Source organism: Sus scrofa, chromosome Y (assembly GCF_054392235.1).
Source record: "Sus scrofa isolate SSC_HxYL_T2T_F1_AM1 chromosome Y, Sscrofa_HxYL_maternal_Yorkshire_Landrace_v2.0, whole genome shotgun sequence".
Classification (NCBI taxonomy): Eukaryota; Metazoa; Chordata; class Mammalia; order Artiodactyla; family Suidae; genus Sus; species Sus scrofa.
The window spans coordinates 3,588,452-3,790,427 of record NC_139402.1 but is presented as its reverse complement, the minus strand read 5'-3'; the positions used below and the strand labels follow the sequence as shown (position 1 = coordinate 3,790,427).

Below are 201,976 nucleotides of genomic sequence, written 5' to 3'. Positions count from 1 at the left end.
TCCTAATCCAAAAGGATTAAATGTCCGTTGACAGAGGAACGGATAAAAAAGATACAGTATGTGCACATGGTGGAATATTACTCAGCCATAAAAAAGAATAACACCATTTGCAACAGCATGGATGAACCTAGAGATGACCAAACGAAGTGAAATAAATCACACAGAGAAACACAAATACCACAGGACCTCGCTTATATGGGGAATCTAGTAGGAAATGATATACAAGTACTTATTTATAAAATAGATGCAAACCCCATATTTCAAAATCAAACTTGCAGGAGAAACTGGGTGGGGGGTCGGTTGGGAGGATGGATTTAACACATATGCAATACCATATAAAACAGATACACCAGAAGGACCTACTGCAGAGCACAGGGAGGGCTACTCAATATGCTGTAATAACCTAGATGGGGAAAAAAATGGGTATATGTCTATGCACAACTGATTCACGCTGCTGTAAACCTGAAGCTAATACAGTGATGTCAATCAACTATACTCCAATAATTTTTTTAAATTAAAAATTAAAAAAAAAAAAAAACAAGTGTCGGCAAGAATGTAGGCAAGTCGGAACACTCATCCATTGGGCTTTCCCCTTCGCCCCCGCAGCGTGGACAAAAATATGAGTTTGGAAGCAAGCAAATTCCTAGCTCAGATTGTTGGGTGCTGACGGAAACTCCACTTCACTTGCTGCAACACGGGGCGTCAATGTATTCTCTTTTTCGAAACTTTTAAAATTTTGACACGGTGACAGAGTCACGTCTCCTCGCAAGAAATAACACAGAGAGGGGTCCTGTGCGTTTTGGCTGGTTCCCCCAATCAGAGCTCTCCTACAGTAGGGCGTGTGCCCTCTACCCGGTTCCCCCAATCACGGGTCTCCTACAATATGATGTGTGTCCTCTGCCTGGTTCCCCCCAATCACAGCTCTCCTACCATCTAGCAACCAGGCATGGAGGCTACTGGTCGACCTCACTCAGCCATCCTCAGTTTTGCTCCTGGGGATGCTGGGAAAATCTGCCGTCTCCTCACCAAGGAGGAACCCGCCCTCCCCACACCTGGACCTCGGACCTCCAGCCTCCAGGGCTGGGAGATATCAATGTCTGTTGTTTGAGGGACCCTGTCTGGGGTGCTTTGTTAGGACAGCTCAAGAAAACCAACAGGAGCGTTCTGAGAACTCCGTATCAAGGTGTATCTTTTTGCCCATGGATATCCAATGGTCTCAGCATCCTTGGTCAAAAAGACCGGCCTTTCTCCCAGGCATTGCCTCTGTGCTTGGCTAAACCCTTGCCTTCGTCATGGAGAAGAGTAGGTGTGCACACCGGGGGTATTGGAAGATTAAAACACTCGGAATGCATCTGGTCCCCAATCCTGGGGGTTTCCTCTCCTGGTCTTTGCCCACTCTTGAAGCCTTGGAAGTCTATGAAAGGCTTTCCAGAGGATGCCAGAGGTGAAGAGTCTTGAGGAAAAACTAAGATTTACGCAAGCTTACAGACAGTGTGTGTTTGAGTTTCCTGGGGTGGTAGTAACAAATGACCACAAACCAGGTGGCTTAAAACAATGAAAATTATCCTTTCTCAGTCCTGAAGACCAGACTTTCAAGATCGAGAGGTCCCAGGGCCATGCTCCCTGCCTCCAGAGGCTCCAGGGGAGGGTCCTTCCTGCCTCTTCCAGCTTCTGGGGGCTCCAGGCGGCCCTGGGCTGGTGGCCACCTCCCTCCCATCTCTGTCTCCATCTTCCCGCGGCTTCTCCTCTGTGTCTGGGTCTCCTCTTGTGTCTCTTAGGAGGACACTGTCCTTGGATGGAGGGCCCCCCTCATCCAGGAGGACCTCCTCTCAGACCCTCCCCGTGGCTTCTCCTCTGTGCCTGGGTCTCTTCTGTGTCTTCGAAGGACACCCTGTCAGACCAAATGGCTTTGAAAACAAAGCAATACAGGCGTTTCTTCCTGACTTGTTCTCCCATCATCTTCTCCCAAAGCTGCCATGGTTATATTTTTACAAATCTTTTGTGGTGGTTCCTAATTCCTTGCCCAGTGACTGATCAAAAAATAGTTCTTGGATGAATTGGGACCTGAGTCATTCCAAAAACTTACCAGAAAAGGCGGGGGGAGTGGGTAAAATTCTCCTTGAGAAACTGCCCTAAAAGGGCATGTCCTTCCACGTTTCCTACAGAGCCCTTGGCCAGAGACCTGTTTTTGTGCCCTCGTTGATCCTAAGGAGTGGCCTTCCAGAAAAATTACTTGCATAACAAGCAGCAATAGGCTGGCAGATTTAGCCAGCCCCACCCAGGAAAGCCACGTGTATAGTGTACAGCCTGGGACTGGAGGCCACGTAGGCTGAGGGACCCAGTCACCAAGGCGTGCGATTTTTCTTTGTCCCCAGCTTTATGGAGACCTAATCAATGGTGGGAGCTGAAGGTTGCAACATGGTGATTTCATAGCTTTACATGTCTTGCCAAACAGCCACCCTCACAGTGTCTGCGAACGCCTAAATCAGGTTAGACAGATGCCCCTTCTTTTTGGTGAGGAGAACTTTTAAGATGTCCTCTCGTTTTAGTTGACGGCTGAGTAATATTCCATTGTGTACATGAGACCACGTCTTCTTTAAATCCATGCCTCTGTCAAAGGACATTGAGGTTGTTTCCCTGCCTTGGCTGCTGTGAATCGTGCTGCCATGAACACATGGGTGCAGGATCTTTTGGAAACGCAGTTAGAGTCTGGATGGATGCCCAGGAGTGGGACAGCTGGGTCGTGTGGTAGTTCTATATTTAGTTTTCCAAGGGTGCAACCAGATATGATCATACCCAGGGAAGTAAGTCAGAAAGAGAAAGACAAACACCACATGATGCCACTTACAGGTGGAATCTAAAATAAGGCACACATGACTGCATATATCAAAAAAACCAAGGCCTGTATCAAAGTGGATGTTGCTATCTATTTTCCATCTTTTATAGTAAACCCCATGTTTTCACTAGAATGATACTATCTGCGATTATAAATATGCTGTCAAATCTCAAAAACTATATATGGCACAAAGGAGCCTATCTATAGAACCGATACAGACTCACAGACACGGAGAGACCTGTGGTCGTCAGGGGGGAGGGGGAGGGAGTGGGATGGACGGGGAGGTTGGGGTTCACAGAGGCAAACTATGACACTGAGAATGGATCAGCCATGAGGTCCTGCTGTACAGCACCGGGAACTCTATCCAGTCTCTTGGGATGGACCAGGATGGAAGAGAATATAAGAACCGGTGTGTGTGTGTGTGTGTGTGTGTGTGTGTCTGTGTGTCTGTGTGTCTGTGTGTGTGTGTGTGTATAGACTGGGTCACTTTGCTGTACAGCAGAAATTGATACAACATTGTAAGTCAACTATAATAAAAATGATTTTAAAAAGGGCAGTCAAAGGCAGGGGGACCCCAGGCTGGGCTCCTCTCATGTGCATTCTGGTCCCGGATGGGGCTGGTGGCAGCAGGCATCTCTTCCAATCCCCACCCGCCTTCCACGCACGGTCTGACCTCCTCACCACGCACGCTCTTCAATTGTCCCTTCATCTCTGTACCACCTCCCATCCTGCATCCCGCATCCCACCATGAGCAATCCAGGTAAGCACATGGCGTCGGCCATACAGTCCCCTCCTGAGACAGAGGACACGTTTCATCCACTGAAAAGGTCCCAACGGTTGCGTCACAGGGTGGCGAAATGTCCAGGAGTGCAGGCTGTCCATACAAAGGTGAGGCTGCCCAACAAGCAGCATCAGGTCCTCGGAGCGGGAGCAGGGGACACCTCCCCAGAGAAGACGCAAGACCCTTCACCCACCCACGGAGAGATACTGAACGGAGGTCAGCTTGGGGGGAAGGGTGACGGCCACTGGAAGGGACAGAGAGGATGAAGCCCTGACGGCTGCAGGTGTGGTCCTGCTGGAGGACCAGAGGCTGAAGCCATTCCTCAGAAGCCACATGCTCCACAGCCCAGGGCATGGAGCCTTCCGGAGAAGCCCCGGACCAGAGATACCATGTCTGTGACACCGACAGGGTCCTTCCAAGGCCATGATGCCTCAAGTGGCCCCGTGGGCAGACGCCCATCATCAGCTTCCCGCCAACAGCACACCAACAAGAGCGTGTCTCCCCAGATGCGCCACAGACGCTCAGCTACAAATTCTTGTTGGCCTTTGTTCTCTGACTCCATCCCCCATCCACCCAACATCCGAGAGGGGAGCCCCCTCAAAATGCACAAATCTCCATGCGATCTCAATGCCCAGGTTGTCCTTGGGGCCAAGGACACCACGACGCCAAGGGACACAGGCACCTGGGCTGCAGGAGGCCCGGGGTCAGAAAGGAGGCCAAGAATGGGGTGAGGGTTGAAAACCCCACCGGGCAAACGAGGCGGGCCCGTGATGCCTCTGAAGATGGAAACTCTTGGGCCACCTTAACGTGCTGGGGGATCCACAGAGATTTTCGCAAATTGTTTGTCGTGAACTTAAGCTGATCCATGGCAGCTTTCTCAAGGTCATAAAGCTAAAATGTCCCACAGGTACCCAGCTGCGCTCCAGGCTTCTAATGGACCTGCCTCGCTACCCAGTCTCCTCTTTATAATGTATTCCCCCCCCCCGCCCCGGGGGGGGATGTTTTTCCTTTTTAGGGCCGTTCCTGTGGCATATGGAAGTTCCCAGGCTGGAGGTCGAATCAGAGCTGCAGCTGCCAGCCTGCACCACAGCCACAGCCACGCCAGATCTGAGCCCCATCTGGGACCTACACGGCAGCTCATGGCAAGACTGGATCCTTAACCCACTGAGCGAGGCCAGGGATCAAACCCTCTTCCTCATGGACATGGTGTTGGGTTCTTAACCTGCTGAGCCCCCACATGAACTTCCTACTAAATTTAAAAGACGTTTTTATGATGTGTTATTATCCGCAAAGCGTATGTCGCACACCAGGTATACACTGGAGCTGCATCAAACGCTTCCAACAGATGTTCATGCCAAGAAGAAGATTCCATTGTTGTCTCTTAGGAATCCTGACAGACAGCGTTGGTGTGCACGACATCTGGTTTTGAAGCTGAAGGCAGAAAGGTACAAAGGGTGTTGCCCTGTGAAGAGCAGAGGGCTAGGAAATCAGGAACGAGAACATGTCTGCTTTTCCTAATCCAGGGGTGGAGGCTAAAAATACTCCATTTGACTCCAACTTAATCATGGTTCCACATCAAAAGGCATTAGCCTTAGGACAGTCCAGGTACCTGCAACCACCAGGATATGACCCAGCAACTTCGAGGAACAAAAATACTATGCTGGGTTCCTCAAGAGCCACCTGCCCAGATCAACACATCTGGAAACACTTTTCTCCCCATGCCGTTTCATCCTGGCCACCCCACCCCCGCCGCCAAGTTGGATGTTTGTAGAACAATGAAATGTTTTTTTTTAAAACTCTGTGTACCAAAATATTAGAGATAGTATCGGCCAAATCACATCCCTCAGGAATTGAGCGTATACAGTTCTGTAGTCCTGACATTACGCGGCACGGCGTCTGGCAGCAGCATTCTTCAGGCAATAATATCACAGTATTCCTCTTTAGTGTCTTTACAAGTCAGTACAGGTTTTCGTAGTTCTTGTATGTTCTCATGTATTGATTTAGCACATGTCCGAGTGTCTGCCATTTGGAGAGAGCTCATAACTACATGGAGGGTGGATGGATGGTTGGTAGGCGGATGGGTGGATGGATCAAAGAATGGGTGGGTGGGTGGATGGATGGTTATTGGTGGGTGGATGGATGAATTGATGAATGTATGGATTGGTGGGTAGGTGGATGGATTAATGGATGAATAGATAGATATATGGATGGATGGATGGATGGATAGGTGAGTTGGGTGGATGGATGGATGAATGAAAGAATGGATAGATAAAAGGGTTGGTGGTGGATGGATGAATGGATAGATGGATGGATGGATGGATGGACAGTGAATGGATGGATGGATACATGGGACAATGGATGGATGGATGGGTTGGTGGGTGAATGGAAAGATGGATGGATGGATAGATGGATGGATAGATGAATGGTTGGGTGGATAGATGTATAAATGGATGGATACAAGAATGGATGGATGGATGGATGGGTTGGTGGGTGGGTGAATGGATAGATGGATGGATGGATAGATGAATGGATAGATGAATGGTTGGGTGGATAGATGTATAAATGGATGGATGCAAGAATGGATGGATGGATGGATGGGTTGGTGGGTGAATGGATAGATGGATGGATGGATAGATGAACGGTTGGGTGGATAGATGTATAAATGGATGGATGCAAGAATGGATGGATACATGGAAGGATGGATGGATGGATGGATGGATGGACAGTGAATGGATGGATGGATACATGGGACAATGGATGGATGGATGGGTTGGTGGGTGAATGGATAGATGGATGGATGGATAGATGAATGGATAGATGAATGGTTGGGTGGATAGATGTATAAATGGATGGATGCAAGAATGGATGGATGGATGGATGGATGGGTTGGTGGGTGAATGGATAGATGGATGGATGGATAGATGAATGGATAGATGAATGGTTGGGTGGACAGATGTATAAATGGATGGATGCAAGAATGGATGGATGGATGGATGGGTTGGTGGGTGGGTGGATGAAATGGAGAAGACAAAGCTAGGAAGTGAGCAGCATCCCTAGAGAGACCTCACCAGATTTCTACAGTTAAGAAGTAAACAGTTCTACTCGTTTCACTGCTACTATCCAGTCTGAAAAACCCATTTGGTTGTTTAAATTTATAATAGGACAAAGCCACTCACATTCCTATACCTATTATTCCAATGGCTCAGAACACACACAAATACACACCAGAAGGAGACCCCATCACCATTTTAAAATTTTAATTGCAATACATTTGCCGTCATCCAAACCCTAGAAGGCACAGACCCTAGAAGGCACAAGAGGTCGAGCGTCCACATTCAGCTGGTGAGTCATCGCCCTTACGCACGCATCCTCTTCCCAGAGAAGCTGGACGGGACTCCAATGTTCATTGCCTGGAATTCTCACACATCTGGATGCCAGACTCATACTTCTGTTTGTCATAGTCCAACACCGTGGCCCAGAGCGCACACGGGTCCTTCTCAGGAACAGACCGATGGGGTTCCTCTGAGGTTATTCTGGGGTTACCCCATCCAACCCACCCGAGGCTCTATCGCTATGGCTATTTCCGACTATCCCTGACGCATCATATGAGTGAAATCAGCCAGGACTACAGACCATTCACCAGCCATCGATAAAAAGAAACAATCCCTCCAGAGGTCTCACCTTGAACAAGCGACTGCGCCATCGAGCACCAAACCATCAAGAAGATTCCCTTACCCAGAGGGCAAGCCTCATCTGGGGGGTACATGATGGGGCCAGACGCCCTGCCCACAGCTGCCTCAACTTTCTTCCAACCCTATGCCCTCGCGACTTTCCACAGGACACACATGACAAATACACCATTCAAACATTACAAAAACTGCATTTCTTGGCGTTCCCTGGTGGCTCAGTGGGGTGGAGATCCAGCATGGTGACTGCTGTGGTGCAGGTTCAATCCCTGGCCAGGGATCTACGGCACGCTGCAGCTACAGCCAAAGAAAACTAGATTTCTTTCTCTTTAGTACAGCGGGTGACGTCCAGCTTTAATTACCCTTGTGACGGCCACCGAGGGTGACCGTTAGAGAGACCCCTACATACCGCTCTCATTCCCAGGACGAGGACCCTTCTGAAGGTGAGGCTTTCGGGTAGAATAAAGTGTCCAGTGTCACAAAACGGAGCATTGGCCCCGAAGAGCTGCGCTGGCGTGGCGTGGAGAGCACGATGCCGCCTCACGGTATTTCAAAGAGAGGTAGTGAGACCCAGCAGAGGGCAGGCCAGCGTCCTGGACACACCTGCCTCGAAACAGGCAGCCCCTCCAAGTCCAGGTACTGAGCGTGACCTGTCCCCGCCATCACACATCCCTCGGTGTTAACCCTTGGTTCTCCTAAACCAGTAGGTAAACCAGCGTCAGAGACGCTACCTCCCCCAGGCAGCTGCAATCTGCCTTCCAAACACCGCTGGCTCATCCACACGGGGCCTCTGTCAATGGCCCTTTGAAGTCCTGTGGGGTTTTGTGCAAGAGACACCACACCGTGCTGTTTCTCAGCCACGTTCTGCAAAGCCTAAACCAGAGTGACCCTCAAGACTGAACAGTGACTTTGTCTTAAAGGAAAGGGCTTGTCCTCCCGGAGGGATCCCAGGACACGCAGTCCCTATACCAGTGTCCTGAGCTTTAGGACAGAAGCTGTGCAGTGACATCTAACCCTACGTAGGATGGATACAGCAGCACGGGGCGGAGGCAGCATTTCTGAGCTGCTTCGAGCAAGATCAGAGAACCGTGTCCGGGGTCGACCAGAAGGTTATTCCTGCTCCCTTTGGCGGACACATCACGTCGGAAAGGAAACGTGACGTCCCGGGAGAGCCAGGGAGGCCCCGTGGGCGGGGCTTCGAGTGGCTTCTGGATGGACCGCGGGATGGACAGGCGGCCTCGCCATCCGCAGAGGCGCATCGCGGAAGAGCCTTCCCTGGGCGGGGCCTGGAGATGCTCGCGGGGCAGGGCCCCTCGGGTCACTGCAGGAAGCGGTCCAGCTTCTCCTGAATGCGGGCAAACGCGTCCCTCCCCAGGTAATCCATGCGCCCCTCCTCCCACTTTCTGCGCTCCTCCTCGGGACTCGGCGCCTTCACCTTCTCTTGGATGGACAGCGCGGAGACGGAGACGGCCAGGGCGACCTAAGGAACACAAGCCCACGGGAGACGGCTTCAGAAAAACTGTCCTCGGACCCTGAGCGATACGCCAGGCGTCCGCCCAGATTGGCATTCCGTTCCGCAGACTCACGGCTCAGGGGGGACCACGGCCCTGCTGACTACAGCAGACCTTCGATTTAGGAGAAAACACGCTGAATGAAATAGAACCTTCTCCGAGTTCCCGTCGTGGACCAGGGATTAACCCGACTAGGATCCATGAGGATGCGGGTTCGATCCCTGGCCTCACTCAGTGGGTGAAGGATCTGGCGTTGCCACGAACTGTGGTGTAGGTCGCAGACGTGGCTCGGATCCTGCGTGGCTGTGGCTGCGGTGTAGGCTGGCGGCTGGCGCTGCGATTCAACCCCTAGCCTGGGAACCTCCATATGCTGCAGGTGCAGTCCTAAAAAGACCAAAATAAGTAAGTAAATAAATAGAACCTTCTTACCAGACGATGCTTTTTTTGCCTCCTTTTCCAGAAATTTGATAAAAGATAACAGTACCTGTGTTCCCTTGTTCCTAGATTTTTTTTTTTTTTCGGCCGTGCCTGCCACTTGCAAAAGTTTCCGGGCCGGGGCTCAAACCCTCGCACAGAAGTGACTTAAGCCACAGTAGTGACAACACCAGATCCTTAACCATTAGGCCACCAGGAAACTCTGGACGGGAGTTTATCTTCATGAGCCAGGCTCCCACCAGGATTTCCTCCACACCAGCCCCTGGTCGAGTCCTCCGCCAGCTCTCCCAGGTGGGCACCTTGTCTCCATCTCACGGATGTCCAGAGGACAGGCGCTTACCCACGGTCCCAAGCTCACATCGCGGCTGGGCTGTCAATGGTAGGTCTGCCCAACAAGACTCCCACTCATCCCATGTCACCCCCGAGACACTCTGCACCTCCTCCGGGAGCCCACAACCACCATGCAGGGGCTGAACGCATGCAGGCGCTCCCATGCCACAGGCTGCACAGCGACGTTTCAGAAGAACCCCTCCACGAGCAGCGCTAGACCTAAGTTCACGATAGAGCATCTGGCATGTGCTATGCTGACCAGCAAGAGACAAAAAGCAAATTCGCAAATTCTGGTCAATGCATCATGCAAACTAACACCTGTTTATGTAGGAAGCCAGCGTCTACATATCTGTTCCTATAAACTGAGTATGTGTGTTTTCACCTCCTCAAACTCATAGGTTAAATTCCAGCCCCCAAGGGGATGGTGACAGGAGGTGGGGCCTTGGGGGGAGTGGGGTCTTGGGGAGGTGGGGCCTTGGGGGAGTGGGGTCTTGGGGAGGTGGGGCCTTGGGGAAGTGGGGTCTTGGGGAGGTGGGGCCTTGGGGGAGTGGGGTCTTGGGGAGGCAGTCATGAGGGTGGAGCCCCCAGGACGGGATCAGTGCCCTTAGAAAAGAGACACCTGGGAGCCTCCTCGCCCCTTCCATCCTGTGAGGACACAGTGAGAAGATGCTATCTAGGAACCAGGAAGCAGCCTCACTCTTGTTGTAGCAGCCTCCACAAACCAAGCCACAATGCAAAAACAAAAAAAAACAAACAAACCAAAAACTAATTTTTTCTTTTTATGGCCACATCTGTGGCACATAGAAGTTCCCAGGCCAGAGATCAAATCGAAGATGCACCTGCCAGCCTACACCGCAGCTCACGGCAACGCCGGATCCTTAACCCACTGAGCGAGGCCAGGGATGGAACCGGCATCCTCGTGGACACTACGTCCAATTCTTAACCCGCTGAGCCACAAAGGGAACTCCTTAATTTTCATCCTAAGCCCAGCACCCACCTCTAGAGATTTCTTGGCTATTACTTAAACATCAGAAGCTGTTATCAGACTGATGTTAGAGAGAAAAATTAGCAACTGCCTGCAGGAAACGTATCATCAGAGAGACTGAGGTTTAGCACCGTAATATCCGGAAGAGGAAGGGTCAGGAGGAAAGCATCCTTCTCTTCCTTCTTCAAGAAGACCCCGACGCATGCTCAATTTGGATGAAAATATTCACCCCCCAATGTCCCAGCTTTTAGGTTCTATTTTTTTTTTTTTTTTTTTTTTTTGGAGACAATTGATATTTGCTTCCATGCTGACTCTGCAGGAAAACACAGCACAGCCCCGTCACCTCAATTAACTTTGGCAGAACAGTGTTTAAAGAGAGGATGGCCCGTGATTATCAGAGCTGAGGACAGAGAGGAGCAGGGACCGGCCACCGCAGCAGGCACAAGCCAGGGCGAGGCTACATGGCTCTAAGCAACAGAAGCGGCCGCACGCGCATCTTAAATCAGGGATGCTGCGAAGCTTAGTGATGGCAGGTGCACGTTTAGAGGCGGCCCCCCGGATCGCGCACAGCATCCATCAGGGCAGCTGGACCAAGCAAATGGCTAGGACACCACCTCCAAAGCGTCCTGGAGTCTGGGGTCCCTGGTGACATCCACAGGGGGCACCGGGCTTGGTTCCAAGGATTCCTCTGAGGGGCCGCCTTCGGCCGTATCCGCTGGCTGCTGCAAACACAACCGTTTCCTGGTTAGTCGGCTGCGGGGCTTCAGAGCTCTGCAGCCTTAAGTGAAATGACAGCGAATGCCTTTTCCCGGGGAAATAAGATCCAACTGGTGGGTTGGGCTCAAGAACCCCCTGAGCCAAGACCACTGTGCACGTCCCGCCAGCCGCCCGCTGCTCCCTGCCTGGGAGGAGGTGCTGAGGGGTCCACACGCTGCATAAGGCTTCACGTTTCAGAGACGGATTCAACGTGCTGAAAGCCAGCATCTCTGGAAGCATTTGACTCAAACGGTCTTGCAGCGGGAGTTAAGAGTGGGTTCAACCTTCTGGGGGATGCACAGTCATGGAAGCCCGGATTCAGGAGGGCAAATTTAGAGGAAAAAGGCACAGTCAAAATCCCCAAATACTGATAAGAAACATGGGTTCAATGTTGCGCCGTGAATTTTTTTAAAAATTCAGGAAGACGTACATGCAGTATTGACACTGCATCTCTTTCCTGTCTGATTCTCTCTAAAGCAAGAAATAAGAGAATGACTGACTGACGGACACAAAGCCCAGTGATGGAGGAGGGAAAAGGCAGAGCAGGCAGCCAGGGCTCATAGCCCCCTGGAAACGACACCCACTCGCTGCCACACAAGGGGAAGAGCCATTCAGAAAGGTCACGGGACGGAGAAGCAATAGGCAAGAGGGGCCAGTGGGCACAGGTGCACAGAGACACCCAGGATGTGCCCAAGAGGTAGGAAGGAGTTATACCGAGCCGGTTGGGGTCTCTGTGAGGTCTGCAAACTGGGGGGAGGCTGGTGACACAGGGTCACCCAGCTCTCCAGCAGAAGCTTCCACTTCAGGCCAACCTAGCATCTAAAAAAAAGAGCAAATGTAAGTTAGGACAGAGCTTCAGGTCCATCATTAAAAATACCCTATGATAGCACGTATATCTGGACTCTAATACAGGGCACGAATGAACCTTTCCACAGAAAAGAAACTCCCGGACTGGGAGAACTGACCTGTGGTTGCCGCTGAGAGGAGGGGAGGGGGATGGACGGGGAATGTGGGGTTCACAGAGGCAAACTATTGCCTTTGGAGTGGATGGGCAACGAGATCCTGCTGGGTGGCACTGGGAACTCGGTCTAGTCACTGCTGATGGAGCCTGATCACGGGAGAAAAAAGAATGTACACACGTATGTGTCACTGGGTCACCACGCGGTACCGTAGAAAATCGAAAGAACACTGCAAACCAGCTATGACGGAAAAAAATAAAAGTCATTATAAAAAAATAAAAATTAAAAATACCCCCAGGTTTTTCTTCCTGCCTCCATGATGCAAGTACAGCTGGAGGAGGAGCAGGTCTGGGACTGGGAGCGCCCTGCTCGCCCACGCTGACATCTGCTTCTTGGCTCAGCCCCAAGGGGCCTGGCACCTGAGCAGGGCAGTGTGATGAATTCTCACCCACAGCACTGAGATGCGCTGTGAGTCACGCCACACCGGGCAGTGAGATGGGGACACTTTTCCTACCCTCTGTTCCCACAGGTTGGGTGAAAAGCAAGGTGCCCCCCATGTCCAACATCTTCCAAATTCCAGCTAGAATCCGCAAGAAAGTGGAACCCTACAGAAAGCCATTCCAGCAGCTGCTTTCTCAGCTCTCCCAAGGACCAGACCCAGCAAAGTCCATCCCAGAGGCATAGGTGACCACATCATGCATGACAGGCAATGGATGGCTTCCCCACGGGACCCTAATCCTCTCTCACGGAGCCACCTCGGAAAAATGCTACCCTGGAAGGTGAAAGAACAGAGCCATGGCAGGATCCTGGATCCCTGTGTGATGGTGTGGAGCCGAGTGTGTATTTGCCAACTCAGCTAAACGGGACACAGACAAGAAACAGACGTGTGTATCGGGGGGCACTTAGTGACAGCTGCGAGCCCACCCTGATGGATTCAGGGCTGGGAGGCCAGCCTGGGCCCCCAGGCTGGAGTCCATCCAAGTCCAAAGGCTCCAGGGGTGTAACTGAAAGGGTGTCAGCCAGCGTTGACAGTGAACTTGGTCACTCAGTTGACCATCCTCCCTGCAAACACTCAGCACAAATCGTGGAGGCTGGGCTGACCCCCAGTGCAGGGGCCAGATAGGCATCAGTGACTCTTTATCCTGGGCTTGCAGCGTCCAAAACCACCTCACACACACAGAGGTTTTGAGTGAGGGTGACAACGCATACACCCAGCTCTGGATTGCTGACCCCAGCTTTCCCGATTTGGAGAAGGTCCTATTAATCCCTGCATTAACGGAGGCAGCTGTGAGCGCATTCCTGGATATTTATGGAAAGCTGGGAAGATGGGCAGGGGTGTGGGCTATCCGCAGGCGCCCCACCCTCGTCGGCTACAGTCCAAGGACAGAGATCGACGTTCCGCAAATAACAGCCATGCGCTCACCATCCATGAGAGCCTTTGCCAAGGAAGACAAGAGAGGGTCAAGGGCAGGTGTAACAACTCGGATCGATCGTGTTGAGAGAGGGGAGCACTCCTGAATGAGTAACTTGGGAAATGAACCTTTTTTCCTCCCCTGTCCTTTTAGGGCTGCACCTGTGGCATATGGAAGTTCCTGGGCTAGGGGTCGAATCAGAGCTACTGCTGCCAGCCTATGTCACAGCTACCGCAATACAGGATCTGAGTCGTACCTGCAACCTACACCACAGTTTGTGGGGACGCCAGATTTTTAACCCATGGAGCAAGACCAGGGATCGAACCTGCATCCTCATGGATACCAGTCAGGTTCTTACCCTGCCGAGCTACAACAGGAACTCGTCCCATGAATGAAGTCTTGAAGATGAGCGGGAGATGGGGTGAGAAAGAGAACACGCTGAGCAAAACAGGACAGCATGTGCAAATGTCCTGAGGCAGAGGTAAAGGAGGGTGATAAGAAACGGAAGTAACTTTGCTGTAAAAACTGCACAAAACTTAACACCCCCCCCAAAAAAAGCCATTTTTGGTGAAATTCAGTTAAATTTTACTGTATAAGATAGTATGTTCATGAAGTTGCTTTTTTTTTTTTTAATGTTGATTTTTCTATTGAATCAGCTCGAAAGTGCAACGTAAAAGAAGGGCTCTTTACTATAAACAACATCCTGCCGTGTGCCGCCACAGGGACGCACCTAGAGATTCTCATACTAAGTGAAATCAGTCCGACAGAGAAAGACACAGACCCTCGGAGATCACTTCCAGGTGGCATCTAAACTGTGACACAAATGCACCTGTCTACAGAACAGAAACAGACTCACCGACACAGAGCCCAGACATGGGGCTGCCGAGGGGGAGGGCTGGACGGGGAGTTTGGGGTCCGTAGATGCCAACCCGGACACACAGAATGGATCAGCAACTGGGACCTCTTGGGAGAGACCAGGACGGAAGATAAACCACACAAGGGCACATGTGTGTATACGGCTGACGGGGTCACTTTGCTGTACAGGAGACGTGGACATAACGTGGCGAATCCACTGTACTTTTGAAAAATACATTTCAACCCCCCCTCCCCCAATACGGCTCGTTCTCCCCAGTCTTGATTATGGGTGTGAAATCCAAGCATAAAGCTCTAAGAATGCGGAGAGAAAGCAAAATGATCGTGTTATCCAAGAGACGAAAGACCAGGATAACAGCAGCTCCATTTCATTCCGTGTTCCAACCCGGTTCCTAACGTGCACTCCTCAACGTCCACGTCATGCCTTTTCCTTTGCACAGCAGCCTTGTGAGGGTGTGCTTCCTGCTCTGCCTGGGGAAGAGTTTCATTTGCAGACAGAGACACGGGTTAAGGATGCCAACGTCACACAGGAGAGACAGGGGATTTGAGCGTGCTCTGCTCTGATCACCCAGCCCTCTGCGAGCCCAAGAAACCTCCCATCATGAAGGCACCTTCAGCCCCTTTGCTCTACAAAACACTACCACAACGTTTAGGAGGCAAAAACAGTGTGAACGAGGTAAATGCACTATCACACCAACATGCACACGATCCAAATACATAATTTCCTTCTCCAGTCTGGGCTGGGGGGGCAGAATGTTCTAGATTTGAATGCAGACGCCCGCTTAAGAAAAAAAATGTACAAATAGCCAGATAAATCCCTTCCCCACTCTGAGACTCCATTTCTTTAATAACCCATGGCACAGACACCTGATTTCAGGGACAGAGAAAGCCAGGCGCCTGGCAAACAGTCAGTGCTGACACATCTGGGTCCCCCCCAAAAGATCAGGCGAGACGTGGCTCCCGGCCACCACCCCCAAGAAGGGAAATTTAGAACTAGCAATGAACACACACGCCACTGCCCCATGGACCGGCATCCTGGGAACGTACCACTGTCGGGGTGAAAGCAGAGAATACAAACGCGCACAGGTCTTCACGAACCAAAGAGGAAGAGGAGCTCCCGCTGTGGCTCAGCAGCTTAAGAACCTGACATTGTGGCCATGAGCATCCGGGTTCGATCCCTGGCCTCGCTCGGGGGGTGGGGGGGGTGAAGGATCCGGGGTTGCCGTGAGCTGTGATGTAGGTTGCAGACACGGCTTGGATCCTGCATCACTGTGGCTGTGGTGTAGACCGGCAGCTGCAGCCCCTTAGCTCGGGCCCTGCCATAGGCCGCAGGTGCGGCCCTAAAAAGAAAAAACGAAGAACAGAGACGTTCCTGCGTGGCTTGGCGGGTGAAGGATCTGGCGTGGTCCCTGCTGTGACTTGGGCCGCTGCTGTATTGAGGGTTCAATCCCCGGCCTGGGAACTGCCCCGTGCTGTGGGTGTGGCCAAAAATAAAGAACTAGCAAAAAATATCTCTCTTACACATGCACTTATATGGGAAATAAATGAGATATTATTCAGCTTCACTTCTGAAAATGGAGACTTCGTATCCACACTGCCTCCCAGGTCCAGACTCAGCTCCTGCACAGCTACAGGGAGTTATGAAAATATGTTTTTTTGGGCACTGGGTTCCCAATTCCCCAGGAAAGAATCGGGAGCATATCATTCAATGTATGGTGGTGATGCTGCCTAACTCGTGAATTCATACCTGGGCGCATAAAACAATGACACTACAAAGATCCCTGCCTCTTAAAAGGGCAGTGACGGCGTCTTTTTTTTTTTTTTTTCCCCATTTCTAGGGCCGTTCTTGCAGCATGTGGAGGTTCCCAGGCTAGGGGTTCAATCGGAGCTGTAGCCGCCAGCCTACACCACAGCCACAGCATCGCGGGATCCAAGCCACGTCTGCGACCTACAGCATAGCTCACGGCAACACCGGATCCTCAACCCACTGAGCAAGGCCAGGGATCAAACCCGCAACCTCACCCACTGAGCAAGGCCAGGGATCAAACCCGCAACCTCACCCACTGAGCGAGGCCAGGGATCGAACCCGCACCCTCATGGTTCCTAGTCGGAGTCGTGAACCACTGCGCCACGACGGACACTCTGACGTCATCATTTTTACAGACGCATTTCATCACCAAATATTCAATCGATGAGATGTTTCTTCTCTTTTAAAAAACTATATTGACGTAGAGTTAATTTACAATGTTGTGTTCCTGCAAAGTGACTCCGTCAAACTTATATACGTGTGTATATCCTTTCTCATGTTCTTCTTTTGTTTGTTTTGGCCACACCTGCCACATGTGGAAGTGCCCCGGCCAGGGATCGAACCCGCACCACAGCAGCGACCCAGGCTGTTTCCGTGATGCCAGGTACTTAACCCACTGTGCCACAGGGGAACTCCTCTTTTTCATACTCTTTTCCATGACGGTTTATTTCATCTGTGCTCTACCACAGGGCCTTGTTAATCCCTCCTATGTAATTCTTTGCCTCTGCTGATGGGGGTTTTTCAAAATGCTAATCTCTGCCAGGAACACCCTTCCTGGCACACGGAGAAATACTGTTTGACCCGCTATCTCTGCATCCTTTAGGCTGGTCCACTGGACCCATCAAAATAAGCATCGGAGCTGGAAAGGGTTTTCACGGAGGTCCTTCACGGAGTCTTACGTGTGGGTTAAACATTTCGTGTGAACGCTGACTTTTAAAAAATCCCGGCAGCAAGGATTTACTGACGAGCACAGGAGATGATATTCAGTATCTGGCAATAACCTATTTATGGACTATAATCTTAAAAAAAAACATAATAACTGCATCGCTCTGCTACACTCCTGAAACTAACGCAACAGTGTACATCAACTCTATTTAAAAAAAAAAAAAAAAAAAAGAAAAGAAAAAAGATCCTTGCAGGCTCAGGGCTCCTCCAGGCACCACAGGGACGAGGGGTCATTTAAGAGCTTAACTGACAGATTCTTTACATTCCTGGAAACTTAACTCTCAAAAGGCACTTCCTGGGGCCCAGAGCCGGCAGAGAGGCCCTCAGGGAACAGGAGGAGGAATAAAAAAGCTGGGCAAAGCTCGCCTTCTACCACCCCCGGCAGTCCAAACGTGGGTGGGTGGGGTTTTTTTATTTTTCCGTTTGTCTGGATGGTGCTTGGAAACGGCACCTCAAAAATGATTAATGCAGGGAGTTGCCTGGACCTCATGGATCCCACATTCAAGCAAGATGCAGCCTGCCTGCCATGGATAGATTTGCTAAACTTGAAACAGGCGTGGCTTATCATCCTGGAGAAACAGCTCCAGAGTTATTCCCAAAACACGGAAAAGGACAGTTTCTCTTCCCTCCAGCCCCCAGGTCCGTCCCCAGCCACAAATTCGTGTTAATTCTTGGGAGACCCATAGGAATTGGGAAAAACAGCTTTTGAACGTGAGAATGTACAATGACAACGCCTGAAACAGTCGTGTTCAAGGGGGTCTCACTGTAAAACACATTCCTGCCACCTCTTCTCCTGCGCCCAGAAAGCTTTGCCCCCCCTGCCCCTGACTTTTTAGGGCTGCACCCCTGGCATATGAAAGTTCCCAGGCTGGAGGCTGCAAAGCACAGCCACAGCTACGTGAGATCTGAGCCACATCTGTGACCGACACCAAAGCTCATGGCCACACCAGAGCCGTAACCCACGGAGTGAGGCCAGGGATCAAACCTGCATCCTCATGGATACTAGTCAGGTTTGTTTCCTCTGAGCCACAGCGGGAGCTCCAAGCTTTGCCTTTTGAACTTGAAAAACTGGGGACTCCCCAACACTCTGGAAGAGACTGAACCTCTGTTCTCCAGGTATGAGTTTTCCATGGCTGCTGTGTGACAGAGGGGACCATGAACTTGGTGGCTTAAAACGGTGCCGGCTGATGATGTCAGCTGTTCTGGAAGGCAGAGGGCCCCACTGGGTGGGTGTGGGCGGAGCTGACTTCCCACAGAAGCTTCCAGCACGGACCTGTTTCTTTGCCACCTCCAGCGAGAAGTGGTACCCAGCTCCCTCGGCACATGGCATCTTCATCTTCAAAGCCAGCAGCTCACCAGCCTCCCATCTCTGCCCCTCCCACCTCTGCGCCATCCCATCTCATCAGATTCCCCCTCCGTCCCCCTCTTACACAAACACGGGTGATGACCTTGGGGCCACTGGGAAAATCCAGGGCCACCTGCCCACATCGAGGATCTTAGCTCAATCATCCCTGCAAAGACCCCACTTCCACCTAAGGTAGCATGTCTAGCTTGCAGAGGTGAGGATGTGTCTGTGGATGGCTGTACCGCGCCAGGCAATTCTGCAATTCTCTAAATCCCCAGGGGCCCAGGGACATCCAGGGACTAACCCGTGTCTCCCGCTCCACCGGGCCATGCAAACCACACCCACTTACATCTTCCGCAGAAGGTGCTTCAGGCGAAGGAGGGGTCTCTGACGCCACCACGGTCCTCTCCGGCGGGTCCCGGGCAGGCCTGGGCTGGCTGGGCCCTTCTGCAGAATTTGCACCCGGCTCCCCGGTGCTGGGCACGGAACTTACACCCGGTCCCTCAGCAGTGGGCCCTGAACATGCACTGGGTGACCCAGCGCCCCTGAGGTGAGCCTGCAAAACAGGGGGGGCACGCTTAGCAACGTTTCTCGCAATCTTTGCAACTCACCACTGCCCTTGGGGCCCCAGGACCCATCCGATTTCAGTAAACAGAAGCGTGGGGAGGTCCTGTGGTGGCTCAGCGGGTTACGAACCCAACACAGAGTCCATGAGGATGCGAGGTCCATCCCTGGCCTCGCTCCGTGGGTTAAGGATGCGGCGTTGCCATAAGCTGCAGTGTGGGTTGCAGATGCAGCTCGGATCCGGTGTTGCCGGGGCTGTGGTACAGACCTGCAGCTGCAGCTCTTATTAGACCCCGAGCCTGGGAACTTCCATACGCCCCAAAAAGAAAAAAAACCCAGAAGCACGGCCAATGGATGCCATGTGCTCCTGTGATGCTGTGCCCCGAGAACCTGCAGGTGAGCCGTATGTGTTCTGGGCGGAGGCGAGGTCTCCCATGCCCTCTGGCTGACAGAGAGGCCCCCAGGTCCACAGGGCTCCTGGTGACAAGACAGCGTCCATTCGGATCCAACACTCAGAGGGTGACAGGTGGGAAAAGGCATGAACGCTTTAAGTGGGGACCACACAGCATCAGGGGGTCGAATCGGAGCTGCGGCTGAGGTCTACAGCACAGCCACAGCAACACTGGATCCTTAACCCACGGAGCGAGGCCAGGGATGGAACCCGCATCCTCACAGACACTATGTGAGGTTCTTAACCTGCTGAGCCGCTAGAGGAATGCCCGACCTCATTTTATCTCAAAAAAAAAGCCTCAGAACCACTGAGTCTTACTTTCTTTGCATAGAATCGCGGATGCAGCAGCCTGCTGGGCAGAAAAGCACCGCAACTTCTCATCGGGGACGAGATCGGCATAAATGCTTATTGGCTCGTGCACAGAAGCAGGAAACGGTGGCGTCTACTTGGAAAGCCCAGCTCCACCCAAACCCAAACCAGAGAAAACACCAAACTATCCATCGTTTCCAAGGTCCCCTGTGCCTTGACCGACCCTGGACTCCACTGCACCAGTAAAGGGTGCTAGTAAAAATCAACAAAGAAAGAAAGTTTCCTCGGACCTTATTTTAAAAGGTGTTTTGGAGTTCCCGTCGTGGCGCAGTGGTTAACGAATCCGACTAGGAACCATGAGGTTGTGGGTTCGATCCCTGCCCTTGCTCAGTGGGTCAAGGTTCCGGCATTGCCGTGAGCTGTGTTGTAGGTCGCAGACGCGGCTCGGATCCTGCGTTGCTGTGGCTCTGGCGTAGGCTGGCAGCTACAGCTCCGATTCAACCCCTAGCCCGGGAACCTCCATATGCCGCAGGAGCGGCCCAAGAAATGGCAAAAAGACAAAAAAAAAAAAAAAAGGTGTTTTGCCAGGCTCATGCCTCCTCGTTAAATCCACTGCATAAACGCTACTCTGGAGAGCAGGGAGGGCTTTTCGTTTTTTTTAATTGAAGTACAGTTGATTTATAATGTTGTTCTAATTTCTGCTATACAGCGAAATGATAGCTTTATATATATATTCTTTGATATGTGATATATTACATGCAATATTTATATGTAACATATCTATTTATATTTTATTTATATTTAATATATATTCTTTTTCATATTCTTTTCCATTGTGGTTTATCGCAGGAGATTGGATAGAGTTCCCTGTGCTATACAATAGGATTTTACTGTTTATCCATTCCTTTTTTTTTTTAATCTTTTTTTTTTTTTTTTTTTTTTTTGTCTTTTTGCCATTTCTTGGGCCGCTCCCACAGCATATGGAGGTTCCCAGGCTAGGGGTCGAATCGGAGCTATTGCTGCCAGCCTACACCAGAGTCACAGCAACGCAGGATCCGAGACGCGTCTGCAACCTACACCACAGCTCACGGCAATGCCGGATCCTTCACCCACTGAGCAAGGGCAGGGATTGAACGCACAACCTCATGGTTCCTAGTCGGATTCGTTAACCAATGCGCCACGACGGGAACTCCTTTTTTTGGTCTTTTTAGGGTCGCTCCCACAGCATGTGGAACTTCCCAGGCTCTAAGTCAAATCAAAGCTCTAGCCACTGGCCCACACTGCAGCCACAGCAACGCCAGATCCAAGCCGTGTCTGGGACCTACACCACAGCTCATGGCAATGCCTGATCCTTAACCCACTGAGTGAAGCCAGGGATTGAACCTGCACCCTCATGGATACCAGCCAGGTTCGTTACCGCTGAACCAGAATGGGAACGCCTACTGTTTATCCATTCTAAACGTCAGAGTTGGCATCTGCTAACCCCAAACTCCAGAAAAATCAGGAGGAGAGGGGAGGAATAAATTAAGAGTTTGGGATTAATATACATACACGACCAGACATAAAACAGAGAATCAACAAGGACCTACCTACCGTACAGCACAGAGAACCATACCCAGTATTTTGCCATAACCTATCAGGGAAGGAACCTGAACAAGAATATATAAATCTATGTGCATAATTGAATCGTTCTGCTGCACACCTGAAACTCACATGATACTGTACATCAACCACACGTCCATAAAAAATATATATATTTTTCATCTTTTGTCTTTTTAGGGCCACACTTATGGCATATGGAGGTCCCCAGGCTAGGGGTCTAATCGGAGCTACAGCTGCCGGCCTGCGCCACAGCCACAGCCACACCAGATCTGAGCCACGTCTGTGACCTAAACCATGGCTCACAGCAACGCCGGATCCTTAACCCATAGAGTGAGGCCAGGGATCAAACCCACAACCTCATGGTTCCTAGTCGGATTCGTTTCTGCTGCGCCACGACGGGAACCCCAAAAAATAAATTAAAAAAAAAAATCAAATGGGTGCCAATCAACACGTTACAAAATACCCTCTTCAGACACTGCCTCCCCCGACTGGTCCTTCAGGGGAGGACAGGAAAGTGGCAAATGTCGCCTCCAACCGCATTTCTCATCCATTCATCTTGAGCCACTTCATCTGCGAGTGGTTGCTGCCCTGATGCAGGGGCTCATTGAAACACCCGTGGAAGCACCCGTCCTGGAAACCACAGCGGCCGGTCCGCTCATGAACCATTCATGATGCTGCACCCAAAAAAGGAAAAGAACAAAACAGGTGCCTGCCTCTTGCAGCATCCTTCTGCGTGCATGCTGCCGACCCCTGAAGGACAGGAAGAAAAACCCATCCCACCTGCTCAGGGACCATGTATCCCCCTGGGGGCTTCCTTCTTGGACCGCGAGGGACACGCGTACTTACCGTGTGTCCTGGGGGGGTCTGCTCGCCCTCCTCCAGGACAGTTTCATAAAGAGGCAGGACGCCGCGGTGGAAGGTCTTCCACCAGAGGTTAAGGAAGGACGCCTGGTGCTGGCTGAGCGCCCCGGCGCCGTCCGTGCACACGGAGCCCGTCTCGGGATTGTAGGTGTAGTGCCAGGGCTTCCTGGACCCCAGGAAGTGGACAACCTTTGCCCTGGAGCCGAATCTGACAAGGAAACATAGAGCATAGGTCCCTCCTGTCCTGGGAAATAACTGTCATCGGGAGGTCCCGGCGTGGCGCAGCGGGTTACCAACCCGACAAGTATCACGAGGACGCGGGTTCGAGCCCCCGCCTCGCTCAGTGGGTTAAGGATCCTGGCGTGGCTGTGGCTGTGGCACAGGCCCTTGCCTGGGAACTTCCATATGCTGCACGTGGGGTCCTAAAAAGCCAAAAAAAAAAAAAAAAAAGAAAGAAAGAAAGAAAAGAAAAGAAAATGGAAGAAAATTATACTAATCTGTTAATCAATCAATGTCCCCAGTCTTTCACCTTCCATAGAATAAGAAACATAAATATAACTCCCCGGGAACATTTCCCAAAATAGGAAGAATACATCCAGGGTTTTGTAAAGATGGGCAGGTGGTCCCCTTGTGGCTCGGAGGGTTAAGAACCTGACGAGCATCCATGAGGTTGCAGGTTCAATCCCTGGCTTCGCTTAGTGGGTTAAGGATCTGGTGCTGCTCTGAGCCGTGGTGTAGGTCACCGATGCAGCTGGGATCTTGCATTGCTTGACAGTGGCTGTGGTGCAGGCCAGCAGCTGTAGCTCCAATTCAACCCCTAGCCTGGGAACCTCCATATGCCAGGCGCACAGCCCTAAAAAAGCAAAAATAAATAAATAAAATAAAATAAAATTTGTTATAAGAGTGACATCTTGACTGTTTCAATAGGGGACAGCTGGTTTCTCTTATCTGCACCTGCATTCAGCCCAATGCTTTATCACATCGTGGTATTTCCGCAAATTTATTTATGAGGAAATGGGAGTGAAAAAGGGAAAAATAACATCTCAGAATTATTATTACTTTTGGCATTTAGGGCCGAACCTTCAGCATATGGAAGTTCCCAGGCTAGGGCTTGAATCGGAGCTACAGGGCTGGTCTACACCATGGCCACAGCAACACAGGATCCAAGCCACGTCTGCGACCTACACCCCAGGCACAGAACGCCAGATCCTTAACTCGATGAGTGAGGCCAAGGATCAAACCCGCCTCCTCAGTAATATTAGTTGGGTTTGTTACCACTAAGCCGCCACGGGAACTCCCACAGAATTAATTTTTTTTTTAAGTCACTGACTTCACAAATCCTGGAAAGAGTGGCGGGGAACCCCTGGGGGTTCCCTGGGCAACACTTTGGGAACCACTCTCCTTAAGCCTTGCTGCCTTGACTACCTCTCACATAAACGGATAAATAAGCAGGTGCAGGGACGACCTGGGGATTTTTCCCTCCAAGATGCCAAAAGATGGCACGGATTCTGAGAGAGAGAACCCGTGACCGGCAGCGGCAGGCAGACAGATGGGGCTCCACGTAAAACTTACTGTCTGAAAGCGGGGCCGTACGTGTACGCCGTGTTGCTACTCAGGTTATAGATGAACGGCAGGTGCTTGTGGATGTCGGCCGTGGACCAGCTACTGAAGAAACTGTTCAACAAGCCTTGGTCTGCCCCTACGCAGTCAACAAACAGCCAAAGAAGTGAATCACGAATGGTGCAGAGCGTCAAGAGGACACAAGACGTGTCTGATGGGCGTAGCGGGAAAACACAAATTGCATGCCTTCTCCCAGCTCCCTGACCACCATGGTTATCTCAAAAGGGACGGAGGACCCACAGCATTCATTTAAAAAGTGCTCTCTCCAGAATTCCCCTGATGACACAAACGATGGCTAATAACCTCGTGAAGGGTCTCCCAAATTCTCCCTTCTGCCCAACGAATTCTACCAGGTACTGACAACTGCTTTCCCTATCCTTTCTGCCAACTTTTGTCAACTTCCTCATCCTTACCTAGAACCAAGTTTTCTTTCTTTTTCTGCCTATGTTTTTTTTTTGTTTTTTTTTTTTGTTTGTTTGTTTGTACAGTTGCTTCACTGTTACGTTAAGTTACAGGTGTACAAAAGAGGTGTTCACAATTTTCAAAGGTTATACTCCATTTACAGTTGTTATAAAATATCGGCTATATTCCCTAGGCTGTGCAACGATATCTCCTTGTAGCTTATTTTACTTATACCTCTTAATCCCCTCCCCACAAGTCACCACCACTCTGTCTGCCGTATTGCAAGTCTGCTTCTTTTTCGTGATATTCACTAGTTTGTTGTATTTTTTAGATTCCACTCATAAGTGATAACATACGGTATTTGACTTTCTCTGTCTGATGTGTTTCACTATGTATAATGCCCTTCAGGTCCATCCATGTTGCTGCAGATGGAATTGGTTCATTCTTTTTCGTGGCTGAGTAATATTCCATTCCATATGGACCACATCTTCTTTAGCCATTCTTCTGTCAATGGACATTTAGGTTGTTTCATGTCTTCGCTATTGTGAATAGTGCTGCTGTGAATACTGGGGTGTGTGGATCTTTACAAATTAGTGTTTTTGAGTTGTGTTTTTGGAGATACACCCAGGAGTGGAATTACTGGGTTAGATGGTAGTTTCTATTTTCAGTCCTTTGAGGAACCTCCATACGGTTTCCACAGCGCTGCACCAATTTACATCCTAATTCTTCCATAGTCTAGTATTTTCTTGCACATTATAAAAACTATAGCATCTTCTCCATCCATGATGCCTGATCCGGCAAATACCTGGTTTCTGGTTGGTTCGCAGTTAAGTCTCCCCTTTATTCTATACCGGGATTGGCCAATGAAAGCGCGCATCTGTGTTTGTACAGAAGGTTTTGCTGGAACACGGCCAGGCTCAGTGACGTCTTGTCCCTGGCTGATTTCTCGCTACAACAGCAGGGACACGTACCTGCCACAGAGGTGGTACAGCCCACGATGCTGCAACCACTATCCGGCCCTTTGGAGAAAGACTGTCTGCCCATGCCATGCGATCAGGACGGAGGAGCCCTCTGTACACTCACTGAGGATATTTTCAGCGGTTCTCTCTGCTGTGTATTCACTTACTAACGTCTTCACTTCCTCCTGTTACCCTGCCTGGCCGTGTTCCTCGAGCCCCCTCTCTCACTGGCGTCAAGCTGCCAGTCACAGCAGCAGAGTGTCGGCGGGGATGTGCCGGTGAGCCCACGCGATGCAGGCAGACCCCCTCGTCTCCCACAGTCACCTGGGGCCCCGTCGCCTACCGTCGAAGCTGCCGTGGTCGGCGGCGTGCCGCAGCAGAAGCCCATGCGTCTCCAGCGAGGGCTGGAAGACGAACACCCCGCTGTTGAAGCAATCCGGCCACCCAGGATCGGGGGCTGCAGAGAACTCTGTCCGATCGAACAGCTCATCAATATTGGCCAGGACCTGGGGAAAGAGAGCCCGCGTGTCACAGGGAGGAACCAATCTCAGCACGGCATCCGTCTCTTCTTCTCTAGCCTTTGCATCCGACTGCTTTTGCGCCACGTTAGTGACTAAAAGGATGCTGCCTGGAGCTTAAAGTACACATTGTGGCCCACTGAGTAACAGGGGAGTTTCTGTGGTGGCTCAGGGGGTAAGGAACCCGACTAGTACCCATGAGGATGTGGGGTCGATCCCTGGCCTCGCTCAGTGCATTAAGGATCCCCCGGCGCTGCCGTGAGCTGTGGTGCAGGTCACAGACGTGGCTCGGATCCCGCGTTGCTGTGGCTGTGGGGTTGCCCGGCAGGTGCAGCTCCGATTCAACCTCTAGCCTAGGAACCTCCATGTGCGGCAGGTGCAGCCCTAGCAAGCAATACATAAATAAATAATAGGGCAGAACCAATCTGACTCTGTACTGCATCTGCTTCTTTTACTTTAATGTTTATTTTCTATTGCTTTGCTCCAAGTTAACGGCCAAAGGGATGTGGCCGCAAGCGGCAGGTGTCACGGCGGGTCTCTGGGAGCCCGGCTCCTGCGTAATGAGCTTGAGGCAAACATTCCTTTGTTTCGCTCTCAGGAAACATCCCGACCTGGAGACGCTCATCACTAAAGGGGGGTTGCTCACAAGCGTCAATAAATCAGGGAAAAACCAATGTGACGCCAGAGCTGATGTGTTTCTTTTACTTGAATGTTTGCAGTCTATTGCTTTGGCTACACATTCATCACGAAAGGCACGTGGCCTCTAGCATCACGTATACATAGCGGCCCATCTCCGGGAACACTGCCTCCCACACCATGCGCGTTAAGCAAAAATGCCTCTGTCTGGCTCAGAGGCAACATGCTCATCAGGTCCACGCGTGAAAGACGTGCAGGAAGGAAGCAATTCTGACCAGAACCCGGACTTCCCCCTCTCCCCTTTTCGTAGAAAAGAAGCCTGAATTCTAACTCAACGCAGGGATTCTTCGGGACACCCAGTCCACCAGCGCTTTAGTCTTTCTGAATCAATTCACACCTCTGCGCGCCAACACCTGTCTGGCACGGGACTGGCCCGTCCTGTGGGCAGCAGGACGAGCTCGGGCTCGGTAAATCACAGCAGGTGTCTTAAACTCTGGTACGTGAGGGAGAAAAGCAACAGGCTGGGAAACAGAGTGTTGAGAGATGGGCAACTTGTGTCCAAATGTTTTGCATGACAGCCACGCTTCTCTCAGGCTTATATTCAGCAAAGAAAGCATGTGCGTGTTAAGACAGGCCCCTGGTTTATTTCAAGGGATTGAAGTAGCACCATCTCGGAAATGACATTATCTCAAGGTTCTCAAGATCGTCCAAGGAACGCTCCTAATTAAACGTTCTTTCCTCTGGCAAAGGTGACCCACAGGTTTCAGGAAACACATCAACAGAGAGTTTTGTTTCTATCTTTTTCTTTCTTTTAAGGGCTGCACCTGCGGCATATGGACGTTCCCAGGTGAGGGGTCGACTCAGAGCTGCAGCTGGCGGCCAGAGCAATGCCAGATCTGACCCTCATCTGCAACTGACACTGCAACTCATGGCAACGCTGGATCCTCAGCCCACTGAGCGAGGACAGGGATCGAACTCACATCCTCACGGATATTAGTCGGCTTCATTTCCATGGAGCCACAGTGGGACCTCCCATCCAGTTGGCTGATTTTGAAACTGCCCATCCTGGGCTCCTGTAGTGAGAGTCACTCCCTAACATGACCATGGGGGGAGGCCTTACGAAGCCAGGTATACCAGCCCCATCAGCTCTGCATAATCCACGACACGATGCAGGCAGACTATTTTTCTAAGTGGATTATTTTGTGCAGATGAAACAAGGTGGGACCAAAGCCCATTCTAGGGAAGGAACTCAAGCAGCCCAGGGTCCTGGAGGGTGTGGCCCAACGCTCGCAGGTATGTTCTCCCTGATGCGGATCTCGTGATGCTGGTGGTACAGGTGGACTGTACCTGCGGGGGACCCACCGGCACCAGCGAGCAGCCGGCCTGAGGGGGTGGGGGGGAGGCGTGGTCTTTGGGAGGCGCCCCTCATCAAGCGCAGCGTCTGGTCCTCAAGGCCGCCGCCCCCGCCCCCTACTCACCAGGGTATCCGCATCCAGGAAGACGCACTTGCTGTAGTGCGTGAGGGTCCAGCAGTGCAGCTTGGTCAGGGTGACTCCCAGCTCGGGTCGCTTCAGAAACGCCAGGTGCACGTCGTCGGCGCTGTCCAGCTGCTTCACCTCGAGGACCTCATCGAACACCCTCGAGAGGATCACCCTGTGAGAAGACACGCCGCACCCCAGGAAAACGGGAGACCCTTTAACACGGGACGCGCGCGCTCCCTCGCTGCGCACGCGCGGGAAACACGGCCCCAAAGCCCCATCGCCGTCACTGCCGCCCTCACCGTCCGGCGTTTGTGCCCCACAGGTGCGTTGTGTTCATGCGGAAAACTTGGGCAAGCGTGAAGAGCAAAACATATTAAACAATCTGAACATCGGCAGGTTCGGGCCACCCCTTAGGGAGGTCTTTTCTCTTTGCAAAGGGTGGGGTCCGCGGGGAGGAGATGCCCAGACGGGAGAAACCAATTTGACAGCCGTGACAAATGCCATCCGTGAACTTGGAGAACAGACTTGCAGTCGCCCAGGGGGAAGTGGAGGGACTGGGATGGATGGGGAGTCTGGGGTTCAGAGATGCAAACTCTTGCCTTTGGAGTAGATAAGCAGTGCTGTGTAGCACTGGGACCTCTATCTAGTCACTTGTGATGGAGCCTGATGGAGGATAATGGGAGAAAAAGAATGTGTGTGTGTGTGTGTGTGTGTGAGAGAGAGAGAGAGAGAGAGAGACTGAGTCAATCTGCTGTACAGCAGAAAATTGACAGAACGCTAAACCAACAAAAGTGGAAAAAAATCATGTTTAAAAAAGTTTTTACTTTATGTATTCAAACCTACATTGCTCATTGCGTACAAGTGTGAGATTCAAATTTTGAAAGAGGGTACATTTCAGCCACATGAAATTTGCCTCTGTTCCATTCAAAAAATAGTGTAATTAAATTCTACTTCATCTTAGCCTGGAATATCTTGTGATGACAAAAATATTAAGAGCGTGCTAGAAAAAGGATGGGGGCATCTCAAAACAATACAGGAAGCCAATCAGGAGGAGCTCCCAGCAGCCAAAGCAGAAGCCGTTTGGGCAAAAAAACAAATAACACACCCAACGTATACAATGAATATTCAGGAGTTCCCTGGTGGCTCCATGGGTTAAGGATCCGGTGTTGTCACTGCAGTGGCTTGCATCGCTGCGGTGGCACAGCTTCCATCCCTGGCCCAGGAACGCCCACATGACACAGCCATGAATGAGGGGAAGAGGCAACTCTTGGCTATGAGAGAATCCAGGTAATACATACAGAAGGAATGAAGGAAAGAGAAAAACCACATTTGATGAATATCACAGGTTCTCGCTGTTGCAGGCAAGATCCACCGACCGACCCAAAATCAGTGGGTAAAGGTTCTGAGGAGCAAGAGCTTGTTTTCAAAGTCTGAACATTCCTCCCCGAGATACTTATCAACAACAAAGACAGAAAAATAATAATTTTACAGTGGCGACACCCCCTGGGGGACCAAGATGAATGTTTCTGACAGCAAAACGGAGTTAACACCGCAGACGCCGTAATAGGATCTACTGAAGATGGTACCTGACTTCTGAGGACTGTTCTTCAAAGATGCAGGCACGTAATCCAAGCACGAAAACATACTGGAGAAACCCGAGTTGAAAGGCACTCTATGAAACTGCTGACCAGTGCTCTTCAAATATGCCAAGGCCCTACAACTTAGCCATTTGAAAAAAAAACAAAACTTATACAACTCAACAGCAAAAAAAACCCCAACCCAATGGTAAAACGGGCAAAGACCTGAATAGGCACGTCTCCAAAGAAGAGCCGGAGATGGCCACCGAGCACATGACAACCTGCTCAACAGCACTGAGACATGCAAATCAAAACCACCCCGAGATACCACCCAACACCCGTCAGAATGGCCAGCATTCCTAAGCCCACAAATCACCCATGCTGGAGGGGGTGTGGAGAAAAGGGAACCCTCCTACGCTGCTGGGGGGCATGTCAACTGGTACAACCACGATGGAGACCAGGATGGAGGCGCCTCAGAAAACTAAACATGGAACCACCGTGTGACCCAGCCATCCGGCTCCTGGGCATATATCCGGACAAACCTTGCCGAAAAAAAATAAATGAAATGTTGCCATTTTCAACGATGGGGATGGACCTGCAGATTATCACACTAAGTGAAATCAGCCGGAAAGAGAAAGAAATACTGTACAGTATCGCTTATATGTGGACTCTGAAGATTACAACAAACAAGTGAATATAACAACAACAACAATGACAAAAAAGCAGACTCACAGATCCAAAGGATAAACGAGTGGTGACCTGTGGGGAGGGGGAGGGGCGTGATGGGGGAGGGGCACGAGAGGTACCAACTCCTACCTATAAATAAAATAAAATAAAATAAATCCGAGGACATACAGTACAGCCCAGGGGATCTAGCCAATAGTTCATCATTACTATAAATATATAATCTTTAAAACTTTAAACTTAAAAAAAACTCAGTATGTCGTACACCTGAAACTTATAGACTGTTGTACCGCAACCATACTTCAATTAAAAGAGTCAGGATCATCACAAGTAAACAAAGGAAGAACTGGAGTTCCCGTCGTGGCACAGCAGAAACGAATCTTGGGGACGCGGGTTCGATCACTGGTCTCGCTCAGTGGGTTAAGGATCTGGTGGTGCTCTGAGCTGTGGTGTAGGTCACAGATGCAGTTCAGATCCTGTGTTTCTGTGGCTGTGGTGTAGGCTGGTGGCTATAGCTGTGATTCAACCCGTAGCCTGGGAACCTCCATATGCCGTTAGTGCAGCCCTAAAAAGATAAATAAAATAAAATAAAACAAAATACAATAAAATAATAAAGGAAAAACCCTTATAGATGGGAAGAGATTAGAAGAACCATGACCACTAATAGAAGGAGGGGTCCAGGACTGGACTGGACAACAGAATATACAGTATGACACACACCACTTGATTTTCAAGTTTTTGCAAGCTGTCTCCTGCACAGGTAGAGTGTATGGCTGGATTTTATGTTTATTTTCCCAAGGTGAACATCTCTCCCTCTTAAAAAAGATTTTTAATCCATTCATATTTAATAGAATCGTTGATATATCTGAACCGAGTCCTTTATAGATTGATTTTTCCTTTTCTACAGGTATCATACTTTTTTTTTTTACTGTGAATGCTTACACCTTTTTTTTTATAATACTTTTTATTTTTTCCATGATAGCTAGTTTACAGTGTCCTGTCCATTTACTGCTGCACAGCAAGGTGACCCAGCCCCACAGACGTGTATACATTCTTTTTTCTCACATGATCAAGCTCCATCATAAGTGACGAGACACAGCTCCCAGGGCTGTACTTTCTTCTTTGTAAATGATCCCTCTCTGAGATCTTTCTTTTTGTGTGCAAATTAATTCACTGTGCCGGATTTTACAGAACCTCCCTTAACAGCCCAGCCCCGGGGCCTTTCCACAAGATAAGCCTTGGATGACACGCTCAATTTCGCCCACTGTTACCTGTCTTTTGCTTCCTCTGCTCTGGGTGTGGATCATCTGAATTATGCTGAAAGGATCAAGTATTTCATCACTGCCTTCGATATTATCAACAAAGTGTTCCATACGGTAGCTGCTTTTAAAATCTAAATTATATCCAAATGACTGCCTTTTAATTTTTATGTTTTCTTGAATTTATTATTGTCTTTTGCTGCACCTGCAGCAAATGGTGGTTCCCAGGCTTGTGGTTGAATTGGAGCTGCAGCTGCCAGCCGACACCACAGCCACAGCAACGCGGGCTCCGAGCCACATCTGCGACCTACAGCACAGCTCACGGCCATGCCAGATCCTTGACCCACTGAGCAGGGCCAGGGATTGAATCTTTGTCCTCATGGATGCCCGTCAGCTTCACTTCCACTGAGCCACGTCGGGAACTCCTGAAAGTTTATTTTTAAATGATCCAACAACTGGCTGTTTTTCTTGTTTCTAATTATTCATTTTTGTATGTTCCTTTATGAATCGCTTCCTCCTGTTTGTCCTAAGTATATCTTTTGTTTTAATTTAAAATTTTTTGAACTGGATGATTTCTTTACTGATTTCAGCTAGTCTAGCTGTCCTCTTTGGTTTGTATATGAAGCATCCACAGTGCAATTATCATTTTTTTTAGCTGCACTATAGTTGATTTACAGTGTTGTGTTAGTTTCGGGTACAATCGTTTTAAAAATACTTGATTTTTAGTTTCGGGTACAATCGTTTTAAAAATACTTGATTCCACCTTTCATTGGTTCACTCTTCAAGTTCTTTAGGAAAGAATCTCTCCTTTAAAATGTCCCAAGGAACACAGATTTTGTTTTTTCTTTTGTTTTAGTTTCACTATTAACATCTAGATTTATTTTATATACATTTGAAGAATATAACATTTAGGAGTTCCCGTCATGGCGCAGCAGAAACGAAGCCGGCTTGTATCCATCATGACGACATGGGTTGGATCCTGGGCCGTATTCAGTGGGTTAAGGGTCCAGCACTGCCATGAGCTGTGGTCTAGGTTGCAGATGAGGCTCCCATCTGGCCTTGCTGTGGCCATGGTGCAGGCTGGCAGCTGTAGCTCCGATTCAACCCCTCACCTGGAAACGTCCAGATGCCGTGAGTATGGCTCCAAAAAGCAAAAAAAAAAAAAAAAAAAAAAAAGAATACAACATTCAATTCTTGCTCCAAGTAACATATTAAAAGCCTCCTTGTACCCTTGATGCAAAATCAATTTTTTTAAGTGTCCATGGTTGATGAGAGAAAAGACGCTGCGTGCATAATGCATGGCATTTTAAGAGCGATCTTATAGATTATTCATAGGCCAGTTTGCTTGTGTGTTTGCTTTATCCGTCAGTTAAAGTCCAGGAGGACGAAACGGGAGTGTCTCAATATCATTCTTTGCATTTCCAGGTGTACCTACTAGGTTTTGTTTATATGTTTTATCTAATGATTGCTGGCGCATAAAGGCTCATGACCAGTGCAAGGAGAATATGAATGCCACACCTTCTCATCATCCAGCATCATTTACCTGAATACTCAGAAAACAGTGTCATGATCCATTTTTTCCTCTCCTCTAGGCCTTATCTGATACTTCTCTGTCTATCCTTTATGAAATAAATACTTGTGAGTAATACATAGTCTTTTAAGTGTACATAGTTTTGTGCATACATTTACAGCCCTTATTTACTGTTCATATTAGGTTTTTACTTGCTCCTTGTCCTGTTAAAAAGGGCTTTCCTATTAAATTCTGTATTTTCATATAGTGTTTGGTCAGTATCCGACCACTTTTTTTCAGCAGCAAATATCCTACATACTTGCATGCTTGAGACTCTTTTTCCATTGACACACTTAGCTGGGTATAAAACTCCTGAGATGCTAAACTATGGCTCCATGATTTTATGTCTTATTTTTCTGACCTTAAATATTGTAGGGAGGTAATCTAGATTTTTTTCCTCTTGCAGACAAGCTTGCTTCTGTTCATCTTGGATGCGTATCCAAATTGTTACCACTACAACTTTAAAAATTCATATATAAATATATATATATATATATGAATATATGTGTGTATGTATATGTTTTTTTTATTTGGTTTTCTCAAGCTGGGTGTTACCCATTGTCTGTGGTGTTTCTTCAACTTGGTAAATTTAATCCAAATACACCATTGTTTGTTGAGATAATTTCATGTGCTTTGAACTATAGATCAGGTACCTCTCCATTTTAAAGCATCCCTCTCCAAAATTCTCTCGCTCGCTCTCTTTTTTTTCTTTTGCTTTTTTAGGGAAACAGGTGCCGCATATGGAAGTTCCCAGGCTAGGAGTCAAATAGGAGCTGCAGCTGCCACCCTACACCACAGCCACAGCAAAGCCAGATCCGAGTCACCTATGCGACCTACACCACAGCTCACGGCAACGCCAGACCCTTAACCTACTGGGCGAGGCCAGGAATTGAACTTGCATCCTCTTGGATACTAGTTGGATTAATTTCTGCTGAGCCACAATGGGAACTCCTGAGAATTCGCTTGATGAAAAAAAAAAAAAGAAGAAGAAGTAACACTGTCTTCTCTCTTCCTCCACTAAGATCCTCACTCTCCACAGGGACAGCTAACTCCCAAGGCCATCGGTCACCAGGGAGCATCAGCAGGAAGACATGGTCTCCCTGGTGACCTGACGCCAGGCATGCACAGCATCACGGCAACACCATCTCTCTTACCTGAGTCTACAGTCACCTGTGACCTCCCAAGGTGAACCCTGCCTGGTGATTTTAAGCCATGTCCACGTGCCTCCCAGACCCTAAATCCCCTCCCTCCCACCCTCTGTGGCACTCAGCTTACCCAGGAAACAAGGCATGGACCCCTCCTGGCAGGACCCTTCCCGGTCCCCGCTGGCCAAGGCTGCCCTTGGAGAGATACTGTGACTGCTGCAGTGGTGGGTGACGCAATGCCCCTGGGTGTCCCACTCAGCCTGGGCCCTGCCAACCCCTCTGTCCCCCGCCATCCCAGGGTCTCCCCTGTCCTTTCTCAGACCCTCTGCAGGGCGCATACACCTTACAAGAACTCATAGGCTCTCCTCTTGGTAGTATGTGGGATGCTGAGAGGCAAAGGCTCCAGCTTGGCCACCCGTGCCTGGGGATCTTGGGAAAGGGGGAGGCCAGCAGCTCCAGCAGGAACACCCCACACACCCAGGAGGATGCTGAGCTTTCCCCTGAGTGAGTCCATGCAGGAAGCTCTTGGTGGCTCCACCCAGCTGCCTGCCATCAGGCTGCCCAGGACATGCCAGCTCTGAGGACCCAGGCCACGTGGTCAGCAGGTCCCTTCCATTCTGCATCTTTCTCTGCCTCCCATCACACATCCAGCCGGCCCCTTGTCCTCACTGCCCTTCCAGTCCCTCTCCCTGCTGAGTGCCCTCCACCAGCTGTTCTTTTTACACCATCAAGACAAGCACAGCTGTCCCTGCCTCACTTTGTATCTCTTGGCACATTCAGGACACGCACAGGCGTCCATGCATCTCTCCTTCAATAACACTTTAAAGAAAGAAAAAAAAGAGGAGTTCCCACTGTGGGGCGAGGGGATCGGCAGTATATTGGGAGCGCTGGGACATGGGTTCCATCTGCAGCCCAGCACAGTGGGTTAGGGAGCTGGCATTGCTGCAGCTGCAGCTTAGATTGTGACTGCAGCTCAGCTCTGATCTCTGGCCTGGGAGCTCCCTTTGCCGCACATACTCCTAGACCGGGAGGCAACAGCACGGCTCGGCCACCGCACATACCCGTACGTCCCTTCACAGGGAGAAATACAACAAAAGGAAACAGAAAATGCAACAGGAAACGGAAGCCTATTCTATTCTACACGTGCAAGGACAAAGAGACGGGGGGGGGGGCTTCAATTTTTAACTTGCTGTAGTTGCCAAAGGGGAAGGGGGGGATAATTTAGGAGGCTGGCATTCAAACATACACTATTGCATATAAAAGAGGCAAACAACAAGGACCTACTAGACAGCACAGAGAACTGTATTCAATATACTGTAATCAGCTGGCCTGGAAAAGAATCTGAAAAAGAACAAGTAGATGGCTACGTATAAGTGAACCACTTTGCTGTACACCTGCAGTGAACACGACCCTGAAAGGCACCTATGCGTCAATAAAAAGGTCCAACAAATCGCTAACCTAGCTCAGGACAGTTGTTTTTCTTTTCTTTCTTTTTCTTTTTTGGCTGCACCCAGGGCACCCGGAAGGTCCCAGGCAGGAGTGGCATCCGAGCCACAGCTGTGCCCTACGCCACAGCTGCAGCAACACCGGATCCTCTTCACCCGCCGTGCCAGGCTGGGAATCAAACCAGCACCTCCAGAGAGACAAGCTGGATCATGAACCCCCTGCACTACACAGGGAGTTCCAGGAGTACTGCTTTTCAAAGTCCCCCCCCCCACACCACACACAAAAAATAACCGGCTTCTGAATTTCCATAGTTGAGACAAGGAACAGGAGCCACACACAGTGTTGTCTGTGAGGATTCTGCGATCAACCATACACCTGGCAGATTCCCCAGTTTGACTCTTTTTCCTTTTTTACAGCTAAACCCACGGCATATGGAAGTTCCCAGGCTAGGGCTCGGATCAGAGCTGCAGTCCATACCACAGCCACACTGGATCCGAGCTGCCATCTGTGACCTACACAGCAGCTTGTGGCAAAGCCGGATCCTTAACCCACTGAGCAAGGCCAGGGATCGCACCTGCATCCTCACGGACACTGCATGGGGTTCTTCACCCACTGAGCCACCACGGGAACTCCTCCCTGACTCTAAGAAGGATTTGGGAAGTGTCCGAAGCCCGCCAGGACGGCCGCTGGTCCAGACCCATGAAAACCTGCTTCTAGGGGAGGAAGACTCAGCGGGTGTCTGCAGCTTACCTGAGCAGGCTGGACACCTGAGGAGTGACCAGCACCACCAGCCTCCGGGTCGCCCTGTGGTTCCTTAGACTCTGCCCCAGCACCAGGGCCCCCTGGCAGTAGATGTCATTGGTAGCCAGCGTGACGAACGCCTGGTCAGACACTGTGGGCAGCGACAGAAACATCAGGGTTAGGTTCCTGGCGGCTCTCAGGGGAGCACAGGCTGCATGGTGACCTCTGACCCTCTCCAGCTTCACGGCTCATACCGAGGAACCATTCGGTGTCTACAACACGCATCGGGAACGTTTCACGTGCACCCCTTCACGTCAAAGGAAAACCCCCAAATGTGTCTTCGACAAAACCAAAAAACCAAAACACACGTGTGTGTGCGTGCACACACGCACACACACGAAAGTAAGAGGACATCCCCAACACAAGACGAGGCCAAGCAGAGTATGATTAAAATTTCCAAGCACAGGAGGTCCCTCTGGGGTGCGGTGGGTTAAGGAGCCATTTGTCTCTGCAACAGCACAGGTTCGATCCCCAGCACAGGTGGTGAAGGATCCAGCATTGCCACAGCGGTGGTGTAGGCCCTTGCAGCTATGGCTTAGATTCAATCCCTGGCCTGGGAACTTGCACATGCCGTGGGCAGGGCCCAAAAAAAAAAAAAGAAAAGAAAAAAGATCCATGCACCCCTATATTCATTGCAACCTATTCACAAAAGCCAAGACATGGAAACAACCTAAATGTCTACCGACAGAGGAATGGATAAAGATGATGCAGTACCTAGACACAATGGAATACGACTCAGTCATGAAAAATGAAACCATGCCATTTGCAGTGACATGGATGGACCTAGAGATTACCATATAACTGAAGCAAATCAGACAAACATTATACGATATCATTTATATATGTGGATTCTAAAATATGATGCAAAAAACCTCATTTACAAAATAGCAATAGAAAAAAAAAAAAAAAAAGAGTTGCCATTGTGACTCAGTGGTAACGAACCCAAACTAGTATCCATGAGGATGCCAGTTTGATCCCTGGCCCCACTCAGTGGGTTAAGATCCAGTGGTGTCATGAGCTGTGGTGTAGATTGCAGGCGCAGCTTGGATCCCACATTGCTGTGGCTGTGGTGTAGGCCGGCAGCTGTAGCTCCAATTGGACCCCTAGCCTGGGAACCTCCATATGCTGTGGGTATGGCCCTAAAAAGACAAAAAAAAAAAAAAAAGAAGAAGCAGAAATAGACTCACAGACACAGAAAACAAACCTACACTTACCCAAGGGGAATGGGACAAGAAATAAATTAGGAGTTTGCAATTATCAGATGCATGAAACAGAAAGACAACAAAAACCTCCTGTATAGCAGAGACCGCTGCTCGATATTGCGTAACGAGTACAAGAAAAGAATCTGAAAAAGCATCAATATGGGTCTCTGCCTGAGTCCCTTTGCCGTTCGCCTGAAACTAACACCACATTGTAAAGCACCTCTACTTCAATAGATCAACCTCCTGGTGCCACGACACCCCGGGAGAGGGGCCGAGCTCAAACCCCTGATCTTACTTCCCATGCAAGTCTCAGAAACTCACGCAAAGCATCCGAGTCTCGGGGGAACGGACGTGAAAGAAGGATGCAAAGGCTGCATCATGAGTTCAGCTGGAGGACGCCAGCACCGCTGGCAAAAACTGGACTCTGAGCAGCAACAGCCACGCCAACCCATCAATCAGATTCCACACCACCCGGGTGTCGGAAAGACGTCACCTCGGGGAGGCTGAGGAGACGGGGAAGGGAAAGCTGCGGGTGCCTTCACCCTAAGGTCCTCTTTCCCGATGTCTTCGGGACAGGGCGGGAGCTCCCGCTGACTGACTGACGGCCTTCTGAGTCCAGGCAACTCGTGCCACTGACCTTGCAGGGACTTTTAAACAAGAGGATTCTGGGGCCCCGAGAGCTGGTTGCCAGCATAGAAACAACACGACCCAGAAACCCGAGCCTTGGGCAACTGCCCGTGTGCCGTCTACAGAAATCAGAATTCACAGCATGTCCCCAGAACACACAGAACTCAGTGGCAAAGACCAGCGCGGCCTCCCCTCCCAGCCCCCCTGTGTCCCCAGAGCCAGGCTCCCAGACATCACGCCAAACGCAACCTGAGGGGGCCGCAGGGTGGGAGTGGGGGGCTGCTTTCCTGCAGCTGCCGCTGTTGCTCCTGACAGGCCCCTGGGGTCAAGGCCCGAGGGCGTCTGGGACAACCCGCTTCTGTCTACGCAGGCCTGAGCGGCTTCTTGGATGAAGGAGGAGGGAGAATTCCTGGCATTTCCACTGGGAGCTGAGTTTTACAGGCAGCAGGTGTCACAGCTCACGCCTGCAGACCCAAAGATACCTACGGACTCCTCCATCGCCCTGCCATCTCTCTGCCGGCGTATCTATCAGGGGTGGGTCTTCTACCTACCCGTCCATCCAACCACCCATCCATGACAGCTAGTCTACCATCTACCTCTCTCCCCATCTATCCACCCCTCCATCCAAGATACACATTCTATTATCTACCCAGCCAGGCAGCCATCACATCTATTCTATCATCTATCTATCAATTCATTCACGATATCTCTTCTCTTATCTATCCATCCATCCATGCATCATCGGTTCTATCACTTATCTATTCATCTGTCCGTCCATCCGTCCGTCCATCCATGTATCCTATCTCTTCATCTATCCATCTGTCTGTCTGTCTAATCCATCCATCCACCCATCACCTCTCATCTAGTATCTACCACTCCATCTACCTACCATTATCTTTCATCTATCCATCTCTCATCTAGAAATGCGCATTAAATTCTTCCTAACTGGACGGCAACGCAAAGACATGAAAAGCTCCCCAAGACACGCTTTTCTGCATTTGCCACGGTCCTTTCAACGGTCGGAAGCCTCTGCACATTTTTGCACCTAACGACTGATTTTTTTTTTTTTTGAAGTCGGCTTCCCTCACCGGAGAGCCCTAGAGCCAGTGACCAGACCGAGCACGATTTCAACCACCCCGTGCTCCTGACCGCTTCGTGGGGACCCGTCAGCTGTTCCTGCAGGAGAAACGCCAACGTCAAAGGCAGGCAGGAGCCGAGAGGTCCTGGGGCGGGTGGAACTGTCGCGGTCTGCAGATAGGAAGCCATATCCAGGAGGTTTGGGGATGAGAGGGCTGAGGCGTGGGCTGTGTGGACTCCAGTGTGACAGGGCAGCGGGGCCGGGCACCTGTCCACGGGTTCTGGTTCTCAGGGAGGAGAGAGTCAGGGCTGCGTCTGTAGACAGGGTTTCATGCTAACACTGGGTTCGCCCTCGGCTTGGGATGGATCAGATGAATGCATTTGCTCATTCTGGGTCATGTTAACAGGATGACAAGACAGCTCTCTGGAGAGAAGACCCGCTCTCCAGAAACCCCAAGACTCAGTGTCACAATCTGGGTAAAAAGACTGTCACCTCCAAAGGCTGGCCCCGGGGGGCCCATGCGTGATGTTGCAAAACCAGGCGTGGATAACGTCTCCATCTCAGAGTTCCTACTGGGGTGCAGCACCTTAAAAATCTGACTGCAACGGCTCGGATCACTGCAGAGGCGCAGGTTCGATCCCCAGCCAGGCACAGTGGGTTAAGGATCTGGTGTTGGCTGCAGATACGGCATCGCTTCCAGCTTCTGGCTCAGATTCAATCCCTGGGCCCGGGAACTTCGTATGCCCCGGGTGCAGCCAGAAAAATAAGAAAAGAAAATATAATGCAAGTGCAAAGACAGACCTTGCCACGGATTTTCCTGTCTCAGAGGATGAGAACGTCGCTTCCTTCAAGCAACTCCCACTGATGGAGTTTCAGCGTGGCATCCAAAACACCCCAACGAGCCAAGGTCCCCCGCGTGGAAAAGCTGAGTGTCCATGCAAGCGGCTCTGGGGAGGGCACGTGGGGGGTGGGCGCAGGGGAAGAACACAGAAACAGAGCTGGTCGCTGTCTTCCAACCCCCAGGATGAAAAACACAAAGAGTCTTGCAAAACCAGGTCCATCCGGAAGCCGGGGTGGCTGACAGTTTTATGACGAGTCTGAAGACGTGTTTACTTCCACTCCTTGTCCGCCCTCCACCCCACCCACCTTCCAGCCGCCCCCACCCCAAAATACCATCGCTGGCCTCCTCCTCTGTCCTCCTCTTTTACTCAAAGGTGTTTTTTGTTCCCCGCCAAGCGTGGAACACCCAGATGGGATCTTTGCAGCACATTCCGGCACGGGGGCCCTGCGTCTGAATGCCACCCTTATTCGGGCCCTCGCAGGTCTGCAGAAATCGTGGTTTTTGACCTGGATGGAGCCTTCCAAACCGCTCCCTGCAGCAGACAGACTTTGCTGCTTCTCTGAACGGAATCTTACAGCCCACACTGGGAAAGGGGCTTTTTCCACCCTACCCGTTTTCCTCTCTGGGGCTCGTAGGAGGAAAACAGCCTCTCTCCATAAAAAGCAATTTTTGTTGTTGTTTTTTAGGGCTGCACCCGTAGCCTATGGAGGTTCCCAGCCCAGGGAGGTTCCCAGAATCAGAGCTACAGCCGCCGGCCTATGCCGCAGCCCCAGCCATGCAGGATCCAAGCCGTGTCTGCAACCTACACCATAGCTCAGGGCAACACCGGATCCTTAACCCACTGAGCGAGGCCAGGAATCAGAACTGCATCCTCATGGATGCTCGTCAGGTTCATTACCACTGAGCCCCAACGGGAGCTCCCTTGATTTTGTTTTTTTTAAAGGCATTCATGAATGATCAGGCTTGATCTGGGGCAAGGAGAGGGTGTCTCCCAGACCACGGCTAGACCACAAGAGGGTAAGATCACCACACTGCGAGGCTAAAGCAGACATCCCCCAAAACCCAAGGGCAGGCAGACAGGAGCGAATTTCAGCCTCGGGGGACCAGGCCTTGCCCATGTCCCCAGCCGCCTGGCCATCCTCAGCCTGCTGCTCTGCTCTGCTCTGTCTGTACCGGAATCACAAATGATACGTCTGAACTCAGAAGAACCAAAGGCTCTCTCTACCCAGAGTTTTAAGAACATAAAAGTCCCATGAGTCCCCTCAACTGTGCCACTCACACACTTGCGTGATTGCCAAGAAAACGGCCCATTTAATCGCCGAGGGTTATTACGTGTTACAGAAGGAAAATTACCAAATCTCAGCGCCCCTTGACCAAACTAAAAGGCGCCTCCTCCCGGCTGTTGACATCCAGCCTGTGCAGTCCCGGAGAGGGGGGCGTTCTGGGACAGGAAGGGTTTGGCGCGATCTTTCGCAAGCAAAGCGGGGGGGGGGGGGGGGGCTCCTTCTCCCACCCCCGCTCCCGACCCAGCATGAGCAGGGGGGCTGAGCACAGGCGTATTCTCCACTCACCCGGCATGGTCTGAGGCGCGGCGGTTGGAGGGCACCGAGGGACCGGGGGCGCCTGGACGCGGTGGGCCGCCCCTGCGGCCGTGAGCCGGGTTATGAGGAGGCGTCTCTCCAGGGGACCCGCGCAGAGCTGCACCCTGCGGGAGGGCACAGCTCAGTATTCCAGGCATCCGTGGCTGCGGCCCTACCCAGCACCGCCCTGCACCCCTCCCCCGGGTCACCTGCCGCCCTGCTGTGCCCGGGACACCCTCCCGCCCCACGTCTCCTCCGGGCTCCGGAGCAGCCTCTGTCCCCGGGCCCGTGGCCGCTGGGTGTCCTTGTGGCCCCGCCGCGCCCGGCACTAGCTCCCGCGCCCCCGCCTCCCTCACCGCTCGCTCTCCAGTCCTTGGGGCGTCGCCGCGCGCAGGGCAGCCTCTGCTGCAGCCTGGCCCGGCGCCCCCCGCCCGGTTCTCCTTTCACCCGGTGGCCGCCACTGCGCCCTGCACCTCCGCACGCCCGCAGTGGGTGCGCCCCCCACGCCGCTCCCAGGGCCCCCGGAGCGCCCAACGGCCTCCACGCCCCCCAACCCAGCCGCAGCCCGGCGCCCAGGACCTCCTCTGCCTTCCCGCAGCTTCTCCCGGCGCCTCCTCCGCGCCCTGCCTCCCACACGTCCTCCGAGGTCAGGCAGCCTCGTCGCCCGGTCTCCGCCGCGCCTAGGCCGCCTCCACGCCCCCGAAGCCTGCGCCTACCTCCTGCCCTACGGGGGCCTCTGCCCGGGCCTGCGCCCCCTCCTGAGCCCCAGCCCCCGGCACCGCCCGCCCTCCCGGAGCCGCTGCCCGGGGACCACGCCTCCGCCCCGGCCGCGTACGCCGCGTACCTCTCGCGTTCCGGGAGCCTCTGCCCGGGCCCGCGCCCCCTGCCCAGATCCCGCCCCCGCCCCCAACTACCAATACCTGGAGCGCAGCCCCCGCGCTGGGCGGCCCGCGGCCCGCGATTGGCCGCCGCTCTCAGGAAGCCCGGCCCCGCCCCCTCGGCCTTGGGGTTCGGGCCCCACCCCTCTGCCCGCCGCCGCCCCCCGCCGGCTGCCCTGCGCCGGGGGCCCGGGAGCGAGAGCCGCGAAGGGGCGGCGGCCCCCGTGCCTCCCAGGGCCCCCGTTCCCGCCGAGCGCAGGAGGCTGCGGCGGCGTATAGACGCGGACGTGCCACCTTTAACCCTCCAGCCCCAGAGTCAATGTTTGCCAGGGCCCCAGGGGCGGGCCCGAGGCCAGCGCGCCGCCCGGGCAGAGGCCGCGCTGGAAACGTCCCAGCCAGCGTGCTTGGGAACGTGATCTTGTTGCGCGAACGCACGGGGCAGGAAAGGGTCGCGTGGGCGGGGATGGTGCGTGGATGCCGGAGCCACGGGCGCTTGGGCTCCGGAGCACACGCGCGAGCGGATGAAGGACGGGGTGGCCGAAGCAGTGGATGCGTGAAGGTTCTGAAACGCGCGTGCACGTGCGCGTGGATGCCTGAGGTCAGGAGTGTGCGCATGCGTGCCTGCCTAAGTGGGTGAGTCGTCGTCTGAGCCCGGGAGCCGTGGAGCGTGGGAGAGGGAGACGGGCGCGGGTCAGAGGGAGCAGGCAGGGGCCAGGGGAGAGGCTAAGAACGAAGGGGCAGGAGTTCCCGTTGTGGCTGGGTGGGTTACCACCTGGACTGGTATCCCTAAGGATGTGGGTTCCATCCCTGGCTTCCCTCGGTGGGTCAAGGATCCCGCGTTGCCGAAAGCAGCGCGGTGGGGTGTGGAGATGCTCAGATCTGGTGTGGCTGTGGCGGTGGCGGTGGTGCAGGCCTGCAGTGTGGCTCTGATTCCACCCCTAGCCTAGGAATTTACATATGCCTTGGGTGCGGCCGTAAAAAGCAAAAATAAATAAATAAAACCAAAAACCAAAAACCAGGAGGCAGAGAAAGCCGGCAGTTATTTCAGGAATTCTCCCATCTGTCGTCTTCTCCATCCAGCACGTTGTCAGGACCCTATGGGATTAAGGAGGTGTATGGACAGACGGACTAGACATTCCTCTTCTGCAGGAACCGAACAGCTGGGCTTCCTGCTCTAAAAATGTCACCTGAAGGGTTGGGGGCAGGCGTCCTGGAGTGGGTCACCTCCCCACCACACTGGCTGCTGCCCCAGCAGATCCCCCCATGTCACTTCTGCACCCTCTGTGCAAACTGCAACATCATTTTTTAGAAGGCTGAGGCGGTCCTCGTGGTATTAGGAAAACTGTTTGGGGAGTTCCCAATGTGGTTCGGCAGTAATGAACCCCACTAGTATCCATGAGGATGAAGGTCAATCCCTGGCCTTGCTCAGGGGGTTAAGGATCCGGCGTTGTTGTGAGCTGTGGTGTAGGTCACCGATGCAGCTTGGATCCTGCATTGCTGTGGCTGTGGTGCAGGCTGCAGCTGCAGCTCGGATTCAACCCCTAGCCTAGAAACTTCCATATGAGTTGGTAGATCCAGCATTTGGAGTGGATAAGCAATGAGGTTCTGCTGTGCAGCACAGGGAGCTATATCCAGTCATTTGTGATGGAGCAGGATGGAAGATAATGTGAGAAAAAGAATATATGATACATGTGCAAACAGGTCACTGCTGTACAGCAGAAACTGACAGAATGTTGTAAGTCAGCTATAATAAATTTTTTAAAAAAGAAAACCCTTTTGGCCCTACATGCACCTCTTGAACGTGGGGAACCCCCCACCTCAGGTTTCCACACCTCCCACTTTGAGAACCAATACAATTTAGATTCAAGAAGTGACAGGGGAAAACTTTTAAATGCCCAAGAGAGAGAGGTCGTGGCCAATGCAAAACCTCATTAGCAATCAGGGCGTAGAGTGTGGACGTCCCCCGTCACCCATCAGACTGGGATTCTTTGTTGGAATTCTCCCCACGGGGAGCAGGGATTGGGCAGGCTTCAAAGCCCTAGGGACTCCCGAGTGTGTTGGAGAAAGGGATTTCCTGTGACAGGGGGAGAGGCCATGGAGAAGGGGCCCCAGATTCTCAGGACATCTGTTCACGGGGATGGCATCCTCCACGGAGAGCCGCCAGCCTCAGGGAACAGATGCCGGAGGTGTTTTTAGCAGCCCGTTACTGATGGACACAGAGATGTTGCAGAAATCTCATCCAGGAGTTGTTTTTGTGGGCTTCCTTTCCACAGTCTGGACATCTATCTGAAAACCGTAATTCAAAAAGCTCCCATGCACCCCAAAGTTCATAGCAGCACTATTCACAATCGCCAAGGCATGGAAACAACCTACAAATCCATCGACAGAGGAATGGATAAAGAAGAGGTGGGTCATATGCATAGCGGAATATTACTGGGCCATGAAAAAGGATGAAAAATGACATTTGCAGCAACAAGGATGGACCAAGAGCCATCCATACCAAATGAAGTCAGACACAGAAAGACATCTCCTTTGCCATCCCTTTCATGTGGACTCTCATAGAAAATGATACAAAAGAACTTATTTATAAAACAGAAACAGACTCACAGATTTCACACAATCAAAGTTAGGGTTACACGGTTACCAGAGGGGAAGAGGGAAAAATTGGGAGGATGGAATTCACAGAGGCGTGCTGCTGTATATAAAATGGATAAGTAACCAGGACCTACTGTCCAGCCCAGAGAAGTGCTGTCAACATGCTGTGATAACCTCGATGGGAAAAGAAATGGATATAGGTATGGAGGTGACTGGTGTGCTTTGCTGTATACCCGAAACTAACACAACATTGTAAGTCAACTCTAGTCCAATAAGACTTTAAAAAGAAAAGAAATCGCATCCAGGTGACAGACCTGGGCGAGGTCTGCTGGAAAACACAAGGGCAGGGCCCCAGCTCATGGCACTCCGTCTCCAAAACGCACATCTGTTCGGCGATGAATATATGGCTGGTCTAAGGCAGCAGGCAAAGGACTCGGGCCTCTCTGCCCGTCCCCCCGCCCCCCGTGGGCTGTGTGCACAGCCTGGTCCTTGCGGAGCAGCGGTACAATGTCTGCAGGCCAGACTGAGCCTCTGGATATCTTGACAACGTCGCTAAAACGGAGCCATCGGCTGGGGGAAGAAGAGGGTTTCTTCAACTCAAAGGGCATAGGGAAGTGCAAGAATGACATTCCGGGCTGGCGGGGGGTGCGGGTGGCAGTGGTTCCTGGCATGGCCTTGATGGGTTGGGGACAAAGTGGGCGGCGCCTTAATCGCCAAGTCGAAACCCTGACATTGAGAAAGCAGAGTCTTCCAACCTCATCCCAAAACCGTGTCCTGCTGATAAAGAATCCTAAGGCGTCCCCGTCGTGGCTCAGTGGATCAAGAACCTGACGTAGTCTCTGTGAGGATGCAGGTTCCATCCCTGGCCTCACTCAGTGGGTTAAGGATCCCGCGTTGCCACAAGCTGCGGTGTAGGTGGCAGATGTGTCTCGAGTTGGGTGCTGCTGTGGCTGTGGCTCTGATTTGACCCCTAGCCTGGGAACTTCCATATGCCTCGGGTGCGACCCTTAAAAGGGAAAAAAAAAAAAAAATCCTAGGAATTCCATGTTCTACCCAGCGCTCAGGAGGGTGGGTAATAATACCAGCTGTTGATAAATTTGTAAGAGGATCACCTAACTCTCACCTCCCCAAGCCCAGCACGCTGGGCTGTGTTTGGCTCCCAGCTCTCCCTGCATCTTTATCCTCCAGAGTGAACCCTGGCTCAGCCCCGGACCAGGGGCTGCATCAGGTTCCCCTGGGAAATTCTGAGAAATGCACCCTGTCCAATTCCCCTTTGATGTGCCCCTGCTGTCAGAAAACTGAGTCAGAGAGCTGGTCCCCTGTCTTAACAAGCACCGCCACCCAGGCACCCTCAAGCCAGAGAAGCGTGGTTGTGATGGCTGACATTTGGACTTGATGGGAAGGTGACAGCTGGAGCAGGGTGACTGGGGAGGGTGGGAAGCCGGTGGCAGCTGGAGAGAGGGATGAGGGTAACCAGAGAGATGCTGAAAGCAGAGATTGAGGACCGCCCCCCCCCAAGCAGGCTGCCTCTGTCTCTGCACCACGCTCACCCCAGCCCTCCCACCAGCTCCATCCTGTGTGCCCTCAAAGCAGGGCATAAGGCACTAAGTCACAGGCAATCTTCCCAGAGCCCCGGGCAAAGGGTAGGTCCATTTTTAAACCCAGAGCAGGCATCCTCCTGGGGGCGTTGCAGGTTCCTGTGTGTGCTGGTCTCCAGGAAGCTGGGAGAGGGGACACCTGGTGAGCTGTGGGCGCCATCAGCGACATCAGAGGGCGCATCTCACCCCCGCGTGCCTGACCAAAGGTGTTTGCCAACTGCAAAAGGCAGCTGCCTTCTCGCAAGACACCATTCAGAGAAAATGGGTCTGTCATTGGTACCCCAGACACAGAAATGTTGGAAAGTGAACAGGACCCTTTGGGGGACATGTTTCAAGGCCAGAAGCCAGAAAAAGATGCCAACCAATCGGATCGCTGGAAGGCCTATGAAACTGGAAAGGCCAGTGTGAGAAGGAGAAGAGAAAGCCTGCAGTGCGGGTATGTATCTGTCTGCTCGCATCACAGTGGCAGTTATGTTTCCACATTGTATCAGGTGAGCCCAGGGAGATACGAAAAAATGATCAGGGCGAGCCACGTGGTGTGAAAATAAGCAAAGCATTTACAGCACCTGCTCTTGGTTGCCGTTCCACCACCATTTGTCTTGTCCTTATTGTCAACAGAGCTGCCACATTCCTCCAGGATTCATGCACCCCGGTTTTAGCGAGGGGCTCTGTGGCCCATTGTGTGTTGGTGAAATGAGGGGTCAGCTGGTGGCTTCTGGAAGGAGCGCTTCACTCTTCCTTTTTTTTCTTTCTTTCTTGCTTTCTTTCTTCCTTTCTTTTTGTCTGCGCCCACAGCATATAAAAGTTCCTGGGCCAGGGATCAAACCCATACCATTGCAGTGATGATGCTGGATCCTTAACCTGCCAAGCCACCAGGGGACTCCTAAAATACCATCTATCTTCCTTCCTTCCTTCCTTCCTTCCTTCCTTCCTTCCTTCCTTCCTTTCTTTCTTCTTTCTTTCTTTCTTTCTTTCTTTCTTTCTTTCTTTCTTTCTTTCTTTCTTTCTTTCTTTCTTTCTTTCTTTCTTTCTTTCCTTTTCTTTCTCTCTTTTCTTCTTTTTATGGCCACACCAATGGCATATGGAAGTTCCCGGGCTATAGGTTGAATCAAACCTGCAGCGGCCAGACTACATCACAGCCACAGCAACACCAGATCTAAGCCACATCTGTGACCTACACCACAGCTCACGGCAACACCGGATCCTTAACCCACTGAGAGAGGCCAGGGATCAAGCTTTCGTCGTCATGGAGACTATGATGGCTTCTTCATCCATTGAGCCACAACCGGAACTTGGAGATCTTCACTTAAAAGAGTAAAACAGGGAGGAAATGGTCTTAATAGGGCCTCCAGATATTAGTGGGTGAAGCTGTGATGGCCGGAGCTACTGCAGCCATCTTCTGCTATGAGTGAAGCTGGTGAATGCCCTGCGAAGGGCAGGGTCGCAAGACACAGAGAACCTGGCCACAAATAGACCCACATTCAACCCTCAAATTACCCTCAATCCACATGCCCTGAACCTCAGGAATTCCCCTTACAAGCTACTATCTTTATATTTTAGCCATTTGGAAATGGGGTTGCTCTTACTGTAGCATAAAGGCAACCTCATTTATACCATGTGGCAGAAGTCCTCAAACAGCTTGGTCACTAGAGTCCTTGACCCTTGGGAAAACTAATGACAAACCCAAAGAACTTTTGTTTAGGTAGCTTATCAATATCCATATATGCTGTTAGAAATTAAAATGGAAATTTTTAGGTATTTATGAATATCCATATTTTCTGTATTAGAGATTAAAACTCAGAATTCTTGCTGTGGTGCAATGAGTTAAGAATCCGACTGCAGTGGTTTGGGTCACTGTGGAGGCTTGGGTTCCATCCCCAGCCTGGTGCAGTGGGTTAAGGGATCCAGTGTTGCCACAGCTTCACTGTAGGTCACAGCTGCAACTCAGATGCAACTTCCATGTGCTGTGGGTGCAGGAACTTCCATATGCTGTGGGTGCAGCCATAAAAGTTTTTTTTTAAAAAAAAGGAAAAAGAAAGAAATTAAAACTGAAATATTTAGATATTTATAAATATCCATATTTTCTCTAAATCCATATTTAGACATTGAAACTGAAAATTGTGGGTATTTGTTTACTTACTACGTTTAAAGGTAACAACAACAGTAAACCCATTCCATTTAAAATAAATAATGTATTTTTTTGAAAAAATAAATATATTTTCCCAAAAATTTAGGGGGAGGAGAAGAGTGGCACTATTTTATATGTTTGCAAGTCCTCATTTCTGGTTTAATAGAACAGAACCAATGTCTCACGTTTGCTTCTCCATTTGTTCTGTTGCAATAATAGTTGAGGTTGAAACAGATGAAGAAAATCTGGCCTCAACCACATGGGTAGTTAGGAAAGAGAGGAGTATTTTAATCAACTTTTCACACAGACTGGGGACATTCTTCTCGGATGCTGCACCAAAACTTGATAATGGCTAGTTTCTTGATGCTGCTATGATTTCAGCACAGAATCTGGAAACCTATCAGCAAATTGTGTTCTCTGTACAGTTAAAATCCACAAGTTGATCTTCAGACAAATCTTTTACCAATTTAGGATTTTGCAACATCCTGTATGAGTCCTGTGGAGATGCTCCAAATGCTGCCACATTTTATTTCAATGTATATATATATATATTTTTTTTTTTTAATTTTCCTTTTTACAGCGGAACCTGGACCATATGGAAGTTCCCAGGCTAGGGGGTCAAATCAGAGCTGTAGCCACAGCCACAGCAACACCAGATCCAAGTCACATCTGCCCCGTACACTGCAGTTTGCAGCAATGCTGAATCCTTACCTCACTGAGCAAGGTCAGGATCAAAGCCGCATCCTCAAGAGAGACAGCTTCAGGTCCTTAATCTGCTGAGCCACAACGGGAACTCCCATAATATATATTTTTTAAAACCTCCCGTTTGTGGATCTCTCTCGTCCATTTTGTCATCTACAAGTCTTTAGCCAGAATAACCAGAGGCAGCAGCTCCTGTGTAATATAAAGGCTGTAGCCTGAGCAAGAAGTTCTGCTATGCACTGAATATGTGGTGTGCCCTCAAAACTCTGTGCTGGGGAAGCCCTGATCCCCGGCGGGATAGTGTTAGGAGGTGGGGGCTTTGGGACGTGACTAGGGTAAGATGAGGTCCTATGGGGGGGGCCCCATGATGGGGTTCAAGTCCTTATAAGGAAAGGAAGAGGCACGGGAATTCTCTCCAACAGGTGAAGACTCAGCAAAGAGGCAGCTGTTTGCCACCCAGGAAGGGAGCCGCGCCCGGAACTCATCTGCCCCCCGCTGTGAACTCAGGCTCCCAGCCTCCAGAACGGGGGCGGGGGGGGGAGCAAAGGCCTGATGCTGAACCCCCCAGGCGGTGCTGTTCGGTGAGAGCTGCCCAAGGGGATTAAAACATCTCCATTCATTCCTTCTTCTCTCTTGCACATTCATTCATTTCAAGGGTGCCTTCATCGCGAAGGCTGGTTTCCCATTGGAGTTGCGGCCTCCCTGTGTTTTCTGAAGGTCAAGTTTTTCTTTTTTCTTTTGGCCTTGGCCGCAGCAGGTGAAAGTTTCTGGGCCGAGGATTGAACCTGCATCACAGCAGTGACAACACCAGATCCTGAACCCTCTGAGCCACAAGGGAACTCCAAAAACCTGGTTTAAACACCCAGAAAGAATTGCAGGAGTTCCCATTGTGGCTCGGTAGGTTAAGACCCTGACATAGCACGAGGATGCAGGTTCAATCTCTGGCCTCACTCAGTGGGTGAAGGATCTGGGATTGCCACAAGGGGTGGCATGGGGCACAGACATGGCTCGGATCCCGTGTGGCTCTGGCTGTGGTGTAGACCTGCTGCTGCAGCTCTGATTTGACCCTTAGCCCAGGAACTTCCATATGCCACAGGCGTGGCCACAAAAGGAAATAAAAACAAGCTTGGTTCAACAGCCAGAGGTGATAGTGAAGGATTTTGCTCCCATCCCTGGTTTAATTAGTTGCCCCTCACCTTGGGGTGGGGGGGGGGGCAAAAGATCACATGTTGGGAAGGTCGCAGACATGCTTCTCTTTTCTCCAGGGAACTGGGAACATCATCTGTCTTCCCGTGGACCCTGAACACACCCTTGGCTGTTCATCAACAGGCAAGTCTGCTGGACGCACACCTGTCTGCGGGGGGGGTGGCCAGGGCGGGGACAGAGGGACACGGCTGCGAAGCACAGATGTGCCCATAGGCGGCTGTGCCGCGGGGAAGGCAGTGCGTTTATATTTGCATCCGAGGGGGACGTGCCTCCGTCAGGAAGATGTGACTTGGGCCGCGGCCAACCCACGTCACCCAAGCGCTTCCACATCAGGAACCAGAAGAACACGTGGTGTGAGGCCACACGGGCTGGTTCTACTCCCTCGGGAGTGCGACCTGCCCACTGGGGTTCCGGGGACGCGGCTGGCCCCTGGACCCCTGGGCCCTCTTTGTCACCTTTCCCTGACTCTTCTCTCACGTTCCTAGCGAATCCCACACGCCTTTCACCAGGAGCTCAGAGAAAAGTGGTGTTAGGGGACATCCGGTGTCCTTTTTTTTTTTTGGTCTCTTTAGGGCCATACTTGGGCATATAGAGGTTCCCAGGTGAGGGGTTGCATCAGAGCTGCAGCTGCTGGCCTCCACCACAGCCACGGCAACACGGGATCTGAGCCTCATCTGTGACCTACACCATAGCTCACGGCAACGCTGGATCCTTAACCCACTGAGTGAGGCCAGGGATTGAACCTGCATCCTCGTGGATGCTAGGTGGGTTCTTAATTCACTGAGCCACAACGGGAGCTCCCGTAGTTACTGTTTTGACTTTGGAGTGTTCATGGTAAGGACTACAATACATTATCATTGCCTGTGGAACTAGTTATATCTTTACAATTTATTGTGTTGACACCCATATATATGTATACACGTGTAAAATATTTTTTGTTTTGTCTCTCTAGGGCTGCACCCACGGCACATGGAGAGTCCCAGGCGAGGGGTCCAATTGGAGCCGAAGCCACAAGCCTAGGTCACAGCCACAACAACCTGGGATCAGAGCCAAGTCTGCAACCTACATCACAGCTCACGGCAACACCGGATCCTTAACTCACTGATCGAGGCCAGGGATCGAACCCACATTCTCAGGGATACTAACTAGTCAGATTTGTTTCTGCTGAGACATGATGGGAACTCCTAAAATATTTAACTTATTGAAAAGGTTATACATATATATATATATATCTTCCTATTAAAATAGAACATATGTGTGTGACACTGTCACAGCTGCTACTCATAATGGCATTTGGTGTTTCTCATCAGAATCAAGTCATCATTTATTTTGTGAACTTTCAGAATCGCTCCTCAGACAGATTTTTTTTCGTGGCTTAACAATCTAAGAAATCATTCTTTGCCAAGTTGGAAGTGCTTGTTTCTAAAGCTAAACAAAATGGAACACAATGTAATTGAATGCTTTCATATAAAATTATTATGGGGCTTGGCAGTATCAGAAAATCTAACTGGAAAAGATCCTTGGGTGGGGTTCCCTGGCGGCCAAGCCGTTGAGGACCCAGTGTTGTCACTGCTGTGGCTCAGGTTTGGTCCCTGGCCTAGGAACGTCTGTATGCCATGGGTGCGGCCCATCCGTCAATCAATCGATATTCTTGGGGAATATATGAACTGGAGCACTGTCTCCGTCTTGCAAATTTTTCAGGATTTCCACTAGCAAATTTAGTGAAAACTAATAGGCATTACGTCTTCCTCTGTTGACCAAATTTGTGAAATTCTTGTGCAGGTTGTTTTCGACGATGTTTAAGACTCCGGATCGAAGAATCATATATTGCAAAAAACGATATTGCCAAAGCTCTAAGGCTTAACTCCCTGTAGGAAAATATGTGTCTACCGTTACAGGATTAATACGTAGTTTCCTCGTTACAAAAGAGTTGTTAGAATCGAAAAACAGCAGGTGGAATTCTCCGCCCCATCACGCCCTTCTCCTCAGTGCACAGCATCTCATTTGCATGCAAAAGTCGTCCCCTGGACTAAAACCCAGCCACCAGGCGACACTCCTTCTGCACAGAGCTAAGACCAGGCGGCCTTGAGGAGGCTGCCAGGCCAAAACGAAACAATGTAACTCTATCATGAGCCCAGAGTTGGCAGCACTGGATGGGCTCCAAAAGCAATTAACTCGCTGACCCGAATCCTCAGAAAGCTGTGGAATCTCTCACTTGACGAGTCTGCAGGGTAACTGTCACCCCGTGTTGTGGACCGAGGGGCGGGCAAGGGATCCCTTCTGCCCAGACCCCACAGAAGATGCCTTTGGAGGTGCATTTTGAGAGGCACGGAGACCACAGGTGGAGAACAGTTCTGGGGCGCCGTTGCCCCTGCAACAGCGGGCCCTGGACTCAGGCACAGTCCCTCCCCTCCACGGAATTAATTTCTAACCAGACGTGTTCAGACAGCCCCCAGGAGCAGCAAAAACCCTCCAGTGGGAATAAAACCAGCCAAACACTGGAGGAGATGAGGACCCTCTGAAAGGACCGCCTGCATTTGGGGCCACTCAGAGGATGTCATTTTCATCAAGGCTGCGTCCCCTGAACTTGCACATCCAAGAAACATCATTTCCTTGTTCCCCGGACCTGAGTCCCGCATCGACGGGTGAACTTCAGGAAAGACAAATGACTTGCTCCTTCCTGGTTTCAGCTGCATCGTAGGCAGCGGGATCAGCATTCCGAGTCTGCCAAAACGGACAGCTTTCCAGAACACACGTTTCTTTGTGCCTTTACGAGTGAAAAGAATTGACTAATTTTCTCAGAAACGATGCCTGAGCTTTTCAGGCATTTTTGTGTGTGTGTTTGTAAATAGCATCGGGGGACTCACCTAACTATGTTTCTGAGTCTCTGAGCGAGCTTAATTGAAAAAAAAAAAAAAATCGAAGGAATTCCCATTGTGGCTCAGCAGGTTAAGAACCCAACTAGTATCCAAGAGAATGGGGGTTCGATCCCTGGCCTCGCTCAGTGGGTTGGGCATCTGGTGTTGCTGCAAATCGTGGTGTAGGTCACAGATGGGATTTGGATCTGGAATTGCTCTGGCTGTGGTGTAGACCTGCAGATGCAGCTCTGATTGGACCCCTAGCCCAGGAACTTCCATATGCTGCAGGTGCTGCCCTAAAAAAGAAAAAAAAGAAGAAGAAGAAGAAGAAAAATTCACAGACCAGAGAAAAATGAAATAACATGTCTTAAAAAGGTTGATGGGTTCAGAGCAAGAATTCCCACCGAGAGGAAAAATTACATGGTTGGCTGGTGCGACTGTGAGAATCTGTATCTTGAAGAGCTGCCTGCTGAGCAGAGTCCTTCTGACACCGATGGAGGAGGCTGGGGGTTTTACACAACAGGGTCCCCCATCCGCCCCCTGCCTTGCAACACACGTCTACGTGACACTTGTCAACAGGCGAAGAGAGGACTTCCCATCGTGGCGCAGTGGTTAACGAATCCGACTAGGAACCATGAGGTTGCGGGTTCGATCCCTGCCCTTGCTCAGTGGGTTAAGGATCTGGTGTTGCCGTGAGCTGTGGTGTAGGTTGCAGATGCAACTCGGATCCTGCGATGCTGTGGCTGTGGTGTGGGCCTCGTGTCTACAGCTCCGATTCGACCCCTAGCCTGGGAACCTCCATATGCCGCGGAAGCGGCCCAAGAAATGGCAAAAAAAAAAAAAAAAAAAAGACAACAAAACAAAACAAAAACAAGTGAAAAGAGAGACCTGAGAGATTTAAGGATGACTATCTCGCATAACCCAGCCATAAAAATAAGAGGGTTTGGATGAAAACGTCCCCCTTTCAGGGTGTGTGAAGTGGCTTTTCTGAGAAGTCAAAGGATGCAGAGAGAGCATGAGTGAATTTAATCAACAAAATGTTAGGAGTTTCCAGTGCGGCTCAGCAGGTGAAGAACCCAACACAGTCTCCATGAGGATATGGGTTCGATCCCTGGCCTCGCTCAGTGGATTAAGGATCCAGCGTGGCTGCAAGCTGCAGTGTAGGTCACAGATGTGGCTCAGATCTGGTGTGGCTGTGACTGGGGTGTAGGCTGGCAGCTGCAGCTCTGACTAGACCCCTAGCCTGGGAACTTCCATATGCCGCAGGTGTGGCCCTAAAAAGAAGAAAACATGTTAGAAAATGTTTGCTGAAGATAGCAACTATTCTGCTCCAGATGGAGGGTCCTTCTTTCCCTTTCAACTGGCTGAGATGTTGGGAATCTTCTTAAACAGGACTGCAAGGAGTTTCAGAGAAACCACTGCATGTGCTCCAATCACGGAGTCCAAAAACCGCTGCCAGAAAAAGCCCCAAATCCTCACTACATTCTCTGAAAGAAGATGAAAGAACCGGTGACGGGCGGATCCTATGCAACCATCTGGGCAACGAAGAAGCTTCACGGCCGTCGGAAGAAAACGCAGTTTGAAAGCCAGATGCTATGACATCAGCTGAAACAGATGGGCATTAAGTGAACTGCACGCCCCCACATCTGTATAATATGTGTGCAAAATGAACTATCACAGGATATAAATCATAGTGAATGTGCCGTCGAGAGAAAGAAGAAAATCTTGCCAAAACCGCTGAAAAGACCATCCAGGCGTGTGGAGAGCTGGATGCCTACAGAATGTGAGCAAGAATGCTTGCAGAAAAAAAAAATCAGAAAATCACTCTTTCTGTTGCCCAGCTTTATTGAGATATGATTGACGTGCAGCATTGTATCAGTGTAAGGTGCTGTCTGCAATGATTTGATACCTGTATACATAATAGCAATAGCATCCTAGCCTTAGCTAACCCCACCACTCTGTCACACAATTACCAGTTCTTTTCCTGGTGAGACTGTTTAAAACCGACTCTCTTAGCAACTTCCACTCGGATTCTACAGATGCTGCAGTATCTTTAACCACAGAGTCCCCACACTGTAGCGTTAGACCCCCAGGACTTATTCATCGTATTAACTGGAGGTTTATAGCTTTTGACCAGTTACCTCCCCGTTCCCCCTCCCGCTCGGCATCCCCTGGAAACAAAGCCCTTCTCTGTTTCTCCGAGTTCGGCTGTTTTTGATTTCCACACAGAGGTCAGGTCACACAGCATTTGTCAGAAGGACCTCTTGGTTTTTAGCCATGACCACGAGCGGAAAAGCGTGAGATTTTAGAGAATGCAGTGGGGTGAGAAAAAACCATCTTGGTATCCTAAGAAGATGCATGCATCTGTTCAAATAAAACGACTGAGGGAGAATTTCAACTGGAAAATTTCAGAAACCATCCTTCTACCCCTAGGGGTCCGCAAAGGATATTTGCTGAGGTCCGGGGATGGCTCAGAGGAAGCAGGACTCGAGGACCCACAGGTCAGGACCACGGGAGAACGTCAGGACAGCTGGGTCCTGACGCAGCAACCACTCCCCCAAAGCAAGATCACGCTGGACAAACCCATCGGTGGTGCCCGAGCTGGAAGGGGCTAGTATCTGGACCACGGGAGGGTCCTACCGCTCCCAAAACGAGGCGGCACGCCATTGGCCAGAGCCGTCACGGGACCACACCTCCCACCAAAGGATGCGGATGCTGTGATGCGCTCGGACTGGGTAGCGCGGAAATGGAAAGATTTGGGGGTTATTAACTCCGAACACGGAAGAAAAAAGGGGGGGATGGGGGGCAGACCCTCTGCCTTCTCCAACATCACTGTTTTCAGTCCGCGTGGGCAGCTTGGATTTTCTGGTCTCCACTTTTGACCGGATTCTATGAGATGTCTGATGTGTTGCCACGACCTGACCTCTGCTCACATGAAGAGAAAAAGCTTGTTTTTATTTTCTCCCTATCCCATCTACACCCCTTGCCGCCTGCCAGGCACAACGTGGGGGGGGGGGCTTTTTTCACACACCGAATCATGCACCCCCACTGCCATTTGGCGAGGCAGGTCGTATTATTAGGATACCCACTTTCTTAGATGACGTGATGGAGGCTCACAGAAGTTGTGCAACCAACACAGACATTTGAGAGGAAGGCGCAATGCAACCTGTAACAATATATTAATACAGTGTGTGTGTGAGAGAGACAGAGACGGACAGAAACAGAGAGAGAGGGAGAGATAATCTGGTTTTACAAGAGTAAGGATCAGCCTTGTCTACAATGGTTTATACTTGGACAAAAGGGTGCTCTTTTTTTGTGGTCTTTCTGAAGCGTAGTTGATTTATAATGTTGTGGTCCTTTCAGATGTATAGCAATGATTCAGTTATACATTTTTTTTCAGATTCTTTTCCATTACAGGTTATTACACGATATTAAGTGTAGTTCCCTATGCTAAACAGTAGGTCCTCGCTGGTTAACTATTTTATATATACTAGATGTATCTGTTAATCCCAAATTCCTAATTTATTCCTCCTTGATGTGCTTTTCTTTTGGTACCAAACCTCTGTTCTCTACGCCTCTGAGTGCATTTCTGTTTTGTAAATAAGTTCATTTGTGTCATATTTTAGGCTCCACATAGAAGTGATATCATATGGTATTTGTTTTTCTCTGGCTGACTTACTTCACTTAGTATGAGAATCTCTAGGTCCATCCGTGTTGCTGCCAATGGCATGCTTTTGTCGTTTTTTATGGCTGAGTAATATTCCATTGTGTCTATGGACCACATCTTCTTCATCCACTCCTCTGTCGATGGACATTTAGGTGGCTGCCATGTCTTGGCTATTGTGGATAGGGCTGCAATGAACACAGGGATGCATGTATCCTTTCAAACTATGGTTTTCTCTGGATAGATGCCCAGGAGTGGGATTGCTGGATCCTACGGTAGTTCTATGTTTAGTTTTGTAAGGAGCCTCCATTCTGTTCTCTGCAGTGGTTGCAGCAATTTCCATTCCCCCCTACAGTGTCAGAGGGTTCAAGGTGTCGTTTTTTAAGTGTAAACATGAACACGAAGCTGTCCATCCCCTGACGATGAGACGCATCATAGCTCCTCCTCGTCAGAGGAGATGAGTGTTTCTTTTTACACTATACACCATGCTCTCAAGTCCTTTTTCCAAGAACACAGGGCAGCTCCTTGTGCCTTTTCTCCTGTTTTCAGCCTCGGACCTCCAGGTGGTCGTGGTGATGCCTTAAAGAGAGGCTTCCCCAGAGGTGGCGAGTCACATATTTCTATTCTAAAGCAGCTGAACCTTAGGAAGTCTTTCCTCTTGGCACTTCCCCGACGTTCACCTGTCATTTCTCTAAGCGCAATACTGTCCCTGATGCGTTCATAACCCATCTTGCTGCACATGTTCCCAGTGGGAACATTTCTTCCTTTGGAAGGTGACAGGTGTCCCTCTGGTTCTGCGGGGTCCAGCTGGAACAGGGTGGGGACCGTCTGGGCAAGAATGCCTCCAGGGATACCCGTCCCGCGGAGCCAGAGAGGGATTTTGCAGATGCAGGCGGGGCTCTGTGGCTTCCCGCCGTGTAAGTCCTTTCACAGCTGTCTTTTGTTTGATGTGCAAAACATAGAAAAGAGAACACAGCCACCAAGGCCAATTTTTTTCCCTCCTATGTGCATTTTAAATGATGAAACCCTGTCTATGAGAATTGCAGGAAATGGATAATTACCTTTAAAAACACTTAAGTTCATTTATGTCTATATGTCTGTACATCTGGTCTGCATATGTACACACACACACCCTTTTTTTTTTTTTTTTTCTTTTTAGGGCCGCACCTGCGGTGCATGGACGTTCCCGGGCTAGGGGTCAGATCAGAGCTGCAGCTGCCGGCCTACACCACAGCCACGGTAACACTGGATCCTTAACCCACTAAGCAAGGCCAGGGATGGAACCTGCATCCTCATGGATACTAGTCAGGTTCATTAACTGCTGAGCTGCAACGGGAACTCCTTTTTTTTTTTTTTTAAACCCAAACCATCCTGTTTCCTCTGCCCTAAAGTGTTACTAAAATAGGAGCAAACAGCGCGTAGGTCTTTCAGATGTTTGCGGCTGGAAGACTGTCTACACCTGTACAAAGACAAGTAAACACCAAGAAAAGCACTGCCGTGGCTGCGAGCACTGGTACCCACGGAAAGTCAAAGCGGAAACACAAAACAGGAAAAGCCCTGACATCTGCACAGCACGGCTTCTACCCTGTGTTCACAAATATCAAAACTGTACAATTTCATAGGAAAAGAGCACCCCAAGATCGCTGCCCCAAGACGGCTTCCCCCTCAGCGATTTTGCACTTAAAATTCCAAACCTCGTCTTCCGCAGGTAACGGTAGTTTTGAGTGTAGACGAGTGGGAGCTGCCATGAGGCTCAAACCCGGCCGTCAGGGTCAGAAACCATTCACTCCCCATGCACAGGTTGCATGGACAGGTCCAGATTTCTGACTTAAGGATAGAACTTAACCCCGGCCAAGCATCACACCCCAGCTCGCCGGAAACCCCAACAGCATTCTCCATCCCTGCGAACCCCACGGCCTTCCCACCGCAGCCCCGGTGCCATTCTGCCGCCCCTGTGCCTGGGGACAATGGCCACGGCCACTGGCCTGTGGTTGTCCCAGGGGGCAGCTTTGCAGTTCCAACCAGAGTCAGACTCTCTCTGTCCAGGATTCACGATGAGGCCAATGCATCAAGCAATCTTTTTACAAGCCAAGGTCCGGCTGTCTACCTTACTCCAGGCGACGTGTCCGAGGAGTCAAGAATTGGTTGACAGGCAGCACGTTGAAGAGAAACCCCTCCAGGGCCACAGGTTAAGCCAAGAATGAAAGGGACTGTCCACGGGGTTGGAGCGGGGGGGTGATAAGCGGGGGTCCTGTCTGTCTGGAGCTTTCCTCAGCGTGATCCGGGGAGTTGCGAAGACCTCAGACGTTCTGTGGCTCTGCGAGGAAGATTGGCAACAAGATGTCATCGCTGGGAAATTAAAACAAAAGCAAAAACAAAAACAGGGACTGATCTGAAAGCACTGTTCTCTTGCTTTGCTCTTTCCCATTTATTAAGGGTTTTGAACACTTCAGATGCAATGAGTAACTGTATCTTTGCAGTTACGACTGGCCTTTTTTCTTTTTTTTTTTGCAACAATTGTGTTTTTGGGGGGGTGCCCTGTGATATATGGAGTTCCCAGACCAGGGATCAGATCTGAGCTGCAGCTGTGACCTAAAGCACAGCGGTAGCCAATGCCCGATCCTGAATCCACTGTGCCGGGCTAGGGATCGAACCTGCAACCGAGTGCTCCCAAGATGTCACCCGCCCCGTTGCACCACCACTGGAACTCCTACAACCGATATTTGTGAGGGTGGAGTAGGATTAGTCTTCATAACCTCTAATGGGGGAGTTATTATTATTTCCATTGGACGAAACCAAGGCGAAGTGTGATGCATACACAGTCCCCTTGAATGAAGGGACATCTGTCACCGTGTGGGCGGCCCCACCCCCATCACTCTGCCCCTACAAGATGCACAAGCTCCAGGGTGGGGCTGCGGCGGGCGTACAGTTGCACAGGTCGTGCACTGCCCCTCAGCCCTCAGAGCTGCATCCTTCAGGGGAGACGGGATATCCCAGGCCCCATTCAGGGATGCTGGCTGGCCATCAACATCCGCACCAAACCTTAGAGGGAACTCATCTTTCTTAGATGGTTGATGGGTTTTACAACCAGCAACATGGTGGAGACCCAGTCCTGCCCGCAGTCAGAGGAGTGCCTGAAGGATGTTACCATGTATCTGTGCTCTAAAGATCAGTCTGTGTCCTGAGCTCACTGCCTTTAAGGGAAGGGCAGCCACACCCCATCCTCATCAGACCTGGTGAAGTTATCCCTACAATATTTTTTTGTTATTGTTGTCTTTTTGTCTTTTTAGGTTCGCACCCGTGGCATATGGAGGTTCCCAGGCTAGGGGTCCAATGGGAGCTACAGCAGCCAGCCTACACTACAGCCACAGCAACACGGGATCCAAGCCACTTCTGTGACCTACATCACAGCCACAGCAATGCCAGATTCTTAACCCACTGAGCGAGGCCAGGGATCGAACCTGCAACCTCATGGTTCCTAGTCGGATTTGTTTCCGCTGCACCATGACAGGAACTCCTATCGCTAAAATATAGTTGAACAAGTAAGCAGGATATTTACCTAGTTCCCCAAAGGCTCCAAGCCAGGACAGAGAAGGGCTTCCACCTCTGATAAATGGGAAGGGCATGAGCCATGTGTTTTGTTTTTGTTTTTTAAAGAACAACCATATCTGCTTTAGAAACTCAAGTACAGTGAGGTTGGTGGACACCACATTCCAGCAGGTGCCAGAAAACTCAGAAGCCAGGCTATGTCATAATACTCGAAGGTGGTGCTTTTTGAAAAATCAACACGAGTGCCCCCAAAGGTCCACAATGAACACAATATCAAAAGGTGAAATAAAGGCGGGAGTCAGTCTTGCATTTGTATATCACTCCCTCACTTGCCTCACCCTGAACCTGGCCCTTGGTTCTAATAAAACTTTATTGACATAAACAGGCAGCAGACCTGCAGGCTGTAGTTCACCAGTTTTGTTTTTTTTTTCCTTTGGCTGTGCCCTTGGCCTATGGAAGTTTGGGGGCCAGGGATCAAACCTGTGCCAGAGCGGCAACCTGAGCCACAGCAGTGACAATGCCAGGTCCTTAACCCACTGAGACATCAGGGAACGCCTATGGTTTTTTTTTTTAAATACTGCACTAAAATAGTGTTTCTCTTGATGACTTTGCTTCCTGGGATTCCCCCCCACCGCTCCACCTCCTTATGTTTGTGCCTGAGATGAAGCCTCGCTCTCCTTACCCACTTTTTGCCCTGAGCTCACAAGGTTCGCAAGGGGCTTACAAACTTTGGCCAAAGATGCAAGCAAAACCCACACCCAGTGTCTCTGTAGTGATAAGGGCATGTGGTCTAGAAAGTAAGGTTGTGTTTCATAAGCTCCATTTCCTCCTAAACTTGCAGGGTCGGGTGTTATGGAGACCAAGGCTTGTCCTGGCCGGGAGGTTGGTTCAGCCACCAGCAGAGGGAGGCCATGGGCAGGTTTATGGAATTTTTTTTTTTTTTTTTCTCTTTTTAGGGCCACACCCATGGCATAGGGAAGTTCCTGGGCTAGAGGTCTTTCTGCGACCTACACCACAGCTCACAGCAATGCCAGATCCCTAACCCACTGAGCAAGGCCAGGGATGGAACCTGCATCCTCATGGATACTGGTGGGGTTCATAACCCACTGGGCCATCATGGGAACTCCCTAGAGTATAACTTTTAAAAATAGTCAATCGGGGTTCCTGTTGTGGCGCAGCAGAAATGAATCTGACTAGGAACCATGAGGTTATGGGTTCGATCCCTGGCCTTGCTCAGTGGGTTAAGGATCCGAGGTTGCCATGAGGTGTGGTGTAGGTCACAGACGAGGCTCGGATCTGGCGTTGCTGTGGCTATGGCATAGGCTGGCGGCTACAGCTCCTATTTGACCCCTGGCCTGGGAACCTCCATATGCTGCAGGTGTGGTCCTAAAAAGACATAAAATTAAAATAAAATAAAATAAAACAAAATAAAATAAAATAAAATAAAATAAAATAAATAAAATAAAATAAAAATGGTCAATCACTATATTGTAACCTGTAATTTATATAATATTGTATAGCAACTATAGTTCCATTTAAAAAATTGATAACACAAAGAGATCCTAAAAGCCATCATTTAGATTTGCCTTCAAATCAACCCTGAAGTCCCATGTTTTAAAAAGCTTCCACTTTTAAAACTTTTGGAAAAGTAATAAAATGCAACTAAAATGAGGCATTTTTCATTTTTTCATCATTCACTTTTTGTCTTTTAACGGCTGCTCTTGGGGCATATGGACATTCCTGGGCTAGGGGTCGGATCAGAGCTGCACTGCCAAGTACACCACGGCCAAGGTCAAGCCAGATCCTTAACCCACTGAGTGAGGCCAGGGATCGAACCTGTATCCTCGCAGATACCATGTTGGGTTTGTAACCTGCTGAGCCACAGTGGGAACTAGATTTTTCATTTTAAGAACAAATTTCCTAGATTCGTACGATTCATGTGAGGATATGCTTATCGGAGGTAAGTTGTCTTCATCGTTGTCTATTTTATTAAGAAAATCTTTATTGACGCATCGTTGATGGAGAGTATTAGTTTCATGCTTACAACACAGTGATTCGATACTTTTATAGATTATAATCCATTTATAGTTAGTATAAAACGTCTGCTCTATTCCCGCTTCTGTACAATAGATCCTTGTAGCATATTTACTTGTACATAGTAATTTGTGTCTCTCTCTCTCTTTTTTTTTTTTTTTTTTTTGGCTGCACCTGGAAGTGGAAGTTCCTGGGCCAGGAATCGAACCTGCACCACAGCAGCAACCTGAGCCGCTGCAGTAAAGCAGCATCCTTAACCCACTGCGCCACCAGGGAACTCCCAGTACTTCGTATCTCTTACCCCCACGTCCCATCTTGCCCCACCCCCACCAGCTATGGGGAGGTTGTCTTCCTCATCTGTCCGTCCCTGTCTGTTTTGCTACATGCCTTCTGTTTTTGACACCTAAGGAAGATAAAATCGGGAGCCAAACTTGCCATTTGTCCGGAAACAGTTCCTCCTCCGGTTATACTGGAAATAGCTGGCTGCCGCCCCCACCAGCGTCACCACCACCACAGACACTATGGGAGAAACGATTTTCGCTATCGTGTTGCCTGCAGGAGCAAGAAAAGCAAGGTGGTCTGAGAAAAACATGGCAGCAGGAACACCCGTGTATTGTAAATAACGCTGCGGTCACATGCCTCACTCTCCCCGCCCTCCGCGGCACGGAAAAATGAGCAGATTTCACACAAGAGCCCTGAGGAAGGGATGCTGCTTTTACCCAAGTGGGCTCAGGACCCACATCTTCTCTGCCAAGAGCATCCTACAGTGTCGTACGGGAGACAGGCTTAATGTGGTTTTTGTCCCCATTTATTTGGATGAATTTGTATCCTTTTGGATGTCAAATGGTTACTCATGCCAAAAAAACCCCCAATGAACCAAAAATGCCCCCACAGGCATGCCCTCCAAGCACACTAGGACTCGGGACATAAGCCCTAAGGGAAGAGTTGGTTTTCCCGCACAGAGATCACGGTGGGAAAGGTTGGTGTGACAAAATTCAGTGTGTCCCCATCCTATGTCTGCTCTGGCTACATTCCCAACGTGTCATGGTTGATGGATAAACAGCCACGCTGTGGATGTGGCTCCCGTGATGTTCGGGAGAACGTTGCCAGGGAACCCAGGGATCTGTCGGTCCCTGATGACTCTGTCTCACCTTGTCCCCTGCTGGACCCTGATCTCCAGGGCTCCCCTCCCCTGGTCCAGACCCTCTCACTGCAGAGGGTGGCTGTCCCCACTGGGAAGTGGGGCCCAGGTCTGCATCCTCAGAATCGGGGCTTTGGCCAACAGAACACGGCTGCCTGTTTTTTAGTGCCTTTTGAATGTCTATTAGCATGGTTACTTGCTTTGTTATTCTCACAATCTTCTGAGAGTAGGAGGGAATCGAAGGCTGACTCACTTAACCCGCCTCCTCCTCCTCGTCCTGCCACAATCCGAATCCTAAGACATGCTGGTTGTTATACGTCATGATGGTTTGGGCTCTTTTGTTACGCGGCACAGCTCACGGATACACCTCTTTCCTCTCGGCCATCCCACACAAATGAATCACATCACCCCAGTGGTAACGACCCAGTGACCTTCTCAGCTCACCTCTTCTCCCCACCGCCACGGTCTACACCCTAATTTAGCTCCCCATCCTGTCCAGTCTGGGAACAAAAAGGGCCTCAGGGCTGATCTTCATGATGCTCAGCTGGTCCTCTGATCCACGCATCACAGAGTGGAAATCGAGGCAGCCTCTTTCTAATTAAGCTTATAAAAAGTGAAGACACACCCACGGTTCACGAACCATATCTGGCCAGTCTCCAGTGTAGCCTCCACCCGCCCCCCATCACACGCCACAAACGACTGGTGTTCCTGGGGACACACCCAGCCTGACCCAGCTCAGCATCTCTCTCTGCTGTCCTGGCTGCACCCCCCACTCATCCTTTAGCCCCTGCCTTCAAGACGGTCCTTCCAAGAGCAGACTTATTGCCTCTAGCCTGGTCCAGGATGGGTCCCTCTGTCCCACCGTGGGACCTCATCAAACGGAGTGTCAGACCTGGATTCTTGCCTTGGGTGCACCCCTCCTTCCCCACCTGCTGCCTCTGAGAAGAAAAGCATCTGTGCCATTCGCAGGAAGGCCCACAGCCTGGGGACCCTCAGGGTGGGAAAGGCCCCCCCATCCCTTTCTTCTCCTGAAGCATCAGTGGCTCCTGCAAGCCTCACAGTCAGGCAGGCAGAAACGCTGCATCGCCAAGAGGCTGGACCCCATCTTTCCAGCGACACAGGATGAAAGCCCACCTTCCCCTCCTTGGCCTGCGATGGGGCCGGCAGTGCCCTCTGGGGGCTTCTGCAGGGCTGGATGCCACGACAACCCCTCTCCTCTGCTTCGTGGCTGCCTGGCAGCAGTGGTCAGTGACAGACACCACTGGTGAGACAGTGGCAGGTCCAAGAGCCCCAGCCCTGCTCTCAGAGCCCCCAGGCATCTTCCAGCCTTGGGATAGTCCTGGACTCTCCTCCACTGACCCCCACGGAAGGAGCCCCAACCTGCAGAATGGATGCATTTGTCGGGAGCTTCCTAAGCAGCCTAGCAAGAGTGGACCTTCATGGAGGTCCTTGGGTTGACATGATAACACGTCTACACTGCCGCTGCCACGGTGACATGGAGAGCTCCTCCTAGAAGGGGTCGGGCGGGCTGCCCTGGGCGTTACCTTGTGGGTTCCCGTACGTGGAGTAGTCGCCCCCACCTGGAAGGGCAGAAGCACACCATCATGAGTTTATTCGGAAGAGCTGGTCCGTTACCTTCTGCAGCCAGACACATGGCACGCCGGGGACGCGGCCACGAGCAGGGCAGACGAAAACCTCTGTGCCCACGAGCTGACCTCCCGGCAGGGAGGTGGGCATGGGCAGTGCTGAGAGGCAGGTGCGGGTGCTACGTCTAAGGGGGCAGTAGGACAGGTGACGAGGGCAGAAGGGATGTGGCTCTCACCTCAGGGCTCAGGGGATATGCACATGTGCACACACATGCAACACACACACACATGTCCACACACAATATGCACACGTGTGACACGTGTCCACGCACACACACATGCAACACATGCTCACACCCACACACATGCAACACACATGCACCCACGCCCACAATGTGCGTGCACACGCAACATGCAAGCATCTGCCCATACCCACACATATGCACACACGTGCAACACACACACCAGCGTACACATCCATGCACACCCGTGCAATTTATGCACAGCCCACAATATGCATCCAAGTGCAACATACAAGCAGATGCCCATGTCCACACAACCACACACACGTACAAACATGCATCTAGGCATCCACGTGGACATGGACACAGACACGTACACACTTCTCCACACACACATGCACAATACACAACCACATGTGTACACATGAACATGCAAGAGCCACACACAGATACACACGTGCACACATCCACACGCACACCACAAGCAAAGGCACATGCACACATGCATGGATGCACAAGGCAAGGCACATGCATACACTTGTGAGCTCATGTCTGCTTGTTTACAAACGTGTGCACGAGTGTACACCCAGCCATGCGCCTGTGTGCACAGGCAGGCACGTGCATCTATACACACGTATGCACACAGTAACGTGTGGAAGCAGGCTTTCATTCCTGAAAGGATTTCAATTTGCCCCCATGCAAAACCCATCCCCGAGCCTCGGTGACACCTGAGGACAGAAATTAGGGACCCAAGCGGCCGGGGAACTGCGGCGCAGGACCCACAGGACACGCCTCCCAGCAGTGCCTCCACGGGTGTTAAGTTCTCTAGAAGGACAATTTGTCCTCATGCAGCCTCTAAGAAACAACTGCGTTACCGTAATTACTCCCATGGGAGCCAGGTCTGTACCGCCCTCCTCCTGCAGGACAGAGAAGCCACAGGAAACGCAAGATCAGCCTCAGGACATCTCAGCAACATGTCCAAACGCAGCGCCACCAGGAATGTGGGCACCCCACCCCGCAGAGGCCGTGGAAGCCTGCAAAGACCGCATCCACTGTCCCCCAGCTGAGGGAAGGGGCAGGGGCACCCCAGGGCGTCCCCTGACCACGCAGAGCTGGGGCAAGTGCCTGCAGAGCCAGCACGGTCTGCTAACTCAGGCAGGAGAGGACACTGAAGCCGCATTACCAAAGCGGGAGCTCGCCCGAAGCTGGTCCAAACCCGCTTCCCGTTCAGTCAGGGAAAGCCCAGCCCCTGAGGAGAAGCCCACAGAAATGAAGATAATGAACAGGCATCTCAGCTAATGAGAAATAAAGCAGGAGTTCCCGCGTGGTGCAGTGGGCTAAGAATCTGACTGCAGAGGCTTGGGTCACGGCGGGAGGGGGGATTTGATCCCTGGCCTGGTGCAGGGGTTAAAGGATCCGGCGTTGCCCCAGCTGTGGCTCAGATTCAGTTCCTAGCCCAGAAACTTCCACGTGCTGTAGGTGAGGCCACATAAAAAAAAGTATTTTCTGTCTTTGTAGGGCTGCACCTGCAGCATATGGAAGTTCCCAGGCTAGGTAGGGGGTGACTTGGAGCTGCAGCTGCTGGTCTACACCATAGCCACAGCAACGTGGGATCCTTAACCCACTGAGAGAGCCCAGGAATTGAACCTGAGTCCTCGTGGATACTAGCTGGCTTCTTAACCTACTGAGCCACCGTGGGGACTCCCCACATAACACTTTTTAAAAAGAAATAAGATTTCCTTCTTACGTCTAAAGAGCAATTTTTAAACACAGCTTTAGGATGAAAACAAGACACATGGTGCTAAGTTGATTCATTTTGAAGCAAAATAGCTTACGTGGTATTATTTAAATATCGAGGGGGCATTTAATAAAAAGGCCTCTTTTTTAATAAATTCACTTTATTACATTCGTTTCCTCTGAGCCACAAGGTCCCATTGTGGCTCAGAGGAAACAAATCTGACCAGTGTCCATGAGGATGCAGGTTCGATCCCTGGCCTACGCTCAGTGGGTTAAGGATCCAGAGTTGCTGTGAGCTGTAGTGTAACTTGCAGATGCGGCTCAGATCCTGTGTTGCTGTGGCTGTGGTATAGACCTGTGGCTGTGGTGTAGACCAGTGGCTACAGCTCCGATTGGATCCCTAGCCTGGGACCCTCCATGTACCTTGGGTGTGGTCCTAAAAAAAAGACAAAAAATAAAATAAAAGTAAAAGTCCTCTTTCGAGGGGACACAGGTTTTTATGCACCAAATTATGTTGCCATGAAATTATATATTGAAGCGCTGGCCCCCAGGTCTCAGAATGTAACTGTGTTAGGAGACGGGTCTTTCAAGAGGGGATGAATGCAGGTAGCTGAGGTCACGAGGGGGATCCTGATCCCCCAGGACGGGGGTCCTTAGACGAAGAGGAGGTCAGGACCCAGACACACACAGAGGGATGACCTGTGAGGACACAGGGAGGAGACGGCCGTCGAGCCGCCCAGGAGAGAGGCCTCGGGAGGGACCCGCCCTGCCCGCCCCGGGGGCTCAGGCGCCAGCCTCCAGGACCGGGAGGAATCACGCCTGGTGTGGAAGCCACCCCGTCTGGGGTATTCGCTGCGTGGTCCCGAGCTGACTCATGCAGCGCGTGTTAGGGAAACCAGCCGCTGACAGCCAGCCCTTGGAAAGATGCGTCGTAAAACATTTTCTCCACTTTACAAGGAGCAGACAGCCCTCGGGCACAGCCGCCGGGCAGGCAGAGATTAGCCCTGTGCCTCCTTCCTAAGGAAGGATCACGCCAAACACGTCGTGCCGTCAGCAGGGAGAAGCTGGCTGCCTCCGCCAGCCTCTGCGTGACCCCAAACCTCACTGCTAAGCTCAGAGCCGACTCACAGCCTCACCCAGGTGGACCCAGACCACACATGGGTGTGTCTTTTCCAAAGCCTGCCGTGCAAATAGACGCGGCACAATCCCACACTCTGCCGTGGCCCCTGCATGAAATAGAGGAACCTCAAGCCAAAGGACAGCTGGCCAGGAGTGCCCTTTGTGGCGCAGCGGAAACGAATCTGTCTAGGAACCGTGAGGTTGTGGGTTCGCTCCCTGGCCTCGCTCAGTGGGTTAAGGATCTGGCGTTGCCGTGAGCTGTGGTGTAGGTCGCAGATGCGGCTTGGATCCCTTGTGGCTGTGTCTGTGGTGTAGGCTGGCAGGTGCAGCTCCGATGTGACCTCTAGCCTGGGAACGTCCATATGCCACAGGTGTGGCCCTAAAAAGCAAAAACAAAAAGCAAAAAAAACCCCAAAAAACAAGGGATAGTTGGTCACCCCACGGAAGGTGTTCAAAACTTGACAAATGGCAAACGGAAAAAGAAGAACACTCTGCATATGCGTGGATGGATTGGCGGGGGGGGGGGGACAAAAGCGCCAAACTTCCAGTTACAAAATGATGATGTCCTGGGCACGGCCTGTCTGGCACGGGGCTCAATGTTAATAACACTGGGATGTTTGAAAGTTGCTAAGAGAGTCGATCTTAAAAGGTCTCATCTCGGAGTTCCCTGGTGGCCCAGGGGTTAAGCACTTGGCATTATGGAGTTCCCTTTGCAGCTCAGCAGGTTAAGAACCGGTCATAGTGTCCACGAGGATGCAGACCCCTGGCCCCACTCCGTGGGTTAAGGATTTGGTGTCGATGCAAGGACAGCATAGGTCGCAGATGCGGCTTGGATCCAGTGCTGCTTTGGCTGTGGTGTAGACCGGCAGCTGCAGCTCCGATTCGACCCCTAGCCTGGGAACTTCCATATGCCGCAGGTGCAGACATAAAAAAAATAAAATAAAATAAAGATTCCAAGATCCACGGATGGCTTTGAGAAAAGCTGGGTCTAGACAGCAAGCTGTTTATCGCTGCTGTGGAAGGTTCTTTTCCTTCTTGGCAGAATCCACTATCCTAACAAAGAACCCAAATTCCTGGGGTGAGCCTCGTAGCCCATTGCTCTGTTTCTTGTTACCTGGACACAAGTATGTAGGAAGTCCCTGCCCTCCTGGAGGACAGAGTGAGGCCCAGCAGAGGGTCAGCAGCCAGGGCTCAGAAGAGAAGCAGCAGCACAGAGACCTCCAACACCCGAGACCCCAGCAGGACGACACGAGGGAGAAGAAATCTGGCACCCGGACGAGTTCCCGTGGTGGCTCAGCGTGTGAAGAACCCGACACAGTGGCCGTGGGGATGCAGGTTCGATCCCTGGCCTCGCTCAGTGGGTTAAGGTCCGGTGTGGCTGTGGCTGTGGCTGTGGCTGTGGCATAGACCTGCAGCTGCAGCTCCGATTCCACCCCTAACCGGGGAACTTCCCTATGCCTTGGGTTCGGCCCTAACAAGAAAAAAACCTGGGAGCCCCAGAAATGCCCCCCCAGCTCCACCACCCCCACGAGCCCCGGTGCTGGGTGTACCGGATGGGTTTCCGTAGCCGCTGTGACTGGGGTGGTAGCCGCCGCCGCCGCCGCCGCCGCCACCGCCTCCTGCGGGAGAGAAGATGGGTGTGAGAGGCTCTGAGCCGTGGAGTTTGGGTTCCAGCCGGTGTCCGCCCAGGGACGTGGGCCATGGCACAAAGCCAGGCCTGAGAGTCACCCCAAAGAGAGCCCCGTGGGGCAAAGATCGGGGCCTGGGGGATGCTCAGAGGAGGCTCCCCACCAAAGTCACGGCTTCGGGGCGGGAAAGCTCAGCCACCGGGAGCCCGAAGAAAGTCCTGTGCCTTCAGAAAACACGCACGCCCCCGAGGGCTCCGAGTAAATGCTGACTCGTCCCCGCTGCAGACACCCAGGTAGGGTCACCTAAGCAAGAAGGATGACGACACGCAATCCCCACCGTAAACATTCTTTTCTTTTCTTTTTCCATTGTTTGTGTATTTTGTGATGCATTTATTTGTTTTTATTAAAGGATAACTGATTTTCAATGTTATCATCAATGTTCTTTTGAGTGTGTGTGTCTTTTTAGGGCTGCACCTGCGGCATATAGAGGTTCCCAGGCCAGGGGTCGAACCGGAGCTGTAGCTGCCGGCCTGCGCCACAGTCAGAGCAACGTGGAATCCGAACCACATCTGCAACCTACACCACAGCTCATGGCAACGCCGGATCCTTCACCCACTGAGCGAGGCCAGGGATCGAACCGTGAGCTCATGGTTCCTAGCTGGATTCATTTCCACTGCACCATGAGGGGAACTCCTGGTCGATGTTCTTCATTAAACATTCAGCAAGAGTTCCCTGTGGCTCAGAGGGTGAAGGATTTGGCGTCGTCACTGCTGTGGCTCGCGTGACAGGTGGGGCACGGGTTCAATCCCTAGATCGGGATCTTATGCATGCCATGGGTGCTGCCAAAAAACGAACAAATAAAAAAACAGAGGGCAGGCACTTTTCCTTTTCCCTGATGGTTATTGCCGTCCCTTGAAGACCAATTGTGTCTTCAAGGTCTTTAAGCCTCACAGAAGAGTCAGACGGGGAGAGACAAACATCCCATGAAATCAGTTCTACGTGGAATCTTAAAAAGAAACAAAGGATGCACAGGAACTGATTCATAGAACAGAAACAGACTCACAGACTGATAAACTTAGAGTCAACAAAGGGGACAGGTGGGGGCAGGGAAGGACGGGGAAGGGGGGGTGGGGTTGGCAGGTGCACCCTGAGGTCTATGGAGTGGCGGGCCAATGAGCAGCACAGGGAGCGCTCCCCAGGATTCTCTGCTCATCTCTGTGGGAAAAGAAGCTGACATGGGTCCCTGAGTCCCTTTGTTGCCCAGCAGAAAGGATCACACCTCCACCTCAATAAGCCTTGAAAAAAATGAAAGAAAATCAGAGAAAAGATGAGTGGACGCCACACGCTTGCCTGGGTGATGACTCTTTCCCCGGGGAAGGAGTGGGGGCCAAGCCTCCGAGCTCTTCCCCAACGAAAGTCGCAGGACGAAAGACGCCAGAAACCTCAACTGCTGGAAAACAAAGCCCCGCGGTCTCCCCTCCCCTCCGGCGCCCAGGCACGGGGGCACCTCCCGCACCCCGGTCTGCACGGCTCCGTGCAGAGCAGAGCGTGTCTGCAGCTGGTCACACGCCAATTAGATGGGGGACACCCCACAAGTTTCAGAATAGCTATACGTGTGTGTGCAAACATATATATGCACATATAGAGATTGACTGATGTGTAGTGATACATATACACACAGAGAAAAGTTTGTGTGTATATATAAAGGGATATAAACATATAAAGCATATACATCTAGAAAGCTATGGATATGAACACACGTAAAGCTAATTATTCATACACATGTATAGAGAGATGCACATACAATTACATATATACACACGCACACAGAGAAGCCTCTATGTGTATATGTATAAAGGGATATAAACATATAAAGATCTATACACATACATCAAGATAGGAACACATATAAAGGTATTTATATACACACATGTATAGATAGATAAACATGTAATGATATATCCACACACAGAAGTATATGTGTGTAAATACATGGAGGCGTATATTTTTATATAATAATTTTATGTGTAAATACATGCAGGCGTATATTTTTATATAATAATTTTATGTGTAAATACATGCAGGTATATATTTTTATATAATAATTTTATGTGTAAATACAGAAAGGTATATATTTTTATATAATAATTTTATGTGTAAATACATGCAGGCATATATTTTTATATAACAATTTTATGTGTAAATACAGAAAGGTATACATTTAAGATATACAATACCTATATAAAGATGTAGACATGAACACATATCAATGTATTTATACACACACATATCTAGATAGAGACACAATGATACATACACAGAAAGAGGTGTGTGTGTGTGTGTGTATAAAGGTATATTTGAAGGTACATAAACCTATGAGGATACATAACATACATAAAGATATAGATATGCGCACATATAAAGGTGTTTACTCATGTAACTATCTACTTATATAAAGATATAAATACACATATAAAGAGCTACGTACACACACATATGGAGTTATACACGTCTGTGCCTCTATGAAGCTAGAAGACACACGTACACATGCATATCAAAAGGTATACACCTTATGTAATTTTATAAAAATGTTCTCATGTGTTTTAGATTTTATACACGTGGACAAACACATGGATTAACATGCATAAACCTACAGAAAGCTGTGTGTACCCAAGCATACGTAAAAAGATATGTATAGAAACACACACAGGCATTCCCGTCGTGGCACAGTGGTTAATGAATCCGACTAGGAACCATGAGGTTGCGGGTTCGATCCCTGGCCTTGCTCAGTGGGTTAAGGATCCGGCGTTGCCGGGAGCTGTGGTGTAGGTTGTGGATGCGGCTTGGATCCTGAGTTGTGGTGGCTGTGGTGTAGGCCGGTGGCTACAGCTCCGATTCGACCCCTAGCCTGGGAACCTCCATATGCCGCGGGTGCAGCCCTAAAAAAGGCGAAAAGACAAAAAAAAAAAAAAAAAGAAAGAAACACACACGTATACACAAAGGATGTATATGTGTGTCCATACATTTATAAAGGTACACGTATGCATAGGTATATACACACACTATGAAAGTACCATGCATCATGCTATCTACATATATAGAGAGAAAGATACCTGCGGGTGTGTTTGTATAAATACATAATATGTACATACTTGTGTGAGGCTATATGGATAAACTATATATACACAAATACAAAGATACAGAGAGGAGACTAGATTTGTAAGTGTTGTCGCTCCCAAAAAAGAAACAGTAATTAGGAGACAAGACAGAGTCAGTAGCAAAGGCCACAGTGGGAGTCACACTGCCAGGGAGAAGCGCCTCGGCTAAGCGTCTGGACCTGTGACACCCCCCTCATCTTATACGGCCACTGTATCACCGTGAAAATGCATTTGAGAAATGCTTCCCCCACAGAGCTGCACCTGCAAAGGACAGTACAGACCCAGTATCTACGTAAAGATGCACAGGTACAGCCTTGCCTCTTTGGTGACCATACGTTTTTCAAAGTCTGTGAGGCGTGTGCTGAAATTGGGTTGTGATGATGGCTGTGCAACTACAAATATTATAAAATGTAAAACAACTAAAAACAGGAGTTGTCTCGGAGGCTCAGCGGAAACGAACCTAACGCGTATCCATGAGGACACGGGTTCAATCGCTGGCCTCGCCCCGTGGGTGAAGGATCCGGCGTTGCCATGAGCCATGGTGCCGGTCTCAGCGGCAGCTCCAATTCACTACCCCTAGCCCGGGAACTTCCCCCTGCCGCAGGTCCCTCCATAAAAAGACATAAAATAAAAATAAAGGCTTTCAAACGTGATGACTAAAAAAGAGGCACAGGTCTGTAAAGCCACATAAAGATGTCCACGTGTAAAGGAACTGGTGTACACAGATTCTCACACACACACACACACACACACACATGCACACACACGTGTATAGAGACCACACTAGCTTCTAAATGGAACTGGACTCTGTCCCACGGCACCTTCATCCACCTGACAAGCCCTGGGTGGACAGACACAGGGACCCCCCCATCCCGTGCAGGGCTGAGGGGCGAGCCTGCACCCCAGTTTCCACGCAGGGCCACAGCCTCTCCCAGACCCTGTCCCGTCAGGTCACAGACGCCCCCATGTACCTGCAGGCGGCCTGGGCCTGGGCGGGTATCGGCCGTCATTGAGGTCCCTGTCATTCAGGAAACCTGCGGACAGAGCACAGGACATCCCAAGACGCTGAGCTGAGGGCCCCCTTTACACCCCAGCCTGTGGGAAGGGGCACGGGGACAGCCTATGACAGTGGGGTCCTGGAGAGGTGCCGGGGGCCAGACGCCAGGGGTCTGCGGGGAAGCCACCAGCCCGGGAAGGGCCATCGGTGAGACAGACCCCAGGCCACCTGAGCGTTTAGAGGAACTGCCGGCCGGGGAGGAAGGAAGCCCGGCCCTTCCGCTCTCGGACCCCCAGGCGCTCCAGCCTCAGCTCCACCCCCCACTGCCAGACGCTCTCCAGCCTGAGTGGGGCCCCCATTTTCCACACCACGCTTTGCTCCTCCCATGTGCTGGAGTTCCCTCTGTGGGGCAGGGGGTTAAGAATCTGACTGCAGTGGCTGGGGTAGCTGCAGAGGTGCAGGTTTGATCCCCAAGCCCTCACGATGGCTTAAAGGATCCAGCGTTGCCGCAGCTGCACCTCGGGTTCAGTCCCCAGCCCAGGAACTTCCATAGGTCTCGGGTGTGGCCATAATAAAAAACGTAAGATGCAGAAGGCAGGCAGGGGTCCTTCTGCTTTCTCTCAGCCAGGATCACCGCCTTGGCGAGGCCTTCCCAGAGCCGCGGGGACCCCCAGGGAAGGGGTGTCATGGCGTGTCCTGCCCCCCAACACACGTTTGAGGCAGAACACACGGCAGCATCTTCAGGAAGATAGATGAAGGCTTTGGAGAGCTTGAGAGATGCCTTTTGCTGTGTTGAAAGACACCTCTTGGAGTTCCCGTCATGGCTCCGTGGTAACGAACCTGACTAGTCTTCATGAGGACGTGGGTTCGATTCCTGGCCTTGCTCAGTGGGTGAAGGATCCGACGTTGCTGTGAGCTGTGGTGCAGGTCACAGACTCGGCTTGGATTCTGTGTTGCTGTGGCTGTGGTGTAGACCAGCGGCTGCAGCTCCGATTCAACCCTTAGCCTGGGATCCTCCATATGCTGCAGGTGTGACCCTAAAATGATACAAACAAACAAATAAAGGCGTATGTCCTGAAACACCTTGGCACAGAGGACAGCTTTACGAGGGCCACTTAGGAACATCTTAGGGACACTGGAAAACACAAGACCAGAGCCTTTGGGGGGGGACTGTTGCAGCTTTCAAGCCAAGCCCAGAGTGGAGGGTTTGTGCCCCCCAGTGAAGGGACTTGGCACGACCCTTCTGTGGCCAAAATCGGCTAAGGATTTGATCTATACAGCATCTCCCCTGGGCCCTGTGCAGAAATTCCTGCCCACCTGTGTGGACCTTTCATTCTAAACAAGGAAAGAAATCCAACACCTTCGCACGGCATTGCGTGTTGCAAAGCGTACCGTCATCTCGGGCTGCAGGGCCGAGGAACACAGGGAAAGGACCAGGGTTTAGGAGCCGGGGATCAGGGGTCGGGTCTCAGAGACGGAGACACCGCCCCTGAGCTGGAACCCGCACGGGGGAAACGGCGCTTGGCTTTTTCTGAAGCTTGTCCGCTGGGACACAGCCCAGCGTGTTGTGCACCCCAGGACTTCAAGGTTGGAGCGAAATCTCAAGAGGCTCGGCAGCAGCAGCAGAAACTCCCTGTTGCCACAGGAGCTGGGAATCTGGAGAGCCCAGCAGAGGTCAGCATGCCCCAGCGCCCACCTGTCTGCCCATGTGTCTGCCGGCATCTTGGACCTCCTGCGTTTGTCCCCTGGTCGCAAGGCAGCTTCCCTTCCCCAGAGGTCCTCTCCGTGGTGCGTGAATTCCCAACACCTCACTCAACCGTCACAGCAGGAACTCGGGCGCTGTGGCCCCCACCGGCTCTCACAAAGGGAACCAACACTCCACAGAAGACCCAGATGGAAACAGCACTCCAGGAGACAGAGGCTCCCCTTCCTTGGTAACGGCGGCAAATGTCTTCGGAGCCCACTGCGTTCTTTTTTTCTTCTTATGGCCACACCCGAGGCCTATGGAGGGTCCCAGGCTAGGGGTCGAACAGAGCCACACCTGCGACCTGCATCACAGCTGACGGCAACGCCAGATCCCTGAGCGAGGCCAGGGATTGCACCTGCACCCTCGTGGACGCTAGTCGGATTCCTAACCCCCTGAGCCACAAAGGCAACGCCTCCACTGCATCTTGTCTTCAGCCTCAAACAAAACCAAACAAAATGTGTCCTCTGTGAAGCGACCCCACCCAGGGGCTGCTGAGGAGCAGAAAGACTCCTGGTCAAAGACCCTCTGTATTTCCTCCCCTCTCCCCCAAGGACACGGGTCCGTGGAGCCCCTCCCACGATTCCCGAGAGCATCGCCATACCCAGGACTCACCTCCGCTGTTGTCATAGGAGCCAGGCTGCGGGTGAACAGGGGGCTTTGGCCTTGGGTAGGGGTAGACATCTGTTGGAAAACAGCAAGATGCTTTTAGGAAAAGAATGACTTCTTCTGTCACCACGCCATGAGAGGCCGACATACAACATGACATTCCGGCTTATTTGTATTTGCTCTTTACCGCATCCACAAATGCTCAAAATCCCTAAGCCTAAATAAAGCGTTCAAAGCCACCTGGAACAGACTCACAGACAGAGAAGAACAAGCTTATAGTTCCCAAAGGGGACAGGTGGGGGATGGGCTGGGGGTGTGGGGTTGGCAGGTGCACCCTGAGGTCTGTGGAATGACGGGCCAACGGGGGACCTGCTGTCCAGCACAGGGAACCCTCCCTACTATTCTGTAACAACCCCTATGGGAAAAGACTCTGAAAAACACTGTTTTCTAAAGGGATTAGAGGCTTAAATAGGAATGATCCAGTGACAGAGCCAATCAAAGAGAATGATGGCAATCCATGCACCCCCATGTTCACAGCAGCACAAGTCCCAGAAGCCAAGGAAACAACCCAAGTGTCCATCAGCAGATGAATGGATACAGAAGATATGGTCCATAGACACAATGGAATATTACTCTGCCACGAAAAAGAATGAAGTCATGCCATTTGCAACAATGTGGATGCACCTAGAGATTCTTATACTAACTGAAGGAAGTCAGAAAGAGAAAGACAAATACCATATGAGAGCACCTATACGCGGAATCGGAATATGTGGAATCTGAAAAAAGGATACACATAACCTTCTCTGCAGATCAGAAACAGACTCACAGACTTTGAAGACAAACTTATGGTGACCAAGGGGGAGGACAGGTGGGGGTATGGGATTGGCACAAGCACGCTGAGGTCTATGGAATGACGGGCCCACAGGAGACTCTACCCCATCGTCTGTGATCGTCTATGTGGGAAAAAGAATCTGAGAAAGAATGGATGTGATTACGCTGTGATGATGCTTGTACACCTACAAATATAATGAAATTCCTTGAATTAAAAAAAAATTCTAGGAGTTCCCGTCGTGGCGCAGTGGTGAACGAATCCGACTGGGAACCATGAGGTTGCGGGTTCGGTCCCTGCCCTTGCTCAGTGGGTTAAGGATCCGGCGTTGCCGTGAGCTGTGCTGTAGGTCGCAGACGTGGCTTGGATCCCGCGATGCTGTGGCTCTGGCGTAGGCCAGTGGCTACAGCTCCGATTGGACCCCTAGCCTGGGAACCTCCATATGCCACGGGAGTGGCCCTAGAAAAGGCAAAAAAGACAAAAAAAAAAAATTCTGAAAACAGTGGATGCGTGGAGAGGGATCACTGAGCCACTTTGTGGTCCAGCACAAATGATCACGACCTAGGAAATCAACTCTGTTACCATAAAAATTAAAAAAAAAAAAATTAAAGCTGAGTCTGAGCTTGAAAACAAAGGCTGGAAAGCAACCCGCTTGGGAACACGGCAGCTGCCGGAGCCCTGAGTCACAAGGGGTTACTTCCCAGGCCTGGGGCTTGCCCCCCGCCCCACCCCCCACTCCCCAGGATGGGTGAGTCGCTCTGGTCCAGTGACTCATCTTGCAGGAGGCCTGGCATCGAAATGCCCTGGAGCCGCAGAGGAAAGAAGCCCTTGGGCACCTGTTTAAGGCACGTGCTCCCAAACAGTCTGCAGGGAGGAAACTTCTCACGGGGCATTTCCACCCTCACCTCCTAGAGGAACAGGGCTCCATCGGACAGTAACTTGTTAGAAAGGCTGGGAGGAGTATTTGCAAGAAAGGAAAGCTGGGATGTTGCAACTGAAGGAAACAAAATGAAACATATTGACTTCATCATCCTCCAAGGATGGCTGTTAGTGTCCTGTGTTGCTGTTCAAGGCAACAGCTTCTTACAACCTCACTTCTGACTATCAAGACACCCCCACCCGCCAAGGAGATGAGCTTCCACCCATCGCAAGGCTTCCAGAAAGCTTCCGAAAGCCCTTGCCTGGGTCAGCATCACCGGGCACGTCTGCCTGGTCCGATTTTAGGTCTTTAGAGTTGTTGGATTGCTTGGAACTTTATGGACTATTGGCCAATAGATATATATATATTTTTTTCTTTTTAGGGCTGCACCTGCGGCATATGGAAGTTTCCGGGCTGTGGGATGAATCCAAGCTGCCGCTGCCACAGCAACACCGGATCTGAGATGCATCTGTGACCTGCACCACAGCTTGCAGCAACGCCGGATCCTGAACCCACTGTGCGAGGTCAGGGATCGAACCTGCACCCTCATAGACGCTCAGTCGGATTCTTAACCTGTTGCGCCACAACAGGAACTTCATTCTCCCACCTTTTTTTTAAAAAAAGAAATTTATGGGAGCAGTGCGTGCCAAGTTTTTTTAAACAACAAGAAACAGGATAGGACTTCCTATCGTGGCACAGTGGAAATGAATCCAGCAAGGAACCATGAGGTTGTGGGTTCCATCCCTGTCCTTGCTCAGTGGGTTAAGGATCTGGCGTTGCTGCGAGCTGTGGTGTAGGTCGCAGATGTGGCTCAGATCCGGCATTGCTGTGGCTGTGGTGTAGGCCAGCAGCTATAGCTCCAATTCGACCCCTAGCCTGGGAACCTCCATGTGCTGCCGGTGCAGCCCTAAAAACACAAACAAACAAAAACCCCCAAAAAACACAAAACACAAAGAAACAGGATAAAGGATATCACATGCACAGTGCAAGTGGGCTTTCTGGCATGGGACGTTATCAGAAATGCTGGAAACAGTGAGAAAAATAGTTTGTCCTCTAGCCTGATTAAAATGCCATCGCAATAATGTACCAGCTACACAATACAGAGTATTGTGTGAGTGTCTGAGCAACGAGGAAATAAAATAATTGGCATCGATGCACCTGCTCCCAGAGGAAAACTCTTAGTTGGAAAGAAAAAAAAAATAAAGAGGGAGGTTTCATCAGAACCAATTTTGAAAGGAGTGAGCATTCTTACCTCCGCCGTTGCCAGGATGTCCAGGCCGGGGGGGATAGGGCGGCTTCGGCCTTGGGTAGATGTCTGTGTTTGGAAGAGAAAAACGTCCCTCCATGAGAAGCAGCCTCCAAAACAAAACCATCACTGCGATGGTAGGTTTCCCATCTTATTCACAGATGCTGGTCACAGGGTTACAGGGGACGACCGACCCGCTAAAAATCACTTTGCAGCTAGAAATAAAGCCTCAGTCACAAGGACCTCCTGTGTAGCAAGCAGAGGGCACTCTACTCAAGAGAGTGTAAAAACCTATATGGGAAAAGAGTCTGAAAAGGAAGGGGTGTGTGTGTGCGTGTGTGTATGCACCACTGTTTCACTTTGCCGTACGCCTGAAATCAACACAACTTTGCAAGTCAGCCCTACTCTGATAAATTCTTTTTAAAAAACTCAAAACTTAGGCGTTTCCATTGTGGCTCACTGATAATGAACCTGACTGGGATCCATGAGGATGGGCTCCCTCAGCGGGTTAAGGATCCGGCATCGCCGTGAGCTTCGGTGTAGGTCACAGATGGGGTTTGGATCCCGAGTTGCTGTGGCTGTGACATAGGCTGGCAGCTGTAGTTCTGATTTGACCCCTAGCTTGGGAGCCTCCATATGCCCGCAGGCGTGGCCCTAAAATGCAACAAACAAACAAACAAACAACCTCCCCCCCAAAAAAAAAACAAAAACAAAAAAACCTCTATCACAATAAGGCACCATGTCCAAAATACAGAGTATTGTCTGAGTCTCTGAGCAACGAGGAAATACAAAAATTGGCATCGATGCACCTGCTCCCAGAGGAAAACTCTTTTAGTTAAATAAGTAAGTAAATAAATAAAGGAAGAGGGAGATGTTGAAATGAGTGAGCACTCTTACCTCCGCTGTTGCCAGGATGCCCCGGCTGGGGGGGATAGGGCGGCTTCGGCTTTGGGTAGATGTCTGTGTTTGGAAGAGAAAAACGTCCCTCCATGAGAAGCAGCCTCCAAAACAAAACCATCATTGCGATGGTAGGTTTCCCATTTTATTCACAGATGCTGGTCACAGGGTTACAGGGGACGACCGACCCGCTAAAAATCACTTTGCAGCTAGAAATAAAGCCTCGGTCGCAAGGACCTCCTGTATAGCAAGCACAGGGCACTCTATTCAAGAGAGTGTAAAACCTATATGGGAAAAGAGTCTGAAAAGGAAGGGGTGTGTGTGTGCGTGTGTGTATGCACCACTGTTTCACTTTGCCGTACGCCTGAAATCAACACAACTTTGCAAGTCAGCCCTACGCCAATAAAGTTTTTCTAAAAAGTCAAAATTTAGAACTTAAAGAAAAAAATACACACACACAACCATTTTTTCCTTGACGGTTCTTTTGTTGACACTGCTATGCAATGCCATTTGATTCTCGTTAGTATTTCTCTCCATCTTTCCCCAAACATTATTTTCACCTTGTTTTGTAGCCTATAACTAATTTAAAAGTGCTTTTTCTAACCCTTGTCTTTTAACAGTCACTAAATCATTTTACCTCGACCGTAATTAGTGGTACGTTATCCCAACTAGTGTATTTTTTCCCCTTGTTTTCTTTTTTAAAAAGTGGTTTCCCTTATTTAGCGAATCAAAATTACTGTATTCTGCGTCTAATCAAGTTTCTTTTATTCTTCATTTGTCTCTGCTTACCTAAGTGTATTTTTTTATCAACTCTATTCTTCCTTTAATCAGGTTTGTTCTTCATTTTTTTCTATTTCCACAATCAAGTGTACTTTACTCTTCATTTCATCAGCTTTATTCTTCATGTAATCAGGTTTATTTTATTCTTTATTTTTCTCTGTTTAATTAATCAACTTTATTGTTCATTTAAACAAATGTACCTCAGCCACTATGGACAACAGTATGGAGGTACCTTAGAAAACTATGCATAGAACTACCAAAGGACCCAGAAACCCCACTCTTGGGCATATACCCAAACAAAACGTTCCTTGAAAAACACACATGCACCTGCATGTTCACTGCAGCCCTATTCACAATAGCCAAGACATGGAAACAACCCAAATGTCCATTAACAGATGATTGGATGAAGAAGATACGGTCCATATACACAATGGAATACTACTCAGCCATAAAAAAGAACAAAATAATGCCATTTGCAGCAACAGGGATGGAACTAGAGACTCTCATACTAAGTGAAGTCAGTCAGAAAGAGAAAGACAGATACCATATGATATCAGTTGTATCTGGAGTCTAATATATGGCACAAATGAACCTTTCCACAGAAAAGAAAATCATGGACTTGGAGAACAGACTTGTGGTTGCCAAGAGGGAGAGGGAGGGGGAGGGACTGGGAATTGGAGATTAATAGATGCAAATGATTGCCTTTGGACCAGAGAAGCAATGCGATCCTGCTGCATGGCCCTGGGAACTATATCTGGTCACTTATGATGAAGCAGGATGGAGGATAATGTGAGAAAAAGAATGTATACGTGTATGTGTGACTGGGTCACCTTGCTGTACAGTAGAAAATGGACAGAACACTGTAAATCAGCTCTCATGGAAAAAATAAAAATCATTATACAAAAATAAAAAATAAAAAAATGTACCTTCATCTTCATTTAATCAAGTTTACTTTATTCTTCATTGTTCTCTCCTGAACAAAGGCAGGAATTACATACAATAAACTTGAGTGTGTGTGTTTCTCCTGGAATGCATGTGTTCAGGTCTCTCGGGTCTTAAGGGAGTAGACTTGCTGGGTTATCAGGAAATTCTGTATGTAAACGTTCAGAGGAACCGCCAGACTGCGTTCCGCTGTGTCTCCATCCCTCCCATCCCCTCCAGTGACACACGAAGGGTCCCACAGGTGTCTGTATCCCTGCCAACACTTGTTATCTTCCACTGTTTGCTTCTAGCCGGCGCAGGAGGAATGCTGCCTCGCAGTGACCTTGTTTGCATTTCCGCAAGGACCAGGCTCCCTTTACCACCTGCCCATCCTTGGCCTGCTCCAGGAACCTCTAAACACCCTCGGGCATCCCTTCAAATACACCAGCTCCCGGCTACAGCCTCACTTTTGCCCGGGCAGGTATCGCCACTCACCTGAGCTCGGCTTCTTGGTGGGCTCTGGGGACAAAAAGAAAACAGAACATTCAATAAGCAGCCAGGATTGGTGTGCAGCGCCGAGAAAGCATCGTTCATGCCCTAATTAAAAAATGAAGGCGTTCCTTTGAGGCGCAACAGGTTAAGGATGTGGTGTTTGTCACTGCAGCCGCTCAGGTGGTGGCTGTGGCGCGGGTTCGATCCCTGGCCCAGCACCATGCTGCAGGCATGGCAAAAAGAAAAGAAAATTTCAAGGCACAAATACGTGATAGGAGCACATCTCCATTGTGTATTCAGGGGCAAAAAAGGACCAAAACTCCCTTAACAGGTATGCCCCCTGGTGTCCCCTGCAGCTATGCGGGGAATTAGGGTGTGAGGGGCAGAGAGTTCCTGAGTGGTCCGTTCAGCTCATTAGGAAATAAGTTTCAGCAAAGCCTTGCAGGAGGCAGTGGAGCGAGGTTTGGGACACAGGCCAGGTGATCGACTTGGGAGAGAGCAGCCAGGACAGGTGGTGGCCATAAAAGCCACCTGGGTTATGCTCAGAGCCCTGGCGGGGGGCCAACAGACCTGGGACGCAAGACTGAGCCCGCACCTGAGCATCCGTAGGATGGGGGGTTAGGGTCCATCTCCAGCAACGGGAGCTCTCAGGGCCCGGAGTTCGCAATCCTGACCCCACCCAAGCAACGCACAGCAGTTCCCGCCTCCCCCCGGCGCCCCCCTCCGCCCCCCGCAGACACGCGAGCACCTACCGGGGTCGTCGAGAGCATCAGCCAAATCAAAGTCGCCTTGACCTGTGGGAACACGCAGCGTGTCAGTCGCAGCAAGGTGGCTTGGTCCGAGCCCCTGGCGCCTGCGTCCACCCCCTGCCCTTTGCCCCGGCTGCCCTGACGTTGCCCCGCCTCAGGGCAAAGGTCAAGGCCACCCACTTGAACTCAGCAGGGGCCAATCAACGCCCACAGCCCGCCCCCAGACACACCCTCCCCGTTGCTTCGGCAAACCAACCTCTTGGCATTCCCGGCAAGCCGACGCCCCTGCCCAAAAAGATCTCGGAAGGAAAATGCCTGCATCTCTGTATTTTTTTATTTTATGGAAGCATCGCTGATTTACATATGGTGTGAGCCGCAGGTGTGCAGCAAAGGGATTCGGTTACACGTACCCATTTTTTTCAGGTCCTTTTCTTGCATAGGTTATTAAAAGATATCACAAAGAGTTCCCTGTGCAGTAAGTCCTTGATAATTTTATATATAAGAGTGTATATCTGGGAAGTTCCCCTCGTGGCTCAGTGGTTAGCGAATCCGACTAGGAACCATGAGGTTGCGGGTTCGATCCCCGGCCTCGCTCAGCTGGTTAAGGATCCGACATTGCCGTGAACTGTGGTGTAGATTGCAGATGAGGCTCGGATCCCGTGTTGCTGTGGCTCTGGTGTAGGCTGGTGGCTACAGCTCTGATTCGACCCCTAGCCTGAGAACCTCCATATGCCGCGGGAGTAGCCCAAGAAATGGCAAAAAAGACCAAAAAAAAGAGTGTATATCTGCTAACTCCAGACTCCTAACTGATCCCCTCTCCCCCTCGGCAAGCACAGGTCTGATCTCTACGGCTGTGAGTCGTTTCTGTTCTGCAGACCGGCTCATTTGTGCCCTATGTTAGATTCCGCCTGTGAGTGAGCTCACGTTTGCCTTTCTCGGTCTGATTCCCCTCACTTAGTGTGAGCATCTCCAGGGCCACCCATGTGGCTGCGGGCGCCATCGTTTCCGTATTTTTTCCGGCATCCCCGTCTTCAAGAGGAGGGAGAAGATCCTACGGTCTCTGCGGCCACAGCAACATGCGTAGATGTGTTGAGAAGCCAGGGAGCCCACGCATTCTGCAAACGTCTATGAGGGATGGTTCTGCGGGGCACACTGTTGGGTGCTGAGGATATGACCTTGAAGGACCCGAACGCCGCCTCCTGGTTCTTTAGGGACGAGACACACGTGAATACCCTTAAAGGTGGGGACAGGGTGCAGCGGGGAGCACAGGGCAGGGGCGGCAGGTCTATCTCTTGTGTGAGCAGACCTGGAGGTCTGCCTGGAGGAGGTGCCATGGGAGCCATTTGAAGATGGTTTCCTTACCTGGAGGCGTGAATGCAAATTGGGTTGAGGACCAGACCCAAACTGGCCGCTCCCTCTCTGTGACATCCTGCCAGCCTTTCCCAAACATTTCAAACCAGGTCCCCCCCTCCCAGTGCTCAGAAATTCTGCCAACCCGGGCACGTTTTTCCTTTATTATTTATTTATTTTTTTCTGCTCTTTAGGGCCGCACCCGTGGCATATGGAGGTTCCCAGGCTAGGGGTCGAATGGGAGCTACAGCCGCCGGCCTACACCACAGCCACAGCAACGCCGGATCCGAGCCACATCTGTGACATACACCACAGCTCACAGCAACGCCGAGTCCTTGACGCACTGAGCGAGGCCAGGGATCGAACCTGCGTCCTCACAGATGCTAGCTGGGTTCTTAACCTGCTGGGCCACCACGGGAACTCCCTGAAAATACTATAAGGAAGTCTGGGATCTGGAGGGGGGTTGAGTCTGTTTTCCTGTTTTTTACTGGTTCTACCCAGGGAAAGGGAGTTGGGGGGGGTTGGGAGTGACGGCTTTGGGGGTGACGAGAATGTTTGGGAATCTATGGTGGTGATGGTTATACCACCTTGTGAATATGCTGCAAAAAAAATCTCTAAACCATTAGCTTTCAAAGGTTAACAGGTGACCTTTAGAAAGAGGAATCAGGCAGGCACCTGCTGTGTGTCGAGTCCCAGTGCAAGCATCTTCAGGCCACATGGGGAGGCTGGCGTCCCCACCCTGCACGTGCCCCAGCCGAGGGACCTGGGTTTCCGGGAGCTTAAGGGCAACATCAGGTGTTGCACCTGGATCCCCCAGGAGCCCCCATCCCAGCCCGGGTACCAGAAGGATGCTGGGCAGGAATGGGGGACTCTGTGACCCTAGACCCTGGGGGTCTCCCCACCCCAAGTGGGCCTGGAGGTAGGTTGGACCCGTCTTGCCTGGGCTCTGAGAAGCCACACGGCAGCCTCTGAGGCTGCTGATCAGGGCACTCAGCCCCCAGCGGGTCCATCCTTCTTTGGGGAAGAAGCTGGCCCCTCTGTGCTCTGAGGCATCATCCAGGACCAGGGGACGGGACCAGCAGTGGCACATAGAATCCGAGGACACCCTCCCAGGGGTGTGGCCGACCCTCGGACCCGTTCAGAGGGACGGACACGGGTACAGCCCCAACCCTGTCCTCATAGCAGCTGCAGAATTTGCCTTCCAATCGCCTCCGGGGTGATTTATAGATGACGCAGGGGCCGCCCCAGGAGGTCCAGGGTCCCGACCACACCCAACAATCTCCTCCAACCAGCGCGTCTGCTCCCCCCTCTGAGATGATCAAAGCCTCCGTAATCTGTCTCCTCTCGGCCTCTCCCACATCCCTTGCCCCAGGGGTGGGCGGCACTTGGGCCCCATCCCCAGGGATGAGGGAGCCCTGCCAGGCCTGCCCCCAGCCCGTTAAGAGCTCCCGTCCCTTTCCGGAAGCCTCCTTCCGTGCAGAGAGGCTTCTGATGCATGAGGACAGGTCACAAAGGAAGCTGACCCCGGCTGTCACCGGTGGGGCACTCCTGGTGGCTCCCGAGCGTGACTCAGAGCAGAAGGCTGCCCCTCCTCCACCCCGGCGCGGACACCATCCAGTGCAGCGGGCGAGGCTGGCATGGCCTGGGCCCCCTCTGCTTGCCAGGGGCGTTTCTGCTAAAACAGCGGAAGCCCCTCGGGCTTCACGTCCTGGCCCCTCCGGGAACAGTCTGGCTGGGAACACCACTCGGATTGAAGATGCTGGTTGACGGGGTTCCGTCTCAGGGGACATGGAGGGGACCTTGCAGCTCTCAGGACAAGTTGCTTCCATGAGCTTTATGTTCCACCCAGAGGGAAACCGAGCACGGCCCTGTGGGGCTCCTGGACGCAAAAGCCTACGTACCCTCTTGCTTGTCGGGAAACGGGCCTCATTTATTCAGCCTCCCAGATGTTTCCCGGAGTGCAGACAGCGGCTAATCGGGAAAGGGAGGGGACGCCGAGACCAGAGAGGGGCCGTCAAGACACAACCCTGCACAAATCAACTCTACTTTTTTAAAAAATCAACCATACTTTTATGCAAACGCTTGCACTTGGCGTGGATACGCCATGAGATCCTGCTGCGCGGCACAGGGACCTGCTTCCAGTCCCTGAGGATAGAACACGATGGAGGATAAGGTGAGAACGAGAATATATATCGCTCTGACGGGGTCGCTATGCGGTGCAGTCGAAACTGACAACACTGCCAAGCAAGCATAATGGAAAGAATAAAAATCCAAAAAATAAATAATCCCCTCTTTTAAAAAAAAAATCAACGATAATTTTCAAAAAAACTATACAAAAGGAAAAAGAAAAAGAAACAACCTTGCAGCCTGGGGGCAGGTCCTGGTTCCTCCTTGAGGGATACACAGAACAATAATCTGATTTTTTCCAAAGAACTGAAGCCGCCATCAAATGCAAGTATTTTTTTTTTTGTCTTTTGTCTTTTTAGGGCCAAACCCGTGGCATATGGAGGTTCCCAAGCTAGGGGTCGAATCAGAGCTACAGCTGCAGGTCTACACCACAGCCACAACCACAGCAACGCCAGACCCAAGCCGCGTCTGTGACCTAAACCACAGGTCATGGCAACACCGGATCCTTAACCCATGGAGCGAGGCCAGGGATCGAACCCGCAACCTCATGGTTCCTAGTCGGATTCATTTCCGCCGCGTCACGACGGGAACTCCCAAATGCAAGATGTTAATGAAGCCTTCTTCATTCCAAAAGAAAGATTATCAGAACAATTCTGCGAGCCCCGAAACACCAGCTTTGGAGAAGAATGTACGCGCGCGTGTACCCAGTTCCTCCTCAGTGACCTTAATTTCCACTCCCAAACCGTAAAAGCATCATCTATTCTCTCCCAAGGGGCGGGGGGGGGGGGGCGGCGGGGAGACACACAGTCTTAAAGGCATCAGCCTGCTGGGACCTTCCTTTCCCTGGCAAAGCAATCAAGCTATTTTTTCTCTTTTGCCCAAAACTCTGTCTCTGCGTTTCTCCTTGGCCCCCGGAGACAGAGGCCAACTTTCAGCAACCAGAGCACAAGATGAGACTTGGAACCTCCGCTCCGTTTCTCATGTGCTCTGTTTAGCCAGCTCAGTGGTTTTTAATCAGTCCCGCATGTTCTGGGATCTGTAAACACCAGGACAGGAAGCAGCCCTGTGTGTGTTTCTGGAGTCAGAATGCTGCCCCCACTGCTGGCATCCCAGGGACATGGGTTTAAAAGAACTCGAGCTGCTGGGTGCTACGTCTCAGCTCCTACGCAAGACTCCTTACCACCACCACCCCCAGAAGGCTATGTGGGAGGGATTTTTTTTTTTTTTTTGGTCTTTTTAGGGCCCCACTCATGGCCTATGGGGTTTCCCAGGCTACGGGTCTAATCGGAGCTGTAGCTGCCAGCCTACATCAGAACTACAGCAACGCCAGATCGGAGCCACATCTGCGACCTACACCACAGCTCACGGCAATGCTAGATCCTTAACCCATGGAGCGAGGCCAGGGATCGAACCTGCAACCTCATGGTTCCTAGTCGGATTCGTTTCCACTGTACCACAATGACGGGAACTCCGGAGGGATTTTTTAAAACCACCCTAGTGGCGTTTGGAGGAATGCTGTTACCTCTCTAGACACCATGCACCTCACAGGGCAAAAACTACAAGATGCCAAGACTCGAAGATGCTCCTGAGTGGAGTCTGCCTTTCAGACCCACCAGCCAACAGACAAAGGGCTTTATTTTTTTAATTATTATTTTTTTTTCCCCAAAGCAAACAGAAGAGCTATTTTGGACTCTTGCTAACACAGCACCGAGGCTGATACTTTGCAAGAGAAAAAAAGCCCACCCACCCACCACGCCTCCACGGGAACCACGGAACAGACACATGTCCAAGCTGCCAGTGACTAACCCCTGAATGCTTGCTGACTTGCATCTGAAGGAGAAAATCAGCCCCAGGCTAGCTCGGAGACGGGCTGGGGCGGGGGGTGGGGTGGGGGGTGGAGGGCAGGATGAGAGGAAGATGTGATTCCCGTCTAAAGCCCTGGCACCAGTTACAGCCATTTCCAGGAGACCAGATCATCGCTGATTTTAATTATCCTTGAGTGGGTCCATCAGACACACAAGGCACCCCTCGCAGGCAGACAGGATCTGAGATTTCATTATTCCAACCAGTGTCCTTGGATCGCTGACCCGTTTGGGAACAGCTGCCCTTGATTGACTAGATCAAGCCAACTGTTTTTCACTTCTTTCTTTCTTTTTTCGCTGTCTTTATAGGGCTGCACCCACGGCGTATGGAGGTTCCCAGGCTGGGGTCCAATTGGAGCTACAGTGGCCGGCCTACACCACAGCCACAGCAACGTGGGATCTGAGCCGCGTCTGCAACCTACACCACAGCTCACGGCCACACAAGATCCTTAACCCACCAAGTGAGCAAGGCCAGGGATAGAACCCGTGACGTCATGGTTCCTAGTGGGATTCGTTTCCGCTGTGCCATGATGGAAACTCCTCTTTCATTTCTTGATGTAGGCTTTTACGGGTTCCCTGAAGTGTGGGTTAGTTTAAACTCATTCTCCCGGGCTCAGCTGTCACAGATTAAGCCACTTCGTGAGCCATCCATCTGCAGGACCATCTTGCTTTTGAGGCCTTGCACCGAGGGATTGCAACCGAGCTGGAGCAGCAACTCCCAGAAAATAAATCCTGACTTCCTTCCAGGCACATTCCAACTTCCCCCTTTGCCTCTGGTTCGACTGTCTTTAACAAACCTATAATTTAAAAATACATGCAAGTGTCCAGAAAGCATAGGATGGCGTCTCTTTCCCAGGATGGCGAGAGTCTCGGAGCGGAGAAAGGAAAGCATTTGCCCGGGGAAGCAGCTCAGGTTTGGGAGAGCTCAAGGGGGAATTGCTCTCAGCAGGTCTGGTGTGTGGTTGGCGGGGTTCAAACTCCTCCTCCTGGAACAGCTGGATGAGCAAACCCAGAGTTTCTAGTTTCTCCTGATGTTTCGGTTTCCAGCAGGACGGCGGGGCTCTTCTCAAAGACAGCTCAGCTCTCACCCTGCACAGCTCAAGGTGAACGTCCAGACAGTGGGTGATGGACACGCCCCGCGACTCCTCCTTGACCTCAGCCCCTGAGAGCCGCCCAGCCTCGCCCCAGAAGGTCCACCAGGGGTCCCGGACCCCCAAGGGCCCTTCTGGCACATCGCAGGTGGAGGCCCTCTGCACCAGCTCCCGGAGTCCCCAGGAAGAGAAATACCGGGTCACAACGGAGGACGACATTGTGACCTGAAAAAAAAAGGCAAGACGTCTGCTGCGGAACGAGCCCTTGAGAAAAACTCTGCCGACTGTCTTGCGAGGCTTCATTGGATGGCGTGTCCTAAACCAGCCTTCCTGGAGCGATCCCTTGGCACACGAGGGACACAGAGACATTTCTGCGTCAGGCTTAGGTGGGTCCAGGACGGGGCACGTTTCACCAGCTCCTGGGAGACTTTGTGGCTGCAGATCCCTGCACCTCACTTTGCAGGAAAAGACCTCTTGTCTCGGCTCTGGGGCTCCCATAACAAGATTCCGCCAACTGGGCAGCTCGAAACGACAGACTGGATTTCGCCTTGTCCTGCAGACCGGAATCCGAGGTCCAGGTGTGGGCAGGGCTGGTCCCTTCCGAGGCCTGTCTCCTGTGTCCATTTCTGCTGTCCAGCAAAGTGACCCCGTCATAGGGTATATCCATTGCCTTTCTCGTATTCTCTTCCAATCCTGGTCCATCCCAAGAGACTGGACAGAGTTCCCTGTGCTGGACAGCAGCACCTCATGGCTGATCCATTCTCAGTGTCGCAGTTTGCATCTACGGACCCCAAACGCCCCATCCAGCCCACTCCCTCCCCCTCCTCCTTGGCAATGCCAAGTCTGTTCTCCGTGTCTGTGAATCTGTTTCTGTTCTGCAGAGAGGATCATTGGTGCCATATTTTAGATGCCACATAGAATTGATATCATATGGTATTTGTCTTTCTCTTTCTGACTGACTTCACTTACAGAATTTCTAGTTTCATCCATATGGTTATAAATGGCATTATTTTGTTCTTTTTTGTGGCTGAGTAGTATTCCATTGTGTATATGGACCACATCTTCTTTATCCATTTATCTGTCAATGGATATTTAAGTTTGTTTCCACGTCTTGGCTATTATGAATAGTGAATATAGGGGTACATGTATCTTTTTCGGCTTTTTTTTTTTTTTTTTTTTGCTGCACCTGCTGCATATGAAAGTTCTCAGGCTACAGTTGCTGGTTTACACCCCAGCCACAGCAACACCAGATCCGAGCCTCGTCTGCCACCTACAGCACAGCTCACGGCAACGCTGGATCCTTAACCCACTGAGCGAGGCCAGGGGTCCAACCTGAGTCCTCATGGGTACCAGTCAGGTTCTTTCCAGTGAGCCGCAGCGGGAACTCCCTGTATCTTTTTGAAGCATAATTTTGCCTGGATATAGGTCCAGGAGTGGGACTGCTGGATCACAGGGTAGCTCTGCTTTTAGTTTTTTAAGGAACCTCCATCCTGTTCTCCACAGTGGGTGTGCCAATTTTACTTTCCCATCAGCAGCGAAGGAGGCTTCCCTTTTCTCCACACCCTCTCCAGCAGCTGTTATTTGTAGACGTCCTAACGACGGCCATTCTGGACAAGGGCAGTTTTCATGCCCGTTTGTGGGGTAACTTCCCCAAGCATAGATTGGTAACATCAAAGCGTGTTTAGGGGGCCATGAGGAAGGATGCACAATCAAGAAAGGCTCAGCTGAGGGACGTGGGGGGAGGCCAGCTTAGGCTGGAGTCTCGTGGCATCTAGCTGGCTGGCTTGTTGTCTCGGGCAAGCACCATGCCCTTCTCCTACGAGCATTCACTGAAGCAAAACACAAACAACTGCAGCAACCAGCGTAAAAGACCTCACCCAGCACCTGACCGACCTCCACTCCCCGGGAACCACGACATACGTACGACATACATACGTTTTCATATAGTTAAAAACTATAGCAAACATCACCCTCAGTTTTTATTACAGTCGGACCTCCAGATGAGCCATTCGGCATCTGCACAGGCAATCAACAGCGGATCGAAAAGAGTGAATATTTTCTTAACGGCCACGCCGTCAGCATCTGGAACTTCTGGGGCCAGGGATCGAATCCGAGCAGCTGCTTGGATCCACATCGCAGCCTCGGCAATGCCGGATCCCTCACCCGCTGCACCGTTGTGGGAACGCCAAAGAGACTGATTTTTTTTTTTTTAATCCAGAGAGTTTTTGCAAAACTAGAATTTGCCACATCCTGGCAACTATTCAAGAGCACTTAGCGGTGTGTGGTATAGAAAGCCCCCTCGAGGTGATTTAAGGTCTATAGGAAGGTCTGTGTGCATTGCACGCAAACACGGTGTCATTTTATGGAAGGGACTCGAGCAGCTGTGGATCTGGGTACCCAAGGAGGTCTGGACCGAATCCTGCTCGAATCCCGAGGGATGCCTGTATTTTTTTCAGTCTGCAGGTGGAAAAGCGGTTGTATTTAAAAGCACACGGATTTTTAGTCTTGTGTGATAAGAGAAGGTGGAACAGATGCGGAAAGGAATTTCAGAGCCAGTGTAAAATATAGATACAGGAAAATGTTAATATATATATATATATATACAGGATACAATGTACATATATTGGGAAAGGAAACATTAGGATATACATACATATACGCAACATAAACTATGTATATATTTCTGTGTTATGTATACCTATGTTATAGATAGATGATAGAAACAGATAGATGGATAGATAATAGGATGTATGTGATGGATGATAGATGATAAAAAGATAAGATGGATGGATATACAGTTGATAGACAGAGGGTTAGCTAGATAGATACATAGATGGATAAACATTTTTTCCTCAACAGAGCAAACACTACAAGCAGCCCCTTGGAATTCCCACTGCTCTTTCGATCAGCGTTTAGCAGATGTGGTCCAGTCTCACGTTCCTTCGAGCCCCTCCAGATCTGACAGCGAAAGCTAATTAAATGCACTGGAAAGTTGAAGCCGCCAAATTATAAACCCCTATGCCTCTGGAATCTCACCCTATTGTTGTCATTTTATTTTACACGCACAGTTTAATCACCGAGGCAACGGTCTGCTCGATGCTCAATCATTAGGATGGGGTGGTTTTCGGGAGCCTCTGGTCCACGCATCTCGACGGCTTTGCAGACTCTTCTGGGCCCTTGAGAACTCACTCAGTCTGACAGCGGGTGGCGACTGGGGCTGGGGGGACTGTCTACCCTTTTACCTAAGTACCTGGAGCCTGCTCATCTGGGTTACCCAGCATCATCTCGAGCCAAGGCTCCCTCTCTTCCTGGTCCCTCTGCAACCCCACCCACCCGCCTGTGCATTTTTGCAGGAATCTGACCTCAGACAAATGATGGAACCTCTCTGGGCCTCTATGTACCCACCCATAAAATGGCATCCAGCACGGCACCCCCAGCAGAGCCTGGAGGGAGTCGGTCATCAAAAGAATGCGGCGGGGACTCCCTCATCAAAAGAATGCACTAGGGGTGTTCCCATCATAGCGCAGCGCAAACGAATCCGACTAGGATCCATGAGGATGCGGGTTCGATCCCTGGCCTCGCTCAGTGGGTTAAAGATCTGGCGTTGCTGTTAGCTGTGGTGTAGGTTGTAGATGCGGCTCGGATCCTGAGTTGGTGTGGCTGTGGTGCCGGCTGGCCGCTGCAGCTCTGATTTGACTCCTAGCCTGCGAATCTCCATATGCCGCGGGTGCGCTCCTAAAAACAACGTGGCCAACATCGGCCGGGCTGATTTTTCTCCCTCCTGCAGCACATCTGTTAACCCACATCACGACGTTGGAGGGAATCCGATCCCCAAGGCTTCCCCAAGGACCTCTAGACTGTGCATTGTAGGGGTGAGTGGTCCCAGGCCATGGGTTAACCCATAGTTCTCCCTGCAGAGAAACAAACGCTTGGACAGACGGTCGTGTTTTGCTGGCTTGGCCGCTGGGAAAACCAGAGCTGAAAAACCAGAAAACCAAAGTGCGGTCCCCTCGCTTCATGAAGCCCTGTGGTCAGTTCAGGGACAACATCTCCCTGCAAAGAGACTGCGTGACCCCCACGCCAGGAAGATGCAGGAAGGCCCTGGGGGAGGTGCCAGGATCTGTCACCAAACCTCACCTGGCCCTAAACAGCCATCCTCAAACAGGCCCAACAGGAAATGCCATGACAGTGACCTTGGCATCCAATCTTCATTCCTAACCTACCTTGCTCCTCACTCTTCAATACCTCACAGTCTTTCATCCCCGAGAATTTTAATATGAAAAGGACCAAAGGAGCTTTTCCGATTGATGGCTCTTCCAACCTACACTTCACGGGTTAATGACAGCTTCTCAACGAGGTCCCGCCCTGTCCCCGTTCAACAAACCACAACCCTGGCATCCTGACAGCAGCCTGGATTAAACTTTGCAGCGTAAACAATTCCGACGCTTTTTCTTTGCTACCCGGAGAAAGAGGGAAAAACATGAAAACATCTGAAGGGAGGTGGCCCTTGGGCAAAGCCCCTCGGGTGAGCCGTTCCCCAAACCAAGTCCTGACTCAGCTCTGCTCTCGCCATCCGAAAACACTGAACCAATATTTTATTTTATTTTATTTTCCAGCCGCGCCCACGGCAGGCGGAAGTTCCCGGGGCGAGGGTCGAACCCGAGCCACAGCAGCGACAACTGCCCGATCCTTAATTCGCCGAGCTCCCCGGGGGGAAATCCAGAACTAACATTTTAGCTCTAAAACAGGAACTGAAATCCCAGCACGCCCCAGCCACGAGGTTCCCTTTTTCCAAGGGTGACACACCCAGCGATCAAAAGCAGGAAGTGCTCCCCCGCCCCCCCCGAAGGGCTGTGAGCCCCCATCCTACACGTCTGGGTCCAGTGCCCAGATTCCAAATGGGCCCCGTCCCTTCTCCCATCACGGCCCTCAGCCTTGTCTCTTTTTTTCTCCCAGCCTGGAGGGTCCCGCCCTTTCCCCAGCAGAAGTCCTTTGGGAAGCGGCGCTTGAAAGCGACCAGAGAGAAGCGCACATCCACGCACCCAGTTGTCCCCCCGCCGAGCCCTCCTCACCTCGGCCGCGCATCAGGAGACACAGGAACGTGAGCCCGAAGAGGCCCCGCCAGCTCGCCATCCTCCGTGCTGCGTCCTCCGGCCTCGGAGGATCCCGCCGATGCTCTGACTTCTGCCGTCCCGCCCCGCAACGTCTCCAGGCGGAAAGTGTGCACCAAACTGCGCGCTCTTTCCGGAGTCCAACGGGCTCCGCGCCCAGTTCCAACCCCCAGAGCCGAGAGCCCCGTGGCGCGAGTGCCTGCACGTCCAAGGCCGTCCCGGGGAGCCGGCTCCCAGGATGATGGGGCAACAGGCGGCCGCCCAGCGCCAATGAGCATCCGGGGCTTGGGGAAGCCGGCACACCTGCTTGGCAGCTCCGCTCCCCGCGGGCGAGGGAGGCGCAGCAAGATGACAGGCGCCAACCCTGCGCGCAGGCGGACACTCCCCGCCACCCCCACCCGGGTCCTCCCCAGCAACCCTCCTGCAGGGCAGCACCGGCCCCAGGGTTGGGCCATGGCCAAGGGCAGCGCAGGGCCCCACTTTAATCTCTGCTTCTGCAAGTTCAGATCCTGTACCCTTAGAGTCATGTGGTGTCCCGGGACGTCACTTAGGTGTGTGGGTGGCGGGGCCATCAGTCTGGGCAGGGAGGTTGGGTCCATGCAAAGATCAGGGCATAGACCCAGGCGTAATCTCCACTTCTGCAAGGAGCACACCCTGTCCCTTTAAAGAGCCACGCCAGGTCCTGGGACCTCACTTGGGTTTGTGGGCAGGGAGGTTGGTGTCAGGGACGCACGTTTCACCTGCCTTCTACCTGAGCCGGGTAACAAGGGCATGGACACAGCAGGATGATAAAGTCTTGAGCTTCCGCCTTGCTCTGAGGATGGGATATCAGAGGAGCTCATGCATTCATTCAACAAACATTTGGTGTGCACCTGTTCTGAGCCAGGGGCGGGCTATAAGGACCGAATCGCTGGTCGCAGAGGAGGAGACCATTGCAGTTCAGGGTTGCGTGGTGTTGAGGGAGACGCAGGGGTCCCTGGGGCTCTTGGGAGCTTCTGCCCTCACCTTGATCAGACAGGCTTGCAGTGAGGGTCACGGCCCCCTGCTAATTTTAAAGGCTGGGGAGGGAGGGAACAGGAGGAGAGGAACGAAGAGCGGGGCTGGGTGGGGGGCAGGCAGAGGCCCAGGACTGCTGTGGGGTCAACTCCAGGGGATGCTGGGAACGTTGCCAAGAGCTAGGGGGCTGAATGTGTGTGTCACTCCCCGCCCCCAATTTGTGTGGTGAAGCCGGAACCCCCAGGGGATGATGTTGGGATGTGGGGTCTTTGGGAGGTGATGAGGGCTACGTGAGGTCATGAGGGTGGGGCCCCGTGATGGGTTTAGGGTCCTTGTAAGAAAAGATATAAAGGTCTCTGCACGGATCTGAGGACACAGGGGAGGGACCAGCCTGCCCACACCTGGGTCTCAGACTCCAGCCTCCAGAACCGGGGGATGCACTGTCTGCTGAGCAAGCCCCCATCTGGGGTATCCAGTGGGGACCACCCCAAAGCACGAAGGTGCCCCCTATAACTCATCCTCTGGACTTTGAAGAGAAGTCAATATTACCTTTTTTTTTTTTTTTTTTTTTTAATCTTCTTGCTTTTTAGGGCAGAACCCACGGCACAATGAAGTTCCCAGGCTAGGGGTCGAATCAGAGCTGCAGCTGCAGGTCTACACCACAGCCACAGCCAGGCGGGATCCAAGCCTCATCCAAGCAGCTTAAGCAATGCCAGATCCTTAACCCACTCAGCAAGGCCGGGGATCGAACCTGTGTCCTCATGGATACTAGTCAGGTTCTTAGCCTGCTGAGCCACAGTGGGAACTCCTCGCCTTGTTTCTGAGTCAAGTATGAATAAGCACATGTCCATCCAACAGCCCCCAAGAGAGAAGTCACGATATTTCCTGCATCCTGGAAACTATGTGTTCTCCACCCAGCTGTTTTTTGTCCCTGGAGTGGGGCGGTGTCGGGTTAGCATTTGCACAACTGACAGGGAGACCCAGACCAGAGCTTTGTGTGCCATCTGGTGGATGATGGGCGGGCCTCGGTACGAACGCACGGTCATCTGCCCTATTTTTGTGGGTATTCCGTATGCCAAACCCGCCCTCCCACAGCCCCCAGCCCAATTTGAGAGACTCCAGGCGACGCGTCCTTCCACCAGGTCTCGTTTGGCTCCATAAAGAGAGCACGATTCACAGTGGACGGGGAGGGGCTGTTGGAAGTTACCTTAAAGTGTCCCTTCTCCCTCAGCCCCAGGAAGGAAGGAACCACCCCGGAGACGGTTCCCCGTCCTGGGCTGAATCCTGTCCTGCTAAAATCCATACATGGAAGCCCTGACCCCCCAGGACCTCTGGATGGGGCTGTGTTTGGAGACCGGTCTTTCAAGAGGGGATGAACGGAGGTAGCTGAGGTCACGAGGGGGGTCCTGATCCCCCAGGACGGGGGTCCTTAGACGAAGAGGAGGTCAGGACACAGACACGCACAGAGGGATGACTCTGTGAGGACACGGGGAAGAGACAGCCGTTGACATGCCCAGGAGAGAGGCCTTGGGAGGGACCCGCCCTGCCCGCCCCTGGGGCTCAGGCTCCAGCCTCCAGGAACCGGGGCGGGGGGAGGGTATGTATTATGGCAGCTAAGCTGACTCATGCAGCCCCCACCAGATGCCCAGAGAGGACCACGTATAAACCACTTTGCACCTGCTGCCTCGGTCTCCTTGATGGCCGCGTTCTGTGATTTGGAGGCTACAGGGAGGCTTACGAGGCTGGAAGTCCTCAGCTCCAGCCATGAGGACTCAAGGTTGCCGTGACACACGATTAAAAAGAAACATATCCAGGAGTTCCCATCTTGGCTCAGTGGTTAACGAATCCGACTAAGAACCATGAGGTTGCAGGTTCGATCCCTACCCTTGCTCAGTGGGTGAAGGATCCGGCGTTGCCGTGAGCTGTGGTGTAGGTTTCAGATGCAGCTCGGATCCTGCGTCGCTGTGGCTCTGGCGTAGGCCGGCGGCTACAGCTCTGATTCGACCCCTAGCCTGGGAACCTCCATATGCCGCAGAAGTGACCCAAGAAATGCCAAAAAGACAAAAAAGACAAAAAAAAAAAAAGAAAGAAAGAAACATATCCAGAGAGAAGTATGACTCAAAAAGATACATGCACCCCACTGTTCATGGCAGCACTAAATACAATAGCCAAGACATGGAAACAACCTAAATATCCCTGGACAGAGGGGTGGGTAAAAAAGACATGGTATATATGCATAATGGAATACTACGCAGCCATAAAAAAATGAAACCATGGCATTTGCAGCCACATGGATGGACCCAAAAATTATCATGCTGCGTGAAGCTCGTCAGACAGTGAGACACCCACATCACATGCTATCCCTTCCATGTGGCCTCTAACGAAAGGACACAATGAACTTCTCTGCAGAACAGATGCTGACGCAGAGATGTTGAGAAACTGATGGTTTTCAAAGGTGACAGCTTGGGGGCAGGGGGCTGGGCTGGGCATTTGGGATGGAACTGCTATGACATTGGGCTGTGATGATCAGTGTACAACTATAAATGTCATCAAATGCACTGAGTTCAAAAAAATAAAAAGAAGCAAACAGAAAACCCCTTATCTGCCCTTCATGTCCGCCGCGGTGTTTTGGGAAATCCCAAACCAGGAAATCTCAGATCTTTGAGGGGAGGAGTTCCCTGCTGGCCTAGCGGTTAAAGATCTGGCATGGTCACTGCTGTAGCATGGATTCAAACCCTGGCCCAGGAACTTCCAGGGGTGGCCAAAAAATATATATGTAGAGCTGAGGCCTGAAGAGTGAGCGTCACTGGAGGAAAAGGGAGAATATTCTTGAGGTAGGAGTGGACATGTGTGCTCCTGGGTTGGGGCTGGGTCCCCTGGGGAGGAAATGCCAACCGGTGGGGGCTTGAGTTTGCTAGTTCTGCTCTACAGGGAGCAGGGAGGAGGGCGAGATTCTCCTGTTAATCAGAGGACAGCAACTCTATGGGAAGACAAACCCCCAGGGGCCTCGGACATGGTTACAGATGGGGGCAACCTTTTATTGTTTTTGGCTGAGCCCAGGGCATGCATAAGTTCCCTGTGCCAGAGGTCAACCCCGAGCTGCAGCCCCGACCTGAGCCCTAGCAGTGACAACGCTGGATCCTCTACTCACTGAGCCACCAGGAAGCTCCCATTTGTAGAGTTTTTGATGATCAGAGTGACCCTCCATCCAAGGACAGTGTCCTCCTGAGAGACAGAAGAGGAGACACAGACACAGAGGAGAAGCCACGGGAAAACGGAGGCAGAGACGGGAGGGAGGCAGCCACCAGCCCAGGGCTGCCTGGAGCCCCCAGAAGCTGGAAGAGGCAGGAGGCACCCTCCCCTGGAGCCTCTGGAGCGAGCGTGGCCCTGGCACCCCTTGACCTCAGACGTCTGGTCCCCAGGGTGGGGGAGGATGGAGGGCTGTGGGTTCAAGTCCACAGTTTGTGGTCACCTGTTACAGCCACAGGACACGCACGTGGCTCCCCTTCTTGGAAAGAAAGAAAAAGGCCACTGATAAAGTGAACGCATTTTTCTTCTAGCACAGAAATAGCCCCCTCGCCGGCCCCCGAAACGCTCCCACTAGGCTCTCGTTGCCAGAGCACCAGTGACCCATCTCTGTGCATCAGCACGCTTCTCCAGAACTACCCACGGGCCTCTTCCGAGCAGGTTTTCTCCCCCTGCCTCTGATCCGGATTCGGATCAGACACGATTGCATGTTTCTGAGATGGCGTTGGAGCTGAAGGCAAGCCCTTTCCCAAGGGGCCGCCCGGGCTCGCGGATCTCCTGAGCCGCAGGAAAAACGCCTTCTTATTCAGAGCCATCCCGGGAACACAGTCCCAGGCGGTCCCACGGCCACCGAGAGGCAGAGAATGATGAGGAGCGGAAGTCAAAGCAGGGCCGTCCCACCAAATGCCCGCTACCGTCCTGGTGCTTGGCCAGGGCTCCGGGACGACTCCGTTGCCTGCAAGATGGCACGTGACGCCATTGCCAGCTCTGCACACCCCCCACCACGCCCCAAGAACCTGGAGGCAATACCGCAAATCCCCAGGAGTCACGTTCAAGCTCCAGCCCATTTCAGGAAACGTCCCCCTGCATTGTCTCATTCAGACTTTGTTCCACCAAAAAAAAAAAAAAAAAAAGCAGTCTGCTGATGGAGGCCGCTGCTTTTTCCGAATGTCACAAAGTCTGTTATTATGATTGCTGTGGTTATTATGGTGCCTGGAGGCTGGGGGCCTCATTTATCCAAATACCCCTGGATGAACCCTTCCAAGCCACCCCCTCCAAGCAGTGAAGAAGAACAAAGAATTCACTGGCAAAAGGTCCGACTCTTTCTGACACACAGAATACGTGCAGGAGAGACAAAAATGCAGGAATCCTGGCTGGGAACGCAGGGTGGACTTGCCCACACAGGCTGGTTTGATGCCAAACAGACCTAAAAGGAGAAGCGAAACCCAACATCTCCCACCTTTGGGGGAAGCCTCAAAAACGTGTGTGCCCTGGAGTTCCCGTTGTGGCTCAGTGGTGAGCGAATCCGACTGGGAACCATGGGGTTGCGGGTTTGATCCCTGGCCTTGCTCAGTGGGTTGAGGATCCGGCGTTGCCGTGAGCTGTGGCGTAGGTCCCAGATGCGGCTCGGATCCCGCGTTGCTGTGGCTCTGGTGTAGGCCGGCGGCTACAGCTCTGATTCGACCCCTAGCCTGGGAACCTCCATGGGCCACAGGAGCAGCCCTAGAAAAGGGCAAAGAGACAAAAAAAAAGAAAAGAAAAAAAAGTGTGCGTTTCTCTTGATGATTTGTGGTGTTTTGGTTTTGTTTTCCCTGTAAGATGCTGATGAAGGTACAAGTAGCTTAGACGGCTCGTTTCCAGGCACAAGGTGCGTGCCTGCATGTGTGTGTGTGTGTGTGTGTGTGTGTGTGTGTGTGTGTGTGTTTGTAGGGAAACCCTTTAACGAAAACTGCATGTAACAGGGGATGTTGTTGGAAACGAGCTTCCTTTCAACTTGCCGGCTATTCAAAATGAGGCTCAGACACAGACGGCAATCCATGAACCGCAGAGCTGGGCTCCCTTGGAGTTCCCGTGGTGGCTCTGCGGGTTAAGAGCCTGACACAGTGTCCACAATGATCCCTGGTCTCGCTCAGTGGGTGAAGGGCCCAGGGTTGCTGTGAGCTGTGGCACAGGTGGCAGACGCGGCTCCACTCTGGCGTTGCTGTGGCTGTGGTGTAGACCTGCCGCTGCAGCTCCAGTGGAACCCCTAGCCTGGGAACTTCCATGTGCCGCGGGTATGGCCCTCAAAAGCAAAAAGAAAAAAAAAAGCAGGAGAACTTCGGTTGGAAAAAAAGGAGGAAGGAAGGCAGAAAGAAAGATAGGCAGGAAGGAGAAATCGCGTAACTGCCACACAGGTTGAGCTCTGGGTGGTGACACGGGGCACTTTCATTGTGTTCTTTATACTTTCCTAAGTTTTCAAAGTATTTTTATAATGAACGTGCATTGCTTATACGAGGGGAAAAAAGCTATTTCAGAAAACGTAACGATGGCTACTTTGTTGGGAATTTAGGGGGAATCACGATCTCACTCCTGGGAACCATCCCCGTGGCTCCATCAGTAAGCGGGGACTTTGTGGCTGAGCTAGTAGAGGACGTATGAGTATCTTCATGAGGTCCATTGCTTTTGTTTTTTAAATAAAACTGACTTTGGCCTTTAAAAAAAAAAAAAGGAGCAGGAGACCCATCAGCAGGTGGCCCTCGACCCAGGGGACCCATCTGAGGCCGGAGCTGAGCCCGACCACCTGTGGATGAGCACGTCCGGCTGAACCCGGGCACCTGTCAGCAGATGAATGACGGATGCAGGGGTTTGCTGTCAGGCATGGGTGTTGGGAGAGCGGTCCTTGGAAACCCTTGTGCATGGAAAACAGGTGCAAAACAGCCCTCTCTGAGCCCTCCATGCCTGACCCTGCGAGACGGAGACGCGGGCAGAAGTATTTTGGGTGTTCAGGCAGGTGTTACCAAGCTTCTTCTGAAAAGGACCCAATAGGAAGGAAAAGAATAAGGAAATATTTCCTCTCCTGGGACGTCCAGGAATTTCGTGGGTGATGTCAAGTGCACTGCAAATCACTGTGGAAAAAGTGCATTAACCATTTAATAATTATTTCACATTCTTCCATGGCAGGTTTTTGTTTTGGTTTTTAAAAAGCTATGTATCAAGGAATATCTTCCTCATTCCCGACACCAGCATGCATTCCTAGGGGATCAAATATTTTAATTAAGAAAACGTTTAACGTGTTAGAAGACAAAAGATTTAAAAAAAAAAAATCAGTGCGGTTGATGCCTTTCTAGGCATGACAGCAAGCCCCCACACCATCAACCAGACTCCAATAAAATTTATTTTTAAAAATTAAAAAAAGTATAAATAGAAATAGTTCTAGTTTTTAAATAAAAAGATTGTATTTGTAAAAAAAAAAATACCACTCACTAGCTTCAGTGCATAAAAAGAATAAAAACAGAACAGGATGGAAGATAATATGAGAAAAAGAATGTATATATATGACTGGGTCACTTTGCTGTACAGCAGAAATTGACAGACTATTGCACATCAGCTATAATAAAAAATTTTTTTAAAGTGAATGGGGAAAAATACCACTTCAGAATCAAAAAGTGAAGCATAAAGTGAAAAAGTTTATTTGCTACCTACTTCACCATCAAATCTTTGACATGTAAAGAGTTCCTACAAATCAACAAGAAAAGGACCAATAAAACACTAAAAAATGGACAAAAGGTATGTATCCACTTCTCCCAAAAATGGAAACCAAATAGGTCTTACACATGCACAGATTCTCAAACTGACTTGTGTTCAGAGAAATGCAATGCAAACGCAGTGGATTCAATATGGTTTTTCAACTCAGAGATTGGTCCGAAAACTGGCAGGGCCGCAAGGAAACAGATCTGAGCCACGACTGGCAAGACTCCAAATTTGCACAACTTCTCTGGGGGGTGATTGGGCATAAAAATGAAACATCCACATGCTTTTTTGTCTCACAAAACCCACTTCAGGGGGCATTAATGCAACGCACAGACCCACAATCATGTGGATAGGATATTTCTTGCAACCTCAGAAAACTAAATATACAACTACCATAGGATCTAGTAATCCCACTCCTGGGCATCTATCCAGACCAAATTTTTCACTGCAAAAGATCCATGCAGCACTATTTGTAACAGCCAAGCCATGGAAACAACCTAAATGTCCATCGACAGAGGAATGGATCAAGAAGATGTGGTCCATAGACACAATGGAATATTACTCAGGCGTAAAAAAGAATGAAAGAATGACATTTGCAGGAATGTGGGTGGAACTAGAGATTCTCATACTAAATGAAGTAAGTCAGACAGAGAAAGACACATAAATAGCACAGGATGTCACTTAAATCTGGAATTCAAAATATGGCACAAATGAACCTGTCTATAGAATAGAAACAGACTCACAGACGTGGAGAACAGACTTGGGGTTGCCAAGGGGGAGGCGGGGGAGGGAGTGGGATGGACGGGGAGGTCCCAAACTATTGCATTGGGAGTGGATAAGCAATGAGGTCCTGCTGTCCAGCACAGGGACCTCTATCTAATCACTTGTGATGGAACAGGATGGAAGATTATGTGCTAAAAAGAATGTGTGTATATATATATGTATAACTGGGTCCCTCTGTTGTACAGCAGAAATTGACAGAACACTGTACATCAATTATAATAATCAAATTTAAAAATAAAAAAGGACTGGAAGAGAAGAAAAAAGAAAAGAACTTGGATACAGACTCTTAGGTAGAGAGAAATAATTTAAGAAATGAGGAATATATAACCCATTGGATTGGAGAAGGTCTTAAAACTTCTAGCCCGATAACATATGGATGCTTGAGTCCCCTTTAAAAATGAGAGTTCACATTTATTAAATGGGTATTGTTGTGCCAGTCCGGTGCAAAGCATTTTGAAATAATATATACTAAAAATTAAAAAAAAAAATAAAGATACCCCTTGCAGCATTTGGAGAGCAAAGACTTGGCCACAGCTCCAGGGGGTTGGTCAAACACACGTTATGACACAGGCTTTCAACAACCCCCCTGCTGTCCCTACCGTCTCCTGACAGCCCTTAAATACATTCTTTTATGGTGATGCAAACTCCCTTGGACTCGAAACCCATGACGTCTTTATGGAGAAGTTCCAAATGATTTTCAAAAGCCCTCTTTTTCACACATCATGACGCAACGAGCCACGTCATCAAAACGCGGAATGAGGCTGAAGGGAGCATCTCGCGGAGGGGAGTATCTGATTCAGGGAAGCATCTGGCTGAGGGGAGCATCTCGCCCAGGGGAGTATCTCATTGACTAGCGTATCTGAATGATAAGAAATACCTTTCCCCACGTGACCACCGGAGGAAACAGATTCAGAAAAGCCCACAGAGGAGCCAGCACTTAGGGGGATCATCTGTCTGACGGCCCCAGAAAACAGAACCCAGGTCTCCACCCCATTCATTTCCATGCCTTTTCTACAAGGGCCTCCATGGCTGAACATTCACGTAAAAAGGACGTGGGTTTCTCATTTCTTTTTATTCGTCTGGGGCGGGGGAGGGGGAGTCCTCATCAATAAAAGAATTTATTTTTTTTTTCTTGAGGAAACTAACCAAAGGCTTCCCTCGTTCTACAAAAGGCCCGGATGCGGGGAGGTTCAGGCGCATTTAATACAGCGATGGGTGAACAGCGCAGCGTTCCGGTCTGCGGGGACTTGAGCGGGGCGGCTATTCGAACGACGGCGACCTGGTGACAGGGGCTGAGCCCTTCACATTCCCCAGGGAATCCTGCAGCGCCGTGGCGAAGGTGAGCGTCCTGTGCTCTCTGGATGCGGACCTCGGCGGAACTCATCCCCCCGGGCACGGTGGTGGCGGACGCGTCTCAGGGTTAAAACGTGGCATCCCCTTGGGCAAAGGCACGAACTCGCCGGGGCTTGTTCCTGGCGGGGCTGCTCAGCCCCCCGCAGGCAGGCCGTCGGGAGGCGCCCAGCAGGCAAGCTGGCGATCCTGCTGCCAACGCGGCTGCTTAGCTGCCCGTCTTCTATTTCTCCAGAAGCGTCTGTTGCACTGCCAGGGCGAGACAACAGCACAATGTACATGCACGCGAGGTCCCCGGCGCCCCCTCCACGCGCGCGCAAACCTGCACCTGCAACGCCCCAGAGGCAGGTGACTCTATCCCTGTAAAAGATCAATGGGGAGTTCCCATTGTGGCGCAGTGGTTAACGAGTCCAACTAGGAACCATGAGGTTGCAGGTTCGATCCCTGGCCTCTCTCACTGGGTTAAGGATCTGGTGTTGCCATGAGCTGTGGTGTAGGTCACAAACGCAGCTCGGATCCCGCGTTGCTGTGGCTCTGGCGCAGGCCAGCAGCTACAGCTCTGATTAGATCCTGGGAACCTCCACATGCCACGGGTGCGGCCCTCAAAAGACTAAATAAATAAATAACAAATAAAAAGTTATTTTTTTTAAAAAAAGATCAATGGGCTCAGAATCTCATGGAAAAAAAGCAAAAACGACATCAAAGGGCTAGGGGGCAAAAAATTCAATACATGGCCTGCGCCCATGCAACGGTACCTAGAAAAAAAGAATAAATTCTTTGGGAAAAGTGAAAGAAACGTGCAGAGAAGTTACGCTGTACCAGGGACGTCTCGGACATGGTCAGAAAGGTACCCAATTCCAGAAGGAATAATTTTCCAAATGGGGGTACGCCGGCTTTGTTAATTTACAACCATGGCCGGGGAGGAGGGGGGGTGGAGGCTGATGTTCCGAGCAGTGCATTTAGGTTTTCGAGGTCTATGTGGCGTTTTGGGGTCCTGACAAACTCAATGTATACATCTTCGCCTTGTTTGCAAGGGCAGAGAGCCAGGCAGGACCTTTTTAAAAGGCTCCAATGTTGGCATTCGAACTATTTTAGCATTTTATTCAAAACGCAGCTCATTTCCACGGGCGTCCTGTTCATCAGACGTGGCCTTTCTCGGCCAAGGGAGTGGGTGTCCACGTAGACTCACCAATGAAGAAAGACACACACAGGTGTAGAGACAGAGACTTTGTGTTTTCCTGCCATTTTCAAAAGTGGTCCTCATTACAGACCTTGTGCTCCTGGCCCCGAGAAGCATCCAGAATTGTAAACTATCCCTCCTGATCCAATTCTGCACCTGCTTGGCAGGATTTTGTAAACGCGACGGCAGAACGTGACCCAAAGCAGCATCTCAGAAGACACGTGACGGCCAGCTGCGGATCCAGCCACCCAGCCACCAGGCGCCACTTAGAAAACGACCATCACAGACATTTAAAGAGAACGTGAGGCATTCCTGCTGCGGCTCTGCGGGTTAAGAACCTGACACAGCATCCATGAGGATGCAGGTTCGAGCCCTGGTCTCGCTCTGTGGGTTAAGGATCCAGCGTTGCCATGAGCTGGGGTGTAGGTTGCAGACGTGGCTTGGATCCAGTGTTGCTGTGGCTGTGGCTGTGGTCTAGACCGGCAGCTGTAGCTCGGATTCGACCCCTCGCCTGGGAACCTGCATATGCCGCAGGTGCAGCCCTAAAAAGCAAAGAGAAGTGAAGCCAACTTAGGTCTCATCAGAAGCCTCAAGCCCCAGAATGTTTCTGTATGTATCTCGTTTCCTGAACAAATCCCCTCGGGGGAAGCTTTGAGCTACAAAGGATACCATCCCAGGCCACGAAGCGGGATCGGAGGACAGCAGGGGGCGGAGGTCAGACAGACAGGCTGGGGGCGGTGACACCCCCGTCCCTTCTCACCTGGTGGCTCGGCGTTGGCGCCCTGGCGGTTCTCCATGTTGACTTCGCCTTGGTCAGCTGAAAGCAAGCACAGAACCCCCACCCCAGGTGAGTACAAACAGAAGCCCCCCTCAGGGTCCCTCTCAGGCCAAAGCGGCCCCTCCCCCCCCCCAAGCCCTCCCCCAAAGCCAAGGACCACCCTGGTCATCAAGGCATGAACGACCCTTCAAGGCGTCCAGTCCGTTTGCCCCTGGGTTTTTTCAGTCTATTTTTATTTTCACATTCCGTGCAGCACCACGGATGGACCTGGAACGAGCATCTCGTACCCCCTGAAGCGTCAGGCAGAGAAGCAGCCTCATCACATGAGATCATGTGTTCGTGGAATTTAACAAAAACGGAAGCAAAAGAACTTACAAAACCGAAACAGATGTGCAGAGTTTGGAAACCAGATTCACGGTTACGCAAGGGAGTGTGGCCATGACCTGGGGTGTAGGTTGCCGACGAGGTTCGGATCTGGTGTGGCTGTGGCCGTGGCTGTGGTGTAGACCAGGGGTTACAGCTCCGACGCGACCCCTAGCCTGGGAACCTCCACATGCCGCAGGTGCAGCCCTAAAAAGATGACAAAATAAAATAAACATTTATTCTTTATATGGTTAAGCTAGACTTTAGGTGACAAAATGAAATTACTTTTTTTTTTGTGTGTGTGTGTGCTACACCTGAGGCATATGGAAGTTCTCAGGCTAGGGGTCCAATCAGAGCTGCAGGTGCCGGCCTACACCACAACCACAGCAACACAGGATCCGAGCCGCCTCTGTGGCTCACACCACAGTTCACGGCAACACTGGATCCCTAACCCACTGCGCGAGGCCAGGGATCGAACCCGCGTCCTCACGGAGACAACATCGGGTCCTTAATTCACCTGCTGAGCCACAACGGGAACTCCTATTTCCAAATTGCTGTTTGAAGTTTTCCAACACCCATCATCGCAAAGTGGAGCCTGCCCAGAAACATTCTCCGAGCACCCCGCCCGAAGCAACAGAATTCAAAACGCAGGAGAGAGTCCCAGTCAAAACATGTTTATTTCTTTACTGCAGGGCTGGGGACGAGACATAAGCACATATGACACGAAGTGGACTCAGTTAGCTCATAGGATCTAGGACAACCGTCTCCCCGTTTTCGAAGCTTTCAGAGGCATCGTCTGAGGTTAGGACCACACGGGGACCCCAACACTGCTCTGAACCCAGGTCCCAGAAACACACAGCGCCGCCCACAGGCAGCGGGTCCTGCCAGCTGTCCCCCTCCCCCAAGCACCAACGGAGACCGCAGTCAGAGACCAAAGCTCTGAGACACAAAAAAAGAGGAAAAAGAGGTGCGTCACCACGCGTGGCACCTGTTCTGCTGGCAGGGAAGTCGCTGGGTGATTGACTGAGGGGCATCCTCCAGCTGCTGTGGCAAGAAACCCCAAGGAGGCGTTCGTGTCAGAAGGAGATGACAAGAAAAAAAGAAAAAGAAAAAAGAGAAAGGAAGGAAGGAAGGAAGAAAGAAAGAAAGAAAGAAAGAAAGAAAGAAAGAAAGAAAGAAAGAAAGGAAGAAAGAGAGAGAGAGAAAGAAATAGAAAGAAAAAGGAAGGAAGGAAGAGATTGAAAGAAAGAAACTGAAAAAAAAAAAGAGACGGAAGAAAAGAAAGAGAAAAAGAGAAAAAAGAAAGAACGGAGGCTGGAAGGGAGGGAGGAAGGAGAGAAAAATGAAGTCACTCAGTAAAAGATGCTCAGCCGGGGCTGCGGGCCCCACTGAGCTGAGCTGGAGGCTTGTGCTGAGGGCGACAGAGCCAGGGTCCCAGTGCCCCAGCGCCCGTCCCAACCCCAAGTGCCCTTAAGGGGAGCCTGGGCTGCACTGGGTACCTCGCCCCACCTCCGCCCCCCCAACCCTTACAAGGCCAAGGGCGCCGCCACCCGGGAGCTTCTCTTGCAGGTGAGGAAGCACGAGGCCCGTGAAATGAACCATAGCAACGGTACGTTGCGGAGGTCTCTAGACTTGGGGACTCGATGTATATACGTGGCAAGCCCTGGGGACCGCGCCTGGCCCCGGGGGTGGGGGCGGGAGGTGGACGACTGACCGGCAGCATCCGATCTGTCCCTTACACTGGGCACGTCTTCCCTGGGACCGAGAGATTCGCCTGACAGCCACCCCCGTGCTCACAGGGACATTTGAGCAGAAGAACCGTGAAATCGGGGACCCTTCTTTTCATACCCGACGGCCGCCGAAGTGACCCATGGAGGCTGATCACAGCTCACAGCCACGGGCACGGCTGTCACAGTCGCCTCCCGAGACTCACCCCCCCCCAAGGTCCCCACCCGCCATCGCGTCTCAGGAAGGGGCATTCATTCCCCTGGACCCTCCGCACAAGGTCGGAAGAGGGAAACTCCTCCCAGGAGGAGGCGGGCTGACCTGCAAGAGCCCCTCGGCGTTGTCTGGGCTTCTGGGGATGCCGGGGATGCCAGACTTTGCAAGACCCCTCCCGTCACGACCTGCCACCCACCCTGGAAGCCTAGCATCCCGAGATTTTTAGGTGATTCCTAAAAACGCCGACTACTTTTTTTTTTGGCCCACGGAGAACTGGGACATTCACAGATTGGAGCAAAAAGGGACCAGAGCAAGAAGAGAGGAGACACTTCATGCAGATGAAGGCTGTGCCATCGGAGGGTTAAACGGGTCCTCGTGGCCCGGGGAGGATCCCAGCCTCTGACCCTGGCGGGCGCTCCTCCCAGGACACTGCAGGGAGGACGGTGGCTGCCCACCCCTGCCCCTCCCTCCCCCTCTGGACCCCCACCCCACAAGGACGGAGGATGGACCTGGTTCATGCAGGGACGTCCCCCTTGTTTCTGTTAGCTTCTGCTTCTAGAGACCTCTGCATTTCCCTTCGTTTTTCGCAAGCTACTCGTGCGTGGAAACAGAACGTTCTAAGCGCCTGTGCCTTGGGAAGGGGGAAAGCCACACGGGATGTGAGGACAAAAGCACAGGGGAGGCGAGGGTTGGAATCTGATCCGGGGGAAACTCATCGGCCTGGCAGCTTTCCTACAGAAAAGGACACACGGCAAGGGTTTTGCCTTCGACTCTGCGTCTCTGTGGACACACACGGATCACAAGGACGCTCCGGCGGCCTGCCCGGGATGCTCGGCTCCTCCCTAGATCTTGGACTCATCTGAAACGGAAGGTCGGAAAGGGAGAATGAAAACGCTCCTGCGCCAGGCACCTGCCCAGGCTCCGGGCGGCGGCGGTGGTGGTGGCGGTGGCAGCAGCAGTGAGCTGTTAGAAAGCCGGTCGGGAGAGAGGCTGGCAGATCAGACGGGAAGGCGGGCTCAGAGTGGACACTGGATTTAAGAGGGGGAAGGAGGTCCAGGGAAAGGGAGGAGGAAGAGAGAGGGAACAGGACAGGACGTGCCACCCCTGCCTCCAGAATCCGCCGCAACCAAGGCTGAGGGAAGCAGCTGGCCATGCCAGGAGCAGCAGCAGGACGCCGACGCTGCCATCCAAGCTGGAAGCCAACCCACAAAAAACCACAAAGACACACATCCAGTGCTCATGCCCCAAATGGCTGGGAAGAAGCCAGCCTCCACGGCTTAGAAGAAAACCACATAAAATGCCAAGAACCACAACATCCAGCTTTTAGGATAAAGAGACAGAGCTGCCCAACTTCATGGACCGTAGGTGTTTTTTCATACTTTCTCGACAAAACGGAACACGGAGGCCCTCCTAAATAAGTTTATAGCGAGAGTAACTATTTGGGAGTTCCCAGTGTGGCTCCACAGGTTAGGAACTTGACTAGTATCCATGCGGATGCAGATTCGAGCCCTGGCCTCGCTTAGTGGGTTAAGAATCCAGCTTTGTTGGAAGCTGCAGCACAGGTTGCAGACACACCTCGGATCCAGTGTTGCTGTGGCTGTGGTGTAGACCTGCAGCTGCAGCTCCGATTCGACCCCTAGCCTGGGAACCTCCAGATGCTGCGGGAGCGGCCCTAAAAAGACAAAAAAAAAAAAGAGAGAGAGAGAGAGAGAGAAAACCACAAAGAAATCGGATGTAAAGTTGCACCTGATGCCACGTCAGTCCAGAAGAGAGACAGCAGGCAGTATGCCAGGGCACCGCATCCAGCCAGACTCTCCAGGAGCATAAACTGAATCCCACTCACGGCCCCGAGTCAGTTCACCAGAAAGCAGGCTTTTGGTTTCGAAACATGTACGTGCCCCCAGCTCTACTGGGGAACTTTTTGTGTTCACGCCCACTCCTGCCCCCTGTGAGGGATGGAACACTTGAACCCACGACCAAGACCCAGAGGTGCCGTGGGGTCCCATGCACAACGCTTGCTTTCTCCAATTTCTGAACCTCATTTGCAAATTCTGCACCATGTCCCGGCTGTGAAGGCCCCTGGGCCCTTCCTCAGATGCCCCGTCTTGACACAAGCATGTTCCTACACCCCGCTCACCAGCTCACCGAGACGCTTTGCATTTCCAGAATCCACCCAAAGTGTTTGCAAAAACCTCCGGGTCAGGACGCCCCGAGCCTCCTCGGCCAGCAAGCCTTACTCCTCGCTTAGCGGAGCACCAAGCTCCGGGCGGGAGCATCTTCAGCGAAGGAGGACAATGTGCTTGGAAAGGAAACACAAACGCGTCTCCATGGAAGCTCTTTGCTCCTTCTTAGAGACGCAAGAGAAAAGCATTTTCCTGGCTTCTGTCTCCTGTCCCGGTTCTAACCGCAGACCTTTTACACGCATTTCCTGGAACGGGCTCATCTGTCCGTTCGGGCGCTGCTGGGTGCCTGGCACGCAGCCAGCCGATGGCGCTTTGCTGCGCGTGGCCAGAGGGCAGCTGCCTACTTACGAGCGAGAAATAAGATGCAGTCACTGGGACCCTCCACTTCGAGAAGACTGATTAAAAAATAGAAGCTTATTTTCGGGCTCTGAAGGCAAACACGGTGTAGGACTTTTGCTTTTTTTTTAAATTTTTTTGCATGCCTGCAGCACGTGAGAGCTCCCAGCCCAGGGCTCGAACCCGAGCCACAGGAATGACAACACTGCATCCTTAACCCCTCGGCCACCAGGGAACTCCAGGACTTTCCACTTTCAGGCTCTAAATAGCATGTGTGCTCCTAAAACTCTGGAAGGATGGGAGATGAAGGGGCAACTCCATCCCTAGGCTGAGACCCCGCCTCCATCTCCACCTATTCAAGGCTTCTTCTGGGAGTTTCCCAGGAGCCCCAGGGAGGGGTCCCTGAGGCAAATGACATCAAGAATGAGACGTTCAAACCCTACAAACCACATCACACCCCAGCCCTCCCTGGGTCTGTAACCGTCAAGGTAAGACCTAGATAGAGCCTTCCTGAGGTGCACGGGCACTAGCTGTGCTCCAAATCGTACGAGTTCCCTTTGCGGCGCAACAGAAACGAATCGGACCTCGTATCTGTGAGGACGCAGGTTCGATCCCTGGCCTCGCTCCTTGCGTTAAGGATCCGACGTTGCCGTGAGCTGTGGTGTAGGTCGCAGATGCAGCTCAGATCCCACGTTGCTGTGGCTGTGCTGCAGGCCAGTGGTTACAGCTCTGATTGGACCCCTAGCCTGGGAACCTCCATATGCCACAGCACAGCCCTAAAAAGACACACACACACACACAAAATCGTAGAATTCCCTGACGTCAGGACAAATCCTAGGTAACTTTGCATTTGAGGAGAAGGTCCCCACAACGGCCAGGACTGGGGTTCTCATCACAGGGCTAGTAACTGGGGCATTCTCCACAGTCCCCTATAAATGACCCCATCCCACCTTCCCAGGGAAGCTGTTGGTACTGGGTTCTGGCAGAAAGGGACTAATTTACACAGGGTTTGTATTTTAATTCTCTGGGGTGCGGAAGACAATACGGCGGCCCCACAGCCACGGTTCTTCCACGAAGAGGATGAGGGCGGCAGGGAACATGAATCAAGACGGACAAGCTAGGAGTTCCCATCCTGGCTCATCGGTTAATGAATCTGACTAGCATCCATGAGGACGCAGGTTCGATCCCTGCCCTCACTCCACGGGTTAAGGATCGGGCGTTGCTGTGAGCTGCGGGGTAGGTCGCAGATGCAACTTGGATCTGGCGTTGCTGTGGCTGTGGTGTAGACTGGCAGCTGCTGCTGTGATTCAACCCCTAGCCTGGGAACCTCCATATGCCGCAGGTACGGCCCTAAAAAGCAAAAAAAAAAAAAAAAGATGAACAAGCTATAAGGTTTGTTCAGCCCTCGCGCTCTGCCAGGCAACCTGGAGAGACTTGCACGCACAGTCTGAGCTTCACCAAAATTGGAAAGCATAGCCCACCGTCTCCCCGCTTTATGTAACCGCCCCAAAGGGGCGTTGTTACGACCACACAAGCTCACACAACGAAACGCAGCAAGCCCTGGGACGGAAGCCCCCAGGTCAGACCCCAGGGGTCCGGCGGTGTCAGGCAGCCTCAGCCCCCTCTACGTGCTCCCTGCCAACCGGCTCCTTCCAGCGCTGGTTCCGAAGAAAGCACAGCTTCTGGGGGGCCGGGTGCCACAGCCAGGAAGCGGGGATGGAAGGACTCACCGTTCTCTTTGAAGCAGAGCTTCTTCTTCTGGTAGGCGATGAAGCTGGAGATGGCACCAGCCACGGCGACGACTACGGCGCCCACGATGCCAGGCACCACCCCGGGGGAGTCGCCTGTGGGAGCAAGCACAGGGCGCCGTGATGGGGGGACAGGTGGCATGCCCAGAGAGTCCACGAGGCAGGGGGCCGGCAGCCCTGCCCGGGGGCAGTGGATGGGGCTGACTGCGGAGATGCCAAAGGGGTCCCCTCCTGAGCCCCCTAGAGTCACACCGAGAAGGATGTTCATTTTGCTCCAGGCGTCATTTCCGTGCCAATAACCGGCTCCCCACCTCCTCGCCCGCCCTGAGACCAGCTCAGGGCTCCTCCCAGCTCAAAGCAGGCACTCCCGGGCAGAGTGGGAGGTGCCCAGCTGGAACCACTGGGAGGCCGTGAGACCTCAGGCAGTCAGATTCCCAGCTCTTCTAAGAAAATCAAAGCCACCGACGTCTTCGGTAAGTCTGTCCATCACGATGCCTTCCCCTGGACGTACTGTGATGGGATTTCCATCCGCTGTCCCCAATCCCCCAATTCCTGCACCTGTCCCACGGTGACAGCCGTTTTCATGGCAGGGCAGGTGCACCAGACATTCTGCCCCAGGCAGAAAACCCAAGGACGATGGGAGGGTTCATCATACGTGTCAGCTTGACTGGCTACGAAATCCCTAGGCATGGAGTTCCCTGGCAGCCCAGGGGTTAAGGACTCGGCATTGTCGCCGCCGTGGATGGTGTCTGATCCCTGACCTGGGAACTTCCGCCTGCCATGGGCATGGCCAAAAAAAAAAAGAGAACTGCCCACCCCCATTATTCTGGGTGTGTCCAGGTGGGGGTCTTCAGAAAAAGCTTAACCTCTGAAGCCATAGGTTGAGTGACGCAGGCTTCCGTACCCAGGATGGACACACATCGTCTAACCTGTGACGACCTGATGCGATTCTAAGGCACACTTTGCTCTCCGTGCAGAGGGGGGACACCCCCTTCCTGCCCTCGGACACGGATGCGCCCGGTCCTGGGGACTCTGGGCTCAGGCTGGATCTAACACCGTTGCTTCTGCTGCTTCTCAGTGTTTAGCACCGAGAGGGACCCACAGCAGCCACTGTGCCGAATCCCTGGTGGGCATGCAGCAGGGCGTGGCACGTCTCAACTTCCATGAGCACGGGAGCCAACTCCTTCTCGTAAATGACTTTCTCTGTACGTCCCTACAGCTGAGTGGTCCTTTCCCTGGAGCACTCGGAGGCACCGGCACGCTCCTTCTTAGGGCCCTTGGGGACAGTGACCGATCTTCAAAGGCAGGCTGCTGCATCGGCGCCCAGCTCTGAGCGTTTTAGAGGCAGGCGGTCACCTTGCTGCAGGCGCACCGCATCTTATGACACGGCACGGATGCTGCGTGGTTTGCACATCATCGGTTCGTGGTTCCCGGCCTCGGGCAAGTCCATGGGCGCTGTTTTTCCAGCTGCCCCTGCTCCCTGCTTGTCTCTGCTGCATTTTGGTCATTCTCACCACCCTCCAAGGTTCTGCATCATGATTCTGTTTGCGAAGGTTTCTGTGACCCGGGAGCTTCGATGTGCTACTATGACACAGGAAGGCTCAGGGGACGGGGAGCCTTTTGGGGCAGTAAAGAGTTCTGGTGTTTGATTTGGCCACAACCATGGCCTGTGAAAGTTCCGGAGCCTGGGATTGAACCTGCGCTGTAGCAGCAATCCAAGCCATTGCAGTGACCATGCAGGATCCTTAATCCACTGAGCCACAGGGGAACTGCAATGAAGTGCTGGGTTTTGTTTTTTGTTTTTTTTGGCTCTTTAGGTATATGGAAGTTCCCAGACTAGGGGTCGAATCAGAGCTGCAGCTGCCGGTCTACACCACAGCCACAGCAATGCCAGATCCAAGTCGCATCTGCAACCTGCACCACAGCTCGCAGATCCTTAACCCACTGAGTGAGGCCAGGGATCGAGCCTGCGTCCTCATGGATCCTCGTCAGGTTCCTAACCCACTCAGCCACAATGGGAGCTCCCTAAAGGGTTTTATAATGAAAGTATAGAATAGACGACAGCCTAGGGTCGGCATCACTTTTAGAGGCCCCTGAAAGGGTGTGTGACTCGCGTGACGGCTGTGGTCTGGGCCCCAACGCACAGCTTCGCCGAGGTCTGCCTGGGTTTCCTCTGGGGCCTCGCCGCCCAGAGACGGAGAACCCTGCTTGGCGCTGGCACCGTTCGGGTGACGCTGCAAGCGCTACATGGCAGGTCATGGCCACGGCGTCCGTCTTTCCGCAACAGCCCAGAGGAGCCACCCAGGACGTGACGAACCAGGCGCACATACCTTGCTCATTGTCGTCATGCCTCTGGCTTCCGCCCCCGCCGCCACCGCCGCCGCCACCGCCACCTCCTGCAACAGAGAACAAGGCTCAGTGATGCATTGTGTTGGGAATGGGAAGCGCACGTGACACCCAGGACCAGCGCCTCCGACCTTGGGGTACGAAGGTCATGAACAGAAACGTCGTGGGACTGAGCACGGATTGGGGGTCATTTCCCATGAGGGTGGCCCTGTCCACGGCCCAATGGGGGTGTCCTGGCGAGGTGGACGGTGCCACCTGGTTCGCGCCCATGAACTGAAAACCAGACCCAGCACCGGACGCATCCCTGCCCCCAGGTGGGCTCCGGCAGACCCAGGGAGACCCCTGCTGGCCTGGGGAGCCTGTCCCCAGCACTGGGCTCGCGGAGAAGTCCAGCGAGGGCCTTGGCGCCCACCTGAGAGCTGGAGCCCCCCCCTGCCCCCCTGCCCCCATGCCACAGCTACAGGTCATCCAAGGCACAACCCTGTGGACCCCTGGTCTTATCATGTTCGCATCGGGAGGTGCAAACACGAGCCCGACCCTGGGTATCGTCTTCACGCATGCTTCCCCCACAGCGAAGGTGCCATCCCACCACCCCGTCTGTTTTTTTTATGGCCACACCTGCAGCCTATGGAGGTTCCCGGGACCAACGACTGAATCTCAGCTGCAGCTGCAGGCCTACAGCGGCGGCCAGCCCCCGATCCTTTAACCCACTGCACTGGACCGGGGATTGAACCTGCACCTCCACAGCGACCCAAGCCACTGCAGTTGGGTTCTTAACCCACTGGGCCACAGCGGGAACTCCCACGGCCTCTGGTTTCCCCGCATGTAAGGGGAAAGGACGCCGGACGTGAAGTGTAAATCTGCACATTTATGATTGCACAGCCCAGGAATTCACCCCGGGGACTGTGAACTTGTCCGGGGGGCCTCTGGCCTTGCTGAATGTCAGCCAGTCACTCCGGGTGTCTCATTTTTTTTTTAGGGCCACACCTGCAGCCTATGGAGGTTCCCAGGCTAAGGGTCTCATTGGAGCTGCAGCTGCAGGTCTACACCACAGCCTCAGCAATGCCAGCTCTGAGCCACATCTGCAAACTACCCCAGTTCACGGTGATGCCAGAGCCTTACCCCACGGAGCGAGGCCAGGGATCGAACCTGAGTCCTCATGGATCCCAGTCAGATTCGTTTCCACGGCAGGACGACGGCCGGAACGCCCATCCTGGCGCGTCTTTTCTCGATACTCCCACGGGCCCTACGTGTTACCAGCTATGGAGCCACACCACCTGCTCTGCTCACAGCGAGGGCTGCATGTGACACGGCCATAGCGCCAGGGGACAGCCCGGTACATCCAGGGCGTAAGCCCACGTGACACTACATGAGACTAGAATCCTGCCTGTTACGCTCCAAGGTGGGGGGAGGCGGGGTCTGGACCTGCCCCTAGAGATATGGGTTTAAGTGAACATCCATGGGGCATTCCCGTTGTGGCTCAGTGAGTTAAGAACCCGACGAGGAACCACAAGGTTGCGGGTTCGATCCCTGGTCTCGCTCAGTGGGTTAAGGATCTGGTGCTGCCATGCGCTGTGGTGTAGGTCGCAGATGTGGCTCGGATCTGGTGTCCACGAGGCTGTGGTGTAGATTGGTGGCTGCAGCTCCGAGGCGACCCGTAGCCTGGGAACTTCCCTATACCTCAGGTGCGGCCTTAAAAAGGAACAAAGAGAGAAGGAAAAATCTGACTTTCCACTTGTCACTAACCCACGAGCATCATTGGGACAAGTCCCCGCCCTCTGTTGACTGCTCAGTTCATTAAATACCATGAAACAGCCACAGCAGGTGGCCCCTGGAGACGCAGGAGAGGCAGTCTTAGGGATGTGGGCGTCATGGACCCGCCCCAGGCCTCCATCACCTGCACAAGGCGGGGCTCACTCCCAGCACCCCAACCTCTGGAGGAGCAGGTCTGACAGTCCACACCCTGGACATACGGCCCAAGGCTAGACCTTCAAAAGAGAGCTCCGAACAGCTGAGGGTGACTGCCTGAGGGAGAAGACTTCCCAGGCTGCCAGGAACTCTGCAGAACCAGGGGACGGAAGCCTGGGGACACGGGAAGGAAGGAGACACATGGAAGGAAAGCTCACCTCCACCTGAATTGCTGTCAACAAGATCAGAATCCGAAAAGCCTCCTGGAAGGAAAAACACAGTCATCAGTCACATCGGAGCTGTCATCAAGGGAGCTCCGGTCGTGGCTCAGCTGTAACGAACCCGACGAGTCTCCGTGAGGACGCAGGTTCGATCCCTGGCCTCGTTCCCTGGGTTAAGGATCTGGCGTTGCCGGGAGCAGTGGTGTAGGTCACAGACGCGGCTCGGATCTGGCATTGCTGTGGCAGTGGTGTTTGCCGGCAGCTATGGCTCTGAGTCAACCCCTAGCCTGGGAACCTCCGTATACTGCAGGGTGTGACCCTAAAAAGACAAAAGAAAAAAAAAGAAGAGCAGTCATGAAGGAGGAACAGCAAGGTCCTGCTGTGCAGCACAGGGACCTCTCTCCAGTCTCTTGGGATGGACCAGGACGGAAGAGAACATGAGAAAAAGAACGTACATGGGTGCAGGACTTTGCCATAGCACAGAAATTGGCACACACTGTAAACCAACCATACTTTAATAATAATAAAAAAAGAAGGTGTGGTGCATACACGACAGAATATTACTCAGCCGTCAAAAAGAAGGACACCATGTAATTCGCAGCAACATGGATGCAACTCGAGATTCTCGTACTGAGCGAAGTCAGACAGAGAAGGACAAACACCACAGGAGCTCACTTCTATGCGGCATCTAAAATACGGCCCAAATGAACCATCTACAGAACAGAAAACAGACTCACAGACGCAGAGAACAGACTGTGGTTGCCAAGGGGGAGGGCGTGGGCTGGACGGGGAATTTGGGGCTGGTAGATGCAAACTAGGACACTGAGAATGGATGAGCCATGAGGTCCTGCTGTCCAGCACAGGGAACTCGATCCGGTCTCTTGGGATGGACCAGGATGGAAGAGAGTATGAGAAAAAGAATGTATGTATGTGTGTAACTGGGTCACTTTGCTGTGCTGCAAAAATTGGCACAGCATTGTATATCGACTATGCTTTAATTTTAAAATTAAATTTAGAAAAATAAACAGACTCATGGACGTAGAGAACAGACGTGTGGTTGCCAAGGGGGAAGGGGGAGGGAGTGGGCTGGACGGGGAGGTTGGGGTCCGTAGATGCCAACTAGGACACGGAGAATGGAGAAGCCATGAGGTCCTGCTGTGCAGCACAGGGAACTCTGTCCAGTCTCTTGGGACAGACCAGGATGGAAGAGAATATGAGAACGGGAATGGATATATGTTTGAGACTGGGTCACTTTGCTATACAGCAGAAATGGCCACAACATTATAAACCAACTCCACTTTAATTAAAAATTAAAAAAAACACTGTCAGGAGGGTCTTGGTATCTCTGGGTGAATGAAAACAGATCAGAATGAAAAGCAGCCTTGGGGGAGTTCCCTGGTGGATCAGAAGGTTAAGGATCTGGGATGGTCGCTACGGGGGCTCGGATCACTGCTGTGTTGCGGGTTTGAGCCCTGGCCAGGGCATTTCGACAAGCCACGGAAGGGCTTAAGGAAAAACAAAACAAAACAAAACAAAACAACACAGACCTGGGGGACCCCCGCCATGGTACTAGCTGTTCAAATACTCTCGCAGGACGACTGTCCCCTCTCCCTTCAAACTCCTCCTAAAGTTCGCCTTACTGCAAACGCTGCGACTACACCTGGAAAAGACGACACACGGGACATGGAAAGGACGTGGGCATCCTTTAGAGGCAACTAGATGAAACGGCCTTGGATTAGGACGCATCTGGCATCAAATCACTGCACTCACGGCTATCGCGTCACGCTCCCCACCGTGGCTGTGACATGTTTGCAGGATTCAGGACCTGATGTGTCCGCCTGATGACCGACGCTGGGCAGCGGGGAGTCAGAAAGTGTGAGACGAATGGATATTTCCTTTGATTTATGCTGCTTCTTTTTCGTGTAAGGGCCACACCTGCGGCATATGGAGGTTCCCAGGCGAGGGGTCACATCGGAGCTGTGGCTGCGGGTCTACACCACAGCCACCACCATGCAGGATCTGAGCCGCGTCTGCAACCCACACCACACAGCTCGCGGCAACGCCAGATCCTTAACCCACGGATCGAGGCCAGGAATCGAACCTGCATCCCCATGGATCCTAATCGGGCTGGTTACTGCTGAGCCACGAAGGGAACTCCAACATAATTAGGTTTAAAAATTTTTTAAATGTGATTTCTTTTGGGAAAAGGTGACTCTCTTTAGCAGGAACGCCAAGTGCCTGGTCTGTTCTGTCCAACTAGATGCCATGCCAGGTTTTCTTGCCAAGGCAACGTGACACAAATACAAGCAAAGGGCCAACAAGAGGAAGCAGAAGAAACCTTAAGTCGCCCGGAAATGAAATCCACTGTTTTCTCAGAAAAGCTAAGGAACAAAAAAAACGGTGAACGTGAATGCCTTTCTCACTCAAGGCTCATGAGGAAAACTGCATGAAACGCGTTTCTGTATCCCCGAAATCACCAGAAAAGTGATGCACGCGCAGCGTCGTCCCAGCACAAACACAAACGAGGGAGAAAGTCATTTAGAAACACATTTCGAGAAATAATAAGGAGAAAGGGGCACGCGGAGAGCGGAAGGGAGGAAAAAGCTCCCGTGTGCAAAGAAATCGATTTACACTCGGAGCCCATTCAAATGGCAACACAGAGAGGGTTGGATGGTCCCCAAGCGGGGAGACACAGGAAAGAGATTTGCAGTTAAAAGGAACAAAGCACGTGGCCACGAAAAAGCAGGGAACCCACAAAAGCACAAACGGTGTCCTGGAGAACAGAGGGAACGTCATGCTTGTCCAAAAATACTGTCGGGAAAAGGAACGCTGTTAAAACCACTGCTGGAGCAGTTCCCCGTGTGGCTCAGCAGTAATGAACCGGACTAGGCTCCACGAGGATGAGGCTCTGATCCCACACCCTACGCGGTGCATTAAGCATCTGGCGTGGCTGTGGCTCTGGTGTAGGCCAGCAGGTGCAGCTCGGATGCGACCCCTAGCCTTGGAGCTTCCCTGTGCCACAGGGGCAGCCCTGAAAAGACCAAAAATAAAGGAATAAATCGATGTAAAAGGCCACAGAGAAAAACCACGCAAACGATCCCCGTGGCAGGAGAGGAGCATCCTTCTCCTTTTCCTGGGTGACAACTGAAACAAATCCATAAACACACAAAAAAGCCCACTCGACATCTGAACGTGCCGCAGCCATGCGATGCAGAAACCGTGCTCGTGAAACTATGAGACGAGCCTGACATGTTCCAGGAAAGAAGGCACGAAGCCTTTTACAAAACGGCTTGTCCCGTCAGGCACAGAGACCTATATTCAAGGCCCTGTGATAAACCATAATCAAAAACGCTATTTCCACAGAACACTGAAGACGCATAAAACGGAATCACTCTGCTGCACAGCAGAACTTAACAGAACCTTGGAAATCAACGCCAATTTAAAGAAAGCTGAACAGAACAACGTATATCCCCTCTAGCAGAAAAAATCAAAACCTGAAAAAATGTTTTAAAATGAAACATACAAAAAGTTTAACAACAGCTTCTCTAGCGGAAAAGCACAAAAAGCTGGTATTTTTTTTCTCCATACTGATTCTATATGTTTTCACTGGTACTTGTGTAGGTTTTTATGAAAACTCAGGAAGCAAGATCCCCAACCTCAAAATCAAATCGAAACCAGACACGTCTCTGGGGGACACGGTTTCCCACGGCTGGAAACGTGGCATCACAGAAAGTTCGGAGGCAAATCGTGCCCAGTCTGGAAGGGTCTCCCCTCAGCTGACACGGAAACCACTGCAGCTTAGGGTGAGGGCGAGGGCTAGAAGTTAGGGTTAGCGTTAGGCCCAGGGTTTTGAAAAACCTCTGAAAAACACCCAAGGACCCACAGAGGCTGCAGCACTTACCTGAAGAGCCAGGCTGGTTCGGCTTAGGTTTGGGTTTGGGTGGATTGGGTGGTACTGGGTCATCTGTCAAAGAGAAGAAAGGCCATGATGAGCCCTTGGCTGTCAAGAAAACAAAACTTTCCTGCTCTACAGCCCGGGGACCTCTATCCCGTCTCCTGGGAGAGACCACGACGGAAGACAGCATGGGAAAAAGAATGGCTTTCTATGCAGGACGGGGTTCCCGGGCTGTGCCGCAGAAACTGGCACAACACTGGCAATCAACGCTACTCAAAATCCATTAACGGGGGTTGCCAAGGGGGAGGGGGAGGGACCGGGGGGTGGCTGGGGAGCTTGGGGTTCAGAGATGCACACGATTGCCTCTGGAGTGGATGAGCCATGAGATCCTGCTGGGTCACACTGGGAACTCTGTCTAGTCACTTATGACGGAGACTCATCACGGGAGAAAAAAGACTGTGCACAGGTATGTGTAGCTGGGTCACCGTGCTGCACAGTAGGAAAAAAAAATAATGTATTGGGGAAAAAACAATAAAAAAAAAAACAAAGATGTATCACCTTTGGCTTAAAAATAAATAAAAAACAAAAACCAAGCCAAAAAAAAAAAAAACCCAAAACATTAAAACAAACAAACCAAGCCAAAAAGAAAACCCCCAAAGAAAACAAAGCATGCACGGATTTACAGATGGTTTAGTCCTGAAAAACCAAGGCATCTCCCTTGTCACGGCAGGGAATTCCTGGACACACAGCCCCCTGTGGGTCTTTCTCCATCACCATCCAGCTGCACTACCGAACTTTGTGTGCTTCCAGGGGAAAACGAAGCAGACCGACCTGCGACAGAGCAGGCGGGAACTGCGTGTGGCATTTCACGGCTTGAGCTGTCTGAGAAGTTTCCACAGGGCAGCCACAGACCCTTCAACCCAGGAGGGAAGCCCTTCCGAGGGTGGGGCCTCGAGGGAGCCCCCCAGAGGCCCCGTGCCCATGAGGGCAGCCCCAGCTAGGGTATCCACTGACTCTTCTGTCCCCCCAAAGACTGGGCGAGTTTGAAAACACACGGAGGCGTGGCGCTCCCACGGTGGCTCAAAGATCAGGAATCCGACGAGGATCCGAAACAGAAAACCATAAAACAGCAAAAGGTAAAAGAGGGGCTACTTAACGTTTTCCTCCGCCACCGAGAGCGTCTTCCAAATTGAAGCCATCATCTAAAGGAAAGCAGATGGTTAACAGAAAAGTCGGGAACGAAAGGAACAAAAGAAAAGACAGCCCCAACCACGGAGGAAAGACTCCAGGGCCTGTCCCCTCAAGGCCTTTCCCGATGATCAGCCTGACGGCGGTCTCGCCCCCAAACCTAAATTCCCGACCATGCTGACCTCACTCTGCTCTCCGCCGAAAAGGATGAAAGTCAGGACGAAACGCCCCAGCTACAAGGAATTTAGAAATCGCAGCCACCTGGATGGACCCGGAAATTCTCATACTGGAGTTCCCCACGTGGCCCCGTGGGTTAAGAACCCAACGCGTATCCGCAAGGACGTGGGTTCCACCCCTGGCCTCGCTGCGCGGGTTAAGGATCTGGCATTGCGGTGAGCTGCGGTGCAGGTCACAGATGCAGCTCGGATCTGGTGTAGGCTGGCAGCTGTAGCTCCAATGGGACCCCTAGCCTGGGAACCTCCATATGCCAAGGGTGTGGCCCTAAGAAAGAAGGAAGGAAGGAAGGAAAGAAGAGAAAGAAAGAAAGAAAGAAAGAAGGAAGGAAGGAAGGAAGGAAGGAAGGAAGGAAGGAAGGAAGGAAGGAAGGAAGGAAGGAAAGAAAGAAAGAAAGAAAGAAAGAAAGAAAGAAAGAAAGAAAGAAAGAAAGAAAGAAAAAGAAAGAAAAGAAAGAAAAAGAAAGAGAAAGAAAGAAAAAAGACAGACAAATGAAAAAGAACTCGAATTTTCAAGTTCCAGCTCCACCTCGGAGGCCTGTCTACCCACTTAGTACAAGGTACAAGCCCTCAGAAAACACGAGTGGGACGTACCCAGGGCGCCAGGACGGCAGGAATTCAGGGGCTCCATAAAGACGGACCCAGCCTCCTGAACGGCACCTGCACATGTCAACCTGGCTCACACCCGGGTCTGAACAAGGCTGTGCCTCTACTCCTCCTAAGGTGCCGTCCTGGACCAGAGCTGGCACCTTTTTTTTTGCAAATCTGCAATAACAGCTATGTGACTTTGGGCATCGATTTGAGTCCGGGGGCCCACCCACCAACGGACCTGACCTTTGGACAACCCCATGATCAGTCTCTGCCTCCTGACTTTGCTCTTTTGCTTTTCAGGGCTGCACCTGCAGCACATGGAGGTTCCCAGGCGAGGGGTCACATCGGAGCTGCAGCTGCCAGTCCACACCCCAGCTCATGGCAGCACCAGATCCTTAACCCACTGAGCGAGGCCAGGGATCGAATCCGCATCCTCACGGATACTAGTTGGGTCCTTAACCTGCTGAGCCACAGCGGGAACTCCTCTGCTTCCCGACTGTCATTGGCTGGAAGGATCCCTGGTACTAACTGGTATGCACATCCCAGCAGCTGAGGTTGGACTTTGCTCATGGGTTATACGAGGGTCCAGCCCCGAAAACTGTCTCTCCCAAGAAACGAATATCCCAAAGCAGGAGGAGACGCTCAGGCTAACCCCACGCACACCCCCAGAAGCCCACGGCTGAAGTCGCATCATCCATTCTGTTCTCTGACGGCCGCGGCTGCGTGTGGCAGCGTCAACCTCACGGTGACACTTCACGTACGAACCAGCCCCCATCCGGAGCCGCTGAATAAGCGGGTGTTGAGAGCTGTCTCCCTCTCCCTCGGCTCAGGGAAAACGGGGCCCCAGGACCTCCATCCCTCGGCCGTGATCCTATGCCGGCTACATCGGCTTCTTACCTGTGTTGGGTTTTCTGGGGGTGGACGTGGGCTTCTTGACATCCTCTGAAGAGAAAAGACATTCCAGTCAGGAAAACGTGTGGCTGGGAAACTGAATCAACACTGGAGACAGTTCCCTTTCTGGGAGTTCCCTAGCGGCTCCGGGGGTTAAGGATCCAGTGTGGCAGTCCCTGATTACAGCTGTGGCTCGGGCTCGATCCTTGGCCAGGAACGTCCACAGGCTCCTGGCACAGCCAAAACCAATGCACACACACACAAAAAAACACTGGAGTTTCCGCTATAGCACAACAGGACCCGCGGCATCTTGGAAGCCCTGGAACGCAGGTTCAAACCTGGCGGGCATGGCGGGTTGGGGTCCCGGCACTGCCACATCGGTGACTTAGGTCTTAACTGTGGCTGGGATCTGATCCCTGGCCCCAGAACGCCACATGCTGCAGGGAGGCCCAAAAGGGGAAAAATAATAGAGAATTCCCTCCACTGCCACCAGCTTTTGGGGAGATGGCTGCACCCACACGTGGGGTTCCAGCTGCTGCACGGAACCCCAGGAGTTCAAATGATCTCCTGCGTTGAAGGCTGGGTCCCCCCCCCCCTTCGCCCGATTCCCACCCACCAGGAACCTCAGAAACATGATCTCATTTGGAAGCAGAGTCTTAGCAGATAATGTTGGTTAAGATGCTGTCACGGTGGCTTGGCACGAGGGCCCCTTATCAGAGGGCAACCTGGAAGCCCCGAAGCAGGCCCGGCAGGAAGGGGCCCCAGGAAGGCAGAGGCAGCGTTTGGGGCAAGGCAGCCACCAGCCACAGGGTGAACCCTCCCTCCCCTGCCCCCGGGTCAGCAAGCCCACTGGGGGACCAGCCACCTCCCTCAGCGTCTGGCACCCCTGCCTGGCACTTCCAGCCACCTCGGAAGTGCATGAGTCTCGTCATCGGCCTCAGACGGCTTTCACCAGATTAACCAGGATCCAGGAAAAACAGTCACGATATTTTATAAAACGCTTTTCAGAGGACTCACCATCAATAGCATCCGATAAATCAAAGTCTTGGCCTGAAAGGAAAAAAAAAGAAAGAAAAAAAAAAGAATTCAGTGAGCAATACATCAAGTTAAAGTCCATGGGGAAATTAAGAAAATAAATAAATAAATAAATAAAAACACGATTTGGGATTTTGCCATGGTGGTGGTATTTAGCGTCCTTCAAAATGCCGAAGGGGCTGTGTTTTCTCTTCTCCATTGAAATACTGACTTTTTGGACCAGAAAGTAAGAATACCTCCATGGATGCTGTAGCCACCTGAAGATAATAAGTGTTTACAGCATTTCAAACAGTCGGAAACCACGGGGATTCCACACGTGCGTGATTCTACACGAGCAGGTCTTTTAAAATGACTGAGTATCAATTTCTGGACACGACAGAGGAGCATGGGCAGAAAAACCCCTGCATCAGCAACTTCTCTGGAAGCCCACACCCGAAATATACTTCTTGCAGAATCACCAGGCAACCCCGAAAAACATACACTTTGTTTTTAAGCTCCTGGGATCCCCGAGAAGGAGACGCTGCCTTTTCCCCCACTGCGCTTCTGTCCCGTTGCTCTGGTGGGACGGAAACCCTTTGAATAGCTAGTTCTATCCCATGAATGATGGATTGAGCAAAAGCAAAAGATGGCTTGGATCCTCCGGTCAGCAGCCGAAAGGACAGTGACGCCGGGTCAGACAATCGTCGTGCAAGTTAGGAAGCAAAAGGGACACGTCTGACAGCTGAGGAAATGCTGGATGTGGAATGACCCGCCACCATCTCTCAGGCACCTGCAGAAGGCTGGCAGGTGTGCGGTCCCAGGGACTGTTTCACAGACAGGTGTCACCTGTAATTCTCTCTCTCTCCTCTGCGTGTGTGTGCATGGGTGTCTGTTTACCATGTGGTTTGAGGTGTATGTGTGGGGTTTTGTGGGTAGGTACGTGGGTGATTTCTACGTGTGTGTTAGTGTAGGCGGCGTGCAGGCTTTGTGTGTGTGTGCATCTGGAGGTGTGTCTGCGTGTCGTCTGGGGAGTATATTCCTAATTCAAAAAGACACAGGCACCCCAATGTTCGCAGCAGCACTCGTCACAATAGCCAAGACAGGGAAGCCACCTAAGTGTCCCTCGACAGAGGAATGGATCAAGAAGATGCGGTCCATATACACAATGGAATACGACTCAGCCATCAAAAAGGACGAAATAATGCCACATGCAGCAACATGGATGCAACTAGAGATTCTCATACGAAGGAAAGTAAGTCAGCCAGAGAAAGACGTATCATAGGAGAGCACTTCTCTGTGGAATCTGACATCTGGCACAAATGAGCCCATCTACAGAACAGAGGCAGACTCGCAGACAGAAAACAAAGCTACGGTTGCGAAAGGCAGGAGAGGAGTACATTCGGCTGGGATGAAAGATCTCTAACTAGGACCTGCTGTCCAGCGCAAGGAAAAACGACTCAACTCCTGTAATTGCCCATCATGGAAGAGAATCTGAAACTATACATGGAGACACATCACGGAATCACGGTGCCATACACCTGAAGCGAACACAATATTGTAAAGAATTGTGTTGTGGTGTTCTCCCAATATATGAAGAATGACATGTGCCCCAAACTTAAACCACAAAGACCAGGCAGCAGAAGCAGCAGCTCTGGGAACAGCCCAGCCCCACGCTGGGGCATAGTTTTCCATCGTGGAGCAGGGAAGGTGCCAGACCCAACCAACCAACAAAAGTTATTCTGCTCTATCTGCAGCAGTGATGCACACAGGAAAGCAGACGGGGCTTTTATCAGCCGGGAAGACCCGAGCCCATATAGCGTATGCCAGGTCCTGTGCAGCTGCGCAGAAACCCACACGGGCCACCGCCCTCCACAGTCTCTCTGCCGGAAGGGAGGGCGCTGCGACCTTTCTGGGGTGCCCACCCTCCCTATCATTGGGGCCGCCCCCACATCTCAGGGGCTCTTCCAGGCAGCTGGGACAAAGGGCCCCACACAGAGGGCTTCCAGGAGGGGACCACGCAGAGTTCTGGAGGGCAAGCGGGAATGTGGAAAGAACAAACGCACCAGTCTCTTTGGAGGGTGAAACCCAACAGCGACCGTCCGCCACGTAAGACTCCTCCACGGAAGGCGTGTGCACACATCCGTGTGTACGGGTATATTCGTGTGCGCAGGGGCGTCCGTGTGCACGCGCACTGAGCCTGAGTGAACTGCACCTGCGCCCTCGGTACACGTGTGCGTGCAGATCCACAGGCACTGGTGCAGGTGGACATGCATGTGTGTGCTCACAGGTGGGTGTGCGCACGCGCGCGCGCAAAGATGCACAGGACTGCTGTGTGAGTGGGTGTGTGGGTGCCTGTACCCTGCGTGGCATTGTGAGTGTATGTGCCAGTGTGTGATGACCCTGTGTCCAGGGCCAGGCACCTCCCCAGCCCAGCCCCACTCCTCCACCCCCCGCCCCACCCACTCTCCCAGAGGCTCCACCCACTCCCCTAGAGGTCACGGCTGACCCCACGTGGCTCCGACGCAGACCCAGGGGGCGCGGGGAGCAGACCCTTGTGGCAGAGCCGGAGCCGGGTGCAGGGTCCCAGCCTCCGAGCCGTCATGCAAAGCATTTAGCTTCCTCCTAAACTGGCCAGCAGCGCAGCCCAGCCCAGCCCAGCCCAGCAGCAGAGGCCTGCTCAGCTCAGTCTCCAGGGTTTCCGAGCGGCCCCCCTCCCCCAAACCTCCAGCTGTGACGGGGAACCCACGGTGACTCACGCGGGTGTGGCAGCCCCACCGGATGCAGAGCCTGACTCAGCCGCACAGCACCCTCCCTGCGCAGCTGTCTGTTCTCTGTCCTTCACCCCGAGACCACAGGGCCCCCCTGGGCCCGGGCTCCTCCCTGGGGAAGGGCGTGCGTGCACCTGCCTTGCGAACCCACTGAACCTCGAATTGGGATTTGACAGCCACACACTGGGCAAGTGACAACGGCACAGCAGGGGCCCAGGATCCGGTTTCTCGAAAATCCTATCAGGATGGCGCACTGATGCAGAAATAAAATTTAGGACACACCAGTGGGGTTGGGGGGGAGGGCGTGGGATGGACGGGGAGGCTGGGGTCAGTAGATGCAAACTAGGACATGGAGAATGGATACGCAATGGGGCCCTGCTGTCCAGCACAGGGAACTCTATCCAGTCTCTTAGGACAGAACATGCTGGAAGATAATGTAAGAAAAAGAATGTGTATATATATATATATATATATATATATATATATATATATATATATATGACTCGGTCACTTTTCTGTACAACAGAAGTTGGCACAACGTTGTAAATCAGCTATACGCTAATAAATACAATAAAAATGCTAAAAAAACCCCAAAATTAGAACAGAGACACTACCAATAACAGAAGTTAAAAAGTACATAATTTATGCAAGGAACTTAGAAGTTACATAAGTAAATAAAATAGAAATAAGTTCTAGAAAAATCAGCTATACGCTAATAAATAAAATAAAAATGCTAAAAAACCCCCAAAAATTAGAACAGAGACACTACCAATAACAGAAGTTAAAAAGTACATAATTTATGCAAGGAACTTAGAAGTTACATAAGTAAATAAAATAGAAATAAGTTCTAGAAATTAGACGAGAAAGAAAATGTAGTTGTAATAATAATTACAGAAATGACAAGCCGTATAATTTATAACTTATATATAGGATGTATAAATTATATAGATACATAAAAATAAGGAGAAATAAGCCATAGAAGATTTAGAAGAGAAAGAAGATATAAATGTAATTATGGAAATTATAAATTATGTCATGTATCTTTGACAGACAGAATTTATAAATTAATAACATAGAAATAAATTCTAGAAATAAAATTGGAAGAGAAAATATTGTTACAATAATACAGAAATGACAAACTATGATTTATACTTTATATAATAGAATATATAAATTATGGAAGTAACTATATGAAATAAGTAGAAAGTATAGAATGAGAATTATAAGAAAAATAGAATAGAAATTGTAAATCTGTAATTAGGTAAATTACAAATTATGCCGTCTTTTATATACAAGTTATAAATCACATAAATAACTATGTAAATAAAATAGGAATTAATTGTAGAAATAAAATTAGAAAAGAAAGGAAATAGTGCCAACAACAGAAATGACAAACTACAATTTGTAATTTTGTACAAAACACAAATTTTATAAGTAAATATACACAAATAAGCAGAAATAAGCTATAGAAGCAAAATTAGAAGAGAAATAAAATATAAATGTAGTTGGAGGAGCTACAAATTACATCATTTATACTGTAGACCCAGAAATTATGAATTATATAAATAAAATAGAAATAAGGATGGAAATAAGGTATAATCGTTTATAGGAACAAATTATAAAATGGTGAATTATGGAATGGATGCACAGAACATCAGAGGGCCCCAGCCTCGATCCGTTCCCGGAGCCCCTTGCATCTCCAGAAACTGGCCCAAACTAGACCTGACAACTCTGGTTATTAATCAGAGTCGAGTCATAGCACTCGCGGGGGTTTTGTTCCAGAGTCGCTGCAAACGCTGAACACACTCACGTAACCGTGGCTCCTGGGGAAATCCAGAGTTAATGCCTACCCTCTCGGAACTCGATCGGCTCATCCACACCTAACCCAGTTTTACGACTGTTTCTGCCTAATTTAATCTCATCGAATCCGTCTCGTTGATGCCCACGGCACTATCGCTCCCGCCGGGACAAAGCCCATCTCACACACCTACGTTCTCTGCCAGGCATTGGGCAGCCTCCTTGTGCTTAGAGGCAGCGCCTGGCACTTCAGCACTTGGGGGCTGTGTGAAACAACAGCAAAGTCACAGGCATAAAGGGCAAAAATGCAAACAGGGGGCATTACACAGCCCGCAAAAAAGACACTTGTTTACAGTCCAAGACCTGAAAGTGGCTTTTGTTGTTGTTGCTGCTGCTGCCCTGCACAAATCGCTGAACTCAGAGACTGGATTTGGGAGTTACAAGTAAGTGGTAGCAAGAAGGCAGATGCACAGATGGGGGGTCTGTGACTCCCGAGGAGGCATGGGTACTTAAGGAAAAATTTACCATCACCCCAGCATCTTGTGAAGGACTTGGGAAGGGGGGGGTGTGCTCAGACAGTTTGGGCACCCTGGCCATCCATGCCAATCTTTTCTGTCCAGGCCAGGAAAACTCCTATTCATCCCTCAAAGCCCTGAGATGATGCTGCCTCCTCCTGAAAGCCCTTGGCATCCCTCCCAGCCAGGACTCAAGCTTTTCCACCAGTGAGTCTGAGAAGCATGGCCTCTGAGCCAATCGAATCAGAAACTCTGGGGGCCGAGACCCAGGTACCGGGGTACTAAGGCCCACCTAAAGGATGCCAATGTGTGTCCCAGTCTGCAGGCCCGGCCACAGATCTTTCCTTCCTGAGCTGCCGTGGCTGGTCCCTTCTCTCTCTCATTCCTGGTCCCTTGGCCCAGGCTCCACCACCGGCCTCAGCTGGGACCAGGGTCTGGTTCACCTGCACACTACGTAGTTGGTTTAATATAAATCGGTGTCCTCGGCAATCCTGTGTATTTCCTCTTCTTCAAAAAATGTTTTTATTACAGTGGATTTACAATGTTCTGTCAATTTCTGTCCAGAAAAGTGACCCTGTTATAACGTCATCTAATCACTAGCGATGGAAGAGGATGGAAGATAATGTGAGAAAAACAACGTATATCTACGTATTTAATCTCAGGCATTAAAAAATATATTATTATGAGAGGGAGTCCCCAGGCCTCCTCAAAGTGTCCCAGGATCCAGGGAGGAAAGAAGTTAAGGGCTCCTTGTATTCATTTAGGAAGGAAGTCGGTTGGGGGTGGCAGGGAGAGGTCTCACAAAGAACACAGAGATGGAGAAAGGAGCATTGCGTGGATGAAGAAAGAGAATATGGAATCAAGAGAATTCACCACCCTCAGATACGGGAGAAATGGCAGGAATGAAGGGTGACTGTTCTGGTTGAGAATCTGGGCAAACGGTCATATCACAAAAGGTAGGAATGAAGGAGGAGACCCAAGTCTGGAGAAAATCCTGAGAAACTCAGGATGTGGATCACTGCTGACACAACGGATGCGGCCAGAAGGACCTGAGACCTATCAGCAGCTACCAAGCTCATTCCCCATCCCCACATCCTTTCCCCTCCCAGATTCCCTCCCAGCTCTGAGTCAGCGCCTTGTCTTGCTGGAATCTAACCCATTGCCTGGTGAAATGTCGATGATGCATCTGGGTGCTGGTGGCTTCAGAGCAATGAGATAATAACGACCCCCCTCCTGTTGGAAACCCCTGGAGACAGTTTACTGCAGCCATCCAGCTCTCCACCCACAGATCTTTGATCATCTATCACCTGGAGTTCCTGTCACAGCACAACAGGATTGGCAGTGTCTTGGGAGCAGTGGGACGCAGGTTCGATCCCCAGCCCGGCCCAGTGGGTTAAGGATCCAGCAGCACTGCAAGTGCGGCCCAAGTGCCAACTGTGGCTCGGATCTGATCCCTGCCCGGGGAGCTCCATATGCTGAGGGGTGGCCAAAAAAAGAAAAAAAAAATTATCTGTCCTCTGTCATCTTCTATCCGCCTAATCTTCCATTGTCTATTTTTCTGTCTATCTTAGGTACCTATCTACCAATCACCTCTATATCTATTTATCAATCAACCTGTTTACCTATTATCTTCTGCAAATCACGTCTCTGACATAACTTCATATCTATTATCTCTCATCTACCTGTGTATCCATCTGTCTACCTACGTGTCCGTTACGTATCTCTGTCTACTATCTATTATCTATCCATCTACCTATTATGTGTATCTATCTACTTATCATCCATCCATCCATCCAGTCCATCTGTCCATCTGTCCTACCAACGTGACTATCTATTATGTCTAGCTTGCTATCTATCTATCTATCCATCCATCCATCCATCCGTCATCCGTCTATCCCCCTACCAATCTATTACCTATCTATCAACTACCTATCGGGTATGTCTATCTGTCTGTCTATTCTGTATATCTCTGTATCTGTCATCTATCTATGCACCTACCTGCCTATCCATCAACTCCCTGTCCACCTCTTACCCATCCATCCATCTATCCATCTATCAATCCATCCATCCACCCGCCTATGTCCCTACCGACCTATCTCTTGTGTATATCTATCCATCATCCATCTCTGTAGCAAACTATCTATTATGTATATCTGCCCATCAATGATCAATTACGTATATCTATTATGCGTATCTCTGAATCTATTTCTCTCTCATATATATCTCTGTATCTGTCTATCTCTCTACCTACCTACCTGCCTATTATCGACTCCCTATCTATCTCTTACCCACCCACCCATCCAGCATCTAGAGCATCTAACACGTGCTCCCTCCCTCCAGCCTGGACACCAGTCCGTAAGTGAAGGCCTCAGCACCCAGGGGCCCTTGACCTTCCAAGCCACACTCCTCCAGAACCCCGGGGACACCCCGGTCACACCCATCGCCCACTCCCCTGGGACCCATCCATACCCTTCCCCCTTCCTGCGCCCCGGAGCTGCTCAGTGCCCAACACCCAGAACCCTCCTTCCTGCATCCTTTCACCCAGAGAGGTGCCTTTTGTGCTGACCACGCAGGAAAGAGAGGCACTGGACCTCCAGCCAGCAGGGACCCACGCCCTTTGAGCAGAGGAGACAGCTCAGTGCCGCAGCCGCTGACCGGCAGCGCTTGGGTCCCTGCCGTGTTTCTAAAATCTGTGCATGTTCAGACAACATCCGCTTGCGGCCTGTCCATCAGTAACTCCGGTCCAGGGCGTTGCCTCGGCCCTGATGCATCTTTCGGGTCCGCTGAGCGCCACCAGCCCGGGGCCAGGGGGAGGCTCTGATGCTGCGGAAACCCACCGACGTAGCAGGAATCCTCTGGTTACACTGTCTCAGGCCGACTCATGTTTTCCAAGCCTGGGAGGGCAGCAGCTCAGGCTCCTCCCCTGCCTGCTCAGGAAGGGCGGTGAACAGCAGGAAATAAAGTTAATTCTCGCTCTGTGTGAAGCTGCTGGTCTTTGGCTTGAAGGCAATGAACGTGTCGAGATAAAAAAAAAAAAAAAGGGACCCTATCACCAAGATCACGTGTGGGGACAGGATGCAGAACCGTGAAAAGGGGCCTCGATTGGCGACGGATTGCAACCTCTCTCGCCTGCCCAGCCGAGGAAACAAAGGCATTTCCCATCCTGGTCCCCGCCAGCCACCCAGAACCGCAGGACCTGCCCGGAAGCCTGCGATGCTTGCTTTGCAAAACGCGGATGGATGACGTGGGTGTTTTCTACCCCGGTCTGGTTTCTTTTCTTCTTTTCAAGGCAGCTTGACACACACTAAATTCACAGCCCTAACGGCCGCTGGCAGCGCAGCAGCTCAGCTCGTAGGGTTGGCATCTGCCTCTGGGGGTGGGGGTGTGAGGGGGAATAAACCACCTGTCTGGCTTCCTGTGGAGGGGAGGGGATTTTTTTAAAAAAGAATATGAGACCCAGGACGGCGGCCACACTGAGTCATCCTGAGACAAAGCTGCAAGAAACACAGCCGTGGGCTCTCTCCCCAAACGGCTGGCCGAACTCAGAAATTCAAAAAAAGAAAAACCAAACCAGGAGCTCTAAGGTCCCATCGGGGGACAGGGGCACAGGTACAGACGTGAAAGGCACGGGCAGACCTTGGGTTTTAACTCGTTTAGTTCCCCTCTCTCACCCAGAGATGAGCGTCAGCCAAAAAAGCAGCTGGAAGTGTTTGGCTTCACCGCCTTTTTCACACATCAAGGGTTCGGGGCAACCCTGCTTTGACCAGATTTATGGGTGACGTTTTTCCAAACAGCATCATTCCGTCACGGCCGGTGTGCATGTCACATTTCAGTTTGCTACGGTTCAGCCTTTTCCTGGAAGGTGATGATGTGGGATGGTGCCCCTGGATGCAGGCTCGTGGATGTCACGACAGCTCAGAGGCTGGGAGGAGGGCAAGCACGTGTTAGCAAGAGGGTATTTTTTTTAATAAAGGCATGTGCACTGTTTTTTTTTTTTTGTTTTGTTTTTGCAGATCTAACACTTTGGCACAGTTTGTAGACTACCACCTAGAGTCAATGTCATTTGGGGGGGGGGGTGCTGCATCTGCAGCATATGGAAGTTCCCAGGCTAGAGGTCAAATCGGACCTCCAGCTGCCCGCCTACACCACAGCCACAGCGATGCAGGATCCGAACCACATTTCTGACCCACACCACAGCTCACGGCAGCGCCAGACCCTTAACCCTTAACTGATCGAGGCCAGGGCTCGAACCTGCCTCCTCATGGGTCCGAGTCGGATTCGTCTCCACTGCGCCACGACGGGCGCTCTGAGTCGAGCTCACTTTTACATGCCCCGGAAACTCAAAAAATCCGCGTGCCTCGCGTCATTAGAGGAGTCTGCAACCCAACCAGCCGCATCTCCGAGGGGCGCCTGTGCGATGAATCAGGTAAGGACACACAGGACTCCTGCTCCGAGACCCTCTTTTAGCCAGGAGATGAGGGTAAAGCAAAAAAAAGAACACCTAGGGACGGATGCTCCCTGCAAGGGCAAAGCCAAAACCAGAAGCAATAGGGCAGCATCCCTTCGGACCAGCCAGTTCTGTATCCTGCACAACCTGGAGATGCTCCCAGGATGCAAATGCCCCGAGTTCCTCGCGGTTGCTATGGCGGATGGATATGTGTGCGTGTCACGTGGGTCTTTGTCCTGCAAGGCTGCAAAGGTGACTATACACACAAAATAAAAGCCCCGAGGAAACCAAAGGCTGCCCTTTGCATCGAGAAGCTCTTTCTCTGTCCTTTTCAAAGGCGTGTCAATATTTTCAACGGCTCAATGGGCCTGTTTTGACAACCTGGACATAATGGGTGACATTCACCTCACAGTGTCTTTGCAGGTGTCGAGGGTCACCTGTGATGCTTGTCACATCCTGGCGTCACGCTTACGCAATAATAAAATGGGTTTCTTTCTGTTCTTCCCTGGTGGAGAGGTTTCTGGGTTTGATTTTTTTTTTTTCTTTCTGGATCTCCATCCTTTTTGTTTTAATTCAAAGAAAAATTGTGGGGCGTTCCCATCGGGGCTCAGTGGGTGACAAACCCAACTAGCGTCCATGAGGACGTGGGTTCAATCCCAGGCCCCGCTCAGTGGGTGGAGGATCTGGCGTTGCAGTGAGGTGTGTGTGGTGGAGGTGACAGATGTGGCTTGGATCTGGTGTTGCCGCAGCTGTGGTGTGGGCTGGCAGGTGCAGCTCTAATTCAGCCCCTGGCCTGGGAACTTCCACATGCGTCAGGAGTGGCCCTAAAAAGACAAAAAAAGAAAGAAAGAAAGAAAAAGAACTGTGCCAGAACGTGGCACAACGTGGTAAATCAACTCTACTTATTAAAGTGTTGGTCTACACCACTAAACATGGCACAGCGTCTTTATTTTTTAAATTAAAAGTACCGTTGGAATATCGTGTGTAAGTCATACGCCACCCCTGACTCTCTAGCCCTAAAAGAACCCACCGTGATGGGAAAATGCCCGTCAGGACAAATCCTCGTGCTCCGCCTGTGTGGCCGTCAGTCTCCTCTGGAAGGAAAAACATCAGCTGGAAAAAATTCCGGGTGTCATCAGCGAAGTCCCACCAGGCCGGCTGGAGGGCAGACGGGCTGAACCTCTCAATCCGAACCGCTGTGTTCTTTTTTCAACAACTCACATGTCATCCACATGAAGAAGAGGTCCCCCCTCCCCCCCATCAAGTATATTAATGGCTCCAGATGCAAAAATAAATAAATGAACAGAAGTGTGGCAACAGCATAAACTGAGAATGGAGACAGAGCCAAAGCACTGCGGGAAACGAGACACAGTTCACTTTTATCAGAGCCAAACACGCAGGCAGGACAATGCAACCCACTTCCTGCACTGGCCGGGCAGGAACAGGCATCCCTTCCCTCCATCAGGGGGGGAGAGAGACAGTAGGCAGCAGAGGCCTGGGGTGGGAGCGAGGAGTCCCCCAGACCGTAGGCGTCCCCCTCCCAGGCATCAGTTCCTGGAGGTCTTTCTGGGTTTGGTGAGTCAGGATACGAAACGGCGCAGGGCTCCCCCACCCAGAACCACGCGTGGCCCTTCAGCGTGGGCTCCATGCATTCAGCACCGTCCTGGACCACGTCTCAGCCGTCCCTCTCTGAGGTCGCCCCGGCGTCTGCTGGCTTAGATCCTGGGATGTGATTTTTCTGCTTCTTGTCTTTTTTTTTTCTTTTTAGGGCTGCAGCAGCAGCACATGGAAGTTCTCCATCTAGGGGTCCAATCGGAGCTGCAGGTGCCGGCCTACACCACAGCCACAACTACGCCAGATCCTTAACGTACTGAACGGGGCCAGGGATGGAACCCGCATTCTCAGGGAGACAATGTCAGGTCCTTAACCCTCTGAGCCGCAAGGGGAACTCCTAATTTTTCTAACAGGAGGACGAATACTCAATCAAAACAGCCAGTGACCGACAACCTAGACTGCCTAATGCTTACAAATGCGGGGCAGCCTCACCTGCAGCACTGCTAGCCTTTTTGGGGAAGGAGGATTTGGGGGGGGGCAGCATCCCTGGCCATCTGCCCCACCCCCAGTGGCAGGGGAAGTCGTGCTCCATTTCAGGCTTGGGAACTCAGCACCCTGGGTCCCCAGGCGTCTGAAACCAGCCCAGAGCTATCCCGCACCCCAGGGGAAACTGGTCCCTGACTCAACGGGCTTTTGTAGCCAGACGAGAAACCACGCCAAACCCATATTTCTAGAGGGACGTGCGCTCTCAAAAACAGCTCCAAACAAAATTTCCTGTAAAACCCCATTTGTGTCTTGGGAACAGCCCGTTCCCTGCCGGGGCCGCCAGAAGGATCAGGCGGGCGGGGAGGGCTGGGGCCAGGCTGGTTCCCCGCCCCCTGCCACCCCAGTGCCCCTCAATCCGCAGGGGCCACTGGCTGAAACCACCAACCACGCCGGAGCGGCTGGTGAACGACCTGCCTAGAAACCAGGCAAATGAGATTGTGAAGATTGTTATACAACTACAGATGTGATAGGTTCATTTGAGTAATAAAAAAAAAATGAGGATAAAGTGAGTATACAGAGAAAAAAAAAAAAAAAAAGAAACCACGGAATTCTGATGTGACCGTCACCGCTCTTTGGCCCTGGGTCTTACTGGCCTGCTGAGCTGTCTCTCTTCCACCCAGAGATGCTCCATTGTTGGGTGACCCGAAACCCATCCCATCTTCCCCACCCCCACCCCCCCCAACACGGGAGGGGCTCGGTGGGGAATTAAGTCACAAAGCGTGACTGCAGGCGTGGCTGGAGGGATGCATGAAAAAGTCTTGTGAGCAGCTGTGACTCAGACACACACAGCAGAAAAGCAAAACAAACAAACAAAAAAACCCAACCAACCAACCAACCAAAAAAAAAAAAAATCTGTGAAAAACTTTGTGGTGGGGCAGCCAAGCCAGTTTAACGGAGCAAAGAGAGAAACAGGAAACTCATTCCAGCCCCCGGGGCCCCACCCCAGCAAGCTGTAAACTCCCAAGAGGTCCCCATGAATCCAGCTTAAATTAAGCCTCTAAGAGAAGGCACAACTTCTAGAATACGTGGGATGCTAAAAGCGCTGACACGAAGTAGCAACAGAAAAATAGGGGCGGGGCGGAATGGAGGGAAGGAGTCAAAATTCAAATTCTAGCTCAGAGCTGGAAATTTCCCGGGGCGGGAGCAATGAGGAGTTTGGGGGTTAGTAGAGGCAAAACTATGACATTTAAGATGGATGAGCCGTGAGGTCCTGCTGTCCAGCACAGGGAACTCTATCCAGTCTCTTGGGATAGACCAGGATGGAAAACAGGACTAAAAAAATAAAGTCTATATATGTTTGACTGGGTCACTTTGCTGTACAGCAGAAATTGGCACAACATTGTAAATCAACTATAATCTTTTTTTTTTTTTTGTCTTTTCTTTCTTTCTTTCTTTTTTTTTTTTTTTTTTTGGTATTTTTTAGGGCTGCACCTGTGACATATGGAGGTTCCCAGGCTAGGGGTCTCACCAGAGCTATAACTGCCGGCCTACACCACAGCCACAGCCACGCCAGATCCAAGCCGGGTCTTCGACCTACACCACAGCTCACGGCAATGCTGGATCCTCAACCCACTGAGCGAGGCCAGGGATCGACCCCGCCACCTCATGGTTCCTAGTCAGAGTCATTTCCGCTGCGCCACGACGGGAACTCCATAAATCAACTCTACTTTAATCTAAAAAAACACATCTCCAGGGACACACCAAGCCTTCTCGGTCCCATGCCTGGTGGCTAAAATGTGTCCACCACCTGTAAGAAAAAGCCCTGAAAAGTCAGGGCCTGTGAGGCTGTCCACTTAAAAGTAACCACATACCCGAGGGAAAACGACCTTATCCGGAGAATCCTGCTTTTTTTTTTTTTTTTTTTTTTTTTTTTGTCTTTTTGCTATTTCTTTGGGCCGCTCCCGCGGCATATGGAGGTTCCCAGGCTAGGGGTCGAATCGGAGCTGCAGCCCCCGGCCCACGCCGGAGCCACAGCAACGCAGGATCCGATCCGCGTCTACAACCCACACCACAGCTCACGGCAACGCCGGATCGTTAACCCACTGAGCAAGGGCAGGGACCGAACCCGCAACCTCATGGTTCCTAGTCGGATTCGTTAACCACTGCGCCACGACGGGAACTCCTGTTTTTGTTTTTTTTTAAGCCACGCCCAGCAGAGGTCCAACTTTTCTTTTAAGAGGAGAGTCTAGAAAACGGGATTGCAATTGCCCTCGTACAAGGAGCGAGACGGACAACTGCAGGCAATAATCAGAAGGCAGCCAGGCTGGGTGTGGGCACCCAGGCGACCTCCGTTCTCTGACTTATCTACGGGGACCCAGATGACAACCAGCCAAGACAACGCTTTTCCGGACCGCGGCGCTCTGCACGCGAGCCGCGCGCCCGCGCTCACGGAAACGCGCGCGCCCCGGACGCGCCAAGGGGTGTCGGGGGTTTCCAGGGCAGCCTCCCTCTCCCCTCCCCCGGCCTTCGGGCTCACGGGCCGAGGCCAAATTTAGGCCCCGGCCGCAGGGCGTGGCTCTCCGCGGCGACCCGGGCGGCCTCCGCGCGCCGGGACAAAGGCGCGGCCCCGGGGCCCCGCCAACGCGCAGGGGACACCCGGGGCGGGCGCGGGGGCGCAGAAGCGCGCCCAGAAGCCGCAGGGAACCCCTGGGCGGGGAGGAGGCCTCGAGGGCCGCCGATTCCCCCCCCTGCCCGGCGAGCCGCCCCGTGCCTCCAACTTTAGGTCGGTGAACTTGAAAACAAACCCTGACGTTCCGCCTCCCGAGCGAGTCCAAAGGCGCCCAGGAAGAAAGTGGGGGGCGGAGGGGGGGAGAGTGCGGCCTTGGGGGCGTCGGCCACCCGTTGGCACCGCGCGTCCTTCTTGCCCGGGAGCAGGGCCCGGGGGTCCCCGGCGCGCCCCCCTTGTGCGCAAACCCCGACCCACACACAGGGCGACCCCCAAAGTAGCCTGCCCCCAAGTTACGTCCCCCACACAGCGCGCCCCCCCAAGTCCACCCCCCGTAGTGCGACCCCCAAAGTCCGTCCCCCACACACGGAGGTCGCCTCAGAGCGCCGCACGCACCCCTGCGGCCCTTCCCCAGGGTCCCCGCGCGGGTCCCCAAGGCCGGCCCGCGCCCCCGCGGGCCCCACTGCCACCGCTCACTCACCCGGGGTGGGCGGCACGGTGCCCAGCAGGGCGAGCAGCAGCAGCACGAGGGCGGCCCAGCGGGCCATGGTGCGCCGGGAACCGCACGGGGAGCGTCCCTGGAGTGGCGCGCGGACGGCGGCGGCGGGAGGGACACCCCCACGGGCGGGGCCGGCGGCGGAACCGGGAGAGGGTGCGGCGTGGTCGCCCCGCCCCGGCCCCGAGCTCTCCCCGCCCGTGGACCTCCCAGCCCGGGCGCCGGGGAGGGGCGGGGACTGCGACTCCTGCGCCGCGCGGGGATCGGCAGCGGCCGCTCGCCCCCTGCCAGCTGTCTCTACCCGGGACCCCCAGGGCGGCCTCTCTGGGTGGCCGAGGGAAGCCCCCCCTCGCTTCTTGTCAAGGGTGCCCCGGGGCGCCGCGGATGCAGCAGCCCGCGCGCTCTGGAGTCAGTCAGTCTGCAGCTGCCGGGAGCCGAGCACAGGCCGCGATTCAGACCCGAGTCCCCTCCCGCGTCAAGGCGGCCGGTGCCCGGGGTGGGGGTGGGGGCGGGCGGTGTCCCTGGCGACCGTCTCCAGCCACAGCAGCAATGCGGGTGCTGTTCCCTGTCCCGGGGCACCCTTGCTCTCTGAATGCCAGGCCTGGAGGTTTTATTTATGTATGTCCACATGGAGGCATTTTGAAGACTTCTCTAATTCAGTAAGAGGACTTGGCTTTTGCAAGAACACGCTGCCATCCTTGGCGGAAAATAAAAAATTTCTATAACATCATGCGGATGCTTTGGCGTCGAGAAGCTATCATGTCCAGCATCGACATAAAGTTAATTGAAAAAGCTTCCTGCGTTCTATCCAGACGCCATGGGACCTGCGACAAGTCCCTAAGCCAGACCAGGAGCAAGACAGGACGTCTGCAGGGACAGGCCTCTTGCTCCACGTGGGAGACCCAGGGGTGGTCCTGGGTGAGACACTTGAAAGTGTCATAGATGAATCCCTAATGCATCTTCACTCATCACTTTAATTGTTGCTACAAAAAAACAAAACAAAACAAAAAAACATGGCATTCTCGCTATGGTATAACAGAATCAGTGGTGTCACAGGAGCACTGGGTGGAAGGTTCCAGCCCCTGCCTGGCAACCCTGAGTTAGGATATTGCCGGGAGCCAAGAAAATACAAGAAGCCGAGGAAGGGAGCTTGCGTGAACGGTGCAGTTCCGAGGACAAGCTCCTAATCAGGAAAAGGGGCCTGTCTGAACGGTACCATTCCGAGGGCAGGTTCCTAAACAAGGGGTTGCCTGCCTGCAGGGCACAGTTCCGAGGACAGGCCCCAGAGGACAATGAGGCTCGCCTGCTGACATAGGTGGAAAACTAAATTTCCCAGGAAATAATTTCCATTTAGTGTTGCTGAGTGGGGGGTTGTTCCATGGATGACTTAGTCTTTTCCGTTATTCACTTGCTATTCCGTTTTCCTCAGTCTTTCCTGATTATTTACTTATTATTCTTATGTCCCTTCTTATTGTCCTGTGGTGATTTGTGACTTAACAAAATTGCCACAATAGTGTAATAAAAATTTCATCCTGAAGGATTTTTCCCCTGTTTAAATCCAACTTAGTTAAAACATAGTGTTTATCTATTAACTAGTTATATAGTAAACTTTAGAGTTAGGATTTTAATGAGGTCCATAGAAGTTAGCCATATCTTATCCAAAAAACCTAGCTGTGAGTTTTGTCTTTGATTTTAAAAGCTTTTTAGTGATAGCTAGTTTAATTAAGTTGGTTTATATTTACTTACACTGTCTCCCTGCCATACCACTTTGAAGATAAGCACCAGTCTACAAACAAAGTTTGTAAATGCTAAATTCTTGTGTTTTATGGCCTCTTCAAAGTACTCACTCAGCTTAGTTAAGATAGACATCTTAAAACAGGATGCACGGCTGCTGTACTATGTACTAGTTAACCAATGTACTTGTAACACTGTAATGTAATCTGTAGTGAAAAACGTCTATAGAATCAACCACTGTTGCCAATAAAGTTGGAACAGTCCAGCGCCCTGAAAGAAGGACAAAGAGGCTGTCTGCGTAATTGTACATTCGCCAATGCCACATCCCTCTCCAATCGGGAAGTGCATGCTCCCTGGCCGCCGGAGCAGGCCTCCGGCAGGATATGGTGTTGGCCCAGCTGCAGCATAGATCCCGACTGCAGTCTGGATCCGACCCCTGGCCCAGGAACTCCACATGCAGCAGGGCAGCCCAAACAGAAAAATTCATCAATGCCTAAACTTGCATGTTCTCCAAGCGTCATGTAGCCTTGTATACATGGAAGCATCATGTAGCATCATGTTTGCTGGAGTTCCCTGGTGGCCTAGTGGTTCAGGAGCTGGGGTTGTCATTACAGGGGCTCAGGTCACTGCTGTGGTGTGGCTTCCATCCCTGGCCCAGGAACTTCCACACACCCTGGTTGCAGTTTAAAAAAAATAAAATAAAATTAGGCGTTCCGGGTGTGGCTCAGTGGTAATGAACCCAACTAGTTTCCCTGAGGCAAGGGTTTGATCCCTGGCCTTGCTCAGTGGGTTAAGGATCTGACGTTGCTGTGAGCTGTGGTGTAGGTGGTAGATGAGGTTGTTGCTGTGGTGTAGGCTGGCCTGGGAACTTCCAATGCCTCAGGTGCAGCCCTTAAAAAAAAATAATAATAATTAAAAAAAAGATATTTGCCTGAGTTGTTTTTCAGGAACTTGGGGTCAGCAGTGTCCAGCTGGAGCTCAAGCCAGTTGAGACCACAGACCCTAAAGCTCCCATTGTGGCTCAGCAGGTTAAGAACCCAGTGTAATTTCCTTGAGGACACAGGTTCTATCCCTGGCCTTGCTCAGCGAGTTAAGGATCCAGCACTGCCGCAAGCTAAGGCATAGGTGGCAGACACAGCTTGGATCCTGCGTTGCTGTGGCTGTGGTATAGACTTGCAGCTGCAGCTCCAATTTGACTCCTAGCCTGGGCACGTCCATATGCCTCGGCTGGGACCCTAAAAAGCCAAAAAAGAAAAAAGAAAAAAGACCAGGGCCCCTCCAACTGGGTATTGGCAGGTGTCTGCTTGGTGACCTTCTGATATCTGAGGGCCAAAAAACCCTTCCCTGAGCTCAGGCTGGTGCCAAGCTTCTGCGGACAACGCTTCCGTGGAGACATAGGACCTTCGTAGCACCTGCAGAGCGTTCCTTTTTTTTTTTTTTTTTTTTTTTGGTCTGCAACCACCTCTCTCCGTGACTCAGCCTTGCCCTGCAAGTGCCCCGAGCCCTTGGCCTTCGCAGAGGCGGTTTGAGATGTGTTCTCTCCACATCTGGCTGCCTCAGGAGGCAGCCCTTCTCTGCCACAAACCCCAGCGTCTCCGCGTTTGGCTTGTGGACACAAAGCTCGTTCGGTCGGTAACCCTGGGCGTCCTGCCAGTGGAACCACAGAACATGACCAAGGCTGGAGCATTTTTTAGGGACCCAGAAAGGACTTCTGCGTTTCAGTGTCACCCTTGGTGGCTCCCAGTCTTATCCTGGAACCTTGTGTCTAATGCTTCGCTTTGGTTGGCTGGTTGGTTTTTTTGGGCTGCACCCGTGGCATATGGAGGTTTGCAGGCTGGGGCTCTAATCTGAGCTGTAAGTGCAGGTCTGCCTCACAGCCATGGCAATGCGGGACCTGAGCTGCATCTGTGAGCTATGCTGCAGCTTCCAGCAACTCAGGATCCTTAACCCGCTGAGCAAGGCCAGGGATCGAACCCACCTCCTCATGGATACTAGTCAGGTCTTTAATTTGCTGAGCCACAACGGGAACTCCTACCTCTTCAGTGTAATGACTAACCCACCTGACATTGATCCATTCATAACCAGCTCTCCAAGCCAGAGAACGGGGTCTATTTACATAGTTCTTCTGAACACACGTGCGTATACACACACACACACACACACACACACACACACACACACACTCCTACAGACTGAGTTAGGGCAGCATTCCTTCTGGAAGCAGAGGAGCCCAGCCAGGCCCCATGGGTTGGTTGGCTTTGGAACCACCGCCCTGGCCAATCTGTCACCACCACATGGGCCTCAGTTGTCCATCTGCAGAGCGGAGGAAACTCGAGCTTGGGGTTGAGTATTTACTGTGAAGCTCCGTGGCCAACCCATGGTCTGGCGCGGCGACATCAGCAGGGGACACTGCCTTGGCTCAAGGTGCTAGAATCCAATCCCCCAGACAGGGCGGCTTCACCAACAAACACGGGTCTCACACAGTCCTGGAGGCTGGAAGTCCGAGTTCACAGCGGGGCAGATTCGGTTCCTGGCGAGGCTGCCTTCCTGGCTTCCAGAGGGCCCCCTTCTCGCCGTGACCTCACAAGGTGGGGAGAGAGCCCTGGTGTCTCATCGGCTTCTGGTGATGACTCTCGTGACATTCTGGGGACCGCATCCTTGGACCGCTCATCCAACCCTCATCCCTTCCCAAAGACCCCCCCTCCTAAGACCATCCCCTTGCGCGGGGGTGGGGGTGGGGCAGGTCGTCCACGATGCGTGTCTGGGAACAGAGACATTGTGTCCAGAACAGCCTCCGTGCATCAAGAGTCTTCTTTCTAACGGCAAAATAGTAAAATCAAACACCACCACAACCACTGTAGGGACGATAGGAAATAGATGTGTTCCAGGAAACTGCAGCCCCGTGAGCCTCCCAGAAGAACACGTGTTAAAATACCTCCAAATATATTTATGATGTTGCAATCTATGGTGTCAGCTTTAGCCCCACAGGGTTTTCGTATATTGATATATACGTATTGTTATATGATTATCTGTAATGTCTTTTAAAATCAGGTATTTTTATGGAGGATGTTTGCTAATCCTATTCAATGAAGTTTATTATATTTATATAATTTATGTATATTGATTTTTATGGCTTTTTGTACACTCATCAGCACACTCTGAATGTAGTCCGTTTCCATCCCAAACCCATGTCCACCCCCCAGCCCCCTGCCTGTCCCCCTACCTGTCCCCTTTGGGAACCATAAGGTTTTCAAAGCCTGTGGGTCCATTTCTGCTCTGCAAATAAATTCATTGGGGTCCCTTTTTTAGATTCCACGTACAAGGGATCTCATACACTATTCGGCTTTCTCGGTCTGACTTACGTCACTTAGTACGATAATTTCTAGGTCCATCCATGTTGCTGCCTGTGGCAGGATGTCATGCTTTTTGATGGCTGAGTCGTATTCCATTGTGTATATGGACCCCTTCTTCTTTATCCATCCCTCTGTCAAAGAACATTTAATGGTGTGTGAATGCTCATAAATCCAACAGGCACAGCCTAAGCCAGGGCCTGTTCTAGAGAAACTCTCTCCAGAGGGCTGAAAGAAAACAGCAGGATCGAAGTTACCACTGTGTCTCAGCAGAAACGAATCTGCTTAGTCTCCGCAAGGACCCACGTTCAACCCCTTGGCTCAACTGGTGGATGGAGGAGGATCCGGCATTGCTGTGAGATGTGGTGTCGGCTGGAGACTCGATTTGGATCTGGCGTGGCTGTGGCTGTGGCTGTGGCCAGCAGCTGCAGCTCCAACTCGACGCCTAGCCTGGGAACCTCCATATGCCTGAGTGTGGCCCTAAAAAGGCAAAAAAAAAAAAAAAAAAAAAAAGAAGAAGAAGAAAAAGAAGGAGAAGGAGAAGGAGAAGCAGAAGCAGAAGAAAGAAAGAAAATAGCAGGATACACTCGAAATCTTTTTTTCCCCTTTGGCTGCATCTGTGGCATGAGGAAGTTCCCGGGGCAGGGATCGAACCCGTGCCACAGCTGTAACCAGAGCCATAGCAGTGACAGTGCTGTGCCACCAGGGCACACCCACGCTAAATCTTTAGTAAGGGTAATTTCTTATATCGCCAGGGACGTTTTGTTGTTTGCCTTTTCTAAATTTTCTTCGCTTTATTATTTTTGAATAGGAGGTAAACATGTTTTACAATCGTAAGACTAGAAACTAGGGGACCTTGCGTGACCTCGTGCAAGAAGGAGTTCCTTTCATTGCATCTGAAATATTGGTTTTTCTTGAGGCCAGGAGAGGGTTTGGAGGGAAAGGAAAAATGGGGGAACAAAGCCCAAGGAGAAAACGATCACAGCCCAAACTCACAGGAGATATTTTGCCGTCAGAACTATAATTTTTTTTTTCCTGGCTAAATGCCACCAAGTGGAAATGATGAGTAAGACATACATCATTTGCGGGGGCGGGGGGGCACGCACAAAAAAAGGCCGCGAGCACGTTCTTTTGGGTTAGTTTTACATCTGAGGCAACTCAGGAATGTAAAGTTATTGCCTAAGAAAATTCCAGGCGTGGCTCAGCAGTAACAAACCTGACAAGTATCCATGAGGACACAGGTTCGATCCCTGGCCTCGCTCCGTGGGTTAAGGATCGGGCGTTGCCGTGAGCTGTGGTGTAGGTCGCAGACGCTGCTCAGATCCCACATTGCTGTGGTTACTGTGGCTCTGGTGTAGGCTGGTGGCTGCAGCTTCGATTGGACCCCTCGCCTGGGAACCTCCATATGCTGCAGAAGCGGCCCTAGAAATGGCAAAAAGACCAAAAAAAAAAAAAAAAAAATGGATGAAGCGTTGCACGGTCCCTGATCCAGGAAAATAAACCTGTGCTAATCAAGCAAAAAAATTCAGTTGTAAAGGTGTTAGCAGCTTCCATGTGATGATTGGTGAATCGAGCAGAAAGATGCCCTGGGCAAACGAAAGATGTTTCCAGGCAGAAGGGACCAGAAAGGAGGCAGTTCCCCCCACAGGGGACTGGCTGTGGGCAGGTCACTTGCCTCGGGGGAGGGCGGGGTCCCTCAGGCAGATTCCCTGCCTGGAGTGACTGGGTGAGACGTGAGTAACTGGTTTAGGATTCCTCGTCTGGGAGCGGCCAGAGCTGTAGTTAAGTCTCCGTCTCGGGCTGTGGGGCTCAGCGGAAACCCCTGTGTGATGTCCATCGCTGTGCCCTGAACCCTGGTCCCTCTGTCTCGGCCACTCCTTTCCAGGACTCTGGCTGGAGAAACGAGCATGAACAGAAGAAGAGAGTCGTTCCTCGATGCTCCACTCTGCGTGGATGGCTCACTTTACGGAGGTTGCCGTCCTCCAGAATCTCATGGGCTCAGGTCTCTGACCGTCACCAAGCGGGCACCCAAAGCAACATCGCCCGCTGGGGGACGAAGGAACGCATCGCGGCCACGTACAGCTTTAACCATGACTGTCTTCATCGCATCCAGGGTGGGCCCACGCTAGAGCCGGCACGTCGAACCCCAGCCCACCGCTCCATGGGAGCCGGTGAGCGGGACACAGGGGTGTTCATAGGCTTCCATGGCCGCAAAGATGATCCAATGACCACAAGCTCATGACTAGGGTTATAGGCCAAGGAGAGGCCATTCTGGTTATTATCAAAAGGACCGCAAGTAATGCATGGTGGTGAGGATGTGAAGAAAAGGAACCCCTGGACCCTGTTGGTGGGACTGTACATCGGCGCAGCCACTGTGGAAAACAGGACGGAGGGTCCTCAAAAAACGAAAAATAGAACTACCCTAGGATCCAGCAATCCCATTCCTGGGCATCTATCCCAAGAAAATGAAGACCCTAATTAGGAAAGATCCATGCATCCCAAAGTTCATAGCAGCCCTTATTCACAACGGCCAAGACATAGAATCGACATAAGGGTCCACTGACAGAGGGATGGATAAAGACGATGTGGTCCATGTCTGTGGTGGAATACTACTCAGTCATGAAAAAGAGTGAAATGGTGCCATTTGCAACAACGTAGACAGACTTGGAGGGTATTACGCTGAATGAAATGTCAGACAAAGGCAAATACTGTAGGATATCATGTAAATGTAAAATCTAAAAAATACAACAAGCGTCCCCATCGTGGCTCAGTGGGTGAAGAACCCGACACAGTGTCCATGAGAATGTGGGTTCCATCCCTGGTCCTGTGGCTGTGGCTGTGGCCAGCAGCTGCAGCTCCCATTTGACCCCTAACCTGGGAATGTCCATATGCCGTGGGGGAGGCTATAAAAATAAATCAATCAACCAAACTCAAATAAGAAATACAACACACTGGGGGATATTAAAAAACAGAAGCAGACTCAGATCTAGAGAATAAAGTGGCGCTTCCCAGTGGCAAGAGGGGAGGGGGAGGGGAGAGAGGGGGGAGGGGAGAAGAGCTACACACAACTGTGGATAAAAGAAATAAGCTGCAAACGCATAGATTGCGCAGCCCTGGGACTAGAGAGGATATTTTAGGATAACTATACATGAGCTACAATCTATAAAAACGATGAGTCCCTAGGTTGTACACCAAAAAGGCATCTTCTCCTGTCCATCTATTCCACCTCAGTAAAATCCATTTTCTTTTCATCGTAAATGCAGTGAGAATTTCTCAGGGAAAACCCTAGTTGCTTTTATTTTCCCCTCCAAGCCTGGGCTTAAAACAACGTCTGTTAGGGTCTAGCAGGAGTGCCCTTCTCTTAGGTCTGGACGAAAGAAAGCAAATCTGCAGTGCTCTGTGCTTGCCCTGCAGAAAGCTGACTCTCTCTCTCTCTCTCTCTCTCTCTCACACACACACACACACACACACACACACACACACACACACGCACACCCACATGGGGCGACGGACTCACAAAAGCGGCAAAGAAACTGTGCCCCGATGCCTCCTCACAGCCCCTTTCTGACCACACGTGTTCAGCGGTGCCTGTGACTCTGGCTTCTCGCTGTTTGTTTTCCCTTCTCCATGGAGACCTTTTTCAGTTCTAAATCTGGCTTCCTTAACCACAAAGAATGAGATGTACAAGATGAGTAAAGAGTTTCTGTTCTGCAGAAGGTTTTTTTTTATTAAATTTTATTTTATTTTCCCACTGTACAACAAGGGGGTCAGGTTATCCTTACATGTATACATTACAATTACAGTTTTTCCCCCCACCATTTCTTCTGTTGCAACATGAGTATCTAGACATAGTTCTCAATGCTATTCAGCGGGATCTCCTTGTAAATCTATTCTACGTTGTGACTGATAAGCCCAAGCTCCCGATCCCTCCCACTCCCTCCCCCTCCCATCAGGCAACCACAAGTCTCTTCTCCAAGTCCATGATTGATTTTCTTTTCTGAGGAGATGTTCATTTGTGCTGGATATTAGATTCCAGTTATAAGTGATGTCATATGGTATTTGTCTTTGTCTTTCTGGCTCATTTCACTCAGTATGAGATTCTCTAGTTCCATCCATGTTGCTGCAAATGGCATGATGTCATCCTTTTTAATGGCTGAGTAGTATTCCATCGTGTATATATACCACATCTTCCGAATCCAATCCTCTGTCGATGGACATTTGGATTGTTTCCATGTCCTGGCTATTGTGAATAGTGCTGCAATGAACATGCGGGTGCATGTGTCTCTTTTAAGTAGAGCTTTGTCCGGATAGATGCCCAAGAGTGGGATTGCAGGGTCATATGGAAGTTCTATGTATAGATTTCTAAGGTATCTCCAAACTGTTCTCCATAGTGGCTGTACCAGTTTACATTCCCACCAACAGTGCAGGAGGGTTCCCTTTTCTCCACAGCCCCTCCAGCACTTGTTATTTGTGGATTTATTAATGATGGCCATTCTGACTGGTGTGAGGTGGTATCTCATGGTAGTTTTGATTTGCATTTCTCTTATAATCAGCGATGTTGAGCATTTTTTCATGTGTTTGTTGGCCATCTGTATATCTTCTTTGGAGAAATGTCTATTCAGGTCTTTTGCCCATTTTTCCATTGATTGATTGGTTTTTTTGCTGTTGAGTTGTATAAGTTGCTTGTATATTCTAGAGATTAAGCCCTTGTCAGTTGCATCATTTGAAACTATTTTCTCCCATTCTGTAAGTTGTCTTTTTGTTTTCTTTTGGGTTTCCTTTGCTGTGCAAAAGCTTTTCAGTTTGATGAGGTCCCATGGGTTTATTTTTGCTCTAGTTTCTATTGCTTTGGGAGACTGACCTGAGAAAATATTCATGATGTTGATGTCAGAGAGTGTTTTGCCTATGTTTTCTTCTAGGAGTTTGATGGTGTCCTGTCGTATATTTAAGTCTTTCAGCCATTTGGAGTTTATTTTTGTGCATGGTGTGAGGGTGTGTTCTAGTTTCATTGCTTTGCATACAGCTGTCCAGGTTTCCCAGCAATGCTTGCTGAATAGACTTTCCTTTTCCCATTTGATGTTCTTGCCTCCCTTGTCAAAGATTAATTGACCATAGGTGTCAGGGTTAATTTCCAGATTCTCTATTCTGTTCCATTGGTCTGTCTGTCTGTTTTGATACCAGTACCACACTGTTTTGATGACTGTGGCTTTGTAGTATTTCTTGAAGTCTGGGAGAGTTATGCCTCCTGCTTGGTTTTTGTTTCTCAGGATTGCTTTGGCGATTCTGGGTCTTTTGTTGTTCCATATAAATGTTTGGATTGTTTGTTCTAGTTCTGTGAAAAATGTCATGGGTAATTTGATAGGGATTGCATTGAATCTGTAGATTGCTTTGGGTAGGATGGCCATTTTCACAATATTGATTTTTCCAATCCAGGAACATGGAATATCTTTCCATTTTTTTACATCTTCTTTGATTTCTTTGATTAAGGTTTTATAGTTCTCGGCATATAGGTCCTTTACCTCTTTGGTTAGGTGTATTCCGAGGTATTTGATTTTGTGAGGTACAATTTTAAAAGGTATCGTATTTTTGTATTCCTTTTCTAATGCTTCATTGCTGGTATACAGAAATGCAACTGACTTCTGAATGTTAATCTTATATCCTGCCACTTTGCTGAATTTATTAATCAGTTCAAGGAGTTTTGGGGTTGAGTCCTTAGGGTTTTCTAGGTATAGAATCATGTCATCTGCATACAGTGACAGTTTGATCTCTTCTCTTCCTATATGGATGCCTTTGATTTCTTTTGTTTGTCTAATTGCTGTGGCTAAGACTTCCAAAACTATGTTGAAGAGCAGTGGTGAGAGTGGGCATCCCTGTCTTGTTCCAGATTTGAGTGAGAAGGCTTTCAGTTTTTCCCCATTGAGGATTATATTTGCTGTGGGTTTATCATAAATGGCTTTGATTATATTCAGGAATGTTCCCTCTATACCCACTTTGGCGAGGGTCTTGATCATGAATGGATGTTGAACTTTGTCAAATGCTTTTTCTGCATCTATTGAGATGATCATATGATTTTTGACTTTTTTTTTGTTAATGTGGTGTATGATGTTGATTGATTTGCGTATGTTGAACCATCCTTGTGAACCTGGGATGAACCCAACCTGGTCATGGTGTATAATTTTTTTGATATGTTGTTGGATTCGGTTGGCTAAGATTTTGTTGAGAAGTTTTGCATCTATATTCATCAATGATATTGGGCGATAGTTTTCTTTTTTGGTGGTATCTCTGCCTGGTTTTGGAATGAGGGTGATGGTGGCCTCATAGAATGTCTTTGGGAGTATTCCTTCTTCTTCAACCTTTTGAAAGAGTTTAAGGAGGATGGGCACCAATTCCTCTTTATATGTTTGATAGAATTCACCTGTGAAGCCATCTGGTCCTGGGCTTTTATTTGTAGGGAGTGATTTTATGACCTCTTCAATTTCATTTCTAGTGATTGGTCTGTTCAGTTGGTCTGTTTCTGCTTGATTCAGTTTTGGCAGGCTGTAAGATTCTAGAAAATTGTCCATTTCTTCCAGATTGTCAAACTTATTGCCATATAGTTGTTCATAGTATTCTCTTATGGTTTTTTGTATTTCTGCTGTATCCGTTGTGATTTCTCCTTTTTCATTTATAATTTTGGTGATTTGGGTTCTTTCTCTCCTCTTTTTAGTGAGTCTGGCCAGGGGTTTATCAATTTTGTTCACCTTTTCAAAGAACCAGCTCTTGGTTTTATTAATTTTCTCTATTGTTTTTTGAGTCTCTATTTTATTGATTTCTTCTTTGATCTTTACAATTTCCTTCCTTGCAGAAGGTTTTTTAAGAGACGGGATGAAACTGAAAACTCTTTGACCCGGTAGCAGGTTGCCAATTGAAAGCTGCTTGCCATGACAATGGAGAGTTTTGCTGAACAAGTTTTTTAGTGAGTGTTGCTTTGTAGGGTTGTGCCGCACTAAAGGAAGCCAGTCAGAGAAAGATAAATCCCATAGGATATTCCTTTTACGTGGAATCTAAAATATGCCGCAGGTGAAGCTGTCTGCAGAACAGATGTTAGACTCAGCGAAAGACAGAACAGATGTGGGGTTGCCAAGGGAGAAGGAGTGGACTGGACGGGGAGTTTGGGGTTCGTAGATGCAAACTTTGCCCTTGAGAATGGATAAGCAGTGAGGTCCCGCTGTCCAGCACGGGGAACTCCATCCAGCCTCTTGGGATAGACCAGGATGGAAGATGATATGAGAAAGAAATATACCTATATGTGTAACCACGTCACCCTGCGGTACCATAGACTTCGGCACACCCCTGTGAATCCACCATACTTACAAGATTAATAAAGGAAGAGAGTGTTTGGAGGCAGGGTTTATGCACTTCTTGTTTTGGTTACAGCTGTATTTCCTGGCGTCCCCCGGTGGCTCAGTGGATGAAGGATCCAGAGTCGTCACTGCCGTGGCGTGGGTCTCTGCGGTGGCGTGAGTTCCATCCCTGGCCTGGGAATTTCTACATGCTGGCAGGCACAGCCAAAATAAAAAAAAAAAATCCGTAAAACCCCTGCATTTCCAAATCTCAGGGAACTGACAGCGTGTATTAACACGTCTGGGTCTTTTATGTAAAGCAGAACTTGAGATCTTTGATCAGCGTCTGATTTCCGAGAAGTGGTTCACTTGAGAGCACAGTTTGAAGAATCTCATCTCCCTATTTGTTCCAGGGTAAAGTGGCTCTTCAGAAAGGCAATCAGTTCTTAGTGTCTCCAATCAGCCCTTTAATGCAGCCTGCACGCCTAGTCCCCTTTTGGGCTCAGCTGGGAGGGCCCGAGGTCGGCTCCAAGTTGGGAGGCAGGGAAGGGTATTGGGTCCTGATGGGCAAAATAGCCTATCAGTACCTCTTAGAACCTGATGGACCAAAAAGCCGAGGTAACCTAAAAAAAGAAAGAAAAAAGAGAAAAAAGAAAAAACCAAAGTAGGGGTGGCCACCCATAAGTGACACTCCTACATTAAACTCTTTGAGGAATCACCAAACTGTCTTCCACCAAGGCTGCACCGTTTCACTATCCACCAGCCAGGTAGGAGTGTTCGAATTTCTCCACATCTGCACCAACAATCCTTCCTCTCCCCCCCTCCCCCCCCCGTTCTTAAAAATTATAACCCCTTTGGCCTCACTCAGTGGGTTAAGGATCTGGCGTTGCTGTGAGTTGTGATGTAGGTCAAAGATGAGGCTCAGATCCTGCGTTGCTGTGGCTGTGGTGTAGACTGGAGGCTACAGCTCCGATTGGACCCCTAGCCTGGGAACCTCCACGTGCCATGGGTGCAGCCCTTAAAAGACAAAAAGAAAAAGAAAAAGAAAATTGTAACCCTCTAGGGACACGCTTGGGTCTGGAAAGTTGCTCATACCTCTGTCCTTTGCCTCCGCGTGTGGAAAAAACAAAAGTCCGGTTTCTATTTGTATTTTTCATCATCTGATGCAAACTCACAACATTGGACTGTGGACAGACAGTGCCAATTCTTTTCCTTGCCAGTTGTATAGATCTTACTAATGGGAAACCCAAACTATCTGATAGGCATTCAAGAGCCTCATACCCCAGGGTTGCACAGCTGGCCCAGAGAAAGGCTCTTTCTCATGGAACAAGAAAGACTTCCGTAAGCAATGTATGTTTTATTACACCTTTGCAATCAAGTCAACAGAAGTTGGGTCCATGACAGCTGAAGCAACAAAGCACGACAACGGACGAGTCTGCAACCAGCTCTGCAGGACCCCATCATTATGCCAGTTTCCACTGCGGGCACCACTGGGGGAGAAAATACACTCATTGCCCTGAAAAGCTGGGTCCCCGTTCTATCTTTCCTACTGCTCGGTGGGGTGATAATCCTGGGGACCCGTTGGAGGCCAAGACACCCCACGGCCTACTCGGGACAGGAAAAGAGCTCGAACCCTCCAGAACGAAAATGTGAAAATGCAATTTATGGGGACAATGGAAAAGGCACCCCATCCCCGCCCCCACTCTCCCGAGGTCTTATCGTATTGGTTGCCAGCTCCACTTTCCCACCAGCCCCTCGGAACCTCGGCTGGTGTTCAGCTGAATGCCCAGCGCCTGGCTTCTAGGAGACACCAAACGCTCTGATTCCTCTTTTGTGGGGGGCATGTCTCCGCCCACCCCGTGGGCAGCACAGACACCCCCCTCCCCCAGCAGTGACAATGAAAGGACAAGAAGGCGTGTGCCTGGGGGTGGGGGGAAGGAATGTACAAACGTCTTTGCAGACAGGATGTCAAAGACCAGGAATCTGAACGCGTTTGGCAGAAAGGTCCTGCCGGCGGGGCTCCCACTCAGCCGATGGTGCCCAGTCAGCAAGCTCTGAACAAGGGTGCCTGTGTCAGGACGTGGCCACCGCGGGCAGGAAGGCGAGGATGGAGGGGGCGCAGGCAGGCACTCGTGGGTGGGGCGCTCCCACAACAGTCCTGTCAGAGGAACCTGAGCCCCTTCTGGAGTTCCCCGTGTGGCCCATACACACTGGGGCTGTGGGCCGGCGGGAGCTCCCGAGGGGCCCAGCCTGCCCTGCCGGGCCCCGAAGAGCCACGTGGCACAGAGAAGGAGAAGCTGGAAAGCCAGTGGTGGATGGAGGGCACAGAAACCCAGGACAAGCTCAAGCATCTGGTGAAGGCCGCCTGGCCCAAGAGGCAGCCGGCTCCGTGCGTGGGGTTTGCGACATCTGTACTGGGATTTCTCTGGACACCAGGAGACATGACACAGGCTGGGGGTGTCATTCTCCCTTCGGGACCCCCCACAAAAGGAAAAAGAAAAATGAAAAGCATCAAATGCCCAGGGTCTGCCCAGATCCACCAGACACGCATGTTTGTGCTGCTTCAAAAGCAATGCCCGAGAGGCTGGGAGCCCGACCTTCCACGGTGTATAAAGCAGGTGTGTGTGACCAGCATTGAGGGGGGACCGGGGGTCTGGGTCCAGCCTGGGGGTCTGGCAGGGGCTTAGCAGGGACCCTGAGAGGGGAAGGGAGAAGGGAGCTGACAGCGGAGGGAGAAGCGGGTGTCAGTGGCTCACAGAGGAATCGAAAGACAGCAGAGAGCAGAGAGCCAGGGCTGTGGCAGGAGCGGGTGGGGGAGCAGGCAATGGGGTGGGGGCTGCCTGAGGAGAGAAAGAAGTGTGTCTGGGGGGTGGGGGCTGGGGGTGAAGTGAGTAGACGGAGGCCACAGCAGTCCCCAATCCTGAAAATGTCCCCAGGGGTCATCCTTGCTTTCCAGGCTCCCAGGGTCCCCCTCCAGCCTGATCCCCTGGACCCCCCGCCTGCCCACAGCCCTGTCTCTCTGCTCTCAGCGTGGGCTTTTCAGCTGCTCCTCTCCCTGTGGTCTCACGGCTATAACATCCTTTGCTGGAATCGTTTTCCCATCCTGAAGGCCATCTGTACCCGACAGACAACCAGTAAAGCAGGATACAGTCAAAGGAGGGAAAAAAGAAAAAAAAAAAAAAAAAAAACCCACCCCATTCACATTTGCCCTTGAAGGAAAGCAGGGGTATTGCTGGCAGCCATCTGGTTGAGGTCCTGATTCTCCATACTTGTAAGCTGCTGAGATTGGATCCTACTGGCGTGCCCGCTGTGGCTCAGTGGCTTACGAACCCGACTAGTATCCATGAGGATGTGGGTTTGATCCCTGGTCTCACTCAGTGGGTTAAGGATCCGGCATTGCTGTGGCTGTGGTGTAGACCTGCAGCTGAGATTCGACCCCCAGCCTGAGAACTTCCATATGCCATCAGTATGACCCTAAAAACAAACAAACAAACAAAAAAAACAAAACAGCTTTTTCTATTGTCAGTAAAAGGATCTGAATATAAAACATCCTCAGGAATTCCCGTCATGGCTCAGGGGTTAACGAATATGATTCGTATCCACGAGGATGCGGGTTTGATCCCTGGCCTCACTCAGTGGGTTAAGGATCTGACACCATCGTGAGCTGTGGTGTAGGTCAAAGACGTGGCTTGGATCCCGTGTTGCTGTGGCTGTGGCTGTGGTGTAGGCTGCTGGCTGTAGCTCCAATTGGACCCCTAGCCCGGGAACCTCCATATGCCCTGGATGCGGCCCTAAAAAGACAAAAAACAAAACAAAAAAAACAAAAACAAAAAAACCCAAAATGGAGTTCCCGTTCATGGCGCAGTGGTTAACGAATCCGACTAGGAACCATGGGGTTGCGGGTTCGGTCCCTGCCCTTGCTCAGTGGGTTAAGGATCCGGCGTTGCCGTGAGCTGTGGTGTAGGTCACAGACACGGCTCGGATCCGGCGTTGCCGTGAGCTGTGGTGTAGGTCACAGACACGGCTCGGATCTGGCGTAGGCTGGTGGCTACAGCTCCGATTCGACCCCTAGCCTGGGAATCTCCATATGCCGCGGGAGCGGCCCAAGAAATAGCAACAACAACAACAACAACAAAAGACAAAAAGGCAAAAAAATAATAAAAAAACAAAACAAAACAAAAAAAACCCAAAGGCCCCTTTCCCTGCAGAGGGCACCCTCTCTTTATCGGAAGGGCCCGTGACTGTTCCCGGATCTCCCCATGGTCCCCCTGCCAGACCCCTCCCTTCTGCTAACCCGCTACCTTCAGGGGTCACCCTGAGACCCCTCCCTGGACCCCCTGCCCCAGCAGCGTGGTCCATGTGGGCCCGGAAGACCCTCCCCTCCAGACTCCCGGAGACCATCGGTTGTTCGGACCCCGCGGGGTGGGCTGGAGAACGGTCCCCAAGGATGCGTGGAGCCTAGTCCCTGAAGCCTGCGGAGGTGTCAGCGTCCCTGACAAGGAAGACGTGGCTGATGGCATCAGGGGCAGCATCCTCAGATGCAGAGACAGTGGTAGGCTTGCGATGTGATCCCCACGGAATCGCACAGGTCCTTGTAAGGGGCAGATTGGACCCCAGGAAAAAATGGGCTGACGGAGGAGTTCCCGGTGTGGCTCAGCCGGTTAAGAACCAGACGTAGTGTCCGTGTGGGTGCAGGTTCCATCGCTGGCCTGGCTCAGTAGGTTAAGAAACCGGCGTTGCCACAAGCGGCAGCATGGGTCACAGAGGCAGCTTGGATGTGGTGCGGCTGTGGCTGTGGTGTAGACCTGCCGCTGCAGCTCCGTTCAACCCCTAGCCCGGGAACTTCCCTACGCGGCGGGTGTGGCCCTAAAGAAAAAAGCGTGCTGATGGAAAGTGAGGTCTGAGGGACGGGCTCTGAGGATGGAGGTTGGGGATGCAGGTGGCCTCTGAAATGTGGACAAAACAAGGATGGGATTCCCCGGAATGACTCGGCGACCCCGCCAATGCCGTCATTTTAACCCAGCAATACCCATCTCAGACTTCTGGCCTCCAGAAACGTCAGAGAAGACCTTGGCATTTCAAGCTTGGGGACGGTCACAGCAGCGGCAGGAAATGAAGCCGTGCCCCTGTCCCCTCCCTCCCCCTCCCCCCTTCTGCCTCTGCCCCCCTCGGGCTAAAGCATCCTTCATCCCCCCAGGGGCTTGTCTGCATCCCTGAGCCCTGCCTCCTGGCCACCTGGAGGTGGGGGCTGAATCATGAAACCAGAGGAGTTGGGACCCTGTAACTGGCCACTCTGATCTCTAGCGCCCTGCGTGGCCATTCAGCCCAAAGGCCGGGTGTCTTACGCCCTTGGGTGTAGCACAGACTTGTCACTCCCAGGTTTCCTACGGCCCAGCCCTTTGGGGGCATTCGATGAAGAGACTGCCCAGAAAACACCAGAATCTCAGGGCCCGGGGGGTAGGGGAGGGGGCGACCCCCAGCTTTGGTGTTTTAAGCTCCACGGGGGATTCAAACACCAAGCAGGGCTGGGACGCGACCTTGGCCAAGGTGAAGGAAGTGGGCAGGATCCCCGCCAGGTGTGCAGGATTCACGGAAGCGTTAGAGCCCGGCCGTGCCCTGGAACCCCACCCCCTCCGTGTCCTTTGCTCCTTGAGAAACCAGAAGCCTCTCGGGGTGTGGCACCTGGGGTGAGGGTGGGAGCCACCCAGGGCGTTCTGGTTTCATTAGCAACCAAGTGTCCCCTCTGGGGATTGTCCCTCTGACTTCAAGGAGCCTCCAAACATCTGCAAAAGCAGCGGGGAGGGTGCGTGCTTCCTGGAAGAAAAAAACAAACCCAAAAAAAACAGAGTTTTTGGTGTGGTTTCATGTCACAAGGACAGGGGTCCATGTACATTTCAAGCATTGCTTATTCCAAAAAAAAGTGGGGGTTCTTTAAAAAGTCCAAAAATATGCGTCTGCAGGTGAACAAACCAAAGACAAATATTTTGTGTCCAAAAGTACACATCGTGTATTCAGATCCAAACCTAGATGAGCAAATTTCTACTACTCTCAAGTTGTGTGTGTGTGTGTGTGTGTGTGTGTGTGTGTGTGTGTGTGTGTTAAGCCCTATGGCAAGGATTTAAAATGTCTTGATGGTTTTAAACCATATAGACTCTGTGTGTGTGTGAGAGAGAGAGAGAGAGAGAGAAACCCTAGGGCAAGGATTGAAAACATCTCACCATGGAATTTTGAGACTAAACATGGGTTTTTGTACTTGGGTGTTTTTCCGTCTGGTCTGCCCAGGACTTGCGGGGTCGGGGCGGGGAAACAAGGACAATTGACACACGTCTTTTGTTTGTTTTGTTTTCCTTGTGTAAAGGTGGGAAGGGGGATGGTATGAAGGGTTAAACAATTTTATGCATGTTTCAGAAACAAAACCAGAAACTGTGCAGGCACCGAAAGCCTGAATTCACCCAAGAAATAATCTGACTCATCTTTTAGGCGTTGGCCAAAGAAGAAAAAGCTGAATCACGTATAAGCTATTCCAAGCATTTTTAACACTTAGCACAAGTTTAATGTCATGGGGGAGGGGGTCCATTTTCTTGCCATTAAAACTGCCGTAAATTCGGTTTTCTGCCTGCCCCGCTTAGTAACACAGGCTGCCTTTCGAGAACAGTCCGCCGAGACCTGGAACGATGAAGACCATGGAAGGAGCACAGACGCGGAGGAAGAAGCACAGAGAAGTGAGTCCCAACGTGGCCGAATCCACGGGGAGAGCCTTCCTCTCGCCTCCCCGAGGGCTCTGGGTGCGCTCAGAGCCTTGGGCGCCAGGGTCCTCAGAAACGGGGACTCTTTGCCCAACGCTGCCCCTCCCGGCGGGCTGTGCTCACGGATGCGAGGATTCTGATCGGCTCTGCCTGACCTCCTGGACTTCTGATGCATCTGGCAACGGGTGTGGTTGTGGTTGCCTCCCCGGGTGCGGAGAGGATGCCACAGAGTCAATGGAAGGAGCCTGGGACTCTGTGGGCTCATGAGGAAGTTCACGCATCTCCGTCCCCTCCTCCGAGGGCGAGGCGCCAGCCCCCGTTAGTGGTGGGGGGCGCTGGGAGCCTTCACCCCTAGAGGGGCTGGCCTGGCTCTTGGCTCTTGGGCAGCTGGCCTTCCGGTCAGGAGTATTTTGCAGGTGACTGCTGCTTCGCCCGCCATGTGTCTGTCTGTCTGTCTATCTATCAATCCATCTCTCATCTATCTGTCCCGTCCGTCATCTATCTATCTATCCCTTCATCCATCCACCCACCATCTATCTCTCCATTCCTCCATCCACTCATCATCTGTTTATGCCTCTCTTACCCCTCCCTCCATCCGTCCATCCATCACCTCTCTCTCCATCCCTCCCCCCCATCATTTATCCTTCCATCCCTCTGTCCCCCCATCCATCCATCATCATCTATTTACCCCTTCCTCCCTCGATCCGTTCATCATCTCTCCATCCCTTCATCTCTCCATCCACTCATCATCTTATCTCTCTCTCTATCCCTCCATCCATCCATTCATTGGTCAACCCTCTATCCCTTCCCCCTCAGTCCTTTCATCATTTCTCCATTCAGCCACCATCTCTCCACCCCTCCACCCACCCATCCATCCACCCATCATCTATTCCTCCATCACTCCCTTTATCCATCCGTCTACGCTCTATGTATCCCTCCGTCCATCCTTCGATCGTTTATCCTTCTATCCCTCTGTCCCCCCATCCATCCATCATCCACCTCGCCAGCCCTTCATCCACCCATGCATCGACCTCTCTCTACCGTATTTATTCATTCACTCACCACAAAGAGCATGGAAGACATTAACTGGCAAATTTTCTGGGAGCAAACCTCCCCAAGCTGTCCCCAGCAGGTGGCGATTGGAAAAAGAAAGCGGACCTAAAACCCAGAGGAGGAAGAGCGTCTCTTGGTGAAAGACCAAGAGGGCTGCCTTGAAGGGCGAAGGGTCCACCGCCAAGGGAGCTGCTTAGAAAAAGACTCTTTTTTTTTTTTTGTCTTTTTGCTATTTCTTTGGGCTGCTCCTGCAGCATATGGAGGTTCCCAGGCTAGGGGTCTAATCGGAGCTGTAGCCACCGGCCTACGCCAGAGCCACAGCAACGCGGGATCTGAGCCGTGTCTGCAACCTACACCACAGCTCACAGCAACGCCAGATCCTTAACCCACTGAGCAAGGGCAGGGATCGAACCTGCAACCTCGTGGTTCCTAGTCGGATTCGTTAACCACTGCGCCACGGTGGGAACTCCGAAAAAGACTTTTAAATCAGTTCATTGAGGGTGTGGTCTTTCGCCTGGTGTTCACCACACCTTTTAATTCTCAAAGGGTCAGAGTCCAAACTGAATTCTCAACTAATAGAACAAGGAGCTCCTGTGAGATCTTCTGTTTTCCAGCTACCCCGGGGAGAGATGGGGGGCGGGTGCCCTGTTTAATTGCATTCGTCGCTGGCAGAGAAAACCATCTGAAACTCTAAAGTGCCCTTAGTGAATGCTGAATGTGAATTTTACCATTTAGGGAATAAACGATTTAAATAATTTAAAAAACAAAATTCAATCCATAGGCAGCCATCGTGGCCAGAGGCAACCTAAGGCGCTGTTCTCCTTCTGCTCCCCTTCAATCGATGCCTCTTGAACGTTTGCATTTTTAATATCACAGAAATCACCGTGATGTTTTTCAGGTGCTAATGAGAAGTCAAGAGGTTCTTTATATTTTTAATATAAGACGGAACATCTTCTGCCCCTGGGAACTTATTAATGAGAAACAACCCAACGGAGAACCACTTTTCCTTTTCATTTTTCCTTCTGACACTCCCGTTGGTTCAGAGCACTGACTAGTTAAATATTTAAAGCCAGGGTCATCGGGAGACTTACCTTCCTGGGGAAAAAAAAAAAAAAAACTGAGAATAGCTGCTCCTATCCACGTAGCCACAGAATAAGGACGTCTGATCTCAGTATCAGAAGCACCTGTGATCTGGCTGACCACACCTGAACAGGTAACATGAGTGAGAAATTTCCAACTCTGAAGGTTTATATTTTCCACCAGCTTCAGGGGGTGTGTGTGCATCGCCCCTCGGAGAGCTGGCCTTAGTGGGTCACGGTTATGGCAGATGACCACCAGCTCTCTGCTGTGCCTGGGGGAGGGACATCCCCAAGGAGTGTCTCAAAGAAGAGGCAAGAGAGAATGGGGCTGCACCAAACTTGGGGCCACTCACCCAGGCAAAGAAAGCCCATCTACTGACACTGCATTGTGGTGGAGAAAACGGGCAGCATTTATTGCAGATGCTAAGAAAGGTGTATGGGCAGCTCGCGGGCAAAAGACTCAAACTCCCAAGGGGAAGGAGTGGGATGGATGTGGAGTTTGGGATCAGCAGATGCAAACGATGACACGGAGAATGGCTGAGCAATGAGGTCCTGCTGTCTGGCACAGGGATCTGGTCTTGGCCGCGGGGGAGCCAGCCTGAGGATGGAGTGTGGCTACCGCCCGCAAAGCACGTGAGCGAAAGGCTCCTGGGACTCATCCACCCTCCTCTGAGGACACTGCTGTCGACTGACGGTGCTCCTGGAACACCCACATCACCCATCCTTGGAGCCGTCTTCATGAATGCCCACAAAGACACCGCCCGTACAGGCACAACAACCCTGACCACTTAGCTTCCCCTGTTACCACGACCACATCGAAACGCCACTTTGCAGCCGTAACTGTCAGCCTCCTGCAACGGGTGACCTCCCCAAGGTCACCCATTCGCTGATGTTCCCTCTGTGGAAAGATCTCTTGGAAAATAAGTGAGGGGCTCTGTGACACCCATCAGGAGAGCCACCACACTTTGGAAATGGACATTCCCCCGCTCCCCCCGCCACCTGAGCTCAATCCAGATGTGAGCCCATCAGGCTGTCATCCATGCTGGAGCCTGCTTTTCCTTGCTGCGTGGCACACACAGTGTGGACAACGCAGGGGGCTGGGGCAGGGGCGAAGGGGATTGTTCTTCTGGAAAACAATGGTAGACCCTCGGCAACCCCAGAAGCAAACGAGCCACAGCCAGGTTGGGGATGCCTTTGGTGTTTTCACAGGGGCAACGTGTTCCTTCCTGGAGCGCTAAGAACGGAAGGGAAATGTGCCACTGGAAATGGGCAAAGAACGTGCTGCGTGAAAAATCTGGTCTTTGCCCGACGCTGGCATTGGTGGTCACAAAACCACAGAGGTGGAGCTCCCTGGGGGCCCAGCGGGTTAAGGATCTGGTGTTGTCACTGCTGTGGTGAGAGTTCGATCCCCGGCCGGGGAACATCCACATGCCACAAGTGCACAAAACCAAAACCAAAACAAAACGACAAAAGCCCGGGTGCTGTGGCCTCTCCAGGCCGGGGGTGGGGGGGGATCTTGGAGAAGCCAGTTGCTGTTCCTGCTCTCAATGGGTGAATTCATGTGCTCTTGCAGCCGGAAGCCAAACTCCACCCTCAGGCTGAAGGACCCTGGGCAGGTCCCAGCCTCTAAAACGGGATGCCTTTGTCCACCTGAGCTGTTACAACAAAAATAACCCAGACTGGGTGGTTTATAAACAGTAGAAATGTGTATCTCACAGGCCTAGAGGGGGCACATTTAGTGTCTGGCGAGGCTGCTTCCTGGGTCCTAGATGGAGTCTTTTTTTTTTTTTTTTTTTGTCTTTTTGTCTTTTTGCCATTTCTAGGGCCGCACTGCAGCATATGGGGGTTCCCAGGCTAAGGGTCCAATCGGAGCTGTAGCCTCCAGCCTACGCCAGAGCCACAGCAACGCAGGATCCGAGCCGTGTCTGTGACCTACACCACAGCTCACAGCAACCCTGGATCCTTAACCCACTGAGCGAGGCCAGGGATCGAACCCACAACCCCGTGGTTCCTAGTCAGATTCGTTAACCACTGAGCCACGACGGGAACTCCTAGATGGTGTCTTCTCGCGGCGACCTCACGAGGCGGTGGGGGCAAGGGGACTCTATGGGGGTCTCTTTCATGAGGACACACCTCCCCCTTATGGGGTTCCACCGTCACTACCTCATGTCAAAAGGACAAACGGGACAAGGTCTGAGCTCCTTCAAGGAAAAGATGGGCTCCTGAACTCTGGGGTTTTTTTTTTTTTGCTGGTTCCTCCTCCTCCAGCTGTGCTTCTGAGGTGTCCTCGGGGGCTGCCTCATTGACTGTCCACCTGTCACCCACAAGGAGAAGGGGACACAGCCAGAAACGAGGCCCACCGTCTCCTCTGGAACACGGCACCCATTCAGAGGGCTGCAGGGGGCGGTGCGTGGCCATCAGGAAGGAAGACACGCTGACCTGAATGTTTAAGTGCAGTCCTATGAGTGAGAACCAGGGCTAGGAGTTCCTACTGTGGCACAACTGGATCAGCGGCGTCCCTGGAGCACTGGGACGCAGGTTCGATCCCCAGCCCCACACAGTGAGCAAAAGGATCCAGTGTGGCCGTAGCTGTGGCTTAAGTGGCCATTGCGCCCTCGCCAGGGAGCCCTTATGCCGTGGGGCAGCCAAAAAAAGAGAAACCCAGCAAACCAACCCACCAGGTCTCCATGGAAACCACCTAAGGGTCCATCCACAGAGGAATGGACCCATAAAAGTGGTGTCTGCATACAATGGAATATGGCTCAGCCTTAAACCCGAAGGAAATCTCCAGCTGGGACGAAGTGGACGGTCCTGGGGTGGGGGCAGGGCGGCAGGGCGTTATGCTAAGTGCAGTAAGTTAAAAACAAATTCTGCAAGCTGTCCCTTGTGGGTGGACTCTGAGATGGCCACAGGCATCGAGGCAGAGAGCAGAATGGGGGAGGCGGAGGGGCAAGCGTTGGCCAAAGGCACAAAGGTTCGGGTGTGGCAGATGAATGCCTTCCGAGATCCACTCCACAGCCTCGACCTGCCGCCAACACCACTGCATTTACGGTAATACTGGGGATTTGTGAGATAGTCTGTATTCTAGAAAGAAAGAAGAGTTCCCGTTGTGGCTCAGTGGTAACGAACCCGACTAGTATTCATGAGGACGCGGGTTTGAACCCTGGCCCTGCTCCGTGGGTTAAGGGTCCTGCATTGCCATGAGCTACGGTGTGGTCGCCGATGCGGCTCGGATCAGGTGTTGCTGTGGCTGTGGTGCAGGCCGGCAGCTGAAGCTCTGATTCGACCCCTAGCCTGGGAACTTTCATATGTCATGGGTGTGGCCCTAAAAAGACAAAATTAAAAAAAAATTTAAATAAAGAAAAGAAAGAAAGGGAGTTCCTGTTGTGGTGCAGCAGAAACACATCCGACTAGGAACCATGAGGTTGCGGGTTCAATCCCTGGCCTCGCTCAGTGGGTTAAGGATCTGGTGTTGCCCTGAGTTGTGGTGTAGGTTGGAGACGTGGTTTGGATCCTGCGTTGCTGTGGCCGTGGTGGAGGCTGGCAGCTGCAGCTCTGATTACACCCCTGGCCTGGCGCGGCCCTAAAAAGACAAAAAAGGACAAAGAAAGAAAAAAACGGAAAGAAAGACAGGAGGGAAGGAGGAACAAAAGACCACAGTAACTCCGTGAGGTGATGGATATGCCAATTAGCCTGTGGTCAATTTCTCCGTATATCAAAACCTCTCGCTGTGCACCTTAAATACATATCATTCTTTTTGGTCAACCATCCAGAACAAATTAGCTTCCTTCACTTTGACAAAGTAGGAACTGAGCCCTTGTTTTTTTTTTTTGTCTTTGTGCCTTTTCTAGGGCCGCTCCTGCGGCACATGGAGGTTCCCAGGCTAGGGGTCCAACCAGAGCCGTAGCCACCAGCCTACACCAGAGCCACAGCCACGCAGGATCTGAGTCGTGTCTGCAACCTACACCACGGCTCACAGCAACGCCGGATCCTTAACCCGGCGAGCAAGGCCAGGGGTCAAACCCGCAACCTCATGATTCCTAGCCGGATTCGTTAACCACTGAGCCACGACGGGAACTCCGGAACTGAGCCTTCTTACAAATGGGATATGCCGCTGGCCCCCAATCCCTCTTCTCCTCCCAGCCTCTGCCACCATGCAGCTTCTGTCCCTGTTCTGGACGTGTCCTGGCCATGGAATCTCACACCATGTGTGTCCTTCTGGGTCTGGCTTCTCTCCCTGAGCATCGTGGGTTCAAGTCCATCCACGAGGAGGCCTGCGTCCGAGCATCACTCCTCTTCATGGCGGAGTCAGAGTCCACTGTGGGCATGGACCCCGTTCTGTGTATCCATCTGGGGACATTTGGGTGGTTTCCGTTTGGGGGCTGTGGTGACCAGCGCTGCTGCGAACATGACATACACATGTGCACACACGTTTTGTGGACATGTATTTTCCTGTCTCTTGTGTGCTTCCACCTAGGAGACCCATGGCTGGGTCCCCTGGTATGTATACGGTGGACTTTTGGAGTTACGGCTGGACTCTGCATCAGCTGCATCCTTTTAATTTCCATGTAAATGAACTTAAATCTGACTCCTAGACTCCACCCACCAGGAAACACAATCTTGCCTATTTCTGTGGTCCCTCCCCTCCCGAGAGTCTCATAAGAATTTGGGTCATGCTCCATTTTCAGGGGACTTGAAAAGTGGTCCATGAGTTCCCTGGTGGCTCAGTGGGTTAAGGATCTGGCTTCGTCGCTGCTATGGTGGCGGTTTGATCCCTGACCTGGGAATTTCTGCACGCCTCCATGCAGCCAAAAAAAAAAAAAAAAAAAGAAAGGAAAGTGAGCCATCAGAGATGCCCTCAGCTCTACTTTCCCCCCACGCCCTCCAGCCATAATCAGCATCCCTCCATATGCTGGGGGGTCCAGGAATCTCTGCCAGGACAGGGAACCCGGGCACCCAGGGGCCAGCTAAGCTGCTCCTGAGGCCCCAGATTCCCACAGCCTTTCCCCAGCGCCCAGCCGTTGGCCCCAGGGGCTGGCCACCTGGTCAGGGACGCTCATGCAGTCAGCAAAGCAGTTTTGCTGTCCACCTGCCGCCTGCCCTGGATGATTGAGGGAAGTGAGGAATAAACAGCATGTTAAGCCAGTGGCTTCTATGTTAAGCCCATGGCTTCTATGTTCCCACAGCGACTTCACTGAGCTCCACAATAGACGGCTTAAAGCAATTCGGTGTGGCTGCTCTTCTCGTTTAGGGGAAAAGACAGCATTGCATCTGATCTCGCAACGCCACTCCTGGCCATACATCCGGGAAGAAATGGCAACACAATATTCACCCCATGTGCATAGCAGTCCCGCAAGTCCATGGGCCCCACGCACAGGGAGGTCAAACAAACTGAAACCAGAGGCAGGCAAGGAGACAGGTGCCTCATGCCCCCCACATCTCCTGAACTCCCGGACCACAATTGCAAAGCCTTGTTAAAGGCAGGTCAGGGAGGGAAATGGTTGGTCGTTGCAAACTTCTCGTGCAGAAATCCTGTGTTGGTGCAGCTGCCCACAGAGGACAGGTCACGCTGTTCCCGTGAAGCTCCAACAAGATACATGTTACACTTCAGAGAGGAGCAAAAGCCCAGCATGTGGGGGAAAGGCTGCCCTGGGAAGTCACCACAAGGTCCTGGTATGTTACAATAGCAGCACTGTTACAGTAGCCAAGACGTGCAAACAACCTGAGTGTCCATCAACAAAGCAATGGATAAAGAAGATGTGGTCCATCTGCACAATGGAATACTACTCAGCCATAAAAAAGAATGAAATCGTGCCATTTGCAGCAACATGGTTGGACCTGGAGATGATCATACAGAGTGAAGTCAGACAGAGAAGAACAATGACCATGTAATACCACTGACATGGGGAATCTGAAAAATACAAACAAACAAACAAACATAGATACAAAACAGAAGCAGGCTGACGGACATAGAGCACAAACTAGCGGTGACCAGGCTGCAGAGGGAAGGGGGAGGGAGGGACAAATTAGGGGTATGGGATTCATAGGTACAAAACAGCAGGAATAAAATAAATAAACGACAAGGATATATTGTGCAGCACACGGAATTATAGCCTTATCTTCTAATAAATAAATGGAGTGTAATCTCTAAAAAATAATGAATGGCTTTGCTATACACCTGAAACAAGTCTAATATGGTACCGTAAGTCCGCATTAATTTAAAACATCACTCTGCATCCGTTTTCTCTCTCCCTCTCCCCGACCTGTCCATCTCCTTCCCGGCCCTTTCAGAACCCAGCACATCAACCCAAAGTTTCTTTCTTTACAGAAAGTTAAACATGAAACGCTCCCGGTGAGCAGCCTCTAAAACCCCCACAGGACGTACGCGTCCTGTTCTGCGGTTTGCCCGAGCAGAAGGAGGGCAGGCGACACAGCGTACAGCATCCCCCGGGGCAGATGCGCAGGTGGATCCACTGCTGCATCTTCACCCGCATCATCCGCAGGTGGAGACAGACCAGGCGGGCAGCGGGAGCTCGAGGGCCGCTAGGTGGCGCCATCAGATAAGCGTAAAGGACTCGCGGCTCGGCGGGTGCCCGCGTCCGGGACACCCCCCTCGGGGCTGATTCTGGGGGCAGCCTTAACCTGCTGGCTGTGTCGGGTCTCCGCACACGTGTGACCGTCCTCCCAGAATGGTCCCCATCCCCAAGGGAAGCCCAGCCCTGGAGTCACAAACCAGCCGGACCCAAACGCTGTGCAAAGGTCAGAGAGCAATTCGAGAACAAGCGTCTGAAATACACCAATAGACGGAAAAGCGGGCTTAACGGTGATTACCAAAGGCGCAAGGGGGGAGGGATAAATCAGGAATTTGGGGTTCACAGATACACTACAGAACAGAAAACAGGTAAAGGACAAGGTCCCACCGTGCAGCCCAGGGAACTACACGCACAAGAGCTGGCAATAACCTTTAATGGAAAATGATCTGAAATATATATCTAACATATAACAATAAGCTGAAAATAGAACTACTGCATATTATAATGACCTAAAAGGAATTATCGTATACAATAATCATCTGAAGAGAACATAGAATAAGCTGAAAAGGAAATGCATAATATTTAATACCCTGAAAAGGAAATATATAATATATATTATAATATCGTGAAAAGAACTATCGTGTGTAAAATAATCTGAAAAGAATATATCATAAATAATAAGCTGAGAAGAATATGTATAATCTGTAAGAATCTGAAGTATATAATATAAAATAATATATAAAATAAGCTGAAAAGCATATATAATAGAGATGATCATATGAAAAAATATACTTTATATACTGAAAATATATGGGTAATAATCTGAAGACTATATATTATATAATAAAATAATCTGAAAAGAAGGTATATAATTATACAATAACCTGAAAAGAACATATATAACTTAATAATAATAACCTGAATGGACTATATATCTAATAATAACCTGGAAAGAATATATAAAATATACATATACCTGAATCACTTTCCGGCACATCTGAAACTAAAAAAGCACTACAACTTAACTATGCTTCGGAGTCCCGTCGTGGTGCAGTGGAAACGCATCCGACTAGGAACCATGAGGTTGCGGGTTCAATCCCTGGCCTCCCTCAGTGGGTTAAGGATCCGGCATTGCCGAGAACTGTGGCATAGGTCGCAGATGCGGCTCGGATCTGACGTTGCTGTGGCTGTGGTGGAGGCTGGCAGCTGCAGCTTCAATTAAACCCCTAGCCTGGGGACCTCCAAACGTTGCAGGTTCAGCCCTAAAAAGCAAAATAAATGAATAAATGAATAAAAAGCAACCATCACGTTTCCTTAAAAAAACAAAATAAAATAAATAACTATGCTTCAATTCGAAAGAAGAGAATAGCAATTCCCGCTGTGGGGAGGTGGCTTAAGACTCCGACGGCAGCGGCTCTGGTCCCTGCAGAGGCACAGTTTCAACCCCCAGTCCAGCGCAGTGGGTTAAAGGATCTGAGGTGCTGCATCTGCAGCTCGGATTCAGTCCCTGGCCTGGGGGCTTGCATACGCCACAGGCGTGGCCATAAAACTTAAAAAAAAAATGTAAGATTTAAAAAAAAAAGAGGATAAATATCCGACTGCATCGAGAACAGGAAATGCTGAGTTTCCCGATGCCCCAAACGGGCACCCAAATCAGGCTTTATTCTTGGACATTTCAGGTCTGGGTGGAAGAGGCGGGGAAGATGCCAGACGTGGCGCTTCGGCTGCAGCCCTGTGTTCCATCTTTTTAGAAGCAAAACATAATATACCGATGCTGAACGACCCCCGATCCCTTGTCCCCCCGGGGAAAGGTGGGGTTCAAATCCTACCGCTGGGTTTTTCCCACCAGCCTCTTTGCAAAGGGGGCTCGACACTTTGTATTTCAAACAAGCAGGCTTCGTGTGCAATATTTCCACACATACGATGCCATGAAAGGGGAGCCCATGAACTCTTATCGTCTGTCTGTGCCCCCCAGGCCCCCCCAGCCCCACGTTTCTCTCCTACTGGGACCTTCACTCCTTTCTCATTCAACCTGATGCTTTAGGAGCCTGTGGGAGTTCTTGCCTGAAGGGTAGACTTTTTTTCAAAGAATACAAAATTGCTTGTTAAGTTTCCAGCTGGCACAACCAGGAGGTCCTTTGCCCACCTGGGTTCCCCTAGGTTTCCTCTTTGGAAGGGCCAGGGCAGGGAGGTAAAGGCGATGCGTTTCACAAATGTGGGCATGTTCCTTCAAGCCCTCAGTGTTCTATTTTGGCAGGATTTCCCTGATTTGATTTTCAGTCTGCTGCAGAATCACCCCATACAGCCATCGTAGAAAGTAATGGATTTCAACCCCCCCCCCGCCCCCTCACTTCGGAAACAAACCATCAGGTTTTTTTTCTATCTTTTTAGGGCAGCACCTGCAGCGTATGGAGGTTCCCAGGCTAGGGGTTGAATTGGAGCTGTAGCCACCAGCCTACACCACAGCCACAGCAACGCTGGATGTGAGCCGCATCTGCAACCTACGCTGCCGCTCAGGGCAACTCCGGGTCCTTAACCCACAGAGCGAGGCCAAGGATCGAACCCGCATCCTCCTGGATACTAGTGAGGTTCTTTACCGCTGAGCCACGATGGGAACTCCCCAAACCATCAATTTTTATCAAGCACCTACTCTGTGGGAAGAAAGGACCCCTCTACCTAAGGGGCAGCAGTATAAAACACAGACCAAAGTGGTTTTAACATTGAAAAGTAAAATGTTCTCTTTCTTACGGCTTCTATATTTGGGTCACTGACCCAGAGTCGCTGCCATAACGTGTTTTGTTTTTTTTTTTAAGCTGGGGTAAAGTCTGAGCTTGCCTGGAGCCTTGCCTTTTTATTACTCGATGCCTATTTTTTGTCTCCTTGTAAGGCGACCCCATTCTACTAGGTAGAAGAGTTACAGCTGCTTCTCGTGACATGGTCTTTCCAGGTGAATTCCATCAAACATTTCGAGATGAGTTAACACCTGTTGTTCCGAAACTCTACCGCAAAAACTTGCAGAGGAAGGAACACTCCCAAGCGCATGCTATGAGGCCGCCATCACCCGGATGCCCAAACCAAAGACACCACGAAAAAGAAGCGCACAGATCAAGATCATGGATGACTATACAGATGCAAACGTCCTCAACAAAACACGAGCAAACAGAATGTAACAACGCACGAAAAGGATCATGCACCGTGCGCCAGTGAGATCCGTCTCCGGGATGCAGGCATTTTGCAATACATGGACGTCTGTCCCATATCAGCACTTCTGTTCTTCCGTTGTGTCTGACATGAGCTATGTCTAAAGCGTTCGTTTCAATCAACTGAGAGCATCGGCATAACATTGTAGCTATTTTCCACCGGGATGCCCCGCCCGAACTTTGAAAGGGTCTGGACAAATCATAAAAAGATGTCTCCTAAAGATAAGAAATCTGAGACCTTAAAGAAAAGCAGAAACCCAGCCCTAAAGAGATGTTAACGCCATCCCAGCCTTAAGGTGAAATCCTGCTGCTAAGGACACATTCCGCGTTGCTGCATCAGCTCTTGTGGCTTTTGATCATTTGCTTGATTTTTATTTTATTTTTTCTTTCTTTTGCCCAAATGAGCAAGTCTGTTTTCGCCAAAGCCAATGTGTAGGCTCAACCTAACCAATAATTACAAAAGCTTTCAAGGAGGAACATCATGCTCAATTCAAGTCTGCCACCATAACCCCACGACGCAAATGCACTTAAATACACACGCGCCAGCCACGGACCTGGAGAGAAACTGACGGTTTACAGATGGAGTTTTATAAGCCTGAATTGGGGGGATCCGGGAACGGGGCGCCTGACCCAGTTTCAATGCTGCTGAACTTTGGGAGACATGGCCGTTAATCCAGGAGGCACCCACAGGAGACGGACGTGGGGAACCACTCGGGCACGCTTCCCACGACAGAAAAACACGTTGGCGCGACCAACGTGATGCCCGGAGCGATGCCACTATTATTGGATTAATTCAGACAGTTGAGTCAAGCCAGAGAAAGACACCGTCCAAAAACTCTCAAAAAAGATGCTCAATCTTCTACATAAAGCGCTGGACCGCTCCCAGCGGGCTCTAGGATTTACCCCTGAGGCTTTTAGTCCGATCAGCAAAACACACGCGTCTCCTCCACAAGCCGGCCTGGAGAGAGCCGCTCCACCGGGGTCTACACCCATCTCCGGCTGGACCGGGGCCAGCGCTCGCTCAAAGGGACATCAGCCCAACAATCAAAAAGCAGGGGGCGGGATCCCTGGAACTTCTGGTCATGGGGCAGCCCTGGCTCCTCTGGGGACCTTCCCTGCTCTGGCCTGCCTGCCCCAAGGCCACGGATGTCCTCGCCTGCGAACTCCCAAATGCTACCACCGGCTGCGTAAAAACCAGCCCAGGGACGCACCTGTCCCTTACAGGTGTCCTTCGCTTTGCTTTGCTTATGATGAATATGTATACTTACCCTTCCGCCCAAACTCCCCAGCCTCTGCCCTGGTGACTTCTGAACCTTTCACAGCCTCTGTTGGCGTGGACGTCTTCCAGCCCCTCTGACCTCCAGGCTCCATCACCAGCTAACACGTGTGCGCATACACACATACACACGCACGTATGCACACATGCACACAACCACAGCTTCCTCATACGGCACTGACACTTCCTGCAGGCGGCACCTTCTGCTGTGTTACAACGCACGGGGCTTCTTAACATTCCCTTTGCTCGCAGTCAATCCACCTCACCACCCTCTCCGCAATCGCAAACCGCCCTTCGAAAAACACTGCCCGCGCCCAGATGAAGGCGCGTCCGTTTACCCACGCTGACTTTCCAAGTTCAAGTTCCCCTGGAGCAAGGGTCTGGCTTGGATTTTCAGGTGGCTTGATCCACGCAGCAGCCAGGAAAGGGTTTAGACAAACGAACAGACACAGGCGGGAAAACAGGCAGCTCTGGTTGCTTAGAGCAGATGGACCGATTCCCGCAGCTGTCTGCAGGCCAGAGGTCCAGGGCCCGAAGGTCAGAAAGGCATCAGACCTAGAAAGAGGTTTTAGCAGCTCCCGAGTTTTGATTTGGGAACCCAAAAGAGGTTTTAGGAGCCTGTAAGTTTTGATTTCAGAGTCCCGTGTGTATCTGATGCCAAAATAAATTCCTCCAAGGACACATCGGAGGCCCTGCAGGTGGCCTTCCGACAGGAGGTGATTTTAAACGTAACTGAGACATGACGAGGAGGACAAAGCAGGTGTGTGTGACCCCAGGCGGGAGTAAAAATGGAAATAAAATACATAACAACGATTCTATGAGTGAGGAGCTCTTATCACGGAGCGGATAGGAGCCTCCACGTAAGAGAAGGTTCTGGATGAAGCCACAGGCACGGGCACACGGGCTGAGCACAAAACCAGATGAGGGTGCCAGGGCAGGCGGGGTCCGAGGGTGCACAGAGCCAGGGCATCTCAGGATTTTTCCGGAGGCAGGACGTGGCTACTGTTTAACGTAGTCTCAACTCTGTCTCCAGCGTGGGCACCATCCTGCACCCCAACACTCTTCCGGCAGTGAAGCTGGGTGTGCAGACAATCCCCCACCCGAACGCACCGAGGCTCAAGGGACCGACGGACAAAACACTCCCCCTACTGAGCGCATCCTCAAACCTTTGAAAAGCCAGGTCCACCCGGTGAGCAAAGAGTTGTGAGCTTTCTCCTCCCACACCGCCTGTGCCTTCACACGTGGTGGGCAGCGGATTGGTTTCACAAAGGGCAGCTGAAGAAAGAACCTCAGAGATGGGGTCTCCTCCCCAGCAGGGCCCCCCGAGAAAGAGGAACTCTGTGTGTCTGTGTGTGTGAGTGATGGGAGGGACATGGACATACGCAGAGACCTTTTTTTTTTTTTTTGGTCCAGCAAACAGCTGGAGGCTGTGAATGCAGGTCCCTTTCTGAATTTCCTGCCACCGAGGAATAAAATGGACAGTCTTACTGCCTGTCAGATGCTTCCTGGGAGAGACCAGTTTGCTGTGCGTGCAAGGACCTGATACCCCCCCCCCCCACACACACACACACACGCAGGTGGCCTTAAGAAAGCCCGAATGCAAAGCCTGCTGGGCTGGGTCACCTCACCTGCAAGGACCTTCCTTCCTTCAGGCCCAGCTCCTGGCACAGACTGCAGATCTGAGTAACAGCTAGCGCAGCCTTCATTCCGGCTGCCGGAGCCGAGAGACGCAGGCTCCCTCTGGGGCCCCAGCAGTTGGGGGGGGGGGTATCCTCCGTCCTGCTTATGCCATCCTGAGAAGGGGGAGAGCAGACGCTGGAATGGGCTTCAGGAAGGGGAGAAGGAGGCCACGGCTGATCCCCTTCTCCTGGGAGCATCCCCCCAGGACCACTGCCACAAATTCTGCCTGCATCCTCACTCAGCTGCCCTTGGCGCCTGAGGGGAAGCTGTTTCCGGTTGGGTCAGGTCCCGTGTCCTGGGCGTCAGGGGGACGCATAGATGTTGTCTTGCATAGATGCCACCTGCCCTGGGCTGCCCCTTACCCTGCACACACGAGGGCCTCTGTCAGGCATGCTGGACCGCCCCGGGTCACCGGTCCTGGGGGCCACACGTGGTGGAGACAGGAACCAGAGCTTGCCAGGGCCCAAACGCCCTGTCCTCTGGGAGAGGGCGGGTTCTGCTTTCTGCATGACTGGTCTAGGCCCTGGGACACCTGACCTGTAATCCCCAACTCACTCCATCCCTGACTGGGCTTGGCCAGAGGGACCCCACCTCTTTTCTCTGCACTTGGGGTGTGTGTGTGTGTGTGTGTGTGTGTGTGTGTGTTTGCGTGTGGGAGGGGAAGGTCTGGTTCCTCATCCACAGGGCTCTCAGCCCAGGAGGGTGGGAGCCTTGCACTTGAGGGGGGGGCTTCCGGTCCTGCAGGGCAGAAGTCTGGATCCTACTCGGGAGGCCCACCCTCTCCGGGCCCTGTTTACCCCAGAGCTGTGCCCCCTTACGTAAGCCCTGCCTCTGGCCCCTGGGGACTGGACCTGCCCCTGTCTCCGCCCTACCCCCCCCCCCCCCCCCGCACTCCTCCCCACCAGGTCAGCAGTGAGGTGGACGCAGCCCGCAGCCCGCAACTCCCCTTCCCAGGGCAATCTCACTCCCGGAAAGAGGAGGAAGGGGCCCCACCCCGCCCCCAACCCCTCATGCCTCCGGAATGACAGCACCAGCAGCGGGGTGAGGGGGGGGGCTCCGGACAGAGGGGATCAAAGGGGGGGCACGCGGAGAGGGAAGACGGAGACTGCCCAGGCTGAGACCGAGCCAGAGGACCGCGCGCAGAGGCGGGAGGGGCGCGCGGCTCCCCCTCCCCGGGTCTGCGGCGGGCGTCCCCCCCCCACCCGCGCCGCAGCCCCTCCCCGCGCGCGCCCCCGCGCCTCCTTCCCGCGCCCCCCGCCGCCCGCAGACGGCCGCGCGCTGCGCCCCGCGGGGCCGGGCTTCCACCTGTCACCGCGCGCCCGCCGTCTCGCCGCCGCCCAAGTTTGCGGGGACTTGCCGGGCGCGCCGCCTCCTCGCCTCCGTCCGCGTCCGCGTCCTCGCCCATGGCCGCCGCCCCCGCCCGCCCGCCGCCCGCGCCCCCCGCGCCGCCCGCCCAGCCCCGCGGCCGCCGGGCCCGGTGAGCGCAGGAGCGGGGGCCCGGAGCGGCGCCGGGCGGTCGGATCCCGCGCGCAGCCGCCGGGAGCATCGGCGGCCGAGCGGCGGAGCGGCGGGCGCCCGTCCCCGGCACGGAGCACTGCGGATGCGGCGCGGGGCCGGCGCGGGGCTCCGGGCGCGCTCGGGGGTCGTGAGCGCCGCGCCCCGCGCCCCCGCGCGCCCCCCGCCCGCCCGCGCGCCCCGCCGGGGCCATGCAGTCGCTCATCTCGCCGGTGACCAAGGCGATCCTGGTGGCCCTGTTCATTTTCGCCATCCTGCTCATCCTCTACGTGATCCTCTGGTACATCTGCCGCGATGTGGACTGTGACCACGGCATCTGAGCGCCGGGGCCCCCGGGGCCCGCCGCGCTGAGGGCGCCCCGGCGCCGGGCATGGGGGCTGGGCGGCCCGGCGGCGCCCCCCGCCCCGGGCCCCGCCGCGCGCCCGCCGCCACCACCTGGCCTTGACCTTCAGGGACGGACCGGGGAGAGCGGGTGAGTGCGCTCGGGCGGCCGCCCTGCGGGGCCGGCGGGGGCAGCCACAACTTCGCGGCGGGCGCGGGATCCGGGCGCGGGACCGTCCCCGGGTGGGCGCTGCGCCCCGGACTCGCCGCCGCGGCGCGGGCGGCGGCGGGTGGGCGTGCAGGGGTCCGGGCGCCGGCCTGCCGGGCCCCTCCCGGCTAGTCCGACCGGGCGCCTCGGGTCCGAGGACGCGAGGCGCTCCCGCCTTCGGTCGCCACCTGCGCAGCGGCCCGGGGCCGAGGGGGACCGAGCTCCCGGGGACCTGCTGTGTGCCGCGCGCTGCCGGGTCTCCAGCCTTTGCCCGGGGGCGCGGGGACCCTGCGCTGAGGTCCCGGGGGCAGCCCCGCATGTCTGTGCGTGAAGAGGGCAGCGCGGGGGGCCGAGCGCCATCCACCGCAAAGGGACACTTCTGGCCAGTAACGGAAAAGAGGTCGAAAGCCCGGTGCGCCCTCCTCACGCTCCAGGCACCCCCTCCAAGGCGCGCAGACACACTCGGGAGAGGGCTTGGTACCTGGTTCCCTAGCCCCTACCCCAGGGGAGGGGGGAAAGGGGACGCTTTGCCCTCCGCGAGGTGTGCCCAGCAAGTTTGTGACTTAAATAAACATCTCGTTAGCGAGAAAAATGCCTCCCTCCTGACGCTCCTGTGCAGCAAGAACGTGTGAGGAAAAACACCCGGCTTAAGTAGGCTGCCAATTTATGCAGCCGCAGGTCGCTGGGACGCCTGCTTGGGGTAATGAGGGCAAAACCCGGGCTGTTTGGGGCCCAGCCGTCCTGGGGAGGTGGCCTCCGCGCTCGCCAGCCCGGCTCTGGACCGGTCCTTTCTGTTTATCTCTCACCTCCCAACCCTTTCCAGATGCTTGAGGGTTAAGTAAACTAGAAACACAGACGCTCCTCGTCCCCGGGAATCTTCGGAAAACCCAAGGGGAGCCAGACTGTCTGATTTGGGGCGGTGAGGGTTTGTGTGCGTCTGGGGGTTGGTTTTCTCCTGTGCTGGAAATGGGTGCTGAGACAGCGAGGGCTCCTGCCACCAACGCTGGTCCCCAGACCCAGGACCAGGAGGGAGTGGAGGGGACACCCATTTTTAAGCAAACAAGCACTGTAGGAGGGGATGAAAAAAGAGCTGACACCCCCCCCCCATGAAAATGCATTCTGAAGGCGTTCTCTAAGCTGGCTGCTAAACGCTCTCCTAAGCTGTCAAGTGCGTGTGCAGAGGGCCTGCCCCAGCCCCCATCTCCCCTGTCCACCCCCCCTCATCTTCCCACCCCCAACTCAAGAATCAGAGCCTCAGATTCGCTCTGCTCAGCTCTAAACAGACCAGGCAGGTCCTTCTGATCAGTTGCTGAAGGGCCAGGTGCTGCTGCAGGTATGAGATGCAATTAGCTTAGAAGAAGCAGCATGAAAGCTTCAGAATCACAATCCCAAATGTGATGCCTTAAAAACTACCCCCCAGCTGGTGCCCTCCCCCCCCCACACACACCCCCTGCTCAGAGGAAAGGGGTCCGTGTCTGCGTCCTATGAATGGCACATGGATCCAGATCCAAAATGATACCAAGCACAGCCCCTGAGGAGGGTGGGTTCAGCCAGTGGGTGGGAGGGCAGCGGTGGAAGGGGGCTGAATCTGGGGTGAGCCTGGGTGAGGACTGAGGTTCCGGTGGGTCAGTCCTGGGACCCGCCTGCTTAGGAGGGCTCAGCAGACAGGGTTCCAAGGAAGAGTCCAGAATTACATAACGGAGACTCTGCAGGGTCTGTGCCTCTGGCCGCAGGATCAGCCCCCCAGCCCGGGAGCCAGGGGCCCCCCTTCGCATCTGGTGATGCCTTCCATCTGGACATCGTCAGCCTCCCCTTTGCTCCTTTTCCTCACGTGCCATTGCAACCCCCACAGATCGGCGTGGATTCCGTTGCCCAGAGAATGCCCTCCCGTCAGTTAGAAACCGGCCGTCTGCCAATTGGTCCTGCGACCCACGAAAGGGTCTGTCCTTCAAGGCCGGTATTAGCAGGGCTGCAGGGAGGGTTATGGCCAATCAGGATGGAAACACAGGGTCCTGGCGTTCTCATGGCCAGGCGTGGAGGGAGTCTGCCGGTCCTGACGCGTACATGTTTCTTGCTGTGAAACAGGAAGCCTCATGGTACATAGACACCCCCCCCCCCAATAGACCAGAACAGAACCACCGTCCTTTAGACAGAATGAGAACTCCCTCCCTCCCCTTCCCCGAGGCCTCTATGGTCTATAGAACACCTTCCCAAATGCTGTCCTGGATGGATGCCAGCCTCCGCATCTCAGGTACGGAAACCTAGGTGGTTTCTCAGCCAAGGTCACGGAGCTGGGAAGTGCCCGGGTGTCACAGGGGAAGGGGGGCGTCACGCGTGAGGCCTTCCTCGGTGTCTGGGACGAGGCTGCTCTTTCCTCCTCTGCATCCCTCAGGGCACAGGTCCACCCATCACCTCTCCAGGGAGGCCCCCTGCCTCCTGGGGGCCCCTCGGGTGCTTCCTGAATGGAGACGAGGCACAGAACACCTCCAGACAGCATGCTCCAGCAAGAGGCACTCTCTGGGGTCTGGTGGGGTGCTGCTGAATCTGGCTGGAGGGCTGATCTCAAAAGGCTGCAAAGAGGGGGACAAATGGGGATACGTGCCTTGTTGCCTTCCCGCTCTGCCAAGGCCAGGCAACACATCCAGAGGGCACTGGGGGACTGCCCCCCAGCCCCCGAAATGCGGTTTCCTATAAATCACGATTACGTCTCATAGTCGCCCAGGGGGTTACCGAGGACCAGACAGAGAGTTCAAATGATGGTATTTACATCACGTTGCAGCCTTCTTCTGACAGCACCAGGGGACTAGCCCCAGGATCCCACCTGTACAGGACAGAGGGGAAGAGAAGAGGCTTAAGGAGAAGGGTTATGTAACTTCCCTGAGATCGCAAGGCGAGAAAATCAATCATAAAGAGTCCCCACGTGCCGATGCACACCCAGGTGTGTCTGTAAATAAAACCTCACCTCCATTATTTGCCATTCAAATTTTAAAAAAATTGTGTTGCTATCTTTGCCGCTCCCTTAGGGCTTAGGAATAATATTCTTCTTTTAAATTTTTTTTTTTTAGGTAGATTGCCAAATAACTGCTTAATATATATTTATAGGCACTGCCCACATAGGCTTCAGTTAGGGGGAAAAAAAGCAAACTTTTGCAGTCAGGGAAAAAAAAAAAACCCTTCTGACTTGTTTCTTTGTAAGTATTGATATTCAGCTTTTTTTTTTCTTAACAGATTAAAAAAGTGAATTAAAGAGTGTGGCTAGGACTCAGTGCTCAGTGGTTCATGAACCCGACTTGTATCCGTGAGGATGTAGGTTCGATCCCTGGCCTCGCTCTGTGGGTTAAGGACCTGGCGTTGCTGTGAGCTGTGGTGTCGGTCACAGACGTGGCTTGGATCCTGCGTTGCTGTGGCTCTGGGGTTGGCCGGCAGCTGCAACTCTGATTGGACCCCTAGCCTGGGCACCTCCAGATGCTGCGGGTTTGGCCCTAAAAAAAAAAAGGGTGTGACTAAATTTTGCAAATAATCAGTGAATGGGCCCAGGGCAAAGAAAACCTTTAAAATATATATATATGTATATATAGAACAAATGAGATCCTGCTTTGTAGCACTGGGAACTATGTCTCGTCACTTATGATGGAGCAAGATAGTGTGAGAAAAAACAACATATACATGCAGGTGTAACTGCGTCTCCTTACTGTGCAGGAGAAAATTGACAGAACACTGTAAACCAGCTATAATGGAAAAAAAATCATTACAGTAAAAATTAAAAAAAATGTTTTTAAAACTTTTAAAAATTAAAAAATATATATATATATATATATAAAAAACAGCATCCTACTAGACTCTGTTTTGAGGACATTTTGGTGTTCTCTGCAGAGTGTGCTGGCATCCTGTATTGTGTTCAGATGTCCCCACATGTCCCTGGGGTGGCTCCCCCATCCGTCCCAAGCTGGAAGATTCCCCAAAGAGGTACAGACAGGTGCCGGAACCCTTGGCTTCTTTCAAAGGACAGTTGGTGGCCGGAAGTGAGCCCGCTGGCTCCAGGCGACAGCGTCAGAGAAACGGAAGCTGCGCATCCACAGCCCAGAGTTATAAAGGAGGCTGGGGGCCCGGCCGATAAGAAAGAACTTCCTAAAATGTAAACTGAAGCAGGACAGGAACAGGCTGCCGTCGAGGGGGCCGGGAGCCGGGGCTGCTGGCTTGCTGGGCAAGTCTGTTTTGCCCCCAGTGAGATCCACGCGGGCTGGGTTGGGAGAAGGAATACAGTCCCGGGGTCTCCCCCCCGGTCTATACCTTCCCCAGCCCCCGTCCCTGAGACCCAGGATTCTTTGGCAGAAGTTAACCCGGTACAATTCAACCTAAGTGACATTCAGGGATAAGAATCGGGCTCGGAATCGGATTCTTCCTTCGAAAGCTATTTTCAGCTTAAAAAAAAAGGGGGGGAGGCAGAAAATGTCTGTCAAGCCATCACGACGCCTCGTACCATGGCTCTTGTGGCTGCTTTTTTTCAAGCCCCACGTCCCAGATGTTCATGCTGAAGCTGGGATGCTTTGCAGATGCTGCTGAAAAATATGGGCCCAGGAGTTCCCGTCGCGGCGCAGTGGAAATGAATCCGACTAGGAACCATGAGGTTGCGGGTTTGATCCCTGGCCTCGCTCAGTGGGTGAAGGATCCAGTGTTGCCGTGAGCTGTGGTGTAGGTCGCAGACGCAGCTCAGATCCTGCATGGCTGTGGTGGAGGCCAGCAGCTGCAGCTCCGATTGGACCCCTAGCCTGGGAACCTCCATATGCTGCAGGTGCGGCCCTCAAAAGACAAACAAACAAACAAAAACAAAAAACGTGGGTCCAGAGGCATCACAGAGATAGAAGGGGCTGGCAGAGAATAGTGGATTTGGACTTAGGAGGGGTGGCATGGATGGACTCCTGACTTGGAGCCGGGGCAGCTGGGCCTGTGGCTGGCGGGGCTGCATCTGAAGCCCGCTCGCCAGGCTGGGGCACCCGGCTGTGCCAACAGGAATCACACAGCTCACACAGCTCATCCAAAGAGGAAAGCCGTCCCTGGAACACGCTGAACCCCTTTTGTGCCTCCTGTGTGGTTCCATCTCTGTAAGAGGATATTCGTATAAGCGGCCCCCACCCCGACCCCCAGCACAGATCGGGTCTGGGGACGCGCCACACGTGAATTCCACAGAAGGAATGTGCATGAAATACAAAGTCGAGCTCCTGATCTCTTCCGGGGGATCTTCCAGAGCGAGGCTCCAGTTCCCCACAGGGCCAGCACCCAGGTCCCCGCTGAGATGTGCCAGACGTGCTAGCATCTTTCAAGTAACACCCGGCCTGCCCCGTGAGTCCCCACCCCGTGTGCTTCCAACATGCGGGCCAGGACTTTTGGAAAAGCCTCATCGCCCTCCTGGAGCCAAGTTGGCCGCGTGGCCCTAGAAGCCAATTTTGCAAAGGCAGCTTTTAGCTGGAAATAGTGTGAGCCTAAGGTGACGGCGGGCCGGCTGCTGGGAGGCTGGTCCAGGAGGGTTCCAGAAATATGGGGAAGCAGACCAGAGCCTTCCAGTCGGTGGGCTGAAAGGTCAGATGCCTGTGGGTGGGGGTACATCTGGGCACCACTGGTCTCGTGAACCTTGCATGCACGCTTATCTCTACAAGTCAGATTTTTAGGGCCCGGGAGCAGGGACCACGTGTTGATTTAGCATCTTCTGGGGGTTTAAGATTGTGTCAAGACCCCAGGATGTGCTGTTAGGTTTTCCTCTGCGTGAATCAAAAGGGATCTCAGATCCAGGCCACTGGGGTCAGCAGCGGCTGTGTGCACGTTGTGGTGCTGTCACCAGCACCCCTCCCAATCTGGATGGACTGTATGAAACCTTCTGTTCCGACCAAATTAGGACCCCCCACCCATGGTTCCTTAGATGGCTGAGCACCCCTGGGCAGTGCGGGTGTTTGTCTGAATTTGCCGGTTGAAGCCCCAGTGTGATCCTGAGCCAATTCCAAGGGGAAATGAGCTGACCACATTCGAACATTCGTGAAAGATCAAATGCTTGCTTGAGTCTCCCAATTCATGACAGTCCAACCTTCCTGCAGGGTCACGTGACTCTCTCTCCTCTTCTTCTTCTTCTTTTTTTTTAATGTAACACAAATGTCCTGGGCAGTGTTCAGGTATGGCTTGATCCAGGACCTCAACTGATGTCATCAGGACTCCGTGACTCTCTGTCATTTTTCGTTTCTTCATCGGTACCTTTCTCTTGGAGGCCACAGGATCAACACGTTTGTGAAGCATGGATACAATTAGGATGAAGACAAAATTGTTTTCCTTCAATATCTCATCTTTTCCTATCTTCATACCAGCGGAGCAAGCTTCTTGGAGGTGACAGTAGCATGAACATTGGATGTTATTGACTGTCTGCACAAAATTCCAAGACAACAAAAGACAGAAAGGGGCTGGAATAAGCTAGTAAAGAGGAAGAGAAAGGACATAGGAGTGAGTGTTTCCCCAAACAGGTGCTTAAAACGGTGTGTAAAGGGAGTTTCCTGGTGGCTCTGTTCTTTAGGGACCTGGTGGTGTCCCTGCTGTGGCTCTGCTTACTGCTATGATGTGGATTCTGGCCCTGGCCCGGGAACGTCTGTGCACCATGGCTATGGCCGCACACAAACAAACAAGCAAACAACCTCCAGTGTACAGAGTGTCGACTTCTTGGAAAAATGTAAACAAACGAACATGGCAGCTTGTGATGAGCAACCTTGAAAGAAGGGTCAGTGTTGAACTAGGGGGCCCTGGACGGTCCGTTCTGCTGTCTCGCTTCTTTGGAAAGCACCCGTTTCTTCCAACGCGATCGGTGGGCTGGTGCGCGCTTCCTTTGCTGTCTGTCTTCGCTCGGTGTGGTTTTGTCTGTAAGAAACACTGCGGGAGCCCACCAAATAACACCCAGCTGAACCGAGCTGGGGACCCCTACGCACACACCACGGGCACACACGCACACGCACCTGAGGCCTCCGCCAGCCCCCTCGGCCACACGGGTGGTGTCTGAGCCACACGTACCCACGTGGGTTATGAGAACCTTTGAGTGACTTTCCCCTTTGCCATGAATCACCCACGGAAACCCTTCGAGCATCTCATTCCACAGACAAGCCTGGAGCAGACAGACAGTGAATAAGACATAGTCGGTGCCCGGCTGAGCTTTGCCCCAGCCCCTTAACACTCTGCTAACCGTTTCCTCCACGCCCGGCTCCTCTCCCTCCCCTCCCCGCCCCCCTCGTTGGTCTTGGTGCATCTGTGACAAAGTTCTCAAGGGTTGGGACCCGAATCCCACCTCTTGACTTTGATTATGGATCCGTCTGGCACAGAGATTCTGAAAACCATACATCTCGCCTCCCTCACTGCACAATTGACTGTGATTTAAGAGTTCCCGTTGTGGCTCCGTGGAAACGAATCCGACTAGTATCCATGAGGATGCAGGTTTGATCCCCGGCCTCGCTCAGTGGGTTCAGGATCCGGTGTGGCTGTGGCCGTGGTGTAGATGGCAGATGGGGTTCGGATCCCGCGTTGCTGTGGCTGTGGTGTAGGCTGTGGCGGCAACAGCTCCGCCTCGCCCCCTAGCCTGGGAACGTCCATATGCCGCAGGTCATAAAAAGAAAAAGGGGAAAAACTTTTAAAATGGAAAACAAAGCAAAACAGAAATCACGTGTAAGGCCAGTTCGTGAGTCACCACATCCCCCTCAGGGGCTGTAGGTTAGTCAAAAAATAACTACGCCAACATGGTGGGAGTTCCGGTCCTGGTTCAGTGGAAACGAATCTGACTAGCATCCATGAGGACACGGGTTCGATCCCTGGCCGCGCTCGGTGGGTTAAGGGCCTGGCGTTGCCATGAGCTGTGGTGTAGGTCACAGAGGAGGCTCGGATCTGGCATTGCCATGGCTGGGGTGTAGACCTGCAGCTGTAGCTCCAATTGGACCCCTAGCCTGGGAACCTCTATATGCTGCAGGTGCAGCCCTAAAAAGACCAAAAAAAAAAAAAAAAATTTAAAAAAACCTTGTAGCAAAATGCACCGAGTCATTGAATCCCAAAGACAAACACGTTGGAGGAAACCACAGGCCCAGGTATTCGGAGGGGGAGCCTTGCGGTCCGGTGTTTGAGGCAGTGGGACGCCAGGTCACGGCATCCTGTGGTCAAGGGGTTCGGCTGGGTCAGCAGGGCCACAGGAGGACTCCGTTCCTGTGCACGTCGCTGCCCCAGTTTGCAGTGCTCCAGTTCCGAGCCAGCACGATTGAGGCCAGGCGGTCACAGAGATTGTTCTGCTGCACACCCATCCCCCAACTGTAATGGAGAGACACCAGACGAAATTTCCCGACTCCCTTGCCCACCCGGACGCCAGGTTCCAGAGGGTTCCAGCGATGCCAGGCCCAGGGCTGGGTCCTGCTCTTACCTCCTCTGCTTCCATTTTCTGTGGCTGCCATGATGTGTCACCCCAGCCATGGGGGCCGAAAGCCTCAGAAACTTGTCCCCTTACTGTCCTGGATGCCAGAGGGTCCCAAGTGAGTCTTTGGGGACTCGGGCCAAGGTGCTGGTGAAAGTACTGGCAAAGAATCCTTTCTGGGAGTTCCCACTGCAGCTCAGCGGGTTAAGAACCCGACTAGTATCCATGAGAATGTGGGTTCAGTCCCTGGCCTCGTGCAGTGGGTGAAGGATCCAGCTTCGGGGTAGTGGGCAGATGCGGCTCGGATCCCATGTTGCTGTGACTGTGGTGTAGGCAGGCAGCTGCAGCTCTGATCTGACCCCTTGCCTGGGAAACTCCATATGCCGTGGGTGTAGCTGTAAAAAGAACAACAACAAAAAAAAAAGGGCAGACAGGACCTTCTGGGGGTGACAACCTCCCCATAAGAACATACCTCTCACACGAGGCTCCTTCACCCATCTCCAGAAAAGAGGAAGCAAGAAGAAGCTCCTGCTGCAGAGGCTCAGTTGCCTTTTCCTTTTTCTTTCTTTCTTTTTTTACTGGCCATACCTGCAAGGTTCTGTAAGCCAGGGGCAGAGCCTTACCGGACCGGAACCTGCCCATCCTGTCATCTCAGACTTTCATCCTCCAGAACCTTGAGAAACTAATGTCTGTTTCTTAGGATATTTGGTTTGTGTGTGTTTCTAGTTATGCCTGCACCTGCAGCCCATGGAATTCCCAGGCTAGGGGTGGAATTGGAGCTGCAGCTGCAGGTCTGCACCACAGCCCCAGCAACACCAGGTCTGAGCCACACCTGTGACCTACACCACAGCTCACAGCAATGCTGGATCCTTAACCCACGGAGCGAGGCCAGGGATCGAACCTGCATCCTCATGGACACTCGTTGGATTCGTTTCCACTGAGCCACCACGGGAACGCCCCTATTTCCTCTGTCAGGGATGTGCAATGCCCAGGATGCTATAAAACCCGCACTGCCTTGAGCCGTGCACTAACAGGAGATTGGCGTATTGGCTGCTCTGCCATCCTTGGCCCACCCACAGGAGGAGAAGCAAGGCTTCGAAGATGCTCCTTGAGACAGAAGCAGCACTAACAGCACCCTGGACCAAGATGAATGGGAAACCATCCCGGTAGACACATTTTGGATTTAAAAGAAAAAAAAAAGTGCAGACAAGAGAAATAGTGTGTCCTTCAGGGTCAGACAGAGGAATTCCACGGAGAACAAGACGGATGGGCAGCCAGACAGCTCCAGACCTGCCCCTGGGAGCTGCCAGCCACGTGGGGCTGCGACATGCTCGGATGTTTCGTGGACTCATGGAGGGCTTGGGTTGGGAATCACATCAAATCCTGATTGATTTCAGCTTCAGCAGCCACACTGCTAGTGGCGCCTCTATTGGACAGCATTGCTAGGATTTCGGAGTTCCCTGGTGGTGCAGTAGGTTAGGGATCTGGTGTCGTTACTGCTGTGGCTCAGGTTCCATCCCTGGCCCGGGAACTGCCACATGCTGCAGGTGCGGTCAAAAAAAAGAGAAAAAGAATTTCAATTTATGTACTATTTGATTCATTCAGTGGGTGACTCTTCTGGGGCCACAAAGTAACAGACGGGGCGGCTTCCACACCAGGCGTGATTCTTCCCGGTCCTGGAGCCTGGCGCCTGAGCCCCAGGGGCGGGCAGGGCGGGTCCCCACCGAGGCCTCTCTCCTGGGCGTGTCGATGGCCGTCTCCTCCCCGTGTCCTCACAGGGCTGTCCCTCTGAGTGTGTCTGTGTCCTGACCTCCTCTTCTTCTAAAGACCCCCGTCCTGGGGGATCAGGACCCCCCCCACGTGACTTCATGTATCTCATCTCCACTTGAAAGACCCGTCTCCTAAGACAGCCCCACTCTGAGGTCCTGGGGGTAGGAATTTGGGGGGAGGGGGGACACCGTGGAGCCCACGGCGCTCCACGAAGCAATCTCTCCCCAGCTCCTTCCGCGTCCTGGGAGGTGCGGTATTTTGCCAGATGTGGCTCAGAGGCACCGCGTGTAAACTCGCATCTGGGGAGAAAGCCACGTGATTGGGTCGTGATGGCACCTTGTGATCTGGGCCTGAGCCGACGTCTGGGCACAGGGCCAGGGACACCTGGTGGACAGGCTGCTCCTCCTCTGGACTGCGGACACACGGAGGGGGCAGCACAGACGACTGGGGGTGGGGGAGGGACAGTCCAGTGGGGAAGCTCCGCGGGGGTCCTAACCCTTGTCTGGGCTCCGAGGGACAAAGATGGGATCTCTGGGGGAGGCCAGGGAGAGAGTGACGCCGGGCAGAGAGATGGCCCACACACACACACACACACACACACACACACACACACACACACTCACACACACTCACACACACATGCTGGGGAGACAGTGACTGCACACATGCACACATGCGCACCTGCCCGCACACTTCTGTGCCCCAGGGGCATTTCTCCATTTGTACGCCAGAGCCCCCCGTGGAGCAGGTGCGGGGGTGACCGGAGCCTCCCTCATGTCACCTGGCCCTCCTGATGGGGCCCCTTCCCTCCCTCAGAGCTGTGCTCCAGAATCTCAGCCTCACGTCCCTCTCTAGGAAGCCCGCCTTAAGGCAGCACGTACACCATCCTCCAGCCCCCAGGTGGGCACCTGGCTCAGGGATGCCCCCTGGCACCTGCCCAAGGTCCAGAGCCCGTGTTGGGGGCCTCTCAGATCTCGCGTGTCTGCCTTGTGCCTCAAGACTCATGAGGGGGAAGGAAAAGCAGGCACCGTGAAGGTCCTGGTGGGTCCGAGTCGCCTGACCATGACGTGATCAACGCAGATCTGGGCGCTGGGGAGAGGCTGGGCTCTCGGCCACTAACCGCTTACGCTGCTGTTTCTCTCCTTCTCTTTACAACCCTTCAGGGCCCAAGAAGCTCCGGTTGCTGTGCAGACATCCGTTCACGTGTCCTCCAGGTACAAGCCAAGGCGTCGGGAGAGCGTCTCCTGCGTGGGCCAGTGGCCTGATGAGACTCCCATGCGGAGGGTCCGGTCCCCAGAGGTCAGCGTCCAGCCAGACCCCGGAGACCGGCCGACAGGCATGTCATCCCAGCTGCACTGTGGGGGCCCAGGGGGTTGACCACCTATGAGGATTAAGGCCATTCCCCATCCCTCATCTTGCCAAGCCATCACCAGGCGGTAAGGACTCCTGGGCAGTGTCACCTCCGGGGCCATGCTGGCATCTGTCACCTCCATACCTCCCTGGGGTCCCATCCCAGCCATTTCTGCCCGCCCGCCTGGCTCGGTCTCTCCCGAGGTCACCGTCCGACTTCCCCAAGTGCATACTGTGACTCCCAGGGGGTCGAGGACCCAGCAGGGCTCCCCAGTGGTTCCCGGCTAGAGGACGCCACCTTCAGATGACAGCATCCTTAAGGCAGGTGCACCTGCGGCCTGACCCTCTGAACTCTCCGATGCAAACCCCAGTGCCCATCAAACTGACACAGCCACGCCCAGTGCTTTCCGGCTTCCTCCCGCGAGCAGAGCTGAGGCTCCTCGGAACACGCCCAGGGGACTCCCCACCGTCCTTGTTGGCAGCTTACCCCCCAGTCCTTTTATCCGTCTGTGGCGGGGACGGGAGCAAAGAAGACTCCTAGGAAATACAGATTGGAGACCCTGCACACGGCATCAGCGAGATCTGGAACACTCGAGAAACCAAGCTAGTGTTAGCTCTGCGTGAACGCTCAGCCAGGCAGCGGGCACGGTCCACGCGGGGTCACGCGGGGGACCCGCCCCGCCCCGGGCGCCAGCCGCAGAGGACTTGGGGCTGTTTGTTGGGGTTGTCGCCCTTCTGCTTGGTTTAACCGTCGAGGGTCACCCGAGGGAAGACCCAGGTGGGCCTCCGCGGCGTGGGGTGTGCGTCGATCTGGATGAATGGCCTCGGCAGTGGGGACCCGGCCACGCCCGCCGCCCCCGCCCCCAGCCCTACCTGTCCGTGCGCATCCGGTGAGCCTTTTCTACACGCACGTCCACGCCACCATCGTCCTGTCCCGCAGGTGTCATGCACGGCGCCTCCGTCTTCCTCGTCCCCACATCGCTTCGGCCCACCCTCCGCGTGGGGAGAAGCCGTAAAGACACAGCGCTGAGACATTATGGCTCTTCCAGAAAATAAAATATTTTTGAAACCGCACAGCACGGGTGCCATTCTTTGTCTCATGGGGAGAACAGAAGCCGGACACATGGGCTCCCAGCCAGGTAGCCCTGGGAAGGTGTGCAGAGACGTCAGGGACCCTGCAGACCCTGGGTCAAGGGCAGGAAGGCGTTTATCATATGAGCTCGGCATAGCCGAGGCCAGGCGCGTTCTGCGGAAGGAGACGCCTGTCAGATGCTTCCTGAAGCAGTCAAAGGGTGTCCTTTCTGTTAAAACAGCCACAAAAAAGCAGTGGCAAAACCAGGGGACGGCTGAACACACGGGCTGTTCTTCTGCCATCATGATTTAACACTAGAGCCCCTCATGGTGACATTCTGATATTTTTTTTTTGGGGGGGGAAAGAGTTTTCAAAACAATTTTTAATTCTCAAGACCATTTCACATATATTCCTTAACTTTTCCATCCTTATGCTGAGGGCGTTGAAATAAGGTGAGTATTCTTAACCCAAGGGGTTAGGCCGTCTTGGAACCCCTTAAAATATATACCAATTTTTGTGCATAGAGGCTTTAAATTTTTTTTTCTTCGAGTAGAGTTGATTTACAGTGTTCCTTCAATGTCTGCTGTCCAGCAAAGGGACCCCCTCATATGTAAATATCCATTCCCTTTCTCACATTCTCTTCCATCCTGGTCTATCCCAAGAGACTGGCTAGAGTTCCCTGTGCTGCACAGAAGGACTCCATTGCTTATCTATTCTCAGTGTCATAGTGTGTGTTCGGATCCTAACCCCAAACTCCCCGTCCATCCCACTCCCTGCTCCTCCCTGGAGTCGAGATTTAACACAAGGGCTGTCACTCTGAGGTTGTGACTTAACCCAAGAGGTGGGCACAAGGGCTATGTCTCTTTAAAGATATGACACCAGGACTTCCTGTTGTGGCTCAAGGGTCAATGAATTCGACTAGGAACCATGAGGTTGCGGGTTCGATCCCTGGCCTTGCTCAGTGGGTTAAGGATCCGGTGTTGCTGTAAGCTGTGGTGTAGGTCGCAGACGTGGCTCGGATCCCACGTTGCGGTGGCTGTGGCTGTGGTATAGGCTGGCAGCTACAGCTCTGATTAGACTCCTAGCCCAGGAACCTCCATATGCCGCAGGTGTGGCCCTAGAACTGGGACGCCAGGTACACGGGAGAATCATTCACGTGGAGGAGGTGGGGAGAGAGAGAGAGAGAAAAAGAGAGAGAGCTGAGTTCATGATGCAAAGAAATCACAGAACACAGGCCGTGGAATTACATGCAAATCTCTTTCTGGTTCTCCCTGCTTGTCTGTTTGTTCCAGAGAAAAACACTTCAACTCCAAAGAGTGTCCATGACTTTAGATGGAAAAGCACAAATGCTGGTCACGTGTAATTGTAATAAAAATTCAGACATTACGGTTTATAAATATCACCCAAAAGTGGGATTACATTCTCCGACGGTGCAGGAACGCGGAGACTGCGGGTTCTGATACTGACTGTTACTCACTGTTTCAGCGCCGTCAAGCGCCCCTCCCCCCAGCCGCAGCCTACCCCACTCGAGAAACCGGAAAACAGCGGAATCGTGTTGATACTCCCAGGGGAACAAACATTTGGAACGGGGATGGAATGCTTGATATTCTAAGCATTGCCCATTTCATAATGCCTGGAAGATTCACACCTTTTCTTTTTTTTCTCTCTCTCTTTTTTTAATAAAGACACCTGGAAGCTCCCTGGTGGCCTAGCTGGTTACGGATCTGGCGTTGTCATCACAGTGGCTTATGTCATGCTGTGGCTCGGGTTCAGTCCCCGACCCAGGAATTTCTGCATGCTGTGCGCATGGCCAAAAAAAATTTTTTTTTTTTACTAAAAAAATAAAAATAGGAGTCCCCGTCGTGGCTCAGCAGAAATGAATCCGACTAGGAACTGTGAAGCTGTGTGTTCCAACCTCACCTCGCTCAGTGGGTTAAGGAGCCAGTGCAGCCATGAGCTGCAGCGTAGGTCTCAGCGTAGGGTCTGGTGTGGCTGCGGCAGGGGCGTAGGCTGGCAGCTATAGCTCCGATGACACCCCTAGCTTGGGAACCTCCATGTGCCGTGGGTGTGGCCCTAAAAAGCAAAAATAAATAAATAAATAATAAATAAATATAAATAAATAAAAGCCACCTTTACAGTTTAATATATCTGTTTTTAGAATCTCCTCCTTGATGTTTTTGTTTTTTCAGGCCACACTTGCAGAGTACGGAAGTTTCTGCCAGGCCAGGGGTCCAATCGGAGCTGCAGCTGCCAGCCTACGCCACAGCCACGGCAGCACCAGATCCAAGCTGCGTCTGCGACCTATACCACAGCTTGTGGCAACTCGCATCCTTAAGCCACTGAGCGAGGCCAGGGATCGAACCTGCATCCTCATAGATACGAATCAAGTTCTTAACCCACTGAGCCACACTGGGAACTCCTCACCTTAATATATTTTTGACCAGAGCTAGTTAGGTAAGTTAAAAGAGACAATTACTCCAGATTAAAGTAATCATTCCGCGCCACCAAGGCAGAAACACAGTGGAAGCTGGCCTTTGAGCGTCCCGACCCTAGAGACTTCCAGCGTCTCGTACCATCATGAGCGAGCAAAAACCTCCAGAGGCTCTTTCTAAGGTGAAGCCCTGAGCCCCCTGGGCCAATGCACTTGGCTGGGTGCAAATGCAGGTTTGCATTTTTTTCCCCGGGAGTCCACAGGGATCTCCCTGCACCGGCTCTGCCTCTTTCAACAGCGAGGTCTGAAAGCATCAACATAGCAAGACCAACTCTTAAAATTTAATAGCAAAGGGAAATTCCATCCCTTTGCATTTTCATTTGCTGTGTGCACAGCAAAGGACTCTTGAAACAGATTGGTTTTCGGACTTCATGAAAGTTCCTTTTTTTTTTTTTTTTTCTTTTTCCCTTGTTACTTTCTCCCCCCTTCCCCCACCGTGTCTTTCCCTGGCTTGATCTAATCTGCTTCTCTCACGTGGGGCAAACCACACAGAGGAAGGCAAGGCACGTGTTTGTGCATCTGGCTGGGAGGCCGTGCTCTTGGCTGTTTCAGGTCTTGCGGATGCCATCGAGCTGATCTTTCTGAGATGGTCCTCTCACCTGTTCTGTGATGAATTGTCTGCCCAGGTTCAGTTCCCAGTGAAGGTCAGACAAGAGTTCTCAAGGTCTACTCCACGTCCTCAGGGAAGCAAAGCTGGCAAGCTCCAGAAATCACTTTGCTACCATTTCCATCCTGGGCTGGTCTCTGCAGTGTGTTTACACAGAGAAGCCCACCTGGAGTGGTCCAGGGCCAGAGGCCACAGCGTCTCCTGGGAGCTAGTTAATCCCTGATCCCTGGACCAGTGGCCACAACATCTCTTGGGAGCTAGTTCACTTCTGATCCCTGGACCAGAGGCCACAGCATCTCCTGGGAGCTAGTTCAACCCTCATCCCTGGACCAGAGGCCCCGGCATCTCCTGGGAGCTAGTTCAACTCTGATCCCTGGACCAGAGGCCCCAGCATCTCCTGGGAGCTAGTTCAACCCTCATCCCTGGACCAGAGGCCCCGGCATCTCCTGGGAGCTAGTTCAACTCTGATCCCTGGACCAGAGGCCACAGAATCTCCTGGGAGCTAGTTCACCTCTGATCCCTGGACCAGTGGCTGCCGCATCTCCTGGGAACTGAGATGAGGAGCAACGATATGGTTCTTATTCCAAATCACAGCGTCACACTCCCAGACCTCTGTGATTTGGGAATATTTATCTGGAGTGTCATTTCCAAAATCCTTGGATCGTAGAGGGAACCACAGAAGACCCAGGATTGCCAAAGGGATCGGGAGGGAAAAGAACCAAGCAGGAAGCAGAACCTTCCAGACTTCAGACAAGACTACAAAGCTACAGTCCTCACAACAGTGTGGTACTGGCACAAAAACAGACGCGTGGGCCAAGGGAGCAGGACAGAGAGCCAGAAAGAAACCCACGCACCTCCGGTCAATTAATCTTCAGCAAAGGAGGCGCGAAGAGGAGTTCCCGTTGTGGCTCAGTGATAACGAACTCGGCTTGCATCCATGAGGACAAAGGTTCGATCCCTTGCCTTGCTCAGTGGGTTAAGGATCCAGCACTGGCATGAGCTGTGGTGTAGGTTGCAGACACAGCTCGGATCCAGTGTGGCTGTGGTGTAGACTAGCAGCTTTAGCTCTGAGTCGAGCTAAAGGGTTCAGGGTTAAAAATCATCAATCAATCAATCAATCAATCAATCAATAATTTTAAAAAACAAAAATAAATAAATTTTAAAAATATACATTTTTTTTTAAAAAGGAGGCACGAATAGACAATGGAGAAGAAAGCATCTCTTCTGAAAGTGATGTTGGAAAAACTGGCAGCTGCGTGCAAATCAGTGAAGTTGGAACACACCCTCGCACCATGCACAAAAATAAACTCAAAATGGCATAAAGACTTAAATATAAGACAGGACACCATCAAACTCCTAGAAGAGAACACAGGCAAAACATTCTCTGACATAAATCCTACAAATGTCCTCTTAGGCCAGCCTCCCAAAGCAACAGAAATAACAACAAAAATAAACAAATGAGACCTAAAATCAAATGCATATGCTTTTGCACAGCAAAGGAAACCACCAAACAAACAGAAAGACAACCTACAGGAGTTCCCCAGTGGCCTTGCAGTTAAGGATCCGGGGTTGACCCTGCGGCAGCTCGGGTCCTGGGTCACTGCTACAGTGCAGGTTTGATCCCTGGCCGGGGCACTTCTGTATGCTTTGGGTGTAGCCAAACAAACAAACAAACAAACAAAAACCTATGGACTGAAGGAAATATTTGCAAATGATGCAACCGACAAGGGCTTAATTTCCAAAAGACAGAAACAGCTGATAGAACTCTATAACAACCCAAAAACCCTGTCCAAAAATGGGCAGAAAAATGAAAAAGACATTTCTGCAGAACCAGAAAAGAAAATGCTGGCTTGGTTCTACGCCACAGAATTGGCCGTAATTTCATTACCACAGCCCCAAGAGACGGAGCCACCTCTTAAAAGATGACAAGTCATGGCAAATATCTTCTAGCGTGAGTGCCCCAGGGGGCTCGTGCAGCAGAGGCAGGTTCACGGTCGGGAGGAGGTCAAGACGCTAGGTTTTTAATGCTGGGCTTTGCTGCTGCTGCAGCTCCAGGAACCGTGCTTGGAGCTCCAAGGTCGGAGGTGCTTTTTTCAGCATGCTGATTTTTTAAAATGTATTTTTAAATCGAAGTGTCGTTGATGTGCGATGTTGTGCCAATTTCTACGGTACAGCAAAGTGACTCTCTCTATGTGTATATACAACTCTGTACACACACACATATGTACACATTCTTTTTCCCACTTCCCACCATGATCTATTCCAGAGATTGGGTAGAGTTCCCTGTGCTGTACAATAGGACCCCATTTCTCTCTCTCTCTCTTTTTTTTCTCTTTTTCTTTTTCTGTCTTTTTGGGGCCACACTCCCAGCATATGGAAGTTCCCAGGCTAGGGGTCGAATCGAAGCTACAGCTGCTGGCCTGCCCTACAGCCGCAGCCACATGGGATCTCAGCTGCCTCCATGACTGACACCACCTGCTCACGGCCACGCCGGATCCTTAACCCACGGAATGAGGCCAGGGATCGAACCCACAACCTCATGGATCCTAGTCAGGTTCGTTAACCCCTGAGCCACGACCCCTCTCTTTTTAAGCATCACCCTCAGCCCGTGTGTACTCAGGACTCCCTCCCAAGCCCAGGACTGGGAAAAGGCGATTTGTTTTCTGCATTTCTATCTCTGCCATCTGGTAGAGTCTCTGAATCCCCAAATCAGAGGAAGTGCCATTTTCACTTCTGTACGTGGAAGGGATGGGCAACAGAGACCTGCTCTCTAGCGCAGGGAGTGCCCCTCGGTGCTCCGTGGTAACCTAGACGGGCACGGAGGCGTGTGTCTGTATAACTGAGTCCCCTCGCTGTACAGCAGACATTAACATGACACGTAAACCAACTCGACTTCAATAATTTTTTTTTGTTTTTTGGCCACCCCTGTGGCATGTGCCCAGGGATCAAATCTGAGCCACAGCTATGACCAGCAACAACGGATCCTTAACCCACTGCACCATAGCGGGTAACCCTAAAAAAATTTTCTTTGGAGTTCCCTCTGTGGCACAACCGGATCAATGGCATCTGTGCAGCACCAGGGTACAGGTTCCACTCCTGGCCCCGCACCATGGGTCAAAGGATCTGGCATTGCTGCAGCTGCTGTGGCTTACGTCGGACCCCTGGCCCAGGAACTCCATGTGCCACAAGGCAGCCAAAAAAGAAAAAAAAATCTTTTTTAAATGTCACAGCACACACACACAAAATAAGTGCGATTTTAAAAAAATATCTTGCACACACTTTTCCTATGTTTCTACGAAGAAAAGCAATTTCTGATTTGACAGTATTTTCTCACATAATGAGCCTATTTGTTTGGTGGACTAGATGCACATGTTGGAAACAAAACCAAAAAAAAAAATGACCTGTTTTCATGGAGTTCCCGTTGTAGCAATGAAACAGACTGGTATCCATGAGGATTCAGGTACAATCCCTGACCTCGCTCAGTGGGTTAAGGATCCAGCGTTGCCACAAACTGTGGTGTAGGCTGCAGACATGGCTTGGGTTCCACGTGGCTGTGGCTGTGGCTGTGGTGTAGGCAGGCAGCTGTAGCTCTGACTCGACACTTAGCCTGGGAACCTCCATATGCAGCAGGTGCAGTCCCAAAAGAGAAACGAATGACCTGTGTTCCAGTTCCCAGGGTTCCGAGAGAGCTGGGAGATGGTGTGGCATCCAGGCAGCCAGGGTCCTGTGGTGCTTGCGGATGAAGCTTGTCTGTGAGTTGCGGATGAAGCTGGACCCGGCGAGAAGACAGCCTCTGGCCTCTGACCCTTTGTAAAATAATGATTTTAACAACAATTGGAAAAAGAAAGTCTAGAAAAAAAATGATGGCGCACTATTCAAAGGGGACTAGACATAGAAAACCCTTAACGGTAAGCAGCTTACGGAACCACAGGGAATATGCTGGAAGGCGTTCCGTGGAATCCCCAGCATCCTGGCAGGTGGGTTATGAAGCCAGCCCAGTGCTGTCAGGTGATGCATGAAACTAAAGCCCAGGCTGGAGGCCCCATCCAGGTGCCTTTTAACTGAGAACACTTCCATGTGCAAAAATGTCACGCTGGTCCAGCTGTCAAGTTTCCCATGGCTGAAAGGATAAAAGTGTTTTGCAAATCCCTGAATGTCTTATCAAGCCAAAGCAGAGTTTTTGCAGTGGGTGGATTGCTCTATTTCCCCCCCCCCAAAACCCATTATTTTTAGCCACCAAAAAATCTTTCTGCTAAAAATAAATGTGCTGTGAGTATAAACATTGGGAGTAAAGGTACCATTTTTGCTCCAAAATAGTTTGAAGTGGACGGAGGCAAAGCCATTTCATAGATAATGTATTTAAGCTTGATCACACGTGGTACCCAGGATTTCAACACATGGGTTCGGGAGGAAGTAAAACCAGAAATTAGCAACCTGGCATGGCGAGTGTTTTTAAGTGCTGCAAATAGGCAAGTTATGCTGCCTGTAAATGGTCCTACACGGAAGTATTCCCAGGGGTTGATTTTTGTGGATCCTCAGTCTGGAGCATCCCGAAGAGGTTGTGTAATTAATTGGTGTGGTGATGAAATGGGTCAGTGGGGAGTTCCCGCTGCGGCACAATGGGATCGGTGGTGTCTCTGCAGCACCAGGACGTAGGTTCCATCCCCAGCCAAGCACAGTAGGTTAGGGAGCTGGCATTGCCACAGCAGTGGTTACAGTGGCAGCTTGGATCTGAGCCCTCAGGCACTCCCCGTGCCTTGGAGGAAAAATAAAATAAAATAACATAAAATAGTAAAATACATGAAATAGTAAAGTAAAATAAAAATAAATAAAATAAAACACAATTAAATTAAAAAGCAAAGTAAAATAAAATAAAATGGTGGCAAAGGGGGCATGTGAAATAAATACACCCAGAAACTCATGAAAGATGTTGCACTGGGTAGGTTAGGAACTGGACCTGTGAACATAATTATTGCATCAGCTAATGGGGGTGTTGCGGTCCATGACATTGCAAAACACGCCTAGAAGAGGAGATGGGATTTGTGGTCCCCGGAGGTGGGGGATGGGGTGGGGGGAGGGGCAACTGGTAGAAGCTGATCCAAAGGTTCAGACTCCCAGCGTTAAGAGAAACAAGCCCCAGGGATGTGCTGTACGGGGTATAACAAAGGTGGGGAACACGGCTGGACATCGCATACGAAAGGGGGAAGGTGAGCCAGTCTTTCTCACCTGGAGTTCCCATTGTGGCTCAGTGGGTTCAGAACCCGACTTGCATCCACAAGGACACAGGTTTGATCCCTGGCCTCGCTCAGTGGGTTAAGGATCCGGTGTTGCTGTGAGCTTTGATGTAGGTCACAGATGTGCCTTGGATCTGGTATTGCTGTGGCTGTGGTGTAGACCTGCCCATGCAGCTCCAATTCGTCCCTTAGCCTGGGAACCTCCATATGCCGCGGGTGTGGCCGTAAAAAGCACGAAAGAAAGAGAGAAAGAAAGAAGGAAAGAAGGAAAGAAGGAAAGAAGGAAAGAAAGAAGGAAAGAAGGAAAGAAGGAAAGAAGGAAAGAAAGAAAGAAAGAAAGAAAGAAAGAAAGAAAGAAAGAAGGAAAGAAGGAAAGAAGGAAAGAAGGAAAGAAAGAAGAAAAGAAGGAAGGAAGGAAGGAAGGAAGGAAGGAAGGAAGGAAGGAAGGAAAGAAAGAAAGACAGACAGACAAAGAAAGACAGGAAGAAAGACAGGAAGAAAGAGTGGGCCACTTTCCCCCCAGCTCCTGTTTTGATTGACGTGAAGGCGCAGCCCTCTGACTCGATCTGAAGCCTCACTCCTCATTTCTAATTAAAGGCCGGGTACATCCCTCAAGACCGTGACTCATAAGCACGTGCCTGGGGCTCGGAGGAAGGACGCCTAAGAGCCTCTACCTGCCATCTGCCGGCCCGACCACATCGCAAGGCTGTCACCGGCGTGCCCGTTCCGCGTCGCATCGGCCGCAGGGGGACACCTGCCGGGGCACCGGGAGAAGCCGTGGGAACTGTCATCAGCGTTCTGCGGAGGACGGGGGTGACGAGCTGTGTCCACCTTTGGCTGTTTGTAACCCTCCTCACCGCCTCCTCGGGGTTCCATCTTCACAGGGAACAGGGTCCCCAAACCCAACTTTGTGAACGTTCTCCTGTGCCTCACGCAGGGGGTCTTGGGGGACCCGTGGTTCCTTTGATCCACAATTGCTCACCACGGGGGAGAAAAAATCAGTGTAAGAAAACTGTATCCTCAGAACTGACCAAATTAAGCGCTGATGAAGAGTCCCCCCTGTGGTGCAATGGGTTAAGGACCTGGCGTTGCTGCACCAGCTCGGATTTGATCCCTGGCCTGGGAACTTTCTTTCTTTTTTCTTTTTTTTTGGCTTCTGTCTTTTTAGGCTGCACCCAGGCTAGGGGTCAAATCAGAGCTGTAGCTGCCAGCCTACGCCACAGCCACAGCAACACAAGATCTGAGCCATGTCTGCAACTTACAGTTCACAGCTCACGGGAAACACTGGATCCTTAATCCACACAACAAGGCCAGGGATCGAACCTGTGCCCTCATGGATACAAGTTGGCTTTGTTAACCACTGAACCATGACAGGAACTCCCAGCCTGGGAACTTTCATATACTGTGGGTGAGGCCAAAAAAAAAAAAAGAGTAAATCTATCCATTTATTATCTACATAGCTGTTCTCTATCTATATTACCGATCCATCTACCAGTAGATGGATAGATGGATGGATGGATGGATGGATGGATAGATGGATGGATGGATGATAGATGGATGGATGCATAGATGGATGGATGGATGGATGGATAGATGGATGGATGGATGGATAGATGGATGGATGGATGATAGATGGATGGATGCATAGATGGATGGAGGGATGGATGGATGGATGGATGGATGATAGATGGATGGATGCATAGATGGATGGAGGGATGGATGGATGGATGGGTGGGTGGGTGGGTGGATGGATGGATGGATGGATGGATGATGGATGGATGGATGGATGCATGGATGGATAGACGGATGGATGGATGATGGATGGATGAATAGATGGATGGATGGATGGATGGATGATGGATGGATGGATGGATGGATAGGAGGATAGATAAATAGATAAATAGAGTAAAGACTTGTTGATGTCCTGTGGTGGCTCAGCAGATCAACCCACACTATGTGAGGATGTGGGTTCAATCCCTGGGCTTGAACAGTGGGTTAAGGATCCAGCACTGCTGTGAGCTGTGGTAGAGGTCACACACACAGCTCAGTTGTGGCATTGCCGTGGCTGTGGTGTGGGTCGGCCGCTACAGCTCCTATCCTACCCCTGACCTAGGAACTTGCACCTGCCGCAGGTGCAGCCCCAGAAGGCAAGAAAAGAAAATGCTCATCTCATCCAGAGCCACCCTCGTGGACACACCCAGAATCCTATTCATCTAAATATCTGCCCCCCAACTCCCAATCCCCCCACCGCCCCCCGCCCCCATGGCCCAGCCAAGCGGATGCATACCATTCAACTTCCTCACGGAAGGAGAAGGAGAATTCTATGCATGTAGGGAGCAAGGGTTTCTGTTTGGTGAGTCTGGGGTGGAGGTAGGGCTCAGTCCGTTCTGTGAGAAGATCTCTGTGCCTTGCAGGAAGGCAGGAGAGAGGAGAAGGTCTGACCGGCTCCCACAAGGATGCTGATGGGGCTGAGGAAGCAGGGGTGGGGTGGGGTGTCGGGGGCCAGTGTGGATGAGCAGAAAAAGCCTTCAGAGAGCAAAGGGATGCCTGATGCTGTCACAGTCCAAGTGGGAAAAGTTTCCACCAGGGCCAGGGTGGGCATGGCTGGATAGATAGATAGATAGATGATAGATAGATGATAGATAGATAGATGATAGATAGATGATAGATAGATAGATAGATAGATAGATGATAGATAGATAGATGATAGATAGATAGATGATAGATAGATAGATAGATGATAGATAGATAGATGATAGATAGATAGATGATAGATAGATAGATAGATAGATAGATAGATAGATAGAGAGAGGGGTAGATGGTTAGAAAGACCCACTTCCCAGATGCTGGGAGCCTCCGGGGCTAGTGTCCCAGAGCTGGGCTCCGTTCCTGGGAGCTGCCTGGCCTGGGAGGTCACCCCCACAACCTCCCCCTGGGGCAGCCAGCAGGTCAAGACCCTTTGCTCCAAAGACCAGCCCCGGGAGAATTGCAGGCTCCAGACCTTCCCAGGGATCGGCTGCACGATCACGCGCCGGGCTGTCCCTCCTGCCTTGCTCTTTCCCTGATTTTTTTTTTTTTGGCACATCCATGGCATGCAGACCTTCCCAGGCCAGGGATCAAACGCCCGCCACAGCAGTGACCACACCAGATCCTTAACCGACTGTGCCGCCTGGGAACTCCTCTCTCCCTCTCTGATCTCCCTGGTTTTGCCTGGAACTGCCTCCCACCCCAGAACTCGGGGGCCATGAAGCAGCCACCACGAAGGGAGCGTGGTCTGCATCCCCAGGGTGGGGCTGTAGGTACTGTAATAGTGGCCCAGTCCCCAGCCTGCAGGTGCAGCTTGCAGAGATGGCGCTTTACTGGCTCCTGACCTGGAGGATAAGTCTTTTCTCTGAACTCAGGTGGGTTGAGCTGACACTTTCCTGAATCCCTGAACACCTGCAGTGAAAGCACCGCGCTGTGTGTGTGTGTGTGTGTGTGTGTGCACGTGCACATGCTCACACATAGTATATTTCCACCTGCAAAACAGAGCATCTCTTCTGCATGGCATTTTTAAACTAATGAGAGGAGAAAAAAATAAGAACCCTAGTCGTCAGTGATAATGACACGCCAGATTCAATTTTCCTGCTCCAGAGAAATCTGTGTCTTCCTGCGCATGGACTTGAGAGGGACTGGCACAGACGCACCACCGCAGGCATGATGCTCCATCATCAGGGCTGGGTCACGACATCCTCTGACTCCCACATTTTTTTTTTTGGCCCCGTCAGCGGCATGCGGAAGTTCCTGGGCCAGGGATTGAACCTGCACCACGTCAGTAATAATGCCAGATCCTTAACCCTCTGTGCCACCAGGGACTCGGATTCCCACATCTTGGGGAATGTCTCCTGGCAAACACATGGCGGAAATCCAGAAAGAGGACCTGTTTTACAAAACTCATTTTTAAATTTTTTTTTCTTTTTTTAGGTCCTCACTTGTGGCATATGGAAGGTCCCAGGCTAAGGGGTGAATCAGAGCTGCAGCTGCCTGCCTACAGCACAGCCACAGCCACGCCAGATCCCAGCCACATCTGCAATCTACACCACAGCCACAGCAACGCCAGATCCCTAACC

General features: G+C 51.8%; 2 protein-coding genes, 3 long non-coding RNA genes and 1 pseudogene across 41 annotated transcripts; 2 read left to right on the top strand and 4 right to left on the bottom strand.

Annotated features, from left to right (window-relative positions):
• Nucleotides 1–6,857: 6,857 nt before the first annotated feature.
• On the bottom strand, nucleotides 6,858–43,022 carry GYG2 (glycogenin 2). 24 transcript variants are annotated; one of them, XR_014836198.1, is made up of 12 exons: nucleotides 42,719–42,768; nucleotides 41,866–41,999; nucleotides 36,496–36,637; nucleotides 28,062–28,236; nucleotides 25,773–25,935; nucleotides 24,021–24,147; nucleotides 22,434–22,656; nucleotides 22,051–22,261; nucleotides 19,011–19,217; nucleotides 12,035–12,139; nucleotides 11,179–11,286; nucleotides 6,858–8,783 (listed from the first exon to the last, which is right to left on the bottom strand). XR_014836198.1 is itself a non-coding variant. In XM_021079763.2 (11 exons), the coding sequence occupies exons 2-11, from the start codon at nucleotides 41,870–41,872 to the stop codon at nucleotides 8,622–8,624; spliced, it is 1,419 nt and encodes a 472-aa protein (XP_020935422.2). In that variant the 5' UTR covers nucleotides 41,873–41,999; nucleotides 42,795–43,022; the 3' UTR covers nucleotides 6,858–8,621. The 24 variants fall into 24 exon arrangements, 13 of the variants coding, with proteins under 13 accessions (XP_020935422.2, XP_084865192.1, XP_020935421.2 ...); XR_014836201.1 differs by having other exon boundaries at nucleotides 11,179–11,283; XR_014836199.1 differs by having other exon boundaries at nucleotides 42,454–42,721.
• A 172-nt stretch (nucleotides 43,023–43,194) lies between these two features.
• Nucleotides 43,195–54,710, top strand: LOC146394333 (uncharacterized). 3 transcript variants are annotated; one of them, XR_014836208.1, is made up of 4 exons: nucleotides 43,195–43,385; nucleotides 50,198–50,356; nucleotides 51,041–51,104; nucleotides 52,764–54,710. It is a non-coding gene; the product is annotated as an uncharacterized LOC146394333 (long non-coding RNA). The 3 variants fall into 3 exon arrangements; XR_014836209.1 differs by lacking the exon at nucleotides 50,198–50,356 and adding an exon at nucleotides 45,026–47,381 and having other exon boundaries at nucleotides 52,764–54,122; XR_014836210.1 differs by lacking the exon at nucleotides 50,198–50,356 and having other exon boundaries at nucleotides 52,764–52,881.
• A 956-nt stretch (nucleotides 54,711–55,666) lies between these two features.
• Nucleotides 55,667–95,520, bottom strand: LOC102166402 (Xg glycoprotein (Xg blood group)). Of its 4 annotated transcripts, XM_085009070.1 has the most exons (12): nucleotides 95,383–95,520; nucleotides 83,884–83,925; nucleotides 83,135–83,158; nucleotides 80,939–81,001; nucleotides 80,048–80,110; nucleotides 77,054–77,122; nucleotides 74,669–74,731; nucleotides 70,462–70,530; nucleotides 66,931–66,972; nucleotides 65,772–65,807; nucleotides 63,522–63,638; nucleotides 55,667–59,820 (listed from the first exon to the last, which is right to left on the bottom strand). In XM_085009070.1, the coding sequence occupies exons 1-12, from the start codon at nucleotides 95,441–95,443 to the stop codon at nucleotides 59,804–59,806; spliced, it is 666 nt and encodes a 221-aa protein (XP_084865196.1). In that variant the 5' UTR covers nucleotides 95,444–95,520; the 3' UTR covers nucleotides 55,667–59,803. The 4 variants fall into 4 exon arrangements, 2 of the variants coding, with proteins under 2 accessions (XP_084865196.1, XP_084865197.1); XM_085009071.1 differs by lacking the exon at nucleotides 80,048–80,110; XR_014836206.1 differs by lacking the exons at nucleotides 55,667–59,820; nucleotides 63,522–63,638; nucleotides 65,772–65,807; nucleotides 66,931–66,972; nucleotides 70,462–70,530 and adding an exon at nucleotides 70,888–71,007 and having other exon boundaries at nucleotides 73,490–74,731.
• A 7,569-nt stretch (nucleotides 95,521–103,089) lies between these two features.
• LOC100624156 (CD99 antigen) lies at nucleotides 103,090–141,036 on the bottom strand. Of its 8 annotated transcripts, none has more exons than XR_014836190.1 (10): nucleotides 140,896–141,036; nucleotides 126,126–126,158; nucleotides 125,115–125,159; nucleotides 123,363–123,407; nucleotides 120,439–122,274; nucleotides 118,308–118,470; nucleotides 116,166–116,231; nucleotides 113,818–113,931; nucleotides 107,247–107,303; nucleotides 103,090–105,555 (listed from the first exon to the last, which is right to left on the bottom strand). It is a non-coding gene; the product is annotated as a CD99 antigen (long non-coding RNA). The 8 variants fall into 8 exon arrangements; XR_014836191.1 differs by having other exon boundaries at nucleotides 118,308–118,491; nucleotides 120,446–122,274; XR_002340897.2 differs by having other exon boundaries at nucleotides 118,308–118,352; nucleotides 122,212–122,274.
• LOC110257870 (uncharacterized) lies at nucleotides 129,514–137,505 on the bottom strand. The gene is made up of 2 exons (XR_002340899.2): nucleotides 136,680–137,505; nucleotides 129,514–135,124 (listed from the first exon to the last, which is right to left on the bottom strand). It is a non-coding gene; the product is annotated as an uncharacterized LOC110257870 (long non-coding RNA).
• A 27,847-nt stretch (nucleotides 141,037–168,883) lies between the features above and the next one.
• LOC146394332 (uncharacterized) lies at nucleotides 168,884–189,537 on the top strand (annotated as a pseudogene). Its single transcript, XR_014836237.1, has 4 exons — nucleotides 168,884–168,953; nucleotides 176,003–176,372; nucleotides 176,449–176,870; nucleotides 188,277–189,537. The product of XR_014836237.1 is annotated as an uncharacterized LOC146394332 (transcript).
• Nucleotides 189,538–201,976: the final 12,439 nt, after the last annotated feature.

Excerpts from the sequence above, each read along its gene's own strand:
- GYG2 (XM_021079763.2), bottom strand. Across the intron at positions 25,936-28,061 it reads TCCTGGATGCGGATACCCTG|GTCCTGGCCAATATTGATGA; the intron begins GTGAGTAGGGGG and ends CTCTTTCCCCAG. Across the intron at positions 8,784-11,178 it reads GACTCCAGGACGCTTTGGAG|GTCGCCCTGGCCGTCTCCGT; the intron begins GTGGTGTCCTAG and ends TGTGTTCCTTAG.
- LOC102166402 (XM_085009070.1), bottom strand. The coding sequence starts at position 95,443 with ATGGCGAGCTGGCGGGGCCTCTTCGGGCTCACGTTCCTGTGTCTCCTG. Across the intron at positions 83,926-95,382 it reads TCTCCTGATGCGCGGCCGAG|GTCAAGGCGACTTTGATTTG; the intron begins GTGAGGAGGGCT and ends GTGTTCCCACAG. Across the intron at positions 65,808-66,930 it reads CTCCCATGGGAGTAATTACG|GTGGGGGCGACTACTCCACG; the intron begins GTAACGCAGTTG and ends CTGCCCTTCCAG.